The 241,271-nt window shown below is 42.1% G+C and overlaps 1 protein-coding gene across 1 annotated transcript; it reads right to left on the reverse strand.

Moving 5' to 3' along the window:
* Window positions 1–12,646: 12,646 nt before the first annotated feature.
* LHFPL3 (LHFPL tetraspan subfamily member 3) lies at window positions 12,647–188,224 on the reverse strand. The gene is made up of 2 exons (XM_086462415.1): window positions 187,756–188,224; window positions 12,647–12,972 (listed from the first exon to the last, which is right to left on the reverse strand). The coding sequence occupies exons 1-2, from the start codon at window positions 188,222–188,224 to the stop codon at window positions 12,647–12,649; spliced, it is 795 nt and encodes a 264-aa protein (XP_086318541.1).
* Window positions 188,225–241,271: the final 53,047 nt, after the last annotated feature.

Here is a 241,271-nt window from a genome sequence, read left to right on the forward strand (position 1 = left end):
TAGAGTTTAGAAAGTAATACTAGATATAAATTTTAAAAAAATTGAAAAATTCCTTTTCACTTTTGTTTTTTGCTTAAATGATGATATCTTTTTTTTCTATAATTATGAAAATATAAATTGAGAAAACATCTAGTCCTGGGATTACGAAAGTTGGAGGTCTGAAATAAAAGTGAAATAAAAGAATTTGCTAACCAAATGGGATACAAATACATGCTCTATGAAAAGAGAGGTGAGAAAGGCAGGGAAAAGAAAGAAGAAAGGAGAACCAAGGTGGTACTGAGGTACAGCCCAAGAAACCTGAGTGGAAAAGAAAATGGAACATTTAATACTATTCATTATAAATGCCTAGTTTGAATGCCTCTCTCAACAACTTTTTCGATGAGGGCCTTAATTTATGCCAGAAGACAACCTAACTATAGGTCTAGACAAACATAGGCTGATAACGGTGATTTCAGTGCTATGCAGAGCTTTAGAGAATATTCTGAAGAGTAACAGCACAAAATGTAATGCAGGTTTAGCTGAAGTAACCTGACAGGCTTTATAATATTAAAAAAGAATATAAATAGCATATAGAGTGCCATGGTGGGGACCAATGTCACTGGCCACCAGGACCTTTTGCACTGCTTACCCATTTCCTTGCCATGGCAACTTTCACTGTGCTCCCAGTGCTCTGAAGGGTCCTGTATGTTCCTGATACTCATATGTGTACAAATATATATGCTTCAAGGCTTGTAAGAGCACACTAAAAAAGGCACTCTGTGACCTGATAAGCACAGAAGCTGAGAGGATGGCACTGTTGAAAGCATGCACACTCACATCCATGCACATAAAGTAAGGGTTTGGGTGGAAAGGGAAAGAATACAAAGATGCTACTATCCCTGTGAGGTGAACCAACAGGACTCAGACTGTTGGTTGTTCTGTTTTCCTTCTGGACCTCACAGCACCATGAACTTCCCTTCCTGGACTTCTCTTCATATTTCTTCACTAAGTCAGATCCAGTCTTTGCCTAGAAACAGAGAAAACTGGTCCCTTCCAAACTGGGCACCCTATGAGAGCCAGGGACCCAGTGGCCTTTGGACCTCCTCTTTGCAGCCAGCTCCACCTTCTCCAGAGGCTCCCAGGCCGTTCTTTCAAAAACACTTGCCATAGGTCAGTATTACCGTATCCACAAAAGTTTTTTGACACTGATGTTGCGTGAGCACGTAATCTCTATCTGCAAGGACATTAACTGCACTGAAAAGCAATGGATGAGCTTCAGCTGGACATAGGGAAGAAGGTGACACCTTGGAAAATTGTTTGTGATCAGGATCCCATACAGAAATTATTCTGAACTATGAAATCCTATCAGTTCATGCCATAATCCTCAGTACTTACCATTTTTAGAACATTTTTATACATATATTTGTGTCTTAGTACAACTTTACTACCTCTAACCTTTTTCAGAGCTGCTTGATAGATAAGCAGACACAGCCTTGGATGCCAGCTGCTCACTAGTGTATAAATGATTTATCAGTGTATAAACCAGCTGATCTTCTGGCATCATTATAAACATACAACTTCTAATCATTTCACAGAGCCCTTTTAGGGATCTATTTAAGATAAGCTTGCCAGTCTTCTTCAGGAAAATAGTTGGTCTGATGGTTATAATGGAAAGGTTTTTTTGTACTTAATAACATCATCTTTGCCCATATGGGCTAAAAATTAACATTTACATAGCAGCAAGAGCATACTTATAAAACTGAGACAGAACAATGTCAGGCTTTAGATAGCTACTAGATTTGCTCTTTAGATAGCTGCTTGGAAGTGCTGAGGCCACATGACAGGTTTTCAGCTATCATTTAAAATTCAACAATTAGATGCTGCAGGCTAGTTCTGAAAGGGCACAGAAATGCAGCCTTATGCTGATAAAAGATTTTATTCTCCCAAGCAAATTTGCTCCTTAACCATTTGGCAATACTTCTTTCCATATTGCCAAGTCCATCATTTCCATGAAGGATACCAGCAGGTCGAGGGAGGTGATTCTCCCCCTCTACTCTGCTCTGGTGAGACCTCACCTGCAGTGCTGTGTTCAGCTCTGGAGCCCTCAATACAAGAAAGACATGGACCTGTTGGAGCGGGTCCAGAGGAAGGCCATGAAGACGATCAGGGGGCTGGAGCACCTCCCCTATGAGGACAGGCTGAGAGAGTTGGGGTTGTTCAGCCTCGAGAAGAGAAGGCTCCGGGGAGACCTTATAGCGGCCTTCCAGCACTTAAAGGGGGCCTCCAGGAAAGGTGGGGAGGGACTCTTGATCAGGGAGTGTAGTGATAGGACGAGGGGTAACGGTTTCAAACTGAGGTGGTAGGTTTAGATTAGATATTAGGAAGAAGTTCTTTACTGTGAGGGTGGTGAGACACTGGCACAGGCTGCCCAGAGAAGCTGTGGCTGCCCCTCCCTGGCAGTGTTCAAGGCCAGGTTGGATGGGGCTTTGAGCAACCCTGACTAGTGGAAGGCGTTGCTGCACATGGCGGGGGGGTGGGGTGGGGTGTGGAACTAGGTGATCTTTAAGGTCCCTCCCAGCACAAACCGTTCTAAGATTCTATGATACAAGTACTGTGTTTCTGTGGCTGTTCCCCTAAGGATGGCACTTTTACACTTTGCCAGCATGGCTTCTGTACCGAATTTCCAATCAGCTCTTTGACAATGTTTTCTTGTCCTTAACATGTGAAACACATTGAACGATTTCTAGTAAACTTCCACTTTCTCTAGTAGACCAATATTTGTCTCTGTAGGATATATGATGTCTGATCTTTATTGCCTTATCAGAGTTTTACTTGCAAGGGGTCAGCCAGTTGTTATTGTCAGAGTGTTATGATAATTCTTCAAAGGAAATGTGAACATATTTGATACACATCAAACAATAAAACACCTGGAGAATGTTGTTTGAAACTCTGTGCTCACGGATTAGTATAAGATCCATGGCCATTTAAAAAGTGTATGAATTGCTCTAAGGGATTCAATGTACTCCCACCCTCTAAAATTGCTACTGATTTCACAGGATAAATAAAACCCCCACTGCATGTACCACATGCCCAATGGAAAAGCTTTGAGGATTTTAATACAATAATCTACTTAAAAATAAAAAGAATAGTAGTAAACATTTTGTATAAAATGAGTCTATTTCAGCTATGCCAATCTAATTTGGTTCCTGAATATGCTCTTTTTGAATTAAATAAGTGAACTATTGTACTCTGCGGAGATTCCAGATACATTCATTTTAGCAGGCATTTACATAACATCGCTATTTTTCTCAATTCTTATCCAATGTGCACTTATCTTTCACATATATTATTATGGTAGAAATGTAAGAAGTACAGCTAAACTTGCCTCTGTGTTCAGGTAGCATGGAATTATCTACCTTTACACCTCATTGCTGGTAGGGACGCTGGTGGATTAACTCAGTATTTCAAAATGGTTGTCCACTCCTCAGACCCTACAGGGGGCATTCAGGGTTTTCAGTTATACCAGACAGTGGGGAGTATTCATACTGTAAAGATCTATCTTTATGGACTGAATTGTCCAAGTGCAGTGAGAGGTTATGAAACCCTTGGAAGACTGGGGAAGGAAAGCAAACAAAGCCATAGGGAAGCCTGAAGTGCCCCGACACTGTTAGTTCAGAGAACAGCGCTTATGTTGGGATGCTTTTGTATCTGAATTCAGCACACCTGTAGAAAAGAAAGCAGGCAGCTCCCGGTTTCTTCTTCATGACTTTTCATCTCTTTCTAGTGAGGAAGAAGGAGGAGATAGATCTACAACATCCAGATTTTCTCCAGATTGCTAAGAACCAGTGGCAATGTCTACTTTCTCTCTCTCTCAGCTGCTGTGGTGAAGAGGACTAAAGGGGTCTTCATGTGTGTTAGCAAATGGCTCAGCATCGCCTGATGCAAAATGATACGTCAAGGAGTAAGATGCATACCCACACACTGTCAGAGAGCACGTGGAAAGTCAGCTGAACATGAGCTGGAGATGTGCTGGCAGACAGAAGGACTACCGAGTGTCTCGGCTGCAGATAAGGGAATGCTGAGAAGTAGAGGGGTTATAACACCTCTGCCTATGGCAGTCTCACAGCCACTCCTGGAATAGTGTCCAGCTCTCATTCCACAATTTTTGCAGTGCTGATAAACTGGAGGGGACTCAGGCCATCCTACAGCCTATGTGATATTGGAGAGTAGTTTAAATGATCGTGCTGATCCTTTCAGCCTCTTACCAGACACACAATTATACAAAGAACAGTGAGTTTTGGTTTCAGCATGCATGTACTAGAAAGCAACAATGCACTTGGTGATTAGTCGAGAATCAGTTGGGAACATCAGAAGGCAGGAATTGAGGGAAATAGCATACAGCAACCAGAGCAATGGTCTGTCTTGTGTCAAACACTGCCACCTAGAAGGGCGCAAGTGCTTTGAGCTGAAGGAGCACTTTGAGGTGAATCACTTTGTGCAATGATTTCCTCATGCCAGGTCATTCTGATCCTGAAAATGTTTAGATTTACAAAACTAAGGTGAAGGTGGTTTGTAAAATCAAACATGCTGTGATGTTGTAAATTTAGTCAAATGGGATTGCAACTAGACCTCTATTTTACTACGTCTGTAGAGTACATTCAATGCTAAATGCTCTTGAAGTAGGTGCATAAAAATTCTGACAGCTGGAGTGCTTGCATGTCAAATGCCTGAAAGATTAAACATAATAACATGGACCATGTGCTGTGAGCAAATTGATTTATTTCATTTAAAAACACGAATTAAGAAAAAAATATCCTCCAGATACAAGAGATACGCAAAACATCTTTGGATTATAAATTCACTTGTTATCTATTGTGTTCCTTTCTAGGAAATTAAGTTAGTACATACCTATAGCAATCTTGAGTGCAATATTACTCATGAATATCACATCTCTCTTTCCTCTTCCACTGCTGTTTTCTGTTATTGTATCAAGTAAAACTGTACAGTTGTATCAAAGTCAGCAGACAAAGATCTTGCTATCTCTGCTAGAGAAGCAGAACCCTAACTTTCAGCTGCAGCAAACTTGGGCCTGGTAGGGTCATCCCAGAGCCAAGGAACTAAGATACATGGGTGCCCTAGTCTGGGAGGCATCCAGGGAGAGGTCAGTGGGGATGACAAACTGGAGTCCACCAAGCTTGTCATTCAGGAGAAGATGAGGGACTCAACAGAAAGTGCAGATTAACTCTGGAAGTAGTCCAGAAATAACAGGAACAGTTTCAAGGTTGTAGAATAAAGTAATATAATAATGACCGGGTAAACAGAGAAAAGGTACTCTGCCAGCACCAAACAGATCAACTTTTCCTTGTTATTGCATTTCTAATGCAACTACTAGTGATGGCACAGTCAGACTTGTCACTTTCTAGCTCAGTAAATATGGTATCGCTTGTAATAGGCCATAGGCTGCATTTTAAGTTAACAACACAGATCTCCAGATCTGTCCAGGCTTTGTATGAATTTGTGTTGACCAGCCTGAAGGTTTGTTTTAGCTTGTTACAGCACTTTCTAATGATTTCATCCTCCATTCCCATGTATCATGTCACCCCACTTTGTAATGGTCAACCCCTCTATGCCTTGCTGCCCTACAGAATTTTTCAGCTGAACATAGAGTCCATACAATGCATTGAGTCCCCTACACAATTTAAGAAGAGTTTTTTTGAGACTGCCTAGTGTTTTGCTACCAGCATGCCTTTAAGTCCCTATACTTGGTCCCTCATATCATGAGCTTATTAAATGGAATGATAATTTCTGTAACCGAGCTATTGTATGGGACTTCTTACTGAGCATAACAGCAAGTGGGATCTATCATTCTATGAGACAGAAAGCAGTTCACCATGTTTTTCCTTCCTTAATCAGGAATTCCTTAATTCAAAAGGACATCCTGGAAGTGTCTTCTAAGTCTGTACTGAAGAACCTTGATTCTGGGCTCACTCCCAGTTTTTTCCCCTCAGTTTCTACTAAAACCTTGAAAATACTTCGATTTTCTGCCTGTCTTAGTTTGAGGAGGTTCTCTCCTCAAGTTGGAGGTTCTCAGACTTCCATCTCTGCTCTCCAACAACAGTGTCCTGCACAAAACACTTTAGACTGCTATGGAGGAGGTGGCCCCAAAATCCTCAGACTGGAGCTGTTCTGCTTTGTATGCCAGAATTCAATACACACTGGGCAAGAGAGTGCATGACACTAAGGCACTGCAACGGAAAGTCCTGGATGTGGATCCAATGACTGTTGGATGAAAGTTCATACCTTGGGAATAGATCCCACAGCAGTGCTATAAGAATCTTCATCCTGGAGAGACAAAGTTCCCTCTGAGGCCACCACAATGATGTCTCCATATTTATCTTTATAGTTTCCTTTTTTAAAATGTTATTTATATAGTTAAAATCACAGGCAAATGGTTGCCATTACCTAAAGCAGGAAATTTTGGGAAAAAATCTTTGTAAAAAAAATCCGTTCGCTTGGCTTCTATTTGGAGGTTTCTAGATGAAATACGTCTTGTACTACTTGCTTACTGCTCTTATACTCAGAGCTCCTTGTAGCTCATTGTGGAGGTGATACCTGAAGGAAAATAGGTTGTAATTAAACAAAGAAATTAACAAATGGAGCTAATTGCAGCGATGCTATGATAGATGAGCCACTTGTTGGTTGAAGCTGAAAGAGAACACGTGAGCTCTTCACAGCTGTGACAAGACTTTGTTCTTGGCTGACATGGCAGAGGCATGTTTTGAAGCTACAAATGAGGGCCAGGAATTCCCAACCTGAAACCTATGGCTGCAGGCTTCAAAGAAGAGTCTTTGAAAAGCAGAGTACCTAAATACTTCTCCTTTGAGGCAAGAGCATAAACCTTCTGACACAGTTCCAGCTTCCTCTGGCCAGCTGCAGCCTGGCAAGTGCATGTGGTGGGCTCTCTATTGCAATCCATCACAGATCACTCCCCAATGAGTTTTTTCCACATTTCCCTTCTCAAATGGAAATTCAAGTGGCCAAGTTGGTTCTAAGTTCAAAGTCACCTTAAGTACTTTGAACATGGAGCCACACACCAAAGCAGCAAGAGGCTGAAGTAGGTGACTCTTGAACTCTTTAGAAAGGAAGGATGGGAGGAAACAGGCAGACATGAAAAAAAATATTAGTCTAAAAAAGGAAAGAGAATAATAGAAATCCTGCATTTTATTTTTGAAAGTATTTTGTTTTTTACAAGTACACGCTAACTGAAGTGAAAAGGTGCATACACGGACTTTTTGTCTATCAGGAGGAGTCAGGGAGAACACAACTTTGCAAAAAAAGGGACTACATAATTTTATTGGATAGACAACATGGGTATACAGGGGTATACATGGTGTTCTGACTTGCTTTGCACTGTTTATTACTATTGGGGCTGTTGGCAATTCTTTTATGCATTGTAGCTATATGTAAAAACTTAAATCAGGTATCAATATTCCTGTTTGTTTATGCAATTTTGAACAAGTTAGCCTGAATGTTCACGAGCATGTGCCATGAGAACTACATGCTGATAAGCAGGGCTTTGCAATTTTGCAGCAGTTTGCACATGCGTTGTGACCTGAGCTATTTTCCTTTTGAAGAATGACAGTTGATGCACACTCTGTCATGTAGTCCCTTGGCGGGACAAGTGCACTGCTAGCCTCCTGTCACTCAGCTTCAGACACTAGGCCTTTTGCAGATGGTTTTCTGTCGCAGCAGCAATCATATGGGTAAGACTATTCCTGTTTACAGAAGATGATTCTCTAGCCAAAAGTGCACAAATCTCTGTGCAAGACTATTTATTTTTCTTTTACAGAAAACTGCTTTGTCACCAAGAAACAACTTCTCCTTAGCTTCTGTCTTTAACCATATTTATTCTGCAGTGACTGCAGCTCATGCAGACATACAGAGCCAGTCTTCAACAACCTGGATCAGGCCCTGAGAGCACTCGTATGGAGAATAATGAGGGTGTAAGTGTCAAACAACTGGCAAGTCCTGGGTTGGGCATCCTGTACTGAGCTCTGCGACAAGCTCTCAGCAATGTGGCTGTTGGGAGCAATGTGGTGTAGTTTGAGTCTGTGTGAGTTGCAATCACTGCAAGGCAGAGGAATCCTTCAAATCTCCTGTCTAGCTCCTGGCTCCTTCTACCTATCTCAGCTCGAGGCTTGTAACTCCAGGAAATCGTTAGTGCAAAGGGCCCCAAAAATGAGTCAAACGTTAAACACAAACACGTTGTGAAGCTGTTCTATCCATCAGAAAAGCCACAGCTGTCCACAAAGTGCATTATCCACCTGCTCTGACTGATAATACTTAACAGAAGTTTCTTCCAGATGCTCTTGTATTTATCACTCATAATGCAGACCATATTACCACTTTCTACCATAAAAGTAATTGCTTTGCACTCTCAATTTCTTTTGAAAACTTCTCATTTGGTCTCTTCACCCTTTGGCCAAAACTTTAATTTTATGTCATTAAGACATTACAGTTCAAAATGTTAAATTATGTCATTACACGACGCATCAAGGTTTATGCCTGGATGGCTCACTGAGAATGGTGTTGACGAAGCTTAAAGCTAAGATGAATTCTGACTATTTTTGTTATCATCCTGCATGCCATTAGTTTAATAACATTCAGGCCTTTAAGTCACTACCATTAGTTCCTATAAATTAAAGTAAACCATGTAATACTGTTCTCTCCCTTCCTTTTGCTAATGGCTTAAACATAATGTGAAAGTCTTTTTAGAAATACCTTTTTTTTTCTTCAAAAGGCAGTTTTTTAAATGAAAAAGGTATGGATTGCTGTGTAAAATCTGCATGATTAGGAAACTGCATTAAATAGGCTATAACCTGAAGAAAGTCTGCTAAACTTGAGTTATATTTCCCAGATGTGAAACCTGCATGGTAGTTTACTCTCATGCCTAAGCAAATAAGAAATGAGTAAGCACTATTTTTATCATGTAGTGAAAAAGGGAACCTTCTTTTATGGTAAAAATACAGCCATCTTCTGCCGTTCATTTTAACAGTCAAATTCCTTACTTACAAGCACTCATTAACCTATGTAAATATACAGAAATGTAGTCATCAAAAGCACAGAGCAGGTGGACAATTCAGCACGATAAGTCTGCAGAGGAAGACAGCTTGCCTTTTTTCTGTCATCTTCTCACCTTTTTACCATCCTGTTGTGTTTCATATACTTTTAACTGTTTCCTTGTCACCAATGCTCAGAAATAGCTGTGGTGCCAGGTACTCGCACAGCCACTGCAGACTCATTAATGCGCCTGGAGAAGCTGATCTGCAATGAAGCCTCCAGACAGAACTATTACCTGTTTAACAAAACAGCTGCCCAGCTGCTGATCATTGTCTAAAAATTTCTTGTTCCTGAATGTTTTTCCACATAAATAAATACTGCCGTGACTCTTACACTTAATTTATTGTCTCTTCCCCTCCACTGAGCTACCACATAATGATATCTACATGTGTGGGGCAAAGCAGAGGAAGAGCTGACAGGGCAAGTGGAGGTTCCTCTAGGGTACAGTGTTGGTTGCTCCCCAGGTGCATTCTTCCAAAAAGCCATGATGGAGCCATGACTGTCCCTTAAGGGGACACCTGGCTTATCACAAGTTATGGCACGTCCAGGCCTGTGACCAGAGGACATCACCACCACCAAGGGGAAGGAGTCCTTGGCGTCCCACTCAATGGACATCCCTGACCGTCCAAGCCATATCTTTTGTCCCTTGGAAGACAGAAGCAGCATAAAGACTCCTCCTTGATAAAGGGATGCTCCTCATCCATACCTGCTAATCTAGAAGCAGGAGCCAGCACAAGCCTGGAGGCAGACCTCATGTAGATAAGGAGGGGGAAGAAGGGATGAGAGCCTGTTTAATATTCATGACTGCTTGTTATGAGGGCTTTGATTCCACATTGCAAGCATAGCCTGGGAGGCTGAGGTTGGTATTGCTTATATCCTTAGTCTTATCTTCTTGTCTATATGGGGGGCATGCTAGTAATATATGCATATTTCAGTATTTTCACATCCTGATCATTTCCAAGAGACACACGAATACTTTGCCTGTGGACTAATGCTGATGAGTAGTTCTGCAGTATCTCAAGGAGATGTAGTGCAGTGCGTGCAAGTGGTACAGACAGGAGGTTGTTTGATGCCAACTCAAGGACAGGTGTTGGCTCTAATGTTCTACCAGCTTTTTGATCGTTATGGTGTAAGTAACCAACATCCCCTCTAACCACAGACCACTGCCCCAAACCAGTTTGTACGGCCGGTGACTGCCAGGATTACAAAACTTGCCTCACAATGCTGGCCATACGAAGCCAAAATCTTCCTCCTAAACACCATTAAATGACTTCTAGCTGCAAAAATGCATGAGTACTACCTACACATCCCAGTGCCTGTTTCAGAATGTAGTCTTTTTGCCAGAAACCTTGCCTTGGTCTGCAGGGACCATGTCCCAGAGCCCTGCTCCATCAGCACAGTGTTGGGGATAGCAAGCTGCAGCCCGTCTTGTACAGAGATCAGAGACCACTGGAGGCAATTGTTTGTGCCTTGTTGTCTCAGTAGGATATTTGCTCACTAGGATGCAGGCAGGATTTTCTGGCACCCAAAATGCTGGAAGAAGGACTGATGTTTGGCAAGCAAAATGGAGAGGTGGTGCTCTGCTGGCACTGGCACCTGCCATGTCCCCACCACTGACACGGGTGGTGGTGACCATCCATGCCCCTGCCATGTTCTTCTGGGTCTCCTCTGGGGCTGCAGCTGTGCCTGGTGGCAGCACATGCAGGTGGGGAAACGCTGCGGGGCTGCAGGAGGATTTAGACTTGCCCTGTTGTTGCTTAGCAGCAGCTTTTTGAGACGTGAGGGACAGGATGTCCTTTTTTAGAAGACAAGTTGCCTTTTAAAATTTTCATTTGAAGGCCATTTTAAAAAGTGGTGAACATTAGGCTTGACTGTGAAGGGCAAAGTTGGGTGGGTCCCATTTTATTCAGTTCTGGTTTGCTTTGAATCTAGTGGTATGGTATGTTTCTGTGTTTAATCTAAGGAAAATGAGCTGCTGAATGATTTTGTCCGACATGCTGAGGACCAAATGTTCTGGCAGGAACTTGTGCCAGGGACGTGAGAGGTGATGAGTCTCCAGAAGATTTTTCTGCTCATAAGGTACCAAAACAGATGAGGTTCTATGAAACAAGTAGTTGTTGGGTTCATGAGCTCTGTATGGTATAGACAAATCAGACACAGTGCTGATGGCAAAAGCACTTGTGGCATAGCTGTGAATGCCCTTCTAATAAGTATTTTAATCTTCAAATGCAGATGAGTATTATCCTTACAGAAAAGGGCCACAGGGACAGTGGCCAGTTTACCTGCACAACCGATGTACACACGCAATTGCAAGCAACATACACTTTCCGTAACCCACAACATTAGTAGGCTCTAACCAGGTCTGGCATCGTATGTGAAGTTCAGTCTTCAAGTCCATTTATCTTTGGGCTGAAGGTGCTGACTGCAATTCAGCAAGCTGGGGCCACTGTGCTGGTGCTTTCACATACACAGATAATGGTCCTTCTGGAGCAGGACTGAGACCAGCTTTGTACAACACAGGCTGCCAAACAGCTTTTGATTTCCAATCCAGTGGTGAAGAGCTTCTAATACCTTTGCTATTATTAGAAGCAACCTACAAAATTGCAAAGGTGGTGGATGAGCTGAATGCAGAATCCTGCACTAGTGGACACTCAGTGAAACTAGTTGGGGATCAATTTGAAACAGATAAAAGAAAGTACTTCTTCAGCAGTCAGTAGTGAGCTTCAGGAACTTGCTGCCACACAGTGCTGTAGAAGTCGACAGTATCAGCAGGTTCAGAAGGGACTAGACAGATCCAGGGACGACAGGCCCATTAAGAAGACAAGGCAGGGACGTGCCCTCTTTGATATCTATCACATCAGATACACAGCTATGGATGCTGGGGCAGCACAAGGGGAAGGGGCCGCAGAAATCACCCAGGCTTGCACATGTTCACCGAACAGCACCTCTCCTCTCGCAGCTGTGTAATAAATTACTGGCCTGAGCCAGTTTCATGTTCTTAATCTAGAAATGTGTTTTATCCCCATCCCACTGCATGAATATTCAGTTAGTACAGCATCCTAGATCCCCGTGAACTGACTAATGAGCTCAAAGCAACACAATCAAACGAGAACTAGGTTTCTTCATCATTCCTGGCTCTGATCCTTAGTCCACTAGTGCCTTGCTGTATAGGTGGTCCCATTACATAGCTTATGGCCAATCTCCCAAGTCAACACTCCCCCCTTACTGTGTACTGTGCTAACACATATGCCATATTACAGCCATTCATATTATAATGCAAAATCCTAAAGGAACCAAATGCACAAATCTTGCGTGGGGTACAGAAAAAGATGGAGAAGGTGAAACTTAAATGCTAGTGAAATAATGTACAAGTGGATAACACAAAAACATCCCATCTCTAAAAACCGTTAAGGATAAGTCATGCATAATGCAGCAATTATGGCAATTTTGAGCTTTTTAGATTTTGGAGGCTGAAAAACAAAACTTCCTCTGCCCCTTGCATTTCTTCTTTCCCAGCAACTTAGGAAGCAAGCCAGCATGCCAACTTTCAAGTATAAAAAGAAATGAAACCAATCATTGTTTTTAAACAATTGCCCTCGAGGCCACCCAATAATAGTGTTTCTAAAGCAGTCCTACCTTTGTTTTCCAACTTGAGCTCCTCTGCTAGCAAGCTGTCTTGTCTGTTGCCAAGCACAAATGCCAGAAATGAGAGGATCAGGGCATCCAAGATTCCAATAATTGCCAGGATATACGCCCAGCGGACTGAACAAGCCCCCAGCGTGTACTTGTCTGTCTTTTCACCACACATCCGTTTTACCTCATCTGAATCCCAGCCATCAGGAAAAATCATACAACCCAGGACGAGACAGGCAGCTTGGAGAAAAAAGAAAAGGAGAACAATGGGATAATGAGACCAAACTTTCGTTTTGATGAGAACCTACACAGTTATCATTAAAGCAACACACATTTTCATCCTGAGCTTCAAAGCTAGGTTACTTTAAAAAAAGTCACAGAATTATATGTTATGATTAAGTATCTAAAGTATATAAAAACCTAAGATACAACATCACTTGCACACCTTGCTTAAAAAAAAAAGTTACATCCTGAATTCCTGGCCAGTTTTTGAACCAGTACAATCACATCTTCCTGGTGAGACTAATTTCTTCATTGTAATATGAAAGGCTCACACAAAACAAAAGGTGAAAACTATTTATAACCTGGATATTCAAAGGAAACACTGGATTACTGTCAAACGGTCAGGCAAATGAACCAGTGAAAAATAGGGGAAAAAACCCTACCTATCATTTCTGGTAATCTAAGTGCTTGTAACACACATAGGTAATAGCAAGGTGTTTTTTTGTCAGTTGGCAGTACCCCTTTAACTGAAATATGTTTTATGCATAAGGTTTGTAAAAAATACAAGTAATGACATTGTTTTGCAACGAAAAATAAGCTGTCAACGTTGCTGTCAAGTTCTGATCTGGTTTACCTGAGGAATAACCACATGACATGTCAAACACAAAAAAGCGCTGATCCTTTTAACACCAGGAGAAATGCAAAGCCTCTACCTGCATGGAAAGCCAGATGACATCAGCCACCAGCTGCTTCAGGTATGGGCAGCTGTACTGTGGTGGGGACAGAGGCAAAGCATGGGTGTTTGGATGATTATCCATCAGTCTACACAATTGCTAGAAGGCTGAACTTAATTTTTAAGTAAATTTGCTTTGACCCTCAGCTCTCAGGAAAACTGCCCTGCTGTGGGACAGCATGGCTCTTGTGGAGCAAGCAAAATCGTGTGACAAGTTTGCTTTTTCAAAAGTAATGTGCTCCATCACCTGAAGCGGAGTCAATCTCACCCACTGGCCAGCAGGTGCTGTGATGTCCCCTGTCTGGATGGTGCCAGGTTGAGGTCTGAGTACACACAGCTACCTGTGTCTGTCCACCCACACCTTGGGTGGAATGTGTGCTCTTGGGCAGGGAGACCTCAAGCGTGGGCCCCACTGGGTTCTGGAGCATGGTCACAGTCCTTGCCCCACCATCTTACCAGCTCGGGTATGACCACAGCCTTGGGCTGGCAGAGGACTTGCTGCTCAGACCCATGTCCTGTGGTCAGTGGGGGGCAGCCTCCTTGGAAGATCTTTGCCCCTCTTCCTACTGGAGTGTGTGCCTCGCAGTGGAGGGTACAATGACAGGGCTGCAGCACCAAGCGCTTCTGCCCCTGAGAGGATACGGTATGACCTGAGGTAGTGACACATCATTACAGAAACACAGACAAAAAAGCAAACCGATACAATGAATCTTCACTAACATCATCTCTCCCCACTGAGTCACTAGCTGACAAAATCCACAGGCTGAGGAAACACGCCAATATGCCAGCCTCATAGGACCTGGCTTCCCACTGCCTGCAGGGACTGTCACCAGGCACAGCTGAAGGGAGCAGCAAAGACATGACTTGTACCGTGCCAGTTGCTTTTGGACATTGTGTTTCCCTGTGGGCTGGCCCTGCTGCGAGTGGGATGATGGACCAGGTGGTCTCCAGAGGTCCCATCCAACCTGAACCGATTTTTGGCAGTGGGGTGGCACGTTGGTAAGAGAGGACAGAGCAGTTGGGTACTCATGGCGCATTTCCTATCAGAGCAATGGGAATAGTGCACAGATATGCTTAACTGCAGCCCTTGGCCATGCTGATGGACATGTTGGCTTCACTGAAGCAAACGTGAGTGCAGCACTAGCCAGGGCACCAGCATAGGGGCATCTTCAGTAGGGGAGGATAGCATAGAAAAATGAAATAAGAAAAATCTAAAAATAAAGGTTATGTTGAATGGATTTTTATTGCATTTAGGACAATCAGAGATTTCATATGCTTTCAGTATTTGTCTGTACTGTGTTTTCTAACTTGGAAACAAGCATATTTCCAGCATTAGCCCTTCTTTCTTACTATGGCTGCTGAGCTACAGTGGATCAGGGGGGTTGGACTAGATGATCTTTTGAGGTCCTTTCCAACCCCTAACATTCTGTGATTCTGTGATCCTAAACTACCTTTTATAAGTATTAATATTATGTTGTTGCACTGTGCTCTAAATTGCAGGTATATGCGCTAACTGAAAAGAACACATTGTGTGGCTTTCGGCCTTTTAAATGGTTGTTGAGCCAGACCTCTGGAAACCGCAGTTCATACACCAAGAAGCTTTTGCAACTAACAGCTGCTGTCACTGTGCGAATTGCAAAAAGTTCTTGTCTTTTCTGGGCTAGCATAAGCACTGTCATTTTACATACCTCTAATGCCCACAAAACAAAACCACACCCGCACTGAATCAACATGATGTAATACTGGAAGAGAGATGTGAAGACAGAGCTGAGGAATGATAGTTTCCTTTTCACAGCTACACAATTGCTGTAGACAAAGCCATGAAACCATGTCTGCAGAAAGCATCCGACATAGAATAAAACCTGAACCTAAGGCATTTGACAAATTCTTCCTGAGCAGTTCATTTGTGTGAAAATATAACAGCTTATAATTAGGCTTAGAATCAAGGACAATTAAATAAGGACTGATTTATTCAGAACATGCAAGCTGGACAAATTGAGTTGCCTATTGTCTGCCTTTACTCATTTACACAATTTCATAAGGTCTTCCAAAGATTTTAGAGACAAACTGTACAATAATTTTCTTTCTTGAGCTGGTTACACAGGCTTCTGGAAAGATTATTTCTCACAGCCAATACATAAGCATTGTGAGGGATTTCATTGAAACGATGTGTCAAATCTGCATACTTCTAGTGCTGGTGAAAATGTCCACATTTACCCAGGTAAATGTTGACAACTGTTTACTATATAACAGCAACTACCAAATAATAATAATAATAAAGGATAATTAGCAAATACCGACATCTCTGTGGTTTTTTATTACATAGCACATCAGACATATGTTCTTAGTACTTCCTAAAAATAATTTAACTTTGTTCTTTTCCACCTAGGTAATTAAAAATATGGGCCCTTATCTCAGGAGCTCAGTGCACAGCTTCCCAGCTGAGTTCCTCAGGTTTCCAATTAACTCATCTTTCCTGAATTCTGTTCTGCATGCTTCGATATACCTGCCTAACTTTCGGAAGTCATTCTGTTGATTGCAGTTGAACTTCTCTTGGTAATAAGACACACAGGTAAACGACTGGACTAAATCCCTTTGCATAAAGGCAGATATCAAAGACAGGACATTATTATTATCTCTTTTGCCTATACAGTTTATGTGCTTTTTACTAGATGACTGCTTGGTCAACATCTTCAGATGCACCAATCATACCTTACCTGTAGTGGTTAACATAAGTAAGATTAGTCAGCCTCAAGTCTTCACTTGCTGAGGGAATATTTTGCATTGAATGCCTTTAAGAATACAGACTTGCTTAGTAATATGAAACAGGTAATGATTCATTTATCAGCTAGAACACCAAAAAGACATGTATAAAATCCACCTACAGATCTACTTCGCATTGATAGAAAATTTTACATTTTAATCCTTCTAAAGAGGATTAGAAGATTTTTCTCTAGAAGGAAATTATTTTTGGTTTTATACAAATTTGAAAAATTGAAATAATTTTATGCAATTTCAGTGAAACTGTTAAGGGATGATTTTCTAACACAGACATGGGTCCCACATCTTTGTCTAAACTTCCACTGTCTCTAATGGCAATGTGACTGAAATGGAAGTGTAACAAAGGCTACTACTGTTTTACTGCTATCCAGTTCTAATAAATTCAGAAACTTTGGGATTTGGAAAGCTCACCTATTGAATGAAAAGACCTAAATCATCAGTTCCTACAGACTTTTTGATTCAAGTAAGGAAAAAGTTAAATCTATATTGGTTGAAGACAGTCTTCTGTGCGTGAGCTGAATATGTTGGATTAGCACTATCTTCCCCAGCCTGCAGACAGCCCAGCGTAGGATGTCTGTAGCTAATCAAGAGCTTTCATGAGAAGCAGCAGGGGGAAATTGATAAACGACTGATTAGTGTCACTGACACCATTCAGAACTATTTGGGCAACTGTAAAACTTACAAGAATCATATCCACATGGTTCTCCCTTTGGTTGCTTGAGAAAGCTCAGGGCAGGAATAGTGTCTTTGTAACAAAGGCCCTGGGCTTCCTCCAGTCCTTCCTCTAATTTTCTTACAAGACGTGGGGTAACAAATTGGTTTTTTCAAGCTTTTAAAAAATAATGAATAAATCGTAGTTAAACATGCGTGATATACATTTACTTCTCTTCTTAAAAGCATTTTTCTCATATGAACAGCTAACAGAAACTGTCACATGGTTTTCCTTTAGGGCTCTGAGTGACAAGACAAATTATTCATACTAAGAGAGGGAGTCCAGGATTGTACCTCCTGGGACAAAAGGATGCAGAACCAAGACTTTCAGAGACTTTCAGAGACTGGAAACAGACACTGAATTGTTGCTGGCACTGACAGGCTGTGACTGACCAAGCTAATATTATCACAGCCTGTGCTCTGTGCATGAGCTCAAATGGTAATTAGCAAGCAAGTAGTTCATGATCCTATGGTAGTGCCAAATATTATATCATTGCATGGAATGAGGTTCTATTTATAAAAAAGCTGACTGTTATACAGGAAACCAGTGCTGAGAAATTCCCACTGGCAGGACTCCTCTCTCATCTTCATTCTTTTCCTGACAACATACCCAATTTGCTTGCATGTTGAGTACAATGACGGCAAGTTTCCTGATAAAAGACTCCAAAAAATGGAATGGGAATTACACTGACCAGCTATTTTCTTTCCATACCCACACATGCAAGAGCCTCCAAGCCTCCACGGTTCCAAAAACTGAGAGGTTCTTAATTTTCAGAGTTTCTTCTAAAGGATATTTACAAAACCAGTGATCCATTAAATTCCAATAAATTGAACAGAGTTTTTGCCAGCTGTGTTGGTGAAGTGAACTTCTAGGACAGAGCGAAATGAAAGGTGAGAACTCTGGCAGGGAACATTCATTAGGACTACAGTCTTTCAGGAGCTTGTACCTGGGAAAGAAAGAAAGGGTGAGGGGAGGTGGCTGAAGACACGGGGTCAAATACAGTTCTGAGTGAACACAAAGGCTGTACATCCATGCAGCTGAGATTGCCTTGTGTGATATGGACTGTACTAATGAGTGGGATGTATATTCTCTCTGTTTACATTTGTGTTCTGGCTTGGACCGAATGTGCACTTTTGAAGCACATCCCCTGATTTTCACCATTTACTGATTCCATTCACAGAAACAGTTCTGATGCATGTAAAAGAGATTATATTTTGGACGAGCTTAGAAGTTCCTTTCTAAGTGACACGAACAAAAGCAGACCTTCCTAGAGAGGCCCAAAGACGTATCCTCCTCCCACCCCCCCCCCCCGCCAAGTGAAGGAGCAAAGGTTTGTGGGTTAATTTTCATAGAATCACAGAATGGTTTGGCTTGGAAGGGGCCTTAAAGATCACCCAGTTCCAGCCCACCTGCCATGGGCAGGGACACCTTCCACTAGACCAGGTTGCTCAAAGCCCCATCCAACCTGGCCTTGAACACTTTCAGAGAGGGGGCAGCCACAACTTCTCTGGGCAACCTGTTCCAGGCTCTCACCACCCTCATAGTAAAGAACTTCCTCCTAATATCTGATCTAAACCTACTTCAAAAAACATGTATAATGGGGACATTTGGTCCAGGAGACAAGACTATTTCTCATTTGCAGTAAAACCCTAGAACCACATGTGACACGGATGTGAGAGGCTTCAGCAGTATCTGCTTTAATCCACTTATTCTCTTTTGCATCATCTTACTTGGAAATATAGACAAGCCTGAACCTCATCACATGATTAAGAAAATTTATAGACAGTGCTAAGGGGGAGAAAAAGGAGCAGAACCTCCCACTGCATTCCTGTGATAAAAGACCTGACACAATTGTGGCACTTGACTTATTAGGGCACAGACCTTTTGACACCAAATCTGATAAGAATATATATACATACATATCAATAGACACGTGTATTTCCCATGCTGATTTTAAGAAAAGCAAAAAAGAAGAGCAAATATGCAGTGGCTGGACAGCAAAGAGAAATAAAATAATACTGTGGAAAGTGGTAGTGAGGTAGGTGCTACAGTCAGGGAGAAAAGACTCACTATAACCTGTCTGAGTTGACACATAACTGAGATATTTTGATGCTTGCTAGTTATGCTTGGACAGCAAAATAGAAGAATGCGATCAGCTGTTGCAAGATGTGAAGCTGGGTAACAGAAATATGGTTGACCAACAGTCATTCCCAAAGACAAGCACCAAAGAGCATGAGTTGTTCAGAAAGATAGAAACAACTGGGAAAGTGAAGTAATGCTATATGTGAGGAATGAGTTAAGCTGTAAATATGTAAAAAAGAATAGCAAAGATAGTGCAATCTATTTCAGTTAAGAACACTTGGGGGAAGAACTCCAAGAGAAATTTTACTGCACTAAGGGGGCCTCAAGTTTTACACCTCAAGTGTTGGATTCATGTATGGATAGAGATTTCTTTGATACGATAGAGACAGAAATTCTGTAAGGAGGGGTTGTATTATCACTGGAGCATTTAACTTCCAAGTTTTGATCATTAGCCACAACAATTAAACTTTGAAATTAACGCAGTTCTATGAATAATTAAGTCAGTACAACAGCTATCTTAGCTTATACATAAAGATAATGTAAGAGTATCACAGATTTTTATGAGTGTGTGGCAGGTGAGTCACAAGGTGCATCCCAATAACTCCTCGTGAAGATCACAACTTCTGGTGTTCCAACGACGGTCATATTCAATAGGTATTTATAGTGCCTTGTCCAGAAAAAATATGGAAACCGGGGACTATTAGTGGATGTAGGCCCAATCACCATGTGGCCAAAAAGTTCTTAGAAATGTCATGACAAAGAATTTCTAACGGCTATAGCAGAGGTAGATGACTAACTGATGAAAAATGGGTAAACTGAAATTCTATATGACAAGAGATAAAAATACTTCTTTATAATGAAGCAGGTATGGGAGGCAGTATAGCTAGAAGCCCACAGGAATGTACGTGTCAAAAGTTCAATTTACGCTGTATCACCTCCTGTAGTGTCCACCGGCCCTGGGATCTAATAGTTTTTTTCTTCTGATTTTTCTTTTTAAAGTGTCTAAAATAACACACAAACTGTGTCATAGCCTACCAGAGTTTTTCTAACATGCCTTTGCATCACAGAATGTGTGTTACAAGCTCTGTGTGTCAGCTGAAGGTCCATGCCCACAGATGACAGGAATGACAAAGGCGCTTGCAAATGCATGTGCTCAGAGGGCCATGATCTGGGAGTCAACCGCCAGGTTGTTTGACAATGTGGGGATATCCAAAAGCCACTTTCACATGCTAGAGTCTCCTGAAAAAGAACTGTAGAAGTAATGAAGGAACTACTTGTTTATATTGGATCTTTGGGTTTTTGTCAGATCACAGCTGTGTAATGCAACTTTGGCTTGGCTTTTCTTGGTAACAAAGCTTACTATTGAAGTGTTTATTTTGAATGCTGTCACAGAGGAGCGATACAGCTTTCTACTTTGATGTTAACTTCTCTGTAGAACTTGGTCTTTAGCCAAACCATATCAAACCATGGCATACTGAAATACTAGATTTAATTAATGAATGAACTCAATATAAATGCAGCGTAGGCTATAGCAGACACACTGGACAATAGGTGCTATTATAAATGGCATAGGCTAGACATCGCTTGAGATTTATACAGCTGATGTTTCATCACAAGTTTCTGATCCAAGTAGAGAAGCCAATTGAAACATGCTTTTGGTTAAGAGAAGGACCACGAGTCAATTCAATTTAAATAAAATGAGAATATGAATAAAAATGATCCTGAAACTGGGTTTAAAATATGCGTATTTCAGAGGGACAAACTTTGACAAGCTAAATAAACTAGGTAACAAATTACCTAGACTGAAGCGGTCCATAGTTAATTGTGGGGAATGTTTTGAATTTCTTTCAGACAAAGATGTAAATTTTCTGAAGCATCTTGACAAGATGGATAAAATTCCAGGGTTACACTCAGCTCTGTCTGAATAAGTAGCAAACTCTGTTTCCTTCTACCCTCATTACCTATCCCCAAAAAGCCTTGGAAAAAGGAAAGAAGATGTGAGCAGAGACCTTAGAAATGATGGGAAACAGGACTAATTAGAAAAGAAAGACACATTTTGGAGGTTAGACAGTGCAGGTCTAAAAGACAGCTTGCCAAAAGTCAAGCTATGCTAAATCTTTCAAGAGAAACTGAAACAAGAAGTCAAATATTCTTCACTTAGGTTAACAAGGAAAGAAGAAGAAAAGCAGCTAAGGAGTGAGGCTGGGGCTAGGACCTAATTCTTTACCTCATTTTTCAATGAGCAGGACGATAGAGAATAGGAGGACAATACCCTGACAGCCGGGCGTGAGCATTTGGAAATGGGAACTTCTGCCTCCAAGCCCATAGCAAACCTAAAACGATCATAATATGCTCGAGCTGGAGGAATGGGCCCTCCAACCCCAAATACTGCAATAACCAACAAATTGAACTGCAAAGCTGGTAGGAAGGTTTTTTAAACAAATTTGTTATTGAGATACTGGAGAACAGCATATGTGCTACCTAATTTTTAGAAAAAAACAAAACATAATTGAGAATTGAAAAGTAATTAGAGCAAACACTCACCCACCAGTTTAACCTCAGTCCTTTGAATAATTATTGAAGGAAAGAATAATTAAAGACATAGAAAGAAATACAAAGTGAGGCGATGTTAGCATGGTTCTATCTGACAGCTAGGAAGCAGTGACTTTATAAAAAGAAAGCTAAGTAACACGCTCTTCAGAAATCATTTTATACTGTGTCATATAAAAACATATATTAACCTGGAGAATATAGAGATTAGCATGCGAATCTAAGGTGCTTGTGGTACTTGTTCACGGGGAGCTGACATTTTTTGCTTGAAAGGAAAGTCTCAAGCTGTTGTGAGGATACATTGGGCACCTCAAGGATCAGCCTGGGTGTCAATCACTTAGTGTTTTCATTAGGATCTTTGGCAAGAATAGAGGTTTGGAAGTAAAATCCACTGATGGGAGGCACTATCAATGCAGAAGACTATTGGGACAAATGTTAAAGAAGAGAAAACACATGAGTGTGTTCACCAGTGCTTGGAGGACCACGAGTCACCAGTAAAATGCACCCATGAAAAAGGTAAACAAGCATTGGCAGTACCAGGGAAAATTTTTTCAGCATTGTGTAAGCACTAGAGCCTTTCGGTGCTGGTGGTTTCCAATCTTTAGATGAGTGATGTTTGGAACAATCAATTAAACAGAGCAAGTTTATTTTAAGATGTACTGTGGTACTTTAGGAAAGGTATTGCATGATGCTGTAACTGCCCATGATAAGAGGACTAGATTTGATGATGCAGCAGGTCTTTTCCAGGCCAATGTTCTTATGAGGAGGCTGAGAGATAAACATCTTTGAAATTAATAAAGATGGATATTTAAGGGGAATAGCAGCCAAAGAATTAAGAGCTAGATGGAACTACAGAAATCTAAGATCAAAATTAGTGTTGTCTATATCAAACCAATAAGAAAATCTAGCAGAATAAATAGGGGTAAGAGGCAAAGGAGCTCACTATTGGGTGCTCTCATTGTGGTCTTTATAGAAATTTGCCTTTTCCCTTCTTTACTAAAGGTTTGAAAATGTGATGGCAAAGAAAGAGGGAAGTGATTTTCTTTTTTTGCCAGTCCTCATCCAAGCTGTTCTGACTTCCTTGCCAAACATCAAGCAACTACAGCAGCCTAGTTTTGTGCTTCGGAAGTGCATGCCTCTAGCTAGTTTCTGAAACTACTGCAACTGCAAGCAAATCTAAACATGCTGGTGAGTAGGGAAGTCTGAGAGTGCACCAGCCACCATGTTCAGGATGAACATGGCAAAATTCTGCAGGCTTCTAAGGTGGAAGCAAGATGCAGAAGAGATATTCATACAAAAAGGGAATTTCTACAACTAACTCTACAGCAGAGTCCATAATAAATACCATTGTTTCAGGCTCTTGCTCCTGAAAACTAACACCTTTGCAGTCAGTTTTTCACTAGGAAAAAAAGAGATGAAAACCTCTAAAAAAACATGTAGTGTTGCCTTGAAAACAGATCTGCATGCCTTACAGTGCTGGTGCCCTGAAGAATTTTATGATTATTCTGTATATACACAGGAGAATGGATCCCAGAGAGGGGGAAGAGCTATTTAACTGGAAGGGCAGTCTTGGCACCTGAACAAATGGATATAAACCATCCAGGAATGCATTTAGGCTGTAAAGTAGAAAGCAGTTTTGAATCATCGGGGGAGAGGTTCTGGCACAAACTCAGTAGCTGTGGCCAGACTGAAAAGTTTTAAGTTGTTCAAGTTGATGCTGTTAAATAGTTATTAAAGATGGAGTTTGATCAGTGTATTAAAAATTATTAGGATGTGTTTCTCTGTGAGGCTAAATTCAGCTACTCTGGGCCTTTAAAGGTCTTATACCATGTATCTTCAGACATCAGAAACCTGGGATTATCACTTTTCTCAGCATATGAGCTTTGAAGCAGCTGCAGAGCTGGATACAAGGACAACGCAAATGGCACCCATTGGAGCCTTAGGGCAGGAGCAGCACTGAAGGCAAAATCCAGGCTCAAGCACTATGGCCATTTCGCTGAAAAGCTTCAGATTTATTTTCGTTTGACCATAAATGTAGCAAAACTCTCTACGCTGATAAACCCTGCCCTGTATTGTAGTCAGCAAAGCCTCTTGCTGACTGTTTTTCCTCCTACAGTTATGCTCTGTGAAACCAGTTCAGCTTACACTGTGTAACCATTGAGCTCACAACTGGCACAGCTGCCCTACGCTGTTACTGAACTCCACCCACTCTACTGCAACCTTGGCTGAAGCGGTTTGTCTGTGTCTCACCTGGTGTGTGCCATGGAGCACGTTGAGAGCAACAGCATGTTAGTAATGCATTACAGAATCAGCCCCCACAGACTACTGCTTCAGTGAAACATCTGGTATCATGTCCTGGTCATGTTCACAGTTTCATTTACATGATGACTTACGGGTATTTGAGGGTCATGATTTGAAACAATTGGAAAATGGGGTAACTCATCCATCCAGGACATAAATAGCATGGGTCAGTGGTCAACAACTGAGCAAGCGATTTCAAAATAGCCACCAAGAATTCAACCAATTGTTATCTGACCTCTGCTTCACTGGCTATCATGCCATGAAAGGAACATGATCGATAAAAACACTTGCAAGAGGAAATGAGAAGAGGGAATGAAATAAAGGGTGGTGGTGGTGGGGGAGTTCTCTTAAATGTCCTCCATCTTTGCAGGCTTCCCCCATGGTGTCGCCACAGAATGCTGACTCAGCACACCGGGTGGCAGATGAGGAGCAGCAAAACACCTGCAGTACATCAGCTGCCAGGCAGATGCCTGTGACTGCTCTTGGTCACTGGCCAGCTGGAGAAATCTCTTCTATGGAAGCTGATTGAGAGATTCAAGAAGCTGCTTGGCAGTGGATAAGGTAAATAGCCACTGGTGAGATTTCTCTGCTGTAAGCTGAGATGCAGGTTCATGGTCGCTGCTACGTTCTCTGCCAAAGCACGGCTATGATTCCCAGAATATAATGCATCATGATAGGGAAATGTGATTTAACATTGAACTGCGAAGTGTTTTAAGATCTGCACTTTATAGGCATTCAGCTTCCTGTTTGTGGGCCTGACAGTCACACTCCCTTTGCCCTCACTTGGAGCTTTGTGTTCCCCATGTACTTTAGTGGAGAAAGTTAAGTTTCAGAGGAAGTGACTGAAGTCAAGTAGGAGATGACGTGATGGAAAAGGAAACATTCTGTCTTGAGCAAGAAAAAAAGAAGTAATTGAGTGCACTGGGGGAGAAAGGGGAAGGCTCTTGTCCCTCTTGTCTTTTGTAAAGCATTAATGTTTTCCTTGATAAGAGGGAACTGTACTCACTCTCTCTGAGACATTGGCTTATCCTCTAAGTATTACAATCTGTTCAGGATCCACCAGTTTCCTCAGGGCTGGGGATCCTTCAATGTACTCTGCCGGAGGGCTCCAACTAGCTCTGTGTGGGAAAATCTAGCTCCAGATTGGCTTCATTCTCCTTTTTAAAATCAGCCGCCTTCTGAAAGCCAGCCTGCACCCTGCTCACCATCTCTGCTGAATGAGAGGACCCACGCTTGTACCTCAGAGTGGTTTGAGGGACAGGAAAAACATGAGACAGGGTTTGAACCACCTCTATGCTGCAGACAAGTGGAAGTGGGTAATGCAAAGCTAAAGGCTTGCAGAGGGGACGACCTTAATATGTGGAGGAGATAGGCAGGTGGGAGGCAACAATATGGGGCAGTCTCCTCCGAAAAGAGAGAGGTGGAAGCAGAAGGAGGCAGCCTTGTTCTTCAGCTGGAAATATTAAGGTTTAAACAAAGTCATTACAATCATTTAAATCTGATTTCCAAAGCAGTGCTAGCCGATATTGCAAATGGACTGGCACAGAAGCAAGACAAGCCCTGAACGGATGATAAAGGCATCGACTTTTGTATAGTTCCTTTCAACGCCCCTGAGGCGCATGCATATGTCTTTATGCCTCCACAGCTTGTCATGTGCTATTCTTCACTTATCTCTGCTATAGCTCTTTCTGATCTCCTAACAGCTTTGCTCGGAAGAAAAGAGAAATGGACAATAGGCCCCAAGACCACTCGGCTGCATTGCTTCTTCATTAAAGTTGACATTTGGCAGTGTGACTTCACTGCTTTTGAGGAGCCAATGTCTCAGTGAAGCTAACAGCAGCAAAGGTATCAAGAGTGACAATGTCTCTCCCACTGAGCATCTCAGCTTTGGATGGTGGGAGTGAGCCCTGGAGAATGAGACCAGTAGCACTGGTGATGTTTTTCTCTTTTGCCTTTTTCCTATTAAAGGGAAGCGTACTCTTTTACCTAGGGCCAGGCCTGTGAGATTGCTGAGCCTCCTAAATTCATTGCTTTTGACGTGCCACAGTTGAGAAAATTTAAAAGTTTTGAAAAAAAACAGGAAGAAATCTGCATTAATTTTGTGAGTATCTTATTGTTATATATATATTGGCAAGCACATTTCATCTTCCATCTGTTATTAAGTCTGTCTGATCATTAATGTGTCCTATTTTGTTCAGTACACCTGCAACAGTCCTTGTCTTGGTGCTTTCATAATCCTGACTCTCTTACCGGTTCCTAACTGGAAGGGTCAATTTTGGAATTCCTTTTCACTTCTACAAAAGTACATTTCTGTGCCTTTGGTTTTTTTGGTCTTGCTGGTTAACACAAAGATTTGCACTTTACAGCAAAGTTGACCAGTTGTCAACAAATCCTTGTGTGCACACACAAGCAATTTCAAGTCCTGTCTAGGTTTATGATATCAAGTTGTAACATCTTTCTGAACATTTTCCTAAGTCCAGTATGTGTACTGTTCTAGTGCTGCAACGCCTCTGATGTAAAGAAACCCTTCGTATTCCCAACACAGCAAACAACCGCTCTGGTGCCGACTTTCAGCACTGATGCCCAGAAGTCACAGGAAGTAGGTCTCCCTCCATTTAACACTTCTGGCATATGCCTATTAATACACTACTGCTGGTGATTCATGCCTTAGAAATTAAGATGCCTGTTCAGAAATTGAAAGGACTGGAATAATATAAGACAAAGCGGCAATGAATGCAAGGCAAAGGAAAAAGCTGACAATCCCACCAAAATCAATGAGACTGACACGGGCTGCCAGAAAAGCTGGGTACCTGCAGAGCTGGGTATGAAGCTGGCGGGCTTGCTTGGTGACCTCTGAAACCCCGGAAGTGCATGCTGCCCACCAGGTCATTATGAAGGATGAACCAGGAGATGCGGTGTTTCCAAAGGGAGTAAGAAGACTCTAATTCAACTAGATCCAGAGATGGAGCCAGAGGAAAGAGGAGTTTAACTGGGATTGCAATAACTGTGTCCTCTTTCCAAAACGTTCATAGGTCCTGGGGCCACATGTCCTTTTTCCAGCACTCTTTTTATAAATAAATAATGTCTGAAAACATGTATAATAGAATCGTTTTCTGAAGCAGTTGGTTTAGTTCAACTCTGTCAGTGGGCACCAGCAAAAAAGAGAAGAAATTCCACAAGCAACCCAAAATATTCATGAATGGATCAGGCAGCAAGTGTTTCTATCATTACATTGCAAGCAGTTAACACACAGCATAAGAGATATTTGAGCATTCAAATAAATGTACAGAAAATACAACGTCTGACTTGTGAATAATCCAGTCTCTTGTCATTCAGAGTTCTTGATTATTACAAATACATGTTTAAAGGAAACATGAACTTCAAGATCTCAGCCCATCAGAATCACCACTGCTACAGTAAGTTAGCAATCTTTAATGCATTATTCCTACCTCTATTAGCAGTGACACCTGTGAATTCATTTCTCAGTCTCACAGGACTATTTGCATTGGAAAGCGGTACTAAAAAGTGACGGGGCTGAAAGCTTCTGACATATTCCAAACAAGTGTATTGGAAGTAAATCCATTTTACTTCAGAGTTCATGACAGTTTCTTTGGAAAACTTTAGTTTGGCGAGGCACCTTCTTTTTTGCTGACAAACACCCTAGCCATGATGATGAAGACATGGCCATACGGAAAACAGGTTCTGTAATTCCCTCCAAAAGCCCAAGCTCAGACTCTGAAGGAAAGAAGAGGCTGGTCCCCCTGCTTGGTCCAGGGGAAACACAGGGACTCCAGAAATGCACAGGATGCTACATAACACAGTAGATGCTACGCAACCCCTGAGACATCAAATACTGCAAAATCAAACTTCTTTAAAACCCGTAGAGAAGAAGTCATTATGCGTGGACTCTGTCTATTTTGGGATTGAAGACACAACACCATGTCACAATTTGCCTCTCGTGAAGCTCAACAGAAAAATAAGGATTTCAGAGACGACCTGTAATTCATGCAGGAATAGCAGTCAACACTTCACACTTTTAATTTTGCATGGTTTAAAATATTGTAAATGTTTGTCCTTGAAAACTGGCATTTGACATCTCAAGGTCCCTGAATAAGTCCATCAGGTTCATAAAAATGTGCTAACAGTTTGCTTACAATACCCAGGCAAGGCAAGTGCGGTCTATTTCGGACCAAAGTGTATGGAGAGGCCTGCTGGTGAGGCACTCAGCTGCTCAGCACCTCAGTTACCTTGCTGTTGAGCCACTCAAAATCAGTCTTTCCTCTTAGCCTTTCTACTATGAGAATAATGTGTCCCATCTTTATTCATAAGTACAACATAAAGACACACCATACAGCCTTAATAATATAAATATTTGATGCACATCCATCGAAACATGACCAGCTCAATATGTTTTCAGCCTAATGAGGACCACATTTAGCATTCATCTGTGCAACTGCTCAGACAACAGTGAACTTTACTCTTAGGCAAGCCTGAGAGGCAGATCGAGACACAGATGCAAAGAGCATCTTGGGCTCCTTGGAGCACAACTGGTACTGCTACCCCCCACTCCAACCAAGCTGCTCTGAAGAAACATTCGTGTTTGCAATGCTGCCTTTTTAAAAATTAATCTCTCCAGACCACTCTGTGCTGGTGAATATGTAACACCCATAGCTATTCACAAATGCATCCACCAACGTGAGATTTTCCTTTTGACAAGTTGTGCATGTGGAGTGGAATCCCAGTTTGAATGGTAACTGATGACATACTATAATTCTAGACATCCACTGCATCAAGTTTCTTGACCCTGTGCAGATGGGACTCTTTGCAGCTTTGCAGAAACCCAAGACCAGAGAAATGGACACCTAACAGTGCCAGAGGGAAGCAACCTCAGCTGTTGGTATACTAATATATAAGATATAACTCATTCACCAGAAAAGTTATACTGACTTTGCCCAGTGGTTAAAACTGGATAATAACAACAAAGTATTTTTATTTGGGTTCATTGCTAGAATTATTTTTGCTTAGCAAGGAAGTGCTATGTTAAATTGTACTAATAGTGTAACCATGGAAACAAGATAATAAAGTGCCAATATAAATGTGGTGGAAGTAATTTGTGTATCCAAGAATTTTGTTTTCATGTGTTAACTTAAGTAATCCCTGAAAATGAAGGCATGAATTAGTTAAAAGGCACAATTAAGGACTGGTTCTTTGGAGCTGTCCCTAGGGTGACAATGGGACTCCTGTGATATTCCTGTACCAGCCTGGGGGGTACCTTGCTTCTGCCTAGCAGGGCTATGACAAGCAGGGCAAATAATTATCCTTATTTTACCAATTAAAAAAAGTAGTCTTTTCTTTCTGCTTGAGCAAACCATTATTTCCTTGTGGCCAGTCAGAAACAAACCTAAGAAATGTAATCAGTCCTACTGAATCTAACCAACCTGATCTGACAGTGAGTAGATCTTTCTGGCAGATCCTATGCAAAGCCATACCCAAAGTCTTGTGCAGAAAGACCCACCAATAGCCTCACTTACCTGGATTTCAGCTTCTCTCAATATAGATTTGCTGCCTTTATATCCTTTGGCAGCCAGGGCTGCCAGCTAATGCCTTCCCTCTTACTAGCGTCAAAGTACCTCTCATTTTCGGCATTACTGAGTGAAACATTTCGTCTGAAATTTTTTTTGACAATAAAGAGTGCAGCAGGTCATTGGGAACATATCAAATATTCTGGCTGATCATTGTGAAATTTACTGACCAAACAAAACACAAAAGCATTTCTGAGAAAAACTGTAAATGCTCTGTTTTTATTGAGAATCCTTCAAAAATAAGGTGCATTTTCATCAGAGGTAGAAAACATGTAATTTGAGGTTTCTCTGCAATCGATTTTTCTTGACAACTTTGCCAGTGGATAGCTCAAGAATGAAATGTCACTTTCCACACACAAATGCTCTGCAGCTCCTGCTGAGTCTTCAGATGTGCCCCCTGGCCTGGTCCCACCTGCTGAGGCTTGGTTCATAAACACATGCCCAACTCCAGCACTTGCAGCTGGGAAGCAAATGCCCGTAGAAAGCTGGCAATGTCCATGCTCTACGCCTTCTGCACGTACCCCTTCCTAGTGTTGCATAAGCAGATGCTGTAGCAGCTACAGGAGCTGCATAAAACAGATCATCTGTCCCATATATAAAAAAGAGAGGAAAGATCAGCTGATGCAACTGCAGTGACTCAAGCTAATCAGTAGCACTGGTTTCACAGCATGCCAATGGAGCAGTGGGAGTTTTGCTGGGACAGCTTTCTGTGTAAAAAAACCCAAACAGCATAGCAAAGGGAGCTAAAAGTACACAGCTCCTAAGGGAAGGGCAAGGCTGGAAATGGTCCTCTTAACAGTTCCAAACGCAGACACGGCTTAGGGCAAAAATTTCATTCAGCCTCTCCTCTTGTCTTTCCATTTCTCATAGCCTCAGCAGAAACTTGGTGGCCTCCAACTGTGTTTGAATGGTAACACCATTCATTCTTATCAAATGCCTATACATTAAAAATTATTCTTACCACTTTTGCTTAGTTTCTGGCCCTTCCTGGTCATCTTTGTGGCTCTACGCTGGACTCTTTCCAGCAGTTCCCTGTCCTTCTTGAACTGAGGGGCCCAGAACTGGACACACTATTCCAGATGCGGTCTCACCAGGGCAGAGGAGAGGGGGAGGAGAACCTCTCTCGACCTACTGACAACACCATACAGTAATTTTTCTTGTGATTTCCCTCCTCTACTGCATCTTATCCATCAGCATGTCCTTCATCCTTTTATATTTGTTTTATAGATTACAGGTTTCTTCTTCACCTTCTCTCACACGTTTGGTGTCTTCTTGATCTTGATTAGGAAACTAATTAGATTAAGGTTATCACTGCTCAGACAGTTACCACATCACCTACTATCTGTTGCTCATGATATTTTTTCTGTCTGTCAACCCTCTTTCCACACAGCACACAACGGATGGGCTTTATACATTGTCTACAATACAACAGAGAGATTATATCCAAGATTCAACATTTTCCTACATATTTGTCTGAACTGGGGATGTGGAAAAACCTCTCTCTCAGAGACGTATGCCACCATTAAATATTTTAGGTACCTGTATCTTAGCTGTGAAGGCAAAGACACCTATGCAGCCTCCAGTGTGAATGAATGTGTGCTGAAGACTCAGTCTGTGTCTCACAGATGTCACTCAGCTAAAACAGTGATTTAAACTCAACAAGTCAGGATCCTCTCATGTCCCCTCCCTGTACAGGCACATCAGTACCAAAACAGTCTTGTCTGTAAATAACCATTTATTTAATCACAAGATTGGTAGATAAGCCTTCACCTGACTGCTGTCCAGATGGCTGAAGATGACTGTCCCCATCTCTAGGGTGGAAATTTCTCCAGAGACTTCCCAGGAGGAGTGCTGGTATCCCATAGAGCATTGCAAGACTACCTTTATTTTCATCCAAAACTGCACTGCAAGACAATGAGTGCAATGGTAATGTGTCCTTATACTGAATAAGGCAGGTAGGAGCATGGGCTGGCTGCAGCTTCCATGGCTTCCACAGTTAGTGTGGTGAGATGTCCATCCCCCCAAAGGAGCTGAATGAGGACATAAAAATGAACAGTTTGCCATGGTTTTGGTGTGAACACCTATGCACTTGTGAGGACCCAAGATGCAAGAGATTTAGGAGGGACCACAGTGAACAAACCTAAAGTACAGGAGGGTGGAATAAGAGGTGGCATTTGATGGTCTTCCCAAATTTTTCTTCTCAGTCTTCCATTCTGTTCTCTCATTTCCCTGTTTAAATGTTACCTCTCTAACCTCTCTGCAATGAATTGCCCCACTTCTCTCGTGAATGTTTCCATGTGCTTCTTGAAGGTATTTCTCTGTCTTCTCCTGCCTGTTGTCTTCCTCCTTGAACACATCAGCAACATTCGCAGGCTGATTTTCTCAAAAACTCAAATCTTCCCGTTGGGACCTGGGTTTAGTTGGCTTTATTTAGGGTTTGTAGGGTTTTATCTGTATCTGAATGCTTAACATGCCTATATATTTGGGGCCCAGGCCCTCCTAACTATCCTTAGTTCGTACTATTAATGCATTGCAAACCAGTAACAAAGGGCTGAAGACTTCGATAACAGTTTCTGTTAACATCACATTTGTCCTGGTTTGGCTCGGACAGAATCACAGGCCAGCCATGCTAGGCAGGCTGTTCGCAGCCAGGACAGCTGATCTGAGTTAGCTACAGGCATGGCCCATGCCACAATGTCATGGTCATTATAAAGGGGAAGGTTCGCTGAGGTGGTGGGGAGTTCCTGCTGGGGTCCTGGCTGAGGTTCCTCCTGCTCCTCTTCTGGTTTCTCCTTGCTCCTGGGGACTGCCCCGTATCCATTTGGCTGAGTATGACTTTGTATGCCTTTTTTGGTATTAGTGCTGTTTCATTAAATCTATTTTCACTTCAACCTATGGGTCTCCTCTCCTTTTCCTGATTCCTCTTCCTGGATGGTGAGGGGTCATTGGGTGATACAGCAACTGTTATAGCTTAACCCTGGATATGGGCTAAATGTAGACAGCATTTTAATCCTTTTTGTTTCAAAATATTAGTGCACTAATCAAGAGGCACCTCACTGGCACACTCACCTCGATGGTGAGAAGGGGTCCTGCAGGGACATCCCTCTCCCAGTGCTGGTAGACACGAGTGCCCTGTTGTCACAGCCCTGACACGTGCAGTAATGCATCTAACCTCTACGAAGCAACAGCCCTTTGCTGGTAGATAACTTCTTAGTAACAGACTATATCACTTGGAGATGAGGTCTGTAAGCTTTCACTTGAATAAATGCCACTGCTAATGCTATTTTTTACAGGAAAATAATTTCTTTTGACAGTAAATGAGTATATATTATTTAGGTGCTATATTGGGTTTGCATGGCAAGGTTTTGGTAGTAGGGGGGCTATAGGGATGGCTTCTGTGAGAAGCTGCTAGAAGCTTTCCTCATGTCTGATGGCACCAATGCCAGCTGGCTCCAAGATGGACCTGCTGCTGGTCAAGCCTAAGCCTATCAGTGATGGTGGTAGCACCTCTGGGATAACATATTTCAAGAAGGGGAAAAAACACTGCACAATAGAAACTGGAGAGATGAGTGAAAATATGTGAGAAAAACAACTCTGCAGACACCAAAGTCAGTGAACAATGAGGAGGAGGAGGTGCTCCAGGTGCTGGAGCAGCGATTCGCCTACAGTCTGTGGTGAAGACCATGGTGAGGCAGGCTGTTCCCCTGCAGCCCATGGAGGTTAACGGTGGAGCAGATATCCCATGCCGGAGCAGGTGGATGCTCCCAAAGGAGGCTGTGACCCCACGGGAAGCCTGTGCTGGACCAGGCTCCTGGCAGGACCTGTGGACCCGTGGAGACAGAGGAGCTCACACTGGAGCAGGTTTGCTGGCAGAACCTGTGATTCCATGGGGACCCACGCTGGAGCAGTTCATGAAGAACTGTAGCCTGTGGGAAGGACTCATGTTGGAGAAGTTTGCAGAGGACTGTCTCCTGTGGGAGCGACATCACACTGGAGCAGGGGAAGAGTGTGAGGAGTCCTCCCCCTGAGAAGGAAGAAGCAGCAGAGACGTATGATGAACGGATCACAACCCCCATTCCCCATTTCCCTGTGCCACTCGGGGGGGAAGAGGTAGAAAAAATCAAGATTAAAGTTAAGCCTGGGAAGAGGGAAGGGGTGGAGGGAAGGTGTTTCGAGGTTTATTTTTTATTTTCTCATTATCCTACTCTGATTTGATTAGTAATAAATTAAATTAATTTCTCCAAGTTGAGTCTGTTTTGCCCATGACGGTAATTGCTGAGTGATCTCTCCCTGTCTTTATATTGACCCATGAGCCTTTGGTTATATTTTCTCTCCCCTGTCCAGGTGAGGAGGGGAGTGATACAGTGGCTTTGGTGGGCACCTGGTGTCCAGCCACGGTTGTCCCACCACAGATGCCTACCACTATTTGACTGTTTTAGCTCCTCTGAAAACCATCTGGAAAGGGTAACCCATTATACCTTTGACCTAAATATCTTTACTGATCTGGTCCTCCACATATCTGTGCATGGACAAATAAGGAAGACAGTATAATTGAAAAGCTCAGAAGAACATAATAATATAAATCCAGGTGCTCTGGGTCAGCTGCTTCTCCCTGTATCATCCTTATTCCCATCTCCCCACACCCTGTCCCCAGCAGTGGGCAGCAGAAGAGAGCAAGTGTAGCGCAAACAGTGCAGTAGCATTTCCCCGAGGCATTCTGCCAGTCTCAAACAATCTGCAGTTCAGATTTCAAGAATTTTTCCTTCCTCAATTAATTTGTCCAGCTGATTCTTGTAAAATTTGTGTCCACAATGTCCTGAGGTAAAGAGTTCCACAGCTTAATTATCCATTAGATGACAAAACCCACCTTGTTTCAAAATTTTCACTTGCTAGCTTCATTTAATTTTCCTGTATTGGAAATGACAGTGGGCAATAATACCTCTGGTGAATCATGTCTTTGCAAGGATGGAGAGTTCTGGCCTCTTCAGTCTGTCCTGGTATGGGAGAAGTTCGCTGTCTCTGCTCATTTCTGCTGCCCCTGTCTGAGCATTTTCAGAGCTACTCTACTGAATCATAATTTCTGTTTCCAAAATCCATGCTGACTGTTCCCAATATTTATGATACGTTTTCCAACGTGGTTGCTAATTCAACATTTCTACTACTTTGTCCAGTACAGCCACCAACTTACTGTTCTGCAGTTCCTTCTTCCTCCTCTGAACTCTTTGAAAACTGGTATCAAATTAACTTAACTCCCAGCCTCTGGTACCAAGGCAATCTTAAACAAGAGGTTAGACAGTATACTGTTGATACTTCGAATGCTTCAACTTTCTTTAAAACTCTTTGGCCTATCTGTTCCTGTTGATCTTTCTGACATGTTATCTTTCATTTTGTCTATTTATTCCATGAACTTTGCTACTTCCATTTCAGTTAGAAAAAGAGCATCCAATAAGTCTCCTGAAAGGAAGATTTCTAGTGTGGGAACCTCCCAAAATTCCTCCAAAGTAACTGTGTGTACAGAAGACATATTTTAGGTTCTTTTCCTAGAATATCCCTGTCTTCTCTGAGACTTGTATCAGAGACTTCTCAGAGACTTTATACTTTGATCATCTTCCTGGACTTCTGTCAGATTTCCTCCTTCTGATGTTTTTTTTCCAGAAGGATTAGTAGTTTTTAAGCCTTTTACTAGCTGTTTCTCAAATCTGGTGGGGTTTGTTGTGGGTTTTTTTGTTTGTTTTGGGTTTTTTTTGTTCCACCTCATTATGCTTGAATTCAAAGTCACATTGCCAGGGCTTAAAGTTGTCTTTTTTTCCTAAGTTCCAGCATTCATAGATTACAGCTATAGGCCTAATTCTGAAGGAAATATTTGAACTTGGTAAGGGCCCAGTGCTCCATTTGTTCTTACGAACAGTCATAGTAAAGGTTTGCATACTCAGATGCTGTTCAGTATTTGCTTGTCCCAAGATACACAGAAAAGAAGTTTAGTAAATTTGTTATCCCAATCCCTGTTACAGGAGATGCAATATTTTAGTCCATGATTGCTGCATTTTATCTCTGCTGATGCAGCAGTCATACATTCTGTGAGACACATTAATACGTGAAATGTTTATCTTAGAGCATGAGAGAAACTGTATTTGCTCCCGATGGAGAAAAATCACAACGTCTTTAAGTGTTGCCTCTGTCTGTACCTAACATGTGGGAATGTTGTGTGACAGCACTTCAGGGCCTGATAGCAGCCTTCATCTCAAGCACGCTCTGTATCAGTGTTGTCAGCTCTCACCACTTCACTGAGAATTTCACAACGTTTTTAGTTACCTCAATGTGAAAGATTTTGATATTTTCTTAAAAAGAAGTGTTGAAAGTAAACCTGAAGGGTGGTATGCAAATAAAATATTTAAAAGTAAATTATAACAAATCCACCAGTTCAGCCTTCTGCTGGGACCTGCACGGGGGCCAATGCACATAGGAACCTGTGCCCAGCTTGGTCTACCACAGCCACGGAGACTCATGAACTAGATGTTCAACCCAGATGCTCACCACAAGCAGAGGAGCACTTCTGACACTGTTAGCATCATTCCTTCTCCAGGCGGTAGGACCTGGCAGTCACATTGTAGGGTCTGCTCTACATACTGTATCTTGTTCCTAAATCCCATGCTTGTGTAGAAAGGGAAACCTTCAGAGCACCATGTTTTTGCACCCCAAACCCTAACATTTGTGGTAGGAAACTTTCTGGATCCAGCACAGACACATCATCCAAAGACTGCACTTATCCAGCCCTGCCCTGGAAAATCCAGCTCTGGAGGCACAGCCTCTTCTCAGGCGGGCAGACCCTCCTCCTTGCACCACCGTGCTGACCTGCTGATGCCAGCATGCTGGTGCCAGCACACACAGGGCTGGCTTGCAGGAGAGTAATCAAGAACAGCATTATCAGTGCTTTACTTTCAAACACATGAATTTCACTCATTGTTCTTTTAAAACACACCACACCTGAGCAGACTAATTTCAGGCCCCGTACATAACATTGTTTCTAAAGCTTTTATGTAATGAGAAATGTTTGAACACATGCCTTTTTCCTTTCTGAAATGTTAACCAGCCTTCTGCTGTCAGACTTCTAGTTTGACATATTTAAACACCCTGATAGGTTAATAATAGTGTCTAGGATCATAATGCTTGTAACAGCTTCAAACTCCAGGCAACACTTTCAGATGCATCAGTACATTTTACTTACTATGTTTGCTCAGGGAAGATTTATATTATAGCTGACACAGATGAAATACATGCAAGATATCTAAGGTTTGTAAATACATATGCACAAGACCTGAAAAGCTGCAAGCATGAATACAAATACCCTGTGTACACTAGGTAATATTAACTACTCAGACTGTGCTTCACAGTGTGACACACTAGTACTTGAGTACATTTGGTTGGGAAGGAATTTACTAAGTAAAGCTGTGTATAAACATCTCCTTCAACATCAAAGGCTGCAGCTGAGCTCAGATTTTTCCGCGTAAATACACTGTAGAGAAAGGCAACGTGTGTAAGCCAGCCCCAGTACTGAGAGTACTGTCTGTCAAAATAAAAAAATAAGGAATTTCTTTTAAATTGGATGAACATTTCATTGAAAAGCACCTGGGTGTAATTTCCCCTGCATGTGCATTCGCCACGGGCCCATCTTTGCTTCTACTGAAGTCAAGTGCAAAATTGCTTAAATGGCACCAGGGTCAGTCCCTCTGCACACATGACAAAGAAATAAGGAGTTTGTTTCATCAACTTCACATAAAAATTGTTACAAGACAGAAATTTTTATCTCCCTTCGCTCAAAAACACTCAAAGTGAACAGTTATTCATGGGGATATGCAGAAGATTTCTGGTATTTCAGCATCCAGGTTCAAGGTGCAGAAATACAATACTTGTCTCAAACACTACATCTTCAAAGGCTCTAATGTGAGCATATCCATTTCCTGCCTGGTGCTCTCCCCAAAGAAGTGCAGGGAGACTAAAAACTTTTGAGATACATTTATTCTGTAAGTGGAGGGTTGTCTATAGCCATAATCTATGGTGGGAAGTTGTGGCGGTGTGCTCCCCTACCCCCAACATTTCCCATAACTCTGCTCAAGTGATAACCATCTGTGGTGGTCATAATGGATGCGTCTGATTATGATGGCTGCATACGGCTCAGAGCGTATTTGAGGGAGACTTATAGCAATACATTCACCAAGGGCTATAGTGAACAATGCACCCTCCTAACCACAGTGCTGGCCAATGTCTTACTTAAGCCAAATTTGGAAGAAACTAACTTCTGCAGTTGGTATGTAAATATGACTACAAATCAATTCTCTTACTCCATAAATAGTGGACAGCCCAGGACCTGTTGAGCTCTGCTGCACAGCAGCGGGCTGCACGCCAGGATCTCCCCTTCTGTAAGGATGCCTCTCAAGGTTACTCCTCAAGGTCGAGAGATTCCTTTCTGCAACAGATTCTCAGTAAGTGACTAATAGCATGCTAAAATTTGAAATCTTAGCTAAGTGATAGAAAGGATTGATTGCACATATATAATCCTTTAGGCATAAACCATTGACCAAGTCTGGGACTAGGCTTGTATCTAGCTGCACCTAGACTCCTCTTGAGAAGGAGTTTAGAAAGCAAAGGGGTCCTTTCTGAACCTCATGACTCAACAGGAGGGTCTCCCTGACAGTTTTATCTAACCATGTCCTCTATTCACTAAATAATCAAGTGTACTTTGCCATCGAATCTTGTTAAACCACTGTTGCATTTATTATCAAACTTCGTTAAACTGCTGTCTTATATCAATAAACATATTGTTACTTTTCTCTTATGAGTAAAGTGATCTCTCTCGTATGAATGAAGTGTGTCACTCCATCCGTGACAGAGGTACATGGCTGCACAGCTGTGTGAGTCCTCCTTAGTCCATGACCTGGAGTGGATCCATCTCTGGTAGCATTAAGGGGAGTGACTAGGGGGAATAATGCCTTTAAATCTTTGTCCTTGATCTACTGACACAGTAATTATCTGCTTTCAGCAGAGATGCAATGTAGCAGATTGGTACAGTCCTTTGGCTCTTTAAAAACTCATTAGAAATTAGGTATGGAAAGATAAAAAATTGCAACTGGTGATTTTAAGTACACCAGTTTTGGGTGTTTCAAAATTCAGGCAGGTCTGGTTAGGCAGCCAAACTCCATAGCTACGTAAGAGGTTCTTGCTCATAATTACCAAATAACATCAATACAATTCAGGATTCTTTTATCTCCATTCAGTAATTCATTCTGACACGAGTAAGAACAACCAGCACTCATGTTGGCAATGTACACAGAGATTAAGACAGCTAAATTGAACTGTTTACACTCCAACTGTAGTCCATGAAGATGTGGTCAATATAGTCAGTGGAGTCTAGGTGGTAATTCACCATCAATTGTACGTGCCTGCTTCCAGGTGAGATGAATAGCTCTCCAGGTTCCACTGACTGTATTGCCTACATCTCTAACAACTATGCTGGGAGTTACTGGACACTGAGTGCATATGTAGCTCTCCACATATAGACATCTATATTGAAGTATTCATTTTCAAGCTGAATCTTGCCCTGTGCACCTCCCCTGGTTTTATTAACACTGGCATTTGAACAAATAAGGGACTAACACAGCTTTGACTATGTCTGGGACAGAATTAAATTTTGGTCAAGAAGAAGATGATAAACTGGAATACATTCCTATGTATTATCCAAAGCAAGTGATAAGTGATCTTTAATTAGAGAGGCTTTTTGAAGTACATACCAGCGAATAGGGAGATACTTTCATTTTCTTTCAGGGTGTATTATGATTTTTTTCTGAACTAGTCTTTCTGAAGTCTTTCTTCTGGTCTGTCTAACATAATGTTTCTGCAGTGTAAATCCAAACTGCATGAAGTACTATGAAGAAAGTCATAAAGTGCTAACTGTAGGTGAGGAAGGCCAGAGTATCCATGCACTACCAACAGGTCTGTCTTTAATTAGAAATTTTTTCATCAGCCTAAGAGGTTTTGTCATGCCTCTTTTCTGTCTCCCACTCCACAGTTTAGGGATTTATTTTCCTTTGCTGCAGAAATAATAAGCCAGGCAGCAAAGGTAGACATTTACTGTTGTAAAAGAAAACAAATACTTCGGCTCCAGCAGTGTTAAATATGTTATCTCTGCTCTGTTAAACAAACTGTGTATTGCCAGGGTTTGGATGCTCTTACACTCTTGATAGATGACGAATATCCTAATGTGTAACTATAATCTATTAGAAGGGATTTTGGCCTTATTTAATTTATAGTTCTTACCTTATAGCATTGTCATTTTTGATGGTTTACCATTTCTGAATGAATATTTGTTCAGCATGCCTATTTTTAAACAAAGAATTAAAAGTAAAGCCTACTTAAGCCTTCTTAAATACAACTCTCTATCTTTAGAGTTTTCAGTTCCCTCAGCATATCTATTTCCAAGGTACGTCAGTTTCCATTTATACACCAACCATAGGGAAATTGTGATCTCACACAGTGCAGTCACACTGCAGTTACGTCTCATATTTTAAATAGAATCATGAATGTGCAATAAATTTAATATACTGTTAACAGAATCCAGGCCACAGAAAAATGATCTGGCTGGAAGGAATTACAAGACAGATAGCTGTAGAGATAGAGGATGGCAGTTCATCTTATTCAGCCAAGGGGTATTTCAGATACTTTTACTAAAAAATTGTTTTCCTCTTCAGCTACAGGTAGATATCTTACTGGGATTTAGGCAAAACACAGCTTTCCATCACAAACTGCATGATCATCTGCTGTGTAATAAACTGCGTGCTTACACTCACGTGTTAGACAGGTTTACATGTTGTGCTCATGGGAAGCAATATCAATTTAACCAGATTTTAATATTTGATTTGGTTAAGCCAATATTTCTAATATAGAAACACTACTTTGTTACAGCATGTCTGAAAAGAAAAAAAATACTCCAGGCATTGGCCCCATGATTTTGCAATTTTTTTGTGCCTGATAGAGTTAAGCAGGATGTATATTAGTATGAGATTTATTCTATTATCTTTCAGCCTTGTTAAAATGCTCAATATGGCCCCCAAATGACTATTTGCTTCTGGATAAATTGTCTCCAAACATTTAAAATGCAAACACAGTCTGTTTGATAATTCAAAATTCAGATATATTGTCAAAATTGGAGTGAAAAATTTTGTAAACTTTGGATTTTCCTTCTTTTGATCTGCCTCCGCTGCCTTCGAGTCATTCATATAACTGTGTTTTCTCTTTAATTAGTACCAAACCATTCATGATATCTCAGACACATCATATGCAAACGTTGAAGCAACTTTAAACAACCAGAGAACCATAGAATGGTTTGGGTTGGAAGGGACCTTAAAGACCATCTAGTTCCAACCCCCTCCCTGCCATGGGCAGGGACACCTTCCACTAGACCAGGTTGCTCAAAGCCCCATCCAACCTGGCCTTGAACACTGCCAGGGAGGGGGCAGCCACAGCTTCTCTGGGCAACCTGTTGCAGTGTCTCACCACTCTCACAGTGAAGTACTTCTTCCTAATATCTAATCTAAACCTACCACCTTTCAGTTTGAAACCGTTACCCCCCGTCCTATCACTGCACTCCCTGATCAGGAGTCCCTCCCCACCTTTCCTGCAGGCCCCCTTTAAGTACTGGAAGGCCGCTATAAGGTCTCCCCAGAGCCTTCTCTTCTCGAGGCTGAACAACCCCAACTCTCTCAGCCTGTCCTCATAGGGGAGGTGCTCCAGCCCCCTGATCATCTTCGTGGCCCTCCTCTGGATCCACTCAAGCAGGTAAAGCACAATGCACTGAAACTGCAAGGGAGGTAAGTCACACCAGATGTCAAGACCATAACCAAATTTCCTAACACTTTTTGAGTTTACATTCTCAAAAAGTTTATCTTTCCTCTGATAAAAATTTTCTTTCTTTGAATGGGAAATTATGATTAGAAAGTGATTTTTGTCTGTAAGCAATGCAAAGGTAACCCCCAGGAGCAGGACCTGAACAATAAAAAGCATATAAATGCCAATCCAAACAGACATCCCCCTGCTGAGAGTAGTTTGGGAAATCATTTTAAAAAATGTAATTATACACTCATCACATCCATGCCATTTTCCCATTAAAAGATACATTTTTCATACACAATTTTTTAGATTATGAGTGATGTTCTATTTTCCAGTTGGAAGAAATTATTTATTTCGGCAACAAATTGTGTCATCCCGTTTGTCAAACTGTTGCTAGTTATTAACCGCAACATTATGATTTTGACTGTAATTCAGAACTAGAAAATTAAAGATGGAATTCACGCAACATCTCTAACTCACCAACCATAACAGACAGATTTTTAGTTACTAAAGGCAGGTTACTAGAGGCAGTGTTTTGCCTACAGCACCCGCTTTCCCCACCCTCCTCCCAGGTCTACCTGTGATGTATGTGTGATGTGTGTTTACTGAAATGGTAAATTTAACCTGTAGATTTATGGATTTAGTGCTCCTTAACTAAAAATGTTGTTTAGTGGGAAATTACTGGCACTGATGTCATTTCAGCATAATGATGTCATTACAGCTCAACACATAAATAAAAGTCCATCCTGGTGTCATCGATATATCCATCTGGTGAACTTATTCTCCAAGCAATCTAGTCTTAGAATGTGAGATTATGAGAAGCCTGAACAAATTAAAGAGCTGTATATTCCTTACAAATAATTTGTAATATTGTTATATAGATGCTTCAGTTAATGCTGTAACCGAAAGAAATAGCTACATAACATGTGTGTGTGTGTGTGGGAAGTATATATTTCCAATTTGTGACCTCTAATGGGATGAATTCAGCTTCAGAAGTCACTCTTAAATTTACTTGCACTAGCACTTTTCAAACAGGCTTTTGCCTAAATGTTCTACAACTCATAAAGCCTACTGAGCTACAGCTGCTTTCTCTAGCACCATTCATTTAACTACCTCCAGGTACTATTTTTTGGTACAGAAAATACAAACCTGTGCCAAATGGGCTCTTTGACTAAAAAAAACCCAAAAGCAAATTTACACATCTACTCCACCACATAACTAGCTTTCCTCCTGGTTGCCAAGGAAAATGAAAATCAGTCTCTGTCCCAGCAAGGGTGGATCCAGAATGAGTTTTGTCCTTGAATTCAGGATCGCTGCCTCAACGTGCATCGTGCTGCTAGGATTGAGCATGATGACTGTTTGCTGCATGTTATTAAGCTGTTGATTAGACTGCAGGAATTGACGATTGAGAATAGTACATAAGTCAGTTCAAATGAGTAAAGCATCACTTGATTAAACAGTAAAATCTAAACATACTGTGCGGGGAATAGAAAAATAGTGGGTTTCCCTGGTGTCGATTCATCAAATTCAGAGCTTGTGAAATGTGTGGTAGTTAGCAGTATGGAGCATACTCTCACATTACTTGATAGAGAGCACTGAAATGGAAAGATACTTCTGCTGATTCAATGAGTTTGCTGCCTAGGACTGCATGTGGTTTACTACTAAGGACAAGGCAGATAGATGGTAGAATGGAAGGCTAATGAAGATAAGGGTGGCAACAAGATGATGATGGGAGAGTTCAGTGGGGCATGAAGATATTATCACATTTTTCTGCTTAAATTTCTCTCACTTTACATAGGGAAGATGACAGATGTGAATGCTCAGGGGGGCACCAAGGGAGGAAGGGAAAAGCTAAACTGTTGACAAACCCTTTGGCCTTTGAGAGTGAAGGAGTGAGCGGGCTGCTGGAAAAGAGCCTGGATTGGGTAGAGTGAGAAGGAAGAGAAATGAGAGGCTATTTTGATGGAGGATCCTCTGCTGAAGTGAAGAAGAGAAGACTGGTAAAATAAACTCATAAGTAACCAGGAGGAGGTACATGTGGTAAAAAATACTATGCCAAAAAGAGGGTACTCCTCAAGAATAGCAAAAGATAAGTAAAATAGTAATGGGAATATCCTGGCAATATCACAGCTCAATTTTTAAGTCAATGGGGAATCCCATTTCAAACTGAACAGCAAAATAATTAATTACTATTAATCTTTCTGGAAGCTGGGTCACCATTTGGCACTTTCCACCGTTCTGCTCTCTTGACCTGTATCTAACCCATGTATTATCATTTCTATGCAGGTGATTCTGTCATTTATTTTTCCATCCTGTCTTATTCTTTTCATTCCACAGTTACAGAATTGAAATGATAACTGTTTGTTCAAGATAATTAAAATAGACTCTGTAAATCATGTTGATGTTCAACCATTTCAAACTTGCAAAATATTAACATCCAGGTTATACTGAGAAATTGGTATATGGGCAGCGTTTTAAGTAATCATGTCCTGGAAGGATTCTGAATTCAGAGAATTCAACATGAACGATGGGCACACAGATACATGAGAGGATAATTTGAGAATACTCTACAGCTGTGTGGGTTCATCATTATTTTGTGTGTCAGTTCTAAAATGCTGTGAAGTGAAAATGTTGGTTAGTATTTAATCCAGTGACATTAAAAACACAGGCTAAAAGGTTTTTTTGAGAGCAGCAAAATGAGGCAATCTTTTTACAGCTTTGTGTCCCATATCACTAGCGCTTAGATACAGTACCTCAGTATCTCCAAGTCTCTTGCTCCTCCTCTTCAAATTCCCCAAGCATAAAGAGATAACCTCACTCCCTTACGCCCTAGCTGCTGACCAGACAAAAAGCAGCAGATGCTGTAACGGTCCTCAGCAACATGAGTGTTTATTGACTTGTCAGCACATAGGCTGTCACCTGCCAATCACGAGGTCAAACCAATAACCACTGAGCTCTTGCTGCCGTTTTTCATCCTGTGAATATACTAATTTGGGACTCTTTTGTCACACTAGTCAGTGTCAGACCTCTCAGGAAGACATAACATTTGTGTCTCTTCTGTTAGATAAGACTGTAGTACACCCATCGACAACATAATTTCTGAGAAGGATGTGACAGATAGGAAGACAGCATGATTGCATACACCTCATTTCAAGGGGAAACCAGGCTAAAAATCTTGTTATATGGAAGAGTCCATAGGGGTTTTTTTGTTAAATATCACACAAAGTTAAACGGAAAGCTCTCTGTGTCTCTTTCTTTATGTGGCATGTCTAACTGATTTTCATGTGTTTCTCACAGGGTTGGATGATGTTGATAAGCTGAATGTGACAGTCTAGCTGGGCATTTGTAGGGGAACCCAAATCATAGGTTGTCTGAATGAATCACCCTGCAAGTACCTTTCTCCCTCCCTCTAGCAATTACTGGAGGAGAGTCACCTAGACAGCTACAATTAGGTAAAAGGAATCTTATCCAAATTTACTCATGTGACTGAATTTTAAATATTTAGAAAGTGTCTTTAATGGAGAAGGCTGTGTCAGTGTTAAGAAAGAAACTACACTATCAAATTTTATTTGGTGTAACCTTTTGCTGTGTTACTTTTAAGGTTATTTTTACCAGTAAGGCTCTCATCCTGCCAACTAGGTGTGCACAGCTCACTGGATACCTCTTGAAGACTATGAGCCACTGACATGAGAGATTGCTCCCAGAGACACTTTTGTTTCTACTATCGTCTCCTTGCTCTTCCTGTTTCCTCCAGCTGCAGCTTTCTCTTAACACCATTGCACTTAACACAAACAGACGCAGACACAGAGACCTCACAGAAACCAGGCAATGTCTGAAAGAAATTCAGCCCAGCATGGCTGGTCATATGTGGGTTACCCAATTCCACTGTGCAAACTGCATTGGGGAGGAAAATAATGAGTCTTTATCAGAGATGCACCTTTTATACTGGCCTGGTCAGAGATGTTGCACAGCTGCTTTGCAGCGTACTTGTCAGGAAGCACATCCACACTTCTCCCAAGCTCTGTGCAGGTCGGTTTGTAATGCACAGTACGAGAAAGTGCAGAGTTTCCCCAGATAATGCTGACGTAGCAAGCTCTGAGATGGGGAGTCAGGGTGGTTCTACGCCCAGGGGTATTTGCTCTGCTGAGGAGCAGAGGTGATGAGCCTGGGAATAGCACTGTACTAACGTGACTTACAGAGCCAGCCACTACCTTTGTGCAGCACCGTGCTGTGTTGTACAGGTGAGCTTGAGTGGAGCTATCTTAGGTGTCTGTAAGACAGAAGTCCTTGCACAACACGTCCATACACTTTGACCACCTTCAGAGCAGGGGCTTCACTTCAACTACTAAGATGGGCACTTGACTTTTCACTGTGGTATCTTCTAAGAAATCAGCCCTTTGCTTAGAAGAAAGGAGCTATCAACTAGTTAAACATTATCAACTCCTGATCCATCACATAGAAAATCTTCCTTACTATTTTTGAATGGATCATTTTTATTTAAGCCTAAAAAACCCAATCATTAGCCAATAACTCGATGCCAGGCCTGGATTTTGGAAAACCAGAAGTCTCTCCTAATCCAGAAAGCTCACCTTGCCTTCTTTTAGGTAAGAAAAAAATCCCAAACCTACAACGTATTCTTTGAGGCCTATTCATCTTAATTTACACTTTTTTTTTGCACTCAGCTGTCAAAAACAGGACACCACACACAAGGAAATTAAATTTTGATCTAAAATGGCAGTTTCTGTCCTTCTATAGCAGACATATGCCAGGACAGAACATGCTAGGTAATGTTGGTGTCAGAGCAGCATATAGTAGTTGACAAAACTGAAAAGACTAATTTCTGTCTTTTGTGGGATTGTTTTGTGGGTAAAACTCATAATAACCTGCCTTTTCCCTTTTATGCAGCAGGAATATCTGTAAAATAAGCATATTCACAAACGATCTTGAAGTACAAAAACAGCTGCTGGCCAAAGCAATGCTATCGTGGAAGTATGATGGAAAGAATCACACAGTGCCAACATTTAAGGATGCCTACTTCAAATCATTCTCCTCCAGTGCTGGAGTAGTTGTTGCAAAACTCTCTGTGTAACCAATTTTCACGGTCCAAGTGGAATGAAAGGCAAGTATGTTAAGCATACATTATGAGAGGGAGGAAGGAATGAGATTTGCAATATTTTCAGCTGTTAACCTTCTAAAATGGAATGGTCTAAATGCAGCCTCTGGGCAAGAGAAATCATTGCATCCACACCAGCACTGGAGGAGGTGGTGGGGTGGAATTATAAATGTGAGAAAGTGTTTAATCCTGCAAGCTGCCCCCATTGCTTTCGCATGGTTGGAAAGGGGATTCTGAAACTGTTCCCTAACCATCCCAACTTGCAGTGCTACAGGTAAGAAAGCTGACACCATTCATTCATTGCTAAAGCTGAAGCAGCAATACAAAATGTACCTTATGGCCACCCAAAGTATAATTTTCCTGTGTATTCAGAATATCCAATTGTTCTGCTTAAGATTACAAAGATGTAAATAAAATATCCAACAAACATTATATAAAAGCTCTATCTTTGGTAACCAAGCACAATAATGCTTTCCCAGTTTCACTCTGTTGATTAAGAAGTACTCCTCCATGCTGGTTTTGGCTGGGATAGAGTTAATTCTTTCTGTATTAGCCTGTACGGGTCTATTTTGCACTCATGCTGAAAACAGTGCTGATAACAGTGTTGATAACACAGGGATGTTTCAGCTATTGCTGAGCAGTGCTTACACAGAGCCAAGGCCTTTTCTGCTCCTCACACCACCCCACCAGTGAGTGGGCTGGAGGTGCACAAGGAGTTGGGAGGGGACACAGTAGGGACAGCCGACCCCAAATGACCAAAGGGATACTCCGTACCATATGACATCATGCCGAGTGTATAAAGCTGGGGGAAGAAGAAGGAAAAGGGGAGATGTTTGGGGTTACGGTGTTTGTCTTCCCAAGTAACCGTTAAGTGTGATGGAGCCCTGCTTTCCTGGAGATGGCTGAACACCTGCCTGCCCGTGGGAAGTGGTGAATGAATTCCTTGTTTTGCTTTGCTTTTGCGCGGCTTTTGCTTTACCTATTGAACTGTCTTTATCTCAACCCACGAGTTCTCTCACTTTTACTCCTCCGATTCTCTCCCCCATCCCACTGGAGGGTGGTGAGTGAGTGGCTGTGTGGGGCTTAGTCGCTGGCTGGGGTTAAACCATGATATCCTCTAATTGTTTAAAAAATACATTTACACATAGTGTAAGTGCAACCATTTTTATATAAGTTAATAAGAATATGTTGTTTTTACTGACAAAAGCTCACCCACCCCCTCTAACCTTTACCACAGTAGAAAAGCAATAAGACACCGTGTTTAACATCAGAAATTCACACCTGAATAACAGAAAGTCACTGTAACCAGGGAAACTGAACAGTGGCATGGACAGGTTTTCATTTAAGTGTGGATGGGGGAAGAATTAATAGGATTATTACAGGATACTGGCTTTTGAAAAATAGCAGTACATTATAACTTCAACAGTATTTTTATTTTGGTAGTGAGGAAGAATTCTGTGTCTAGGGAGAAGTATTCGAAGACAAATATGTTGGCAAGGGCCGTATGGAGTTTCTGAATGGATCATACTTGCTATAGGTGAAAACGCCTTTGTCACAGACTGTGATGGATGATATTCATGGCCAGCAAGCATGTGGTGACAATGCTCACAGCAGAGTCCCCTGCTAACAGACACAGGAGCTGGGCTGGGGGCAGGATTACCACCATGAGCCATTTTCTTTCCTCCCTGAATCCTCAACTGCGACTGAATCATAAGAATATATTTTAAATGTTCTTGGCAGCCACTTTTACAGCCAGTAATGCAGTGAAGGATGGAAGCCCTGCTCTGACAGCAGTTTCAAGAGCATTGTCCATAGCTAGTGGTGCTCTCCTGTGACAGACATGCACACAGGCAACAACACTGGCAGCCACTTGACAACCGAAAAGCAAGATTAGGAAAAATAGCGAATACTGTTTGCATATTATTTCAGCCTTCTCCTGATGAACAAAGCAGGCTCTCCCTCAGTGATCTGCTGATGTCAGGACAGCGAGACGAACCCCTCCCAGCAGTTTCTGAGGGCTGACCCAGGGGTCCATGTCTGCTCTCCTCCAATCACAGGCTGCCTGTCACTCATTTTACGCTTCCCAGTCATCAGCTTGTGGAGGTCACCTGAACCAGGACACGATGACCCTGTGTGCTGCTGGGGCTCAGCAGTAGCCTTTTGCCAGTAACTGATGCTGTTGGCAGAAACCAGAGCTTCTTGTGCGGTTCCTGGCACCATGGAGAAGCCCAGCAAGGATTCACCTGCTCAGTAGCACCCACCCTGCCTCACATGAAGCATCCAGGAGCAGAGCTTCTCATCTAAGCCTGTTGTTAGCAACTCCATGAAAAGAAAGAAGCAAATCTGGGAAGTGACTCACCCTGCACAGCTCGGGCACTAACCTCAGCAGGGCAAGATTCGCTCCTTGGAGGTACAGACCTTCACTCTCTCCATTAAGTGTTGAGGAAGGCTAGAAAACCAGCTTATACTTGATTAACTTTCTCAAAGCAAAGCCGAATGAGATGGCTTTAGGCCTTAGATTTCCACTGAGAAAAATATCAGCTATTTAATTCACACTGAAATACGCAGTATTTACAAGACCATACAGAGGGCTCTCACAGCCTTCGCATTAAGTTTGCCCTTTTGGGATATTTGGGAAAGCTGCTATTTGAGCAAGGCTGGTCAGTTTGGTGGTTTGAAGAAGCCACCAGTCTGTAACTTAGAAACCTTTCTAAAGAACAAAATATATATGATGAAGCCATTCTGCTTCATATTCCTCTTTATTAGCTGGGAGAAGAGCAGTTGTATATCTACCTGTACATGATTGTAATATTTATATCACCTCAGAGGACAGCAGAAGAGCAAAGGCTTCTTAGATAGAATAGATTTTTCTCACAAACACCTGAACACTGAAATTTTTGGAATTGCGAAGAAGCCAAATGTGTCAACTCAAACTGAATTTGTTGTTTGAAAGTATAAATTGATCAGAAAGAATTTTTCTGTAATGTTTCACTATTTTTTTTTAACTGGAATAAGTCTAGTTTTTCCTCAGGAAGGCAAATTCTAATTATGCCCTTCCCTATCCAGCTGAGTTTTTGTAAGGGTAACATGCCAATACGAGACCCAAATCTTGAAAATGCTCTTTAGAAATAAGAAATGTTAGCTAGTCCCTAATGCAGAAACACATCTAGGTAAACTGCTTATTTTCAGCTTCCTGTGTTTTAAAAGCAGTGAGGAGAGACAAGAAGCCTTTTTCTCTCCCATGCAGACAGCTAACAGGGGTACTCTTTGCTAGCAATACCCCTTGAAATAATCTGCAGAGGTAATTAGAGGAAAAGGTCTCTGAAGACTTAGATTCAGTATTCTCCAGATTTTCAACAACTAAAACCTTGAAAATACTCACGTTTTTTACCAAGTTGTTCATTTTTTCTATCAAAATATCCTAAAAGTAAAGTAACAAGCTATGCAATTTGCCATTGAACTTTTTTAATCTGAATTAGTGACTTTTTTTCTTCATTTCTCTTGTCTGTCAACTACACCTGCAAAATCCAGCAACCGATCAGAGCTGCGAAGTCCCTGGAAACACTCGTGTTACCTTTGCTAGCCTTCCATCAGGCTTCATGATGAAATTTATTCATCCAGAAACTGTTAATTGTAGATTATTGAGCTGAACCTTTTAGACTGGTGTGCCTCTAGGAGAATTTAATGTATGTAGTCGTTCACCCAGGCCACACATTAGCCCTCAGTTTATTTTCTGTTCAAGCTTCATCTATAAAATTGCACCTCATGCTTTTAGATGTCTGCATTCAAAAAAGAGAAATTCAGTAAGGATCAAAACTACAGTATTCTTGTAATGAAGTTTTGGGTCAACACTGCACTATCCCCATAGTGAAGTCTCTCTGTGCAGTGGCTCACATCACACAGAACTTAAGCAAACCGTCATGCATTTAAGTTTAGCAGAGAAAACCAAAATCTTTTTCCAAAGTAAAAATTCTATTCAGAGGCTACAAGATTTTTACCGGAGCCAGTGGACCAGTACATCTGTTGTGGGTAGCAATCTCTCTCACACTCAGGAAGTAAGCTTCCATTCTGGCTGTCACAAGCACAGCACCCTTCAGTGTTACTCTGATCAATGGACAGAACTCAGAAAATGGTTTAAGAGGGGAAAAAAAAAGATCTGAAGTACCAACTCTACATGGTAGCTCAAAATGTGTGTTGATCTGTTTTCTGATACCACAAAAATAAGAGCATATTTTGGGCTGCAGGTAACTCTGTTTCCTATTCATCATGCAATACCTCTGCTTTAGCACTGAGAGAAGCTTGATGATTCAGAATATACACAGCCCAGCGCAGCACATGGTTTAGAGACAAGCAGTCAGGACCCTGGGGACTCAGAGTCTACTTCCCACTACACGGAACCAAAGACACACTGTAATCTGGAGGATTTATCTCCAGATTCCTATTCCTTCAAGTGATAAATTCAGTATCAGGTTTGCTTAATATGCAATGGAATTCTAAATGTTCCTCCTTACCTTGTGTAATCAGGTTGAATACAGTCTAAGGAGACAACAACTATTTTGCTAGAGTTTTCAATGACCTCCATAGTCCCCCCACAACATCTGGAATTATACTAGGAAGTATTAAATAAATCCATCCACAAGTGATGGACTCTATGGCTGGAATCACTTTAAAAGAGTCACTAAGACCTAAAGCAGAAGCAGGCATATATCAATCAGCAGATTTTCCTACCAGACAGAGTCATAAAGGACCATTCAGGTGGCACAGAGGCACAGACTGAATTAAGCAAAACCAAACAGAGCTAAGATTTCAGAGAGTGAATATGTACCCTTACAAGTCCTTCTGTATGGAGGATGCTGAGTCTAGTCTGGGCTTCAATCTGGAAGACAACTGGGAAGACAGGTTAAGGCATTTGGCGACACCTGCAAGTGATAGGATTTTTCCTGATAATCATATATACACAATACAAAATTGTGCTTCTTCTAATCAAAACAAAACGCAGATTTTCATCCCATGGTTGCTACTCAGAATTGTGAGCCTACTCTTTTTTCTCATGAACCATCCCATTAACCTGAACAGTGCTATTTATATCTCTGCAAGGCTTACTAGTGTGAGTAAGAATCGCTGGATTAGGCTGTGTGTTTGTAGTGTGATTTTTATTTTAGCTGTGTGGGAGCAGAGTCCTGAGATTGCACAGAGACATGCTGGTGTGAAATGCTGAGGAAAGAGCATCCACTGAGCCCTGTCAAAAGCAGATAAAGAAATAAGGGAGAGAGGAAGGATGAATGGGTTGAACGATAAAATAGTCTCATAACAAGCCCCAGACATTTGAATATTTATTTGGAATTATTCTGGTTTTGATAGCCCCCAAAGAGCACTTTTAAGTGCTTAATTTGCTTTGCTCCATTGATTTTAATTAATCTTGCCCTAGGCTTTCAAACTTGATAAGCATAGAGAACTTAGGGGTAAAAAAAAAAAAAAAAAAGGCAAGCAGCCTGCTTCTTCATTGTATAACATTCCTTAACTGCCTCAGAACATGGGTGACCGTAGTGGGCATGTGCCAGCCCTGGACATGAGCCCTCATCATGCCATTGGCACTACCCTTGCAGGCAGGGGTACTACCTTCATAGGCTGAATTTAAAGCAGGAGACAAATATCTAATGCTAAAGGCTTCTGGATGGACAGAGCTGATCCAGTTCCTCCTCCAGCCAACAAAACACCAAATACCTACCTGGAGGCTCTGTGTTGGGAGGCATGAGGCAATCACAGAATCATAGAATGGTTTGGGGTGGAAGGGACCTTAAGGAGCACCTAGTTCCAGCCTGCCCACCATGGGCAGGACACCTTCCACTAGTCCAGGTTGCTCAAAGCCCCATCCAACCTGGCCTTGAACGCTGCCAGGGAGGGGCAGCCACAGCTTCTCTGGGCAACCTGTGCCAGTGCCTCACCACCCTCATTGTAAAAAATGTCTTCCTTATATCTAGTCTGAATCTCCCCTCTTTTAGTTTAAAACCATTATCCCTTGTCCAATCACTACTGGCCCTACTAAAAAGTCTGTCCCCATGTTTCTTATGAGCCCCCGTTAAGTACTGGAAGGCCACTATATGGTCTCACCCAGGGCCTTCTCTTCTCCAGGCTGAACAACCCCAACTCTCCCAGTCTGTCCTCATAGGAGAGGTGCTCCATCCCTCTGATTTTCTTTGTGGCCCTCCTCTAGACTTGCTCCAACAGGTCCATGTCTTTCCTGTGCTGAGGACTCCAGAGCTGGACACAGTACACCAGGTAAAATGAGACACCCAAAGTAATGGGCAGCTCTGACAGCAGTGGCTGTATCTAACAACTCCTGCTGCTCGATCAGCTGGCATGGGGAAGCAGCAGACCACCCTGCGCTGGGAAGAATGAGTATTTCTTTCCATAGCCAAGTCTCCACAGCGTCCCAGAATTACACTGGGTATGCAGTCATCACACATCCGTATTGTGAAAGGCTCCTGCAAGCACAGAGGCATGTTTAAAAGGAAATAAGAGCGAAGACCTACAGGTGGCAGATGGGCTTTTGCATCACACAGGAGGAGATGCCTTGGCTTTAGGAAGGAAGGATGAGTGATAAATGAAAAATTATAGGATCCTCCATCCTCTCTGAAACTATTGTCCCAAAGCAGCCCCTTCAGTGAGACATCTCCTGTGATCTTTTAAAGGGATCAGGAATGACAACTGATGACTGCAGCTTAGGGGGAGTGTCACTGGCATCAAGTCTGCCTAACGAAGGTGAATTTAACTATTGCCAGGTGTTGAGCAGCTGGGTGTTTCAAATATCTTGTTCCAGAGTAACTAAATTTGAGGTTTAAGAGACATTTTCTTTCAGCAACTTCCATGAAAGAGAAGAGACAAAAATTCCAGAGAGACTGGCACCTTCAGTCTGACAGCACTGTGCACAGGATGTGTGATGTCCCCAGAGGCTGTAGGGAAGACATGCTGTTTTCATGCTTTCCTAGTTGAGCAGAAACAATATCAATCAGGAGACCAATCTGCCATCACTGCTGCCAAACTCTAGGTGTGGACATGATTGAGCTTTATTCAGCTGAGAGCAGCAACCCTCTAAAAGCCTCTGGTCCTCAGTATACCCCCATTGAGAAGGACTGCTGAGTCCCAGGGGAATGCAGGACCACCACAACCTGGGCAGCACCACAGGAGGCAGGGGATGCTCCAGCAGGACCAGGCTGTGGCAAGGAGCCCCAGCCCATCATGCAGGAGGATGGTAAAGTCAGTCATCAACTGGGATTTATACCTTGTCCTCCTGAAGGGCAAGACACTGACCAGCATTAACTAATCAGTGATTAAATTGTTACTCAGAAGCCGTAATTTGATGCTCGTGACTTCTCTAATTACTACTGTCTCATTTTGCAACTTGTCTTTCTGGGGAAGGTTATTAGAAGGTCATATGTTTTAGATAATAATTAGCTAAATCTCCTGCCTATGAACAAGCAACCTCAGATTTCAAAACATCTGTAATTCTGAATGGGGCTATCTGGATGAACTGTCCTAAAAAAGAGAGCAAAAATAATTTCCTTTAACAAGGGAATGTATTGATAATGTATACCCACAAGAGACTTAAAAAGAAACCCACAAACAGATTAAAGTAATTAATTAAGAACTTTAATCAGTTTCGGACTATCACACACTGTAATAATCAATCATTTTAATTAAAAGGAACCGTGCATTCTGTCCCTGCCTTTTACCTCAGCCCATCTTTGCACATGCAGCTGATCAAAGATGTCATATTTCAAAGATGCTGAATACAGTCTCTATAATCTTTGTTAAAGGATTTCACAAAGCAACAATATCCTCCGTTTGTATTGAAGTGCCTGCCTTCTTAAGGAAGCTTTTGCTTTTGCTCAGGAGGAAACGACCAGATAATTGTCCAGCAGCTCCAGTTCCCCTGCTCTGTAACAGAAGAGAGAAGACCCAACTGCCTTACAACGAGGTGTATTGGCTCATCCTTGTCTCTCCAGGACAAACCTAGCTTTCCTGGCACACCCAGACAGGTGTCACCACTCACTAACTGTCCTTCCTTTGTCCCCTGGAAAAGCAGGACCTCGCAGAGGGTCTCCATTCTGCCCAGTACCTTTTCTTCAACAGCTGCCAACAGCAGAGAACATGGAAAGAAAGAAAAGGATTGCATAGGGGAAATATATAGAGATATTTCCCCACCCTGCAGTGTGTTGCAGGTCAAGGACTGCTCGAGCCAGAGGCAGTATTTAATGGCTACAGTGGATTTTTCATGCCATGAATTTCTCCAGTCCCTTTTTGAATCATGTAATGAGCAGAGATGAATTCTTTCTTTTTAATATCAGCTGCTTTGTTCTGCAATTTGCAGGCCAACCTAATACTAAAATGATGGGAAAGAATAAAACATTTTGGCTCTTATAATAAGCAAGGAAACAGTTTTGTTACACTCATCAATGTGTTGCAGTCTTCTAAGATCAGAGTGCTGCTGCTTTCCTTTTAGAAGCACGAGGAAGAACAAACAAAAAAAAAAAAAAGAAAATGCATTTGCAAAGTAGCTGTATCTTCCTTTCCTAAAGTTGATCCTGGTATTTTAACACCTGCTGCTTAGCTGATATCTGCCTCTGCCTATCAGCATGAAGTTTCAAAGGATGTCTGGCTTCAATGCTATCTAATGTTGATTTAATTTAAGAAAGTGAAAGACAAGGTTGTAAAAGTGGGACTTAGTCAAAAAGAAAGGCGTAAGTCAACTCTTGTTGCAGGGAAGATTTTTCAGCTGTTCTTTCCTTGAGTAAGAGGAACAAAAGGCAAATGGTTCGGTCACAATCATGATTCTTGCACTCCTTAAACTGCTGCTCAGACAGAGGGACTCGGAGGGATTGTTTCATGTTTCACCACCCTACAAGATAGCGGATGGAAACAGAAGCAGCTGACATGGTTCAGCAGCACTTTCAAAAAGCCACTGGCAGAGTTCTGTTTGAGAAGGTAAGTAAATCATGGTGTAAAAGATAAGCAGTGACATGGCCTGCAAACACTGCAGGAACAGATGCATCAATAAAGGGTTGCTTCTCTACATGATGGAAGGTTACACTCAAGTGCGCTGAAGTCCCAGACTGAAACTAGTGGTGCTAATTATATTTATGTACGACCTGAGAGAACTAGAGAATAGACAAATAGGAAAAAAATAATTCTTTAGATTAATCAAAACTAGAAAAAAACCCCAGTAGGAACTCCTCAAGAGAGTCCTCATGAAGCGATGTGACAGCTAGGACACAGACAAATGCGAAGGAAATGGTCTGAATGACTCCTCTGCATTACTAGTTTGGAAATGTAATGCAGCCACAAAGGAAAGAGACCCGTGTCTGCTGCTTACAGAAACAGTCAAAATGTTGGGATGCACAAGGAACAGGACAGACAATTCTTAACTCATAAGGTCCCAAGGTAAACAAATGCTCACCCTTGCCTTTAACAGTGCATCTTTTCTGAGCTTCCTATCTCAAAAGAAAGGGATAGTGCAAATACTAATGTACATAGGACAATGAAGGGAGAAAATAATTCCTACATCACAGACAAACTGAAATGCCTGTGACTGTTTGAGGGTAAGTGAACAAAATCAGATAGATCAAAGAATATTGTTCTCTGCCCTATCATAAGTCAAAAGCAAAGTAACTTTGCAAATATTTGGTAGGTATCAAGTAACCAAGAGCCTTAGAGAGTTAACAAGAGGATCAAACAGTTACAGAGCTAGTAGAACACATTGGCATTAGGTAACATAAAACAGATATAAACTTCTATCCATCTTTCTAAGCTAGATAGAAGCTTAGCTTCTATCTTGCTTGACCACTGTAAGATTTTTACAGTTTCAGGGGCTGCTAGGAATATACATGACAAAGTGGTGTATGATGGAGACACGATTGAATGAGCAGAGACTTGTTCTTCTGCAGCACAGTGCAGCACTCCCTGGACTTCACCATCTTTGACACAGGTGCGGTCCAACCACACAGTGCAGTGCTCTGCCTAAATGAAAGAGTGCTAATGCTGGCTTCACAGGGCCACGCTGAATCTGGTTGCAAGCATGGAAGACCACGAAGCACAGCTCCACCACACTCTCCACACCATCCCTCTGCCGGGCTCCACAGCACTGTAGGCACATGCACTCAGGGATACCTGATGGACTGGGTTGACATCTAGCCTTATTTCATGTGATGCTTCCTGTGTTTTCAAATACAAATCAACGCTATGTTGATAGTAACCCTACCCCTGGACACAGAGCAGTTAGACTCTATTAAGGACAGAGTCAGAACTAGTCCAACTCCCTAGCTCCACTCTTCTATTTTGTTGCTTTATTGTTTATTTTCCTAATCAAGAATAAACAGCACTCCTCACTTCTGCAATCCGCACTGTAACACAGCCAAAATATTTTGCAATTTAATTCTGTGTTCTAAAAATTGCTAACTTCAAATGATCACACTAGGGGTTTTCTCTAAGTGAACCACATGGCATTTGCAGACTGCAGAAACTAGCTTGTCTCCGGACAACTGGAAAGTCTTGCAAGATGGGAATTCAAGTGAAAAGAAGAAATATTGTAAGAAAATAGATTTTGAAGACTGACAGCTGTTTCATTGTTTTGATAGAAATACCTTGTGGATGACCTGCACATTCATTTTGGACCACAGTATTGGTTTGAGAATGGGCGAATTATACCGGAAATGAGCTCTTACAGAAACTTTTAATCCACATTTTATTTTAAATGAAACACGATTGCCAATTTTCATTTAAATAGACTAGAGACACAGCTGCCCTATGGAAACAGGCAGGCTTGCTTAAAGAGGCTTTGCACGAAGGTACCACTCTTTCATATTTATAAGGCTGTTTCCAGGTTTGCTAAAGTGCAAGTATATATCTCTTTTTATTGCATGAGTCACAATATTTAGAGTTAGTTAAAAATAATTTATTTGCACTAACTCTAATGTGGACAAACTATTCTAAAACAATCCATCCAGGGAAATCTCAGCGCAAAATACCCCAGCTTCTCCCATTCAAATAGCTGGTCCATCCACACTCCCAGCCCTGCAGCACACATAGGTGAAAGCCCTTCAGCACTGCTCCGTGTCCGAACATTTAAGCTGTCTATTGAAGTAGCTCTGTTTGAACCGAGGAAACCTCTGAGAGTCTTGCTCTTCAGTTCTCAATTCTGCTGTTTTTTTGTTTGCAAACACAATAATTACTAGAATTGATAATAGGAAAACAGTTGGCAGACCTTGAAAAAAGCTGCCTTTTATGGGTCAAGCCTGCCCATGGACAATTTATGGGCAGAGATTCACTGGAGCTGTGCAGCCAAAATAACAGCATAGGTACAGTTCCTACCATAAAAATCACCCTTTTCTCAGAATACTTTATTTTTCTATAATGTCTTCTTTTTTTTCTCCCTCTCCCCAAACACCATTTTTGTGCTGGCAGTTAGCCAAAGGCATGCAAGAATGAATTGCACTGTTGCAGCATTCAAACTATATCAATACTGAAATGCAGAATAGAGTCCTTTTCTATTTTATCTCTAAATTGAATGCTTTCACAGAGAGCCACTGTTATCTGCATTACAATTTGAGAGCTACATTAGTAAATCTTGAATGCTCTGAATTAGAGTATTCAACTTTCGAGATGGATGGTTGAGCTCACCACAAAAAAATGTATTAAGCTGGAGATATGGCTTCATTTGGAGTGAACATGAATTTTCAAGAATATCTGTGATTCAGAAACCAAGCCTAAATTTCTGGGGGAACCCGTGTCCAGATGAATGTTACCCCCTTACTTTTTAAAGTAATCTTTTTAGATTTTCCTGTCTAAAAACTGTGCCTGCAAAATGATTTTCCAGGTACCATTTCCCTGTTAGATGGAGAAATTACGTAAATTCCCACTTTTACACAATCATTGGAGCAGTCTGAAAATGCTGCCTGGGAATGGAGAAGATTCCCTTCCCTTTCATGGCACACCATAAATGCACCAGTAATGCTGCAAGCATATTGATGGGGTGTGCAGCTGCTAAACAGTTATATGGGTCTGGAGAAATGAGTTAAATCTTCTGAGAGGCACCTCAGAGGCTTTATCCTTAGGACTTCTTTGACACACTAACCCCTCAGCACCCCACAGTCACCCACAGAACATTTTGGCCTTTAACCAATCTGCAAGTTTTTAGGTTCCTGAGCTGCCACATGCACCTCTGGAATATGCCTGGAAGTGCTGTGCCCTCTGCTCCTGAGGGTGGTAGCAGAAAGGAAAAACATCCCCCAGTTTCAGAATGCACACAGAACAAACAAGTACATTTAAAAGCTGTGTTTGCGGAAATTTATAAAGATCATGATGATCAAATTGCATGGTTACCCGGGGTTAACTGAGCCTGGTTTTGGGAAACACGTGTTCCGAAGCATGGTCTGTATTTTCTTTTTTTTTTACAGGTAGGTGATATTTGCTGGCAAATATCCAAAGGACAACCCTTTCCATAAAAAACAGCATGGACAGATTATTTACCTCACTTGGGCTCAAACGATTATTGCTATGACCCAAGTGGTAGTGCAAAAGAAAAGTATTCCCACGCTTAAAATAAGTTCAGAAATAGTTATATCGAAAAAAAGTCCTTTGACACTAAAACTTTCTCATTCAGGAAACTGACATAAGTTATCTTACTGGTATAAAATGTGCCTCCAGTGCCAGGCTTATTTGATAAAGCTGACCCAGAAACCTCTCTGCACATAGCAAAGTCCTTTGTTCAAAGCACTTGAAAAAGTCCAAAGGACTTTGAGGAGAAACACTGAGCATGGCTATGTTTGCAATCTCGTAACAAGGTGGATTTGAGAAGAAACCCAGAGACATCTGGCTGTGGCTGGACATGGATCAAAAGCACTTGCAGCACAAGGAGCCTGCTTTCATGTGGCCCAAGGAAGGTCAGGGTTGGGGCTGGAGTCCCATCTGTGCTGTGGCTGGGGTGAGACATGACCTCATGCTCAGCTGGGGCCCACCAGCTCTGCCACCAGGCAGGAATGGCAAGGGACTCTGTTGGTATTTTTAGCCCTTTTCCTCAGTTGTCACGCACCCGTAGCTGATTTTCCTCTCTTGGTAGCTCCTTGTGCTGGAGGAGCCATGCCAACCTTGGTGCCGCAGCTGCCCTCCAGCACCATGCCTGGGTAGAGAAGACACGGTGCTCCTGCAGTCATTGGCCCCCAACAGCATGGTTCAAAACCAGGCTGTGGCTCACCCTAGCCTCTCCCTCCTGAAATTATGCATTTTTGCCAGTGCATGAGACAGTGTCAAATGTTGAAGTTCAAAACATCCCTTTTTTGGACCTGTGGAGAACACAGGAACACAGAACCTTTTCCCTTTTGTTTGAAAAATACGTGTCTCCTGGAAGGGTTCATGCCTGCTTTTCAGTTTAATGAAGAACGCTTTTTATTGAATTCTGTCTGCTGGTGATGCCTGTTAAGGAACCTGTCAGAGGTGTCAGGTGAAGGCTTGATCCATTTGATACTGACTCCATGGCGATGAGGAACAGGTTATATTACTTTGATCTGAAGGAGACAGTATGGGATCGCATTCGTATTCTGCCTGATCTTCCTGTGACCAGAAACCTTGCCTGCAATTGTTGTACATCAGATACGGATTTCTTTCCCCAAACATAGACTTCTATGGAGCAGAAAGAGATGACCCTTGCCAGGGCAGGGTTGCAAGTTGTACAGTTTCTCAAAGACCTCCAGCCTCACCTCTCCTCTACCTCTCAGAGCCAGCAGTAAAAAGGCAGTATTTTCAGTTGCTCATACCAGAGAGTCATACAGGAGCCAGAACAAGAGACTGCTTCTCTGGTAGGCTTGCACACTCATTTTCTGTATGTTTACCGCATACAAAAAGCACAGCATACCACAATGATACCACCCACAAAGTATCCACCAGAAACTCTTGTCTTTCTCCCTCTCTTCCTGGCAGATGCCCCTCAGCTGTGGCATTTCTAGCCCCAGTGGGACCTGATAGTGTTGCCTGTGAAAGCACGTGGAGGATGTGACATGTCATTATTTATTCTCATTATTCATTTGATTTGATTCATTGCCATTATGGGGCTGATGCTGTCTGAGTGCATTCCTGCCCATAGTAGAGAGCTGCAGCGATGTTTATCTGCTTGTGCGGCAGATAAATTTTATCCAGGGAGAAGCACTGACTCTCTCAACACTTGGAGGCTGTATAACCTGCAGGAGTCTTCACCTGTATAACCAGTGGGATAACTTTAGCCGGCTACTGGAGACTGGAGGCAGATGCTAAGCCTACAGCAGAGCTCAGTTGGTTTGCTATCCTGTGCTCTCCTTGTGGTCCCCGGAGAGAGAGACAGGCACCCTGGGGAACTGCTCTGAAATCCTCTGTTTGCAAAGAAAGTGGCCAGAGGCTTCTAGGGCAGCTGCAGGTCTTTAAGGCATAATTTCACAGCACTTCATGCTGTATCTTACAGGACATATTTCATTATTTGATCCTCATACCTCTGAGGGGGACAGCAGGACATCCCCCCTGTTTCTTTTGAGCATGTGGCCTCAAAGGACCCAGCGAAGGCTTTCGGCTTGGCTCCTTATTGCATTCCCCTGTTCTGGTACACTGTGTGCAGGGGATCATTCCCCACGTGCTTTGTGAAGCTCAGCCTGGAAACCAGCTCTACTTTTATCCATTAACTTCCCTGCTGAATTTGTACTTGTGCTCCTACTTTCAAAGGGGCAGTATTTGTTGCTTCAGAAATAATGCTTCAAGTAACTTGCATTTCTCAGCCTTCAGAGCAGCTTTGTCTCCCCTCACTTACATTAGCCATGCTGGAAAAGCTCAAGTAAGTATGGTTCAACAAATCACTGCCCCCCCACTTTCTCCTGCACTGGATCCCCACCAGCCAGCTGGAGTTGTATGTCACTTCACTGAAGGTACCAGGTCATGGTGTGAAATACAGGTGGTCTGAGGGTCCCTGGCCACTCTGCCTGGTAGTGGTGATGTTCCCAGAGCCCTTGAGGGGTGAAGAGTGGCAGATGACAGAATCACATAATTTTCCAGCTGAAAAACAGGTCTAAGACATGGGTGCACTTGACATCCATCGTGCTGTGGACACAGGAAAGGAGCAGTTTCCAGGAAGGATGGATTGAGTAAAGAGGGACCACAAAATGCTCCTATGATGACTCTAGAAGGGCACATCATATAGAGGCATGAAACAAGAGCCCTCTTTTGGCTTTGCCTGGTTCCTTGTGTGGCATGCACAGCAGGGTAGAAAACTGATGGCAAAATTGCTGCCTACAGCAAACACAATGCTTGGATATAGGCAGACTCAAGACTGAAGCAAATCTTTATTCTGGGACTCTTAATGCAAGGAGCGATTAATTTTATTTCGGTACAGCAGCATACATAAGAATTAGATTAGTGTGGGCTAAGAGTTGGTTATGAATCTCTAATTGAAATTTCCAGAATATCAGCATTTTTTAGTGGCTCCAGCAGCTAACACAGACCTGAAATTGTACTTAAAAGCTTGAAAATGGACAGGTACAACAGAGAAGAGAAATGTAGCCATGAGAATAAGTGAACACAATGTGTGACTAGTAAGGAAGTACCATGGTTCAGAGAGGTAAAGTATCAACACAATGTAAGGTGAGGTCTGAAAGATGAAGGTGATGGCACTGTGCATAACAAAGGCCAGTCGATCTCCAGGAACATTTTTTTTTTATTTCTTGGGATCCAGCTCACCAAAAATCATATTCACTGTTAAGAGTTGGTTTGCCCAAAACCTGTTCGTTTCTTCCCCTTAACAAACAGCCTTATTGAAGCCAACAAATTTTCTTGGATTGCTGCAGAGAGCACAACTTTCTTTTAAATTGATAAATTATATAGCATAGTATCCAGCTTTCTAAACAGTACTAATGAAATGCTTTAAACTCCACAAAATATGTGTAACCTCCATTTGAACGGATTCTGTCAAATGTGAATGTTTTGGTTGATTATTGCTTGAGAAATTAATGTACGTAAAATTAAGAAGCTAGTCTCTACGTTAATCATTTCTCTACCATGGTTCCTGATGCTCTGATTTGCTCAAGCCACAGAAGCCTGCTGTGAATATACTTACTCGTATCAAACTGAACTTCACCCCTGAGGCTGTGTGGTGGGGTCATCTGCCCTGCTGTAGGCACATGCAAGCTAGCTTTACTGGCTGACATGAATATTCAATTTAAATTTGAGCAAAACTTGCTGAAAATACTCAAGCCTGCACTACTCTCTGTGCTCTTGCACCTATCCTGCCATCTATACCCCTGGTAGGTTGGGTCAAGCTCAGGTGTGTCCCAATGGGCCCCATCTGCAGCTGGGACAATGGCATCAATGTACCTGAAGAACGTGGAAGTTGTAGAACCTCTGAGCTACTAGGAATGAAATACATTGTACAAGTCTGGCAATTTGGGGGAATATCTTGTATTGTTTATTTATTTTTGTCTCTTCTTAAAATAGAGATGTTACATTTTGCTTAGCAGCTTTATGAAAACACACATCCATATTCATGTATACTAAGTACATAACCAAACAAAAATGGCTATTTTCTTCATGGATTACTTTGATTTCACAAGAAATCTCTTCTCTTTGTGTAGAGAATCAGAAAGAAAGAACTTTTTTCCAGTGCAGCTGACATATATTTTACAGTTCAGGGCTGAGAAACCAAGAAGAGAGTAAAATGTATTCATATTGAACTATCAGAAGGTATCCCTCTTTGATCTTATTTTGGCTAGGATCAAGAATACCCCACCGGTTAATGACACCTGTGGCATTTATAAAGCTGGAGTACTAGAGAGACTTTTGCCTCCAGCACTTCTCCTGCTGCTATAAAATTTATAAGTTCTACATGCTACCTGGACCAGAAGGTCTCTGCTCTTGCAGCATTTACAAGCTTTGCAGGAGTGCCAGCCAGGGAGTGAGGACCTCTGAAATCTTCCAGAAACTATTGAAATTCCAGAGACATAGACTGAGAAATTTGAAATTCTTACAACCTTCTTTCCATAGGAAATAGATTTCCATCAATCAGGATGTATAGGGGACACCCTATGAAAGTACATAACTGAAATTAGCCCAACAATCTCACTCCAGTCTGAGCTAACACAACAAACCATAGTTATTAGACGCAGCTAGCTTCGAGATAAGATTTCTGTTGCCTGTCCTCCAGCTATTAGTACCAACATAGAAAGATGAAGGTTTACGATGCTTTTTCCAAGGCGGAAAACTCAGGTATGTGTTAGAGATTGTAAATGAAGAAAACCCATGTTGAGTAGCCCTGACATTCCTCCACAGCTTTCCTGACTGGGAGAAAAATTTACAATGAAGTAATTTAATTTTGATGTTCAGGCAGATTGGTCATAACTGGCATGGCAGTAAAAAAAAACCTTATAACCTTAACTGGGAAAGATTTTTGCCTCTTTGCAGCAAGACTGCTGAAGCATAGTCATAAAAAGAACCTTAAAAAGCAATACACAGTTTAGTTACAATCCCACATACACCACATGATTCAGTGTCAGAGACAACACTGAAGTAATGGCAGACATAATTCTGAAATCCATTCTGACTGTGAAACCTGTGAAGTGATGGATGTCCAGGAGAGAGAAATAAATTAAAATCTAAATGCTTCTTGGTTTACTGCAAGCAGGCTCTTGAAGAAATCCAAAGCTTACACAGTGTATTTTCTTACATGTTTTTAAATATCTAGAGTAATTTTCTAAATTGAATTGAATATTACATTGGGCCTCCCATGTGATCCAGAGGAAGAAAGATCTTGACTTAACATTAGGGGAGAGAAACCTTCAGATGAATAAAATTATCGCAATTAGGAGCTGTGGGACTGCTGGGGCAGCCAGGCTCAGACTAGGAAAAGAAATGCCACCATGCAGCAAGAATGATTAATCTTAAGATGAAGCTTATCAGCTGCAGTCTCATCTTCCCTGACATCGGGGAATGAAATCAGGACTGAGAATATGTCTAGCAGGTGAGCCAAGGTGCTAATTGTACCAGACATCAGCTGATTCACAGGAGGGAGAGACATCTTCAAAGTCCTCACCCTGGAAAAGGGTGATGGAGGTGGAATACATAGAGATACGCAGGAAGGACAAGCTTGCCTCGCATCACTCATCTCCTCTGTGCTAAAAAAGTATCTAGAGTTACAGCCTCCAAAGTGTCTGGCTGCAAATCACTTAGAAAAGCCAGATGGGTCTCTACCAGCCACAGAGCATCATCCTCCAGGTCAGCAGCAGCAGTCTCTGGAGGAGAAAGTGTGGCTGGGCTCAGCTGGAGCTACACAGCTCTGCCCTGGGAAGCCTGGTAAAATGTGCCATGGTTTCCCTCATCTTGAGTGATCCTGAGTATCTTATTCATATATTTGTACCTTGCAGCAAACCTGGGAAATACTCCTTCTGGAGACCTCCTCTTGGTTATTCTCACATCACTCTGGACTGCACTGAAAAGTATACTTACACAGTCCCTCATCTTCCCTCTGCTGCCAATAACTTCCCAATCCATTGGCCAGTTTCAACCATACTGGACAAAAGAGCGAAGGTCTCAAAGAGAACAAGATCCAACAGGCTCCATAGAAAGCTGCAGGCTACACAGTGGAGACACTACGGTTCAGATACCCACAAGCTTACCCCAGTCACTTGTGAGTCGCAGCTGAGATACACAGTGAAATGGTTGCCTGCATGCTGCTGTCAAATTACTCTGCAGGAGGAGATTGTACATATGTGCAGGGACAACAGAAGATCTCACTATAATTCAGTCATAAAGCAAATCAAGCAACAGACATAAATCTGTAGGAAACTAGGCTTTGTTAGAACAGGTGCTTGCAAAACTGTTTCTTAGCAAATTAAGTTTTCTAGCCATTCTCTATGTGTTGTTAATAATCTCTCTGTGAACATTTATTTTCTGCCTGAATCTACAGACCAAAACAGTAACTCAAAATGCACGGGATAAAGTGGTAATGTCAGCATTGCACATTCCTCCTGATGGTGTACTGAAGACTGAACTCTACTCAGGGTAACCCAGCTGGCTTTTCTTCCCGTACTGGCTCAAATGGAATTTAATCTATGAAGCGTTAATACTCATCGCCAGTGAAAGCATTAGTAGCTCTGCAACTGCACAGAGCACTTTAGCCCTGAGTTTGTGTTATCAAAATCCATGAGCTTGTTCTCAAACGTGTGCTTAAGAGTTTTGCTAAACTAGATTATGATCTTGAATTATAACCTAAAAGAGTTGTTAAAACTCAAATAGTTTTAAAAATTTACAGATTTACTCATGTTATAGGGAGTTTTGGCTGAATTAACAAGGTTTAGAACTCACTTTACAAAGAAATACACAACTTTAATTACTTGTCATTGGGCTTGGATTTATCTGAAAGGACTTTCCTTCCCTGTAAAAGCACATAATTTATTTGGGGACAAATCCTAAAATAGTAATGAAGACAAAATTCCTACTAACTTCAGAAAGCCAGCATTTTTAACTGCTTCCTATCAATACTCAATGATTTTGCTGTTGATCACTGGCTGGCTACTGATGCCTTCTGAAAGTCCAGAAATTAAACATTTCATGTTCACAAATATACAGTTTGTAGAGAGAAAGGAAGAATTTCAGAGAAATTAGGAGAAGTTCATTGCAAAATCAGAAGGAAAATCATCAGGTTATGATTTTGAAGGTCAGTAAAAGTGGGAAAGCTAAAATGTCAGATAACCCCTTTTACAGATGGGGAGATTAAGCCCTTGAGCACTCAGCTCAGCAGGAGTAATCCTGCTATAGGGTAGTGTTTCCCCCAGTTATGAGTATCATAACTACAATTGTTAGTTGTAGATGAATTTATGTAAAAAGAACGTGTATTTTCCCTTCCCCATGAATTTCGAAAAGCTGTGAAAAGGTATTTTATCTGTCCATTAGATCCCATCACAGACCAATTACATCAAATTACAGATACAGTGGGTTTTTTCATGATTGCATTGAAATAGAAGTCCAGTCCGACAACTTGAAAACAAACCATGAAAATGTAGGATGAATACACAATGTACAGTTTCACATATAAAGTAAAATTTAAATTATGCACATACACAATTCAAGTTTCTTGGGATATAGCTTAGGATCTTGCTAGCTCCTATTTTCTTCTTAAGTCAAAGAACTGAAACTCCTTACATTCTCTGTCATTTAAATAGGAATTTTCAACAGCCTGAAACTAAAATACTGCATCATCAGACTATCAGCTGCAGACAGTGGAATGAAAGGATTTGCTTCTGCATCACAAGACTTGCTCTGGGTTCCAGTGCAAAGCTTTATATTTTGGACAACTGTGTCTCTCAAGACCTGAGGGTCAGATGTACCATGTTTCTCTGTATTTCAGAGAACTATGCTTTGCCCTCTTGGAAGCATAAGAAGGTAGAATTGCTATCAATTAGAAGCCGAAACATTTATGACTCTATAGGAAAAAGACTCATAAAACTCATTAGTAGATGTCCTAAAATGTATTAATTATGCAGCTAATTTATTTTCAATGGAAGCCACCAAAAAATGTTTAAAATAGAAATGCAAGTTTTTGTAAGCTATTCTTTATTATACAAGTATATTTCATAAACTGTTTCTCAAACAGAAGCCTTCACTGTTTTCTTGACCAAAATAAAGATTATGTATCTGTACATACAAAAAATATATTCATAAACAAGTTGAATAAATTTCATTGAATATCTGTATCTTCTGAAAATGCTCAAAACCAGCCATTATTTTATTTCTAAAAGATAGCTTGCCATTAATTATGTGCTAGAAGTGCAAAGGGACACCGTAGCTAAACAAGATGCAACTGTAGACATGAATTTTTGTGCGTTATTCCTCTGTTAGAGATTCCAGCTGTGCCTTTTCCCAATAATGGTTCTAAAAGTTGACAGAAATGTGTTAGACACAACAGAAATGCATCATTATAGAAAAGCCTGGGAAAAGGAGATATGACAAATTACATGGGCTAATTCTGAGCAGCCTGGAGTCCCAGTGGATCCTGTGAAAAATGAGGCGTGTGGATTGACAATACGGGCAGCAGAACGTCTCTCTCCAGAAATGAAGACTCGATCCAGCTCTCAACTATTTTATGTAACGGAGGAGTGTCTCACTGAGGCCAATAGTTGTGAAAGAACCTAGTGGGGATGAGATCAGAATAAAGGGGTAAATGTCCTTTCCTTAATTACTGCACTTTGTAGGGCATATGGAAAACCCATGCTGGCGTGGTTACTCCAGTAAGATGATGCTGTGATGAATTGAGGTCTGCGGCTTCAGCTGGCCCCTGGGCAGCAAAGATGGGCAAAGGGAAAGTGGGCACCGGTCACTGATGGGAGTGGGGAACCCAACTCATTTCCCACACAGTATAGGGCCAATGCTCTTACTCTGCCGGGAGAGGTTCTGCAATAATGTATGTGAAGGAAAGAAGCTCATTTCTTCTCTGGTACAGCAAAAACCAGGCAAGGAAAGACGGAACAGCTCACTCAGGATGGTATGAGAAGGGTAGGGTAGTGGTATGTTTTTGAGGAAGGGCAGTTTTCTCTTTAATCCCTCATTTTACTGCCTGCTTTTGGCATAAGGTGGCACAAGTTTATTCTCAGGTATTTTATGTTGTAAGGTCTATGTTGAAAAGGAACTGGAGGGAGGAGCAAGGAGAAAGACACACTAATACTCCAGAGCAGCCCAAGCAGAAATGCAAACTAATAAAAATGATGATGATGTTAATAATAATACGATATGTGAAATAACTACAGCTGACATATGATCTATTGATTAAAGTCTTTCATAAGACAGTCAGCAGAAACAGCAAATCAATACCTCATTTAACAGCAAAGAACGACTCAACCTCCTCCAGGCCAAAGAAAGACTGGGATGTTTGAACAGAGACAGTATGAATTTATTTGATCTATTTTTGTGAAAGAGAAAAGATTAGTTATACTAAATAATACGTTTTCCTGAATTCAGCAGGGAGGGGAGTTTGTCAGGTAGCTTATGAGCAATTAGTCAGTCTAGCCAAATAACAGCTGTGTTCATGCATTTCAAAGCATGTTTCTGGCATGTCAGGATTTTTGGATAAACCAATGTATTTCAACAACCACAGATTCCAATAAACATGGATTTAAGTACATATAACAAAGGCAGGAAAGGTGATGTTTTCAGGGCTTGGATATTACTTACATATTTGCTGCAAAATGCAGATTCTATCCCAAAAGTTGGATGTCTTCCACTGGGAGTTGACAAGTCACAGAACATGTGCCTGTGAGGAGGCCCTGATGGAGGAATGCTCTCCACATCTCACAAGTACGTTCCTCCAGGGAGGAACAGATGGGTGCATCAATTGTTCCTGTTGGTCTCCTGGGCCACAAGAGTTTTCTGATCCACGCTACCAGACATGCACAAAATGGGGAGTTGTTTGTCCCTTCCATTTTATTTTGAGGCAAGTACTTTAGTTCTAAAAATGGTCTCCATTCCAAAAAATGAATATTTGGTGAAAACAGAACTAGAAATAGCTCATGCATTTGTAATGGAGAGAGTAGTATAGCACAGAAACACATGATGTGGTAGACTATTGCATGGCATGTTTATAATGGGCTTGCACACAAAAGATCAACTGCTTTGTGAGTCCAAAGTTACTGAGATTCATGAAGGACCCAAAGGGAGATAATTCTACGAATTGCGGGTTGTGATCTGTGGGCAGCTTATAAGGAGTCATACTTGCCTTATTATCACTCTAAGAAGAGAATAAAGTGATAAAAAAGGAATGAATACAACAAAGCAATTTGTAAAACTATGTAGGAAAGCTCTTCACTGCAGCAGAAATATTGCATTTTCATGCGTACAAACCGCAAGTGATCTGCAGAGAAAACTGATTTTCTACAGTTTCACAGAAAAAAGGGGTTATACATGTAGTCTCCCAAGGAAGGGAAGGTTTACTGTGAGCACTCTTTCCACCCACTATCTCCCCTGCTTTTTTTCTGCTCCCCCACAGCTGGCTCCTTCTTGTCAATCCTGAAGGAAGAGATCCTTCAATGGCCTGCTGGTTGCCTAGGGAGCAGGGTGCACGTGTGAAAATGCAACACACGAGGACACGAAAAATGAGCACCACAGCAATACTGAGGTCTGGGTGCTCATCCCTGGAGGGAAACTATGTTTACCTTGATTAAATTAATTATTTTGTCTTAGCCCTTACTAATTAATGTCACCATAGTGTAGCTATGCTATTTCAGTTGTCAGGATGGTGGCACTTTGGCTTCCAATCAATAAGAAGGGGTTCAGGGAGGGACTGAAGCATTTCCACCTCTCCACCCTGAACCTAGAGCTCCTCTCCCAAACAAAGACAAATTCCAACCGTTTCTTTTCAAGAACCGAAATTAATGTTTTTTCTTTACTCTGTTATATAGTCTACACCTTATTTTAGCAAATGTATCAAGTATTTGAGAATTTACATTCAGGTGGGTTTTATTTAAGATATGACTTACTACCAAAGCAATGAATGGTCTCCTGACAACACGTTGCTGTAAGTGATGTTTTCCTGCAGCCACGTTGACAAGCCAAAGATCAAAAGAGCACAAATACTAAATAGCCTGTTAATCAAAAATACTGGAGTTAAAATTTACTGGCAATGTATTTTGAGGAAATCCACACAGCCATGTCTAAACCCTGTCTATTCTTTGCTTTAAAAAGGTGCCCATCTCCAAAGCAATACATTGTTCACAAAAAAATAAATTAAAAACTAGACTATGGAGAATTAATTAATCCATAATTTCAATATGCAGAGATGAAAATAAAAGTTCAGTATTATGCAAGCATACATTTTTCTTCAGTTCATTTTTGTAGCAGGCCAAATAACAAGCTAAATTATTCTTGATTTAAGCAAAAAATATATAAATTTGAGCTCCCACTCTACTTGATTTTAAAGTTTTCCTATTGATATAACTGTTTTCTATAGCTGTCAGCACCAAGTACCATGTCCAGAGTATCCTACATTCTCAGTATTTGCTACAGCTAACTAATTAAAACCTACCCAGCACCCTTAGGAAATGCAATACCCCAACCATGTAATAGGCTCACTAGATATAAGGAAAATACCAGGTCTTTGAGGACCTTGAAAAGGCTCCAGTACCTAACTTGACTTTTCTTAGCAAGTGATTAGCTAGCAAAAATGGTGACCTCAGAGTCTGTGTTCCCTCGTTTCAGGCAAGGACGTGGTTCAGAGAGCCCTCTCGTTGCAGCCTGATGCCCAGCCCAGCAACATGCATGCTCGTGATCTGCTGGCACAAATGTAGTGGAATGCCATGACCTCCTCCTCTAGAGACAGTCTCTGGGGGTGGAAGGGCTCAAGCCTGAAGGGAGCTTTGGAGTATCATCACCTGTAAAACCACAGCTTCTCTTGAGATTTGCAGTCTGGTAGCTGCAACATTGCAAGAGGAACTTTTTTTTATCCTAATACAGGCAATGCTACTGCTTCCAAAAAAACCCATTAATACTGTTATATTTATATAGAGATACAGAGATTAGGGAATGCACATGTTGAAGAGTGTGGTGATGTTGCCTCATTTTAGAGACAAAGCACATGTTGCTTTTAGTTTCACCTGCACAGCTAAAGTGGAGGGGTAGCAACCACTGTAGCTAAAGTTGGGATGAAAATTTTTAAAATGAGCTATTTCTAAATGCCTGAAGATTGAAAGCTGCTTGCTGAAGCTGGGAGCAGGTGCTAGCTGGGACATGGACAGGCAACGCAAAGCTATAAATACAAAGGACTTCCCTACCACAAACCTTCCCTGCAGTAATGTCAAGAAAAGCACAACTCAAGGACATTAAGATACAGAAAGCTATACTTTGCACACTTCCATAGTACCATCTATTCAAGGATTTTCTATAATAGGTTACAGCTTTATTCTTTTTAAACTGCCCATGTGAGGGAGATACTCTCCCCCTTTTACAGCTGAGGAACCCGAGACATGCAGACATTCAACCCTGTACTGTGTTTCGCTCCAGGTTGTCCAATCTGCCTCCCAAAAAATCTGCCTGATGGTCACCAATGCAACTGAGCTAACTGGTGATGTCAAGCTTGGAGGCAGCCTGGGCTGCAGTGATCATGCACTGGTGGAGTTCACAATCCTGGGGGATATAGGCCAGGCAAAGGGTAAAGTCAGGTTCCTGAATTTCAGAAAAGCAAAATTCCAGCTCTTCAAGGAGTTAGTCAATAGGACGCTCTGGGAAATCGCCCTCAGGGACAAGGGCGCAGAACAGAGCTGGCAGATCTTTAAGGATGCTTTCCATAGAGTGCAAGAGCTCTTGATCACCAGGTATAAGAAATCAGGCAAGGAAGGCAAGAGACCAGCATGGATGAGTTGAGGCCTGCTGGTCAAACTAAAGGGCAAGAAGGAAATGCACAGGCAGTGGAAGCAGGGACAGGCATCCTGGGGAGTATAGGGGTGCTGCCTGGTTGTGTAGGGATGGGGTCAGGAAGGCCAAGGCACAGCTGGAGCTGAACTTGGCAAGGGATGCAAAGAATAAGGGCATCTACAGGTATGTCAGCCAGAGAAGGAAGGTCAAAGAAAACATACACCCTCAATGAACATGACTGGCAAACTGGTAACAATGGACAAGGAGAAGGCTGAGGTACTCAACAACTTTTTTCCCTTAGTCTTCATTGGCAACCTCTCTTCCCACACCTGTCAAGTGGATGGACGGCAAGACATGGACTGGGGGAGCAAAGTCTCTCTCTCTGTAAGAGACGATCAGATTCATGACCACCTGAGGAATCTAAACATACCTAAGTCTATGGGACCTGACAAGATGCATCCCAGAGTCCTGAGGGAACTGGCTGATGTAGTTGCCAAGCCACTATCCATGGTATTTGAAAACTCATGTCAGTCAGGTGAAGTCCCTGGCAACTGGAAAAAGGGAAACATTGCACCCGTTTTTAAAAAGAGTAGAAAGTAGTACCCTGGGAACTACAGAGCTGCCAGTCTCCCCTCTGTGCCTGGGAAAAGGTCATGGAACAGATCCTCCTAGAAGCCATGCTAAGGCACACAGAGGACAGGGAGGTGTTTTGAGACAGCCAGCATGGCTTCACCAAGGGCAAGTCCTGCCTGACTAAGCTAGTGGCCTTCTATGGTGGAGTGACTACATCAGTGGACAACGGAAGTTTGCAGATGACACCAAGCTGAGTGGTGTGGTTGATATGCCTGAGGGATTGGATGCCATCCAGAGGGACCTGGACAAACTCGAGAAGCAGCCCCATGTAAACCTCATGAGGTTCAACAAGGCCAAGTGCAAGGTCCTGCACCTGGGTTGGGGCAACTCCCAGTATCAATATAGGCTGGGGGATGAAGGGATTGAGAGCAGTCCAACCGAGAAGGACCTGGGGGTACTGGTGGATGAAAAGCTGAACATGAGCCAGCAATGTGCACTCATAGCCCAGAAGGGAAACTGTATACAACCTGAAATAATGTTAAATGCTTATTATGTTTACTTTGTAAAGAAAAAGTAATTGACTGTACTTGCTTCTGAAATTTCAACTAAATGTATTGAAGTTGCATTTGGTTAGATAAAGTAATGACTGGTTTCACTCTAGAGGCAATTTTTGCCATTTCCAGGGGAAGATAGTAGAGAAAAGCATTTTGTGATGAAGAACTGCACATGGAAATACTGTCCAAGGTCTAAGCTAAGAATGTTGATGGAAAATGTGTCAAACTGGCTGCTCCATCTAGGGCAGCCACTCTTTGCAAGATTGCCCTGCAACTAGAAACAGGCTAATGAACAAAGTTCTGTATCCCTTTAATGTTTAATGTGGGCATGGTGGTATTAGGTCAACGATTGGACCTGATGATCTCAGAGGTCTATTCCAACCTAATGATTCCATGATTCTATGAAGCGTGGTCAGCAGGTCGAGAGAGGCAGTTCTGCCCCTCTACTCCACTCTGGTGAGACCCCACCTGGAGTACTGTGTCCAGCTCTGGGGCCCACAGCACAAGAAAGACATAGACCTGTTGGAGTGGGTCTAGAGGAGGGCCACAAAAATTATGAGAGGGATGGAACATCTCCCCTATGAGGAAAGGTTTGAGAGAGTTGAGTTTATTCAGCTTGGAGAAGAGAAGGCTCTGGGGAGACCTTACAGCAGCCTTTCAAGACTTAAACGTTGCCTATAAGAAAGATGGGGACAGACTTTTAGTGGGGCCTGAAGCGATAGGACAAGGGGTAATGGTTTTAAACTAAAAGAGGGCAGATCCAGACTAGATATAAGGAAGAAAGTTTTTACAATGAGATGGTGAAACACTGGCACAGGCTGCTCAGAGAGGTGGTAGTTGCCTCATCCCTGGAAACACGCAAGGTGAGGTTGGACAGGGCTCTGAGCAGCCTGATCTAGTAAGGATGTCCCTGCTCATTGCAGAGGGGTTGGACTAGATGACTTCTAAAGGTCCTTTCCAACTCAAATGATTCTGTGATTCTGTAATTGATGCCTGAAGGTACATGTATCGTATGCCATGAAACCAACTTTCTGGGTTCAGCAAAGAGAAAGGCAGCAGAAGCAGCTGCTCACGGACCGCAGATGGCACTTGGGAAGCTTAGGGCTGAAAATGAGCAATGGGAAGGTATAAAGCTTATGAGATTTGCTTTCATTACGGGTCCAGCCCTGGGCATGGCTGACACGCACTGATAAGTGTTAAAAGAACTTGCATCGTGTTATACAAAGTGTACATGCTGTAATGGCCATGCACTAGTCAGAAATTAAACTGAGGAAGTACTAAATCTGAGTGCACCTGCTCTGTGTCTGCAGAGACAAACTTCCCTTCAGGGCCCTACCAGCACACCTGAACTTTAATAACCCTGAAATGTTCTGCTGAGCACAGGCTTCCAGCTGTGGCAGTGACTTTCTACCATGCTAGAAACCCCCTAGGTAATCATTAAACTCTGTTAAGGCTGGACTTGGATGGGTTTTCTCAGGACAGATGCTAACTCTCCTTTTCCAGTCCCAGCTCAAGGGGGGAATTAGCCGAGTACCACTAGGGACTTGTGAGCCCTGTGGCGTACTGCCTGCACAGACCTGCCAGGACTGTCAGGACCAGTATTTGCCACCCTGTAACACACCCAGGATGCACAGTGACTCTCCACTGAAAGATGAATAGAGCATGAGTGTAAAAATACACAGCCAAAGGCATCATTACCTTTGGTGTTTTCTAAAACACTCAAGCAATGTCAGCAGTTAAAGCCATAAAGTGATCTCAAAAAGGTTTGCTCATTTATTACCCAAATCAGTAACTTTTCTAAGGCAGAAGTAAGTTAGTGTTAGGTTTTTTCTCTCCCATGATCAGAACAAAGGGCTGTTGAGGAGAATTTTGGGGGCGGGGCTGGTGAACCCCTTCAACAAAAGTGTACGGCTGACTAACATATTGTTGTCACAAGCGGTGAGGAATGAAAGCTGTTGAGGACATCTACTAAAATGCACTGAACTCTGAAACCTGTTAAATCTGATGTTTGGTTCTATGACATAGATATGAAATGGGGGAAGCCAATCGGCTGTATGGCAGCTGCTGTGACTTCTCTGTGTGAGTTACTCCACCACCACCACCGAAGTGCTTTGCTCCAGGAAAAGCACTGACTGGGCAGCAGTAAATAAAAGACGGGCACTATCTGCCCAGACCTAATTTCTTGTAGGTCAATTCTTTGTTGCCAATGACATAATAGGAGATGCTCATTTTCAGTCACCTCATACCCTGCGATAACATCTGGACCAGAACACCAAACCAGCTTGCACCTACACTGCAGCACAATCTCCTCCATGGCTTAACTGCTGCAAAACAGTGCTGGAAAGGAGGTGGTGGGAGTGGGGAAGAGGGAAGGAGGCATTTCTAACTGGTTTGAAGTATATCTAGGGATGAAGCATCACAAATCTGGATCTGATTTTCATTTTTGGATAAATCTATTTCCATGCTCAGTTTTTTAAAGAAAACTTTACATCATCTACCACCAGTTTTTGCCAGAGTCTCCATCTAAGTAAAAAGCTACCGGAAAATCGCTTGAAGGAAGGTCTTGACCAGTCTTACATAAAATTCTTTAAAGCAAGTCCTTAGATTTGATGGAGGCAACAATAAAATTAATTTTTGGAAAATCTTATTATATCTTTCAGATGACATCAGTACTGAAGAGTTAACCTCTACCCATATAATCTATGAGTCACACAAAACACTGATACTTATTTTTAAAACAACTATCTACCTGTGCTGAATATGCTTTCTAATCACAGGACTTCCAAGAGTATTTGCACACTTTTTCCTTTCGCAAATGTCAAGATCACTATGGGATTAACTGTAACATTTTATAATTACATCATTTTTGCTTCTCAGCAGTTCATTAAAAAACGCTTACACCACAGAATGGTTTGTTTTGTTTTTTTTTTGCCAGATTGTGAGATCAAACACAGCCAAACCAATTATCTACAATTCTCAAATGACAAACATGCAAGCAAAAATATTTGCAGCAAAGCCAGGGAAGTGCTGAATTTCTTTGTAATGCAACAGAAAAACAAGGTTTGCAGTATTTTCAAGTGCTTTGATTAAAAGTTGTAACTCTTAATGGGACAATACGTCAGGTGTTATTGCAAAGTCAGCTCCGCTGAATAAAGCGGAACCATATTCAACTTCTGATTTTACAGCAATATATGTCCTTATGCCACTACTTCGGATTGCTGCAGCACAAAGCCAGAGGACGATGTGCTCAATTACAGAATCACAGACTGGGTAGGGACTAGAAGGGGCCTCTGGAGATCATCTAGTCCAACACCCCTGCTAAAGCAGGTTAGCCTAGAGCAGGTCACACAGGATCACATCCAGGTGGGGTCTGAATGTTTTCATGGAAGGAGATTCCACAATCTCCCTGGGCAGCCTGTTCCAGTGCTCTGCCACCCTCAGAATGAAGAAGTTCCTCCTCAGGTTCAGGTGGAACTTCCTGTGCTCCAGTTTGTGCCCGTTGCCCCTTGTCCTGTCACTCGGCACCACTGAAAAGAGCCTGGTCCCATCCTCTTGACACCCACCCTTTAGGTATTTATAAGTGTTGATAAGGTCCCCTCTCAGGCTTCTTTTCTCCAGGCCAAACAGCCCCAGGTCTCTCAGCCTTTCCTCATAACAGAGATGCTCCAGCCCCCTCACCATCTTTGTAGCCCTCTCCTGGACTCTCTCCAGCACTTCCCTGTCCCTCTTGAACTGGGAAGCCCAGAACTGGACACAAGACTCCAGATGTGGCCTCACCAGGGCAGAGTAGAGGGGGAGGAGAACCTCCCTCGACCTGCTGGCCACACTCTTCTTAATGCACCCCAGGATGCCATTGGCCTTCTTGGCACATGGCTGGCTCATGGTCCACTTGCTGTCTGCCAGGACTCCCAGGTCCTTCTCTGCAGAGCTGCTTTCCAGCAGGTCGATCCCCAGCCTGTACTGGTGCACGGGGTTATTCCTCCCCAGGTGCAGGACCCTACACTTGCCCTTGGTGAACCTCATTAGGTTCCTCCCTGCCCAGCTCTCCAGCCTGTCTAGGTCTCACTGAACGGCAGCACAGCCTTCTGGTGTGTCAGCCACTCCTCCCAGTTCTGTGTCATCAGCAAACTTGCTGAGGGTGCACTCTGTCCCTTCATCCAGGTCGTTGATGAATGTGTTGAACAAGACCGGACCCAGTACTGACCCCTGGGGAACACCGCTAGCCACAGGCCTCCAACTAGACTCAGCACCACTGATCGCAACCCTCTGAGCTCTGTCCTTCAGCCTGTTCTCAATCCACCCCACTGTCCACTCATCTGTCCCACACTTCCTAAGCCTCCCTATGAGTATGTGATTGGAGACAGCGTCAAAATCTTGCTGAAGCCGAGGTAGACAACATCCATTGCTCTCCCCTCATCTACCCAGACAGTCATGGCATCATAGAATGTTATCAGTTTGGTCAGGCATGATTTCCCCTTGGCGAATCCATGCTGACTACTCCTGATAATCTTTTCCTCCACATGCTTAGAGATGGCATCCAGAATGCGCTGTTCCATCCCCTTTCCAGGGATGGAGGTGAGGCTGACTGGCCTGTAGTTTCCCAGATCCTTCTTGCCCTTTTTGAAGACTGATGTGACACTGGCTTTCCTCCAGTCCTCAGACACCTCTTCTGTCCTCCATGACTGTTAAAGATGATGGAGAGCGGTTTAGCAATAATATCTGCCAGCTCCCTCAGCACACACGGGTACATCCCATCGGGGCCCTTTGGTTGCTTCATAAAGCAGCAAGAACAGCTCTAGGAAGGCACAGCCACACCATGAGATTTGTAGGAGTTGGGAAATCAGTCTCTACAACTACCTGAAAGGAGGTTGTAGCGAGGTTGGGGTCAGTCTCTTCTCCCAAGCAACTAGCAATAGACAAGAGCAAATGGCCTCAAGTTGCTCTACAGGAGGTTTAAATTGGATATTAGGAAAAATTTCTTCACCGAAAGGGTTGTGAACCGTTGGAATGGACTGCCCAGGGAAGTGGTGGAGTCACCATCCCTGGAGGTATTTAAAAGATGCGTAGATGTGGCGCTTAGGGACATGGTTTAGTGCTGGACTTGGCAGTGTTAGATTAATCGTTGGACTCAATCTTAAAGGTCTTTCCCAATCTAAACAATTCTATGACTCTATGACTGTGATGAAGGATCCATCCATGATCAGCTTGAGCCTCTGGAAATCTCCAATGTCAATGCAACCCTCTGGCTGCTGCAAGTTGAGTACTGCTGATCTGGAGAGTGCAGTACATAGTTATGCAGAAACATGATTTGTACCCTTACAGTCCAATTGCATAATTGCATAGCTACGTAAAGATGGTCTCTGCAGGGGGCTCGGCAGGCACATTTGATAGTCCCTTCATACCTGCAAAACAAGGATCTGCACAGCTGATATACGCAGTGAAGCTTGAAATGTGAGAACAGCACACGGAAAGTTCAATATGCAATTAACCATGAAAGCAACACTGCCTCAGTTTTTAGGAGCATTTATAATATGATGCCTGAGCTGATTTAATAGTATGGAAAAGACAGCAACTGACAACGTCTCTCAGGAACAGAACAAACACAGATGTATTTAAGTCTAATACATGTATCAAAAAAAGTAAGGGGGAAATAAACTATCAAGATTTTTTAAAATTGACTTTAATTTTGAAGATATTTGGGGTAGTCAAGTTGTGATAGAGGCCTGCTTTTCAGAATGTGCTAAGTAGCCTTCCTCTGACAACAATGTCACTGTGTGGTATCTCAAATCAGTCACCCAGGAACTGTGACATCCTCAGTGTCAGTGGTTTTTGATGCCATCACTGGAAGGAAGAGGTGCTCAGAGTCAATGGTCTCAGGTCACACAAATGCTCAGCTCCAGGTTTGCTGGGACACAGGCTGCTCTTCTGTCCATTTCTGTGAGAACTGAGTTCAGCCTGAGCTTACCGAGACTCAACTTAAGTGGGGGCACACTGTATTAATTTTTAAGAAAGTTCTTTCAGGATTGTTCAGTTTCTTTGTTAGCAAAAGAACTATGAACTGCATGGGAAAGGAGAGTTAAAACCCTGCCCTCATCAAGTATTTGATAACTTCTAAAACGGTGGAAAAAATACGCATGCAGAAAAGAGAAAATCAAAAAGGTGAAGAGCCTCAGGGTGACGGAAATTTGTGGAAAAGCTTCTGTCTTTGAATTGCAATAGAAAGGCTGACAGCTTCAAACTTTGTGAAATAATCCAGATTAATCCCTGTTCATGTTCTCTTTCTTTTCTTCCCTTCCTTCACCTTTCTCAAGCCACCACCTCCTCTCTAGCATAGCTCAAGCCTCAAATTCATCCTTTACTTCAAATTCTCACACACGTGAGTTTGTTTCACTCTTCTGAATGGAAGCAAATGAATTTTATTTTCATGGCTCACTCTCCCAATGCCTTCTGCATGGTCTCATACATTAATTCAGATTATCATTCTGTGCACTTTTTGCATTAATTCTCAACTGACTGACCCTCTTCATCTGTAATTATTACCATGAAGGTTTTGAATATCATTAAACTCTTCTCACCGACTGCATTAACTTTAAAAGGTAATTTGATTAATTCTGCAAGCCACTGGTAGATGGAGATTTAACGCCTCATGGAATTTCTGCATTATCAGTATTTTGCAGCAACTAGATGTGAAAGATAAACAAAATCCTTGGAGACCAGATGAAAAAGGTTGGTTGTTTTTGTGAAAGATTATAAGTAATTTCGTTAAGCTTTAAAAACAGTGTTCTAAATTGTTTTCCCCAGAATTACAAACAGATCATTCCTCTGCATTCCCCTGCAGTACTGATTTAATAACTTTTCATTTCTGCGAAACACATATATTTCCAGAGCTCAGCCAAAGGTTCTTCACTTGGGAAAACACAATGACTGTGAGGCAGCAAAAGTTATCAACTGATAAATTGTAGAACAATATAGCCTGCCAAAATAGTCAGCATGTAAAGACTTCACCTAACTTCAAAACTTCTTGGGACCAAAGAGGCATGCTAATGCAGTTTCAGTGACTGGTATCACATACAGCTGATGCTAGCGTGTTTAAATAAAAGAGCTGGAGGATGGCAATGGTGTAAAAGACAGTGCATAGCATTACTGAGCAGCAATGTGTTGCATTAATGATCCAGTGTAAGGAACTGCAGATAATTCTCTAGCAGAGATTTTTGACTTCTCCTCTGTAGGCATGTCTGATGGCTGTACTGGCAACCAGCTCTTTTCTGTGTGTATTACTTCAAGGGTAGCAGAAAGCAATGTTCATTAAAATTTCATAAATGTTAATAAAGGCTCAAATTACAGATTAGAGTAGGGAACTATGGCTACATGCTTCCTTGCATGGCATATATTGAAAGGCAGTGAAAATAGAAATGCCCCAAGGAACAGGCGTTAATGGAGAGGCAGCACCTGTAGAAACTTTCTGACCCATGTCAGAGCACATCAGCTTCAAAAACAAACTGTTAAACCAGTCAGCCAGAGCTGCTTGAGAAAGGATGAGTTGAAGGGATGGCTGTTCCACAGGGAAGTGCAAATTTACCCTGATTTCCATTGTATAGGTGAAAAAAACCATTCTGTACTGTGACAGATGCTAATGAGGAGAATCACAAACAGAGTGAGCTGGTCCCGGACAGTGGCAGTGGCCACTGGAGGAGGAGAAGGTCTGGTCAGCCCCTAGAAAAATACTAACCACGCACATGTAGAATGATTTCTGCAAGGACTGGAAGGTGCTCCCTTCCCTCTGCCATCACCCAATTTCTGCCAGCAGGGTGGCACAGAGCAGGCTGTTGAATGGATGTAAACCTGTCTTGGCATGCAGCTGATTACAGAGGTAACGTTTTTCTCTTTTACCCTAGAGAAACCTTCAGAATTTGAGTTTGGTTTTTAAGGCTGTAGATCTTGCAGATGCAAATATACTCTTCAGTATGTCAGGCAGCTGTAACAACCACATGGCCAGCAGGCTGGAAGACAACTCTCTGAGGACCGTGCTGCTGTTGCACTTATTTCATATGAAGTCTCTGGCTACTAATTGCAATGACCTCCAATGACCTTTTAAACAGAAACATCTGATTAATGTAAGTCAAGGAAACAATGCTCTAAGCTACACCAATACAAGTAAACCAAACTGCTGGGGCATGGGCACACACCCTGTCCTGTTACTGTCCATCATTTTTCACTGTCAGTTCAATTCCTGGCATGTTTTTGGCATCACCATCTGTTTTCCTCCCATACAATGCTTAGGAATGGCTCAGGGCTTAGCATGTCTACACCAGTTCAGGTAGGCTGTTGGATGTGATCTGGTAGATTAGCTATATGTTTGTAAGTCATGTCCAGCCAGTTTGCCATATGGCCATAGAATGGTCCTTGGCTCATTTTAGCTACCAAGACAGATCCAGTGATTGGAGGATGCTATAAGGGAAAAGGTGATTACATTTGAAGGGACGATGACTTCAGAAAGATCTTCCCAGCCTATGCTTCACGATTTTGCAGTCTGGTACCCCAAATGAATGATCTTTTTTTCTATTGGGCTATCTCTGGAAGAGCACAATTGCTTTCCTTCTCCCCAAAACTTACTCCTTTGGGCAGAATTTATGGTTTTGCCAGTAAATTGCAGTACACTTCAGAGAATTAAAGTCCTAGGAAAGATCCATCTGGCAGCTCTAAATACACATCTGTAGTTGTATTTGAACTACACGCTGAAGACTCCAACTAGGAGAAAACATGAGAAAAACAAAAGACTTGGAGAAATGATTTGTTTGAGGCCTAGTAATAAGTGCATATTTGAGTATTTCATGGCACAGGTAGCAGAAAGGGATCATGATACTATCAAGAACTGCAATACTATTAAATACACAAGACATTGAGTTTTCAGAGGGCTGTAGTTGAGGGGTTCGTCTTCCTCTCTCCCTGTGTCAGGGACATGAAGGCATCCCCTTCTCCCCTGGAGTTTGGTCGTTTTGGCTCAGAGCAAGGTTAGACAGGCTGTAGGTGTCCAGCTTCAAAGAAAGCTGTAGGAAGCCTTAACACACGTCCCTTCGCTTTGTTCAGGAGCTGCATTTAAACTGAGGCTCCCACCCTTGGCCGCTGCCCAAGCTACACTGCAGGAGAGCCCATGCACTGTCTCACAGCAAGGCTGGGTACAACAGTGGGAATGCTCCTGTGCTGCTGAGCCTGATGACAACGTGGTCCTGAAAGGTATGAAAAAGGTGCATAGGAATGATTTTTTTCAGTTTTTAGTAACAGAACAACTATGAAGAATACAATGAAATTGTCAAGCAGGAGGTTTATAGCAAATAAAAGGATTTTTTTTTTCTCCCTACAAAATGAGTAATTGAACTGTGAATGCAACATTGCAGAATGCTGTAAAAAGTAAATACATGAATTAGAAAATGAGTTAGACAAATCTATTTACAGAGGATAAATTCATACCCATATTCCAGGGAGTTGGATTAGATGACTGTTGTAGGTCTCTTCCAACTGAACTATTCTATTCTATTCTATTCTATTCTATTCTATTCTATTCTATTCTATTCTATTCTATTCTATTCTATTCTATTCTATTCTATGGTTTTTAACAATTTTTTTCACTACAGAACTGAGGGGCCGAAGTCAGGCCAAAATCTGGTTGTCATATTTATACTGAACACTTATTCAGTAATAACAAGGATTCGTGAACACAATTTATCATGTTAGCTTTTGGGGATAATAAGTATAATGTCTTCTTCCAAAACTAGCACATTTGCATATGCACTGTGGCTTGTTTAGGAAAAAGTCCCAGGGGAGCGAGTGCCAATCACCTGGTGGAGCACAAGGTAACGGGGCTGATTAAATGCTGGTGTGCTTGCCCTGTGGGTCTGCAATGTGAACGTCCCACTCCAGCAAACAGGACCCACACTAAAAGCTTTGATGCTGCAAGTGCAGTAAAAACCAAAGCCTTCTGTGCACTTGCTAGTTGGCCACAGGAATAGCTTCAACTCCACCCTTAGTTAGGGTCTGTGTATGTTCAAACCGCTCTGGCGGTTGCTAACTCTACAAGTTATAGAGCCAATTAAACATCTTCTAATGAGCCCGTTAGATCGATGCAGAGAAATTGATCTACAGAAATAACTCAGGATTTGCCACCAGTCAGCCTGGCTTTGTTCTCAGCTCAGGAGAAGACAGTGTGCATTTGTTCTGACCTACTCCAAAAAAGAGTCTGCCTGCTTCAAACTGTGCTCAGTGTTTACTCAAATGTATAGACACGTCAGTTGTTATAAAGCAGTGTATTAAAATGCATAATCATACTTCATTTATTGTGTGTCCCTTGCTATTTAAGCTACATGGTGTTATTTCTGCTCCCTGACTGGACAAGTTTAAATATAGAAATAATAGACAATGGACAAAAAACTTCAGAGACAAATTTTTGGACAAATAATTCTGCTTTGTTTGATAAAATATATTTTAATTAATATGATTTAGGTCATTAATTTTCTGTGTCAGCGCAGTGAAATGGACCTAAGTCTTTTGCAGCCCTGCATTTCTATTATTTTGTACCATATTCCTGTATCAATCAAGTTTTCGAAATAGCAATGTCAGACACTGACAGACAAAAATATCTACAGCAAATTTGCACAAATAGAACATCATTACCTTAATTAAACTTCAATGTTGTTTGAAATTCCTAATTGTTTAAAATGTACATGCTGTGTAACATTCCTATTGGACATACAGCTTATACAGAAACACGATGCTCTTGAGTTCTCCTGAAAAACTCTGGATGATAACTGCAAGATCTGATTTATCAATAAATATATTAATTAGTGGAAACAATAAGCTCTTATTTCCAGTGCCAACCAGTATAATTTTTTTGCCAATTCAACTGCATATACGCACACATACTTCAGTTTCCTCACAGTCACCATATGGTGTGGGTTAGAAAGGCAGTTTATAATATTCTCCACAGCCTTGGCATCAGCTGGCTGGCAATGAATCCTTCCCTTAAAACCTCTTTGAGTATTATTAATTTTTTTTTAGGTTGTACCATGGGTTATGGACATTGCAATACTGTATTTATAAAACCTTAAAACATTTGAATGTGGAATTCACAACAGATGATTTTTGTAATGGAAGATAAATGAGCAAGACCTGATTTTAATATTATGTGTTGAATATATGTAGGGGAAGGACTGGGCGATGGTAACACCACACAACCCACAACATTTTTTAATGTATTTTGTGATTACTTTGCAGACAACACCAAATTCCAAGCTAACATATACTTAAGGGATGCAAAACTGACACTAAAAAGCCCTTTCAAAAATTTATGACCAGATGGGAGAGGAAAATAAACCAGGTTCCTGAGGTACAATACTCTCCCTAATCTCCCTTAAACTGGAAGCAATCTCATCTAAAGTAAGAGTTTTTAAGCGGGTTTGGATACAAAGGAGATGCGTGTAACTGCCAAGAGAGCCAGAAGCAGGAAAACGAGCAAAATGTTGGTAACGTAGCATTTGTGCAGCAACTGCAGTGTGCTGCAAAACAAGCACAGGTCCTAATTAGCAAAACATCTTCATCCATGACCAACGCTTTAAAATTTGTGAGATTATTTACAAATAACTGAAATATTCAGAATATGCTGTTTGTCAAGTTCTATTTTTCATCCTGTTAGTTTTGAAAGCCCTTGCACTGTAAAAGGCAAGGTGATATTTGTTTCACGTCACTACCAGAATTTGTGAAAGTAAGGTATGGATACAAATATCTTCAGCATTAGGCGTTCAGAAAACAAGCGCTTCAGGTCATCTTCATAAGAGAGACCTTATTAAGGGAATCACTGGGACCAACTTGACCCCAAAATATTTTTATCCCTGACCTAACTCATACACAAACTCTGTGAAAATATATGCAGCCAGTTCCCTCAGGTAAGGATTTGGGTGCATTAAGTGATGCCTGGATTTAGACATTATCTAATGTAAAACGTAAGTGGCTCCGTTTACCTCTGCCAGGATGGCTGATTCTCTCTGTTCCACTTGAATGCTTGTAAGCTTTTTCATCTTAACCACAGAGGTAGATTTTGATGGGCCACAAACAGCTCCAACAAACCCTAAAAGCTCTTAATCTACACCATAGTAAAGAATGCCTATTAAGCTTAACCTGTCTTTTCTGAACATTAGATATATACACAAACTGGCAAAAATACAAGGAAAATAAAGAAGATATGATGACCATGGAGAAAGTTTGCTCCAAACATAACCCAGCTAGTAGAAAAAGAGGGAGTGAAGTGATGCAAGACATGTGGTGGTAGACATGTGGGTGTTGCATCCTGTCACACCTATATCTTCACATTTTTGTTGCTTTGAATGATGTTGTGCTTCACACAATAGGGCACTTCCTTACTTGAGAGCAATATTTTTTTTTTCCAGAAACTTAAGAAAAGGATTACCTTTAGGTTTGTTCTGCATCTTGTCATCTTCTGTTGTGGTTACAAGTAAGGTATTGATATTTCTTAATCCAACAGCTAAATTTAATAACTGTTGTCCCTTCATACTTAGAAGCAGAACAGCAAAGGTACAGTTCCCTGATTCCAAATCTTTGGGTCTCAGAGGATAATGGCATTATCTGAAAATCTCTAGCGTTTTGAAGACAAGTGCATTCCACTTTATCAGCTTTTTGCCAGCCTTTTCAAGGCACTGATACCAAACTTATTTTCCTTAACAAAGTCTTTGCCAGGATGCAAATCAGTATTCAGCACTAAGAAAAGCACTATAGCTTGTTCAGCCTCCTGACAATAAAGGAAAGCACAAAAGTTGTATTTTTATTAGTTGTATCTTTACAGCAATATTTAAATACACAGGTGAATTCCCAATATATAAACAAGTATTTGTTACTAACACAATAAAATACTTACAGCATTTAAAAGTCATTCAAGAACCTAGAAAATATCCTAAGCTTCTACATCAGGGAGCTTGTAAAAGAATACATGAATAGGAAAATTATACCTTAATTTAAATGCATTCCTCATTTATATGTTTGGCAGCTTTTAAATAATTTTAAAAAGTTAATTGAAATCACAGAATATTTTAATAATTTAAAAAGGCTTCCTGATTAATTTATAGGATTTATCTCCTTTCATTTTTGCTGTAAACCTTGCACAGGTGAGCTGCTCCACAAATTATTTCAGATTGCTCACAAATGTTTTCTTGGCTGGCAAAGTTCGACAAAGCTAAAGATCAAATTGGATCAGATATGGAACACGAGCAGCTTGCATTAAAAGTCATGTAATCTTTGTCATCCTGGTGTTTTTGCAAAAGGACCAGAATTTTAAGTGTGCCCATTTTGAAGATCACTCAATGGGAAAATAGCTGGGGTTTGCACTCTGTCCAGAACTCATATCTAGTCAGTGGTTGTTGCCACTGAATACTCTTCCTGCAGGATCAAACTTTTGTTAAAATAAAGAGGCGGCACAGTAGCAGTTTCAGATATCTTGGCTATTTAAGCACAATGCTAGCTAAAGGAGTTTATCACACCATCTTCTGAAAACGGGGCCAAACTGGCAAGTCCTTGGACAGGTTTCCCACTGAGGGCATTCTCAGTTGCCAGTAAGACAGCTGCAGAAATGAGGTAAGTGCTGGTGAAGTTCAGGACAATCTGTCTGGGGAAGGACCAAGGAAGAAAAGGATGGAAGTTGTTGGGGTATGTTCTTGTGCTTGGGCTGGCGGCACGGCACCAGGACAGCAGTGGGGAAGGTGAAAGCAGAGCTGCTGTTTATCAAAGGCCTCCACAGCAGGAGAAGACATTCAGTACAGGCACTGGGAGGTAAGAGCAAGCCCTCTTTGTGCAGAGGGCTGTGGGAGCAGGCAGCACCAGCGAGACTTCAAAGGGATTAGGCAGGATCATTAGTGGATGGGGAAGGGGAGTAGGCAGGGGATGCTGGAGGAGTGCAAGGCAGTGGCTGGAGAAAGTCACCAGGCTGGTGCACTCTCCCCAAGTCCTTTTGCCACTGCAGAGTTCAGAGGATAGGGTGACATGGATCCTTTTTCTGCCTAGGATGGCATTCTTTATGTTTATATTTTCACACTCAACATGCCAGAGTGAAATGCTACTGAGCAGAAAAAAAAATATCACAGCTTCACAAGAACTAATCGGAGTTAGAAACCACAGAAACCAGCCTGGATATTCAGCAATTTTGTGTGAGTGAGTCATCCACTGAAGCTGGCGAGTTGTCAGTGCAGATAAACAGCATAGCTGGCCTTAGTGGGAAACTGCTCCCACAGCAATCTCATCCCATGTGCCGTGGGGTTACTGATACAGATGTCTTGTTCACTCATAGGAGACCATCAGCATCTCAGTTACAGGAGATAACACAGACAAAGCACTTTTCACTGCAAGAGGAGCCACACTGCAAAACGGCTTTCTACAGCCCTGAAAATCTACCTCGGGCTACTGTCAGGTCTAAGGACACCTTTGTGTCATCTGTCTTTTCTGCTGTCTCTTCACACTCTAGCTCAGAGGTTAGTGCAGAGGCACTAAACACATCTTCAGGGATGCTTGATGTGGCAGGAGGCTGACCTGCACTTGGTTTCCTCTCTGAACCAGGGAGAGGGAGAGGCACAAAAGCTGTTCTGAAACCATCCTGCCTCAGCCACTTAGCCCACGCCAGCTCAACAGCGCAGGCCAGGGACATCACTTTGGCCCTGAACCCTGCCCAGGCTGTGCCTAGAGAGCTTCGTTGCCAGTAGCTGGAAACCAGGCAGGGAATTGCACAGCGCAGGCACTACCCAGCTCACCTTCACCAGGCATGGGCTAGCAGCAATGCCCAGCTGGCTCCCTAGTGGGTTTCACCCTTGCTTATTAAATCTTCTCCTCTTGCTCCATGCAAGCTGTCCTCAGAAAACAGTGGAAAATCTCCCGGAAGAGGGCACCAATGCCACCCTTGAAGGGCAATGCCTTCCTGCTCCTGTTGTCCTCCACAGCTTCGGCTGCCTCCTCAGCATAGCCAAGACTGGCTCTGTCCGCAGTGCAGTAAGGGTAGACTTTATCTTTTAATGTAAAAATAATATTAGCAGCTGAGGAGAGAATGCTGTCAACACGATATATCAGGGATGAGATCTTCAATGGGAAAGGTATTTTGATGGCGTTTAAATAATTCTTTATACTCTGAATATTACCTATTCAGAAAGACTGACCGTAGCCTGAATTTTCTTCCTGGCTGATTTACTAAATAGCTTCCACTAATATGCTAAATCAGCCCAGGTGCCTTGAGCAATTTGAAGGCTTTTAAGTGCAACTTGCCCTGTTCCCAGGAAACAGAGCCACCACCATGTAGTGCAGAACTGAGGAAAGCCTCACACCAGCTCAGGAGAGGTCAAGAAATTGTTTTACCCACTGTTTCCTAATAGCAAAGGAACAGGCTTCTGTATTGAGCTGCAAATAGAAAAAGCTAGATGGATCTCTCCACCAAGCTCAACACCTCCTTGCTTCAGCAAGCACTGGGAAGGGAGGTTGGACAGCTGCAGAGAGCAAAAATTTTCAGTTTAAGGGAGAATTTAACAGAAGCCTACAAGGATCTGGTGGCATTTGGTTTCTTACTGCATTAGATCCAAGACAGTGGAAGACAGGTGGTGGATCTCATTGTGGCATGAGGCTGCTGCACCCAGGACCACTTTACCTCTTTGCACAGGGAGGGGAGCCCACGTCTGCTCCCTGGTGCCAGGAGCAGCCGGCCACCAAATGCTGCCAGGCAGTCCATGGGGACGCGCAATCACTCCCTGACACAAAGCTGAAGAAGTGATAACAAAGAAGCCTGCGGCTTTTCAACTGTCTTTGAGGGATAAAAGACAAGAACCATCATGTTTTCTGCATAGAGTGCCTGTGTTCAGAAGATTAATGCTGCAATCTTTCATTGCTTTTAGCTCTGAACTAATTATCCCCTCTCCTCTCCTCTTTGCAAGGCTGCCTTTGCCACGTATTTCATTTAAAAATGAGTTGGGATTACTTTGTGCTGTGTCGGTTGGGAGTTCATCACCATATCTCCAGGGATCCCACAGAAAAGGAAACAGGGGAACTGAAATTGTCCCGAGATTTCTGCACCTGAGGCTGATACCAAAATGCCCCGCAGATGGGAAGGGTGACAGATCAAACCACTGCGACCAGAAGACACAACTAAGGTTAGTGAACCTGGTTCACTATGGTTAGGAAGTTGATCCAGAGCATATGTTGACAACCTGTTATCCAGAGCAGAAAAGTGCACAGCATGAGATTCTTAGGGGAGATTTGCTTCAGCCAGGTGTGAAGGCAGGATGGCTGCAAAGTCTTCTCTGGGCAGCTCCAAGAGGGTATTGCAGAGCCAGGCAAGGCAAATCTTTCCTTTTACTAGGATGTCTTAAAAAAAAAATCTAACTTGACAGCTATAAGGCATTTGATGAACTATATTATCTCACTGCTTTTTGTACTCCTCTGAATACATTCATCCACTGTCTTGTCTTATATTATACCTGGCTGTCTTTATGCCCTGTGTTTGTGCAGTACCCAGTCCCGCCATGTGATTAGGGCTCCTCTGAACAGCAGCAAAGCCAATAAATAATAACAGGCTGTGGCAGGAACACAGCATTTTACCAGGGCAGAAATTACTGATCACTTGGAGCATCTTTTTAGGTAAGTTATAGAGCTGAGCTCTCTGCAGGCTGTGGGTGAACTGATATTAGGTATAAAAGTCCCTGTTGCTGACTTTTGCCCTCCCCAGAAGTATAGCATGATTAATTCTCTGCAGACAGCTCAGTGGCCTTAAAACCACCTTTCAAAAGCTCCAAGGGACAGGACATCAAGATGCACATTCACCCTCGCTATTACCTCGCTAGGTATAAAGGGGACAGATTTTGCTGTCGAAGCACGTCCGTGGGGCTTTCTTTGCTGCTTGCCCTGCTGGGAGCCCTCCCATCTGGGCTGGACAGCAGTGCAAGAGCAAAGCAGACCTCTGGAGAGCACAGGAGGATTTCGATGCTTCTCTTTACAGCTTTAATTTCTGTCTGAGCACTTAGGAGTCCCAGGTCAGCCTAGAGCTTTTCTTGTGATTTAAGACGCTGTAATATACTTGTCATCCTTTGGGCTTAAACGCACTTCTGAAGTTATGCAACTGATCTTTACACTTCTAAAGTCAACTGGGAGCTAATATCCTACGAAGTATGCCATATCCATTTGTATTAAAGAGAAATTATGTATGCTTTCAAGTCTACTTTTTATTAGAGAAGAATTTATCAGTTGGCTGTATCTGTATTATTCATTCATTTTTCTAGAGAGATAAACTTCATTTTTTTACTTCTCAGAATATACCACTCTTTTTTCTGTACTAACTCAGTAGCAGTTAGTGAGCCAGATGTTATCAGAAAGCAGAACATTATTCCAGCCTCCAAACAGCCCTGTGAGGTGATTTATTCTTGGAAAAATGCTTCAATATTGAAGTCTGTGGTCAGAGGTAAAGTCTGACCACAGTAAAATACAGAGTAAAGCATAGAGTAAAATGAAACTCAAGGAAAAGTGAAAACCAGTGTTCTGGGAAAGGAAAATATCTTAAACTACAAGACTAAGTCACAGGAATGAGTGCACAGATGGAAAAAAAGCCTACCAAAAGCCTTGAAAAGGACAATGTTTTCCTTCTGTTTCCACCCTGCACAAATCAATTTATTGCAACTGGGTTGTTCACGTGTTAGATTTGCCCTGGAACACTTCTGACCCTGCCGGGCTGACAATTTCACTGTCTTTTTGTCACATTCCTGCAGCAGAAACATACACAGAGATTCAAAAGGATTTTTCATATTGCAGAAATACCAGACAAACCTTAAGAAGCAAGATTCAAGAATAATTGTAAAGCACTTCACAGGGCTTCCTTCACCTAGCTCTTAACATCAACCGCATTGTCCAACATAAATACCATTGCTGTCTGAGGAGCACCACCGCGCCTGTTTTCCTTTCCTGTGCTCCCTGCCCGCTTACTCTTCCCCAGCTCTTGGCTCTAGTGTTAAACCTCAATATTTTGCCTCCCCATGGCAGCAAGTGCCCAGCAGATTCATGCAGTGGGGTTATGACCCAGCTGGGTGGCTTAAATACCGCTGTAGTACGGTGCCATAATCGTTGCTGAAGATAAAAAGCTACATGTCTCTTAAACTTTTGCTTCAGCTGTTGGGATGCTCTGCCTACACAAGAAAGTTACCCACAAAGTTAAAGGGTTTTCTCCTGGAAAGGCAGCCCAGGCTGTTTCCAGGAAGTAATGCTACAGCTGATGGAGTGGCTATAGGAAACAGACAGAAAATCTCTCCAAGGATCAAACGGTCCCCAAAGCCCCTTTCATTATGGCAAGATGGAAATCAAGAGGAAAGTTTCATCTAAGTCTCATCGTAATTCAGTGATGTGGAACTCAAGTGTGCCTACAATATTGACTTTGTACCTTTACCTTTGCAAGGTCCTTCTTCAATTTATCCAGTTCCCCTTATTTTCTTAACATTTTCCATTTACTGCTATGTCCTTTTTTCACCCTTGCATTTTCTTCCTAACTCCTATGTACCTCCTCACAGTCCCATAGGCACTTAGGTTTCTATTCACTTTGAAGAAATATACATTTCAGACTGGTTTTGATGGGATAAATTCCGGATTGATTGAGACCTGTGGAAAACGGCCTAAAAGCAAAAAGGTTTCTAAAAAAAATAGAGAGAGTAGGTACCAGCTATGATCCTCTGCCCTGTGAGCACAGATTGTATCTGCCAGGAGAATCCCCTCATCCTCTTGCACAGAGTTGCCTTCGCTCATTAAATTGGAGCTGAATTCGGGGTGATTCTTTGTATAAAGACTTGATATAACAAAGTCCCCACAAAGAAGTTGGCAAAGGACAAGGACATTACATGGAAATTTGACAGCAGTATCTGATACAATGGATGAAAAAATTGGTTTCTCCATAAATGTGCTGCTGAACTAGAGGGAAGGTAACATTGTCTTTCCCGATTTCAACCTCTTACAGAGAAATTGTTCTCTGTTGCACATTATGGTCCTCTTATTCTCTTCTCTGTAGAGTGAAGACAGTTTTCACAGAGAGCAGTAGCTCCTTGGGACAGATGAAATATGTTTTGAGTCTGTACAGTGTTAAGCATGTATCTCCTTGTGTCTCCTGTCTTTTGCAAGGCATTGCAGAGGAATTGGAGTTATGTGACTCTGGGTTTTGGACCCAGTTGCCAGGAACAAGCACCTTAAACGGTAGGCACTGCAGCACTTTGCTAGTAGATGCCTCCTTCTTTTCTGGATCTGGTCCAAATCTTTCATTACAGTTGCTTCTTTCAGCATTAGAAAAGTTTCTTCGAAGATTAAAATTTATCACTTGCAAAAGTTCAGCCTAATGCCATTCCTCTAGTGCCATGTGCTTTTTTCATGTTGCAAGAATAATTAATGAGTGGCAAGCCTCCGAGTTTTGGCAACCAACCTAGGCAATTTCAAAGATGAATCATGCTCATGTGCGAAAGGTGAGAGACTGAATTTTTTGTTATCGGTCCCGTAAAGAATACGGCTTCACTGTTCCAAAAATATCCAATTAAAAGCTTAAAATAAAAACAGATTTTAAAGTAAGTGTTAGGCCTGCTGATGCTATTCCAAAGGCCTAGAAGAATTGCCCTTCATGCTCCTCGTGCTGAGAAGCAGGGAGGTGGAGACTTTAAACATGCCTTTGAAAGGGACAACCATGACCAGCTCTTGGCCAGCAATATGACCTGTCTGGTAGAGCACATCAGAAATCTGCCTTTCATCCAGGGACTGCTTCATGGCAGCAGCCTGTGGAGAGCACTGCAGATGTCCACTCCTTCAAGACACGGTGGAGTCAAATGAATTCTCCTTTCACCGTTGCAAAGCGACACGGCCTCAACGGTGACGGTGGCTGGTGGTTCACTCCCATCCTCCTGAACATAAGAAATGTGGGACTGAGTTATCTACACTGGAAATTCTGGCAAATTCTTGAGCATTTGGGTGTTTGGATTCAAGGATGGCAGCATTATCTCCTATCACAGGAGAAAACCAGACAAGACAAATGGGACCTGTGTGAAACCACAGAAGCAGATGTATGCATGAAGGTGTGGTACAACCCTGCAGTCACTTCAGTCACATAGATCTTGTGTATGTCCCATTTTGTACGTGAGAGGGGCACCAAACTGCTCAACGCTGCCCAGGTTGGAGCCATTCTGGACATGTTCCTGGCTCCAGGGAATGTACGCATTAAAAACTCAGGTGTCAACATACAGAACCATACAAAAAGATCAGATGGGACAAGGAGATTCACACTCTTGCACCTAGGTACTGAGATCCCACTTAAACTCCCTAAACTGCCTCTGAGTTTTACGTGACTGCGGATCTACACGTAGCAAAGCTTATTACTTTAGGACACGCACAAAGCGAGAGAAAAGAAGCTTTTGCTGGACAGAGAAAGGGCAAGGGACACAGAGGACAAAGGGAGAGGATAAGCTTGAGGAGAGGATGTGTGTATGAGAGTGACTCCAGTGATCTGAAAAAGCTGTAAGCTGTACAAGTGGGACCTGAATATGGTAGAGGACTCCAGCCTAAGCTAAAAGGATGCATTAAGGAAATGGTGGGAGCAAATATTTATAAACTGTATTATGTCCAGATCTCTTATGTTACCTCAGGAAAAGGGTAAAGGCAAAGCTAAAGAGTAGGTCAGGTAAAACTGGTTTTACTCACAAAGCAAGCTTTGCCTGAACACACACCAACTAGAAAATAGTAGGTACATGGTTATTTGGAATATAAACTATAAACTGCCCTGCTGACTGGCAAGGACTGAGGCCTTTCCAGAAACCAGCACTCCAAATATTCCACACTGCCACACTTGGCAAAAATGCAAAATATTACAACGCAAAGATCAAAAGTTTTCCCAATAAATGCTTGCTCTGCATCTCCCATAGTTTGCAGAATTTGTCTGCAAGCCATTGTTTCCATTACAGTTTCCTTCTGCTATTTGTGAATGCAGTTTGGCTTGTAAAGTTGGTATGGTTATACTGCTGCAAAACACTTTTAAAGAATGATGTCAGACTGATTAAAATCTCTGGCTTATCTCTACTGAGGGTTTGTTGGGGGGTTTTTTGCCTGTCACTTTGGCCAGACAAACTGAGTCACATAGGGAATTTGAAACTGAAAATAAAATTGCATGCATAAGACCAAATACTTTTTGGACTTACTTCTCCTCACACGAATTGCCAGATTACATCACGCTATTGCCCAGTTCATCTAAATCTTGTTGCCAGTAATGCTAAATACCAGATGTTTAGGGATGACCTACAAGAAGGCCTGATGGCAAATAGTTATGAAGTGATCTTTCCCCTGGGAAGCTTTCCTCCTGGCACTGAAAACAAGTCCTGAAACTTGAGGATTTACAGTTTCCCAACAGTTTGTTGTAAAGCCCTATTATTCCAAGTTTCAACCATACAAACATACAATCTCATTTTGGATCCTGCTAAACTCTTGGCTTCAACAACTTTTAATAGCATGGGAATGTCAATTCTCACTACTTACATTGCAATAACATGTTTCCTAGTTTCTCTTTTGAATCCCCTTTTTTTCATGTTCATTGGTTCATTGACTATGCCCTCCTACTTGCTATTTCAACTCCTTGATATTATTCCTATTTTACGCCTTTTTATTGGGTTGCCTACTCTTAAATAAATAACCCTTATAATCTTTAGTGCCTTCATATGAGGGTTTCCTCCAACTGTCTTTGACAAGCAGATCACCCAAAGGCTTGTCAAGATCATTTACTGAACTTGCATCATACTTGTGTTCACTAGGAATGGGGGTAGATCCATGCTTTTGGGCTGAATTAATCAGAGCACTAACATGCCACTTTACATGCCCTCTGGAAAAATAACATGATTCTTTGCAGGAAAGCAAAGCCTGGTACTAGGTAGCTGGCTGCTTTTTTGCATGTTATATACCATCAGTTGACGACTGGCATTGTGTTATCAAATACTATCAACAGGCAGTAGCGAAAAAAGTAAGAAAAGCTCTTTCCTCAAATGAAAGCCAGTGGAAGTTATTGGTACATTTCAAGTGTTATCTCTTGTTTTCCATTTGTGTGTTGGTCTTTTTTAAATTTTAAATGAAAGACATTTCTGGAAATACTTTTACCAATTTTCAGCATTTTTATACCCAACAGCAATAATGACAGGCTACACTGATTTTTAAAGACTAGGAAAGGGCAGGAAAAAGAACAATGAGGATAAAGTGTCCAGATGCTAGATAAAATTTCAGCTTCACAAGCAATAACCGTTTAAATTTTTGTAAGACTGGTAATTACACCCTAAACAATCTATTGCTGAATCTAGCATCAAATCTTTTCACCTGACAAAACATGTCAAGAATGGCTGAATACCATAACCAGATAAAGAGCTTCAAATGCATGTTTTCCTTTGGCAAGTTTCTACATAAAGGCAAACTAACTTTCTCAGTATGATTTTGCTGGTACCTGTTTCTTCCTCCACCCTTTATACAACATGCATTTTGTAGAGAATAAACTGTAGTTTCTTCTTTATTAGCTATCATATATAACACCCGGAATTTTAGTGCTGGGGTGAAGGAGGATTTGTTGTTCAAATAAAAAGTTTAGGATTTTTGAATTCTTTCAGAGCAAATAATTTGAAATGTCTCCCTCAAATGGTATTTCTTCATGACTTGCACTGTTCTTCGCATTTTCTGCTACCTCTCATGGTCCAGTTGCTCTTGAACTTTACAAATTCATCTGTATCCTTCCTTTTGAGGACCACGATTTCCTGCAACATCTTAATTACTCTGCTGCTCTAAACCAGGATTACTGAGAAGCCTGGGAAGGAGTAGGCTTTACCTGAATATGAGAGCTTACTACTTGTCAAAATACTCGGTAATCCCTGGTAGAATTACTCTCTGCAGTGTTTCCTCACTGCTAAATGACAAACAAATAAAATTTGCTATTTCAATACAGCATGAAATATTCTTTCACTTTTAATAGATCTGAGGGAATATTTGACAAAGATACCAGAAGGCTAAACCCAGTGAGGAAGCTGCTTTTTGAAGAACAAAGGCAAGGGTACGTCAGGTTTGCGGTGAGCCTAATCCTAGACCCCTAAGAGTTTCTAGCAGGAGGACCACAACAGGTCTAACTGTGACAGGTCTGTTTCATGATTTCTTTCAGATCTTGAAGCAGTAATGTGTCTTTGAGGTGGTCATAAAAAGCTCTCCAACTTCTGCATGCTGGGAATCACGGTCCGCACTAACTCAATGCCAGAAGAAATGTCAGGGAAGGCAAGTGAACATTCATAATAGCTAAAGAGATCTTAAAAAAGGGAACCTAGGGTGGATGTTTTGCGTGAAATTTTCAGTGTGGCAGACAGTCTCAATTTGGGAAGACTGGAGGGTGAAATCAAGGATTCATAGCTATCAGTGGGGGTTTTGCCATTTGACTACAGTGGAGCCAGGGTTTCAGCAAACCTCTTTTTTTTTTCTAGGAAAAGCTGAGTGCCAACATACAGAGAGGTACTGGTGTGACGGTGCCTTACCAAGCTGTGGGGTATTTTCCCTGCATCAACACCTGCACAATACTCGTGACCAGGTGAGCTGGCTTTCTGGCAACCAGACTCTGGACCAAGAGGGGCACACCAAGATTTACGCCTCAAAACGCTTCACAAGATTCAGAAGGGGTTATAAAAGCTATAATTTTATTTCAAACAAGTGCTGTCATGAATCCCTGATGACTTCCCTGTTTTTCTGATAACTTGTAACAGTGATGGATATAATACAGAAATCCAAATACCCATGCTTTGCAGTCACTTTCAGTGTATCTTCCTGGCTACTTTTATCTCCAAGATTGTTATAAATGCATTTTCAAAAGCATTTTTTAGCTGTTTTGATTTAGGGACTTTTTACTGTTAGTAATTTTGTAGGATTTCAGGCTGAGTTTGTATATATTCCTGGATGATTTTACTGTTGGTTAATCTGAGGAACACTGTCAGAAGACATGCTGGACCTAATCTCCTGGTTCGGGTACTCTTCTGGTGGGATCTCAGTGCTCACACATACCTCTTCCCAGACTACTTTGTTAGTATCTGCACCTGTATGTGCAGCTTGTCTTTCCCTGTGTTAACACCTTCACCATGTTTTCCTTTCTAAATTCTTCATACAAAAGAACTAAAGATTTTCTTCCTATGTTTTTTCCCAGGAATGCTCTTCTCACTCCTCAAGTGCTTGATGCCCTGCTTGTGCTTCAAGGCAGTCACTTCCAGACCCTTTCTTCATTTTCCAGGATGTGCTCCATACCACTGCGTTATTCAATTTGTTCTGTGACAGCATGTGCCAGATGATATTGGCACAGTAAATTCTGGGATAACCCTAGTTCTGACAATTTTTCCTACCTCTATCTTTTTACCCATGTATAAACTAAACCAATGTAGTTTCTGGCTCTGTTTAAGAGCTCAGATAAAGGAGCATGGACTGCACAGCATACTGAGTACAAACTCCCAAGGCACACTTGTGACATACTCAGTTCATATGCTTTACATGGTTGTACTAATGCAAGCCACATATTTCTCCTTGCTAAAAGTTCGAATTATCTCCATTTTCCTGTTGCTAAGCTTGAGCCAACCCCTGCTCCTATAGAGGGGGGAAGCAAAATGTGTGAACTGCAGCCTCAGTATATAATTTTGCATTAAGAAAACCAACCAATCAAATATTCCTCCTTCCCAACAGACTTTAAATCATAAAATCCCATAACATCAGTGAAGCATAAACTTCTGAAATTCTTTAGATGATTCACATCATGCCTTTTAAATTTAAATCCAAAGCATCTAAATGTTTAGAGCACCCAGCAGTGCCTGTGAACTTCTCTGACTACTGCTGGTCTGGGTCAGGCTTGCTCCTAACACCTCTAATAGCCACAGTTAGCATCCTGGGCTGAATTAACAGGAGCACAGCCAGTAGAACAAGTCATTATCTCCTTCTGTTCAGCACTTATCAGACAGCATCTGGAATATGATGTCCAGTTTGAGGCTTCCCAACACAAGAACAGCATAGGCAAATTGGATTTCAGCAGGGGCCACCAAGATGATCAGGACTGGAGCAAGTGCTCTGTGAGGAGAAGATGAGGACCTGAGGCTTGTTCAGCCTGAAGAAGAGACAGCATCAGGGGACCTGACAGCAGCCCCTCGGTATGAGGAGGTCATTGAGGAAACAGAGCCAGGCTCTGCATAGTGGGGCATGGCAGGAGGACAAGAGAAAATGGGCATAAGCTGAAACATTAGAGGTTCAGACTGGATGTAATTAGAAACTTTTCTCCCATGAGGATGCCAAACAATGGGGCAGGCTGCCCAGGGAGGTCACACAGTCTGTGGGAGGTCTTCAAGACCTGACTGGATAAAGACCTGAGCAACCTCATTTGACCCCACAGCTGATCCTGCTTGGAGCAGGAGGTTGGACAAGGTCCCTTCCAGCCTGAACAAGCCTATGATCCATCCTCTTGGATGGATAGCTACTGAATGTAGTATCTCTGTATCTGAAGATATGAGTCCTTATTACATGACTGGAAAGATTCAAACACGTGTGGTTTGGACGGAGCAGGAAGGTATCAACAAGGGGAAGTGTGTTATGGCCCACTTTATCAGGATGGCCGAGTGCTTCCTACACATAGAAACACAGGACGCTTTGCATGGGAGCTACAGCCAGAAAAGTGAGCGAAAAGTTTACATCAGCTACAGTTTGTTTGTCCTCAGCCTTCCCCTCTCATTGTGGGAATAAGCCCTGACAGGGTTACCCGAGGTTCATTGAATCAGTGAATTGGCTTAGATGGTTGCCAGTGTGGATCTAAGAATATCTGCCCTAAATTTATTTTAGCACTACAAATACTACAAACACTCAGCCCAATTGCTTTCCAAAGGGATTATTTTTCTCCACTGAAAAGCAGCCAGCTCCATAAAGCTGCTTGAACTCAGTTGTGGCCTGAGCCAAGTTGATTTTTAACATTAAATAATGTTTCTAAATTGCTTTGGGGTCCATGAATGACAGTTCTTATGAATTTGCAAAGAAGGGTTTAACTCTGCAAAGACCCAAGTCACAAAGCAGTTCTTACTCAGTGATATTGCCTCCAATTTTCAGTGAGACCATGGATTTTTTTCTGTGAATATGAAGTATCAGATTACCAGCCTGCCAACTCCAAACATTTCAAAAACCTAAGTCCCATGAAAAATAATAATGTCAACTTGAAAACTATTAGATTTGAAAGATTCTTTTAACATGCTAATTTTCTATTGATAATTGCACTTTCTAGATTCACTTTTTAAGCACCACCTTGGAAACAAAAATGACAAAATCCTAATTTTTAAAAAAATAAAAGTTGGCTTTGTGATGGCCTGATCCTGCAAGAAAAGGAACCTTGGGACAAATATGACAGCAACTTAAGTGCTGGTAACACAGCCAGTGTTTTGCTTGGGATAAAGGTCCATTTTCCCATGGAGAGGAAGGTAGCGTCATCGAGAGACAGGCTGATCTCCGCCAGATCCAATTAGGTTCAATGATACTTAAAACCACTCCCTACACATAGATACCTTTGACTTGTTATCAGGATTATCCAGTGATGGAGATACTACAATCTTCCTCAGCAAACTCTTCCAGAGCTTCAGTATTTTAAAATAAAAACTAATTCTCCATGTCTTTCCATTTAATCAAATTGCTTCTTATCCAGCTTACAGGCGGAGAGTATCATTCCCGGAAGAGGCAATAGAAAAGGGGACAGGAAATTTCTGGTGTGAGTGACACACGGCTTCCATCAGCCGCCTCTTCCCTGGACTAAACAACCAGTTTTCTCTCAAGCTTTCCTATTACACCATATTTTCTAAATCTCTGATTAGTCTTATTCTCTGGCTTTGTTGCCCTCCAGCGTAATCTACTTGTTTCTGGAAGTATGGTGCCCAAATCTGGACTGATTAGTCCGGCTAAGTTTTTGTTAGTTCTCAGTGGCGCATTTCTTTCATTATTTATTTATATATATTGTGGCTTTGCATCCCATGATGGTGGTTGCTTTTTTTTTCTTGAGAATGATGACACTGCTGACTCATGTTCTGCTTGAGATCTGCTGCATCTCTTACATCATTTTCTGCCACCCAGAGAACTCTGCTGCTGCATTTTGGACTATTTGTATAACAAAGTCACAGTCAAGCAGGATCCTACCTGTGCTCAGTGCTTTGCAGGAGCTGCTGCTGCTGTGTACAACAATGCTATGGAGCTTGAAAAATATGCAGGCTTATTACTGTAGTTGTGCAACTGGATCATGTACCAACAAGCTGGATGTGTGTAGTTTATGAAAAAACTGACAGAGGTTTGAACAGACACATATATTACTGTATGGAGGGACATGCGCCTGGGGAATGTTCAAACATGAAGACATGGACGAGCCAAACAGTGTGGCTGCTATGAGGAGATGGTACTCATTGCATATGGATAAAAAAGTTACCCAGTTTAAAAGCACATGAGAGAAATTCACAATACAACATATGTGGAACTCATTAGATGTACAGGAAGGGAAGCTGTGGCTGGGGGAGGTTTTGTTTCAGACTGCTGAACATTTGGGCTCAGCATGTTCTGGTCAGTCTCCCGCAGAGAGTCAAGCTCACCACTTGCCACGCTGTCTGGATCAAGAAATCCAAGTGATGGGTCCAGTGCCAAGTCAGGTTTTTTTGTGAGCAGACAGGCCTCCCACCTGGAAGAACTGAATTAGAAAGAGGACCTGGAAGGGGCACCTGTGCCCAGAGGGTGAGCAGCATTCTGTGCAGCCGGTGGCCGATGGGAGAGGAAGGCTGGGAAAAATAGTTACAGAAACTTGCAGAGTTGCATACTACATGTTTCAGAATTTTGGCCCAATCTTTAAGATCATTTTGAATTCTAAACCTGTCCTCCAGCTCCTTTGTCACATGTAGATTTTTTATAAGCGCCCTCCTTAGTCTCCCATTCATATCATTGATGTAAGCACTGAGCACTTTTAGGCTCAGGACAGCCTTGTGGAGGTCCTTTTTGGAAATTAAACCACGATCTTCATTCTGCAAGCATGGTTACTGAAGCCAGTGCTCAGCTGCCCTACCACAGTTTCCCCTAGACGCGATTTCCCTCTCCAGTTTGCTTTGAGATTCCCATGCGAGATGGCACTGAAAGCCTTACGTGACATCCCTTGCTTTCCCTCTGTCCACAGTCTCCTGCCTTTGTCCTAGGAGGGAATTACTTTGTTTTGATACGATTTGTTCTAGACAAATTGATGTTGGCTTTTTCCTGACGCTGTGTTACTGCTCCATAATTCATTCCGAACACATGAAAGAACTTTATAAATACATAAATGAATTAACCAAATATTTCCTACCTAATCTTTAATGCAGTCTACTCACAGTTGATAAAATATTTACGCAGAGACATGTTACTGTATTTTTCTGACCCTTTCCATGGAAATGCTTAAGATAGCTGCTCCCTGCGCAAATTAAATAAGATAATTCCCTGCAAATGAAGTAAAAAGCTGAGACTTCATTTGTAAGGCCAGTCACTCACAGATAATCCTGGAGCAGTCTTTTCCAAAGGCTGAGGCGGCTTTGGCTCCAAAAATTACAACTCTGATTTTGTGCCGAAACTCCTTTGAACATTTATTCAAGTGTTGAAAAAATTTAAAATAATAAAATCAATTACTGCATTATGCAGCAAGGTCTGTAAATCTTTTTGGTGAACTTCAAGAGTTTCATGAGTCTACTTAGCAAGTAGATAGGAAATATTTAATTAATCCATTAATTTATTTATAAAGCATTAAAAAGATTCATAGTTAGTTTATGGGTACGTAATAAAGAGACAAGTAAGTGTTAAAGTGTATTTATCAAATCAATCTCATCTCCAAAGAGAGGATTTAATTAGCATTTCTACAAAGTCTCCTGCCCTCTCTGCCATCACATTGTAAATGTTACGCTTTTCAGCAAGGCTAGGATAAGATGCGTTACTCCTTCCTGAGCATTTGTACTACAGCAATAATTCATAGTTTGGATGCTGGGACACTGGGACTTTGATTAATACAATAACATACTTTATGGTATCCCTGGCAGAAGCTAGAAGAGATCATGATTTATACTGAAAAGTGAAGTCAGAATTCTTATTCAGAGCAGAAGGTTTCAAGATAAATGATACACTACCCTACAGGCTTCTCGCAATGGTTATTGATTGTATTATATTAGGGAGTGGCGTAACTTGACCTTAAGAAATACTGCATACATTCAAGATGCAATTTATTAGGTGGTTTATGTATCAAAGAAAAAAATCTCATGCTAGCACTCAGACATTAAAATAGCACTCAGAAACCACATCCAGACATGCACTGTCCCCTCAATGCTCCTTGTGTGGGACTGGGAGAAGACCCATCCCCAAGAGCTGAGATTTAATCCAGTCATCCCAGAGATGCTGCAGGAGTGGGAAGATCTGTCCTCCAGCCCTCCACATAACCACCATGAGCCCGTAGGAAGGGGAAAGTCTCTCAACAGACTTCCCACAGACAGGGACTTTCAAACCAAAAGAAACCCCAGGCCTCTCTCCATTCTTTTCTTAAACACAGGAAGTATTTTTGTCTCACATAATAACACAAATGATAATGATGTAGTCTTTTTTTGAAAAAGCAACTAAAAGCATTATGTCACTGCCAAAGAGCTGGGGAGTCAATGAAAACCAACACTGAGTATCATAAATGATTGTTTATTGGTAGATAAATAAACAACTGTCTTTGAAAATGGACATACTTGTATGGTTAAAGTTTAAAACAGTGTTTATGGTAGCAATTTAAGCTCTTAAAATATACACTTTAAAAATAAAAAGACCCACTGTAATGTCGCTCAGCTGCATTTCTGCAGAATAGTCTTAAATCATTCCAATTACTTAACGCAGCCTGTAATTTATCAGCCCAAATAAGTCAGGCTTGTCAACCACAGACTCAGATATATGTAATCGTTAAATTATGTAAACTTCATGCATATTATGAACTCTTCATATATCAGATGGCTGCCTTTAAAATTAATAAGTGGTTTCTCATATGCAAAGAGTGTACTGATTCCAAGGATCTGAATTTTTTTCTTAAAGACTAATGTATTTTTGCATAGTCTGGGAATATGAGTGATCAAAACAAGGCTTGGAGGAAATGTTGTAAATTAGGAGTGAAGAAAGGAAAAAAGAAAGGACAAATCTGTTGCAACACACCAAGCCACATAGGAAAAGCTAACCCATGTATGCAGTGAACATCCAGAACTCTCAATAAAGTCAGAAGCGGTGGTATATCTGTGTCATCCCTTTGGCCAGTGCAGGTACTCTCTGCCCCCATAGACACACAGCAACACTATACTCCTCCTAGGATTTCAGTAACACAAATATTACTATTTAAAACTTGAAATTTTGTATTTTTGCATTTCTCTACAGGCACTACTTAATTAATCCACCCACCAGACCAGATAAGCATTATTAGCTCTGTTAATCTGGATGTAATTATCAGCAATAGTCCATTAATATTATATAAGAGGTGAGAGGCAGAATCAGAGGATCCTGTTGGGATCCAGGTGATCCAGAGTGCTCTCAAGAACATGTGTTGCCAGAAGGCAACTTCGGAGACTCATACCTCAGGGATGACTTGACTCTGCTGTCAATGAGAGAGAGCCGTGATGGTGCCAAAACCCTTGGCATCGCTCATTTGATGCTTGCATTCAGGCTGGGCATGAGATGGGCATGACGGTGGGAATGAGGTGTGTGTCTCCTGTAAGAAGCATGATAAGCTCTATGTGGATCACCCCTTTGCCAACAGGGCAGTGTCACTGTACATCACCCGTTTTGGGGAGAGGATTTCTAAGTGTGCCATAACAAGTGACTATGAAATTTAGCCTACGTGAGGACTAGTTTGCTCTTTTTAATGTTGATCAGTGGCTTAAAAAGATATTATGTGCTAACATCTTGAAAACAGAAAGGGTATATTTTTGGTGGAAAAACTTAAGGAGCATAGTGGTCAATAACACTATTACTCACTGATTTACAGATATATGCTACCAACAGGGACCTCTGCCTTTGTTCCACAACCCTACATGTTAAAAGGAAAATCTACTCCTTTTTTTTGAGGATATACAAAATAATTTGGGGGGACATAAAAAATAATAATCCCCTCTGTGAAGGAAGACAGAAGAAGTTGGTCCATGCCTCTGTTCAGCAGAGCTCTCCATCCAGCCTTGCAGGAGAGTAAACGGTAACAGGAATAGTCACAGAATAATTCAGGTAGGGATGGACACCTGTAGGTCTTCTGAGTCAATCACTTACTCAAAGCAGGACCACTCTGAAGCTTAACTAAACTCTTCAGGGCCTTGAACAGCCAAATCTTACACATCTCCATGGACAGACACTCCACGGCCTTTCTGGGCTCCTGCTCCAATGTCTGACCACTCTGACTGTCAAGAATTACTTCCTTGTATCTTCTTGAATTTCCCCTTACTGCACATTGTGTCCACTGCTGTTCATCATCTTTCTGCATGCCTCAGAAAAATCTGGCCCTGCCTTCTCTACAACCCTCCTGAAGGCAGCTGAATGCAGGAATTACAACCCCCCTTAGCTTTTTCTTCTCCAGCTTAACAAACCCAGCTGCCTCAGTCTTTCCTCATACATCACGTGCTCCAGAGCCCTAACCACCTTGCCAGCCCTCCACTGGACTTCAGCATGTCAACTCCAACATTATCTCTCTTGCACTGGGGAGCTCCACCTTGGACACAGCATAACAAGTGAGGCCTCATGAATGCTGAATAGAGGATGATAATTAGGTCCCTTTGCTCTTACTAATGCAGCCTAGGATTCAGGTAGCCTTCATCACCATGAGGGCTCCGTGATGATTCATAAGCAGGAGATGGCAGACCACTAGTAAGGCTGGGCTACAGCTGAACCTGTGGCCCATGATCAAGCTGTCCTGTGCTTATTGCCAGTGTGGCAGCACGGAACCAACTCTCCCAAATGTGACCAACACTGTTCACCAGACTAGCTGTCATTGCCTGATACGACCTGTGCAGTTGGGGAACCTGGAGGCTACCACATGGACTCACGCCTTTGCAGAGCAGCTGTGTAGTGCGGCTGCGCTGTGATCTGGCTTCATGCCTCTCCACATGCCTGCCCAGCTCAGGTGCTTGGGTGGAGCGGTAGTAAGGGCTTTGCAGGCAGGAGTGTTGCTGGTTCAGCTCTCTTGTCCCTATTCATGTGGGCCAGAGTCCAGTCTTTCGGGCCAAGAACCTGCTTACCTTGCACAAAGCAACCAACAAAGTTGTTCAGTGTTGGGAAATTCAGGTCAAAGACAGCTTTGTAAGATCAATAAAGACACATACCCATAAATTTCTCCCTATGACATAGGAGTGACTAAACAAGATATGAACCTCCATTTCACTGTTTTCTCCATATTGCACATCCTCTTTTCCTGCTGCAAATCATTATGTATACAGGCTTTTTACCAGGTTTCATGCTATAATGTTTGAATACCAGATTTCACTGAAGAAGAGAACAAATTTCCATTTAGTATTATGAAATACAATAGAACAAATAATTTCTGTTGTAATAACGAGTTCTTACCAAAGTTTCCTTTGTGCATAAAATGTATTACAGAATTTTAGGAAACACTTAATTTGATTAACAGTCTTCTACATTAATCCTTTGCTCAGTCACTCTTGAGAGCTGCATTAATTTAACAGAAGCTTTGCCAGGCTGCCTGCATGGACATGGATCAATATCCCAAAAGGCAACCATGCATACAGTTTGATTTGTGACTTTATGATCAAGTAAGAAAGTCCATCCAATATGAATACTAATTGAAATACCCAAACCATTATGCCTACTTTCTAGATTACAACACTTAAAACTGAGCTATCAACAGAGGCTGCAATCTTGTATTACACTTTTGATATTGCTTCTGACCACTAACATGTTCAAAAGTATTTTAAGATTCAGATAGATACTGTCGCTACCATCCCAATTTTTAGGCAACACAGACCCACGCAATCCTGGAGGCCTTTCTGGATTTTCTAGCATACACAGCAATATCACACAGCCATATTCCTTTGCAAAAAATACATCTCCATAAAGACAACACTACTCTTCACATGGATAGGGAAGGAAGCGGGGATATGATCCTGCCTCTTCCAAGGTCCCTGCTGAACACTTCCCCAAGAAGTAAGGGCAGAGCTGCAACCACCTAAGGACAAATCAAATGACCTTTTGTGTTTCTTAGTGAAATCAATGAGCTGCTGGGCAGTCAAACAATGATTTTCCTTCCTCAAAAAATAACCTTTTCAGCATAAACAAACACAAATGCACATTCATATAGCCAAACCAACATTACTGGGGCCGCAGGGTCTGTAATTGCTAAATTTAACCCTGCAAGCCCATCATAAAGAGTTCAAACCAACACCGCTAGGTTAAGAACACAGGAAAGAAAAAAACAGATGATGGCTATAAAACCAGAAGGGAAAATGAAGGAAGAAATTGAAGAAGATCTGGTGTTTACAGAAGAGCATTTAGCTCCTTTACTGAAAAATGCCTTAGGGAATATTTGCAAAACAGAGATTAGCGTTACTGCCACAGTGCTTGGGATTTCATTATTCAAGGTGACCTCTCTATAACTAACACCTATTTAGTATTAAACTGTATTTCTTTATTGTGGTTAATGGCTGATAATAGGGACAGTTATTACTACTGAAATTTTCTGTAATGCGTTGGAAAACCTGGAAGGGGAGGGAATAGGGTGCAGGAGCATGGAAACGCTGTGTTTGAATTCAAGTTTTGGGGACTTCTGCTGAAGAGTTTCCCCATTTTCTGCTACTCTATCACACAGACAGGAACTTAAGATGAAGCATAGTGGAGATTTTAACATATTACTTCAAAAAGCAAATACTAAAATTAACTAGTTTGTTGAAAGATTGTCTTCACACTAGAAACTGTCAGTCCTGCTGCAGTTCTGGATAGCACAAGTGGATTCAGTATCATGTCCAGAACCACAAGGAAGGTTTAAGGACAACTTCACCTGTTGCTTTCTTGCCTCTTGGGACTCTTTGATGTTCATAATATTCAGACAATTCAACTGGAGGAATGCTTAAATCAATTTACTCAAAATGACGCAAATCCCCATGTAAGGATATGATACAGTGGTTCCCATCAGTTTATTTTACATGTGAATCAATTTAGGACATTAATTAGGTGTAGCTCAGACTTTCAACTAGGCTACAGTTTTCTTCAGTGCAATCAGAATTGCTTTTTTCTGTTTCTCTCCTTCATCTTTCCTTTGTGTTTTTGACTACCTGGCAGTGGTTCTGTCTTTTCTTGCTTTCCACTGTCATCTTTGGATTCAAAACTTCAATTCCATTTTTCACCATTCTTTCAGTTGCCCATGCCAGTTTTTATTTTCCCTTGTGACTGTTCTTCTCTGAGTGCTTTTTTGCTGAGTGCTTTTTCGCTGACTGGCCAACCTCAATCTTCGTCAGTTTTCTTTTATTGCTTCCTCAAGGTGAATTTTGCCTTCATGTTAAATCTCTTCATTCCATCTCTATACATTCTCCACTCTGGCTTACTGAGTAATAGACAATTGCTAGTTAATTGGTGCCATGTGTCTCAGTCAGCGGTCTCATTTGCTTCAAATTAACCACCAGATCAGCAGATCAGCTCCTGTATTCAAGCAGACAATGTGGGATAGATAGCTAGGGAGGAAAGTGGTCAATAAGCTGAGCTTCATGGGGCAAGAGCCTACTTATAGCAGATGAAAAAGATACTTGTAATAGAGAAGAGGAGAGGGAGAACAGGGCATGTGGCAGGATTTGCAGGCCAGAGGACCTGTACGATGAGGTTTCTCATGATATGTTCCAGAAAAGCGAAACTTGAGTGTTTATAAAGCTCTTTCAATCACGTGACTCCACATTCCAGTCGACTATCTTTTTTAACTGCTCTATTTCTAGCTCTCTGAGCACGCACAACTTTTTAATGTGGAATAGATAATTTGACCCATTAAGTTTTATTAGTAGATTGGGCTGAATGCTGCTAAGCCTAGGAATAAAACTAGCACAAAGATGGACTGTACGACATAGCTCTGGTGGATAACATGAAAATTTCATACAGTTTGGTTCCTGAATCTCATTGCCAAACACTACAACTTTCTGGCAGTGCTCTCTAAAACAACTTGACCTGTCCACGGAGAAGAGGCAGATTCTCCTCTACACTTTTTGCCACGGAAAAACTCCTGGGATCTACTGGAAAACAGCACCATTATTTGTGTTGTTTCTTGTCAACAGGAAAGAAACACGAATGTCTATGTGCACGATGGTGGTGTGCTTGTACACTACTATCCTTCATTTTAACACTACTGCACTGCCTTTAATTTAAATCCAGCTTGTACTGAGACTGCAAAGGTGCTCCTCTTTCTGCTGCTGGAGCCCAGTTCCCCGCTGGCACCTGTAACTGAGCACTTGGTCAACTGAGAGGGACTGGAAAGTACCGATGGAAATCTCCTGTTTTTCAATGCCTGGAACTATATAAACAGGAGACAATCTGACAAAGACCCAAAACCACCTACAAAATAAAGCAACTCTCTTCTAATATACACAATGTACTGTCAGCACAGACAAGAGTAGCTGTGGGAGTGAAAACTACCTGCAGTGAGTAGAGAAAGCTCACTGGTGTTAGTGGTCACTCAGGCTTCCTCTAGGGACAGCCAGACTAATGTCTGGGCTAGGTTAGCCCTTCTGGAGAGCCTTCATTAAGCCTGAAGGCAACACAGCACAGAGGCCGAGAAATAGATCCTGTGTAACAAATCCAGGCCATCTAATATTCAGCATGGAGAATATCATGGCATGAATCACCTCTTCGGAGTGGTAATAAAACACAACAGCCTGTTGGCATGTTGGACTAGATATTTAAACTCTGAAAAAATTCCATTCCCTACCATCTAATACACAGCTGGGACACAGAAGGAAGGATAACTGGGATTATTCTCCCAGTATAAATGAGTTGGAACATATCAAAGTATTGTTAAATTTTTAAACGTAAATGAAATATAACATGGAAAGTTGTTTGAGCTTTCCATCTGTTGGGATGGGAGCTAGGCCAAGCACCCAAATGAAAGAGCAATGCTGAAGGAGCAATGCAGCCCCCCAGCAGGTAAGCATGGCCCTTCTCAGACCTTTGGGCTAATCAGGCACTGACTACAGAACACAGGCATTTAAAAAGGATATTTTCCATGGGGTAGCCTGGATTGACAGTAATGGGTATTTTCAGAAAACAGCTTATTGAAACCACTTACACATGTTTAGGTCTGAAAATCAACTACGGAGCCTGCACATTGTGAAATACAATGGATGTTTGCACCAACTGTAATTGTCTATTTATTTGCATGCCACTGAGTATCATCAGACACTCATACAGCCAGCACTGTAAGGCTGAGAAGACAATAACACAATGTCAAAACCAAGTCAAACTATGTCAGCACAAATGATATACTGCAAACCAAAATAAATTGAACATCAAGTCTGAAACCAGCAGGGAGGGTAAGCTTGGAGAACTCACAAAATCTAGGAGCTTTTGGGATATTTCTAATTACTATGAGAAATTACATGTTAAGAACATTATTTGCCCATCCATGCTCCAGCTCATTCTCAGCTGGTGTGTATGGTAAGCAATCAAGGTAATCAACAAAAACATGAAACAGGTGCCAGCTCCCATTTTGGTCATGTTGGGTCAATGCCATCTAGGAAGAGGCAAACACCACTGAACCTAATGTCTCTATAAACTGGATTAGCAGGTTATTTAGTAGTAGCTTCCTCAGAGGTTTCCAGGCTAGGGTTAGTCCTGCTTGTTCACTGCCAGGCTCTGGGAAAGCAAAGCAAATAACCCAGTAGATCTGACACCCAACCTGCTATGCTCCTGCTCATCCATCTATGGTGGATGCCTATGATGTTACTCCTGTGATGTTACTCCTTACACAGGAACCACTTTAGCTGACACATCTCCCTCTCCACAGCTACTGAAGTTGGAGTTATCAGTGGTTTTTTCCAAGCTGTGCTGCAGAGAAGCTGGAGCACCTTCCCTTTAAAATAAATACACCTGTCACTGCCTCTGTCTTGCAGTGAGAACAAATGCTTTCAGCTGGAAATTTCTTGTATTTGGTTTCAGACCTCAGGGCAATATTTTTCTAAACATCTGAACTTTAGATGTTTTTGTAATTTTTTTTTTTTTGCTGGGAGGAAGGGACATGGAAAGACATCCTTTGAATGCTGGAAAAAATATTTTCACAACCTTTTGAAAGGGAACAGCTCTGAAGCTTGAGGTAAGAAATCGAATTCTTCCAGAGAACAAAGTATATTCTTCAGTTCAGTTAAAAATACCAATTAATCCTCTTTCCTTTTTGTACAAGAGCCAGCCTCCTTTACTGATTTCACTTACAAAACATTTAATTAACAACACATTTTTTACATAGACGTGGTTTGCTAACTGTGACGGTGAGTGATTCAGTTAACAGTATTTATCCATGAATATTTAAAGCATATTTTTTCTTGTAATCAACTTATTCATCAACTATTGCTATATTTCTTAAATAACTTCGTTGCATTGTTCACTTTCTACTGTACATTGGAAGTCTTCTAAGGGATTTTTTTTCCTTTAAGGCAAAAACCTAATTTTAGCAGTTTCATTTTAACTGTTTTATGAAGTGAATAACCATTCACATTATTGTTGTTGTTGTTACTATCATTATCATTATTATTATTATTATTATTATTATTACTGAATTTGCAGCAGCTGTTGTACTATCCTCCCACTTTCTCTGCTGGATAATAGAGAAATAGCTCATTGTTTTGAGGCCCATGAGCAAAATCTGAGGAAATACCAACATTTTCATGAGGAATGTGTACCAGAGATTGAAGTAGGGAAGAAATGCAGCATGCGAAACCTTGAAACAGTCACCGGGGAGTTGTTAAGTGCCCTTGCTTATCCACGTGGAAGTGCAAAAACGTGGCCGTGAAAGGTGCCTGTTGTTACATGTCTGTTGCTTTGCTTGTTCTTCTTCTCCACTGTTGCAAAAATGCTTGTTCATCCCCAAATAACATTTGTTGGGTGTAACGGAGAGAAACGAGTCTTTCCACATGATGAAAATACTAATACTAAAGTCAAGTCTGTGGAAAGCCATAATGGGAGGAGGTGCCTAAAAAGATAAAGAAGTAAATCCAATTTCAACGTTAGACCAGCTAAGGAGTATTAAGCTGCCTCATTTTTCTTTTCTTATTAAGTCAACAGTTCTCATCATTATTGTTTTTCATTAATATCTGACTCGTGGAGTCTCATTATTCTGTAAAAATCAGCTTCTCTCATTTTAAAGTTTGTTTCCCTCTGAGAGGAACGAAAAGTAAATATCCATTCAGAAGCAAAGGGTAATTTATTTTTTAAGTTATTAAAAATTTGGTATTATAAATACAACCTCATTACTCTAAGCAGTGTAGTAACTTTTTAAGTTCCTCAGGGCTGGGCTTAGCAGTCCCCTGAATAAAGGTATTTCTAGGAAAAGAAACTATTTATTGGTGTGTGTGATTCATCAAGGCATTAATTTTTCAAATGCACATAAAAATAAATCCCTAGAACTATTTAATACCAAAGTGCTTTTATAATAAGTGAATTTACTCAACAATAAATGCTGCTATCCATCTAAGTCCTATCAAGGGGAAGACAAATGATAACAACTCACGTTACGACATACTGTCATAATTTTGGTTTGGTCCCTAAAATACACAAGTCTGTTGTGTAGCTGGAAGTGGAAACCACTGCAGTCATAGGGCCTGCGCTGCCTCTCCTGGGACACTCGTGCACAGGGGAAACAGGATTGTTCAAATGGAGAAAGGGAGTGTGAGAGAAAGCACTAGATATTTGCAACAAGCATTCTGCAGCAGTATCATATAACACTCTGGGTCCAATGGGGACCTCTCTTAAGTAAGTAAAAAGTTTTTGGTTGTGTGTGGAACATCATGTCTGACTTGTCACACAACAGGACAGTTTTATCGGACTGGAGATGTCATTACAGCAGAAACACTTATTGGCTTTTGCAGTATTATTTCATACTCTTATGTCCTCCCAAGCAGTTTTAAATCACACAAAACAAATTCCAGCTCTAACTCTCCAACTTCCCCTTCCCCTTCCTGGAGCCTTGGCGCTCAGGATGATTTCCTGAGGTGCTGAGCTCTGTCATCTGGGGGCAAGCCCTGGGACACCCCTGCTCCCCTGCTGTAGGTGAACATTCAAAGCTAGACGCTAAAGATGAGGGGCTCAGCCCCACACTGCATTATTGCTGTATTTGGTGCATCTGCTTTGGAGTAACAGGCAAGTTACATGTTACCTGTAACACAGAATCATGGCTTTGGCATTGTATCAGCAAAGCCCCCTGCACCAGACCCCTGAGATCACCTGACAACATTCACAAAAATGATGAAATGCCCAGTGCGGATAAGAAAGCCTCAGACTAGATTACTTCATTCTTATTAACTATTGTATGGAAAGAACACTTAGATTTCTGTTTGGTCTTATGTCTATACTGGCTTCTTGGACATACTAGAAAAGCAGCTAATGCATATTTCTCCCACCATATGCTAATTGTCTCCTTTAACTACTATGAAATAAATATGTTCTTTTCACTTCCTCCTGTTGTTCAGGGAATGAGACAATTCACTTCCAGCAAACCCAGTAATACGCATTTTGGGGGTGAAATTATGTTTTCCATGTTCTGCAGTTACTATGGTTACCATCCCACAGCATCCCTGCATGCATGGCTAAAAGAAACAGCACAAAAATAAATGTCCACATTAAAAACAAAAGGAAAATCCTCACCCACTAAAAATAAAGGACGAGTTGAGGAATTTAAAAGACTTATTTTCCATGATGATAAAGGAAGACGGATGTGCCCAAGGTCTGGCTGATAAACTTGCTTATTTAGGCTTTAAATGTTGGAGTAGATTTGTTGTCCCATCTAGAATTGGGAAGATGGATGAAACATGGTCCACCCTCCTGCTCCAGAATCAGCTAGTGTCAGCGCATGCCTGGGAGGGGGAGGATAGCTGTTGCTGTTTTACCAGTAGGAAGCTAACTCCCCGGGGCCATGAACCACAACAATATTCAGGTTCCTAATGCCAGTCTGGGCAGCCTGCCTTCCTCACAGGCGTTAGTGGGACATCAGGGGTTACAGTGAGAGCTGGAAGCTCAAGCCCTGTTATGGATTGGGCCCATAGCAACAAAAGGACTTGGTGACTACAGCTGATTTCTGTTGAAGTTATGTGCCTCAGCCCATGGATGCAATACTCAACATCAGGCCAAACCCTGAGAGGTACCTGCATCTGGAGTTGTACACCACAGTAAATGCTCTTCTGGCAGTTTTACATAGCTTAGTGCCTCCTTCGGACCTAAGCCTGACCAGGACCCTCAGCCAGACCCTCACATGCCAGCCCTGGGAGAAGATGAGTGCACAATTTCTCTGGATGCACTTGACTCACCCTGCCTGGAGAGATCCCTGTACAGCAGAGATGTCCAAACACCTCCCCAGGAATGTGGCTGACATTGGTGAAGCCAGGGACATCCCTGACCTCTTTCCCAACCTGAAATGTCATGAGGTGACAGCACTAGTCCAGGCCATGGAGCACTTGGAAGACCCGTGTGGGTGAAGTCCTTAGCACTCAGGAGGTGCTCTGCCCCATGGGAAATGCTGGTACTTGGCAGCAGGTAACTGGAGACTGACTGAAGCAGAGACAGAGAGCAAAACAAAACCTGTCTCTCTGCTTGCCCAGGAGTAGGAGACCTGAGTTCTCACCCTTCTGCAAGGGCTAAGGCTTTACGTCACTGTAACCACAGTGAAGGAGGTGAGAAGCTTTCTTCGGAGGTGAGAAATGTGAGTCTGGACCACCAGGACCTACAATACTCTCAAACTCTCACCCATAAACCATCACATGCTTAGGTGAACATTTGCTTACTGCTTCCAGGCAAAGACACCGCTAACTGAAAGCCACAACAGCTGTGATTTGAAGAAGGACTTTAGGATTGAATACTATTGTTTCAACAACTGAGCAACTAAACAAAAGAGAAAAACAATCCTACAAGTAGAGATAAGCTTTTAAAAAATCCCCAGTATTAAAAAAGACACACATTTTGAACTATACGAACCCTGTGCCCTAGGAAATACATTGAGTTAATGGCTGACAGTCCATTCCCTATGTACCTAACTATCCAATCCTGTAAATAATTGGCCAAAGAACCAACTCCATTGCTGTACCAGTGGCATCGCTGGGTAAGTGAATAAACTGCCTTCTTATGGGACAAATGTACAGTCATTTGTCATGGAAGAATTCAGAATAAATATAAATCTGGGAACTGCTGCAGTCAGCAAAATTAAATGCATGCAACAGCAAGTGGAGGGGAAAGACCGAGGTCCTCCTGGGTACCAGGAAGCAGCTGGAAGCAGAATCTGTGTTGTCCTGAGTCACAGCCTGGATGCAGTGGCCAGCGCTGGGTTTCACTGCACACTGGCATGATGGAGGCTTCTACTTCTGGTACAGGGTAATAGTCCACTTAAGAGTGACAATGCTGTGGAATAATCCAATGTCTGTGAAACCTAGATGCTAGCCTAGTCATAGAAGGCAATAGTGTTATTATCCTGCAAATTCTTACTCTTGCTTTTTCTACGTGAGCATCATTGTATCATAATTTTCAACATTTTCACTGAAAAAAAATGCAAACTGAAGACCACAGCCTGATGATATTGAAAAAGAGTTCCTAATTATTTTCTTCTATGTTTGTTGATTTGAGATTGCAGCACCAAGAAGGGTCACCTTCTTTCTGTATCTGATCTACAAAGGTTGACTGAAAGCAATGCAACATCTGAATGGTGAGTTCTTCCTTCAGTGTGTATCTCAGAGGTAAGGTACAATTTCAAGAACAAATTACAAGAAGGAAAGTCCCTGTTCTTCATTAGCAAATGATTGGCATGGCGCGGTGTGAAATGTGAGGGAATAAAATAGAACAAAAGTGTGAAAACACATCCTGAATTCCCCAACACCTCCCTGCTGTGTCCTAAGGGCATTTCAAGACCTACCTTGGAAAAAGGCTTTGCATAACAATCACCGCTATTATTAGAATGGCATTTCCCTTTATATAATACGTACAATTCACCTGATAAGCATTGCAAGAATTACTTGCAACCAAAGTTTTAAAAAGTTCCAGGTTTTAGGACTTCTCTCTCTCATCAGTTTTCTTCACAGACCCACAGTAAAACTCACTTAAAAGTAAAAACATTCTTTGAAATTCCCTCTAAATTATGACAAATTCGTAATAGCAATGATATCAGTGGTCCCAGGGCTATAAGCAGCTCACTAGTGGAGCATTACTGGTCATCAAAGGACTGCAACCTGTGAGCTGAGTAAAACCAGTTTTAGGAGTAACAAGAAGAAAAAAGACCAAATATCCATCATGTGTAAGAGAGACAGTAAATTTGTATCTATCGTGGACTTGCAAGCCAGTGAAGAAACAGCAAGTTGCAGTACGTTAGTAAAGACAAAAACGATCCCAAGAGGATCCTAGGAGGAAATCACCAACATGCAACTCAGGATGCTGAGGATGCTCCATACCCCAAGACTGAAGACACCAATAGTGGGACCCAGCAGAGCAATGGAAGGACGAGCATAACAGCAGAGAAATGGATGCATATTAGAAAGTTTTGCGTATATACAATTTTAACAATTTGAACTTGTGTTCATTGCTATCATTGTAACTGGAGTAATAACAACTCTTTCATTGGGCACTTAAGACTTTAAGTAAACTAAATTCTTGGCTTTACATCTAATGTGGATTCCTTTTGCACCTAGCAAGATTTTGTGTTTAGCAATCTGGTAGGATTTCAAGCAACCTATTCAGTAGCTTGGATGCAGCAAATTGGTCACAGTCATCCTGAGGACACATTGCTAGCAGAGTGAAACATGCACCTCTAACACCACAGCTATGCTCTCTTGGGAAAATTAGACATTGACTTCCATGACTTCAGGCTCCCAAGCTACAGATGGACACAGGTAACCTTGGTATCAGGGTACTAAGACAACACATATGCTTGAAATAATAAAAGCTAAGAATTTGGTGCTTCTTTTTGTATATAGAAGGCAGCAAAAAGCAATGAGATATAATTTAGGGGCGCCCTCTTCTCCCTCTTACTGATTTATATTTCGCTGATCGGTATTCAGAATTATTTATGTTCCATATATAGCTCTCCATGAAAAATAAGTATGTCCTTTCAGTTCTAAATCAACTTCAAATACTATGGCATATTTAATCTGAAAGTATAGCTGTGTAACCTCCACCATGTGCATAATTTGAATTGTGGGGTTTTTTTCTTTTTTAGCAGCATTTATTCTACTAATTTAAAAGCTAGTAAGCAAGATTAAGTATTCATGGCAGTAAACTGTAATTCTAAAGTCATTAGGGAATAGTTGAGTGCTAAAACAAATGCTAATGTAGTTTAAACTTGATATAACCTTTCTAGATTTAAGAATCAGCAAATAAAATGTTAATAAAAACTTCTGGACTGTATCTAGATTTCTTTTTGCATTAGTAACCTTGGTATTACAGAATGAACAATAACCAAAATCTATTTTTCTTGAAGAATAGTTTCCAGTATAGCAAATAACAGTAAGGAGAAAAAACCTTTAAGTGGGAAATCTTCATTCATATGAACTATGAATGCAAAATGACACTGCATTCCTGAACAACAACAACAACAAAAAACAGCACGGAAATAATATTAAATACTGTTGAGAAATGCTGAGAAATCCACAATTATGAAACTGAAGCAAATTTGGCCATAAGTAACATATCACTCCATCAGTGACACTTCCTTACCAGATTTGTAACTGTTTGTGCAGCCTCTGATCTCAAGCAAAATCCCAATCATCCTATTGCATATGCAAGCTTCACATGTTTAATATGTTTACTGTCCTTGTTTTGTTTTGTTGTTTAAGGTAGAGTCACAAAAAGTACCTGTATGGAGAAAAAATCCCACAGTAGCAAATATCCTACACAGTTTGCAGTTTGGCAAGCCTACTTCTTTTGAGATCAGTGGAAACTTTAGGGGCGGCTTTAGTGGAACACTGCCAATGACCTGTGGTTAGGGAACTCCATCCATTTCTATGTATGCTCTTCCTATTACAAAAGCAGCCCGCATTTCTGTTACACCAAAATGTGAGATGTTTTATGATATAAAATGTCCATGAATCTACAAGCCAACCAAACCACAGACACTTCCCGATGCGTTTTACTGCTGGATGTGCTTCAAGTGGTAGACCCAGCCTGCCACCCACCTCATTCCCTAAGCAGCTGTCGCCAGAGCAGGGAGGGGCTTGGTGGTCCTCCTGCATGCTGTCAGCCAGAGACATGCTTGCCAAGCCAGCCTGGGAGCAAAAGCCGTGCTCAGCCTTGGGAGCTGTAACTTCAGCCTGGCAGATCGGGCATGGCAGGGCAGAGAGGAAAGAGACCAAAGTAGACCTGAGCAACATCTTCTCCAGGGACCATTTCTTTCTCTTTTTCAGGTGTAAGCAGCTTCCCTGCCTGGAGAAGCCCATGTGCTCATTTTGGTGCCATCAGCTGCAAAGACCACTTCTGGTGGTAGCCACGGCTGTCTCTCCCAGTGGAGTCCAGGCCAGCCAACATGATACTATAGCTAGCCAAGAGCTGAGCAGCAAATGTTCTTCTGAAAATGGTGCTAGAACCCCTTCCTCCAACGCCAGCTGAAGAGGGAAAGGGTGTCATCTAGTTAAGGGAGGAGAGCGCTCACAGAAGGACCCGTTAGGACAACAGTGACACTGGTCACTTGCTTTCTAGGTACAACATCAGGTAGGGCATTTTGTTACTTCTGAAGGGAAAAGGTGGGGCATTTGAAGCCCAAGGCATCTCATACCCCATCTCCTTGTTTGCAGCAGCAACCTCCACGTGGTGGGACAGGGGCTCTGGAGGACATCTCCCAATGACTCCAGATTGTCCCTCCCCAGTTCCCTGATAGAGCTCAGACACAAGCGCTCCACTCGCCACGGCCCCAGTTTATGGAAAGAGACCATGATGTGAGCTTCAATTCTGTAACTGCAGAAATAATTTTGCCTTGTTAATTGAAAATCACTATAGCCTTATCTAGAATGAAAAAGCCTAAACTATAGAAGCAGGGGGTCCAACGTATAAATACTGATTTATATTCACAGTCTGCCTCCTCCTTGTCATATTATGAATATAAACCTGGACATTCAGGATATTTTATTTGCTTTGGTGAACAGATATGCACTTACATGTCTGATGTTTTTTATGATAAACTATACAGGTGTAATTCTTCTTGCAGGCCCAGCAAAAATAATCTTGGATACTTTGAATGAGTATGACTGTATGCACACAAACCCACCCCAAAACCTCAACCAGCCACAATACTGAGTCAGAATACAGGTCCCAAGGAACAGATGTGGGTCAGTAAAGTGAAGGAGGGTCATGAGCATCTTTCTTTGAGAGGCTGGTGCTATACTAGAGAGAGGAACATGGCTCTGCAACATGTGGATGACTGCAGCAGAGAAGAAATGGTCAGTTCAGTGGGAATACAGAAGTATGGGGAATGACATTACAGGATCAATAAAATCTTCCTTCACCTCCCACACAGTGAATTGCCTGCAGTGCTACACAAAACTGCTGAGATAAATTTCTCAAGTTTTGCACCAGCTGCCGAAATCTGGGAGACACGCTGAGCTTTTGCTCACCAAATCCAGTAATGTAATTAATAGAGCCATGGAGAAAATAAGAATAAATGCTAAAAAAATCAAATTGCATCCTATCTATATAGAATTTTGAATGAACATATTATTACCAAATCGACATACAGTTATTATTGCAGCAGCACTCCTAGCGCTCCAGTCTGCCAAGGAAGCATTGGCTGGAGTACGATGGAAGAGAGAGACGAAGGGTTGTCTTCATTATCAATTAACCGAATATGGAGTTTATGCAACCATGACAAATCTTTTGAGCAAAATCATTCTGCCAGTCAATACTCTACTTGCTAGTATAAGCAATCCTATGTGGACATAATTTCTTGCATATTTTCTTAATTCTACAGATGAGGACAGTTTTTATTGTTGTAAAGGGAAACTTTTTGCTATAGCATGCACTGAGCAGCAACACTAACTGTCAGGAAGGAGTCAGGATTCCCCCATGAGGAAGAGTTTTCCCCTAAAATGAGCCACTTAATTGCACTCAGAACTGTGAAAAATAGATTAGTGTGGTTTCCTTTTGCAGCATTTGTTAGTATAATTCTGAGACGTTTGTCTGAAAACAGTACTCCATTTCACTGCTACTTGTTCAACAAAGATATTTGATTAGCAAGAACTATGTTGCTTTTGCGAAACTTAAAGCTGTATTTGAATTAGGACCTTTTTTATTAATATGCATTAAAATCTGTTATTGATCTCCTAGAGCTGCTAATATAAGTGTCTTTTGTAATACAAAACCAAATTAGATTCTGATCAGGTTCAAAGTGTTCAATCAAGGACTACCTAGCAGCATTTCTAAATGAAATGCAGTTTGTGTTTGGCATTTCAGATCAGCTATTTGATTGAAAGTCAGGAAGAATTCCCAGCGATGTAGCATCTCTCTTCCTTTGTGGGACATCTAAACTGCATCTAGCATTCAGCTGCTGCATAATGTTGACATATTGTTTTGCTCAGTCCAGAGCACTTTGACATTTAATGTATACTACAGTGGCTAGTTTAAAAGGGACCACTGCAGTACATTAGTTTAAAAAACATTTGCCAAACATTTTAAACCCAACTTCTTTATGACTAGACTGACGTGTTCATTAACAGAAAGCAGCTGTGTACTGTATCACTTCTTCTACTGATCATATGACGATACTACCAGTCTTCATAGAGAATTGATAAAATAGGTGAAGATACAGTACAGTGACCTTTTGAGACCTCAGATAAACTCAGGGACCCACTGTGCAAGGTGCTGTACATAGGGCCCTAAGAGATGGACCTTGTGCTGAAAAGTTTATAATCTATACTTGAAAAGAGAGACATATGACAGATACCATAGCCATCTATCATATCCACAGTGCCAATACCAAACAGAGATATTTTCACCTCACCCAACTCCATACTCAAGTAAATCACTGTAGAGCTCCATCCAGTCAATAGGGAGAAATACACTTTGAGGATGCAGTTCATCGGATCTCCGCTTTGCCGAAAGTCATCTTTAGTAGAAAATCCAAAGTCACGTGCTTTTGACAACCCTAACAGCCAGACCTCCTGTCTTCCCAGAGGTGCATGACTCACCACGCATGGGCATGCACGGCGAGGGGAGCACCATCCTCCATCAGCACAGGCTCTACTCACTCACGTGGGTGCTCACCTCAGGCGTAGAAATGGGTCTCGTTTGTGCTAATGGAAATCAATGTGTTCACTCTGGGGTGAAAACCAGAGCCCAGAGATACCAGGACAGCAAGCAATTATGAAACCACACTCAGGCAGCAAAGACCAGAATCCAGCCCTTTGGGATGCTCTTTGCCTCATCTAAACTGATGAGATTTTAACAACTCATCTTCACAACAGATCTACTTAAAGAACAGCACAAAGCCTCCAGGTTCAACACTGCAACTCTGACGGGCAGCTGCTGCATGCAGAGATTACTGCAGCCAAATAATGGTCTCAGTAGTTTAGTCTGTTTATTCATATTTAGATTAACTCAACCAAAAAAATGCCTATGTGCTATTACAGCTAAAATATAAAATTAGACAATACATCACATGAAAATACCTTCTGGTCAAGGAAAAACTCAAGCCGCAGTGCACGCCAGGTCCTCTCCTCCAGAGCCAGCTGGTACCTGGAGGGACATCTCCTGCACTGCAGGGGCGCAGCCCCTATGTCAGCGACAAGGCTCAGGCTACTGTTTCTAAACAACTTCTGATTCCTCTAGACACCTTGTGGTGCCAGATTTTACCAACAATTTACAGTAAGTGACAACCAAAAGTGCGGGTTTCTAAGCGCCATTAAACTCAGCATACCTCTATTGAGACTCCTCCCTCCAACCTGGATTTTGCCCCTTTTCTAAGGTGTTCCAGAGTATTTCTGCTACCTCCTGCCATTACTAACTTCCTTAACTACAGCTCCCAACAAAATTACATGAGCTCCCTGGCTGATGTGCTAGCATTCACCCAAATGATAATTACTGGCAAATAATACATGTTGTGTCTATGAACTTCATTTCTTGCTGCTCGCTGGGCTTAATGGCTAACTAATGCCTGCCTTCCTCCAGTTCCCAGGCAGGTAACGGATTGACTGGGGGACAGGGGGACACTTATTTGTCGCATGGCCCAGAGCACCTTTCTTCCCTCCAGCCTAGCAGGAATGCAGCTGTGAGAGTACTCAGCCTGCATGGAACAAGCCCCCTCGAAGAGAGACCTGGCTGGTGCTCCAGGTGTTGCCACTCACGGAAAATAGTGAATCAGAAGCTGAAAGAGAAGGAAGAGTGTCTTACCTGCTGGCTGTTACCTGTGGCCACGTGAACGCACCCCAGGCTGATGACGTGCAGAGGAGGGAAATGGAAGAAAATACAGGTTCATAACTGGTGTGCAGCATTTCTTCCCTGTTGCTCTCTAATTTAACATGTGCAGACATAAAAAACATGACCACTTTAAGTGCCCCATCAACACCAACAATTCATTACCTATATTATTCCTTTCTCATCATGATATTTTTAAATGCTCCAGGATGATGGAAAAACTAAAGGACAGCGATTGCTGCAAGCCCCACAGAAAGGCCTAAGCATTGAAAGGTTTTCTTTACAGGTGAAATCCTTTGCCTGTACCACACAGAAAGCTGGGGGGGACAGCAGGGACGGCGGGGGGTAGCACACTGCCAGCAGCCTCTGTGTCCCCAGGATGAGGTAGAAACAAGCCAAGGTTACATCACCCTGCCCAAACAGTGTGTGAGACAGCACTGAGCCTTGCTGGAAAGGGACGCCACAGTACAGGAGCCAGCCTTGCTGATGATGAGATCGCCTGGGAAACACAACACAGCAGGATCTCTCCAGCAGCTAAGGTCACTGGTCGCTAAACACAAGACGATGCAGCTGGATGCATTGTCCTTGCCCTTGCTTCCCTGCTGGAGTGTCAGAGTGAGCTGGGAATGCTGGGGCTGGAGTCTGAAGTATGGGAGTGAACCATGGAAAGGAAAGCCCTGTAGGTCTCAGCACAGCACTGAATGGGGCTTGTTCCCAGCCTAATCAAACAGTTGTTTTCAAATAATGAAATTAAGATACACCAATTTAATTTGTATTTTTATTAACTAAAAGTCAATCACTCACCACTTGGTAACAGCATTCATTATTGCACATGTGGGTTACCATATCGTGCTGGAAGCACTCTACATATATAAGCAGAAGGCTAAACTCACCCTTAAGCTAACTTCATCGAAACCAGTTACTCCAGGATCAAGCTTTACTCAGCTACGGACTTAGGTCCAAACTTCTGAGGATGGCATCAATTTCAGGTAATAAATGACACTCACACAAAAACTATGGGAAAAACTAATCTGGTTTAATTTACCGCAGCACCACTCTAACCTGTTTCTGAACAGAAACTGCAGGCTGCTGAAGTTTGACATTTGAACATTTTCAATTAGTTGACATGCTAGTAATTTGCTTGGTATCATCCTAAATAATAATACATATTGTGACTGAATTAATTTGGCAAGCAGCCAACAACTAATTAAGAAAAAGCTAATTATGTACTTGTCATGAAAAGCACTCTATTTATGGCAAAATGTGTTGACTTTAAGTCAATCTTGATATTTACAGTGAATTTAAAGTTACCACAGAGTGTAAGTATTTATGCTAAGGACAAATTGTCCGCAGGGGAAAACAGAAGAGGGAAGGAGGTGCCTGCAAACCTAGGCTGGGGGTGCAGCATCCCATCACCTCCTCCCAAACCACTTTGTGGACTGCCAAGAGAGTGGAGAGAGGAGCTGAGAGGGGGCAGCCGGTCTTCACCAGGCACTACCACAAACCGCACAGCAATATCTGAAAAGATGCAGATAAATTCCAGCAGATGCCAGTTGTGCCTTCGCAATGGAACCTGAGAGCAAACCTCTGGGTTACCAGGGGATTTCCTCAAAAGATTCATTCTGGGGATCAATCTCATTAAAGACTGACCAAAAGCAAGAGGGTGGTAATAACTTGCTGATGATACCTCGTTAGGAGGAGTTCTGTCAATTCAAAAGAGAACTGGGATTGCATACAGTAATAACCAGATGACCTTGAGGTCTGAACTAATAGAAAAGGATGGAAATCAATTGTGCAAAGCGCAAGGTCATACAGCTAGGGACTAATAATGAGCATTTCTGGTATAAGCAGAGAGCTCATCATCTGGAAACGGTCGAGGACAGACACCTTGACGTCTAGACAGACACTTCTAGATATCCAGAAGCACTGTCTGATCACAGAATCACAACAAACCACCAACATGAGGTAGAAATGACAAAAAAGATCCTAGAATATATCAGATGTACTTCCACAGAGACAGGGAAGCATTAACAGCATTGCTCAAAGAAATGGTGAGACCTCCCCCACAATCTTGTGTATGAAAATATAGCATGCTTACATGTTAAAGAAAGATGATCTCAAAGCAGAACAAGAACAGAAGTGAGGCATTTACGATATGGAAGACTGTTTGACTTACAAGAAGAGACTAAAAGAACACAATTTGTTTGGATAGCAAGGAGCAGTAGAGAGCAGATTATGATTATTCAGTATAAATGCAGTAGTGGGGCACAAATTTGCATATTTATTATTAGGGAAGAAAAAGAGCTGGTAAAGCTAGAGGACACTAAGAAAACAAACATATATAGGTGTATTGCTAATATATTTATACCAAAGAAGGGCATTTCTAAACAACATATAAACTGAGCAGTTAAGCTACTAAGTTAACTACTTCTAAGACAGAAGGTGGTACAGATACGGAAGAAGTTGCAGGAGCCAGCAATCGCGGAGAATCTTTTGGTGCCTGAGCTTGAGCAGAAAGCCCTGATGTCCAGTGGGACTTTTCCCTTGTGACCTCTTGCAGATGCTACTTGGACTTAAAAAAATTTTGTAATTATGATTCCATATAAATAAGTTGTTTTGCAGGTGTTCTTTTTCTGAAGGAGCAGAAACACTGGCTTTCTCATGAAAGAAAATAATCAAATTTAGCCATTTTATCCAATTTAGTAATTTCTTCCCTGTACCAAATGCAGCAAATTAACTGGTTCCACCTCAAACCCAGGTGATGTAAGTAAATGAAAATATCACTATTTTATCTATAGAAAGGATTATTTAGCATCCCTTTCTGGAATTATTTGCAACAACAGTATCCCAGAACAGAGGGTATCCAAACACCATAGGGATGGCAAAACTAGCTTAGATTGTCAAATTTTATTCTAACTTCATAAACCTGAAAATTCTCCACTGTCTGGTAGTAGGCAATACCCCACAGTGAGAGACAAGTAGCTTTATTTGAAATTTTTTCAAATTTGGTACCAGAAAAGTGCAACTTATAGACTATTATTGTTACTAATACAAAGCATGGTTCTTTTTCACATGGCTATACGAAACAAACTTTTCAACTTCAATATATATCAGATACATGTCTTCCTGTCCATATTACCTCCAGAATGAGAACTAAAACAACATAATAGGCATTAAATCATCAAATCAAAAAAATGCATCGGCATCTTGTGTTGTTATGAGAGGTACTATACAGTACAATTTACAAGGTAATAGGCCTATTCATCACTGGCACATCATTCATTCCAGTTTCTCTGCTCAGATGATGCAGGGCAGGAATTTTGATGGACTACTTGTCCTTGCTTTGATTAAGAATAGAACACAGCTTAAAAATAAGAAACTTTGCCCGCTGTTCTGCATCTCTGAAACACTATTCTTGTATTATCAGCATAGATCAGAAGTACTAAATATGCTGATCACAACATTACGAAATCAAAGGTTGCACCCAAACCCCATCTCTTCTAAATTCACTGTGTCAAACTGGGATACAGATCACACAGACATCCATTTATCTTTGCATTTCTAAACTGTCCTGCTTTGGTAGCACGATAATCCAGGGGTTAATCGAGGATGCAGTGCACCTGGATTCAACTCCCCATTACAGCCCGATCACCCCATATGACCTTAGAGAAATCTCTTAGGCTAAAGAAAATTATGTGCTTAAATACCTTCAGGAATTTGCCTTTAGTCTATGGTAGTCTTCTAGTCTACTACGTCTTTCTTCTGTCAGCTGCAGAGAACCTACTCTGCTCTGTTTTTCACTAACTGGGGATGAAGATAAATAAAGATTGTGAGGCACTTGGATATTATGGAAATGAAGCTATAAAAAAATCTTCTTGCAATAGTTCTTAGTGCAGTGGCAAATGCGTACCCTGCTCCATGACATTAAGGGTTGGTCTTTCCATGACTCCCACTGGGAGGAAATGCTCTTGCCTTTGACATGCTCTGGTAGAGATTTTGCTCCCACCTCTTTCTAATCTTTCCAGAGGGCTCTTTTAATTGGAATGCACAAGATAACTGAGGCTGAAGGGATCCCACAAGAAGAGAACGATCTTCAGGTAACAGTCCTTTTTTATTAAGACCTTGTTTAGTTGCTCTTATTCTTAGAGTAGACGAGTTAAAGGCAGCTGAAGTGCATGGGTATAAGACACTTTCTTCACCCCAGCTAGCTAACTGAACACAAAAACATGCTGCATACACAGCTAGAGACAACTGTCAGCAGGTGTGAGGACTGAAATCCTGCTGGGCCCCACACTGCTTCCCTCTCCAAGTCAGCCAACGCACCAGACAGCCCCAAGTTAACCTGCTGACTCCAGACCCTGCTTTTCTGTGCCCACCGTTGCTGTATTTCCAGCTTTCTCAGAGTTTCCTAAATAATCACAACTCAAAAGCATTGTAATGCTCCCCTGCTCTCATGGTGATACACTCACCATTTTTTTTGGCTTGGTCACTACATCAGTGGCGCAAGCAGAAATGTCTTTGCTAGCTGGAGAAGCCTAGAAGTGCCTGTGGCCACTGCAGGTGTCTGGCTGCAGGACCTAGGACTGCAGCACAATCCCCAGACTGCACAGCATCCAACACATAGTTCTGCCCTGAAATATCATTTGAAATTTTCATTTCATGGTCCGTGGCATTTCGAGTTTTTCTTTCCATTTTAAATACGCTTATTTCACAAAGTACAAAAGCAAACTTCTTTTCATAATCCTGCACCTCCCACTGCAACAACCTGAGAATGGAGCTGAACCCTCTCTCCTGTGAACCACCATTTACAACATTTTAAGGAGCAACGAGAGCTTTCTCCCCCTCTACCTCTCTTGGATTAGCCTGGCTTCAGGCCACTGTGGACTCCATATTTATAGCAGTCTCAAGTGGTACTAAATATGCTTGAGAAGACATGTCTGAAACATCGAACCTCCAGTTGACTCTGAGAACACCCCCATGGCTCTGACTTCTCTCTTCCTCCAGGTAAACTGACCCACTCCTTTCTCTTACAACAGTAAACGACTTGCCTCTTGTAAAAGAAACATCACTGGCATTCCAAGCTGGAAAAAGTCAGTCATCCTGACTGCATTAGTGGGTATCCACACCCCTGCTTTAAAGGTGCCCATGTTGCACACATCTCCTTCCAAATCCCTTCCAGCTCACTTGCAAACATTTGTTAAAATTGGCATATATGATTGCCAGTGAGGATTCAATTTTTTGAAGTTATTTTTCAGAACAATTTGTGCTCTTCCAGTATGCTGACTACAAGACAAGAGACACTTCATGCATTGCAGCTCCTGTTATGGCATGATCTTCCTAAAGCTGTGAGACAGAGCAGTTGCTGTAAATCATCGTTCCTTCCAGCACTTGCCATGGTACAGGCAGCTGACGTCAGTGCAGACGCTGTCACGCAGATGTGAACGAGGGCAGAATGAGATGCCATGGTTGCTTCTGCAGTCCCAGACAGGTGAGTAGGTGCCTGGAGGAGGGAGAGGCACCTACACCTCTTGGCTTTGCTTCAGGCTGGGATCAGCATATGCTGACAAGAAGCAAGAGGACTGAAGGACGGAATGACTGTAGTACAGACAGGCATGCCTGATAAGCTCCAGGACACACAGGAGCCATTGCACTGTGCAAACAAGGTGTCCTAACAAGGATGTGGTACTTGTAGGTGCACCCTCCAACAATCTGCCATCCCTCTGGCACCCCATTTTCCCCTGCTAGCAGTGGTTTGAAGGCACAAGCTAGCAATTTAGCTCCATGCTGTGGTCTGACAAGAAATCTCAGTGCGCTAGACAAATACATTTTTCAAAAGAGATGCCCAAATAAGAGTTTATTTGATGAACGCTGCTGAAGAGCATTTTCCACTATCAGCTAAATAGTAGTACTTGTTTACAAACCAGGCTAATTATGGAGCCATCATATTTACTGTTTTCATATTTCACTGTCTCTGAACGAGACAGACCTGCTGCAAGATTAAAAATCAGAATTTGGCAATAAACTATGGCTGATCTTTGACTCCATCTCTACATATTCAGAACCCTATCAGTGGAACACAGAAGAACTGTGAGAGGACGGACTGATAATTATTCCTCCTTAATTAGGATCTGATCTTTTGTACATTAGGGGGATGAAAACAAGCCCAGAAACACATGCTCCTATTCATTTGGTAATTCTAAATGACATGGAATTAAAAGCAAAGCGGCGAATCCCTCACTCAATACGCACACACAATTCCCATAAGGATAACGGTTATTTTGCTGTGACCAGCATGTGTTTTGAATGTTTAATTTCCATCACAGGTTTCTATTCAATTAGATCTACTGGCAGCAAGACTTAAACACTAAGAAGGAGAAGGTGAACCAGAGGTTAAAAAAAATACTAATTGCCTATGAGGTTTTTTCCAGAACTGCAACATCTACACCCGTCTCCCATAAAACAATGTTAATAAAGCAGACTTTAGTCCTTCATTACTTTTACACATAGGTACAATCACAACTGATACTGTCAGCAGTAGCAAAGGAAGGAACTGGTCCCATGTGCCACACTCATCAACACAAAATGTCACACTGAGGCGCACAGCTCCTTGTTTGAGGGTCTGTCGTGAAGTGAAGCTGGTGTGCAGTGACGCCAGCTTGCCTGAAGATGTATGAGGACTCTGGTCACAAAGCTGTACCTCTCCACCATTCCTTTCTTCTCTGACATACAACCCCTGCCCATTACAGCCCATGGAGAACACATGAAGCCTCCGACTTGTAATGGCAACCACAAAGTGAAGAGAGTTTCTTAACAACTTAAAGCCAACTTTTTTTCCGTGCCCTTTGACTGTTGAGGAGCTGAAGTTTGATAACCATCACTGGAGCACAAAGGTTTTTCTTTGCTGGAAATACAAGGTTTGCTACAGAAGCGCCTTCTCCGCATGATGGATTGACAATAGTTTTTCAAATGACAGACTCAGTTCTTCTTAACACTACCAGGACTAACCATACTGGGCTCCTTGCTGTCATAAATCAACCCAAATCTATATAGATGCTGTGGGAAGTATCTGCGATCCTGTGTGCCACCCAGGCGAGCTGGGAGGTGCAGCAGATGCTGGGACCCCGGGGCGGAGGGGGGCAGCTCCGGATTTCTCACTGTTCCCACCAAAGAAAACCAAAACTACCTTGGTTCCATTTGCTTTGCCAGACGTTTCTACAGGGTGATGCTGCAGCTGAAATAGCAAGTTTCTGATTTTCTGAGCATAGCCATTAGACAAAGCTGGAGATTTTCAAAAGGGAAAAAAAATCTATCATAAAAGCTCTAAAGTCAACAAAAGTATACCAAAGAGGAGTGATCCTGCTGGGAGGTATCTGTAATTCACTTTGATGGCTGACCACAGGACACCATTAGGGCAAGGGTGTCTCTGAATTTTAAATGGTATCTTCTGGAACACACGACTGATTTCTCTGATGGACTCTTGTTATTTTTGATACAATATGCAAGCTTACAGTGAAATCCTGCTCCTCATCTTTGTGCAGCCCATCCACCTGAACTTCACCAGCTGAGAAAAACTAACAGGATTTTACCCTCTGGCCAAATACTTGCAAATATTTAAAAATACAAGCGCTGACTCCCACCCATCCCGTATCAAAAGCAGATATAAAACTTAGATTGGAGAGAAATTCCTCAATAAAACTAAAGAAAGCTCCAAACAGAGTCTGAGCAGGAAAACCAAACCTTTTCAAGCCAAGGTGATCACTGATTAAACACCAAACGAAGCTGATGAACCAGGCCAGCACATTTGCTCCCTGGGCATCCTGGAAGGTATGTCCATGGGCAGAGAGAAAAAACAGAAAAGCAACAAAGGAAAACCAAGACAAACAAGGATCTCATTAGAGCTAATGGTGGGTATACAGAACTATCAGCTATCATATGGGGAAAAAAAGCGGAATCCTGGCTGCAATTGGCTTTATTGCCCCTTGAAGTCAAGCTAGGTGCCTCCTCCCAGCCTGCCAGCACCCCCTGAGAGCAGACTCCACAGGACTCACAGACAAACCAAGCCGTGGATGAGGATGTCTGCCCAGATGAATGCTCCCATTCTGCACAGTTTCCTGCACCCCTTCAACCCTCTGCACAGCCCCCGCCATGTCGCAGCAGAAAGACCCCCAGCTGGGATCCCTTTTAGCCACCTATTCACGTGCATCATCAGCACTCAAGGCTGTCATTCAAGTCACAGACTGAACCATGCTTGAGAAGTGCCATCCTACTCTGGGTGAAGGGATGGCAGCAGCAATAGTAGATGATGAACTTGCCATAATTTCTCTTATTTGTAGTCCACTGGAAGTACATATCACAGTATTTGCTCCGTTAGCCATCATGTAGCACATCCCATCTGTGCACCGACAAATACAAGAGGGAATAGCACCTGCCACATGCCTCCACTTGCAAACCCAGTCCCTTGTGGACTTGGGGTCCAGCCCTGAGCAGATCAGCACCAGCCAGGCTGCAGGTGTGTCTGCCTGATCTGCAGTGACAATGGGCAGAAAGACAGAAGTCTGCACCTGCAAACGCTAGAGCCACACCAATCCCGGTCTGTGAAAGCCCTTTTTTCCAAAATAATTAACTGGCATGAATGAAAGCCTGGTATGGTGCTACACTGCATTATGGTAATAGGCTGGTGTTCATGTTCTGACTTTAATTTTGGTATTTTCTGAAGTAGCCTTAGAAATAAAATCTATTTCCCCAACCGTACCATTCTTCTTCATTTGAGGAGTATTGGCTCATGGTCCTGAAACACCTAACGGCATCCTGCTTCCTTTTGTACTCTTTTTGTGGACACCAAAATCAGGTACAACATCAACAGAAAGATGCCCATTTAGGGGCTCTAAACTCTACACCTCCCCTAATAAAAGCAAAGACAGCTTTTCAAGATCTGGCCTGCAAGAAAGTATTTTACTGGTTCCCATGAAAGTTGATAAGAAAGCAAAAATTAATCATTTATTGATCATTTGACCTCATAATGTGTTAACTTTCTTAGGTATCTCGGTTAAAAAAGTGTAGGCTCTTGAACAAGAATTACTTGGGAGAATGCTACGAGCCCAATTTCCACACCAGTGAATGTGAGGACACCAGAGTCATTGCTCTGACTTCATCTGTGGGAGCAGGCATTTATATGCACGAATGCAAGAAATCACAGCCTGGCCTTGCAGACCTGGAGGCTGCTGTCAGACCCCACTTGCTGCTGGCAGAATTCTGCTCTCTACGACGAGCCACCCACTGCCCAAACACAGCAAATGCTGCCAAAGAAGAGATCTCTTGCGCAACCGTCATCGCGGAACATGAGCATACAGGTCTTTGCTCTGGAGTACAAGAAATAAAAAAGATGGGGCACGTGGAAATTACCCAGGGCTATCAATATATAGTGGGTCTTCCTGGTATGCAGTGCCAAGTCCTTCATGTCCTATCCTTTACACAGGTAATCTCATTGGAGTTGTTTGCAATAAGCACTTAGTAAAACGGACTCGATTTGGTTCCAGAGAGTATCTGATCAAGTCAAATAAACCATTTTCACAGGCAATTATGACAAATGATTCAACTTTTGATTTCCTTTTATTAGAACAGCAATCAATCCCTATATCAGACATAATATACTCTGTACATTTCTCCGCAACACCGAAACTGTGAGTTTTATAAACATTTCATAGGATTACGTGATCACCACAGCCTGAGTCAGCAGAAATATCTGGTAAGATAAATTACATGAGTTAATTATGCAGAAGACAATTTCTGTAAAAAATCCTTCATATGCTATGTAAATTTTGATAGCTCGACAAATAATTTCAAAGATAAGGAATTTCCCTCTGCTTCTGAATATTTATGGAGTGGAAGAAATATTTGCTTGACATCCAACAGGGAATCAGGATATGAACACAGCAGCACCATTCCCCTCTTCCTTTAGTCCTGGACAAACTCTAGATGTGCAGGACTGATGACTCCAACTGCACCAGCCTGTGAGCCAGAGGAGAACAGGGGATACAAGGAACGGTGTTAGAAATCCCAACCTAAAGCAGATTTCCAAAGCTACTGGACTGGGATCTTAACATGGTCTTTTGCCTGAGTACTGATTTAACTTGAAATACAAAGAAAAATGCTGTGTTCAGATATAGCTATACAAAACCTGTCGCATTTTCAGCACATTTTACTTAATGAATACAAAAATTAGCACACTTTCTGCTATACACAAAGAATTGTCAAGTAGGTAACCCAAACCCCCAAATGACAGAACCAATAAATCTAATTTAAAGAGCAAGGAGTATAATAATAAACTTTATAGGACTCCAGTGTCACTGTATCAGACCAGCCATGGTAAAATGCTACTACTTCTGAATTTCAAAACTGAAACTTAACTATTATGGGCAACAGTATCTAATACCAGGCTGGTACAAAGCCCATTAAGGTATACCATCTGTGCAAACATCTGTCCCTGAGCACATTTTATTTATAAGATAAAAATAATGGGCATGATATGAGAAAACATTAGAAATAATTAGGAATTAAAACTTGGTTTTATATAGGAATGAACATTTAAAAATAAACTTATCTAAAAATGTACATACATCCATGTTTAGTACAAGGAAAGGCACAACGATCTTGCACTGTAAATTAGCATCCTCATGAGAAAACCTCTTCCTAAGCAAGAAGGATTCTTCAATGTCATGGTTAAGTCATAGCTGCTGCAAGTGAATGGCAGTGATACAGGCCAGAAAGCAGCAATAAGATTCCCTACCACAAAGACACCACCACATCCTGATGCAAAGATAAGACTTTTGGTATAGGATTTTGAGAGGGTTTTTTCCCCTCTGACTTCGACCAACTGTTTGTTCACAAAACAGCTAACACAGGGCAGGGGGATGTTTGAGGGGAGCACAACAGTCTGCTTACATCGACTGTAAGGTCAAGACCAAGGACTGAAGTTTTAAAATTACATTTTTTTAGTAAGGATACTATAAAACTAAGGTTTACATAATCTGAGAGTAAAAAATACCACTCCTTTTTTGCTTTTTAAAGCTCAGTGTCTTTATTAATATTTTTACATTTGTAAGTGCCAGAGCATTGAGGCACATTTATCATATGGATTACAATTGATTATAACTAATGCTAGTCTGCTCCCATGCTTTGGCTGAGTAATTTTTTTTTTCTGCTGAGACATCTTGGTGCAACCACACAGAAGGGTGGCATAATGAACCTCTAAGTATAACATGGCTTGGCAGACTGGTGCACAAGAAAAAAAAATGCTATTAGCTAAGGAAAACAACAGGCAAATGTGCAACATCAGGGCAGCCACCTCCTCAGCAGCACCTTCCTCCAGCTCATACATCTCAAAACTGCGTGTGTACTACAAAAACACTGCATTAATTGCAGCAGTTGGTACTGTAAAAGGTGGAGCAGCCTCAGAACACCAATTTCCTTTCCACCATATGTTTTTGAACTGCTCAGCAACCCTAGTGAAGCATCGGGATACGCAGTCCTGCTGTGCAGATATCCTCTGGCATCGGTGGGGCTTCCAGAAGCAGCGTCAATAGTACTGTCCGTATAAGTATTTAAAACAGAATCAGGTAACTATTTTATTAATATTTGGCTTCCTTTGGAAATGAATCAAAACCAAGACAAACCCCTCTATCTGCAAAGGAGAGCATGCAGAGACAGCAAAAGGAGAGAAGGTGCCCTTACAGGGGTTTGCTTCTGCATCTCCTCCCCGTCATGAGAGCAGGGTTTGCTCTCCTGTTGCATGGCTTCATGCCCCAGCTCCCAGGTGGTCACAATTCACCGAAGACTCTAAAAAAACCCCCAATTTCCTACTTTGGCGCTGCTCTAGCTTCACCTTCGTGCTGTGTCTGCAGGTTGAAGGTAGCTGCAGTCCTGCCCCTGGCCTGGGCACTGGGCAGCCAGGCGAGGACAGCTCCAGCAGGGGCACTTCCATGGAGAAGGTCCTCAGCAAATGGCTACACTGCCAGGGGGGAAGAACAGCATAACTTTTTTGTCTTTTCAACCTCATTTCTGTGGGTCTGCAAGGAGATCAGCACACATCCCCCAGGGTCCTGCCCTTGTTTGTCTATTTTTCATCTAGACTCGCAGCCTCCAACAAAGCAGCGAAGCTCCTAGCTTTGAGCTGACGTTTGCATCTGCTCAGATGAAGCAACTGCCACTCCGCACGGGTCTGGGACCTGCCTACTGCCCGGGACCCCTGCCAGAGCAGACCAGCACGAACGCAGGCCAACCTGTGGGCTGTTGAGCTTTGAAGCCCTACACAATCCTGGTGGCTGCCCCTGCCAAAGAGCCCTGCTAACAACGTGCAGCTGACGAGGACACTGCGGCCAGGAGAGGGGAAGGGAAGGGAAGGGAAGGGAAGGGAAGGGAAGGGAAGGGAAGGGAAGGGAAGGGAAGGGAAGGGAAGGGAAGGGAAGGGAAGGGAAGGGAAGGGAAGGGAAGGGAAGGGAAGGGAAGGGAAGGGAAGGGAAGGGAAGGGAAGGGAAGGGAAGGGAAGGGAAGGGAAGGGAAGGGAAGGGAAGGGAAGGGAAGGGAAGGGAAGGGAAGGGAAGGGAAGGGAAGGGAAGGGAAGGGAAGGGAAGGGAAGGGAAGGGAAGGGAAGGGAAGGGAAGGGAAGGGAAGGGAAGGGAAGGGAAGGGAAGGGAAGGGAAGGGAAGGGAAGGGAAGGGAAGGGAAGGGAAGGGAAGGGAAGGGAAGGGAAGGGAAGGGAAGGGAAGGGAAGGGAAGAAAGCTCTCTCTGAGGATATTTGGGTTGGAAATCTGTATCTATTAATTACTAATAAACGTAACTAAAACTGCATTTTTTACTTCTATTGGAGAGCAAAAAGAGCTTCTAATTTGGAGCAAGACTTTGGTATTTGCAAAATTTAATATAAGCAAGGACTTCTAGTAAAGTTTCTCTGGCGGAAAGCTTCAGCAATTCTCTAACTTGTTTATATTTTTGATGACTGACTGAGAAAAAAATATTGATTGACAGGCACAGAGATAAGTGCTGAAATGCTCAGAAAGTGATAACTTATAAATGCTAGTTTCATGTAACATTTGCCCACTTATCATGTCTCTCATATTTCCAAATGAATAAGTTCATGTTAAAATCCTCTGCAATCAGAAAATTGGCTTCCATATAAGCCACATGCTGTGTTTCTGCCTGCCTGTAGTGTGCACCCTGATTGCTAACGTCTACTAATTATTTTTACTTGCTCATCCCATGTGAACTCCACTATGTATTTTTATTATCCTCTAAGTATATATATATCTGTAAACAACAAAGCTGTATGTTCTCCTTCTTGGCTTTTTCAACATTTTAAATAACTTGCTCCACATGCAACCAAGAATTTTAAAAGAGATGCTTGTGCCATTAATATTGTTTATCATATGTGAGGACATAAACTTTCAGTCAACTAGAAGAAAAGTCCTGTTGTGCCAGTATTTTCAGTAGGTAATATACAGGCAGCTCAGGTAATAAAAGGCTTGTCAACTTGACAGTGATCCCAGAGAAAATAACAAAATGGCTGAGAGGGACTTGATTAACAAGAAAATAAAGATGGCTGATATAATTACTGCAAATCAACATGGGCTGATAGCACGCACATTTTGTCAAACCAATTTGACTTTTTTTATGGAGTTTCAAGCTGCTAAAAGTAACCATGATGGTATATAGATTTCTAAAAGCTACTTGAGATGGCGCTTACTACATGATGTTTTGATTAACCTGAACAATATAAAAATCAACATGACTTACATTAAAAGGATTAAAGCCTGAATAATTGATAGATCATTTGGGAATTATTCTTGAACATGTGTTTCCAGTGGGATCCTAAAGCCTTTAGTTCTTAGACCTACTCTTCTTTACGTTTTATCATTGGTCTACAGGAAAACATAAAATCACTACTAATAGAGTTGGCAGATGGGACAAAGATTGGAGGAGTAGCTAAATAATGAGGAGACACAGCCAGTGATACAGAGGGGATTGGATTGCTTTGGGAACCAGCACAACCAACCAACATCAACTCCAACAGAGCCAGAGGGAGACCACGCTGCTAGCAGAGGGGGCTCCATTCTCCGAAAAAAAAAAAAAATCTGAAAAGAGCTAGGGCGTCCTGAGAGGTTTTCAGCTGGTGAACAGGCATTTGAGTAAGATGATCTACTTAAGGAATAAATGTAATCCCTGTATGTGGAAATGCTGAAAAGGGTAACAGGCTTTTACCTCAGCGTTCAATCTGGCAATACTGCATCCAGCTTTGATGCCCACAGTTCAAGACAGATATTGAGTAGTCAGAGGGACTTCAGAAAAGAGCCAAAAGAATGATGGAAGAGTTGGAAAACATAGTTCATGTGAAAAAGTTCAAGGTGTTCAAGATATTTAAGAACAAAATGTATCTGCTCACAGCCCAAGATGCACGATGTTGAACACAAATTGGATTTAGAGGGTTCCCCAGCCTGGAAAAGAGATCCAAGAACTGGAAACTGAGTCAGGACCATTCATTCAGATATATGGTGTATACCTGGAACAGGGAGGATAATTTATAACTGGAATGCCTTTCCAGTTCTGTGATAAATGTCACATCACTAGAAACTAAACACTTCACAGGATTTTTCTCTGAAAGATATGCCCTATTTCAACCTAAACTCATTTCAGAAAAACATGTGGCCTTGGTTATCATGGGGTTTAGATTAGCTGTTCTTGGAGACTGAAAACCTACCACTCTATGAATGTGTCTACTTACCAGGCAAAAATGTTAGCAGTGATATAAATTTCCTTTAAAAAAAGGGTGTTTTTCTGTTTTCCTTCTCCTCAAAAAGTTTCTTTTTCTGGTTGAAAATCCTTCTCAATGAACATCCTTCTTTTTCACCCGTTCCTAAAATTTTAAAACATCAGTTGCAGACCAGTGACTCTGAATCCCAATGTAAAAGGCTGCAAAGTGTTGATGAAAATGGGCTACCAAGAACAAATCCTGCAGAATTCACAGAAAGGATAGAAAGGGATTCTGTAGACAAGAGACGTCAGTTCTGCCCCCTGCTCCCAGGCTGTTTGAAAAAAGACTGTTCTTAACGAGGCTGCATAGGCTGACAAATGCCCATCTTAAAGCTTTATTACAGAGCTTGGCTGGATTTATATTGATAACCTACAGATTAAGTGCTTTTTATCAATACGCTTTCTACTTGCTCTCTAAACAAGCTATGCTTTTCGTGCACGTGTACATTTATAGCAAGACTATACTTTAAATGATCTTTAGCAACTGAAATAATTACCCCAAAACTTTATATCACTGGAGAAATCAGTGAACTGGAAAAAAAAAATTACTACAATTTGCTACATAACCTGCAGAAATTGAGCAGAATAACAGATGGCTCACAGTATTCTTTCTCCAATTAATGGCTAAAGAGAAATAGCTTACTTGGGGGAAAATGACACTTTCCATTTAAACCTGTAGTATTTTTAGGCAATAATTTAGGGGAAATTCCAGCAGGCAATCAGCAACTGTTACGACCCTTAATATTTCAGGACTTGATCCTCACAGGGGCCAAATCCTGGCCTGCCTCTCAGGATTACATCTTCATTTTATGCCAAGTCTTGTTCCTTGCTCCCATTAAAGTCACTCCAAACCCAAAATCATGAGATAAAAAGGTGGTGAAAAAAGATATAAATAATATGTGCAGTGCAGAATAAATTCACATCTACATTACAGGTCAGGGGAAAAAACAGCTTCTGCAGAAGGCTCATCACATCCACTGCCTTCCCTTTCATATCTATTTTTCTGCCTTCATTCCCAGACTATTTACTGTTTAATAACTCATTCAAGGTCTTGCTTGAACGCTTTGATGCTTCTCGCTTGAATAGATTTTCTTTGGAACATACTCCCTGAGCTGTACACATTACATTTGCTATGAAACATTTTCTGCCCAATATATTCTTTTAAAAAAAACCAACCCAAACTTCCACAATTTTCAACTAAGTTTTTCAAGACCATCCTGACTTCAGCGTACCAACATTTATTAAAATTGTCATTGTAGCGGTGAAGATAAAATCCTATTAAGGTATCTGTGAGTTTCATTTATGCCACTGAGTTTTATTTTACATCCAGGCTTCTAGATGTTCCTTATTTTGCATGAGTAAAAACAACCTAAAAACACCCAGCAGAATTCTGCAGTCCCTATGTAAACAAATTTCCCAGTTAAAAAAATTAAGAATTTGATCTACGGAGTGTCAGTAGTGCCAAGTAATGATTTATTTGTGACACCGTTAGTGGTGTCTTTGTCTTATCAAGCTTCACTTCTACTGTGATTAAGGTTTTGCTTTTACTGTTTGCAAAGCAAGGAGATTTTATCCATCTTGATTATTCCTAAAGATTTTCACTTTCACCACATTGTATTTCTGAACATTCAATAGCTGTTTACTTTATTTCTGATTAATTTCTCAAAGACACTTGAAAGTGCATTTTTCTAAAGATTTTTTTTTCCCTTTCATTTTTCAGTCCCTTCTGGATGGTGTAAATATTTTTCTTCCATATTGATTTTTGTCCTTTTTCCCTTCAACAGATGCTAATTATTTTACTAGAGTTAACTGAAACTGAATCATCTATTTTTGTTAGCAATTTCAATGCATATATTGCTATTATGCTCCAATAACCTTGCCCACCAGCATTATTAATGCAAGAAAAGCTACAGGAAAAGTATTCATCAGTTAAAGTGTTTTTTAATTAAAGACAATAGTTTCTGTTGAATCCTTTATTCCTGTGTGTTCCCTTATCAACTATAATGTTAATTATCTCAAGATGTAAGTAAGAAGTTTAGGCTTGCAAAGTCAAGCACCCTATAGATAGGAAATGCGCAAACTACGATAGGTATAGATGCCTCATATGAGTAGAACATACTCAGTAACAGTCCTGCATCTAGCTGTACAGATTAGGATGCTATCAAGCATTCCTCATTAAAAGGGTAATTAATTTCACCTAAATTTGCTGTTTGTAGTGTTGCCTCTGAAGTCTGCACAGACTCGCTCTGCCTGCTCAAGGCCAGTGGGTGAGCAAGGGCTGGTGAGCTCAACACAGCCCCCCCAAGGGAAGCAAGCAGAGGAGAAGCCCAGCAACCTCCGCTCCTGCAGAGGTCATCAGGGACTGATGTAGCTGAACCCGTTACAAATGTCAGTCTTTAAAGTAAAGCAAAAGTTCGCGTTTCCTCCTCCAGAAGCTTCAGAGACAGATGATCAACAGATGTATGTAGCAAGTTTTACTAAGCAAATTACAGGCCTAAATGTTTGTACCATGTTCACTAGAACAGCAGAACAAACTGCACGACTGTAAAAAGAGTTTGTCTGAGAAGTCCTTTGCTTTTTTTTTTTGCTGTTGCTGATCTTGGATGCATAAAAAACTACTGAAAGAAAGTGCTCGCACTGTACTTCATGGCTGAACACCAGTAACCGAGCTGACGTTCTTAGCAGAGTGCTTCATCAAGTTGCAATGGATGTTAGCAACACATTCAGAAACCTGGAAGGACTGAGCTGGGAATAAGCCAAAATGGCATGTGAAAACCCGCTGTAGTGTGAACAGACGACACCACATAGCCAGTGGTTTGGTTCACTCCACAGCATGCACAGATGCCAATGAAGGAAAACTCTACCAGAAGCAAACTCAACGAAGAAGCTTTGTGAGGCTGATCCTCTTCATTTTACCAGGATAAAATTTCAAGCCCAATTACAATAAACCCTAGTTATTCTGGATTTTGACCAAAATCATCCACAGGAAATGAGCAAGCAGAATTGGAAACCACAGTAAGAGCACAGGAGAATCGGAAACTTCACACACCGTCAGGCATCTTGATCTACTCTTTAACTGAGGGCACCATAGCCTCTCCAGCAGCCACTGTGCCCAAGTACCTCAGGACTCAGCATAAGCACATCCATTTCGTTTAACATAGGAAAAGCTTTGCTTGGGTTCCTACCTACTCAAAAGCAATGTCTAAGCAGATTTTTGTAGCCTATGCTTATATTAAAGCAACACAGCAAACACAGAAATGAGCTCAACAAACAACAGTATTATCTCCTTTAACCAGTGATGATTACAGATGCCCTAATTTATACGGTCATTTACTTCAAACAAAGGCTGTGGCATGTAAATCTCACCTACCATCCTGCGACCTATGCAGTCACTTTGCAACCCAAACCCTGTAAGTCAACTATGGTGTAAACTCATGGACTCAAAAAGACGTTTTATAAAAACTAAGATGTCACAGTGGGGAGGTTGGAGAACCTTTACCACCACTCTCCAAAAAGCTGCCTACTCTCTTCTAACCCAGGTGGTGCATTTTCTTTCTCCTTAAATGATTATCTGCCTGAACTGAAAGCTTTTCAAAGGACAATGATTTTCTTGAAAACAGACAAACATTCTTCTTTCTTTATTTCAGAAACAATGACTCTTAAAATAGAAGACATTAATCCTAAATTCAGTACGCAGTCTCCTTCTTACAATCTCCTTTTCCACTTTCCAGGTAGAAATCTTAAGAGGTGTCAAAACCACGTGGAAAAGTGTAAGATACGAGGCAGAATAGAGTATTTTCTCTGCCTAGCCAATGTATATATATTTTATTCTAGACAGTAGGTTTTCCTGCTGTGATCACTGCAGAAAAGGAAGAATATTCAGTAAGTAGTCTGTTAAATGAGGTACATAGATACTTTAAAAATATTTTTTGTAGTGGCTTATGTAGTATGAGATGAAACTTTTGAAGTTTGACTTTCTCTTTCATCAGTATAAGCAATAACATTTCTAAGAAGTATCTACTTTTTAGCTCAATACCTGGCTAAACCTAAAACTGTCCCAGAAAGGAGATGATGCAGAAGATACAACTCAGGTAAAATGAAGCAAAATATCATCTAAGTGTACAGGCATTTTGTGTTACACTTCAGTTTCAGATCATTTAGCAGACACACAAGATCTCTTTTTCTTCTTCCCCAATAGTTGCTCAATTAACTAGGCAAATAAAAGGTTTTAAAAGATCACCTTTACTCCCTTTCCCTTTAAAGTAGCCCTTTGCTAGAAAATTAGACTGAGTATAAAACATTTAGCTACTGTTACACCACGGGCCACAGACATAAATATTTAAAGTTTAAAATCAGCCTCTCAACTAAGTTGAAGGCCCTCACTGCATCAAGAGAATAAAGTGAAGGCTGATCTATTTTTTCTGATCCGGTTATAAGGTTACAGGTCAATATGCATTATATATTATCTGAAAAGTGGCTCCAAGAAATATGCTTCTTTCCAGTCTAAAGCATTTGGAAGGGAAGTCACCTGCTCAAATGCAGACTTCCATGTGGTGAACAGGTACATCTGAGTTGCTGTCTAGACTTTGTTTAAAGGCAATAACAAAAGGAGGCAATGGAAAACACCAGACACTTCTGAAGTGTCTGAGTAGATATTTATTTCATCCAAAAATAGGACAAAGGAACTTCTCTCTCTTACTTAGCTATGAAGGAAGCTTCAGATGTAGATGTCTACCTTGGAGATGTCTTAAGACTCAAGTTGCCTCACTGCAGTCACAAGGCCAGTGGCCACTCTCTCCAGCATACACTAATTCTCTTCCTTTTTATTATTTTTGAGACACTGGTAATAAAGAAAACATTCTCATCTGTGGCATTATTTTCCTGTGATTCAGCTGATAGCAAGGCAGTGCATGCTTCTAGGTAAGCATCTTTGTCAGAACAGTAACAAAAACCTGGTGTAATTAGGTCTGTAATTATACAGACTGTTACTGTATAGAAGTAGTTCTGGTCCTTTCCCCAATTGTAAATTGTTTACAACCCTTTCAGTCTCTGTTTAAGCTACTGACTTCTGTTATTTTCTTGAAGTTGACAAAACTCAGAACTTTTACTTTTAAAATCCTCCAGTAGATTCTTCTATTTCATGATACATACACATTTGTCAGGAACCCTGAAAGGCAGATTTAAACAGCTCTAGAATGTCTTATCAATTCCTTTCAGTTATTATTTAACAAACTGCTTCTTCACAATTTCTCCTTCCCAGTAGATAAGCTAGAATTTTATCAGCTTTCATACTCTCTTCACAAAACGTGGTTCAGCTAGTTTTATTTGCTGCACTTCAGTCACTATACAGTAAGTTTTTCCTTTACATTTATGTGACTTGAACGGCTTTTGATTCTTGTATTCTTGTGAAGAATCTTCTATCTTGATGTGTCTTTTTAAAGGCAAATAATTATTTCCACCTGATTTTTCCTCTTCCTACATTATCAAAAGTATCATGAGGTAGTTTCCTTCAATTGCTACTTTGGACCCTTCTCTTGAGAATTTCTACCTTCAGAAGTATAGCACCATTAAAAATCCAGTATTTCCTTTATTCTTCTTCCCTTGTGACTTGCAAAAAAGTCAACAAATAGATATAATACAAAAGAAATATTATTATTACTTCCCTTATAGATGTTTGTACTCCAGAAACATAAAAGGTATCCTGGATTATGACTATTACCAATCCAAACAACATGCAGCCTTTTGTCCAGGATGGATCTGGATGCTTTGCAAATATTTTTGGTTTCTCTTGTGCTATAGAATTATGCAGAAATAAGAACCATCAAAATAAAATTTGCCTTATTTTCTGTAATTTTTTGAAGGAAAGTGAGAGGGAGAGATAGTGTAAATTCATCCAATCAAGTATTTTATTGATCTCCATTGATGAAAACAAAGCAAAATGTAGGGTTATTTTCTTTATTTCTCCTTTTTTTATTTCTCCTTGCTTTGACTAGAAATTCTATGCTGCTTCTGAGAAAGCTTCAACAATGAAAGGTCCACTAGAAATGCCAACAAGCTCCATTTTTACTTCTCCAGGCTTTTTTTTGTCTTGGCTCTAAAGCACAATATTCTTGACTATCCATGGATACAGTATTTGCCACATTATGGGGGAAAATAGCACATACTCAAGACATTTAATGATCTTATGGCTCTTTGCTACTCTAGCTGTTCCTTTGTAAGAAGCGTGCACAATACCATTGAATGTATGAACCATATAACATGTTATTAATTGACTAAGTAATTCCCTCTTTTCCCAGATGCCTGAGGCGTAAGCACTTGTTTTCCGTGTTTCGCTATATTTCAAATGTAGTTGATATATTTTAAAAACTAGACTATATCTTCTAGATATTAATAGTTTACCTCTCTATGGCATGACAATTCTGATTTAACATCTTCAAGATGTTTATCAGCAGCCTGTCACCTGCACCTGGCTATTTTGTGCTCTTACCTATGATCTTATTTTAAAAAACAATACTAATAAGTGGATATTGACTTCTGGGGAGATGAATATCGAGATTTACTGACCTCAGGGTAAATATCTAACAAAGCAACCTGCAGCCAATAATTTCTTTGTGAAACAATAACTCTTGGTGTTCACAGAAATACAAAGACAATTCTGTGCATATGCATTAAAGTCTCACTAACCCACACTGTAGTAGACTGTAAACCTACCCAAAAAGTAGATTTCCAGGCTGTTCTATCATGTGTTCTGTACGCAACAGTACAATATTTATTTCTCCTTTAACTGAAACAGAACCTCACTGAAGAGGAAAAGAGTGAGAAAAAAGTAAAGAGATTTCATGAGAGGCTGCTTTGTTCCCATTTCCCCAACAGTACCTGTTCAGGAACAAAGGAAAATTAATATTCTGTTGCCAGAGAGTTTTACCTCCACTCATCCTGTCCATCATCACACTTCCAACACAAACACGCAACTTAGGACCTCACATACATTACTGCTTGACTTTTGCTTCTGTCCACAATTCCTCCGGTAATCAAAAAAATTTATAAAATTTTCTAAGAATTAGAATCCTCCCTTAGCAAAGCTGAAAATTTTCAGCAATCTTTGAAATAACAGAATTCCTGATTATAGATTATTTGTGTTACACCATTTTGCATGAGAGTCACATTGCTGTATCATGCCCGATACTATCTTCCTTCCGCTACCAGTCTTTCCACATAAACTACATCTGAAAGAAAAAAGATGGCAAAGAATTTCAAAAACTAGTATTTTTTTAATAGAACATGCTACAAAGTAAATCACACTTGAGGGGAAAAAATAAATCACTTTTCCCAGCCTCTGATTCAGACAAACACTTCTATGGAGCTCAGTAGGACCAACGCGGGGATGCTAATCTGCCTGTGCAGACAGATGTTCCAGATCTCTGTATTAATGAAGCTGGCCATGGCAGTCACTTACTGACTCACCACTGGAATGTTCACAGCCATTAGTGTAAGCCAGAAAATGTATGGCAATGTTTAGATAAATTATCTTCTCCTTGGCTAAAACATCCTCTTCTGAACTGCTTCCATTGCCACCTGAAATATCCTTGTCTAGTATGAACCTTCAGCTGTCACGATGAACCCAGATTGTTATGAACTCCAGACTGTTCACTCAGAGCCTGATTATCACTTTTGTCAGCTTTGTGTTAATGCAACTTTTCTAATTTCGGTTCGGTACCCCTGTTTTCACACCAGGCTGAGCAAGACTCCAGCCTGTGGTTTGTACCCATCACTAAACCCCGCGTGCTCATTTACATTTTTGTTCTTTCAGTCTCTCAAGTCTCCAGCTAAAACAACAAAACATGTAACCTTTGCTGGCAAAAAGCTTCCTCTTCTTACATCTTGTCATTTACTGTGCCATCTCATTTATATTCAAACCTTCTCATTTATATCCTGATGTATAACTGACTTTTCCTCTGCATTTTAAAAGAAATCTATCCACCCACTTCTTTATATTCATCATCTTTGAATCAGTAGGCAAGTCACTGCCTTATTTTGCTTCCAGAAAAAATTATCTACAGAGCCTACTACGGTGTCTTTAGACACCTTCACCTTCTCCCTTTCATCCACCTCCTCAGTACTCTACCACTTCCACTGCAACTCTCAGTGTAAAATACTTTTTTCCCTTTGACTTGGGGAGAGGATGTTTTGACCACCTGTCAACTCACACTTGGGCTTCAAATGCAGCTGTCCCAACAGCCACAGTTGATGGTGCTAGCGTTTAGGATGTGGTTTGACTTTCTCAATTAAAGAAAAAGGTATTTTCAAATTGGGTTAAATTTCATTGAAATCAGTAGGGTTAGCTACCACCATTCACATCATTAAAGATGACAGAGAAACACACATTTCTAATTAAAAATTAGGTACAGTGCATAGCAAGTATTCAAATGTTGTGAAACAACAATGCTGAGTATTTTGGGGTGCAGGGGATATATGGGGGCATATCTGTGTCTGTGTAGGTGGGACTGCATGGCCATGCATGTTTAAGGAAAACTGTATAAGTGAAGAAACAGGAGGTCATCCCACAGAAACAACGCCAGGATATGGCCACATTGGACAACACAAGTAAGAGCAGAGATGTGGTAAAATCTCCCAACTAGAACATCAAGCAAAGCAAAGACAGCTGTGTATCTACTGCGGACTAAAAGCTCCTCCTGCACACAGAAGACGACTTTGGCCGATCTGGAATTTGCTAACAGAGATGACCTATAGCAAGGATATTAGAAAATACATCATAAACATCAGCTCTAGGAAGAAATCAAAGGATATGCAAGAGAGATGGAAAAATGGAAGAGAGACACTGGATGCCCATTTGGGCCACTCAAAGGATTTATGCTATAGGAAGAGACTGAATGATACAGATTGGGATCCTGCCCTTTCTGTCAGTTACAGAGCTATTTCCCATAGGTGAGATGAACAGGGTCCAGACAGACAGTTTTAAAGTACTGGGAAAAACACTCTAAACCAGAACTGTCTAGGGAGAACTAAGAAGGCTAAAGGATGCAGAAAACTTGCCCAGTGCCATTGAGAATTTGCAGGATGAAGCATCAGGGAATCAACATGTGCTTTATCAGCTGGGCTTGGACTTACTGGTGAGTACCAGGAAATGGAGGCCTCTGAAAGGACATTCAGTATTTCCTTGTAATAGCATCCCATAACAGGAAGGCAGCCACAAGCCCAGTGAGCACAGCTCTGTGTTTAATATGTATGAAGTTAAAGAAATATTTATGATATTTAGTAGACCAAAAAAAGAAGTTAAAAGTGGTTTCTAAGCCAAAGGGAATACAGACATAGTAGAAAAATTATAGGAACTCATTTAGCTAATGCCTGCACAGTGGAAACATTTCTAGAAAAATAACAACAGTTTAAGCATAAGAAATGCTGATGGCCAAAGTCCCTATTCTGTTCAGGAAGCAGATGGTTAAATGGAGGAAGATAGGGCACCAAAGTTGAGATATATAAGAATAAGCTAGCTAGTAGTTATTTTGTATTGTAAGAGAAAAAAGAGAGATGTGGGTCAGATGAAACAAACTATACACTATTGGATATCAGCAAATAGTTCTTCATTCAAGGGAAAAACCTGTGTAACAGTTATCCACTACTGGGAGGAAAAAAGATAGAACGGCTTTGGTAACTTAGCTGTTGGGGAATTTGGGGGTGCTACTGCCTTTTAGGTGAACAGGGATACATTTTTGCTGTGAAGATGATGAAAGATCATGAAAGATAGAAGGAAAACTGATAAAGATAGAAGAAAAGCTGAAAAAAACCCAAACCAGTTGCCCTGATTCATGTAAAGGAATACTATGGGGGATAAAGAGTAGAAGCTTAAGCTTTGAGAGACTTTATGACTAAATATTGACCATAAAGAGTACATGTGATGTCTGAAAGTCCTGGTCCAGCTTTCCAGATAAGGGGCCTGACTAGAGCATATGGCTTACATGCCAGCATTTCCTTCCCTTGGAAAGGAAGGCACTTGAGCCCTACCCTAGTGTGGGTTTAAGATGAAGCCAGTATGTGCATCAAGAGCTAAGAGGTCTTTCTCTATCTAATTTAAGACATAACCTACTGGACTTGTTCCAGCATAGAGGTCTAAGATGCTTCTACAGTTAATAACCAGGAATCATTCTCCCAATCCCATTCAGTTTGCCTGTGGAGGGGCAGCAAGGGAATGACACTGCAGGACATCAACCCATTCCCCCTCCACCTTGCCATACAGCAATGCTCAAGAGGGAAAAGCACTGCTAGTCAGTGAAGAAATGCACAACTGAGTTTAACCAGTTTCTGGCTCAGCTGGAGTTTTGGTTAAGGAAAAATATGGTAAAATCAGATCGGAAGCAGAAAAAAAGATACTTTATGATTTTTCAAGGTCCCTTCCAACATGAGTTATTCTAGGAGTCTATGAAAACTAAAGTAACTTGAAATTATTCTTACCCATTGTTACAGATATGTGATAACCTAACTCTGTAGCAGGTCCAACCCAGTGAGATATAAAAATGGGTCTCGGCAAGGTGAAGTGGACAGAAAGAGTAGACTAAACTGTTTTCACACAGACTGTAGCAATGTAGTGATGCTCTTGGCTTGGGCAGCGTACCTGCCGTATCTGACAGTCTTATGGAGGGAGTATTACACGGTTTGCCTCCCTCAGCTCCTACGGTATCTGCAAATGATATCCTAAGGCCCGCTAAAAAAAAAGTTTGTGCAAGAATTGCAATATTTAAAATCGGTCTGAGCTGAACTGACAAATGCTAATCTGAATCTAACGCCAAAAGACTGAGAGTTGTTCCAAAGCCTGGAAGTTTATTGGATGTATGTTATCAGCAAAACAAAAATTTCCATCAGCATAAAGAAAGGAGGCTGTGCACTGAACTGCCCAGATCTCCAAATGTTCATAGATGGGTAGAGTTTTGTAGGACTTTATTCCTATTCTAGAATAATTTTTTAAAATAAATTATCATTATGGTGAAACTCTCCGTGGTTTGGGTGAGAAACAGATTCTGCATCAGCAGACTGCAATTTGCCACTTTCAGAATTAGAAGGACTCCTGGGATTGTCCCTGTCATGGCTTCCTCGTATTCCCTATTCTTCTCATACTGGATGGAATAAACTACTAGTTTGGGAACTAGCAACAATTTGGAAAAGTACTGACACAGGAACATGCTGAGTTGAAATGGATGGCAACTGCTTACAGCAAAAGAGTAATTCTATGGAGTAAAATCATTGTACAACCTGCACAACCCCCTGACAGTGATGACGGTCATAGACTGTTTGCAACTTGACCTGCAGAGGAGGCAGTTTCTGATCAGAACTGAGCATCCACTCCAACAACACCTCCAACAGATTCTGCAAACCTCAGGAGTAATCTGCTTCATAGTTGGAAAACCTGTACCACTGTGACTGTGCAGCCTCACACAGGCACAAGAAAGCAATATTGATGCCTTGTCAAGATAGCCTCATTGAAGTGATAGATTGCAAACACTGCTCGAAGTAGGAAACCAAAACCTGATTTCTCAAAGGAGCAACCATACTCAGGAAAAAAATTACTGTCTGCTCACATCCTGTAATCTGCAGAAAGGGAAATGTTGCTGATTTATCCACTGGTGATGAACTGGGACTGGAAACAGATGCCAGAACAGCTAGATGCTTCTTATGTATAGGGGCTTCAATTTCAGTTCTGCACACGAAATAGAAGAAATACAAGTGCAACCCCTTCCTCTCTTCTCACAACACTATGAATGTGATTCGTAATTTTAAAACCACTGAAAATTTGGGGATTTCTAGAGGGAATTTTATGAGAAGACAGCTTCTGGTAAAATAAACCCAATGACAGACACTCAGATGGTGAGTTAAAGGGGGTTTTGCAAAGGACAAGGGCCCTAAGCCTAAACCAATGCTCTGTCTGCATGGTCACTGTATTAGCCAAGTTAATTTTTTACAGTGGAGTACCACAGCCTGTGTGACAACCACGCTGTCGCCTGTCCCTGCAGTCAAACCAGAAAAGGAATCTTTCACTTCTCTGGAGTCTGGAAGAGAAATAAGCAGGGAGTGAAAGTACCTACGGAGGTTTTATTGGTTTGGGCTGTTTGGGTTGACTACAAGAAATCATCCAGCAGACAGAACCTGTCAGCATATTAATTCCACCTCTCATGTTTTGAACTATTTCTCCGCTTTCTATTCAGCAAATTGTTCATGGTATGACACTTCCAGGCCCAGAGAGCTATGACAGAAAGTAAAGGAAAAGCCTTCATTATGATGTCTGGGTTAAACTTTGCAGAAAGTGGCAAAATTAGCCACTGTTTTGCCTTTCAGACAGAGGGCAGAGATGGCTAGCTCTAGCCCAGATAAGCTTATCTGCAAGGGTATACACAAGGACTTGGATGACCTGGGCAGAAGAGTTCTGCTGAGCACTGTTCTGGACAGGAACGTGTGCAATAAGGAAATAAGAAAGTGAGAGCTCAGATGGAGAAGCAGTGAGACACCCCAAAACAGACTGAAGGGCATGACCTACTCAATCCTGGACTTTGCCTGTGTACTCAGATCTGAAGGGCCAGCATTTTTTGTATTAGTAATTTCCTTGGCATCCTTTCTTTCTTGGTTCAGACAAACTGCTCCAGTGCATGGAATTTTTGCTTTGTTATTTTTACAATGTCCAAATCTCACTACATCTTGCCCTTGTTAACCCAAGACTTACTAGAAGTCAAAGCAATTTAGCTTTACTTATATTTAAAATCTGAGTTTTTAAACAAAATACCCTATGTCCACCTGTTTGGGTGGAAAAAAAAAGGTTTAACCACAAAAATGCAAAGCTTCAGTCTTTCCTTGGTATATCTGTGTTCAGTGCCCATCAACAGGCCTTGTTCCTGGATTCCCTTCAAACTAATAAAGGAGAGCAGCTTAGAAAAGCAGTGGGAAGGAATTATGCACGGTTATTCACTTGGCTCTTTATTGAACGCTGAGTTGGTCTGTTTACTTTTTGAGAAACCTCACCTTTTACTACTGCAATGCTCTGGAACAAAATGAACAAAATCCCTGTTCTGCACATCTGCTCTTTAAAGAAGTCCTCATCAGCTGAATTTGTCAGCTCCACAAAGGTACGTTTTCAGCATGACAGTCAAGGTTGTTTTCCAAGGATATAATTTCTGGGTTAGCATTTCTAGTTGCTGCCCACTCAAGACAGCTAGAACTTTTCACTAAAAGAATGTTTTCACAATCATTATCAAACCTATTGTGAAATACGTATCCACAAATTGAGCCGTTTTATCGTCCTGACCAGCATGTACCTTAAGATAGGTATCGGCTCAGATGAATTTCAGCAAACGTGTTCCAGAGAGGATCAAAACCTCCCTGAACCGGTGATTTGGTGCAAGTAACAACCAGCACACAGAGCACTTTGAAAACAATTAGTTTCCCCAAAAATATTGGCTAGAGTTTGAAGGTTACACAAGTCTTCTCAATGGAAAACAGCAACGGTCACAAATATTTATTTTAAATAGCAGTCCAAGTGGTGCAGCTGGCAGGAGCCTCCCCTGCACCTGTGAATGCCCCCAGAGCAGCAGCCTCCAGAGCCAGGCAGGCGGAGAGCTGTTGTTGCTCTGTTGCGATGGGGGGGTAAAGGGGAGGCACTGGTGCAGGTCTGGAGAGAGGAAAGCAGGGTAACCTAATCCCAGAACCCCACCACAACCCTGGAGGCTCCCAAGACTTGATGTCACCTGACAGGAGTTATCTGAGCAGCCCAGTTGCACACTGCAGCTGCGTTTGATTGATTTAGGGACAGGGATGTGTGCAGACCAGCATGATCTGCTATGTGTTTTGGTGCCCTGAATGCACCAACTGGCTCTGTAGCACCCTCTCCTCCTCCCAGGGGTCCAGCTGCTCTGGCACAGCACAGTGATGTGAAACTCGTGACGGCTGCAAAAAACAGCTCGGCTGTGGGAAAGGGCTGTGTTGAGAAGCCGAGAACGCTTGGCTTAGGAGCTGTGTTTGCGCTTAGACCTTTCCTCTTGGCCTTTGGTGGGATATACTATAGCAATGGGAGCGCCTGGCCATGTGCCATGCTGACCCTCGATGATGGACTTCCCTGCCTGACCTTGGAGCTGCCTCCTCACCACAGATGAGTCTGGTGGTTGCTAATGTGTGGCTGACCCTGGTTATCCTCACTTCACTCATTGTACGGATTCTGCTGTTCCAGGTTTCAGATCTACTGTGTCAGCAACAGAACGATCGGTTTGCAGGGTATTTCAAAACCTTTAGAAATAAATCGTGTTTGACAACTGTATAAATGGAATTAGCAATGTGGCAAACTGCACAATGTTTTCATGGACCACTCTGATGAGCAAAAGTACACGGGCTTTAAGAGGGAGAGGCATCATTTCTGCTTCCAAATATTTCACTCAAACATCAGAGCACTTGTGCATCCAGAGATGGTAAATTCTGAAGGCCTTTCATGTGCTTTCAGAAAATTGTACCAAATAAAAGTCCTCAAGATTTCTACAAGTTATCCCAAAATAGTTACACAGTACTTGGATATGACACCAAAGATACTTACCTTTACCTGAACTCTGAAAAGGTCATGACAAAGATGATGATTTATATAAATAGGTATCCATTCCACATGTCTAATACTTACTTGGTCCAGGACTTCTAGAATGATGTTCAGATTTAAAATAACAGGAGCTCATTATCTAAAATACTCATTGATTTTATTTGTGGTCTTCCAGATTATTCTAATTATTTTTAAAATTTCAAGCATGTCTGTGTATATAGTTTTTATATAAAATTACCTGTCATGAATTTTGTGTAATTAAGTTTTCCCACCCTAGCAGCAGAAAGTTTATGTGGCCCTCATAGCAGAAATTATGGTTGGAATTTTAAAGGTTGTAATGAAGTATTAATAGTCCTTTCCTTTCTAATATTAGATCACATCATATACCTCAAAAGCAGCAAGTAATTAAACTGTGGCTTCCTTTATTAGATAAATTATTTTAAGACAGTCAACAAATCAGTAGCTCTGTGGCAAAAAAATAATAACCTGCCTTTTAGCTTCTTAGCTGTGGGCTTGGCTAGAAAAACAAATCCTGTTCAAGAACCTTTCTGGGAAACATAACTATCATTGAATTACTTGTCTGTAGCTGAAAACCTAGTCTCCTTTACTTCTACACACAGATCTGGCGTGTAGTCAATCTGGGACACACCCAAAAGCATATTTATCAGTGCACTTCTCCCTCCATGGCCCTTAAGGTTGTGTGGCTGCCCTCAGGTGGGCTCCCTTCTGACTAGCAGGCTCCTTGTTTCACTGGCCCAATCTCTGTAGTCATCAGCACCTCTGAACATCAGCGCAGCGATGCCAAGCCTGATGTCACTCAGTCTGCTTCCATCATTCCAAGAGCTAAGGTTCGAGACGTGACTAAGAGGGTGCCAGAACTTATCAAGAGCACAGACATGCTACCCATTGCTACTCTTTCATGTGGGCATGAATGACACCACAAGCCAGAACCTGGGCAGATTCAAGGATGACTACAAAGCCCTGGGGTTGCAAGTGAAAAGTATTGGTGCTCAAGTTACCTTTTCTTCCATTTTACCACTTAGAGGAAAGGGTGGAGGCAGAAATAGATGTATAATGCAAACCAACTTCCAGCTTCATGGCTGGTGCCATTGTGACGGTTTTGGCTTTTATGACAACAGGACGTTCTTCAACGACCATAGGCTGCTAGGGAGAGATGGGATCCATCTGTCTAGAAGAGACGGGGGAATCTTTCGCAGCAGGTTAGACAACTCGATGAGATGGGCTTTAAACTGAAGAACTCGGGGGGCAGGGTCCAAAGTGGCAATGCTCATGCCATTGCAACCAACTGGAGAATAAGCCAAGCCAAGCAGAGCAGTGACAAATGTTCCTTAGCTGCCTCCCAAGATTAGAACCAGAAGACCAACCACCTCCAGTGTACGCATACCAATGCACACAGCCTGGTGAACAAACAGGAGGAACTGGAGCTCCGCATCCAGTCAGAAAGTTATGATATCATAGGAATAACTGAAACATGGTGAGACAACTCACATGTCTTGACGATCGCAATGGATGGCTATAGGCTGTTTTGTAAAGACAGGCAGGGAAGAAGAGGAGGAGGAGTCATGCCCTATGTTAAGGAGAACCTTGAATGTATAAAAGTCAACTATGGCAATTGTGGAAGCACTACTGAATGCCTCTGGGTCAGAGGGGTCATCTCCAAGGGGGATCTTAAGATAGGCATCTGCTGCCAACCTCCAAACAAAGATGGTAAGGCCAACAAAACAATATTTGGGTCACTTAAGCAAGCTTCGGGTCAACAGAACCTGGTTCTTAGGGGTGACTTCAACTAACCAGACATTTGTTGGAAGAACAATACAACAGCTCACATGTCATTCATCAAGTTCCTGGAATGCATAGAGGACTGCTTCCTCATAAAAATATTAAGATTTCCCAAGCAGGAATGAGGCACTGCTGGACTTGTTACTTACAAATCAGGAGAACCTGCTTTGTATTATGTTGATTAGTGACAGCCTTGGCTGCAGTGATCACAATATTGTGGAGTCTGGGTTCTTGCTAGGCACGCTGAAGGTCAGTACTAAGACAAAGGTTTTAGCCTTTAGAAGAGGAAACTTCAGCTCGCTCAGAGCTCAGTTAGGAAGGATTTTGTGGGAAGCTTCCATGAAGGATAAAGCAAGCTAGCGAGTGCTGGGAGTTTTTCAAGAATGCTCCCCTGGAAGCAGAAAAACAGTTCATCCCCTTTAAAGGGAAGGGAAGTAGGCAGAGCAAGAGAGCCCCTTGGCTTAACTGAGAGCTTCTGAGTCTGCTCAAAACCAAAAGAGGAGCATACCAGAGACAGAAAGGCAACGAATACCCATTGAGAACTACAAGGGCATTGCCAGGGCATGCAGAGATACAGTTAGAAAAGCAAAAACCCAGCTCAAATTGAAATTGGACAGAGACGTCAAAAACTACAATAAAGGTACATTCTTCAGGTACGTAAACAAGTAGAAACAGAAGGAAAATATTGGCCCATCATTAAACAGGAGAGGCAAATTAGCAACCAACAATGATGAAAATGCAGAGGTTCTCAACACTTCCTTCACCTCTGTCTCTACCAGCACTGTTGGGCCCCAGGCTTTGGGAACAAAAATCCAGATTGATGCAAACATAGACCCACTGTCAGTGAAGGAAGAGTTGGTATATGAACTGTTACAGGAGCTTGACCCCTACAAATCGATCGTCCCTGACATTATCCACCTGAGGGTGTTAAGAGAGTTGGCTGACATCATTGCAAGGCTGCTCTTCACAATCTTTGAGAAGTCTTGGAGATCAGAGGACATCCCAGAAAACTGGAAGAAGGCTAATGTCATCCCCATCTACAAGAAGGGCTTAAAGGAGGATCCAGGAAATTATAGGCACATCAGTCTTACTTCATTCCTGGGGAAGTTATGGAACAAATCCTCCTAGGGGCTATCACAAGTCAAATGAAGCACATGATTGGGAAAAGCCAGCATGGATTAACCAAGGGAAAATCATGCTTGACAAACTTGATCGCCTTCTACAACAAAGTAACTTGCTCAGTTGATGTCAGGCAAGTGGTGGACACTGTCTATCTGGATTTATCCAAGGCTTTCAATATAGTTCCTCACAGCCTCCTCCTAGAGAAAGTGATGTGTCTACAGGAGTGATCCAGGCAGTGGGTGGGGGAACTGGCTGACAGGCTGCACCCAAGGGGTGGTGGTGAACAGCTCCTTTTCAAACTGGCAACCTGTCACATGTGGGGTCCCCCAGGATCGACATTGGCCTCAACGCTGTTTAATATTTTCTTAAGTGATCTGGATGATGGGATCAAGTGTACCCTGATGAAGTTCTGATGATACCAAACTGACTGGAGAAGTGGACACTTTGGAAGGGAGAGCGACCCTGCAGGAAGACTTGGCAGGCTGGAAGAGTGGGCTAACAAGAACCTTATGAAGTTCAACACGGACAAGTGTAAGGTCTTGCACCTGGAAAAACACACTCCAGGAGTGCAGCACAGGCTGGGATCTACCTGGCTGGAGAGCAGCTCTGTGGAAAGAGACCTGGGGGTCCTGGTGGACAACGAGCTCAATACGAGTGAATGGCGCGCTGCTGCAGTAAAGAAAGACAACAGGATGCTGGGTTGCATCAACAAGGGCATCACCAGCAGAGACAGAGGTCATTATCCCACTCTACTCAGCACGGGTCAGATCACACTTTGAGTACTGCATTTAGTTTTGGTCCCCACTATACAACAAAGATGCAGACAAGCTGGAAAGGGTCCAGAGAAGGGCCACAAAGCTGATCAAAGGACTGGGAAGCCTGCCCTATGAGGAAAGGATGAGAGAATTTGGTTTGTTCAGCCTTAAGAACAGAAGGCTTAGGGGACACCTTAACACCATGTTCCAGTATTTAAAAGGTGGCTACAGAGAAGATGAAGACTCACTTTTTATAAGGAGTCACATGGAAAAGACAAGGAGTAATGGGTACAAGTTACTCCTGGGGAAATTCCGACTGGACACAAAAGGAAAATTTTTCACAATGAGAACAATCAGCCACTGGAATAATCTCCTCAGGGAAGTGGTGGATTGTTCTCATTGTGAAAAATTTTCCTTTTGTGTCCAGTCAGAATGTTGCTGTCATCTCTAATTTATCTTGCCAAATACTTTTGTTTTCAATTCTAAGACTCCCACCCACCCCCATTTACAGGTATAAAATATTAATTCAGATGAGTAATAAACATACACCACATGTACCTTCTGAGCTCTTTAGTGTTTGCAGAAATGTTTATTTGCCACAAAGACTGACACAATGTACAGAAAACTCATCAGTTATATTTGAATTGTTAATAAAATTAACTGCTAAATGCAGATCTTTCACACAAAGAAAGCTGGATGTATTAAAACATCCCCTTTAATCACTACTCAACTTTACACTGTCTCTGTATGGAAGTGACAGAAATTAGCTGTATTCAGCAAAGGCAGTAGGGAAGGGTTAAACAAAGAAACCTCTTGTTCACTTTGGCCTCTCATTGCCTGACTAGAGCTTATGCTACCTACCACTACTCAGGTTTTCAGGTCAAGGGATAAAGTAGGCAATCATGTAAATGACTGCAGTACAGACCTTTTCTCCCATTTGCCTGTAAACAGAGAAAAAGAGAAATCAAGTTAAAAGCCATCACTGTTATTTCAGCCATCTAATTTATCTGGAGCTTCTCACATCTCACCATGGCTTCAGTGATCTTACCTACTTCAAATATAGTCTCCAGAAAAAAGCAGGGAGTGAAATAAGCTCCAAGGACTGTCAATGAGCACAGGAAGTGGCATTGTCCTTTCATAAGTGAGCCTTGATGAAGATGTTAGTTTGTAAGTAGCATGACATTCCAAGAGAAAAATAAAGCTACAAGGCTTTTAAAACACTTTCTGCAGCTCAACAAAGAAATCCATCAATGCCTATCATTACCCTACACCATCTTGCAACAGAAATAGATTCAAATTGTTTCGATATAAAAAGATACAAATAATTAAAAGGAGAAAAGAACAGTTACGAGCAGGGAAGCACAAAGATGCAGCACTTACAACAGAAATGTATGCATTAATAAATCAGCACATTTGGGGTTTTTATGGTCACATATGTGACATTTGAAAGTCCCTGTTCAGATTTTGGTCTCATAGACTTAGATGTTGCTTGGCCAAAGAGTAAAAAGCAAAGAGACCCACAGTATGGAGAAGACAGAAAAGGCTTGGGGAGGCAGTGCTCCTCATCAACACTCAGCAGCAGGTCATCAGCAAAGCCAGGACAAGAATCCTTTGCCTGTGTGCTCTCAGCAGCAGATGTAGTGCAGGCTAGGGGCAGAGACAGTCTCTAAGACAGCCAGAACCAAAATCGGTCAAAAATTTCAATGTAACAGTAAAAGTTTTGCAATAGGCTGTAGCCAAGAGTGAATGCAGGACACTGAAAATCTGAGCTCAGTAAAGCATTAGCACTTTTGCTGTCAGTGAGGTCTTCTCTTAAATATGATACTTCCCTCAAGAAGCAAAGACTCACAATGGTTGTGTTTACAAGAAAGAGCTGGATTTAGGGTTCTCTACACACTGATGAAGTCAGATCCCATCACTTTTTACTGCAGCCACTATTTCCCTTGATAAATACTGAATAAGAGCAAGACAAAGGGGAAATCACTGGCTTGCCCAGGCATCCTTGAGGACAAACTTTGTAAACTTGCATAACTTGCAAAGAGAATCTCACCCTGCACACAGAGGCCCACAGATCGATTGTTGGGTTTGGATCAGCCACAGCAAAGAAACTTGCAAAAGCAAACTTTTGTGATTCGTTTCTGCAACACAGTTATTGCTGTTACGCCTAGCCCTTTTTAAGTCAAAACAAATGGCGTAGAGGTCTGCTGTCTTAAGTTTTTATGGGAAGTTAAAAATAATCCTGTGCATAATGTTTGTGATGAAGGCACCATCCTTTGGCTATATAGCAGATTATCTGCCTGCTCCGTAAGGGTACAATCTCCTATTTGAAACTCCCTTAGACTCATTTCTACATTGACATATACAAGAAACATAGTCAAGCAATGATGATGAAATAAAGAAACCATTAAAATATTTTTAAAAGAGACACCCTTGAAAATACCCTCTATCCCTCTCCCTTATCTGTTGCCTGCCAACTTCAGAAAGCAAACTATTCGGAGTAGGTACTGCCCATACAGTACCTAGCACACTGCTGGAGTTACTCTAACAGAAGAAACGCATTGGCCAGGTTGGGTTTTATAATACTGCCTCATGTTGAACCTTAACAGGTCTGCAGGGCGCAACCCAACAGGCTGGCCACTAGCTGAAATTATGAACTGCATTAAGAACTTCAGGACTTGCCTTCACAGCACAGAAAATGTTGTACTATAGTTACCAGTTCAGCGGCATCAAAGTTAGCTTAATATGTGGGCCACATAATCAGGCCAGCATTTATAGGAACATCAGATTAATCACATTTTCAAATGGCCTGGGAAATGGGAGAGTATTCCAATTAAATTTCCTATATCAGTATTCAGCCAAACAGAATGATCTGAACGGTTAAGGATAGTTAGGCTTCTGCACATCTTTTAAAGCCTTACATCTGATCTATTTATCAAGCATATGTAGTAATAACAAATTAACAAATAGAAAAATTCCTAAAACCAAACATTGTTACTCATGCACCAATGGGTAGCTGTCACTTTGGAGCTCCTTAGAGCCACCCTCAGTGCATCTACTATGTCAACAAACTCATCATAGTATTTTTATCTGGAATATAACAGATATTAATGTAAATATGAAACAAAAAATACTATCTAAACAAGTTAGAGTAATAAGGACTGAATTAATTACTGAAAAATGCAGTCCAAACATATTAACAGTATGAATGTGACCTTGTGACACATCCACAGCCACAAAAGGAAGGATAAAATATTCTTATTTACAGCTAATCTGACTACCTTGCCATCTATGTTATGATACGCAAAAGCTTCCAAAAATGGCTAAAGGCTGTAGCTCTTAGTAATAAAATTACAGGTAACGTTACTCTCTCTCTATGATCAAAGAAATTAATTTTCAGTGAGGGAAGTCCACACATTACAAATTTTTTTTTCCTTTATAAGTGAAAAGTAATAAGATTTTAGACAGACCAAATATGTGTTACAGCAAGCTTTCATTATTATCCTCGTACAGAAAAAGGCAACGCAATACACCACACTAAGACCCTGAGAAAGACTTTGAATTCTTACAGTGGTCAGGAAGGAGAGATATTAAATATTCTAGTGGAAGGTGTCCCTGCCCATGGCAAGGGGTCAGAACTAGATGATCTTTAAGTTCCCTTCCAACTCAAACCATTCCATGATTCTACGATTGTAAATCTGGGAAAAGTGTATGGGAATGCAAGATATTTAATATGGACTCATTAATTTATTAACGAGAACTGGCCCTAAAGGGCTTCCTGTAAGTTACAAGGCAGGAGGGAAAAGGATTCAAACACAATTAAAGAACAACCATTGACAAAAAGCCTTTGGCCTTTTTCATTTATTTATTTGGCCTATTTATTCCCTCCATAAGGGGCAAACACAACAATAGCCTTAAGACCTGGTTCTGTCAAGATGCACAGCAGCAAACTGCATGCAAGAGAATTTCTCCCTCTTTCCCAACTTACCAATGAATGACAGGCAGGATTGCTCCCCGCCTGCCCGGGACCATGCCCCACCACACTGGGCTCAGCCGCCACAGCAGCACAGCAGACGCAGCAGCTCAGCAAATGACACCTCAGAGACTCCCGTGCACTGCTGTGAGTGACTCTGTTTTGCAGGCAAAGGGGGAAGGAACGGTTTACACTGGCTTTTAGCACTGCAGTATGGTCTTGTGTGTGTGCTGCTACCCTGGAAAGGGAATGGCTTTTCTGCAAAACCTAAAAGATGCGCACTCCTCATCGTGATGCAACCAAAATCTTTCTGAAGTTTTCCATAAAAGGGAGAGACATCCTGGGACAGCCAACAGGGTGACTGTCAGGGCATCCTCCTGGGCAGGGACAAATTTCTAAGGTTCAGGTATCTAGGCTTTCTGATTCAAGGGAAAGATTTGATAGTGGGTGTTTGGCATCTCAGGCAATGGGCTACTGCAGAATATTCCTCTCGGTAATTCCTGCCCTAGTCTGGAGACACCTTTGCAAAAACCTTCAGTTTTGCTGGAACTGGCACAGCACTATAAGTGGCTTTGGTTATTGCAAATCAGCATTTTCTAATGAAAAATCACCTTGTTAAAATTTCCAATCAGCTACACGGATCATCTTGGAATTACACCACGAGGTTAGCTCAGAAAACAATTTTACCCAAGATGTTTCCTCTGATGGATTTTGAAATGCCTTTGCATATGTTACTTCTGAACCAATCTTGTCACTAAATCCTACACACAGGCTTGGAAATGCCTCCTTATTGCTGTTCATCATTGGATAAAGCAATTGCAAACCTTTTACAATGTGAACTGATAGTGGCCAAAGCCAGAATGTGAGTGATTCATGTAAATCAACAGCTCCCAGCCATATCATTATGGATTAGGGATGTGAGACACAGCATTACCAGCAAGCATCCAGGAAATGCAGAAAAGCTAAAAAGCATCACCCTTACTGAGTCTCTCACCCAGCAGCAGGACAGATGCCCTAACAAATTGTCTACTCGAGCAGATAGGGCACTACAGCGCGCCATTAATGGGAAGGTCCGTATGATTGTGTAACACTCGCCTATTTGTAAGTTCAGAGGAATGCAGCATGCATTATTTATTTAGTTGTGCTGCACGGTAATTAGCAGGGCTGGAGACTGGAGAGCACAGTCAGTTAAGAGGTTGGACATGCTCATTCACAACACTGCTAACCCCCAGCAATCTGCCTCGAGCTGTTAGTGCCACTTGCTAGTGCTCTGTTATGTACTGCAGTGAAGTTGGGTAGCCATAAGCTCTTTGTTTTTTTAAATAAAGTTTTCTTTTTCTTTAAACAGAATTCTAAAATTTAACAGGAAGAAAATAATACACATGTCCTAACATAAATATTCTGTGGCCTTTTTTGCATGACCATCACTTTAGGGATTTGCAGGAAATTAGTATACTGGAAACTGCATCAGGAAAAGCAATCAATCTTTGCTTTGAAAATCAGGTCTTCCTAGAAGCCAGCATTTTATGCAACACTTTTAAATGCTGCTAACTGCACAAAAGCTCTTACTCACTGAACAGTTAAGATATTTTTATAAAATACGAGCAATTAATGTTGGACTTATTCTTCAGCCCCTCAGCTGGGCAGACCTGACAGCCAGGTAGCTCACTGACCACAGCAGAAAGAGGAATGAGGACATGGATCACTATCACTGAAAGCAGGGTGAATCAGATATGCGAGCAGGATGAGTGAGTGGCTTGGCATCAGGGTGATGACTGGAGAATTTTGGCAGCCGAACAGGGTGCAGGAACAGGTTGCATTTTCAGGATATGTTGAACGATAAGAGAAAAGCCTGTTATGACTATTATGGCAGGACAGGAGCTCCGAGCATCCTTCCATCTATGAAAACTTTGGTTTGCATTCCCCTTTCCTGATGAGAAGCACACAACTGTGGAAAAAACTGTCCCACATATAGCAGTTAAAGCACGCTCATACTGCAAACAACAATCAGACGTTGAGATACTTACCCTAGACAGTTATATTGCGCAGTGACTGAACTACACTGACTTTTGTGCAGTCCAATCCTTGCTGCTTCTTGTCAAGAGGCAGCCAAGCCAAGCCAGGAACCTTGACCTCATGCTTCAGGCTTGAGTGCAGCCCTGCCCCTGAAGGGCTACTGAGTCATGTTCCCCTGAGAAGGGATGGGGAAAAGCAGAAATGGGAAACAGACCTCTGACTTTGCAGACAGTCCAGCTGCTGTTGGCTCGTTCCTCCTGCAAAGCAAGAGGGTAGAAGCCGTAGGTAGGTTCTGAGGTCCATGAGCTTTGTGTTCTTTGGTCAGAAGCCCAGTGAGTGCCACGGAGTATCTTTTTCCTAACCCATCTCATCTGTTGACTAGCTTCAAAGCTTATCAAAACAATCTTAAGCTGACAAGCTACTTACATAGCTTCCTTCTTCACCTCCAGGTCTTAGGGATGGAATTCTCACTCACCTCGCTGCAAGCACACCCAGCCTCTGTCTTCTCACAGTCCTTTGCTCTCAGGCTGTTGCGCAGGGTGTCTTTGCTTCCTTACACCCTCTCAGCTACATGGCAGCAAAGTGAAGTAGATTCATGCTGCACCTACTCAATCCTCCAGTGTTTCTGCAATGAGTCCTTCCTTACAGCCTGTTGCCCATGCAAAGCCTTTGGTAGGAATGGAAAATAGAAAAACCACACGCTCAACGGTGTTCTCCAATCCAGATCTGAACCAGAAAGAAACTGGAAAAGAAACAGTAACCGCAGTAGAAGCAGTACAATTAAAAGTTTTGAAATATGAGTCGGTTAGGAATCTGATGGACTGGTAGGAGAATCCATTCCTTTCTTTTTTTCTCTTTTTTTTTTTTTTTTTCTTTCAGCAAAGCCCTGTGGGCCACATTAATCCAAAGGTCAGACCAGGTGTTCAAATCAGTCCCCCCGTCCTTATAGTTTGTGAAAATCAACAAAGATGGAATTTCCAGATGAAACAAAAGGCACTTCACTCTCCAGACCAGATTCTAGCAGACAGATGATCTTGAAGACCACTGCCCAATGTCTTAGCCACAAAAATGCACTTCTCCCTTACTGCAATCTTGTGCTATTCTCCAGGCTCTTACATTGAGCTAAGGTAAGGTACTTCTGGCATTGCAGGTATAGTGTGCTGCTATATTGCCCACATGCCCACATGCATCAGACTCCTACGGACCACACTACACAGCGGTCCCCGACTCCCTGCATGCACCCAATAGGACTGTCATTTGAGAGATTTCACAGTAACAGGCTTTTCATTACGTAGTTTTACTGTAAGATTATCATCAGCTGCACCACAGTTCTGTGACCTTACATAAACCTGGGATTCATCTCCATTTAGAAGTCAAGGAAAGAAAATTATGGAAAAGGTCATTCAGTGCTAAATAATATCTCATTGAAAATACAGCACTGAATTTTTGGTTAATCTAGGCCACATTTTCATGTCAGGGTTATTGGCTATGTTCTAGCTAATACAGTGTCTATCCTCCCAGGTTCAAGCAGTTGTAACTCTGCATGAAGCTTCACTTAGAGGAATGTTTGGCAGTCATAGCAGGGGTAACCTGGTTATTAAGACTATAAGAGTCTTATTAAGAGCTATAGGCTACAGCCCTGGACATATCAATCTTTCCCAAGCAACTTTGACCCAGTCTCAGAAAACCAGCATCTTCAGACTTAGATTCTTGAGTCTAAACTGTTGGTGTAAGTTTCTCTGAACCTCAATTTTCTCCTCATTACGTAGCAGCAGAGCTGCCCTTCTCCTGCTCGGGTTAAGAGGCTCAGCTCCTGGATGTTTGCAAAGTGCTCCAACAACCTCGGATCAGAGAGCAAAGCAGGGGTGAGAAACATTTTTCTTCCTGAGGCCCGAACAGGCTTTTAGCAGGTTACATATTAACCTCTTGTTCTCCAACAGTAATTCCCCAGGAAACCCAACCAATGTGGCATGATCTACATGAAACGAAGCTACAGGTTATACCCAAATGCATCCAAACTACAAAGTAGCATGACGTGATTTACTAAGCACTTTAGAAATGTTAATTACCATGTTTCTACAGCAGACCTAGGCAGTAAGTAATCTGCATAGCTGACTTAAAGAAACTGTATGATGACTCAAAGCCTCAAGGAGTACTGTTGCAAAGTATCAAAATTGTGATTCTAAACTAGGAGATCCTGACTTTTACCTCACTGTTTGATCTGAGAGCAGTTTGAGTTCCACTTGGAGCTGAAACTCTACATGCAAGAGGTTTTTCATTCCTGCTCAAACTGCTTTAGCTATTTTTAGGTCAGATGAGTAGAATAAATATCATTAAGGATTTTCCGGGCATTTTTAGGATTGCTTCCTAACTAAAAAAGAGATCCTGTTCACAAAAATATATTCTTATCCAGCCACAAAGGCACTCAGATCTTTTGATATTGTAATAATCAAATAATGAAAAAAATACTGAGTTAACCAGGTTAGGAAAGCTGATACTGTATATTTATGGCAGCTATGCAGTATAAAAACTTTTAGCAGGCTTGAGTCTGGTAGAGCAGAGATGGACTGCACACAGAGCCAAGCTATGCTATAGTGACGTAGAAAAAGAGATCAAGCAATTAGAAATGAGGACTGTAGAGCAAGATGATATGCAATTACCACTACTATCTCTCAGCGAATTTTGGCAGAACATTCTTTAAAAATACCTCAGCTCAATCCATGGACATTTGCCCAAAGAGCCCTCCCAAGACCGCTTTCGGGCCGTAGAGCTTAGTGGCTGGGACTAGAGCACAAGTCAGGAGATGGAGACTGTGCTCCCGGCTCTCCAGGGCACTGTGCTTAAGTCATCTCTGTCCTGTCTGCCACTGCTTTCCGTCCTGCCTTACGTGTTCTGAACATGGAACTTTTTGGGACACCGTGGTCTCTTTGTACCTCCTTCTGGACAGGGCTCAGCACAACAGGGCTCAGACCCCAGCTAGATGCCTTCTGTGCTAAATACCATGAGTATCCCACAAGGAGAACAGTACAGCTGCATTCACACAGAACCACGCTCTATGTACTTACCCCAAGATCGCCTAGGGACTACTCCACCATGCAACCAACAACATCACAGGCCTGCTTTTCCTCCATGCGCACGTTTCTATTGCTTTATCTGCATGTTTGATACTATCCATATTTTTTACTTCATCCAGGTTAACTCAACAACCTTCCCACTACCTGGCACAATTGAGAGTTTGCCAGACTAACGTTCTCTTTTGCTTGGCTGACTGTAAGAAATTAAATTCAGAACGTTACTTGCCTACAGTCCTAGTAGGAGCACACGGCAGGTGCAAGCCTACGACTGAAAGCTTCCCTGACCTCCACCATCACCAAAGGGGTATCCCTCTCCTCAGGAAACATTCTTTATCCTGACAGGCAGTAAGTTCCTATAACTGGTGGTGAATTCAGTAAGACCTGTCCTTTCAGGCATTTGCCACAAACCTTTTCAGCCAATTGGCAGAACAGAGTCAAAAGATAAAAGAGACTTTTTGGGAAGGATTGTACAGAGAACTAAAAATGGCACGAGAGATCTAGGAAACACAAGAGAAGTTCAGGGAGGAAGCAGAACATGAGATGCTGGCCCCTCTGCCTTTCTGACACAGCTGCTTATGCTGGAAGGGATAACGCCACTGTTTCCAGCGCCCAAAACACCAACACTGGACCCAGGTGGCTGTTGTAACACATCCAACACACAGAACGGAGCAGCCAAGGGGCTCAATCATGCTGCAGGTTGCATCTGCTCTGCTGTCAGCGATCATTAGCTGTCTGTAATGAGCAAAAGGCGACAATACGATAATGGAGACAGGCTACGGAGGCAGAAGTTAATGAGTAATTAAGTGTTCTGATTGCAGTTTCCCTTGCAGTATGACTCTGAGTACCCAAAGAGAAGCATGTGAATCTCAGAAACCAGGCAGAGTCACTGCTCTGATAAGCTCCCAAGACCGAGTTCTAGCAAAACTGGCAAGTTATCAAAAGAGGGAACACAAATCTCTTGGTCACTCTACAGGACACATATGTATTTCTATATACACCTAATCTTGATAGTTAATTAAGCGAGACTTAAACCCCATGCTTAAGAATGCCCTTCACAGCAGCAAGCAGCTAAGTCAGCACAATCAGGTACGATGCATCACCAAATACACAGGATTACTTCAGGAAATGGGGAGTCCTGATCAACCCTCAAAATACACTTCCTAGGAACCCAAAAGAAGCAAAGAGGCAGCATTATCTTCACCTCTCTCATTAACCCGAAGCTCAAATGTGCACACTTCAAAGAACCATTCAACATCTTCTGTATTTTTACCCCTTTCGTAAAAATAGAACACAGTTTTCCATCTTTGGGCAGGGCGTTTGGCTGGATCACACTCAAAAGATTTCTAGTCTTGAAATCATACAGCCGTTTCATCACTTCATCCAATGAATCTCCTTCAACATATACCGGTGTGAAGAGTAATCCCCAGCAAATGCTGGCTGTAGCAAGGGATTTTCTGCTCCACTACTTCTGAACATCTCCAAGCAAACATTGGACAAATTGCACAAGAAAGGGGTCAGTGCCATTGTGAATATTTCATCTAGACGGCAAAACAAAATCCAGCTTAGAGAATAGAAAGGGAGAAAAATCACTTATCAATTATTCTTTTACTCAATACCACTTGTACCTCAATAAAACACTGCAGAGTGATTTCTCTTACAATCAGGAGGAGAAAAAAACCTTCACTCTTGGCAAACTATTTTTGGAAACTGAAAATCGCATTCTGCTTTTTTTTTTTTTAATTCCTGCTTAGAGCAATTTTATGATAAGGATGCAAGCCTTGCAGCTTATTAGAAATCACACAATTAAGATTTATTTTAAAAACCCAGAAGAGTTCATTTTTTGTACTAAACTTTGCTTTTACAATCATTGCATAGCCAAATTTATCTCTCTTAGGCAGGTATTTTTCCAATTTCTAACACTCCCCTACATGGTAGCACTTAACTGTCATAAATTTTCTTGTAGACACATTTACCCTTTCTGCCATTTTTCCGTCCTCCACATAAAATCTTTTTTTCAAATAGCATCATCATCCAGCCCTGTCATTTTACCTAGATTTCCAAATTTTTCTCCCACTAACTAGTTTTCCTACTTAGGTTAAAAAATACTCTGCCCCCCTAAAAAAAGTACATTTGGGATTGTTTACCATTGAAGCTCAGGCTGCGGTTTCTAGGGTAGTTGTCATTTTGTCCCCAATGTTGGTCAGCCTCAGAATTTCACCAAGTATCTGAGATACTTTGTGATTTACCAAAGAGACGTTTTTTGGAGATCTATAAGTACACAACAATGACACATTTACTTTCAGAGTTGTAGACCAAACTCTGGAAATGAGAATCCGAAAAGGTATGACTCTAAATGGCAATTAGTCATTAACCAAATGTATTCATGTTTTGTGACGTATTTTTATGCAAGGGTCTTGACTCATGACTACTCACGGTTAGTTGACTCACCGTTAATTTACAATCAGATTTAAGAACTCAAGCATCATCAAGGGTTGCATCTGAGTTCACATTGCTGCAAATTCTGCTTCCCACTATGTAATACACCTTTAGCTCTCGTGACTGCAGCATGCTCCACTCCCACCCCTGACCTCTCATCCTCACTACATCTTTCCCACCACCTCCCAGGGACTGTGAGGACAACAGCTGCATTTCAGAAATCCAGTCGCTGAAGCCACGGTCCTCCACTTCCTTCAAGGTCAACCACTTGCAGAACCATTGGCCCTATAAAAGGCTGTGCCTGAACCACATCAGTTTAATTAAACCCAGACAACAACAATGCAGAGGAAGAGGCTGGTTCTATTCTGAGCTCTGCTACTGATGTACAACACAAGAACAGGCAGACAGCAAAGCATACTGTCCTCAGTTGCTGAGAAAGAAAAAACTGGGAGAGTGATAACCATGCCTATCGTTAAAGTACAAAATAAAATATTTTGAAACGGTCGAAAGCCACTATATAAATGCTAATTACATATTATTAGATACTGCTCCTACTTTAGGGCACTTTTTCATTTACAGATGTTATGCACAAACCATTTACTAAATCAGCCACAACTGTGTTTTTCAAATCACAGGATATCTGAAGAAGATAAACTCAATAGCCATCTCCTGGGAAGGGAAAAGAATGATCCTGACTCTGGCAGCAAACACTTACTGCACCTCATTACAGTTTCAAGCAGAGTAAAGGAACAAACATTAGCATACTTGGGCTCCGTACAGCAATAGCTTGGTAAAACTCTATGGTGTGTGTTATCCAGTAAAGCTGACTAATGGACCTGTCCAGCCTTAAAGTCTGTAGATCTGTAAATTCATTTTAGGAAGAGGAAAAAGTCTCCTGAAGCACTTTCAAGATTCAAACCAGGATGCTAATGGTCAGGCAACCTTCTGATTGGCACTTCATGTTGGAATATGCCATAGCCCACAGAAAGAACAAATAATCTCTGTTAAACCTACCTGCAAAGAAGCAATTAATACACACAACAGATACATTTGGTGGGACTAAAGGTTCACCTAGCCTGGAATGAGATTCCCAATGATGAGTAAGTGACTAACATGTAGACTAGTTAAGTTCAACAGCCATCACTGGATCTCTTCTCTCCTAATTGTCTAATCCTTTTCTGAAACAATCTGTGCTTCTGCTTTCCACATGCTTTGGCAACAAACCGGAGCTATAACCCTGTATCCCCACACCACCATCACAGCACCGAGCTCTGCACCCTGCAGGGACGGGGAGAAGGACCAGCTTGGGTCCTCATGTGGTACTCCCAATCCAGCTTTCTGCGTCCTACAGTAAAAGCAGGAAGAGGCTGGATGCGCTATGCAGCACGTCCAAACCACAACGTGGGAAAATTTTCTGCTGTTCTGTTCTCTGACCTAGAACACAAATAACCAACAGAAACAGAATATTGCACTGAAGAGCCAGAGCTTTCAAAGAGGCAACATAAGAACATGCCCTCCTTCTATTTCTAGTGAGCTGTCCTCCCTGTGGGACATCCATACCTTCACTTCCCTGCCTCACGGTAAAACTCACAGAAGACAAGATCAAGTCACCTGAAGGCGAAATAAAGGTTGATAGAAAGCTGTAACAGTCACAATAAACATCAGGGGATGGGTACAAGCTGGGTTAATGTGCAGCCCTCCACCAGGAAGAGCACTTCCTCATGTACCTCTCCATGGACACTCCAGCAGAGTTCTCCTCCCCCTGCCATTTGTCAGCAGCCATGTTTGCATAACCTGAGCTAGATGCTACAGTCATCCCAGTTACTCCTTGCACAAGAGTGCTTACCCTGTACAGTCACCATAGCTAAATGAATCGGGGAGCACCCTGTAACAAGCCTTTGAGAGCTCCTATGGGCATGAACACTTTATTCTCATGCATTTTAGGCCATAAATTGAAGATGACAGCGAAGTAATAAGGAGAGAATCAAGCTGTGCCTCCTAATTCTACTGGACCTCCACTGATTACATAGCAGAAATCCAAGCAGACATGGAATTAAATCACTTCCCTTACGTTGGACTAGCTGAAGCTGTTCCTTAAATGACAGATTGTTAACAGCTCCCTTAATGACATCACCCAATATGTCATAAAATTTTCTGCCAACACTATAGATTTTTTTTTTCCCTCAAGCCAGAAGCATTCCCTGGCTGTGGAGCAGAAGTTTCATCGACAAAATGCAGCTCAAGAAATAACCTATAAAAGGTTCTCAGTGCATAAGGTAAGTACCACCCAAAAAGTCACTGAAGAATAAAATTACCCTTCTTGGCACTGCTTTCCTGGAACAGTGCCCCACATCAGATTTTTCTAAGTGTTTGTGACTGAAATTATACAGCCACCATCTCTGCAGGTAGCACTAAAACTCACAGCTCAGGAACAGTGTCCAGACCTTTGCCAGATTACTACCCTTGGGTGAAAACTATTATCTTCTTACTGCTTTTGTGCTTTTTGGAAGGAAACTCTTCCCAGATGGGTATTAGCATTAGAGAAGAAACAGATATACTTGTACAATAGCAAGGATTATTTACCTGGAGTTTCACTATTATCCCTTTACTTCCAGGCTCACATCAGTTCTCCTGTCAGAACTGCAAGTGACAACCAGTGCATACATAGCATGAACAGCCTTTGAGATTTTCTAAGAGACAATCTGCAGGGTTTTCTCTATTCTTCATACACCAGGAATCTAGCTTGCAGCAAGTCACCACAACTGATTACCCATTTGCTTTTAAAATGTTGCAGTGGAACCCACTTAGGCAGCCATCAACCATGACTGCACAAAGGGCACTTAATTACCCATTCCTGTAATTCAGTGTTACCTGCATTTTCTCATGAGCAGACCTTATGCAAGAATTAGTTCAGTTGCATAGAATGTTTTCAAAAAGGGTAAATATACTTCTAAGAAAAATACTTCTCTAAGTGGAGCCAACAGTGAAGAAGTATAAAGTCCTTCTTTTTCTTTGAGACTTAAACTAAATTCTGATTTATAGTGGAGAGTACTGAAAGTCTCCAAGATTTGATCCTTCTGATCAAGGTGAGGTTGTCCCTCTCTATCCAGTTGCAGAAAATCAGTGCTCCATAAACAGATCCTCCTACCTATGTCATCTTTCCTGCATGTCACCGTCTAGCCACTCAAAGCAGTTATAGTTGAACAAGCAGAGCACGTATAGGACCAAGGAAAAAGTGAAATGCTAAATCTTGTGGGAACTTAAAGCTTGTGCACTCAGCTGCACAGTCCCAGGATGTGGCTTGAATATCTTTAGTAACTCCTTGGGTATCAACTGTACTGCTGTTCCCTGCAGCAATTCTTGCCAACAGAAAACGCTGCTGCATGCCACTATGCTGGGGATGCTGAAAACCAGTGGTCTGAACAATCTGTCACTCATGTAAGTTCAAAAGAGAATCACTGTGGTGACACTCTCTGGCACTGTGAGTAAATGAGCCATGAGCTATATATCTGGATATGCTGCAGCTCTTTTCTGAAAGAAAAAGCAAGTCAAAAAGGAAGAGTAACACCCTGCTGAATGCTGAAGTGACCAAATAAATAGGATCAGCTAAACCTTGCTTATCTGTCAGTCATTCCTCCCTGTATGACAGCAGTCCTCTCAAGCCTGCCCATGATCATCACGGCCTCAGTACTTGCTTGGGTTCCTGAACTGATGCATTTCAAGCCATGTCATCTGCTTACATTATCCAGTCACTTTGGTCTTGTCATCCACGGGAAAAAAACCTGGTTTGGCCAAATGTGTTGCATCACACTTACTTCCAGTGCATGGAATGAAGGGCTAAAATAATTCGCATGAATTTTGTTCTCAAACTCAGAACTGCGCTGCCATGATTGCGAAGTGACAGATGTCAAAACTGAGCTGAGTACCTCATTAATGCAGAGATAAACACACAGAATATGTTGTTTGGAATGACAACCCAGTGTGTTTATACATGTATGCCACTATTTATCATCCTACAGATGGTTGCTCACAGTGATGTACATGCACAAATATGTTTAATTTTGCTTCTTCCTGTTCTAGGTAACTCCCATTTTTCCTTGTTTACACTGACTACTACTACTAAGATGGCCTAGAGATCCGAGTTTTTCTAAGGGTGAGGGGTCACGTCGCACAAAGCAGGCCCAGAATCCACATGCAATCAGTTCTTTGCAGTAATAACAGCTCATGCCCGTAGAGCGTATTTTAAGAAATTACCTCACTCTCATTTTACAGCCAGGAAAACTCAGAAAGGTGAAATGGCTTACCCAAGGTCGCACAGCAGGTTCAGTACATAGTCCCTATTGTTGCAAATTGGGTAGCTCATCAAGCTCAGGCTACTCACACTACTCAAATAAAATTCAAACAATAATTATTCTTTTTACTGCAGTTTGCATGGCAGTCAAGGCTGGAGGCCACAATCAGGATTCAGCTTATGTTTGGCTCTGTTCAAACATCAAATCAAATCCAGCTCCTGCTCCAGGGGGCTTGCAGTCTCAGTAGGGACATAATTCTGTGGGAACACAAAACGCAATGGAAAGGAAGGGAAGGACAGAGGGAGAGACAGAAGGCAGTAACCTGAATATAAGGTTTCACGTTGTTTTGGGTAACTGTAGAGTTTGGAAGCTTATTATTACTTGGGTGGGTAAGAAATATAAGTGCATTACTGACAGCCACCTATCCAACTACTGAGGTAGCAGTTTATCTTCATAATCTTAATAGCACAAACACTTTACTTTCACTCCTGCGGTCTTTGATTACATTGACAGACAGCAACTGGATCCTACTATTCGCCCTTCGGGGGACTGACTCACACTGCACTAACCCCATACTTACATTGCACTGTACTTTCTAAAGAGTGATATTATACTTAATTTGACAACTCCCTCTCAAATCTGCTGCTAGGGCAATTCTTGCTGTAGACCTTTTTATACGGTATGTGCTTACACATTTCACAGCACGTGACAATTAGATATACCAGCTATAAGCTAATGAAATCATTTCACTCATGGTAACTTTTACTAAGCTCTGCAGTAGTATAATATGTATTAACTCCTGCCTTACTGTCTGTCACTGCATCCTAATGTGGTTCCATGCTAGCAGTATGTTATGTAGCAAACGACCATACAGCTATTCCTCTTTAAAAGACTTAACTGGGTATAAAATTGATTGCACAAGGCTCACTTTATGTTTACATCATAAAGACAAATCTACTCTTCTTGTGGAGTCACACTGTGTTTCATCTGATGGTACAGCAGGATATTGAACATTACAAGTGTGCAGTGAGACTTCGATATAATGTCATACAATATAAGAATTAATAGCTCCTCTAATACTGAATGGCATAGACAGAATAGGATTATTTGCAAGCGCAAGACAGCTCAGTACCAAGTCAGGATTGCTGAACAGTCCTTAGAAGTTAAACCCTTAGTTTTCTGGTATGGATCTGCTACCCCATTATTTACTATAATGCATGTATTTGTACAAAATAATGAAAAAGTGTGTAGAGGAAATACTTGACTGACATCCGTAACCTCAGATGCGTGGGTATTTTTTCTGGATTTCAACTAAGCCAAGCATTTAAAACATGTTTCCAACCCATCAAAGCATGTGCTTACATCCTTTGCTCAGCTAATGGATTCTGCTGAAACAAACAGGCAGCTTTTCACTGATCCTAACAGATTCTAGATCAGCACAATAATAACATAAGGTACTCTAGAAGAGCTTGAGAAATCACAATTTAAATGCATTATTTTACAGAACAAAAGAATGAGCACTCATTTACGACGACTTTCCTTGGTCCTATTCCAACTGGCTAAATCCACATACAAACGAACGACCTATCACAATGTCTGTTGAGGATACAGCATCAAAAACTGCAGAACTTACATAAAAAATACTAATGCAGTTTCATTTTAGACTATTAAAATTTTTCAGAAAATGATCTTAGGTGCATTACTACCTGCATTTATTGCTCTCTGACAGTTATCACTGAAGCTCAGCAGAACTGAAGTGTTTACTTAAATTATTAGAACCTGACTGTTAGTACTATGATAAATGGAAGAAATAAATAACAGCTTTGTTCAGCAATTGCGAATACCTGTTTTGCAGCTCTTCATACACTATCCACTAATCTCCTTCAGCATCAGGTAATTCGAATTCGTTTATCATATTTCTGATACCTGCATTTATGACACTGTGGCTTTATTTTAATCCCAGGCAAAAGCACATTAAGAAGGAACTATGATTGACAGTCTATTGGTAATTTAGAACAAAATACTTGTTTAATCATTCTAAACTCAACTTAATAAATCCAGACACAGGTAAGCCTAATTTAATAAAATTCAGTGTATGAAAGCATAGCCGTTATCTACATTAGCAAGTTGTGTATTGCAACAGAGCGGATTTTAAAAGTGAAACAGCCCTTAGGACCTAATATCCACAATGTGTGTGTTTCAGAGGTTTCACTTAGGACCAGCCCTAGCCTGGTCCGGTGGAAGGCACACGTTAGCGGTAGAAGTGCATCAGGTGTACTCCTGGAGGACATCTGGTTCAGTTTACTTAGAAAGAAACCCAGTTTGCCTATCCCAAGACTGCTCCACAATGTGAATCAAATTGCACTAAGTTGGGACAACTGCAAGACTAACTTTAAAAATGCACTCCTGACCAAAATTAAACCACTCTTACAGTCAGCCCTATGGATGGTCCCCTTGCAGACCACTGGCCAAATTAGGCAGTTTTAGCTGGCTGCATAGGCACTCTGTCAACTCCAGGATCTCTGAAGGCTTATCCAGATGACAAAACAGCCATGCCACCCATGCACGGTGGCTCCATTCAGAACAGTTCATATCCAAGGCTTATTAGGTGCCTAAGACCAGGCTGGCTTCATAACCACAGAGGGTGGGATTCAGCTCCAGACTGAGAAAGCTAAATGAAGGTGTTTCACAGGCAAGTTAAGAGTAGAAGCTACGGTTTGATTCACTTGCCAGCATGCTGGTGCCTAACGCCACTTGAGCTATTCTACTGTTTGGGAGACATCTGTGTGTAGACAAAGATCCTATAGAAGACCTATGTCCTTCTGGAAAAGCAGTTAGAGGCCAGACAGGATCCTTGAGGCATTTTAAGCACAGGTGTAGGCAACTGCTTGATGGCTTGGCCTCCACAGGCTGACAGCATATCCTAAGACCCTGAACATTCCTCAGTTCACTGCAGAAGGACTTGACTGGCCTTGCCAGAGCCAGGTTAGGTCTGCCAAGGCCAACGGTGATACCACACTACTGCAGTCTGACAGGCTAAGCCAGATGTGTGCAGTCAGGTATTTCATTGCACATTCTCTGGCACATCCCTGATGTTCTATCTATGCTTGCCCATCACCTGATGTAGTGTAAAGTAAAATGGAGCTGTCTGTAGAAGTGTGCTTTGCATTTGGCTCAGACTTGATTTGGGAAAAAGCAGCCCCACGGAATAAAAAAAATTACACCCCTTGGGAAGAGACAAAAATGCAGTTACAATTTCCCAGACCTCACTTTTGCCTCAGTACAATTCCTCCAACATACCATACAATTAAAACCAAATGAAATGTTGTTATATGTTTAACACTTAACTATTAAATATACCATATTAAGGCCACATAGAAACTCAGTGAATTCAGTCAGGCTAAATTTAAACCCAGATACTTATATCTCCAGATCTGTCCCTAAGGGTGTAAAATCCCAAACAGACGTTTTTAAGTATGCATACTGCATGCGATAGCTTTCATAGAAATGTACAAGATCAAAAGTATTTCATTCGAAGCCCAGGGTGCGCCTATATACAGCTGTTTGATGCACTGAACACTTGTTTATCCGATTGACAAAGTGCTCCCTCCTCTCTCTCCCTCTCACACTGCCACAGGAGGCAGGAAAGGAGGCAGCAAGGACGGAACAGAGAACTCCATGTTGCTCCGGATGTGGATGCTTCCCATCCCACATTGGGTCCATTCTTTCTACAACATCCAATGCATTTGACACAAACCTATTCACACAAAAAATGAAACATCCAGTACTATATCAACAAGATGAAGAGATTTTACATATTTCTTAGCTATTTAGGAAGATTGTTTATGTAGCAGCATGGCATCACAAAATAATTATGTGCATGGAGTGATAACAAGGGACAACTTCTCAAGGAAACATCCTTAGCAAAACTAGATCTCAGGTTAGTCAGAGAACCAATAATTCGTGAACTGTTTTTCCTGAAACCTCAGTATTTTAGAATATTTTAAAGATTTATTTTTCAACTACTTTCACTTTTAAACAGCAGTATTTAGCTGACATAAATTAAATTATCTAAAGGAAATTAAACATCCAAGTCATATGAAAATGTTGAATGCAAAGGGAAAATGTGAAGCACATTACTGTGAATTTAAGGAAAACCCTTGCTTGTTTGGTCAGAATGCCAGGCAGAAATGGAGCCGCACTTGACAGATCTACAGATCTTGGTCACTGTCTATTTTTAATCCTGGAAGGCACCAAGATAGGAGCAATACTGTTTAAAAAATAGAACAAATGGGAGCAGAATAGAAAAGAGCATTCACCTAGATGAATTAGTCCTGAGAAATGAGAGAGGAACAAGGCATGCTGTTACAAACACCACACTCTGTAATCTTTCAGACACTCATCTGTTTCCAGTGTACAGCTCAGTATTATACCAAATCTCCTGCCTTTAGAAAGCTGTCGCAGAACCTTGCTCTAATAGTTAGAACCTCTCTTTTAATTTCGAGGCTGAAGTGATTTATATCCAGACAATATCCATTTGTTCTTGTCCCACCATCAGCCACAAGTTTAAAATCATTACTTTCACTCTACGGTCCACGGACTCAGGAGGGGTTCATCAACTACTGAGATTTTTAAAGTGTTGTGAAGCAAAGTAGGCCTAACAGGCTGTAATTTGCTCTAACAATGCTACAGGGGTTTTATCATCAACTTTGGAAAAAGTTTAGGAAATCAAATCAAATCAAAGTGAAAAATCACTCGCTTAAACAGTTCTTTTCCCTTCCTCTTTTTTTTTAGCCCTTCCATGTGTTTTTAGGCAGCAGTCATGGACACCTTAACAACCTTCCTCTTTCTACATTAAACTAACAAAGCTTTCCCAGTTTTTTCCTTGCAAGAAATGTCAGCAGTCACTGGTTTTCCTTTTTGCAGCTATTGCTGTCTCAGTCAGAATCGGACATCAGTGTCCAGAATCCCACATGAAAGATCACAGTGCATCATGTAATGATATCAACATTGCCCTGTCAGGAAATCAGATGGAAATACTTGCCAGGATCAGGTTATGTCATCTTCACAGCTGCATTACATTGACATCCCATTGCCATCCTTTGGTGAACAGATACACTCAGGTCTTCTGCTCACTCATTGTAACTCGTTCTCAGCTGCACAGCTTTTCATTCTGAACCAGTGAGCTCATGCCACCACTATCGTCTTGCTCCTGAAGATTCACAAATGGTGAAGAGGCAGCTTGGAAATGACTGTTGGTGATCCAGCTGATGATGCCATACTAAATGATGAAGCTGATCAAATACAAATGCCTGACATGAACTAAATGCAAGCAATTGGGGCTAGTAAGCCATCAGCATGTTTGGACTATTTTGGACTATATTTTCTCTAGTATAGTGACAATGAATTGCAAATTCAAGCTTTTTATTTTACTGATGTTCTAATATAATTTCACCAGTAATAGGAAGGCTAAATACTATGACACAGCAACCAAGTAATAATTAACTTTCTTTAGAGGAAAATAAAGCTACAAGGATGCATAAATTACTTTCATGGGAATTCTAGTACTTCTCATGGAATTAATCCTGAAACTTTGAATTAACTCTTTGCAAAACTACACTGAATGTCTCTCAAGTAAAGACTCAATGCATAACAGTTTTACAGTGTTCAAAGATGTATTAGCCAAGCTGAAAATACTTAGGGGAAATCTGGTTTTGAAACACACAGTCTACATCAGAGAAGATTCATTTACGATTTTTAGGCTCATGGTTTAACAGTCTTCCACTATCTTTAGGTGAAAAGCTTTTTTGTTGCTTGCTATACATTTTTGATCATTTCTTCCTTTGCCAAAGGTTACAAACATCTTTCTTTTTCAAGGTCATTACTAAGTCTAGTTTCAAAGCTAACTACACTTCATGAAAATTTTTCATCCCCAGATTTTTTTATTGTTAATTTAAACAAAGAAAATCAGAAATGAACTACAGCACTGAGTTGCAGTTACAAATTGGTTTAAATTAAAGGACTCAATCCCATGTCACCTTAACTTTTCTGCACAAATAATTCTTGAGCTCCTCATTTTGAGACTTTGCTACATATTGGTTATGCCTACACAGATAAATTAAGCAGTGCCAAGGAGCATTCCCAGGAATTGAAACCGAACTGTCTACGCTATTAAATTGTTAGAATTGTCCCACAGCATGTGTCACAGGAGTGTTTTTAGTCTGTTCCAACTAAGAATCTTCCAAAATATTGCCAGGGCACAGTTTGCAAGTTAGGACATGCCAGAAATGGTTCCCAACAGGCAGTATGAGTCTGGTGACCCAGTTTTAGAAGGTAAAAAAATGTAATAGTATGGACACCGGCCAATGCTGACTGCACCAGAGGGTGGCTCTGGACATGCTTAATCTGCAGGTACAGGCATGGCCACTGCATCCCTCTGTTGGGCCCTGGCAAGCTGAGGAGATGACTTGATACAGAGACGTCTGAGCCTAACTTTGAAGACTGTTAATCTCCAAGAAACACAGTATCACAGAATGTGAGGGGTTGGAAGGGACCTCAAAAGATCATCTGGTCCAACCCCCCTGCCAGAGCAGGACCACCTGGAGTAGATCACACAGGAACGTGTCCAGGCGGGTTTTGAATGTCTCCAGAGAAGAAGACTCCACAACCTCTCTGGGCAGCCTGTTTCAGTGCTCTGTCACCCTCACAGTGAGAAAGTTTTTCCTTATGTTAATGTGGAACCTCCTGTGCTCCAGCTTGCACCCGTTGCCCCTTGTCCTGTCATTGGACATGACCGAGAAGAGCCCGGCTCCATCCTCCTGACACTCGCCCTTTATGTATTTATAAACATTAATGAGGTCACTCCTCACTCTCCTCCAAGCTAAAGAGACCCAGCTCCCTCAGCCTGTCCTTCTTGAACTGAGGGGCCCAGAACTGGACACACTATTCCAGATGCGGTCTCACCAGGGCAGAGGAGAGGAGGAGGAGAACCTCGCTCGACCTACTGACCACACCCATTCTAATACACCCCAGGATGCCATTGGCCTTCTTGGCCACAAGGGCACATTGCTGGCTCATGGTCATCCTGCTGTCCACCAGGACCCCCAGGTCCCTTTCCCCTATGCTACTCTCTAACAGCTCAGTCCCCAACCTATACTGGTACATGGGGCTGTTCTTTCCCACAGTACCATTTATGTAGGTGTTTCATGCTTACATGCTGTCAACCGGGCTGTTGCAAAACAACCCTCTCCAAGCCTCCTCTTGCCCGCATCAAGAGACTCCATGTTACAAAGAACTGAGGAGCATTCGTTCTTCTGCAGCCACTCCAAAAGCCTGTTATTGCAGAAGAAGAGGCAGGAGGTCAGACAGGAGGAAAATACACTGCTGCTAGCCCGCCCTCCTCCCCTCCCTGCTAAAACTTTCTCTGACCTTAAGAGACCTTGTCCTATTTTATTCACACTTCTGATGCACACAAAGTTCATCATGACAAACACAGTCTTGTAGGGTGGAGGCTGCAGAGGTACAGTCTAGCACAGCAGTACAGGACAACTCTGCCCAGGTTAACCGCATGAGATCACTCACCTTATTCAATGAACTTCTACAAGTAAGGCGCATGACTTTTGACTTTTGGCAGTAAACAAAAGAACCTCCCAAGGTTTCACAAGTAGCATTTTCTAAACCTCTCAACTCAAAATATTTGTCTTTAACCTTGCAAGTACAGCATGTCTAGCTTTCTTCTCTATGAACTTTCCCTTCTGAAAGATAACCAGAAAAATAACGGAAGCGGAATGTGTGACAACTCATCAACTGTTTGTAATAATTTATTTCAAACCGTTTATTTGGTAGCTCTTGCCTTCTGATGCAGTTTCAATTACTTGATTGAATAATATTCTCTGAAATAGCGCATGATGTGCTTGTGTCAAAGAGACTCTCCACAGAGGCCATCAGCTACCTTTTAAAATCAATGAAATTCATAAATTTGCATCTGACTTCTCAAGGAGAAAATAAAGGAACCTTTTTCCCTGGTACATATGACCTTCTCATTCTAAGGCCAGCTTGTTTCAAGTCTTCTGCATCTCTGAATGCCAACATGAAGATGGATAATATCTTTCTTAAAACAGATCTTGAAGTCTATTATATTCCCCTTCTTAAGGATTCTAAACATAATTCTCTCTTAGTAATTGGGATTTGCACAGTGTTCCACACAGTAATGCATATTCTAGCTATTCACTCTGTCATGCTGCCACTGCATTTTTAACAATGCTGATAGCAACCGATGTTATCAAATTCTGCAGACTTTTCAGGCTCTAGGCTTGTTCATGTCTTGTTTTCATTTCACCATTTCTGAGCAAAAATCTTTTATTTTTTCCTTTGTGATGCCTCGCTACTGTGACCCTGCCATTCCTCACAGCTGGATCTTGTTAGTTTTCAATATTGAGTCCACACTGTCTGATCACACCACAGATTTTCTGTTCTGATATGTTTGCTGTCTTTATGTTTCCAAGATCAAAGCTAATGCTGTTTATACCACAGTACTAAAAAGGTTCACTTCTCAAAAGGTAAAATAACCTTACTGTTTGAGATTTGGCCTTCTAGGAAAAATTCCATGCCTTCTACTGCTGATAATATCCATATGTTTCTCCTCTTCCTGGCTTCATCTTCCCATACAGCAATCTTCTTCATTAAACTTTCAGAAGGAATTTTTGAAATAACTTGGCAGCAGCCATATCCTACGCCAGTGAAGCCCCTTCAGGTGCAAGAAAGTACAGCTGCGCCAACGCCAGCTGCTTTCCAAAACTCCACTCCCATTTCTCTTTGCCAATGGTATTTGAGTTCTCAGCTCCCCACATTTCAATAGGTGATATTCTCCTCTTTCAATTTCTCTCCCAGTTTCTTTCTTCCCTCCTTTGTTCTCGCCCACATATCTTTTTTTTCAGTGAAATGGAATCCATCCTCAAATTGCCTGGATAAGTTCATGCATTTCCTTTTATATCTTACTATTCTGTTATCTTAGTGTTTTTCAAACAGTGGACCACAGCCCCCAGGATGTTCATAAAAGGCAACTGGGAAAGTTATAAGATGCTGAAATTTTTATGATACTCTAAACCAAAAGAAAATCTCTCTTCTCCATTCCCAATACACCTTTATCCTTCAAAATCTCAAATCACTCATACAAATAAATGATATACACTCTTACATGATACATTTTAGCCAGGTTCCCTCTGGGATCAAGACTGATGTGGCTGTGTGATTTTGAGTGAGATGACCAATTTCAACCAAAGCTGACTGATGCTACAAGTCTCCAAGAGACCAGATTTCTGCAAGTTTTGTGAAAAAGCTGGTTGCTGGGCAGAGCAAAAACGATCCCAGATTCCCACAGTTGAAAGACGGGGATAGTTTATCCTTTAATAAATCTAAGTGGCAACTTGAGGACATCAAATCAACACGCACATAGCTTTCTGCCAGCTATAACACAGGCTGTGTCCTTGTCAGCTATACAGATGAGGAGCCTGTGAGGAGTCAGAGAGTTTAGCTACTGAAGGCAAGGGACGATGGGATGCAGAAGAGAACTTTTGGTATTGTGGGCTCAGGGTATTTGGGGAAAGAAATTCCTTGGAGAGGGGACATTGGGGCACGGCACAACTCCCTCATTTCCACTGTTCACAGGATACACCTTTTACCTTCATTTTTATAGCCAAAGTATGAAATACATGAAAATGTTTACTTCAAATTAAGTAATGAAACTGAAAAGGCTGCACAGCCACATCACTCATTTCACCCCCAACTTCCCAATAAAACCTTCAGTTCTTCACCTTTCCAACCTACCCAGCTAACCTTCCAACTCACATTAGGACACGAGCACCTCCCAAGCTGGTATGGCAATACTCATGGCAGCCAGCCTGATGGCAGCCAGCGTGACAGCAGCAGAGTGGAAGCTACCATGGGATACTCCCAGCCCAAGGATGAGGGAGGACCTGGGGATCTCAATTAAGCCCGATGGGAAACTTTCCTCTGGAGCTGAACAGACAGAAAATCATACTGGCAATATGACTTCTCCTCTGGGAAAAAGAAGCACATGCACTAGACCCACTTGAATTAGATGTCCTTACGGGCTTGATGAGACAGCCTATCTGTCAGCAAGAAGAGCACTCAGCTCTTTGCCTGCTCCCTGCCCGCCTGCACAGCTCCAGCACTCCAGTTCCCCAAGACGCGGAGACAATCCTCATTTTACCATGGTCAGAGCCCTCAGTATCCCTGATTTTTCAGCATTTTCTCCCCAAAGGTCTGACACCCACTACTGCTCACAGATCAGTAAATAACCTCAGTCACTCAGCCTAACGGTGGGGTGTGGTGTCAATAGTGAAACTCACTTCAAAAACCTGCTTGATGTTCCTGGACTTGCCTTCCCTCCCTTTGGCCTCCCGTATGTCTCTTGCTTTACAACTGGGGTACATGCTGAGGACAAAAGCTGGCAGCAGTGTTGGGTAAGGTCTTTTGCTTCTGGCCAGTTAGGTCATGCCTCTCAGAAAGAGGCATCCAACCTTATGTAAAGACTTTAAGTGAAAAAGAAATCACCATAAGGATAATTAAGAAATGAAACTTAACAGATTACAACTGTATAGACCTCATGGCTAATGCAAATTTGGGTAACTTCAGCTTCCAAACACAGAATTTGTCAAGTTAAGGAGCACTGTATGACTTGAAATCTCCCCCTGGTCCTCATACACCATAATCTGTCAATTTTTAATCTTCTTTTGAATAGCAAGAAAATTCATCTTTTTAGTGCTTCTTCTTTCATTTATTTCAACCAGTTCTGAAATCCTTTCTACTTTATACTTGAAAGGGATTCTTGACAGATGTTTGACCTGGACAGAGCAGGCATGGGAACCACTGTGGGCAACAGCAGTCCCATTTTTTTCGTTCACATTTAGGGACCACATTGGACTTCTTAAGTGGAGCACTGCAGTGAGAGCCCACATGCAGGTGCTTATCTATCTACCACAGCCTCTAATTTCTCTTCTAAGTAGCTGTATTCCATAACACATAGCTTCCATAATTCTTCCATCAATAGGATGCCTCCTACATTTTGATCCCCAGAAGTCTTACACTGCATTCGATGTATCAAAATACAGGCTGTTGAAGCAAGCCCAGGTTATTATGACATCCAAATCAGTCTATGGAATTAGCTATCCTTACTATAATTTATTAAACAAATAACTATAACTTATTAAATAAGCAATTTTTGCGCATCTGCAAAGTTCAGCAGCCATAAATGTATATTATTCTCCCAACTAACTGTTAAGGATACTGAGGCTACAAACAAGATCCTTGTTTGACTCCACTAGACACCCTGCTCAAACACAGGCGCGGCTGTTTTTTTTTTCTAGCCCTATACCAAGGTCTGATGAACAGCAGTAACAAAGGCTCCAAGAGCATCAAGGTCAAGCCATTTAAGACTCTTATATAAAAGTCACCTGGTCCTGCAGACTGATTTCAAGTATAAAGGCAAAGAACAACACAGCTGCAATGAAGAATTTCACCTTTTTATTCTGAAACAACCCCTTGTTTTAAATGAACTTTTAACTGTGGCATGTATTAACCTCTCTGTTACAGCTCTGGCTCCAGAGAACTGAGTAGTATGAAATCAGTTTTAAAAACTGGTTTAAAACAGGTCCAGGGAAAACCTGGGGAATCACAGAAAGACTGATATCTGCACCACGTAAATCAGTAAGAACTATGAAAGACAACAGAGTTTGTTGGCATATTTGTGTGATGAAAGGAAGTAAGGTAGGACCAGCACACCTATTTGAAGTAATTTTTTACAAAACTACTAAAGTTCTCCAAGGAAGTAAGAAATAATGTGTACCTTGGAAATTTTCATTAACGAAGTCCACTTGGATTTCCAAAAGGCATTCGATAAATCTGTCATTCATAAGTCTTAAAAAAACTAAACTCCCAGAGGATAAAAATAAATGTCCTTGCAAGGATAAATAATTAGAAACAGATGGTAGGAGAATACTGTCAATTTTCCAAGCAGAGAGAGGTCAATGATGGAGTCCTGCAGGGATCTGTGCTGGAACTTGGGAGCTGCTTGCTTATTTATAAATGAGCTGGAAAACAGGGTAAATGGTGAGGTGACAAAGTTTGCTGCTGATATTCCTTCAGGGTAGCTAAGATAAGGGCTGACTATGAAGAAAGACTTTACAATACTGAGTGACTAGGCAATAAAAAGGCAAATTAAAATCAATGTAGATAAACAAGTATAAAGTCATTTCTTTGAGGGGAAAAAAACTAACTACACAAAATTACATACTCCAAGGTGACTATTAGTGCTTCAGGTCTGAGATCTTGGGGTTCTAATAGGTAGTTCTGTGAAAACATCAACCCACTGTTCACTAACAGTGAAAAAGTGAATATTAGAAATTACTAGGAAAGGAACAAAGAATGAAAGAGAGAATATTATTATGCCACTGTATAAACGGCTGGTTTGTCTGTCTTGAATATCGCATGTAGTTCTGGTCCCACCACCTCTGAAAGGATACAGCAGACTGGAAATGGCTGCGGGCAGGGCAGCAGGGATGATCACAGGCATGGTACAATCTAACGACTAAGGAATTACTAAGACGACAAAGATTCATCAGGTCTCAAAAACAGGTAACTGAGGGGATACAGCAAATGTGTAATCAGGACCAGCACAGGGGAGGTGTCTGGGAGTCCCCTTCCAGATACATGAGCTGGGGGGATCAACTGAAAAGGGCAATGACATGGTTTAAAACATGAAAAACCCTACTGAATCTTCACACACCACCTATTAAGCTGTGGAACTCCTTGCTCTGGGGCACTGCAAATGCTAAAAGTTTATGCAGGCTCAAAAAGTGACCAAAGTCATAAAAAAGAAATTCCAGCAAGAGCCTTTAAATGCCAAGACTTATCTCGGGAAATCCCTGAACACAAGTGCTGGAGGACAGAGAGTACCCAGGGAAAACGAAGCTTTTGCTGCTCTGATGCTTCTGTGGGCTCATGTTACAGACGGCTGTTGGAGATCAATGGACTAGATGGGCCTGTGGTTTGACAAAGTACAGGAGTTCTATGCTGGTTTGTTCGACTGCTGTCTTACTGCGGGCATGGGCTTAGGCATCTCCTGAAAAACACATATATTGGTTTCACCCTACTTGTCCATGTGACACTTCTACGCCTTTCTTTTGTTTTCTCTACTTTCCTCTTTCCTGTAACTTGCAACATCCTAGTAAAGAAAAAAAGTAATGACAAATGTCTAATAATTAAAAAAATCACCATGACAGAATCATAGAACAGTTTGGGTTGGAAGGCACATTAAAGACCATCCAGTTCCAACCCCCCCTGCCATGGGCAGGGACACCTTCCACTAGACCAGGTTGCTCAAAGCCCCATCCAACCTGGCCTTGAACACTGCCAGGGAGGGGGCAGCCACAGCTTCTCTGGGCAGCCTGTGCCAGTGCCTCACCACGCTCATAGTAAAGAACTTCTTCCTAATATCTAATCTAAATCTACCACCTTTCAGTTTGAAACTGTTAGCCCTCGTCCCATCACTACTCTCCCTGATCAAGAGTCCCTCCTCACCTTCCCTGCAGACCCCCTTTAAGTACTGGAAAGCCGCTATAAGGTCTCCCCGGAGCCTTCTCTTCTCCAGGCTGAACAACCCCAACTCTCTCAGCCTGTCCTCACAGGCGAGGTGCTCCAGTCCCCTGTGAAGCACTTATTTTAACTTCTAAAGGAACAAATCTCAAGAATATCTTTATTTGTGAGGTTTCTTGCAAACTTTAGATGCAGGATACTAAAGAGCATTAATACCTCATTTCTAATGCTTTCACTAAGTGTTTGTGTTCGTGCAGCTGCTCAAATTAGGTAAGTGTACGTGCAAGTGTTTGTATACATAATTTTGAAATTTCAGAAGGGGAGGCTAGAGGATGGAGAAGAAGTCTGCCAACACTGGCTCTCAAGATATCAAGTGGACCCTGACAGCATTATGCACATGGAACAAAAAAAGCAGACTAAGCCATTGCAAAATCAAAAGGGAGTCTAATGTATGTTGTCCTTACGTACACAAAGGAAAAAGCTTTTTTCCGAGGATTTTTCTGCTTAATCACATCATAGATGTGATTAGACAGCAACGAGGATTGAAAATGCATATGTCCAAGATACTGTTTATCTTTTCCTCATTTAAAAAACACCTCTTCAAAACAAGCGCTATATTATGCTGACAATTTATAATGACTCATGCAGGACAGAATGTGAACAAAATCTTCCTTTTAAAGAAATTAGTTCAGGAGCTTTTATTTGCAATCCTAAATCAAGCATGATCCCATGTTGAAAAAGTGTTTCTAAGGAGATTTAAATTACATCAATTTTAAGTATTATTATATGATGCAATTTAATGCTACCACTACTAAGGTACATAATAGCAAGCAAAATCAAAGCTATACTCACATACTTGTTTATTTTACTGCTTCAGGTTCAATTTTGTTCCTGCACTACACAGAACTACACGCACATGTAGAAGACAGTACTACACTGTCATCTGTGAGATAAGCATCTTAAGCTTATTATTGCCTATTACTTACACTCTCAGAACAGTAAAATAACAACAGAAGTAGGTCATATAGCTCATAGAAAACCTATCAGAACTCTTCTAAGTCCTGTCCTGCACATTTTATTCTACATTTTCCTTCTGTCCCACCATCATTGCTTTCTTTTACAACCTGAACTCGAACCAATACGGATTTTCTGGTAGTTTTCTCTCCCATTGAGGAAACTTTTTTGAGGTAATATAGAAATGGTCAGGTAAATGCTGAATTAAGGTACAACATTCAGCAAACAACAAAGTCAGGCTCTTTCAACACCCAGCATTGTTCCAGTTCTTCCAGGGCATTCACAAACAAATCGGGAAGACGACCAATAACCACTTGGCTATACATGTACTCCCCTGTTATTCTAATTTTGGAGGTAAGCAGTCTGAAAAGTGATTCTGCTGCTGATGTAAAACTCCTTTTGCTGACTTTTTGTGCTAACAGTGCATCTACCATCTCTGGAGATGACAAAAATTCTGCATTATTTTGCCTGAAAATGTATCTTCAGTGTCACACCTGCACACGTGCAGCATGGTATAGACTGGTTGGGCTCCTGTAGATCGGCTGCATGCAGTGGTTTCTAAACATTATTATTCACTGGTGCAGAAATGCAGTAAAGAAATCAGATTCATTTTTATCTACCTTGCACTAGCTTCTGTTGGGATGAAGCAGTGGAACCATATAAATAAAAAACACCATTATCTCTGATGTTTAAAAGTGAAAGGGATTTGGAAATTGTGCTGTCCTACTGCATACTAGACATGAACAAAACAGGCTGAGGATGCACCAAACCAATGAATATTGATGCCACCTTTTACCAGCAGAGCCATAAGGAGAGTAGACAGCTGAAAGGGAAAAAGTCCTTAATGGAGCAGAGACGTCAGTGGTGCAAAGATGAAACAGTTTGCTCTGCCTGGAGCCAAGTGACATGACTGTGTACAATTAATACAACCATATCAGAATGCGTGTTACTGAACAAAGTAGCCACCAGCATCAAAGAGAACTCCCAATGCAGAGATAATGAATCCAAACCTACTCCCGCTAGAATCGGGGAAAATCTACCAACCTCAAGTGACTGCAGATCAATCCTCAACTGATAAAACCATACAGAAACAGCATAATATATATATATGTAACATGTAAAAACAGCATCGCAGAGAGAAATGGTTAAAGCTGGTTCATACTAAGCCTCATGGACCAGGTGGCAAATTGAATAATGCTGAAGCTGCTCAGCAAACAATTCAGAAGAATTATTGCTCAGAAACTGAAATGAATGTAGGTCAATTAAGGGGACTGAAAAAGTGATTGCGAGCCCATTTTGGAGACATTTTGCTCTGTTTCCCTAACAGCTTATTCCTGCAAAGCCAAACTTCTCATTTTCAGGGTTTTACTGGAAGGACAAGTAGAAGGTGTGTTCTGATTTTAGACTTTTTTTTTTTTTTTCAAATTATTGAAGAGTGCTTAAACTGATCTTATTACTATCTCAACTCTACCAACCATTCTTTTCTCCTCCTTCGCCTCCCAGCTGCACACAAATCCCTAGTTCTCTACCAACTCAGAGGGAAAGCTGCGTTGGAAATGCAAAAAGGGATGTCCTGGTGTTCTCCCTCTTTCTTATCATACGCCTTCCCCAGGGGGACACTGGATGTGATGGGGAAAGTCAAATGAAGTCAGGAGACCTTCTGAGTCAAAGCCAGCAACTGAAACGATTTTTTTTTTCTTTACACTCCTAACATACAGACGAAAACAAACCTTGTGAACAGGGGGAACAGACCCCAACCACAACTCAGGCATGTAACATCCAACGACCTCAGCTGCCCTTCCAGTTGGTCAGCAAAAGATCTCGCCACCCTCTCCCACCGAACCGAAGTGGGCTCTGCCTCGACCAGGTGGAAACCTGGGCTCAGGACTAACCTTCAACAGGCTGCCAGTTGCCTTCACCCACTGTCGCCCGCTCGAGGCGTCCCCGCGGCCCCCACTGCCATTTTCTCTTGACCTTTAACGACAGACCAAGCGCTGGAGGACAGCCCGGGGCTGCCGCTGCCCGCCAGCCCTCCCTAGGGCTGTTTGGTGCTCACGGGTCGGTTCACGGGCCGAAACCGGACAATTTCTCCGGGCACCCCTGCTGAGCCTGACCTCGGCCCGCGCCCGGGCGGTGGGCGGGCACCGGCACCGCTCTGCCACGCCGGTGCCGTCTCCCGGCCCCCCGTGCATCACCTCCCCGGCCTGCCCCGGCGGGGCCCGCGCCGCCCGGCCCCCGCCGCTCCCCTTACACCACCACTCCACCCACCCTCCCCCGGCCCGGCGGCCGCCGGCGCCGCAAGTTTCTCCAGAGCCGCCCGTCCGCCCCGCGGGGCCGGGCTGGGCAGGGCCGGGCAGGGCAGCGCGGAGCCCCCCAGGGCCGGGGCCGCTGCCCCCACTCACCCGAGGTCAGCTGCATCCAGGCACAGATCTTGTAGACGGTGGCTGTGTTGCAGAAGAAGAAGAGGATGAAGCAGACGATGCAGGCGATGATGAGCATCATCGAGAGCCCGATGAAGAAGGAAGCAGCTTTGAAGGCTCCCGAGGGCAGGCTGGAGAAGTCCGTGAAGCTGCCCCGGCAGGTGAGTTCCCGGCTGAAGCCGTTGCCGATGCAGTAGTGGAAGAGCCCGAAGTAGCCCGCCTGCGGGGTGTCCACGCCGTCCCCGATCCAGTAGGGCTGGATGAAGCACACCACGTTGACGATGGCAAAGCAGATGGTGAAGATGGCCCAGAGTACGCCGATGGCCCGCGAGTTCCGCACGTAGTTGGTGTGGTAGATCTTGGCCGCCTCCTGAGCCGGGAGCATCCCCGCTGCTGCCGCTCCTGACGAGCCTGCTCCTGTCGCCGCCGTCCCTGCAGCCGCTCCGGGCATCCTCACCGAGAAGATCCCCCCTCCCCTTCCTCCTCCTCCTCCTCCTCTCCACCTCCTTCTCCTCCTCCTCCCCGCTCTCTCCGCTCGACGCGACGCGCTCCGCCGCCGCCGCTGCGTGCGAGAGCCGGCGAGCCCCTCCGCTGGGCTTCAGCGGCTCCGCGCCAGCAGCAGCAGCGGCAGCGGCAGCAGCGGCAGCACCAACATGGCCCGCCGCCGCCTATCGGGGCGCAGCGCTGCCGGCCGCCGCGCACCGCCCGCCCCGCAGCCCGCCCTCCCGCCGCCGCCGCCGCCCGTGGTTCCTCGCCGCGCCGGGCGCCAACCGCCACAGCGCCCGCCGCGGGGCCGGAGGCGCCCCGCCGCCCTGGGCAACCGCCGCCCGCCGGCTGGGGGGTGGGAGCGGGCACGGCTGAGGCGCCGTCCCTGGGGAGAGGCGGAGGCGAGGGACGGGGCGAACGGGCCGTTGGCGCCCTGTCGCCGGGCGGGCGGTGTGGGGGCCGGAGGGCGGGAAGGGCGAGCCCCGCAGGCGCTGCAGCCGGGGCCGCCCGTCAGCCCCTCCGCCGGCGGGCGCCCCGGGCGCCTCTGCCGGGCGGGGCGACGGCTGCCTGGTCGAGCTGCTGCCGGCGCCGGTCATGCTGCGTGTCCTGGCAGACGTGTTCAGGCAACGGATTTGTTAAAGTTTAAAACGTGTGTGCGTGGTTTTTCCGTTCCCTGCCAAGACATCAGCCCGTCTTCAGCCGGGGGCTGCAACCGCGGAATGCCCTGTGGCGGGGTGAGCAGCGGCCTCCTGCCCTGGCACAGGTGGAGCCCCGAGGCGCTTGTCTCCCGCCTGAAGCAACCCCCGGCTGGGGAAACGTCTTGCGCCGGGGACCGCAGGCATCATCAGGGGCCGCTCCTCACCTCAGGAGGTGGGATGGCGGCCGAGGAGGCGACCACCGCCGTGAACACAGAGCAGCCGCGGGGCCACGGTGGCGGCTCTCGGCGTGGGTGGGTGAGGTGGCACCGGTGGAGAAGAGCGGCCCCGGCCCGGTCAAGTGACTTTGGCCTGGTGCGTTGAGCATGTTGGCATGCAGCAGTGATTAGCATATATTAATGACCAATTAGCGTCTGGTAATAACACTTCCTATGCCAGTGACGCTTGGATTCGCGGTCCCCGATCTAGGTTGAGCCCGAGTTAAGGGCAGTAATTGACGGCACGTCCGCGCAGCGCCCCGAGGGCTGTCCTCTCCCGGGACGCGCTCGCAGCCGGGGCGGAGGGAGGCGGGGGAGAGCCCGCCGCGGCGGGCTGCCGCTCGGTGCCGGCAGAGGGCCGCACGCCATTAGGTATCGCTGCTCACCAGCGCCCGCCAAGAGGGACGCTCGTGTGGAAATCACTCCTGACATTTACCCGTTTCAGACAAAGTTTGATTGCTGCCCCGCGGCTGCCAAAAAACAGGCGCAGCCCAATGGAGCGAGCACGCCAGCCCTTCGCAAGTTTACCGCAGAGGGGCGAGGAAGGGGCAGCAGCTGCTCACGGCTTTTCAGGCCCCCTCGCCCGCGTCGGGGACAGTCAGGCCTTTGCAAGCCGTTGCCGAAGGGTGGGAGCACAAGGGGAGGCGCCCCAGTGCGGTCACGCCGTTACCGCCCTGCACGCAGGAGCGCGGCCCTCTTGGAGAGCAGCGGGGTGGCACACAGGGCAGGGGTTTGCTCAGACACCCGCAGCGTGGGCAGCGGGGACCCTGAGTACTCACACTTGCCTCTTTGTCCTAGGGAGGTGGGTCCAAGCATGCAAACTACAGCTAAAATTCCTGGAGATCTGGTTCCCACCGAGTGTGCTTTGTCCAACACTGGTGGAGGTGCCCGTGTATTCTCCCCTGTCTTATTGCCCTCCTACGGCAGTTGCTGCCCACGATCAGACTGCTCATATGCCGCCTTCAGAGAGTAACTGGCCTTGTTCCAGCCTCGAGTGGCAGGAGTGATGGTGTTTCCTTCGGTGCTCGGTCCCGTTTTCTCCAGGCTGAGGCTAGCTGGGTCCCAGGGCTTGGTGCAGGACGCCTGTCTTCCCTGTCCTCTAAGGGGTCGTTGAGTATGAACATGAAGACAATAGGAGCCAGACCTAGAAGGCAGGAGGGGCCCTGAAGTGGCCTGAGACAATTTAGGGATGGAGGTTGGAGTGAGTGTTGGGCAAGAAGTTCTGAGAGATGAAGAAGCAAGGAGGTAGTGGGGAAGGAGTCTGAGCCAAATGGGAAGTTTAGAGGTAGTGGGCTTGTGAATGTGCACACAAGGAAGATTAAACCTAGAACTGGTATGGCAGGAGGTAGAGATATGGACCTGGGAAGGAGCCAAGAGAGGAGAAATAAGGTGCTCTGCAGAGGAAATGGGCCAAGGGAGCTGAGGAGGTGGAAATACTGAGATTGGAGGAGAAGCTGGGGAAAGAGAGTCAGTCTGGGTTAGGGAAATGTGGGGACCAGTCTAGGCAACAAAGGCAAAGGCCAGAAGCAGGGGAAGAAATTAGGATTCTGCTGACAAGCTGAGTAAAAGAGAGTGGGAAAGAACGCACAGTTGTCTGTGTCCAGGCAGTGGCTAGTTTGGTTGTCCTAGCATGTCCTCTCTGGCTTCGGGCATGAAAAGGGCACAGATTTCACACGGACTCTAAGTGATACCCACTAGTCCTTCAGTTTAGTTCATTGAAAATGGGACAATGGTACTAGATGTCTGGTTTTGGAGGCAGCTGAATCACTGCAGTTGTGAGCCTCTCTAGAGCTTTGAATCCTCTAGTCTCACTCTTTGGTATCTCAGAATACCCGAAAACAGGCTCAGGAGGCATTTTTATGGTTCCCACCACAATTATATGTGTGCTTCATAGTATTAGAAAATATCATGTTCCTATGAGATAGAAGGTTGGTATATTCTGGACAGAACAGTTAAAAGGCAGCTGGGACCTCATTTCTCAAAGCAGAGCTCCCATGGATTTTGGTTACAGCAGTTCTGCAAACAAAGCCTCAGAAGGAGCCGTACTGACTTGCTGCTTATCTACAAAAAGTTTTAAGCATCTTGCCTGGCATCACAGAAGAATTCTGTGGCAGAAGCAGGGATAGTCTACAGCTCTTCAGGACTGCCTTTATCATCTTAATCCTGTTTATCCCTTCTCTCCAACAACCCTGTCGTACCTCCACTGTTTTTCTCCCAGGGAATTAACTGAGTGCCAGCCCTGTGGCTGCCATCTCATCTCACCTAAAAAAGTCCAAGTCTTAAGTCAGGTTTTTCATCAAAAGCTTCTTCAACAGGTGAAACAGGATTCTCATCAACCTGATCTTTCTAGACAGCAGATGCTGTGTCAAGCACCTGATAAGGCAGGATCCTGTTTACGAATTAGCATGTGAGCACGCAACACAGAACAAAGGGGATGTAAATCAAGTGGCATAGACAGCTCTTTTTTTGGCACATCCTCTTCAGTACTGCATTGTACAACCATAATACTGTTTTTAAAAACATTTTTGTGTGTGTGTGTGGTTAAAAATAGGCAAGTTTAAAGAGAATTTATGTAATCTTTAGAAGTATACTTTGTTCCCCAAATTGGCCTGGAATATACTGATCATTTTATCTGACGCAAATGTGCTCTTTTTTTGGTATATATAGATCATTACACAAAACACAAAATAAAAGCTTGTTATTTCATTAATGTTTCTAATAACAACATTTCTCTTTGGAGCTAGTGAATTATTTGCAGTGGTGGAGCAAGTGGTGGAGAACTGCTTAAACATTTTGTTTGGAGCACCATGGGGAAGGACTGTATGTTGTGCCGGGGAAACCCTTGGATACAGTGGGAAGGAACAAGAGATGAATGCAGTTGCTGGGCTGTGGGCGACGTCTGGCAAGAAATGCACATCTGGGAATTCATTGATATTCATGTGTTGTGAAACTAAGGGAACGACAGCGGCGAGAAGGAGTGAATGTATGGTTAGAGAAGAGTTAGCAAGAGAGCGGACTTACACAGAAAAGGAAGAAGCCTGTGAGGAGGGTATGCGGTAGTAGGAAGTCACATGTTAATGAATAAATAGCAATAAAAGTGTCTGACAATGAATGATTAGTTTTGGTGGGGCTGGACCTTGCTAGGCTGACAGTTGAGGGAACTGGGAAAAACTGTTGAGTGCATGAAAACGTGCCTACCCAGACATGTGCAAACTTCCATGGGAGGGAGATGCCCCCGTTCAGACATGCGACTGCCGCTCACTCACCCCTCCGAGCAGTTTCCCCCATCCAGCTCTCTTAAAATGTAGCTCTGCCTTAGAGGATTTTTTTTCCCCGCTTCACAGAGGGATCTAGCTGCCAGGTAGCTTTTCATATCTGTAGCTGCATGTAAGAGCACATGAACTGCTCCACTTCTCTGGGAGTTTCCTCATAGGTTTCTGTGGTATCACTTGCTGGCTATCACATTCACCCAAGGCCTTTCAACAACTGGTAATTTCACTCTGAGCCCCCTTAAATAGCTACATATAACTATCATAATCTTTTAACACAACTGGTATGTATATGTCCAAAGAACAAACTCATCTAATTTGGACTGGCCTAGATCCTGAAGCTGGAAGAGGAGGAAGGCAAGTCATGGTAGTCTTGAGGCTGCTCCAGCTTGTGTCCAAGAATACGTGGGGCATCCAAAGCAGAAGCTGAAAAAGCAGAAAGCCTCCACTCTGTTCCCCACTTCCCTGCACTCAGTGTGAGCTGAAGCTGGGACAACGCTAAAGGCCAAGTGGGAATTTTTGTACCAGTTCATTGATGACCAAGATAACCTAAGCATGTTTGGGGCTTGATTACAGGTTAATTGGGTGCCGGCACTGGTAGGTAGCATCTTAAAACATGTGTCAGTCCGGATCAGTTTTTCCCTTGTCCCACATCATCTGGAGCTGGCTGCAGACAGTCGCTGGTCCACGTGGAGCAGTGGAGTGATTCCACTGGCTGCCTTTCCACCTGAGACCTGGGCGGCAGAGGGAACGTTGGGAGCCCAGGCATCCCGGTGTGCAGCCCTGTCGCCATGGAAACCCACAGCCCCGCCACTGATGGGCTCTTGCTGTCTATCAAAAAAGCATTAACTTTTACATTATGTCTTTTTTATTATAGTTTCTGCACATTTTGGCTTTCTTTCCCCCCAGGGCCCAGCTGCATTGGTGAAATGTTCCGTCTTGGGGAGTAGGAAATGGCATTTCTTTTTATTTCTGTAGTGTTTACAACTGTGGAAGAGGCTGGCTGGAATTACTGTTATCCATGTCAGTGGAACTGCTGTTGCCGTCACTGTTTCAGTCAGAAATGGTCCACTTTATGCCTACCTTAAAAATCAGAGAGTGGGTAACGTAGATTTGCCTCACTTCTCTTGAACTTAGTCCTGCTCTGGTTGGTGATAGCAGAGGGAGAGTCCTGTAGGGCACCCTTAAAGCAGGGCAGAGCCGGCAAGAGCAGTGTGGCGCTGCTGGAGCTGCGTCCCAAGCAGGCTGCAGGACTATATGTCCCAAAGAACTGGGGAATGGGGAGCAATCATCAGGAAAACGTCACATATCCTGAAGTCTGCCCGTAATCAAGGTAGCTGTCTGCAAATGATAGAAGTCCACTTCAGTCGGCAGAGGAGGCTGGCGAGAGAGTAGTGGTCAGGCAAGGCGCAATGACCACAGTGAGGGGGAAAGGATGTGAGGAAGGTGATGAGTACCTGCATTGCATGTGGAAGCAAAGATTGAAAGGAAGAAAAGATCCCATCAGTTTTTAAAAGAAAGAAAAACATGGAAAAGGGACCAAGTAGCAGGGTTCCCGGTGACAGCAGAAGATTGAACTTCCTAACGCAGGGTAGGTTATGATGAACATCACCCAGGATGAACAGTGGCTGTTGAAGGAGAAAGGAGGTGGGAGTACAGACGAACATGATGAAGTACAGGGAAAGTGGGAACATAGTTATTGAGATCTGTGGCAAAGAAGAGATCTTGGTGCTCTCTGACACACAACTTGGCTGCTTCAGCTTCAGCTTCCTTCCCTCAGCCTCTCTAACTTGGAGGTTGCAGAACGACTTTGAAACACACTGTCTAAAATAAAACGCTTTATGGGCCAGTTGGGATCTAAAGTGGGAGCTCGAGATCTGAACTCTCCAATTTCTGCTGACCAAGAAGTGCTTCCTCTCAGGGCTTGCTAAGCTATCTGCCAATGTGAAGGGCATTCTGCATGGCCCAGTGCTGCACCTGGGGCTTCTCTGAGCAAGTTGTCTCACTCGTAGCAGCAACCACGCAGTGCACCACTCTGCCTCACTAGCATTGCCTGCTTGTCAGTGCTGCTAATTAACCCAGACAGAGCTTTCAGGTGGCTTGCTGTGTTGTGCCGTTCAGAGACACCATCAGAGACTCCTCCTGAAATGATGGAAATTTCACCTCTCTTGCTGTGGCAGCTGTTTGCCAGAGGATCAGTAGACTCAGTGCAAAAGGCAGTGTGAAATACTGTGCTGCAGGCTATATACTGTACATCTTCAAAGATAGCTGTACAGTTAAGGCTGGTGTCTAGACATGTTTTTCATGTAATAAAAGTTTAGTTAAGATACATCTCACAGGCTGCAATTCACATTAAGAAGGACTTACATTTCTCTAGACCAGCTCAGTTTAAGATAAGTACAGAAACTTCTGCCAACAAGATGCATTTTAGGATCTCTTTCCAGAGCCCCAAGCATTGTGTAAGTGGATGCAACTTTACTACCATGAACATTCAGTCATTTGAATAAGGACTATACGATGCTAAACATAGCATTGATGAGGCTTTCAAAAATTGTACCTGCCAGTGCTGAAGTCCCTTCTTTGCCCTTAACAAGGTAATATTACTGCGGTCAGGACGTGACTTACGATGTTTTCAGGTAATTTTTTTCACAGTGGAGAATGACTAAAAATATTTTACCTCACTGGATAAAAAAAGTGATGCTTTAAATAGATTAACATTTTAATCCAATTAAATATATGTTACATTTATTTCCAAATATTTTTTCCTGTTAAACAACAGACCAGTGAGGATGTAGCAAGAGAAGGACCTTCTGTTCTCCAGTAAGTCAGAAGCTGGCCAGTTACTTTACCCTAGTGACAAACCAATTAGGATGCTGCATAGTGTTTCTGCTTGTTTCTAATTTTAGAACTATACAATGGGGAGGCAAAATTAGGTGATATTAACTCCTCTGGCATTGATCTGCTAGAATCGTAGTCCTCCTGCAATCTAATATATTTTCAGGAAAAGCAGGAAAATTACCACTCTTCTAGTGTAGGTATTAGGGACTACGCAGACCTTTCTAACGCTCAGGGCCTGATCAATACTTAGAGGAATCTGCAAGGGAAGCTTGGGAGCTGCAGAGAGTGATTGTGATGCTGCACAAGATGATATTCTAGCATAAAATGAGCATTCACCCTGGTATTACACAACACGGCACAACTAAGTCTGCTATGTTTCCAGGAGGATTTATGGTACAATGTTTAAACATACTTAAGTGACCTGCCAATAAATCAGCATCTTAACCTGGAACAGACTGGAGAAGGAGATTAAATGGAGAAAGTATGGAATTTCTCTCTTTCAGAGTATCTCTGTGGCATAATTCAGTGCCATTCAGGAGTATCGCAGCTACCGCAAGCAGTGTGGTCACATTAGCAAGACACTAATGTGATTAATTAGCCCTGATGACAAGCAGGTTATACTAAGCTGGGCACAGCATCATGCTTATGTACTTAACTGCTTAGGTCTCCAGAGTGCCTGCAGCTCACTTAGGTTAATATAATCTAGTGATCTAATAAGCATATAACCTATTTCATTGTTCAAACCATTAATAACAGTATTGACTAACACCAAACCCAAGGCAGACTCTTGTGGAACTGCTAAAGACACACACATTCAACACATCAGTGTGCTACTCTTTTAAAGTGTTCCTTGCTCCCTACATATGCATTCACTTTCCAGGAGCATCACCTAAACAACCTTTCCTCATCTGACTATGAACACACTACATGAGAGGGCATTAAAAGCCTTAGAAGAGTCAAGATATAGGACACCTGTATCTGTCTTTATCTACAAGACGAGTTATCCTGTAATAGGATAGAGTAAATTAAATTTGACAAGATCGTTCCTTAATAAAGCCATGTTAGGTGTTGGCTCATCCCTGTTTTCCATGTATTCATAAAAAACATTGTTTATTTCCATATTATTCTAGGAATTAAAGCTCGGCAGAGAGATCTGTAACTCCTTCAATTCTGTTCTCCATGTCCATACTCCTCCCTCATACTTTTCTACATACAGATACTATATTTGTATTTTTATAATCTTTCTAATATTCTAAAACTTCTCATCGCCCATGCATACCATGATACTGCCTCACTCTCTTGCCTGTAAGTTTTACATGCATTTACATTCTCAGTAATTTCCATGGGCTCCCCTGGTCATAAAACCCATCCAGGTGGTCTTTAACGTATTCCTATTCCGATTCCTGTTCCTATTCCTATTCTACACCTGGAGTTTTACCAGTTTATAATGATGCCAACAGCATTAACCATATGATCAAATTTAACATCATTAACATGATGGAACAAACAAAAAAAACAAGCTCCAAATTTCAGTCCTTGTGTCATCATGTTATAAATTTTCCATTTCCACTGAGAAGTAAAACAACACTTTCTGTAGTCTCTTGGTCTTTCTCCTGATGCTAACAGGCTTCTGGAATGTCTCCTTGTTTTTAGCCCCAGGCTGTCATTTGAATAAATGTTTACTTCACATGTACTGCTGAAATGATCTTTGGCCCCAAAATATCTCTAAACTAATTTTTCATCTTAACGGTGGTATCAAGGTAAATAGCTGTTGAGTGGAGCCAACACTTTAATAGCTCTGAAAAAAGTATCAAGAGTTTCACAGTGGGAAATTGTCAATATTACACACTCTTTGCATAACATAAGTGTGTGTAAAATGGTGGGGAAAGTAGGTGTCGATGGCCACTAAAATGAAGAGGCTAATGAAACTGATGAGCAGTAAACAATAGGAGTTTACACAGTAATGTTTTATCCAGCATACTTCTTGCCAGTTAAATGGCAATAGGAGGGAAGGGCAATAGCATTCTGATTCCGTTGAAGAACGTGATACTGTGTTTTCTAGTATCTTGTTCAAAATATTCTAAGTGACTTGGATGGGCTTATTACAATGTGTACTGAAAACCTTTTGAAAGGCAATGAAAATAATCAAAACCAACTTTTAACCACATTGGAGCAATATTTAGTCACATACCTGGTGGATCCTTGTTAGATACAATTTTAATTAATATCTTCATTATCTGAAGGAGGCAATAAACATCATGTTAATGAAACTTACAATAGAGGCTAACTAGTTATAATCACCATTAACAGTAGAAAAAATTAAAGGGAACTTATGTGAGTGAAAATGTTGGAAGATATCATCTGGGGAAACCCACAAGTTGCTACATCTGGTAAAAGCCAGTCTCCATAAAAAAGGAGAAAACTGTGGAGAGCGGTGTGTTGGAAGAGAGGCACTTAATTATAGAGTTGTGAGAATAATTGATTTTTCTGTTCGGTGGCCAAACTGAAAATAAGTTAGGGAAAACTAATATCCAGTCAGATGTGTTATTTGCTTTTCACATATTTTTACCATTTATTAACACTAAACATAGATCAATTTTAGAATGAAGCAGTATTAGATAACAAAACCAAGACAATTTCTTTTTGCAAATATTCAAACAGAGCATTTCTGGTCTGTTTTTTCCCTTGGTTTTATTACTCAAAATTAATTTCTCAACATGCAAATTGATTTTTGATTCAGAATGTGTCTTTTTGAGAAATGAATATAATAGACTCATTTGCAAAACACGTATTGTAACAATTCACCTAGAAAGCCATGCCTCCACACCAAAAACTTGTGTCTTCTATAGGGTATGTATTTAGGAAAACATCTGGTAGTTTAGGGGCTCACCATGTCCAGCTACAAATCCCATTTGGTCTTGCAAAGTCCTGCAGAAGTCCCCGTGGGCTGGAGCCCCCATCTTACAGTGCTGGCTTGGTCCTTGCCAGCCACCAGGGATGGAGAAGATGGGACAAAGCGGTCAAGGGCCACCAGTATCATGCAGCTCTTTCCTGCTGTGCTGGGGAGGTTTTTTAGTGCAGGGCCATGCAGGATGTCTCTCTGCAGAAGCCAACGGTGGGCAGAGGCCAGAGCTGGCACTTGCTCTCAGCCCGCAGCACCTCTGTCTGCCACGGGAAGTGCCCTGGCCAAGGAGATGTAAAGGGCTGGTGTGCCTGGGCTGGGGAGACCCAGCAGAAAAGGGCTGCCTTCAGGCTTTGGCTGTTTCAAGTGTTGCAGCTCGTAAATGAAAACAATTCTGAGTGAAAATAATGTGGTTGTTTCCTTTGTAGTGTACCTTGCTGTGCCTGGCCTGGGGCGCCCAGAGATAAGCGCAGTTACTTGTCAGAAGCTAAATGTGGGTACTGAAATCAAGATGCTACACTGGAATATTAGCTCTGTTTTGCAGGTTTACTTGTCCAGAAAAGTGTCTAGGGACAGCCTGTGACAAGACCCCAAGACAAGGTATCATATAATGGTAATTATTTGTCTAGATTCAGCTTCCAATTACTTGCCTGTCTCATTTCTGAACCATTGCCAATTTGTCCATAATTGTTTTGAGATTTTGAGATTGAAGAAACATTCAGGTTTTGATTTTTGAGATTGAAGAAACATTCACACTGGCCCACAGCATCATTAACTAGGAAATACAGAATGAATGACAGAAAAAGTGAAGCATCTGGCTCAGGACCACTCAGCTGTTTGGTAACATGGTGGGTGCTCCCAGACGTGCTCAGGCAAAGGACTCTATTTCAGTGAAGCTAAAATATTCTTGCTTCCCAGTCCAGCCTCGCAGCAGCAGTCTTATCATCAGTGCTTTTGTACAGCTGATTGATCTATCGTGACCATGACCATTTTCAGTCCTGTTTGTCCTAATGCAGTGCCCCAATCTTCACAGGCAGAACTACAATCTGTGTTTACAAATATGTTAACCTTCGTCTGACTCTGTTAAAACAAGTCATGTAAAACCCCATCTCTGTCAAAGGCAGCGAGAATCTTGTCATTGACTGCAGTAGCATTTGTTTGTTTGTTTGCTTTGTTGTTTTTTCCCCCCTTGCAATTTGTGTTCAGTTTATAGAGTGGTCCAGAATCATGATGTGTAAGTTCTCATCATGATTTACTATTCTGCTTGTGTGTGAATTTTTCCAAACTTTATTAGCCAATTGCTATTTTATTTTTAAAAAAAAAAAGAACAGTACTGGGCGAGACATTCATCACTGCAGAGCTTTTCAGACACCTTCTTCCATTAAGCATTCTCTTTAAGAAATACCTCATAAAACCTATCAGTTACTTTTTAATCCACTTAGGACTTGCAATATTGATATTGGATAGTGTTAATTTTTAAATCAAAATGTCACACAATAGGAGGTTAAATGCTGTATGGAATTCTCACTCTGACACACTAATCTGACAAAACCTCATTTCCTATTCTTTTGCTAGGAATCACTGCAACATTGACTGACCCACAATTTGTTGGCTTCCATTTCGCATGCTTAAAAAAAGCCACATCAGTTTTGAACAGCATTTCCATTTTTCAGGATCTATAAAGAAAAAAATCACATTTGTGGTTTGCAGAGTTTGCTGCTTTAAGTATGTGCTAAGTAATCTCAAGAATGTTGGGAAACCTTTGCAAAAAGTATAATTAAATCCCAACTCTTCTATAAAGCAGACAGATGGAATTAAAGACCTCACTACAAATCACTCCTAATTATTTGTAGACAGCCTCTTTTGTACAGAGCTCACTTGGATTTTCGTCTCCTTCAGTCTGCTCCCAGGGATGCCAGGTGCATGACAAGGAATAAGGAACTGTGGAGTCCCACAGTAGGATCTTCTCCTGACCTTACCATGTTCTGTATCTATGCTTTGGGTTGCACTCTGCATTCATGGTTTGCTCCATCACCAAGGTCAATATTGGTGATGGGATTGATTTTTTTTGCCCAGGGGCAACAAAGTGAAAATTTTGAAATCACAGGATAATTCAGTTCATAGATGCTGATATGACCATATTGAACCAACTCATTTGCACAAAATAAAGTAAGAAAAACAGTAAACAGTAATATAAACATCTAAATACATCAATAGCAAAGATAATTGGAAGGAATTAAACATAAGGAAGATTCTATCTCAGCCTTGAATTTTTAAGATTTTTAGTCCCAAATGTAATTGAAATTGATGTAATCTTTTAACACATTTCAGCATAATTGCATTTCTAGAGGAAACAGCGCCTAACTTTTTATTCTTTTCCTGTACAGTCCGCAAAACTGTAAACATAGCGTATTATTGTTAAAAGGAGGAGACATGACTGTGTCTGGGGTCCCAATGTTCCCTGCAGGACTTTCAATGCAACCATTTGCCCACTTCCACAGGAGTTTGAAAAAGGTTGTTTACTATCCTGAAAGTTACAAATCCTTTGCAAACCACATCAACTACATAAAATATTGAATAAGGTGTGCCTTCCTTTCTCATGAGACATCTATGAATAAGTTATTTTGCTTAAATTGGATGAAGATGTTTATCTAATACATCCTGGCACCTCTGAGATGGTTCAAAGGGCAGCAGTGCTGAGTGCTGCCATGCTCTCAGCCCCATCCCTACCTTCAGGGCTGATGAGCCACCCTAGCAGCAGCAGTTTGCCCTCCGGAGCTGCCAACCAGAGATGGCCATCGCTGCAGGCAGACTGTCAGACCTGCTGCAAAGATGCAGTCACCTTGATAAGCAGCTACGAATGTTTTGTTGCCCTAGGTAACACCTTGCCTTGTCTGTTTGGCAAACCTGACCCAGCTGACAGCTTCACTGGGGCTTCTGGTCCCTCTTCTGTATGCGGTGGTGTGCATTGCAGGGGAGCCAGAGCCTGCTCTTCTGGTTTTCAGGGTGTTTTTTCAGGTTGGTATTCTTGTCTGCACATTTGCTGTTCCTTATTCTAGGTTATTTTTACTCTTTTTCGGGGCTGCACTCTCTGCTCTGTATCTTTTTGCTGCTACTTGGGTAGCCTCCCAGCTCTCAGCCATCTGGATGCTCAGCAAAATTGTTTCCTGAGGAGTGGGTGTCCTCACTTCGGGCCACAGTTGGTCTCAACAAGCACATTGGTGACTTTCCACCCTGAGCCATAGTGGCACATCCTGTGCTGACTCTGTGGCAGCCAGTAAGTGACAGCGGAACCATCCTGGGAAAGAGCAGTTGGCAAGCTGGGGGAGGACAGGGAAGCTGCAGGCTTCTCATAACAAGCAGAACCTGAATTATCCCTTAGGTACACAGGAGAAAGAGTAAGCTGTACCTCTGAACCTGCCTAACTGCTTAGTAGTTACACATCACACTTTCTTTGCCACCTGGAGAGCCGTCTGATTCCCTTCTCGGTCTTACAGATTTCTCCTCCAGCTCTTGAATCGCTGCACGCTGGGAAATCCTCACTCACTGCTGCCTGCGCAGGCTGAATGAAGCACACTCCTGAGGTGGTTTTCTCAGTAGTGCTGCAGCAAAACAGCCACCATGCTCCAAGCAGAGCCATGCACCAGAGCGCCGGCCCTTTTCAGCTTGCAGACCTATAAACATTTCACAGGGAAGGTACAGAGCTGTTATAGCAAGTTTTGATAGACCAATAGACTCACTTCTGTCTGTCAGTTTTTGCAGACACCTCAGAAACAGTCCATGGTCTGGTGGTTATCAGCAGACCATGGTCCGACCTCACAGGTTGTGATTTATTAAGCATTTACCTTTCAGGAGAAAGCAGAAATCCCAAACCTCCACTGGCGGATCCCAATCTTGACCATGCTAAACATCCTACTTATGCCTCCCAAGGCACAGATTCTGCCACATCAAATGTGGGTCCTTTGCCTTACCCAGAAGCCTAAATGAGGATGGCTTATGCTTGCAGACCTCTGGTGGCTCCAGGAGTCAGCAGCTCATGTGTTGACGGCTCCAGGAGTATGACATAGGTACACAGGACAGAAAAAGGAAAAATAAATTGTTTATCAGGTTTAATTCTGCCCACACGAGTTGTGTTTAGGAGCATGAAGATCTGCTGAGCTGCCTTTCTGCATAGATCCAAGAAGAACTCAACTGAGCAAGAAGTTTTCTCCTCACCCTTGCTTTTTTTTTGCTATTGTCCAGTGGAGCAGAGCAGGGAACATCACATAGAAATCTCACTGCAGAGAGATTTCTTTAAAGTCTTTTTGTCAACTGCCTCTTCCTTGCTCTTTTACATGGACAGTGTATGATATTATTTGGCCCTCAAGCAGAGGTTTAAATGCTTCCAACAGGAATTCAGTGGATAGATCCTCTTAGTGTGAAGTATGTCCTTGTTCCCTGAATGATATGATGTTTAAATATTTCATCTCTCATGAGAAGGTTACTGAACCTCCTCTAGTTACTCCTTACTTTTGTCTTGTGCATTGTGACTGCTGAAACAAAATTGTTGCAGGTTTCTTATTTTTAATACATAACTATATCAAAGCATGGTAAAAGCCTAAAAACTCCTCCTTTGCAAGAGTCCAGAAGAAGAGAAAATACCTGCTGCAATTCTTCAAATACATACTTAGACAAGTGACCAAAAAAAGAGATTGTACTTAGTTCATACATATCACATGAAAGTCAAACATGATAATATTTTCTAGTCAGAAGTGAATTCAAGTCTATAACAAGTATAGACTGGGAAAGCCTTTTTTTTCCTCAGAGTGACTCATTTTTTTTTTCTGATGGGAAAGAAGAATCATGCCAGAATGACAGTGAACATTAGACTACGTTCTCCATGCCACTCAGGTACGGCTCTGGCACATTCACAGTGACTCATATGAACTTCAAAATGTTTGATCCAACTCAGCTGTAAGTTTTAAAAGACATTGATACAAAAACAGAGAGCAGCTCCCAGGCAGGAGATCAGTGCATTCTCTTCAGCCTTCTTAAATGTGCATCACTGGGTGAATTTTCCCTGCTTTTCCAGAGCCCTCAGGCATGGGAAGTTGGTGAAACTCTGATTCTCAGTGAGTGGCTATCTAGATGCCTGCCTCAACTGTCTGCAAGCACTGTTTGCTTGTGAAAGTGCAGGTAAACTGTGAGATGAGCATGGGGTAGCTAGCACCTCACCAGGAGCTGTTATCACTCCAAGACAGCGGACAGAGGAGCTGCCATCACTGCCACTAGCAGAGCTACCTCTCCTTGCTGAAGAATTTGCACATTCAGTCCTTCCACCTGCTTTTCACAATCTCAACATGATACTGTGTCGCTGAACAGGCTAATAGTTGTTTAGTATAACAATTACAAGTCTCTTAAATACTACTGAAAGTGCCCAACATGCATTTTTATAGGCTGGATCAGTCTCTAAACATTTCATCTTTCTGCACAACAAATTTACACACAAGGTTTAGTATTTTAATTTTGTGGTTTCAGTGGGACCAAATTTTTGAGTGGTTTCAGTCATAATAGCTCTAAATCATCTGAGCATTTGACTCCTTACCTATTCTTGTCATATGCCTTAACACCAGAGACAACAGTTAAATGAGTGGCATCTCCCTCCCATAGATGCTGCAAAATTTCGTATCTGTCCTGACAAATTAAGAAATAGAAAAGCTTGCTTTTTTTTTTTTTTTTTCCACATATGCAAAATATCATCCCAAGGTAAAACTGAATAAAAACCTTTAGGGCACTAAAATATGAAAGATGAAGAGTAATGTCACTACATTAGATTTGTAGGACTAGCAGCATTAACTGCATTTATGCCAACAAAAGAAATAGTAATTCTCCATAAAGCCATTTTCCTAGGATCACTTCCAGAGATCAATTTTACAGAGACCATGGTCTTTGAAAGTCCCACTCAGAGAATTGTACATTATAATAATATAGTGGTTAGATGTTCTTGAGACAGACAAAGCATTAAGTCCAGATAAGAATTTCTTATGGGAGTTGGACCAACCTTCAACAACAACAAAAAAATTTACGGTTGCATCTTTGCTTTTAAATAAATATTATTAATACTAACTATTTACAAAATATTACTTAATTTCTATCTGTTATTTAATTTAGTACTACATAACATTTCATTTTACAAATTTAAGTTATAAATAATTTACATCACATATGAATGATGGAAAACATAGATGTGATTTTGGGATGCACATGCAGAAGAAAATCAAGTGAGCGTATTTGACAGTCATGCAACTGATGTGTGTAATGCTGGTACCCCAGTTAATGAAGGGTATTAATTAATTACAAATGGTTCACATAAAGATTGGAACAGCAGTGAAAGGAGAAGACATGCTTTAACCTGAAAGACCCCACATCCCAAATCTGTCTGCTCAGCAAAGATGAGGCTACAAGAGGATGCGATCAATCCACACATATATTCACAAGAGAAACTTGGAAATCGATGTCTTCTTACCATTAGACAAATGCAAGTGATGATTCACTGTCTAGAAACTGAAATCAGATATATTCCAGCTACATATTGGCTATTAAAAGCAGTGGCAGAATTTGAGAGTTGCTGTTGTGATTTCCGCATGCAAGGAACATTGCAGGCAATGAATAGAGGTCTTTCTAGACAGATGTTCTCTCAAATGCAGCTCATTTAAGGAGCTGCATGGCCTGAACCATGCAGGTCAGGCAACTCCCACCCTATTTTATAATGGCTTGCGGTTGACATAGTCTTGCCTAAAGAACACAGACACCTTCGAACACATTTTAACTTTTAATGCACACTTATATGGGGTTGAACATTTGAAATAATATTGTTGTATTTATTTCTATTAAATAATATTCGGGACCACAGTGCTGTGGTTCTCCCTCATATTCCTCGCTGGTAGTGCCTTGCCAGTGGCAGTTCTATCCTTGTGACACATCCTGCTGCAAGCCCCCAAACCCAAACTTCCAAATGGGGAGCAAAACATCCCATTTGCTGAATTTCAAGGCCTGCTCCCCTTCAGCAGGTGCATGCAGGCCACACTCTCCCTGAATTCATTGCCTTTGAAGCCACACATGTGCTACAGATTTGCCGAATTCACCTCAATTTCAGAAGCTCAGCAAGTTTACTTATGAAACGAGCTACATGGAAAAGCAAAGGTTAAATTCCTGATTACAAACCAAGTTCTGGAAGGGAAACAACAAAAGCAACTTCCAGTGTACTTGTCATTGTGAGATTTCTCTGGGGCACAGAAGCCAAGGAAACAAATCAGTAGTGCTCTGCTCCTTCAGTGTTATCTTAAGGAATCAGCATCTCTCTTGCGTTTCTGTCCCCCCTGTGACAGTGACAGTTGTCGGGTTGCCTCTTGAGTGCAAATGAAGTATCAAATAATTTCCTGGGGACTTCAGTTCCCCTTCCTCCTTATCTTCTAATTTAGGGGAACTTAACCGTGTCACAGCTTTGATTAGCTCTTCTTCTCTGTCAGAATGCAAATGTCGTCAGGCTCGTCTGGGACCAGGATGTGCTCTCGCTGCAGAGCTTCTATGCAACATTGATTTCTTATCTGTGCTTTACTCTCCCAGGCAGTTGGATGTGCAATGGATATCTTTTCCTTCATTTTAAATGATCTTATAAATCACGGCTGATAAAAAAGTATTAATTGTGCAGTGCCCTGGATAGGCTGGCAGTATGTGAAGCTTCACTAGCTTTTTGCAAAAATAACACCTGACATATTCATTGTAGCGATAACGAATTTGCCATTCAGAACACCTCCCCACTGCTTTGCCCTTCTTAGGCAGTCTTCACGATTTGTAAGGGATTTTACCACTGCAGATAGTCTCTGCAAATTGTCTCCACATAATGTTAGGGAAGGCTTTGGTGTATACCTTGTGGCTATATTCAGGGCTCAGTTCACTTTCCCACACCTGGATGTTGTGGACTGTTTAACATCGATTAGAGAATATAGTTTCACCTCCCACTGCCATCTCAGAAGGGTCCCCCAAGGGTCTTGACTAGAGTTTGCCCCTGTGTTTCTGATACCCTAGGGTATTTTACAACCTATTTGTAGGAAACCAAATACAGGCCTCTTAAAGTTCATTGCTGCAGAAGAAACCAAAGCAGGTATCTCTTTTCAAAGATACATGGAAATCCAGGTACCTTTCTAAAGAAACTCATTCCAGTGACTGAACACAAGTGTTTCCTATTCAAGAGGTCTAATTCAGTCAGGAGTCTGATGGTCAATGTGTTTGCTGGAACTGCCTCTGCAGAAGCAGAGTGAGGATGAGTAGCTGTGTTAGACCCTAGATCTGAGCTTAAACAGCAGTTGTTGCTGAAACTTCAGCTTATTTGTTTAATGTAGAGCTGTATGCTTTTAAAACAGAAAAAAAAAAAACATTCTGATCCTGAACACTTATTTACATCTTCACTGGCGTTATGGTTGGAGGATCTCTGAGTCAGCTTTAAGGGCTCTGATTCATACACTTAACAATTTTACAACAATCAAAAGAAGTATTTAAAAACAAGGGCTTGATCTTGACAGTACTTCAACTGCATTACACCTTGAAGACATATAAAATTGCCATTAAGTCAGTCTTGGTAGAAGAAAACTTTGGTAGCATATAGGCACTAAGTGGGCTTTTGTGTTATCCCCCCTCCTCTGGCACCATTTAGGGTATGGCTAAGAAACAGCAATCCCCACAATTTTGTTGAATCCATTGATGTAAGTAATTGTAACCGTGTGGATCAATGGTGCCTGGTCTCATTTCAGGTAGTTTTGAGGCTACTCTGAGTTGTGCTAGGAGATGATACTAAAACGTCTGGAGGTAACCTTATCTAATATCTGCTTAAAGTTGTGCTGTCACTGCCATCATCAGTAGCCAAGAACTGGAGCCAAGTCCTCAGTCTATGGAGTGAATGATGGTAAAGTCAGAAGCAGAGCAAATAATGAGGAATAATGCAATCTGCTTCCAGAGGACATGGATCATTAGGTTGATTAGACCAGCAGATTGTAAAGGAAATTCAGTGTACAATTCTGTAAAATAATCAGCTCAAAATTGAGGAAACAGCCCAAGAAATAGGTGCTAAATGGAACAATCAAATAAAACTGGGAGCTTATATTAAAACAGTAATAGGAATTTTCATGCCAACTCATGCCTCAGAAAGAAAAATACACCTAATGTTGTATTGATAAAAGACAAACTACAAAAAGGCGATGCTTTTTCTGTATAAGACACTTGTCAAGCACTATTTCAAATACTGAGCACTACATCAGTCCGTGCACACATCAATAGGTTATTATTACCTTGGAGTGAGTAAAGGCTAGGTTAACAAAGATTGTACTAGCTCTGCAAAACAGGCTATAAAGAAAAGGTAAAGGAGTTGTGTTTCTTTTTATTAGAGTCTTCAATGAGAAATAGTGGAAGTTTTTTCAAATTAAGAACTAGATCAACAAAGTCAATGTAGATAGTGTTTTTAAACCAGTATGGGGTTAAGAATTTTTCAATAAGAATGAGACAGAAGACGCATTATTATAAAAGGGTAATGTACAAAATGAGTTATAAGACAGGCTTGCTGGTATCTGAATTATAACATCACCATATCCAAAACAAAGTAGAATTAATTGCCTGGTCTTGTGAATTACAAATAGTTTATGAAAAAAACAATGAGGACTGGCCTTTTTCTCTTCTCAGAATATGCAAAAGTCCACCTAACAGGTAATGATTTTGTTAATTGATATTGCACTACTTACCCCAATGAATCTGAACTCCATAGGTTTGGAGCAGATCCCAGGGATCAGAGTTACTGGGACCCTGTTCCTTATTTGCCCAGACTGATTGACCTTGTAACATTGAACATGAAACAGCTCTACTTCTTCGGCTGCTCACTCTGCTGTGCAAAGTGCTCTGAGACAACAAAATAAAAGGCACTGAAAGAATGTAATTTTTAATTATTTTTGTGCTGGGTCTCTTACTAGTGAAAGAGAGAGATACCTAATTTATCTGTTACATCCTTGAACACCCCCACATACTTTCCATAGGCACATGTTTCTGCCTATAATAAAGGAAACCATTCATATATTACATTCCCACTACTCTCACCGTCTTTACTGACTATCAATCACCTCAAAGTGGCTAAATCACACAAGAAGTTCATAGCTGATGACATTTTCCCAAGCCACAGAGTAACACCCGTAACCTACTTTTTAATAAGGAAACATAATACTTCTGTCTTTTACAGTTTTTTCTTGTTTTACCACCAGTTGAAATATGACTGGCACGCAATGCACTTATGCCACATCAGCACTCCAAGTGTGCATAGCAGCACCTCTCCAAGTACCTTTTGTATTTACTTTTTTAAATTTGCATTCTGGAGCGTCAGATCTCCTGCCTCCTCTGTATCACTGGAGATTGGATGCATTAATGAGCGATGGCCTATAGATCATTGCACTGTCAAGTTCCCAGCTAGGGATATCAAGTCCTAGCTAGGGCTGAATATGGCATGTGCAAGTATAGTCAGGGGTACAAGGGCTGTGTGAGACCAACAGTCACTGAAGCTTTGGGACCAAGGTTAGCAGAACTAGAAGGAGAGCGTGGCAGAATATGGTCTAGAACTAGGCCTGGTTTGAACAGTATCAGTAAGAGAATCAGACGTCTAGAACAAATATATGGGGTGTACCTTGCACTTGCTTAGTAGGTGTACAAAAAAAAGTGTCTTGTATGCTGGAAGGATAGAATAATGCTGCATCAGTGGAAATCTAGAAGGAGGATGTGCTTAATAAAACAGGCGCTTTGCAGCTTCACAGCAATGAACCAAAGCATCCTGGAGCGTGGCAGGGGTAGACAAGAGACTGCAACTGAAGGCAGCTGTGAGCAAGGGGATGATGAAAAAGGAAAGATTGTTGCAAATTACTCTTCACTGATCATGATCTTGTCCTCATTTTGCAAAACTGGAATCCTGTTAAGGTAGTTGGATGCTTTGCAGTGCCACTCAGGCAAGATACTTTTCAAAATATTCTTAGCTGAGACAAGAGCCGGGCAATGATGAACAGGGCACAGCTGGGTTTCTGATCCCATGGGCTCATCTGCTCTGGCTTTGCCTTGATTAAAAATACCATGATGTAATTTATTCAAGAGGAGACAGATTGACAGGCACAGGATTTAATTAAACTAAATTTAAGTCAGTTTTGAATTCCCAGCTCACACCTACGTGGCACAAAGGCACCCATTCAGAAAGGAAGAGAATCTGCCCAACAACAGTGGACGTAGTCACCCCAGTAATATTTCAGGGAAGTTCCCTCCATTCCCCTCTTCTTTGTACTCGTTTCTCATAATATTCCTTCTTGGAAGCCAGGTTATTCAATAGGGAGCGTGGAGCCAAAGTGAGGGCCACTGTGTGTATAATGCATGTGCATAAGTGGATCTTCAAGGTTGTTTCTTCTGTTGTCTGTCTCAATTTGCAGGTTAATATAAAGTAGGTTTTCCCACTTTGTTCTTTAAGTAGTTTTTGCCATCCTCAATTCCTTTTGGAATTAACTTTGAAGTTATGGAAAGTAATTTAATAAAAGCAGCATTACCAAAAATTAAATGCAGAACTTGAGGTCTGTTCAGAGGAAAATCCTTTCCATTTCTGGAGCATTTTTAATATTATCTGCACGCCCTCACTTCTGTTATTTGCAGCAGGCTTATCCCTGAAGACTGGGGAGGTTTAGGTAAAGAAACAACCTGCATAAAGAAATAAATCACTTTACACACACTTCTTAAAAAAATGGTGAAATCTTGTGGTAGCAGAGTTTCAATTTCTCCTGTTCAGTTTTTGCTTCTGTTGTGGGTTCCATGACTGTGAGATTTCATCCTTTAAGACTTTTATGCGATTTTGTTTTGCATAAGCATATTTCATTTTATATTATGTGAACCAAATTCAGGCTTGGTAAGCTACGTGTGGTTCCTTTTGAAGTCACTGGGCTATTAACTGTCACAGAAGTGAGCAGGAAAACTAGATTCTTGTCTTTATATCTCGCAATGGGATCTCTGCATTGAAGAAAATAAATAATGAAGTCCAGACACAAATAATAATGAAATCATGTAAGCAGTTCAAATTCTTTGATTTATTCCTTGGACGTTAAAAAAGTCTAAACTATGATTTTGGCTGTTCAGGTTTTCACAGCGTTTTGAATCAGTCTCGTTACTGAAGCTTAGTGCACTTGCAGCAGAATTTGCATCTTAAAGGTTCTGAACAGAAATGCAGATAGCAATTTTTCCAGGTCTTGCAGGTATGGTCTTATGATGCCCAGAAGTCAATTATTTGTTTACCTTTATATAGAGGATTTAATAGGAAAAATGTCCTCTAGTAATAAACCATCGCCTGTATTTTGTGTGGATTTAGGAAAGCTAATAATTAAAAGAAAAATGCATTTTATAATGTTAAAGACTCTAACCTTCAGAATTGTCCCTTCTGAAGAATTCCTGTCACTGCTGCAGTCACACTGCGGTTTAGGAAGGCTCCTTAAAACCAGCTGTAGTTCCCAGAAGTCAGCAGCCACCCAGCACAGCCACCCAGCACAGACACAGCATGCTCTTCTGCAGCCTCCTGCAGCCACCTGAGTGGCTCCCAGAAGGGTGCAGACTAAGGGTGAGCCCACGGATCCTTACTGGATGTTCAGAAGCCCAAGGGTAGAATCATAGAATCATAGAACATCTGGAGTTGGAAAGGACTCACAAGGATCGTCGAGTCCAACTCCCTGATCCTTGCAGGACTGCCTAACACTAAACCATATGACTGAGTGTCGTCCAGATGCTCCTTGAACTCTGACAGGCTTGGTGCTGTGACCACGTCTAATTACATGTCCTGTCCTCCGCTCCTCAGTCTGAAGTACTCGGTGCCCCACAAGGGAATGAGGTGGGGGGAGGAGGAGAGGACTTCACCTGCTGAGTACCCAGATCCTCAAATCCACGTGGATGATCCCACACCTTTTGGGTATGGTGGGATGATCCCACATAGCTTTTCCACTTTTTGAACAAAGTCTCCAGCGCCGATGGATCAGTCTCCCCTTTGTAATTTCAAAAACTCTGCACCACTCCCAGAATGTTTTACTGGATAAAGCTGAAGGAAATCTGGAACTAATAGAAATAGTATTTCTAATAATATTTAGCATAATTAAATAATACAAGGAATCATTCCTGTTCATATTGAATACAACCCAAACCTTTTAATTCACCTGAAGTTACCGAGATTTCTCTTTGTCCCAGAGCTCATAATTTTTCTGCCTCGAAGCCCAGTTTGACTTTGGTGTGCTACAGCCTCTGCAAAGCCAGACTGGGAGGGAATAAAAGGTGAAGTAATCCTCCAATCAGCCATGCATCATAATTACTTTTAGTACTGCCATCTTCTGTAATTAATACAAACTGCAAATGAAGTTGTGCACAATTCCTGCTGTGAGAGAGGAGAGCAACACTGATGCAATGCCTCCTAGAAGGATTACATTATGAGGAACTGATGTGGAAAGATGTCATAAATAATTTATTGTTCAAGAAATAAAATGCTGTAAGAGTTGGAGTAAAAATTTGTGTAGCTTTGGCTATTAACTGTCTTCATACTCTTCTGCCCTCTTATATAACTGCCCTTTGAAATGCTTTTTTACATGTTTTGAGATCATCACTGTACATGCAGAGTTTCTTTGGCTTGAGACATACAGAGCAGAGGGGCTAGAGGTGCCGTGTATGCCATTGCCCTTTTCCTGGTTCCCAAGGAAAAGGAAAGAGCAGTACCCTTAGTCATTCTTTAACAATACCAAGCTGTCTGTTGTGATTGACTGAGAAATAATTGCTTTGGGATGTTTCAAAACTAGTTTTTAAGTGAAGAATGCAAAATTACTTCTTACTGGAGATGCAATGAATCTAGCTGACACTTTAATATGTTTATTAAAGGGCACGTGAGGCAGGTGAAGCAGTAATAAATATCCATGCAGAGAAAAATCATGCATATCTGTGGCATGCTATCCAGTTAAAAGCATCTTTGAAAAATAAGTGAAGATTCATTGGTTTCTGCAAAGTTCTATTTCTGATTTATGACTGAAACATTTTTGAAAATTACTATCTTTGATAAAGTGACACAAGCTGAAGGGAAATATATACAAACCAATTTTATATCTAACTTTAATCTCCATATGTCTGGAAAAGTGCTTGAAGAAATATTTTGATCTCTCTACCTTTCAGCAAAGTGTAATCTGTTTTAAGTCTGAGGAATTTTGACCGAGTGCTGGTGCCTTCTCCACACCCCTTTCCTCAAAACAAATGAATTGCTTTCCCCTGTGGCTAGAAAACTGTAAAACCAGCAGAGGTTCGATTTATTTTTATAAGGCATCGTGCATACAAACATTAGGAAGCACAATAATTGCAGCAAGGGAAAACGTTGTAAAATGTAGCAGTATAAAATCTGAGGAGATATGAGGTCATAAACTAGGGAATGCTTTGGTAAGAGCAAGGCATGGTGTGGGGCACAGCCTGCAAGGCTGTAAGCAAAATAGACTGGAGCACTTTGGAGCTATAATTTTGAAAGAGGTGATGTGTTAATAAGGAAGGTACATAATAGCCTGCAAAACGATCATGTTTGTAGCTGGTGTGACAGAAGCAGTGAACCCTGTAATGGGAAAGGACCAAGGTTATGGCTTAGGCTGGTCTGAGGTCTAAGAAGAGACACAACATGGAGGTCAGTGGTAATAACTGTAGCAACAAGCACAGATACCACCCATTAGCCCCATTAAGGGACTTTGGGATGATTAGGGTCTTTTTGTAGCGGATAGGAAGCCAAGAGAACTCTTTCAGGAGACAAATATAGACCTGAAACTACACTGATAGGGCCTGCAATAGTCCGGACAGAAGGTGAAAGCATGAGCAGATGAGCAAATGGGAACAGGCAAAGTGGTTTACTAGGAGGAAGATTAATGGGGAATTGTGCAAAATGTAGCAACTAGGAGGATAAAGACCAGGTGAGGATGACTCCAGAATTGTAGGCTTTTCTTAAGATGTGGGAAGAGATGACTTAGAAGGGTGATGGATGAGACAAGTGTGTGACTGTGGGGATTTTGCTTGCCAAATGTACTGTTCCTCACTGGGTGCTGAACTCAGGGAAATGAACTCATCCCAGCTCGCAGTGAGCTTAGTGTGGGAGCGGGAACAGACTTATCTGAAGATTTCAAATTGGCTAGTGTCAGCAAGTGATAATGAGAAGTGGAGGTGATAATACTATGGAGGTGGATGTGATACTATGCTAAGTAATCTGTCCAGGTGGAAGGAGAGGAGAAAAAAACCATTAAGACACTTTATACCATGCTAATGCAAATGAAATGGAGAATTAAACCTCCACTTTATGAAGAAGTCTTCAGAGAAGACCAAAATTTCCTGAGGGACAGAGGCAGATCAGAGTATGGCACTACAGCTATCAGTATGGACTCCAGAGTAATAGGAAACCAACCATATTACTGTATAGATGATGAAAAATGGGGCACTTCTACCTGCAGCATTACATAGTGCCAGGAAGGCCTATTAGCTGGTGGAAAGGCCCTTTGACTAGCCTAAGAAAAGTCTCAGTGAAGTTCTCATACCCAGAATAGGGTGTGTCAGGATGTGGTGCTACATCAGGAAGCTGGAAGGATGTAAAAAGACTTCCCCTGTTGTCCTCCAGGTGCAGGATAATTTAGTTAGGATGCGGTGGTAGCTTGAACTCACTAGTCTGGTGGCTTTCTTGGAGAGTATGTTTTCACAGATCACCTCTTGATGCTCTTCTGTGTTTGGCAGTAGTTGATAAGAGGTAAAGGCAGGTGAACTGGTCCCTCATCCCTTAACACACTGGAGACAGGGCACACAGGCAAACTGCAGGGTGATTCACTAAGTGTCAACATGCTTCTGCAGATAAAGCTCATGTTCCAGCTGCAGTCCCTCTATCAGCTGATAACACCTGCCCCTGCAGCAGAAGACCTTCCAGTTCCAGAAATCTTTGGTAGCATTTATTGAGCTTAACTGCCCAGTGATGCTTTTCATTCCTCTGTTAGCTGAAGCATTTTGCTCACCTTTGGCAATTCCATTCCATCTTTTGCTTTGTAGAAGACTGCAAGCAGCCAAACCAAAAACCTATTCCAACACCGAAACAAGTGACTATAATAATCTATATCTGAGCTGTAGATGGCAGGCTTATGTACTACACACTGCAGCTATAACTGCAGCAAGGAGCTCCCTCTGAGCTGCCAATACTTTATGAAGTTGGTACCCACTGCAAAATGGGGAGATCTGGTGTTGTGTTCTGCTTCTGTGGACGCTGATGTTTATTCTGCATGCACATGGCACTTTGTACACAACGTGCACATTTGCTAGAGTCAGGTGCCATGGCAATTTCAAAGTCCGATTTTCTTCTGAATTAAGGAGATGTATGTGCTCTACCTTATGTGAGTGAAACCTGGCGGGAATTCAAAGACACAGTCACTTGTCCGTGGGGATTCCCTGTAAACGCTTTTCTCGGTGAGCCAGACTGCTACAGCCATTATCCAGGGAAGCAGCACTCCAAATGGATTACCTCTGCGGACATCAGCAGTACAATCGGATTAGGTAAACTGTCCGCACATCTGCTCATTTCACAAACCCGCTTCTGGCATTTAATGACCCAGATGTGTCCTAAAATGTTTTTCCTCACCATTAGACTCAGGTACCGACTGGTGTTTCCAGGTGGAGAGGGCAGCGTGACCTGCAGCCCCCAGTGCAGAGGTCAGCAGATGAGCACAGAGCGGGGAGGACGTGGGGACAGGTGGCCAGGGCTATGTCATCTGGCACAATCCCCAGCATTCAAAAGCAACATGCGTAGACTCCAGGTCAAGAATGGCATCTGAAATATTTAACATCCCTTTTCACAAGGTGGGTGAATAACCTTCCTGTGAACAATTAATTGAAGGATGTTTTACTGAAGACAAACAGGCCAAAACTTCTTGTGCTTCTCTCCTGTAGCTTTTCCCTTTCTTCCACAGTGTTTCTAAAAATGCTTAGATTACAGAAAATCTACAGCTCTCCTTTGATAGGAACTACACAGATGGTACCCCTGGTTTCTGGATTGCTTTTTTACCCCACAAACACTTCTGCCCCCCCGCTTCCCTTTTTTTGTGTCAGACTTTCCCCAAGCTTTATTGCGCTCTCTTTCTTGGAGGCATATCTTTCATCCTCTAGAAGGAAGATGTATCAGGGCCTTTAATTTATCTTTTGTTCCACCAAACACTCTATTTACCCACTTTTACTACTCTCTTTTTCTCTTCCTGACTTCCATTTCTCTGTTAGTTCTTCCTTCAACACCTGACTTCAACTCTCTTCCAAACTAGCAAATGAACTCTTGTTTTCAATTCCGTACTGTCTTATTTCTTCTCCTTCATTCTCTTCCCTCTGTTCCCATCTCCCTTCATTATCCATTAGGAGGAGGTCTGGAAACATGGGGAAGATCATGTCCTTTTTGAAGTGCAAAATGGTGCCCATATATTCATATTAGGAGAGCCACTGCAGCGTATGAGATAATCATGGTGCTGGGAGCAAAGAGATACTAAAAAAGTCATTAACCGCATTAATAATTCTGAAATATTAGTAATAAAATTGGATATTAAAAGTTAGAAGACAATGTGGAGATTTACTCTCAGTATACATGGACTAATCTACTTGAATACAGACAGTCATCTGGCAGCTGTAGAAACACATGAACTTTAACTAAGTTCAGTGGGAAATTCTGGATTTTTGGATCTAACAGGCAGACAGCGGAGGTGTTGGCAGCTTCTCAGCACTACCTTCCTGACCGGTAAGAAGCCCATACAGATCTGGCAAAGGACTTTCTCCAGAGTGACATTAGTAGAGTGATCGAGCCAGAACAGGGAGAGGTCACAAAAATATGTTTTTTGTTGCACATAGGCAAAAGTAGGCAGAAAGTTAATGGAAAAGGCAAAGGCAGAATCTGCAAGGAAGAGCACATGATGCTTGAACTGGGGTGAAGTTTCAGGAATGGCGGGGAGGAGATGGAAGATGAGTCCACAGCTTATCGCATGTGCTACTGAAATTATCACATATGTTTATGATTCTTGTTCTGGACCATAAATATGAAATCAGTCAGACTGGGCTGCCACTAACACTATGGTAAATACATACAGAAGAAATGTTGCACTGAAAGGAATGCTAATGGCCGTACGAGACAGCAAGTTGTGCTGCAATAGGATTACTTGGTGGTTTCATGCCTGTGAGTTAGCAAAACAGCCCAGGTATTGCAGCTGATGTTCTGGGCTAGAATGAGAGTCTTCCATCATTGGACACCTGAAGTCTGGACCCATCCACCTTGGAAGCAAATTCAGACACTCTGAAACCAAGTGCCTGCCTGCCTGATGGCCATGGGACATCATCACGTCACAGACACAGAAGGTAGATGTCACCATTTGTGATACTGTATTGGGAATATGCTGTATTGGGTGCTAGAAGAGGACTCTCTTATCTTTCATTTTCACAAGCTGGGCCCAAATCAGTGTGATTGCCACTGCTGGGTCTCCTGCCAAGGCAGCTCTCTGTGGTCACGGTTATGTCTCAGAGCTTAGGCTTGAAGTAATGCTGCTTATTCAAGCAGATCTGAAGTCACCTGCCCTACTCGGGAAACAGGAAAGGCTCAGCCATCCCAGGCACACAAGGGGTCTGCTGCTTTTGACTGCATGCAAGCACTTGCAGCAAAGAAACCTGCATCCACCTCACCAGCCCCCAGTGCTGGGGCATTTGAGCGCCTACAGTTTCAAAAATAGAAGCAGCTAATGGCAGCCTTTCTGTTTCCAGCTTGCAAGTCTGTAGGTGAAACAGCTCGACACATTTGTGAAGACTTCGAGGGAAAGTGAAAGCAGACTAAATACCTGTTACCAGTGGTCTTACAAGGAAAAAATTGTTATTTTTACCCATTTGAATGTTTCTTGCTTCTATCAACAAGTACTATATCACTGAGTATTGATATTGGAGTCTTTTTTTTAAAAAAAAACTTTCACCATGTCCCTGTCAAGAACCTTCTAAAAATGTCTGACTTTGGGTCTTATCCGTGGGTAGTAACAGGATTAGAACCAGCTCTCTTACTGTCTCCTTACAGCTAATTGTGTGAAAAACTACTTCAGCATAAGCAAAACTGATCAACTATTCAAGTACTACACTTCAAGATCAAACATAAATATGGATTATTATGAGAGAGTGCTCCGAGGTTTATATGAATATGCCCCATGGTGGATGTCAAAACATTTTATAAACCAAACTTGAGCAGTCCATCCAGAGCCACAGTGCCTCAGAGCACCTTCATCTTCTGATTCAGACTCTCATGACTCTCTCCAGCCTCCTGGCTGCATGACCAGCAGGTCAAGGAGGTAATCCTTCTCTGCTCAGCACTGGTGAGACACAGCTGGAGTGCTGGGTCCTGTTCTGGGCTCCCCAGTACAAGAGTGACATGGTCATACTGGGGCAAGTCCAGTGAAGGGCCACGAAGATGATGAAGGAACTTGAGCATCTCTCCTATGAGGAAATGCTGAAAGAGCTGAGACTGTTCAGCCTGGAGAAGAGAAGGTCAAGGGGGATCTCATCAATGTGTATAAACGCTGGTGGGAGAGAGCAAAGAAGATGGAGCCAGGCTTTTCTCAGTGATGCCCAGTGACAGGACAAGAGGCAATGGGCACAGGACATTACATATCAATATTGGAAAAAAATCCAACATTTTATACTGTGAAGGTGACTAAGCACTTGCACACATTGCCTAGAGAACTTGTGGGGTCTCTCTCCTTGGAGATACTCAAAACCTGACTGGACACAGCCCTGATTAACCTGCTTTAGCTACCCTGCGTTGAACAGGAGGTTGGAGGAAATAAGCTCCAGAGGTCCATGCCAACCTCAACTATTCGGTAATTTGGTGACTCTTAAGGTTCTGCAGCTCACAGATTTTTTTTTTTTAATTTTTAATAGGTTTAGTCAGAAAAAGAAAGGTATCATGTAAATGGCAGCAAAATACTGCAAATGCTTCACAAAGGACAAAACCACAGTATGTTTAGAGACAAAATCATTTTGCCAGCTGCATTTGACATTAAAAAGTGTTGTGTTACCTGGGTGTCATCACTTCATGGTTCTTTCTCAAACAAACAGAAGTAATTCCAATTCAAACCTCCATCTGAGGCTTTACCCTATCTGAGTGCTGATTTTAAACAAACAGAACTTCAAGGAAGGAGGAATATAAAAGAAATTTTATGAAGCAAATTAATAGAATAATAATATTTAGTCAAACCTTCACTTAAGTGGGTTGTAGTTCAAGTCTACTTTGAATCCCCTAATGCTGACTGTGAGCAGTCTCCAGCTGCCTCTCTGTATCTCCTCTCCAGTAGCTCAAGGACACTTGTTCCTTACTCACTCATGGTGACAGCTGTGATTTTCTGACCCTCTGGGACTCCAGACCAACAGATGCAGAGAAGTGAGTAACAACAATGATGGAGTTTGCCATATCTGGCAAGTGGTTTGCTTAGTTAGTGTTCTGCACTTCACGTACTTCACTGTGAGCCTTATGCATGCAACCAGCACAGTAGGTAGGTATGTGCTGGACACCTTCATAGAGAGTGGAAGCCATCAAAAAAGTGTTAAGTGGTACTGATGGACATTTGTTCATGTTTTAGAGTAGTGTTACCCAGCCTCTTAAAGGAAGGACCACCGAAACTGAAAAGATCCACAGACCATCCTCTACCTTGTTGCCACATCTGTATTCATTTGCAATCAGTTAAAAGCTGGTTGCATTTTGAATGCCCAGCTGTGCTTTTCTTCTACACCATTCTGTTTACTTCCTTGAATATACATCGATTTTGTTGTAGAGGTGTGGTTTTCTAAGTCCACTTTGTGTTTTTACAAACGGATAAAGAAAAGTACACTATGCTGCAAAGAAAGTTGTTCTTAGGCTGATGGTTTCAATGACCTTTGCAATCAGGGAGGGACATCTACCTCTTGCATGGGAGCTCAACGCATCCTGAGCTTTATTTCAGAGTGACAAAATAAAGATTCAGATTTTCACTCATTATCTGAAGTCAGTAGTCAAAATGCCAAAATCAAGAAATAGGCCTTGAAAGCCATGAAATTTTTAAAATAAGGTTGATTGTTTGGTTTCTTATTTATAATTTGGCCACACGTACTCTATGTGAAGCAACCAGCTTTTCCCACTCTCCTGAAATTATTCAGAAAGGTAAACTTACCTTTTGCTGCTGCAGAAATTCCTGTCATTCCACACACTTGCCAGATTTTTCACTTTAGTGTCCAACTCCTGTTTTCACTAGAAATCTGCCAGTTTACCAGCAGCCTACCAGATTCCAGGTAAATATACCTGGAAATCCTGGGTGAGTCAGCACTGCGCCTGGAAGCCATCCTCAAGCTATCCTCAAACCATCCTCCCCGCTGAGTGCTGAACATCTTCCTTAACAGCTCTCATTGCCAGCTCCTCTCACAGAAAGCGGGCATTTGACTTTACCCCAGATCCACAGTCAATGCTTGTGAGAGGGTTGGTAATTATTGTTTTACAGCTAAACTGCCTCCAGCTCCCACTGAAATCAAGAAAGAATTGCAAGAATTGTTTTGTTGTTCTTAGAATGTAATAAATAAGCTGTCAGTTGTCATTCTTCTGGAGTTGTGCACTATCTACACCATTCAACAAGTTCTATATAGCAATTTAATATACACATTGTATATTTCTATATGTGCATAATATGTTTTTATTTCTTTCTGTATATGTAAAGAATTAAAAAACAAAGTAGCACTTAAGCACCTCTGTATTAGCCCCTACCAACCAATTCTCTATTTCTCATCATTCATGTTTTATTTTGTGCAGCCGCCTGTGCCATTTAGTTGCCTCTGTTTTTTGTGAGCTATTGATGCCACAGGTACTGTCACTGCTGTGATGGATGTGAGCTGTCTATAGGCAAAGTGTGAGCATTGATTCGTGTGTGCAGATGAATGAGCTGTGCAGGAGGCAGTGGTTGGCAGTGTGTCTGTATGTGGTGACAGCTTCCTATGTGCATGGCATATACAGTAGTGCAGATTCCACCCCGAGAAAACTGCTAGGCAGACCTGGTTGCTGTCTTCCACCCCATGGTTAGTGGGACAGTACTTCTTCCTCTTTTTCCTTCTTTGCTTCTTCATATGACCCACATTTGAGGTGAAATCAGCTATCCAATCTGCTATATTACGTGAAGATCCCGTATCCCAACATACAAAAGTCTAAATACAGGGTAAAGTCTACAGGCACACAAAATCGAAGCTCTCCTGCGCTTTCTGGACACACTCCTACTCAGGCTTCCCATCTCTCCTATGAGAGATGCAGGTTTTTATGTAGGTTTTTTCTTTGGTTACAGCTTTGATAGACCTTTCTCATTACACATTATTTATCTTTCCCCGAAGGGGCAGTGTTATTCTAATGATTTCACAGAAACGTTTTACCTAGGTTCCTTCCCCCTTGTGTATGCTCTATCAAGCAGAACTAAATGGATCGGTGGTCTTTCGAGGGTCTCTAGTGGTTATCCCTAGTCTTCCTCACAATGTCCTCTAGTTGAATCCCCCTTCTTGAGCACAAGCCAGGGCCCCTTTTCTGATGCAACCTCTTGTTTGTTCTGCAAGGGTAACAATCAGTCCTGTAGATGTCTGTTAGGTGTCTCCTTGGTGTCCCCTTAACCTCTGGCATGTGTAGATAGCTTTGTCTCCTTGATGTCTTCTTAATGTCTCCTTGATATCTGGAGCTTTGTCTCCTTGGTGCCTATCTGGTATGTATACATAGCTTTGAGGGAGCTCCTGCTGTTCCTGGGTTCCTGCAGTTTCTTTACATTCTCCTGTCACCAGCAAACAGGCTATGCGGAGTTTCATATAGTTTCACAACCCCTAATTCAAATGTTAGCAAAACCAAAATTCATACAAAAGTAGAAAACTTCATCACAGGCAGAACAGACAGGCAATGCATCAACACAACAAGAAAGGTCTGGCTGGCCAGCCCAGAACATGGCACCAGTTAGCCTTGAGGTCCTGCTGGTAGGCAGAATATCTCAAGACCAACTCAACATACTTAACCCTATCAGAGGCCTCCAAAAACATTAGAAAACTCTGCCTATCCATACACACTGTCTACATAAGCAAGAATAGTGTGCTGGAAATTGAAACTGTCAGCTGCTCCTGGAGAAACTCTCTCAAAAGATCTTTTCAGCACTAACTTTGACTGATGCTGTTGCCTGCAAAAAGACCCCAGAAAACATTTCCTGGAAACCTGAAGGAGTGTATTTGGCTTTTACTGATCCAGGAAATCACATTTATTTCCTGGAATGCTGTTGTGTGTAATGGCCAGAATTTGCTGTTGTCACTGACTTTTCCTGGTTGCTCTTTGCTTTAGGGATAGTCAGCTAGATTCATGTAGTTGTCCAGACTGTAGGCATCTACAACTCAGCAAATTACCCTAGAGTCCCTTTATAGTCATAGAAACACAGTCAATAAAGTTGGTATCATGATTCATCTCATCCTAAAGTAGAAGCTTACTTCTTATCAGATTAATTACCCCCCTACATTAATTAATTGCTACTGACTACACTGATGGCCATTGGCTCTAGTGGGATCATAGACAATTTGCCATATGTGGACACACACGAATCCCATTGGGATTTCCCTGTTTTCATCATAGCCTTTTACTGGCCACACTGTCAAAGCTGACAGGAGAGAACCGCTATTTCACCTGCTTGCAATGCACACTCTCTTGTCTTTCCTCGACTTTCAGACCATCTTCCCTTCACAGCAGTTTGACCTTCTGCCTGCAGGACTGCGCTGATGAAGGAAGACCTCATTGTCTTGTCTGTTGTGGTACGACAAGACAAGGTCCACTGCAGTTTTTGAATGATACCCTCTTTCTGCTGTTTTCCTCAGCTCCAGCTGAGCTTCGCGCTTCCTTTTCATTCTTCACCCTCCAGCCTTGAGCCTACTGCAACTCTTGAAGTCATTTCTGACCTTAGTGTGCACAGGTGTCAATGCCCATATGCATATCTGGTTTTCTTAATGTAAATTCCATCCGTATTTCCTTGCATACATTTTGCCATGTTGATGTTAAATGTGGGGTTCGACACTCCAGCCTCAGTGGGGCTGCAACTGCACTGAGAAACACATATGTGCTGCAGCAGCCATTCCTCCTTGTATATCTCGTGTGCTTCTCTCCTGAGGCTGAGGGGACCGTGAGGGAGATTTCAGCCCATACCATTGGTTCCCAGTCAGTGATCTGTGGGCAGCAAGGCCATCCAAAGAAATCTGTAGCTCCCCTGGAGTCATGTCTCATTTGCTGTGTTTACAACCAAGAATTCTGTAAGGATTCAGGCTATCTGGAGTTTCGAGAGTTAACACGGCAACCTATGTTACACTGTTTGGGTACTATTACATGTATGGTGTTGGCAAATATAGACTATATAATGGCTATAATATAGAACAATAGGGAATCAGGCAGACAGCTCATTTTTCTCTCCTGGCCCTTTCGTACCCATTTCTACTGACCCATCTTCCTCCACTTTCCAGCAGTCATTCTTTGCCTTCTGACCATATTTGATCACTCTTTTTTTCAATGCAGTTTCCCATTTAGTTTCCTTTTACAGAAACATCTGTACCCTGGCATCATAGATAACTACCGCAATCCCAGCTGTCTGAGCACCGATTTTTCTGTCTCTGAACTTGTGAACCGTATTAAAAATTTAGGGATTATTGCAGTTGCTTCAAGAACTCCTGACAGACAGATGAGCATGATTTCAGGGGAAATAACTCCTCTGTAGTTAGCCTGTCCTGTATTCCCCTTGGCATTCCCTGAGCTTGAGAATATTAAAAGTGAAAGAAAAATGACTCACAGTGAAAATGGATTAATGAGACTGCATGTCTTTTTAGCATGCATGGAAACCACATGAAATTGAATACCAGTACCTTCTCATTAGCGCTAAGCAAATCTATTTTGAGATTATTCCTCTTGGAGGAACTACATGTATTCCTCCCTTAGTGCCACAGACAGCCTCCTAAACCCATGACGGTCTTTCACTACTTATCACCTGCTTTCATGATACTGGTAGACAGCTTTGCAATTACTTTGGATTGCTTCCAAAGAGTGTGGCAGAGGGGTGTATGCCTGTACCAGAGGGTGAACTCTGTGTGTGACTGTTGTACTGGGTTGCAGACAGCTCCTCAGTTGGGGAAGGTGACTGGCACTTCATTAAACAGCTATCGCTTAGGTGTCCTGCAGCAGGTAAGAGAGGACTGTTCTCTCTCCTCTACTGACCTGATCCTATGGGACACTGTTTCCCACTGGTCTCATAGAGAGGATCAGGAATGCATCTCATAGTGGAAGCAGCATCATTGCATTCCCAAGCTTGTGTTCCCCTCTTGCCAGGTGAGAGCTCAAGTCCAACCAGAGCACTGAAAAAGCCCACCTAAGTGCCCAGGAGATGTGCTCAGGAGATCTTGGATGCTGACTTGAGGTCTTAGGCTGGTTCTTTGGTAGAACCACCTGCAAGAACTCTGTGCACATGAGCACCATATCTAGGGTGAGCCGATAACAGACAGAACGTGCCAGCTGCATGTGCTTGTACTGCCTCGTGGTAATTTGCTGAGATTAAGGCTTTTCTCAGGGAATGAATACACATTTTTAGGGCAATTCCAAATGAATAGTTCTGTGTCTGCTCTCTCCTGGTGAGGAATGAGGAGTTCTTTTCCTCAAGTGTTTTTGACTGATGAGTCTAAATTAGTTCTCTCTGAGCCCTCTGCAGCTTTCACAGGACTGACAGAGCTAGCTACAAGACTGGATCAAGCTTCATTTAATTGAGTGGAGGGGATAGGGAAGGAGGAGCCGAACTGCACAGCTATGCTACGCTGCGTGATACCTTACCTGACCGTGTTCTGTTAATGGCTGTCCCATCAACTGCACAATCCTCTCTATGCTTGCTAGTTCAGAGTTAACATGAACATTTCTGTGCCATACAATCACCTAAGTGACTGCAGCTGAGGCATTCCTTCGGTCTGACTGTGCCCATGAGACGATATTCAAACACGAGGTTAGGTGGGATCTCTCTGATACTTGGCACAAAAATTGCCAAGGGAATGCTCTTTAGTTTTGTCAACAAAAAAATTGCAGTTTACTGAAATGAATTTATTTCATCAAATTTGAAACTGTCATAAATAACAATTTTGATCAGAAAAAATTATCATCAATCAAAGCTATGTCTAATTTCTGCATGTGGTTTGTATCAAGTGCTTGAAAAATGATTGCTTTTCAGCTGGAATTAATTTGAGGCATGTGGTAGATTTGAAATGTTGATTAGCGCAAAGGTAGCAGGTGCCTCTGCCCTTGCTGTACACTGCTCTGTTAACTGCAATGGTTCAGGCTTTCTGCTGGTTCTACAGGCTGAATTAACACCGCCTTAACCCACAGAGGCAAGATTTTCTGAAGAAGGGAGCGTTGAGAGAAGAAGCCATCCTGTGTTGCTCACGGTGGGGGTGGATGCAGGCGCTTGTGGGAGGTAGGGACAGTGCAGGGCAGATCCAGGGCTCCAGTTTTTCATGCAAAGAGAAGAGGACGTTTTAACCTCTCCTTCACTGTGCCCTGTCCCACTCCATGTTCACTATTGTAATTGCTGACAGGTAAATAGAGGAAAACAGTGAATCTTTGGGGTTTTGGCTATATTGACACCATTCAGTACCTTCAGTTAAATCTGTTTTGTTTGATGATTACAGCTTAGATTTACTTTTAATCATAATAGATATCTTGTCTGACAGAGGTCCCAATGGCTGTCTATGGCACATTTGAGCTTTCTCTGTTAAAAAAGAACAAAGACAGAAATGAAACAAACAGCAGGGAGACAAACCAAAGACCGGACAAGGGAAATGCCAGCAACTGTATTAAGCCAAGCTGTAAAGAAACATAAAAGAAGTCGGTCCTTGGACACAGGAATCACTGTTGAGTTGAATAAGGCTCATGTAGGAGTCATTTGCTGAACGTGACTGCCATCCTGGTATTGACCTCATCTTGCACTTTTAAATCCATCTCCCAGAGTTAAGCTTTCGCATTCTTGTCAGACTGATCAACTGATATGTGTGCATTGTATTACCAAGCTATCTTTGTGCTGCCTATGAAGTATCAGCAGGCTGCGTCCCTTCCTAAGAGGGAAGGATTTTGAATTGGTTTGACTTCTCGGGGCTGGATTATTGCAATTCTTTGTTTGCAGGAGTTACCAACTGTGTTATCTCCCGAATGCAGCTGATATAGAATGCAGCAGCTCACAGTCTTTTGGGCACTTTGTTGTTTCAACATAATGTTCCCATTTTAAAGTCTCTTTGCTGGCTTTTGATGAAATTTTGTGTCAAGTTCGAAGTCCTGCTACTAGTATAGAATATGTTGGATGTTACACCAGTTCCCTTTGCTGTCCGGTACCATGTTCCTCTCTGCTTAGCAAGATTCTAATTATTATTGTAACAGTATGTGGAAGGAAAAAGTGTCTGCTCCCTAAAGGGTGTCTGGTCAAGGACTTTCCTGATGCAAATGATAAGAAAAGGAGGAATTCACAAGCAAGAGGGCACAGAGACCCAAACCTAATCAATAACCGATACAGGAGGCAGTGATGGGAGTCAGTCACACTGATTGATAAGTATATGTGGACATAATAATATTTATTTTGGTAAGATTATCTGATCCAGGAACTTGTGAAATGTGATGATATGGAAAAGGGGGAAGACATAAACCAAATAAAGTCTCAAACCTGGCAGACAAATGTAATGGAGAAAAAGACAAGAAACCAACCTTGATGTGAGCAGCCGGAAAGGCAGCCTGGTTAGAAGGGGAAAATTACTAAACAGAAGAAATTGTCTGCTGAAAAAATACTGGCAAACTGGAGACCTTGGAAGGGGCGGGCAAAATCATGGTCCTCCTCCCATCTATGTGATGTACTTATGCTCCTGGCAGGTCACATCCACTTCTTGTGTTTGGTACTGATCTGGCATGTAAAATTGCAAGAGCTAGAATACTATGGGGGTACTCATCCACCGCTATTCCAAAATCACAAAATCATAGAATGGTTTGGGTTAGAAAGGACCTCAAAGATCATCTAGTTCCAACCACCTGCCACGGCAGGGGCACCTCCCACTAGACCAGGTTGCTCAAGGCTCCATCCAACCTTGTCTTGAACGTTGCCAGGGATGGAGCAACCACAACTTCCTTAGGCAACCTGTTCCAGGGTCTCACCACTCTCAGGGTGAAGAACTTCTTCCGTGTATTTCCCAGATTCCAACCATTACCCCTCATCCTATCACGGCAAGCCCTTGTAAAAAGTCCCTCCCCAGCCTTCTTGTAGGCCCCCTTCAGGTACTGGAAGGCTGCTATACCTCACGATGTCTCAGCTTTTTCTAACTTTCTGTCATGCCTCTGCTTTTTTTGTTTTGTTATTCTTTTGCCACTTTTATGATATCAAAAGTAATCAAAAGGTAACTCTGAAAGACACATTTAGAAGGGAACAGTCAAAATTACTCTTCTGTCTTCCCCACCTCTACCAGGAATTAATTCAGCTTCTACAGTGTTCTGCCTGGTTTTGCCATAGCTCCTTCATTTGTGCCCCTAGTAACCCAATGTTTATGAACAATGACAAAGGCCTGTGACATTTAGCTGCCCAAATTTGACTGCATTCAGCCAAGAGCAGCAGAGGCTGAGACCCCATGGAAAGCTTGGAATGATGCTCTCAGAGCAGTCATTCAGACTTTGCCAAGCGTGAAATACCCTTTTATCAAAGAGACCTCCATCCTCCTCCCCAAACCCTACCAAAATACCTGCAAATATGGAAGCAAATAGCAGGTGACCTCTGCAATCCAGGGAAATGTTATCCTCCCTCACCTTCAGTACCACATAACTGATGAAATGGAAGCTGAACCTTTTCTTTCTAAATGACATAATTTCTTTCTCAATTACTTCCATCTCTTTGTGGGGGGAAGTATTGAAGTAATTTTGCGTATTTGCAAATATTTCTAAGCAACATGGAGCTAATGCTCCCCAAAGTGTCAAGGCCTGAAAGCTTGAACTGTTTTTTACTGGAGGAACAGCAAGAAAGCTTGAGAATAGTTGAGGATACACTAGAACTGTGTCTTAGCACATGGGCACAGTGTCTTGCTGATGAAGAAGCAATTTAATACTCAGAAAGATGTTCCCTTCTTGAGTTAGTCAGTTCTTCAGTTTACTATAGAAACACAACTAATCTTTTCAGAGGCCTGATCTGAAAGAGGAAAGAGAGAAGGGGAAAGACATCGATGTATGGGAAAAAATAAAGAGCTGGATGCCATATAGTGCCTTAAAAACTGGTCTATAGTTTTATTATGTTTCATTGTTATCTTAAGATGATTCTTAATGCCTAGCAAATTACTATGTCCCACTCCTAGAGAGATAGTTACTGACTTTGCTGCGGTTGTCTGAAATAGATTGATCATGGATCATTGTTTATTATATTTAAGTTATTTGGCTCTATGTCCTAGCTAGAATAGAAACCAGTATTCTACGTTTGAATGTGTATTGCTTGTGTAAGAGATAATAAGATTAGAAGCAAAAAGGTGCAAAATTATGTCAATAGCCTGAGACAGAACAGTAGCTTATACCCTTGAATGCACTAAAACCAAAACCAACCAGTGGTGGCACTGCTTTTTTTTTTTTTAAACTACCTGCTAAAATCTAGAAATTTGGGGTTGGATTCCTAAGCCCAATGGAAATTAAAATCCAGCCCCATGCTGTAAAGGCAGTGCAGCTGAGCGGGGCAGGCACTCGTTCCCCCATCACTGCATCCCTCTCACAAAACCATTCAGCCTCTCCAGTCCAGTTGTCAAACTCACTCTGTTCTTTTCAGAATCCCTCTCCAAATTTCTGTTGCCAGAGGAGTGAACTTATTTCCCTGTGAATTATAGACCAGGGCTGAATGGCTCACTAGAAGACAGGTTTTTGCAAAACACAGTGAAGTCCAATGCCAGTAAACTTCTATGGGTCAGTTCTAGAGGAGGTGAGACCAGACCATTAAGCTGTCTCCTCTCCATACTCTGGTTTTTCTTGCTTTCCCCTTGCATCCTCAACTCTTTTAAATTCATTTAGGTATTTTTTTTTAATTCTTTCTCTAAGTAGCTAGACCCACTTGCCAGATATCCTCTTTCTGTTATCTGCTGTTGCTTTACTGTCTCTTGCTTTCTCCCCTGAGGATATAAGGAGGAATTAAAAAGAAAGACTTTGAATTGTTTTCATTTGACTTTTAGTTGCATATTTATGCTTTTGCTGGATACAATGATTTAGCTCATAAATTAGTGTTCGCCTTTATTTTTAGGGGAATTGCACTGTACAGTAATTGATCCTGTATGCCTTGAAGATGGTTTGTCAAATAACATAATTACAAACACACACTGTTATCCAATCCAGCCACCACTATAACCAAAGGAGAAAGTATTTCTCACTTAATGGATGCATATTCCATTCTTCTGAATATAAGGGCTGCAGACAATCCAGAATTTTGCCCTCAGAGCAGTAACAGCCCTGGGTCAGATACAGAAATCAGAACCAAGAGCAGAGAGCAATAGGAAGCTGGGGTGCCCTCTAAACTAAACTTGTATCTATTTCTTCAGTCCTGCCAACACCAGAATTCACATGATGTTATCCATATGGACTTAAGTACAGCAATATCATCCTCTTCATGTGGAAACAGTTTTCAATATTGTTGGGAAAATAACTATTCTGGCAGAATAGGTACCCACATATCCAGAATATGCATTGATGATAGGTTTCCAGTGAGAAAACTGCATCAGTTTAAAAGAAAATCGCACTTGGTCCAGTTCTAAGTCTTTCTGATGTAATTGCTTTGGGAACTGAAAGCAATGGAAGACAAACTATACCCTAAATATTTTCTGACAGGAAAGGTTTCTAATCATTCAGGAGAAGAGACAGGCATCACCGTCTCAGTTTCTGAGTAATCACAACAACCCACCAGGGAAGAGAAGTCATTTCCCTGAGAAAGGCACCTGAACATCTTTTCATCGTTTAGCATGTACTGCTATATTTCCAGATTTATCTGGTGAAGACTGCTAATGGTCTTCCTGGACTATTTGTATCCTACAACTCCGATAACAGTATTTTTTTAATATGATGAAATGTGGCATATTAATTAATAACTTCCATAGTATCACCCCAAAGAAGATTACAGTTTAACTGCAACAGCTGTTATAATAAGATGCTGGATGCAAGAATTCCTGTTTCAGTCTCCCTAAAACCTAAACTGACCATGCAGATAACTGAGAGGAGACCTGGAGGCACAGGCACCTTTTTGTGAGCTCTTGTGCAGGCAAATGCAAACGTATTTCTGCTCCGAGCCTGGAGTCAGCCCTGCGCCATGCTAGCATGGCACTGAACAAGTGAAGGTGCAACTCCCTCTTAGCAGGATGCGTGTGTGTGTGGTGAGATTTATTTTAGCTGTAGCCATGCAGCTTCTGCTTGGACGATCAGCACAGCCTGCAAAATTCACACCTTACACACATGGCAAAAACGCTGAGTGGCAGATGAGGAACAGAGCCCGATTTCCTGACCTGGGGTCCATACTCCAGCTGATAAACCACACTGCCTCTTCTATGAGGCCTTTGGTCATGCTGAGAAAAATAATAAAAATACCTGGGGTTTATTGTATTGGTTGTAGAAGGAGGACAGTTTGCTTTAACGCTGGGGTACATTATCCTTTAAGTAGTAAATATCTACAGGGAGGCAACCTGAGTGTGGAGAAACATGTTATTATTTAAAGCTTTCCAAGACAATTGGACTCAGACAGTGAGAAGAATTTTGAGAAGAAAATCAACTTACAAATGATAGCAATTCCACATCAGAGCAGGCGAGAAGAGATGCTATTTCTTAACAATAGAGACAAGGCTTGTGTGGAGAGGTTATCTCTCCATTTGAGTGCCTGATGCAGCTGGAAACAGAAAGAAGAGCTTTCAGGCACAAAAGCCCTTCCAGTAATATTAAAGTTATACCACTTTTACCCAACATTCCGGTGGCCTAATAAGATGTTACCACCCCCCTGAAGGCCCACTTTGCTTATTGTCATAGGTTGAGGCTGGGCTAGCCACTAAGGAATGACAGACAAATGACAGATGCTCTCCATTAACCCCTCTCCCCTCCCAGAAGAGAAAATAAGAGAAAATAAGGGAGAAAGATTGATGGGTTGGAAAAGAAAACTAAAACAGCTTTAATGAAACAATAATAACAATAAAAATAATGATAAAAATAAGAAATTAATAAAATATATACAAAACCAACACCAAACCCAACCCCTGCCCCTGATGAAGATAAGTTACCACTGATGCTGCAGGGCTGGCACTGGAGAAGTCCCAGGCTGGACTCAGCAGATGACAGGAATTGGGTACAGGAGCTGGATTCAGGAATGCATGGGTCGGGATTGAAGACAGACAAATGGATGGAGTCCTCCTCGGATGTCAGCCATCAAAGAAGAGGGCTTAACCCTCGTGATCCCTCAGTTTTATGCTGAACATGACATATATGGGATGGAATACTCAGCTGGTCAGCTTTGGGTCACCTGTTCAGTTCGCTCCTCCCTGCAGGTGCGACCTTTTCGTGCTTGTGACCCTTTTCACTTGTGGCACTCCAACATGGGGTACAGGATTCAGCAGTGACCTTGGTTGCTATAGGAGCAAGTATAAGGAAGAGCCTTTCTAAATACTGTTCCTTGGTATTAACTACAAACATCAAGCGTTATCACTGCTAGAAGCAGTCACTGTCTGGAAAAACATGCTGTTTTTCAGAAAGTGCGATTACTTAGAAGAGACTTAACTGAAAAGTAAAATCACTGAACAGAATTAATTCTATTTTGGGTCAAACCAGGACACATATTCTTAAATTATCACAGATATGACTCCTATTCAAACAATCCTTTTCTTGAACATTTTACACCAAAGTCTATTGAACACAAGAGAGGCTTTCTTAAGCCTCAGACAATGGAGTCTCAACTTCTCAGCAGTCTCAGAAACACATAGATTCATTCAGTAGCAGGTCTTTGCACTGAAGAAAGACTGAACAGCATTTTTTTCTTCTTCAGAGAGAGAAAACAACAACTGTTACTTCTGAATATTACAGGCTGAGTTACAGGGAAACTTGCATATCTCACATTCTGTCCTACTATCAAAGACAAAAAAAAAGGTCCAAAATGTTCATCAGTAATTCAAGGATGTTTTTCCCTTCCTGCCTGCTGGCTGTGCTCTGTGAGTGTGAACCAGAGCTCTATATGAATAGGACCCACTAAAAGCCATGCAAACATAGGTGAGATGACATTTACTAGACTGAAAGTTCAGTAAAGTGAAATAAAATAGGGGAAGTACTGCGTTTCTTGCATGTCCTTCAGTGGAACATTAAGGTGAGGCTCAAAACATCCAATTCCAGAGTTTCTGGATCAACAACTGTAGGTTAAAATGCCATTGTATCGGGTGCACAAATGCACTAAGCTGCTGCAGCCCAAGTCCCAGCCAGCTGGCTGTACAGCTCTAAGGCTCCTAGGATGAACTTTGTTAAAGTCTTCATGTATCTCTTGAGGATTTTACCAGTCAACATGCCTTTCCATATAGTTGCAGTTAGTGAATCATATTAGGCATTTTGCATACTGTTATTGCTCTCTTCAGATCATCTTTCCTCAAATTAATATCCTTGTTCAGAGGCAGTTCAGCTGCCTTTTGTCCTAACCCAAGATGCCAAAAGAAAGATTTGCATAACTGAAGCATACTTGGAACTTACATTAAAAATATGGATTACTTATGATTTGAGTATTATTTTGTTCTGTATTCCTCTGAAGATGAAGAAAAAACATCTGCACAAGCATGCATACAAACTAGGTTTTTTGACTCACATATACAAAATTAATTTGCAGGCAGGATTGCAGTTACTTCCCTGGCAAAAAAATTTCCAAAACAAAATAATATAAAAAAATAAGTGTAAGACAATGACCAAGTCCTTTAGAAATGTTCAAAATTCTTCATGCTTAAATAGTAAATGATGAATATTTCCTCATAACTGCAATATGTGTCACAGCTTTAAATTATTAAATGTGCAGAAGCAGTGATCAAAAGCCTTCTCCATTAATAACGTCTAATGGACTACTCTTGTACAGGCTTAGGAACAAGAGGCTACTGTGCATCTGGCACATAGGCAACATGTACTTGTTGGGTCTGCTGCATCCCTGATGCGTGAGAAATACAGTGCACAGAAATATGCGAGACCTTACTACACTCTCCCATCTCACATCATGTAGTTGCAACACCCACCCTTCATCTGGATCACAGCTCTGTTGCTCATGACGAGTGCTATCTGCAATCAACTAAGCCTGAAGAGAGATGACCAATACATGATATAAAATGTCTGAGGCATGTACAAAATGCCCCAAAACTTGTTTGGCTTCCTATCATGTCTTCTTCTCAAATCTCTTTCTTACCATCAAGTTTTAGTGAACCTCTCTAAACATAGGGCACTACTGCCCTTTTGGAGATCAGGCACCACCAGCCTTCAAGCTGATCTAGTGCCCTGTCACTGGACAATCCACCTAAAAACACAGCCTTTCTGACCTCATAGTGCAGGAAAGCAACAAGAAATACTACACTCAATGAACTCCTGAGTGATCAGTTACTCAAAATTCCTGTTAAAGGATGGACACTTCCCATGCTCATGGCAAACACATGGCAAAGTTGGTTTGACTCCCCTGAACTGTATTTCTAGCTGGAGCTCCTGAGCTGCAGTGTATTTGACTGCAGTTGGCACTGATATGGGGAAATCTGGAAATTCCTTTGATTCCAAAATTGAATTTGGAGGAACTTTATTATGGTTTTTATGTTTAGCTGAAAACAGACTGAAATAAAAGTGAGATGCCGTTTACTGTACGGGAACTGAAATATCAGAAGAGAATGGGGAAGGCAGACTCACATAAATGTTAATTCCTTGTGTTCAGACAAACTTCACTCTCAGGCAGTACAGAAAGAAGAAATACAAAAAGCTTATGGGCAGAAAGCATTCCAGTATCTTCCCTCCTACTAGTGGGAAACTTGAATTGCTTAAGTGTTGTTTGACGTTTTCTGAAGGTTCCTTCAGATTTTTTAGACTTTTTAAAATCTGAGCGTGTCGGGGCCCCTCCAGCAGTATTTGGTGCTGTACAGATATTGAAACAAAAAACTTGTAGCATGGACTCTATGTAAATCCAAGTATAGAGGCTGGATTAAGGAGGACTTAAAATGACCATGAAAATGTCCTCATTATACTCACCTGTTTCAGTCAGTTCATGTTCTCTGTGCTCTTCGCTCTGCGGTGCTAACAATGTATTCAAAAGACCAGGTTATTGCTGATGTGTGGCTGTTGCAGAGGTCAGTGAATTATATGCTGCTGAGCATTGAAGGTTTTTTGAGAGGATTTTTTTTGCTAGGAATAGTGGAAAGTGGTCACAGTTTTTGTTACAGAGATGATCTGTGTAAGACAGTCAGTGTAAAAAATTGCTGAAGATATATACCTTATCCCTGTGGTGACAAGAAAGCCTATCTGCTGTCAGGTTCACTTGCTTTGTTGAGCACTCAGAGAGAGCTTCCTGCAATTGTGGAGACACGTGGGTGAAGACAGTTTCATTTTGGTTAAGTTGCCATAGGGATTGTGCAGCTGGAGCTGCAGGAGAGCAGGTTGTCACTTGCCATTAGCTTTATTTTGATCCTGTGGACCAGCATGAATCTCAGATACCGCCTGGTTAACTCCTCTGCTGCTGACGTGGGGAAGGATGGCCGCTGAGGAACACAGCCTGCTAGCTGGAATATGTGCACTCAATTCCTGCCTCTGCTGGAGCTCACCTGGTCATTTGTGCCTTATCAAAGACTCAAAGTAAGAGACGATAAAACTGTAAACAACTCAGTGTACCTGAAATTAGGAACATGTTGCAGCCAGGCTAATGCGTCCCATTGCCAGAACCCACTCTCATTTAAGGCCATGCAGCGCACTGGAACATCATGCTCTTAGCAAAGAGAGCAGGGGGTGATTGAAGTATTGTACTTGGTGTCCACAGGTTGTAAGGGATACTAGTACCTCTTAATATTATTTTAATAGCTGCCCATTCTTAAGGTAGACTTGAAAAATTTTCCTTCCAGGTACGCTCCAAGATATGTTTCCCTCTCCCATGCCTGGTAAGAAATATGCCTACATAATCTAGGAGACAGGCATATGAACTGCTGAAAGAAAGATGGCATGTAATTAAAGGAGAATGGTTGGGCTTGCCTTTTACCTTACTCATTTTAGTTCATTTTAATTGTGTCTGACACTCAGTGCTTTGTGTGTTTCTCCAGAGACTGGAATGAATATGCTGGACATACCACGGACAACAGAAGCTGGGACTAAAGAAATGCCTATGTGGCAGAGAAATCCCAAAGAAGACAGACAAAATTGCAAGTATTTTGACATCAAACTAATGCTTTGTTAATTACTCTGCTTGGACTGTGCCCAGTTCAAGTCAATGTGGAAAGATGAGTAAAGCCAGAGAATGGAGTGGGATTTTGGCACATAGTTCACTGTTCTGGACGATATAAACACCACAAGATCCTTCTTATATTAATGCTAAACCAATCTCTTGTGAAATAGTCCCCTCTTCTTCTAAGCAATTGTAAAAGCAGGCAAAACAGGCGGAAGGCAGGAGCCCTGAGCAGCCTCCAGCCTCAGCACAGGAGATGGCAAACCCGATGCAGGTGGTTGGCTAAATGGAAGGAGAGGAGATGGCGCTGATGCTAATCAATGGTTTTCCTCTCTTGCAGAGTACCTACTACAAATTCAAAGAGGGTAGTTAATTCTTTTTAAAGACAGTTTTAACACTTAATGGAAACAGTAACACAAGCTCTGGTGAATTCAATGATTTGAAAAGACAGTGTGAAGCAGCCCCTGTTTGTCTGTCCTAGAACAGGCTACCCCCGCCCCCGCCCCCCTATTTCAATCCTAATGAAGACCTGCATATGTAAGGCAGATAGGCTGGAATCGAAGTTTAAGGTTCCTATTTTTGCTGTCAGTAAGGTGATGAAGCAAAATTTTCTACTTTTGTATGAATTTTGGTTTTGCTAACATTTGAATTAGGGGTTGTGAAACTATGTGAACCTTTGGGCTGTGAAACTCTGCATAGCCTGTTTGCTGATGAAAGAGGAATGTATGGAAACTGCAGGAACCCAGGAACAGCAGGAGCTCCCTCAAAGCTATCTCCAGACATCAAGGAGACATCAAGGAGACAAAGCTATCTACACATGCCAGAGGTTAAGGGGACACCAAGGAGACACCTAACAAACATCTACAGGACTGATTGTTACAGAACAAACAAGAGGTTGCATCAGAAAAGGGGCCCTGGCTTGTGCTCAAGAAGGGGGATTCAACTAGAGGACATCGTGAGGAAGACTACGGATATCCACTAGAGACCCTCGAAAGACCACCGACCCATTTAGTTCTGCTTGATAGAGCATGCGCAAGGGGGAAGGAACCTAGGTAAAACATTTCTGTGAAATCATTAGAGTTACACCACCCCTTCGGGGAAAGACAAAGAATGTGTAATGAGAAAGGTCTATCAAGGCTGTAATCATGCAACCAAAAAAGCGTGCTCACCTTTGCGAAATGATTTTCGTGTGTGCCCAGCGCTGCAATAAAGAATGCCTTGCTTTCTAAAACCTTCAAATTGGTCTTACAGAGTTATCGATCCAGTATTTTGGTAACAAAGGAGTTGCATGAGCTTTTTCGGAGGCCCTACCTTTGCAGGAATGGCTGATATTAGTTACAGCCTAAGTGATATGACAGAAGTGTGAACATTCGTCTTTCTCATATTGCACGTACTTCATCCCAGCTTCCTTCACATGGGGTTTAGCAACTGATACAGTACATCAAAAATCAGATGTTTTCCTCTGAGGCTATCACATGCATTAATTAAAATAAACGTGCATAAGGGTTACACAGGGGGTAGTTACACAAACACCAATGCATTTGTGCTTCAGATACAGGATGATGCATTTCAGTTCAGGCTGATTTTTTTTTTAATTTTTTTTCCCAGTAGAAGTTTGTTCCAGTGCAGGTTGCTCAATTCTGCAAAGATTTAGGCATCCTGGTGGCATTTAAGCATATGCTTTGCATTAAGTATGTGAATACATCTAGTCTGTTCCAATGTAACACTCATTTACTTCAAAGGAAGCATATGCTTGATCGTTTGCTAGTCTGTAACCATCTTTCCTAGGATGAAACCCTAGGACAAGGAGAAAGGAACAAGAAAGAGCTTTTATGCCCCCTGAATAGGCTGAGCACCATCGAAAGCAGAGGCAGGCTTTTATCCTCTGTGCTCAGCCAGAGCTCCGGTTAGCAGAACGGGGCCACTGAAAGGCAAAGTAGCTGCAGTTTGAAGAACGAGGGTGCAGAGCATCACTAAATGGTGTGGCATGTGCCATCCCCTACCCCGGCCTTTCTGGGTTTGATACTGGAGATTATAGTACAAGCTGGGAAATGCCAAATAGTTGGTAAGTGAGCTATTGAGAACCTGACTGCAGTGTAAATGATACCATGAGAATGTTGGAGAGGTTCTTTCCTCTCCCAACACAAGTGAAATATTACAGTTTTAAAAATTGACTTGCAAATATATTTCTGCTTCAATATAATGTTTTGGAGGTGAAACATAGCCTCAGGCTAACAGCAGGAGCTCCAAAACAAATTTAATACCAAAGCAATACATCTGAATTTTGTTTTAGAGATGCACTAGAAAGCAAAAGTACTTTCTTGAATGAAAGCCTAGTTATGTGATAAAATTAATCTTTATTAGGAGAACATTCTAACAAAGGCTGAGCAAAGTTCCTTTACTTTTTCTGAGCTGGAGCTGTAGATACATGTTCCTTGTGTTAGCAGTTAGGCTACATGGGAGTCACTATCCCACACAGCCTGGAAGTTGTGAATTATTCTTAAGAAAATATTATGTGCTGGTTTCCAAGAGGTTTTTAAGCCTCTGGGGTTAGTAAGGAAGGCACAAAGGTCAAACCAACAGTCTCTACCACAGGAGAATGGGAAAACAGGTTAGAGACATGAAATTTTATTTTCCAGTTCTGTGACTGGTGTTTCCTGGCGGCTTTGTATAATGTGCATCTGTGGGCCCTGAAATGAAGCATAGCCAGGGGCATTGCACAGGGACATTAGGATGCTCTTTAAACCTGTTTTGAATAACCTCATTTCCATTCTCCACTGACACATCTTTTGGCAGCTTGTAGGCACTGCCAAGCCCTGCAAAGCACTGAAGCAGCGGTCAGTAGCAGGGGACATATCTTTACTCTAAACATACAGATTCCCTCATTATTTCTGCTTGCTCCCCCATGGCTTCCTTGATGCTTGCGGAGTTTCAGAACAGAACTACTACTAAGAAATGGAGTTCTCCTGGACCAGCTGCTGGCTCACAATTTCACTCCTACCTTGTGTTCCATACTAATGTATATTTTGGCTAGCAGCAGCAGGCACAAAGCAGAGTCTCTTTTTCTTTTTAACCTTCTCCTATCTTTTGGGAATATGCAGCTATTTATAATCCTGACAGATGTTCCAAGGAGGCTTTCTTGCAGCATGTGTTCAACCTCCATCAATAACTTTGCATGCAGGGTATGGGATCATCCTTGCAATCTGTACCAAGTTTGCTTATTTCTTGATTTATCTTTTATTCTCATGGAGTCAAGTGTGTTCTTTTAAGCCAGTGCTGTTCATGCAGTGACTGTGAAGGACAAGGGAAGGCTCAGGCTCCCCAGTGTAGTAGGCCATGGTGTCAGGAGTCTAAGCAGCTTCATTTTCACCACTGCAGCACCAGTCCAGCCCCACATGATGCTGCAAACTTCCCTTTCCCCTAACAGCATCATGTTCTCAGTTGGGAAGAGCAGAAAGAAGAAGCTTCTGGACTCACTAGCTACTTTTAATACATTTGTTGCATTGCAGATGATGAAGTCAGGTAGCATTACGGGGCTGCAAGCATCTAGTCTGTGCAGGCTTATGAAATCTATTTGCAGTCTACGTGCTTTTTGTATTTAACGCAGACTTCTCAGTGCTGTGAGATAAATCTTTGTTTAAAATCAGCTTTCGAAGTAAAAGGCCAGTAAGAAATGGAATGATTGGTATATTACAAGAGGCATCTGCACCTTGGTCCTTCCCAGAAGGTTCCCCCAGTTATCCATTGCTCAGTGAAATGCCTCTGCACACAGTTTTGTAATTCAAGTAACACATAAGGCAGCTCTTTTTAAAACATAAGCAGCAGAGAAGTGGCTCTACTGGTAGGCAAAGTGTGTCAGGCATGCCTTTTGAATATTTCTAAATATTGGGTTAAAGTCAGAAAGTCCACAAAAGATTAAGTCATAATTCATATTTTACATATATGGTCCAGAGATAGGAGATTATTTGCGATGATTACAATTCAGGGTGCTCAACACAAAACATTTACGGGACCTGGTGAGTATAAAGACATTTCTGATAATTCAGTTTTTCTAGGTTGTCACAGGGAAGTGCCACAAATCCATTGTAATATTTTTTTTTCCTTTTTTTTTTTTTTTTAATCCAGACCTCAGTGCTCATTATTTGGTGATACCAAAGCATACAGTAATTCAGCACAATTGTGTTTTTCTCCCCCCTCAATCAATGCGATACAGCAACACAACTGACATACAAGATTAGCAAATTGCCACAGCATTCTTCTGAATTGTATTTTGACAAAAAAATTGTAAATCTTGTATAACAAGATCAGGATTTAAGCTTACTCGTATGCAGAGAGACCATGTTCTCTGGTAGGATTATCAACATGACTGTAATGCCATAGCACTAGCCATGAAGGAGCAAAGATTTTGAAGGACCATAAGCAGAGAGAGGTGAGCAAACCTGAAAATAAATTGCATGACAGAAACGTTTAAAACTCCACTAATTGAGATAATTTACCTATAACAAATTTATACTTAACAGAAGTTACCTGTTGCTGATTCACACAACACCTAAAGGAAGCAGATACGAAAATCCAAGGTTTCTTCCACACTTTTGCTTTGTTGCTGTTGTGACAGTCCAGTGCTTGAAATCAAAGGTGCTGAATAAATAAGTGTAATGAGATGCAGAAAAAGGAATCTTTGGAACAACCAAAATCATATAATTGACCGTGTGATCAAGTCTCACTGGAGGCTAGAGAAGTTGTATATGATTTGATTATCATTAAACTTGTGCATCCATTGTTATAAATGCTACCATGTGCTAATATACTGTCAACATAATTCACTAAATATTAGAAGAAAGCTCTCAAATTCTAAAAGAATTAGTAAAAAATATAAAGTAACATTTTATTAACTTACGTCTTTTTAGTTTACTCCTTAGATGGATGAGCTGGACTGAACCGACAAACTGAATTGATACTTATTGTGATGTAAATTTGAAAAAATAAAGCTTTGGCAAAATAGTTACAGTGTACTTCATGTCCTATTGGCTGAAGATGTAACAGCAAGGAAATCTGCTCCAGGAAGTCCACAGAGTGAGCTTTCTCCCATTAGATGATGTACAAATGCTTTGGTAGCTAACTTCTGCAATGAGGGTTTAATCCTTGCTGGTTCTCAGACACAGCAGCACTCACCAAGCTTGGAGACACAGGCACTGGGCATAGATAAGAACCTGGGACAATTCTTTGCTGGGGACATCAAGTCACTGGCTGCATGTGCCACTGCAGGGCATAAAGGTGAGACAGCCTTTGCTCTGCTGTTATCCCCTTTCAGGAAGATGATATTACATCTTGCTTCTGTGAAAATGACTGAGATGTCCCTCATCAAATCTGTGAGTTACACTTGCACCTCTTGTTTGATTATTCCAGATTCAGTATTTTCTAGGTCAGGCTATTTCACTGTCACTATCTGAGCTGTCACCAAAATGAGTTATATCTTCATTTACAGAAACATATGGGACATCACCCTTTTTGTTGCTACTTGCTCTTGAAATGTTGTCAAGATTTAGTCCTTTCTTACACGTTTCATTCCACCCCGAACTCCAGAAGAAAACTAGCATGCTGCCATACAGCATTTTACTGGATGGCTTACCACTCCTTTGCTCTAAACCCAGCATCCCTGTTTCTGGGAGATATTTTTGTTAGAGTGTTACAAACTGTTTTACAAACTGTTTTACTAGACATCAAGGATATATCCATACCCATCACAGCAACTCCTGCACATTTTTATTTCTCATTTGTTGCTCACATCTCCAGGACTCTCCACCACAGCCCTGCTTCACTGCTCTCCACCCAGCATTCGCACTCAGTGAGCTCCCACATTCTGCCTCCAATTATTATTGTCTGCTACTCCCCAGAGTCCCTCTGGTCTTCTCCTTCATGGCCCATTGTTGCCATCCATGCTGTTTGCCTCTGGGCTGCTGCACTACTCCTAACTCAGTCAGTAATTTGCACACTAGAATATATTCAGTAGGTGTAGCAGACCATAAGATGTCTGCCACTGCTATATATCTTCTGCATAGGAGGACAGAGAAGGGAAAAGCAGCAGAGATATCTCTACTTACTAACTTCTACTGGAAGTAACAAAAACATACCAAGCAAGTGTGTGAAATACATAAGGCTTCTGGAGTATTTTGTGAATGTGTGACAACCCACCGGGACATACGCAAGGTCTGCAGCACTGGGCAGTTCTTCCATGCCGGGATTCAAGAATCACTAATGCAGCTGGGTTTTATTTGCCATGGCAGTCACGGTAACAATGACAACTTTAAAATGAACAATTTTGATATATCAGTTTCAGAATTATGCTGGGTTAGAGTAGAGGTCAGCATTCTCTTTCGAGCCATAGCTGTATTTTCATCAAGACACATTCAGTATCGTGACTTGATTCATAAATAATTGATGCAGCTGTTACACCATTTTGCCTTTGATCTTTTCAGAATGAAATGGAATTCAACACATGCAGTATCTTGAGACATGTAAACAAATAA

Source organism: Leptosomus discolor, chromosome 1 (genome assembly GCF_034619465.1).
Source record: "Leptosomus discolor isolate bLepDis1 chromosome 1, bLepDis1.hap2, whole genome shotgun sequence".
Lineage (NCBI taxonomy): Eukaryota > Metazoa > Chordata > Aves > Leptosomiformes > Leptosomidae > Leptosomus > Leptosomus discolor.

Coding starts and splice junctions, on each gene's coding strand:
- LHFPL3 (XM_086462415.1), bottom strand. CDS start 188,224: ATGCCCGGAGCGGCTGCAGGGACGGCGGCGACAGGAGCAGGCTCGTCA. Junction 12,973..187,755: donor CTGGATGCAGCTGACCTCGG/GTGAGTGGGGGC, acceptor TTTTTCTCCAAG/CTGCCTGTCTCGTCCTGGGT.